The following is a 252370-nucleotide window of genomic DNA, read 5'->3' on the forward strand; positions in this document are numbered from 1 at the left end:
TGTTGGTGGAATTGTGAATACATGCCAGTCTGGAGAGCAATTTGGAACTATCCTCAAAAAGTTATCAAACTGTGCATACCCTTTGACCCAGCAGTGTTACTCCTGGGCTTATATCCCAAAGAAATCTTAAAGAAGGGAAAAGGACCTGTATGTGCAAGAATGTTTGTGGCAGCTCTCTTTGTAGTGGCCAGAAACTGGAAACTACATGGATGCCCATCAATTGGCAAATGGCTGAATAAATTGTGGTATATGAATATTATGGAATAATATTGTTCTGTAAGAAATTACTAACAGGATGATTTCAGAAAGGCCTGGAGAGACTTACATGAACGTTGAGTGAAATGAGTAGGACCAGAAAATCGTTGGATACTTCAACAACAATACTATATGAAGATCAATTCTGATGGATGTGGCCAAATCAGTTCCAATAGAGCAGTAATGAACTGAACCAGCTACACCCAGCAAAAGAACTTTGGGAGATGACTATGCACCACTATATAAAATTCCCAATCCCTCTATTTTTGTCCCTGCATTTTGGATTTCCTTCACAGGCTAATTGTACTCTATTTCAAAGTCTGATTCTTTTTGGACAGCAAAACAACTGTTTGGACATGTATACATATATTGTATTTAATTTATACTTTAACATATTGAGCATGTATTGGTCAACCTGTCATCTGGGGTGGGGGGGAAGGAGGGGAATAATTAGAACAAAAGGTTTGGCAATTGTCAGTGTTGTAAAATTACCCATGCATATATCTGGTAAATAAAAACTATTAAAAAATAAAATTAAATTAAAAAAAAGAAAAATATGGTTGATTAAGCCAGCCATTTAGGGGGAAATACATGTATTTATTTATATATGTGTGAATATATATGTATATATGTCTATGTATATACATATAAAAGAAAAATATGTGTTTTTTTATGGACTTCCTTTTTTTTTTTTTTTTTTTTAAAGATTTCATGGTATTCAAAAATCCTTCCCCCTCCCCTCAACATGTCCATTATCCAGTTTCTTTTTTTGTCTTTTGTCTAACCTTACTCTCCCTTAATCTCTGTATTTTTGGAATCCCATTTTCCAGAGTCCAATCTTATCTAATGCAACTAAAATCACAAGGGTATATAAAACAAATACTGTCATCTTAAATATCCTATATTATTAGCCATTTACTACTTCATAAATGGTCAAAGGATATGAGCCAATAATTTTAAGAAAAATCCAAACTAACAGAAATCATATGAAAAAATGCTTTAAATCACTAATAATTAGAAAAGTGCAAATTAAAACAACTCTGCAGTTTTACTTCACACCCATCAGATTGACAAAACTGACAAAAAAACAAAAGGAAAATGACAAATGCTAGAACTGCTAAGGAAAAGAGATTCATTAATGCACAGTTGGTGAAACAAGAGTTATCTTTGGTTCAGTTATCTTTGAAAACAGTTTGAAGTTATGCCGCCAAAACTATTAAACTGTATGTGCCCACTGAAATTGAGTTCATTATTAAATATTAATATTAAATATTAAATAACATTATTAGGTCTACATCTCCAAAGAGACCAAAGAAAGAGAAAAAGGATCAATATTTATAGCAACTCTTTTTGTGGTGGCAAAGAACTGGAAACTAAGAATGCCCATCAATTGGGGACTAGCTGAACAAATTACGGTATATGAATGTGATGGAATATTATTATGTTATAGGCAATGATGAAGCGGACAGTTTCAGAGAAATGTGGAAGACTCATATGCACAGATGCAGGGTAAAGTTATCAGAACTAAGAGAAAAAGAGAGAGCTAAGATGTTATTATATAACATCAATATTATTATTATATCAATGAACAGTTTTAAAAGACTTGCAATGATCAACAATGGTTTTAAAGAATCAAAAATGAAAAATGCTACCAACTTTATGACAGAGCAGTTATAGACTAATATGTAGAATGAGACATAATCTTGGACATGGCCAATATGAGAATTTGCTTTGATCAACTGTTCTTATTTGTTATAAGGATTTTGTGATTTTTTAAAGGATTTTTGTGATTTTGGGGGAGAAGGTGTGGGAGGGAGAATGGAAATCAGTTAGGGAACAGTTAAACAAATTATGGTAGATGTATAAAGGAAGTTTAAAGAAAGGAGAGGATGCTGATTGATATTGTCAGAGAGAATATCTAGAAGTAACAATGGGAATCTAGGAGTATGCTATAACATATTGCTTTTGGCTCAGTAGGTTGTGAGAAGAATGGTCATTATAATAGAGAATGACAAGGGATGAAATTAATTCAGAAGAAATGAGAGAAGATAGAAGGAATATGAGAGGAAAAAAACCTAGATTTTAAAATGTATTATTTTTGTTCTGAACTTAAACATTAAAACAACAACAACAAAAAAACCCACAGGACTTGCATAACACAGCTGAACACAAAAAGAACATTCTATGATCCTCTAGATAATGCTGCTTGCTTTTGTAAAGGTGAACAATAAATTCTACACAATACTTTCAAGACTGTCCTTTTTTGTGTGTGTGCTTCCTTCTAAATTTCTTTCTATTCTCTTCTGTGCATTAAAAAAATGTTTCAATGGCACACTTTTTTTTTTCTCTCGGCATTACTATTGCTAATTTTCTTCCCCAGCTTCTTTCCCATAACCACGTAACAAGTGAGAGAAAAAAGAAAGAAGGACCTTTGTAACTAATTAGCATGGTTAAATAAAAGAAATTCACATAGTGACCATATCCAAAAATGCATGTCCCTTGGGTTCATCAGCTATGTTAGGAGGTAGATAAGTATCAGAGATCATCTGGAGACATGATAAGACACACCTAGACAAGAAAAAGTCATTAACAGATTATTGTATTCCAGAGAATAATTAGGCAAAAAAGCCAAACATGGGAATAGGAGTTAAAGTGGATACAAATAATATTAGGAGTAGCACAGGAAAAGGTTTCTCTGATTTGGCAGAAGTTGACTAAATCAAAAGGAAAAAATGAGCTAGATGTGAGAATTTGCTAACTCAAAGAAAAGAGAAAAAATAAGCTTGGAGAAATTTGTAAACTAACTCAGCTCCAACTTTCTCTCCCTGGTGGAATACCCTCAATGGATTTGGGAATGAGGGATTGAAGGCAGCAATGGTAATGGTAAAAGGAAGCATGTTCTTGTGAGCATTTCAAGGTGTTCTGGAAACCTCAAGGAGGGAACCCCTGAAACCTTTTAAGAGGGCTCAAGAAGTCAAAACTATTTTCATAAGAATACTAAAATATCTTAATTACTAAAACAGCAAATACTAATAGATAAAATCCACATAAACAAAAGTTCTTAGTCCTTAATAATTTTTGAGAATATAAAGAGGTCCCAAGACCAAAAAGGTTGCAAATAACTACTCAAAAAGAAACCCTTTGGTCTTTCTCTTCCACAGTTCTTATTAATTAACTACTTGAGAGAAAGGGTCAATGATTTAACAAAGTATGGGAAGTGAGTCCAGTAATCAGAGAGAAGAATTAAAATATTTTCCATTGCTAAGGTAGAACATGAATACTTTATTTTTGTTCTATGGCCATCTAATGCTTGACATTTTCAAGCATTACTTATTAGAAACAAAACAACAATAATATAATAATAGCCAGAATTTTAATGGGAAAAAGTTAATAGGCTAATGACATATACTTTATCTTTAAGAAGGCAACAAGTCGTCTACTTCCAAATTCAAGAAGGGAGCAATGAGTTCTTTCAGTTCCCACATTCTTCGGCGCCCAAGAATCCTAGGGAGCATAGTTTCAAAAATAAATGTAGGATCAATAAAAAACACGTAACATGAAAATCCAAAGATGATGAAGACATAAATAAACACAAAAGTCCACAATGTATGTTTCCTGCAAAAAAAGAAAATGTGATTATAAACATGAAAATAATCAGGCAAAGTAACTTCAAAGTATAAACATGATCTAGATATGAAATTAGACCATTTCTGGACCACCCAGGAAGCAGGACTGTTCAACCTGTCATATATAATTTTCTCATTTGATTACTTTCTTATTGCCTAAATAGGTTTCTTGGCATAAATCTTGGATTTATTGAATATTGGACCAAATATTTGGTCATTTCCTTCACAAATTTATTGCACATATTACAAAGGGCAAATGTCAAAAAGAGTGAGTTTTGAGAATTTCTTTTTTTCGAGACATAAAACAGAAAGATACATGTTAGCCACCCTTATCCTGCATAGAATCCATATGAAAAGGAATTCCCCGTGGATAGTATGGTTCTTCAAATGCTCCTACATTCTGTTGACATTGTACTAAAATAAATCCCAGAATGTTGCAAAATTCCCTGAAGAGAATTGTTATCACTCAAAGGGCAGACCAAGTGGATAAAGAATTTCTTTGCCACTATCTCTTTCTCTTTTTTAAAAAAATCAAAGCTGTTTATTTTCAAAACATATGCAATAGATAATTTTCAACATTCATCTTTGCAAAACCTTGTGTTCTAAATGTTTTTTCCCTTCCCCTTCCTCTTCCCCAACTCTCTCTCCTAGAGGCAAGTAATCCAATGTTAAATATGTGCAATTATTCCATACATATTTACACAATTATTATGGTTTGCCAATATCTCAATATGTGATCTTGTCAAACAGAATATACATCTGGGATAAACAATCTAAACGGATGGATTTAGAAGAAAGAAGAGTGGAATACATTCTATTGAAATTTTAACTGACTCCCAAGCTTCCCTTGAAAACAAAAGTCCATTAAAAATTTAACAGTGTTGCTATAGGCAACCAGATATAGAATAGCATTGCCTTTGAAGAACTAAAGGTGAATATTACATAGAGAGAGAGCAATAGCATAACCTATCATGATTGGATGCAGAAGAAACTCCAAAAAAGAACAGTAATAAACATATTAAAGAATTGAAATGGATAACTACATGCACTGGTTATGAGAGATGATTGAAGTGCTCCACTGGCAACTTTGCAATGTTGGGAGAAATTGAGGAACCTTCCTAACACTACCATTCTACCTAACACTCCATTCTTACCCTCCTCCCCAACAAATTTAGGAGGTGAACTAAGATCACTTAAGATTGGCAAATGTGGATGAGTTATGATTGTATCATTGGGAAGGATTACCAAATGTATAGATCATAGATTAAGTATTAAATAAGATATATTCCAAAAAGTAAAATAGGCAACAACTAAAGTTATTTAATCTTTTTTGATGATCAATGCAATGAATTTCATGAATTTAAATCAAATTCCTCAAAGTCAGGAAGGCATGAGTTCAAGTTCCACCTCTAATACATATTGGCTATGTGATTCTAGGCAAAAGTCAAATTTCTCATTGCCACAGGAAAGACTGAATTGCAGGACTGATGCTGATGTACTTCGATAGAAATTGCTCACTGGGAGTTCTCTATACCAATATAATCATATGTCTTAACCATACTATCTTTTGGCAGTTATATTAAATTTTAATGGAAACCAATGAAGGATACCATCAGGTTTTTTTCATTCATTCATTTAATAAAAAAGCCTGAAAAAAATTCAAATTGTAGCTAGGGATTGAAGGTACTCATCCTGAATTGACTTAAAATACTGATTCATTCTCTCATAAATTTTTACTCTGATATATATGCCTTGTGTAAATGATGGAATATACTTGTCATCACTGGTACAATTTTTTCTTTCCAATTTTCCAAAGAATATCAATTCTTTGCAAATATTGAACTGGAACATTTTTGGACAGGCAGATTTTTAATTGAAGCCTTATTTATTATTATTATTTTTTGTATTTTACTTTTTACAATTTTAGCTTTCAAAGCAAATCAAATAAATTTTAACTTAATTCATATTTCAAGACTTAAAATTTACCAATCAAGTACTGTGGTATACACACATGTACATATATATGCATACACATGAAATGGACAAAGGATTGGCCTCCCCTCCCCTCCCCCACAGTCTTAGGGCCTTGGGTTCCCAGGGAGATGTTTGCTCAGCTAGATTAAGGGAAACGCTTTGCCCTACAGAGGTGTTTGCTCAACAATGCTTTGAGGAGTATTTATTCCATAAGGAACAGTTTGATAACCCTGATCTATTCCAAATAATCTATGTCAAACATCTGCCATTGTGTATTCTCCTTACATCCTGTAAACCCCTATTTTTCACCCTGTAAGCGGAAAGTCGAGTCATTGTTTAATGTCAAATGTAACTGCAAGACTGAACCAGAGTGCTTATAAACCTGTCCCTACTTCTGTTCCGGATGGTACTCTAATGAGTCCGTTCTGGTCCAGCTAGTAATAAATGCTTCCTAAATTACCAACACCTTGGCTGTCTTGAATTTTATTTCCTGGGCTATCTCAGACACACACATATATACATATTACATGCATGCATGCAGGTGTGTATCCTATCCATTGCTTTTCATTTCCAAAATATCTCAGCTATTAAACATAATTCAACATAAAGGATATGAGAACCCTGAAACTGAAGGAGGGATCCCCAAACTGAGAGGTAAACCATCCTATGTTCTTCTAATATATTTATAATCTCATTCTTTATGCCTAAATCATGAACCCATTTTGATCTTCTCTTGGTGTACGGTGTTAAGGCCTTGTTTATGCCATACTAATTTCCAGTTTTCTCAGCAGCTTTTGTCAAATAGGGAATTCTTATCCCAAAAGTTGGGGTCTTTGGGTTTGTCAAATACAAGATTGGTATAGTTATTGAGTATTTTGTTATGTGAATCTATTTCTTAGTCAATACCAAATGGTTTTGGTGACCTCTGCTTTATAATATAGTTTTAGATCAGGTACAGCTAGGCCACTTTCATTTGATTTTTTTTTTCATTAGTTCCCTTGAATGTCTTGACCTTTTGTTCTTTCAGATGAATTTTGTTATTTTTTTCTAGGTCATTAAAATAGTTTCTTGGGAGTCTGATTGGTGTAGCACTAAAAAAAATAGATTAGTTTAAGTAGTATTGTCATCTTTATTATATTCACTTGACCTATCCAAGAGCTCTTAATATTTTTCTAATTGTTTAGATCTGACTTCATTTGTGTGCAAAGTGTTTTGTAGTTTTGCTCATATAGTTCCTGACTTTTCTTTGGCAGATAGATTCCCAAATATTTTATACTATGGAATGGAATGGAATTTCTCTTTGTATCTCTTGCTGTTGGATTTTGTTAGTGATGTATACAAATGCTGAGGATTTATGTGGATTTATTTTGTATCCTACAACTTTGTTAAAGTTGTAGATTATTTCTAATAGCTGTTTAGTTGATTCTCTGGGGTTCTCTAAGTATACCATCATATCATCTACAAAGAGTGATAATTTGGTTTCCTCATTACCTACTCTATTCCTTTAATTTCTTTTTCATCTCTTATTGCCAAAGCTAGCATTTCTAATACAATATTGAATAGTAATGGTGATAGTAGACAAACTTATTTCACTCCTGATTTTATTGGGAATGGTTCCAGTTTATCCCTATTACATATGATCCTTACTGATGGTTTTAAATAGATGCTCCTGACTATTTTAAGGAAATGTCCATTTATTCCTATACTCTCTAGTGTTTTTAATAGGAATGGGTGTTGGATTTTATCTAATGCTTTTTCTGCATCTATTGAGATGTGATGGTTTTTGCTAATTTGATGATTGATATAGTCAATTATGTTAATAGTTTTCCTAATATTGAACCAATCTTGTATTCCTAGTATAAATCCTACTTGGTCATGATGTACTATCCTGGGGCTGATTTTTTGTAATCTTTTTGCTAATATTTTATTTAAGATTTTTGCATCAATGCTCATTAGGGAGATTAGTCTATAATTTTCTTTCTCTGTTTTCATTCTACCTTGGTTTAGATATCAGTACCATGTCTGTGTCATAAAATTAATTTGATAGGACTCCTTCAATCCCTATTTTTTCAAATAGTTTATATAGCATTGGAGTTAATTATTCTTTAAATATTTGATAGAATTTGATAGTAAATCCATCTGGTCCTTGGGATTTTTTCTTAGGGAGTTGATTAATAGCTTATTCTATTTCTTTTTCTAACTTATATTTTTGAAGGAGTTCCTCAATTTTACTTAGGTTATCAAATTTATTGGCATAAAGTTGGGCAAAGTAACTCCTAATTATTGCTCTAATTTCCTCTTTATTAGTGTCATTTTTAAGATTAACAATTTGATTTTCCTCTTTCCTTTTTCTAATCAAATTTGCCAGGGGTTTATCTATTTTGTTGGTTTTTTCATAGAATCAACTCTTAGTCATATTTTGTAAAGGGCTAGAACTGAGCAATGCACTTGGATAATGAAGCACGTGAGACTGCCAATTGGACGGTTCCCTATTAACTTGTTTAAGGTTGACCCTCCCCAGCTGTTCTGTGCTGACTTGATTGGTGGGACAAAGAGAGGGAAGTGACTTGTGTGGGAGGAGTAAGAGAAACTTGGGTGGTGGAACTCACGCTCACTTGCACTCGTGACCTGGCGTTGGAGGTGACGGTAAAGATCTAGAATAAAGACATTTAGTGATCCTGACTCCTGCTGATTTCTGGAAAGATAGAGTTCCAGCAATATTTATTAATTCAATAGTTTTTTTTTACTTTCAATTTTATTAATATCTCCTTTTATTTTTATAAGTTCAAGTTTGGTAATTGATTAGGTGTTTTTTGTTTGCTCTTTTTCTAGCTTTTTTAGTTGCAAAGCTAATTCATTGATTTTCTCTTTATTTTATGCAAGTAGGCCTCTAGAGATAAAAAAATTTCCCCTTATTAGTGCTTTGGCTGCATCCTACACATTTTGGTATGTCATCTCTTTATTGTCATTCTCTTGGGTGAATACCATGTTCTTTTTCAACCACAGGATACTTCTTTTTTTTAAATTTTATTCTTATTTTTACATTCCAGGCGGAAGTTTTACAATCACCCTAATTTCACTATGTCCCATTAAATTCAATTTAACAAGTTTTTTTTTTTATTGTCTCTTTTGTGCATGGCATAAGAAAGATTAATACTATCTAGTCTATGCCCTTAAGGAATTTGTATTCTGAATGTGATGCTCACTCACATCAAGACTGTCACTGTGGTTAAGTTCCTGGAGAAAATATTCATCTTATTTGCCATCAATTTATATGAACTACCCTAATAAGATGTGGAAATAGACAAAGCAATGTCCAAGTTTGAACTGCTTTTCTTAATTTTTTTTAAAGTAGGATTTCATCTTTATTCATACTTACAATTTTATAAAGCAGTATGAAATATTTGTCCCTAAATATGGTGTTTGAGAAAAGAGCGGCTTCGTATCTTTCATTTTAATCATTTCAGCCTCTATTTCCTCTTGTCTCAATTGGTATTTCTCCACTTCTCGATTCATCATAATCATATCCTTGTAAAAGTTCTAAAAAGAATAGTAAAGAAACTTGGAAATACTGATTGATATGCGATCTTTCAATCTCTGTTGATTTTGTTATAGAGAGTTATATAAAGCATTTATATTATTATTCTATATTATTATTATTCATTTATATTATTATTATTTATATTTATTTATATTATTATTATTCATTATATTTATTCTTAAGGCAACCAAAAATTGACCCAAAAGTTATATTTCAAAAACCAAAATATTTTATTAAATATTACTGATCATAACAATTGATAGCTCACATTTGTATAGCACTTTAAGAATTACAAAACATTATCCTCTTAATAACCATGTGAAGTAGCTAGAGCAAGTATTATTCCCATTTTACAAGGGAGGAAACTGAGGCTTTATTAATAAAATGGCAGCTCCAGGATGATGCAACTAGCAAGTATCAGAGCTGAACTGGAAGTTTCCTGACTCTCAAGTCTAGTCTTATTGCATCTTTTAAAGTGAATTGGGGGAAGAATAGTGATTGGTAGAAAGAAATGGAGCAAGGTGGGCTAAGGGGAGCATGGAGTTGAGGACAACACAAAGCTTAATTTATGATCTCCTTTCCATTCCACAAAATGGAAAACTCAATAAGATTCAAATTAAATGTTGTGGTGTGCTTTTAAAATTTATAAAATACTTAGCATTCTAGACTGTAAGGGACCTTAGCTATCTTATAGGCCAACTACTTTATTTTACTAATGGGAAAACTAAGGTATAGACAGTGAAGTAAGTTATGCAGCGTAAGGCAGGTAGTAGAGTTTTTTTCAGTTTGAGCTCAAATGCACCCATCCCACAATACTTCCTTTGACAACCTCATAACAAGGAGCACCCTTTCCATTTTAGAGTTGATGAAATTTAGTTTCATGTAGAATTATCCTTAACTTGCCTAAGACTGCAGAGTTACTAAATGGCTGACCTATGGTTCAAACACAAATCCCTTTTTACTCTGGTGCTTTTTCTACAATATGAGGCAAAGTCAGGGTCGTTGTATTTAATAAAAATTTAAATGAACCTCATATAAAGTTCTATTTACTAGACATCTAAGTAGAAAGAAGAAAAGAATTATTCCTGGTTCAATTTTCTGTGAAAGAAAAAAAAGACCCACTCCAAACCAAAAAATAACCACAAAAACAAACATGATTAAAACCATTTTGTCTCCATTGGGGAGAATTAACTTTTGCTGTTTTATTCTGTTTTAATGAATCAGAAAAAGCATGGCTCTGAGGTTTAAGGACTTGGGTTCAAGTATTAACTCTTTCACTTATTATTGGGATGATTATTGGCAACTTTAACTTTCCCTGGCCTCAGTTTCTTTTTTTTTTGTAGAATGAGAGAGTTAGACTAGTCCTTTCTATTTCTATCAATGTTTGTATGTAAAATCTTACCTCTATTCTGACAATTAATTTTTTCTTTAGTTCCTGAGCTTCATTACAAGCATCCACCTAAAAAAATAAATAAACCCAACACATGTGAGTGCACATACATGCACACCCACCCACCTACCCACACACAATTACAATCCTGCATAAGATGAAAGAGTATTATTTTACAGATTGTATAATAATACCTCACTTGTTCTGATCTTACTACTTTGGGCAAGAATATGGCTGAAATGTATTTTTATTAAAAAATAGCAAAATTTCTTTTTTAATAGTTCAAATTAATACTGCAACTACTATTATGTTAAAGAGAAATATTTAAAATACTTTGAAAAACATAATATCTTTCATGGACTTCAGAAGCTCTGTTTATATAATAAGAAAAAATAATTGAAGTGCCAATTAAAACTATATTTCTCTATTCATTAATACTGATCCTCTCTAATAGCCCACAGTAGGTAATACTTAGTTTCATAGTTATTTATGCTCTTGAAAGTGATAAAATAATATATTTTCAAAATTATCTATTATTCAGAAAAATCATCCCCATAATTAGTTTGAACGAATATTCCTATGACTTAACCGAATAGTCTTATATGTGGAAACCTAATTTCCTTTACCTTCCATGATTGTAATAACCATTCCAGTAATACATACAGTCTTTACTGTATCCCATTTGCTTTGCTTGGGGTGGCTTTGTCTTTTGTATGTAATAATAATATAATATATAATATATTGTATGTATATTATATAATAATATAATATAATAAATAATAATGTAAGCCTAGTACTTTTAAGAGCATTGTCAAAGAATTGATTTGAGAAGTCAAATGATATAGAATGTGGAATTCTCATATAAAAACTAGTTGAATGTTTCTCTGTTTTATATATGTGATTGTGAAAAGGGGGTTAGAATTAATGAAAAGACTATTGAAAAATTGGTTTTCTTCTTCCTTTAGTTAATGAAAAATTTGAAATATAAGGGGCAGGTAAAAGAGACAATCAGGTATTAATACCTTAATGAAATGTAGAAAGTTTATATATATATTTTTTACCCTCTTTCAGGAGGTGTGAGGTACTCTGATGAACTTGTTGGAATTAGGACAAGCTAACTAGCCACTGACTGATCAAAATTCAATCACACTTGTTGGTCCTTTAAAAAAAAAAAAATAAAGACACTGGGAGCAACTAGATGGTGCAGTAGATAGAGCACCAACTCTGGAGTAAGGAGGAATCTGAGTTCAAAATCAGGCCTCAAACACAGGGTTAACTGTGTGACCCTGGGCAAATCACCTAATTACGATTGTCTTGCCAAAAAAAAAAAAATGATAAGACACTCTATGGTAGAAGTTTTTAACTTGTTTGTGTGTCATGGAACAGTCTAGTGAAACTTATGGACCCATTCTTTAAATAATATTTTTCAACACATGAAATAAAGTACATAGGATTATAAAATCATCTATATATCAAACTAATGAGTTCATAAGCCTTTTAAGAACCCCTTCTCTAAAAGAATCAGTCATATCAGGACTTCCTTTCTAATGTCTTCTGTGATTCTTTTAGGGGGAAATACTCCCTGGGTTTATAGGGGGAATGTTTCATAGTTACTATTTTTATGATTTAATCTTTTTCTCTCTTTTTTATGACTTCTTTTCAATAAATGCATTTGCTTCGAGTTGTGTTAAATTACTATCAAAGGCAAATGCAGCAGCAGGGTCTTGTGAATTATATCTGTGAATATATAAATCCGCAGAGTTATGGCTTTGCTTGTAGGGGGGAGGACTGCATATAGTTTCTCAATATATAATATGTTTATATTGAGAATTATAAATATAAATACAATAAAACAGGGACTTCAAAATTTCCACTTCCCAGAAGTTTACCTGGGAAGAGCTATAAGACAGATGGGAAGGAGGAAATCGAATCTCAATTCCAAATAAGAGATTCTGATACAATTTCCCTTTCCCTTTGTGCTTCTCTGAAGTACCTGGTCTGAGAAGCAATGAGAAGGCACAGCAGAAGTTCTATCAGTAGAAATTTATTGAGATAGATTCCCTCACTTCAGTCAGAGCAAGTATGACAGGAACATTTCCTGGAAGTGAAGAACACTACAAGTTGAAAAGCATGGCACAGCTAAACAAGAGAGCATGATAGGTTCACAGAGGCACATGTACCCTACTATCCTTACTCAGTGTGCTATGAGTAATTGAGACTATCCTGGGTGCCAGGAAAAAGGGCTGCTTACTAAATTATTATATTGTTATTTCCTGAAACATAGGTTTATGTATTCTTAGGCTTGTAAATACACTTATGCCTTCTTTAAGTTTTCTAAACTTGTGGAGCAGCTAGGTGGCACAATGGATAGAGCACCAGCCCTGAAGTCAGGAGGACCTGAGTTCAAATCTGGTCTCAGACACTTACTAGCTGTGTGACTCTGGGCATGTCATTTAACCCCATTGCCCCAGCAAAAAACAAACTTGAGTATTTAAATTTTATAAACCTGGGTATTTCAAAAGGGAGCTAAAATCTGTATTTTCACTAGTGGAAATGATGATGCTTTCAAATAATCTGGTGGGAACAAGCATGCCTCAGAAGAAGAAACCTCCAAAATATAGCTAAATCCTTCCTACCAGAGAAGGTACTCCAACATGGATTAAATGGGTTGAGAGAATGCTTGACTCATAGCATTTTGGTTCAGAGATCTTCTAAAAGAATCCAAGTTTTCTTTATAGCATTACCATTTTTTATTACCTGAATAAACTTGCTGTTCATTTCTTCTAACTGTCTTTTTATCATCATGATCTTCTCCTATATAAAGAAAGTATGAGGCTGAGTTGTAGAGGTATTTATGAGTTTGCAATAAATCAACTGTAGAAAAAAATAGATCATTCTTAGGAGAAAAGAGATTGTTCTTAAGGTCACTTGACCAGAAAGAATCAGGCTTTATAGTAATTTCTAGTGTTTAGGGCAGATTATTGCTATTAAGTACAATACCCTTACAACTTTGTTTTGTCAATAACCTCTTTCCCCCAAAAGCTCTAAGTGTTGATCCACACCAAATTTTATATCGAATGTATTTCCTTGGTATATATTTTGTGGATACAACATTTCTCCCACTGGAGACAAGAGTTTTTTTTCAAAATTTTTTTATCTTCAATCCTTAGAAGTTACTTAATAAAATGCTTGTTGCTTGAATCATTGAAATGAAGATCAATTTTTCTATAGATCTGTTATATGCATTACCTTGTGCTAGGCTCTACATGGAAAATAGATTCCCTGCCCTTTTATTTCACCAAGTTCATTCTTCTCCAGCACAATTTCTGTGAGGTACAACTCATCATAGGACAGTCTCATGTCATTTGGCTTCCTGATTCACCTACATAGTAAAAATATGTTATCTTTATCTATAAATCTGATTATAATAAGAACAAGTCAGGGTTAGGAGGAAAGGCTCTTCACAAATGCCATTAGTTTTTATTTCAATTTCATTATAGGTGAGTATGCACAGAAGTAGAGGCAGACTTTTTCTAGGCCCAAACAAATGACTTCACAATTATATTTTCATGCTTAATAAATATTAAGCATTCATTTCTCAATGTGATCTTTCTTGCTAATATTTGATTAATAGAGCCCTTTCATTTTATTTTCATCTTATTTCTCTTTTCCTTATTCTGTTCTCATATTGTCTCTGTCATTCCAAACAGTTTGTATCTTGGATTCTTTTAAGGCATAACCTCCTAATTACTAATGTGTTATTAAATATGCATTATTAAATAATAATGCATAAACACTAGTAATTAGGAGGATTATGATATTATGTCAGAAGTAGAACTTGAACTCAAGTCTTCCTAACTTTAAAACAGTCCTACAAACACACACACACACACACACACACACACACACACACACACACATAGACATACTCTATCATTATGGGCAAATTTATACTCTTTTAAAAAAAATTTAGGATTCCAAATTGCTTATGTTTCTCTGAGTCATATAACTATTTACTGTGCTACAAATTAAGACTGATGGGGAATGGCTAAGTATTTTCAGCTTTTTTGTTGTTGCTTTTTTTTTCTCTTTATCATTTTCCCCCTTTTGATCTGATCTTTCTTGTGTAGCATGATAAATGTGGAAATATGTTTAGAAGAACTGCATATATTTAACCTATATTGGATAGGGAAGAGGGTAGAGGGGAGGGAGGGAGAAAAATTTGGAACACAAGGTTTTGCAAGGGTGAATGCTGACAATTATCCTTGCATGCATTTTGAAAAAGCTATTATTTAAAAAAACAAAATAAGAGCAGAATCCAAAAAAAAAAAAAAAAAGACTGATAAAAATTTTAAAGTATTAATCCATTTGAAAATAACAAAATATCACATAACATTCACAATATAAATAATATTTTTATGAAAAGTCACCATATTCTCCAAAAATTTTGTAAGAATAGCATATTTTACATAATTTACATATTTTTGAAAATCTCTTTAATAGAACAGAACTGGATTCTCATATCTTCATTCAATTTGTTGTGATGTTTTAGTTAATGTATATGAAGAAAATCTGATTTTACACAAATATGTAGTTGGAAAAGGGAGAAATATTTTAACAGGCAGATAATATCTTAGTATTATGACCAAAGGAGTTTTGACCACATAGATTTGAAAGGATCTGGGAAGAAGCAGTACTCCAACAAACTAGCTAAAATTATAGATTAAAAATCACTTGTCAGTATAGTTTATTAAGCCTTTCAACAAGAGATGAAATCATGGGTGAAAACTAAAAACTTTTAAAAAAATAATAAAAAATTAAATATAAAATGTTAACATTATGAGACACAACATAGTTTAAAGAATAGGGTGCTGGCAGAGTTTAGAAGGCCTAAATTGAAATACTCCATAAGAAGCTTACTATTTGTCAGTAGACAAACAATTTAACTTGCCCATGGCTATATTTCCTTATTTATAAAATAGGGAGAATGGGTCTTTTCTAAATCAAAATCTGTAGTCTGAATTTATGCATCATGGCATAGAAATAATAATATGATTCAGAATAAAGAGCAAGTTTAAGAGTCATGACTTTGGGGTTCAAACTCTAGAACAACTAGCTTTGTGACCTTCTAGAACAACTAGCTTTGTGACCTTGGACAGATTCATTATCCTTTCTGAGTTTCAGTTTCCTAATTTATAAAATAAGGAAAGTGGAACAAATTGCTATGAATACACTTCCAACTTAATGATTCTATATATGTATGCTTGCCCATATTTCTCCTTTATTAGCCAGCAAATTCCTTGAGTAGTGACTTTGTGCTATTTAATATATACAACTCAAGCCCATTCCTAAGAAAGCCCAGATCTTTTGACTAACTGGTTTGTCTCACACACACACCTTTACAATTTAAAAACATTTTAAATTTTTCTTAATTACAAGCAAAAAAATTTTAAGTTCTTTTTAAAAATTGTGAGTTCCCAAATGTCAGATTAGTTAGAATGATAGAGAAAGATAATGCACAATGTTAGAGGGGATTTGGGAAAACAGGGACATTGATACATTGGTGGAATTGTGAATACATTCCATTTGGGAGAGCAATATGGAACTATGCTCAAAAAGTTATCCAACTGTACATACCCTTTGATCCAGCAGACTTACTACTGGGCTTACATCCCAAAGAGATCTTAAAGAAGGGAAAGGGACCTGTGTGTGCAAGAATGTTTGTTGTAGACCTCTTTGTAGTGGCCAGCAACTGGAAACTGAGTGAATGTCCATCAATTGGAGATTGGCTGAATAAATTGTGGTATATGAATATTATGGATTATTATTGTTCTGTAAGAAATGACCAACAGGATGATTTCAGAAAGGCCTGGAGAGACTTACATGAACTGATGCTGAGTGAAATGAGCAGGACCAGGAGATCATTATATACTTCAACAACAATACTACCTGATGATCAATTCTGATGGACGTGGCCATCTTCAAAAATGAGACGAACCAAATCAGTTTCAAAAGATCAGTAATGCATTGAACCAGTTAACACCCAGCGAAAGAACTCTGGGAGATGACTATGAACCACTACATAGAATTCCCAATCCCTCTATTTTTGTCCACCTGCATTTTTGATTTCCTTCACAGGCTAATTGTACACTACTTCAAAGTCTGATTGTTTTGTACAGCAAAATAACTGTTTGGACATGAATACATATATTGTATTTAATTTATACTTAACATATGTAACATGTGTTGGTCAACCTGCCATCTGGGGGAGGGGGTGGGGGAAAGGAGGGGAAAAATTGGAACAAAAGGCTTGGCAATTGTCAATGCTGTAAAATTACCTATGCATATTTCTTGTAAATAAAAAGCTATATTAAAAAATAAAATAAAATAAAAAATGTGAGTTCCAAATTCTCTTCTGCCCTCCCTCTCCTATCTTAAGAAGGTAAGCAGTGTGATATATAATGATATAGACTATACATGTGAAGTCATACAAAACATTTCCATATTATATATGTCACAAAAGAAAAGTTTCCCTTCTCACCCTCTACTCTTTCACCAAAACAAGCAAACAAACAAACAAAAACAAGAAAAATAAAGAAAATTTTGGATTCAGGCTTCATCAGTTCTCTCTCTGGAAAGGAAAAGCATTTTTCATTATAAATTCTTCAGAATTGGCATAGATTATTATTTTGCTCAGAATAGCTAAGTTATTAATCATCATACAACATCATTATTCTTGTGTACAATATTCTCCTGATTCTGTTCACTTCATTTTGCATCAGTTCATATAAATCATCTCAGGTTTTTCTGAAATCATCCTGCTCATCATTCCTTTTAGCACAATAGTATTTGTGGGAAACTATGCCTCATGTTATTCTGTTTTGTTTTTTTAATTTTTAAAGCTTTTTATTTTCAAAACCTATGCACAGATAATTTTCAAAACATATACATGGATAATTTGACAACATTGACCTTATACAGCCTTGTGTTTCATATTTTCTCCTTTCCCCCATCCCCTCCCCTAGATGGAAGCAAGTCAATATATATTATACATGTTAAAATATATGTTAAATCCAATATGCATAAATATCTGTATACAATTCTCTTGCTGCACAAGAAAAATCAGATCAAAAAAAGAAAGTAAATGAGTAAGAAAACAAAATGCAAGCAAACAAACAAACAAAAAAGAGAATGTTATGTTGTGATCCACATTCAAGTTCCACAGCCTTCTCTCTGGGTGTAAATGGCTTTCTTCATCACAAAATCATTGGAACTGGCATCAATCATCCCATTATTTGAAAGAGTTACATTTATCATTATTGATCCCTATAATATTGATGTTGCTGTGGACAATGACCTCCTGGTTCTACTCATTTCACTTAGCATCAATTCATGTAAATCTCTCCAGATCTCTCTAAAATCGTTCTCTTGATCATTTCTTATAGAACAATAATATTCTATTTCATTTACCATAACTTATTCAACCATTCTCCAACTGATGGGCATCCACTCAGTTTCCAATTTCTTGACACTATGAAAAAGTATGCCCCATGTTTATGGAAGGAAATGTATTGTAGCATGGAAAGAAATGAATTGTAGCTACTGTACTTACTATGCCATTTTAATAAAAATGTCTTTACTTTGAGCTAATTGTATTCTACTGACCATAGTCTAAACTTTAGTAAAGGTAAGGGGTTGCAAGTTACAGTTTTAGGAGTGTGAAACTATAGGAAAATGTGTTTCTTTGGGAAATCCCATTTATAAATTAGTATAAATGAGAGTTGCAGGAAGATAGCCCAGGGAAGCTATTATGCTTCTCTTGACATAACTATAGATTGCATTAGGGTTTCTTTTAGCTACCACATCACATTGCTGATTCATTTTGAGTTTACAATACACTAACATTCCTTGTCAAGTTAGTATATCGTACTTGTGAAGTTTTTTTTTTTTTTAAAGGTAAGTCTCTATATTTACATTTTATTAGATTTATTAGATTCAGTCCAATATTCAATTCTGTCAAGTCTTTTTGGATTCTGAGACATATACAGTGTATAAGCTAATGTTCCAAATTTTGTGCCATATGTGTATTTCATCAGTATTTCAAGTCAATGATAAAAATATTAATAGCCCAGAGTCAGATCCTCAGAGCATTCCACTAGAGATGTGTTAAGTTGACATTTAATTATTTTTTACTTCTCTTGAAATTGATGCATTTAATCAGTTCCAAATTCACATAATCTTATTATCTAATACATATTTTCCATAGAATAGTTGAAATACTCAATATTTGCCAAAATGCTTTGTTAAAATACAGGTGAACTATATCTGTAACATTGTCCTAATCTATTAGCTTAATAATTTGGAAAAAATGAAAAAAGGAGGATTAGTCTGATTGACCTGTTTTTGATGAAACCACAATTTTTAAAAATAACAACTGCTTCCTTTTGTATATGTTTGTAAGTATTCACATAATCTCTTTAGTGATCTGCTCTGAAATTTTCACAGGAATCAACACCAAGGTTCACTGGCCTATATAGTTTGAAAATATTGACTTTTAAAAAAATTTTTTAAAGAAAAGTTGGAACATTTGTCCCTTTTCCAATCTTGTGATGTGTCTCATTTCCTGTGATCTTTAAAATTTTGCTGACAGAGATCAGTTCTTTTTTTTATTGAAACTTTTTATTTTTCAAAACATATGGATATATTTTGAATAATTTTTCAACATTGACCCTTTGCAAAACCTTTTTTTCCAATTCCCCCCCCTTCCTTCCCTCATCTTCTTTCCTAGAAGGCAAGTAATCCAATATAGCACACATATTTTTAAATATCACCAAAGCTGTAGTTTGTTTTGCTTGACTATGTATATTTTCCACAAAAGTTTTGTTTTTCCTTTTTCGCAGAATGGAGAATTGGGTAGGTATGAAAATTGATTTTTATTGACTACAAAAATAAAAATTTAATGATAATGATAAAACTAGTATGTCATCTTCTCTTGGATAAGCAACTTCTTATTAGCCATTTTTATTCTAGTGTTTTTAGTGAATAGATAATTTTGCTTGGCACAATTTCTATACCTTCTTTCACAGTGAGATACAGAGTTTCAAGGGACCTCAGAGATTATAAAGTCCCACTTCCTCATTTTACAATGAAGACACTAAGGCCCCAGGAAGGTTAAGTGATTTCCTCAATATTGGAGGCAGGATTTGAAATCAAGTTCCATTCTGACTCTTTAAAAATAATTTATGTAGTTCTTTAAGGTTTGCAAAGCACTTTATATATGTTATTTGATTTGACTTCTCACAATAATTCTGTGAGGCAGATACTATTATTATCTCATTTTACAGATGAGGAAATTTGAGACTAAATTGATGAAAAGTGACTTGATCCAGTCACATAGCTCCATTGCCAGTATATTTCCTTCTTTGTTCTAAAAGATCAAAGGGAATTTTAGTCATTCCCTTAATATAACTTTAAAAAAATTTCTTTGGTCCTTAACTTTTCTTGCCATGTTAACTAATTCTGAACTTCAACAATCCTGGAAATTTTTTGGTGTTTTATTGATGAATTTTTTTTCTTCTCATTATAGTTGTTAACAGCCACATCCTCCAAATTGCATTTTCTCTTAATCACAAAGAAAACCAATTAAGCAATAACAATGGATATACAGACTATGTAAAAGACAAGTATTCAGCATTCTGTCTTAGTAGTCCTTCATTTCTCCAATATTTTCTCTTCTCCAGAACCTTCAGTAATTTTCCAATTACTTAGAATTCGAATTGTTTTTAATCATCTTTTCATTTATAATATTATAATTATTCCAGAAATAAGAAAAAAATTATGATTACAAAAATACAAAGATATTTCAGTTTCTAAACATCTCTGAATTTCTAATATTTGTTATTTCAGACATGTTATATAACTTCAGACAATATTAGTCTCATTACATTCAGTTGCTATTTTTTTAAGCCATTCCCTAATTGATGGGCACCCATTTTGTTTCCAATTTTTCCCCCAATTTATTGTACTACTGCTGTTTATATTTGTATTTCAATTATCACCCTCTCAACTGCCAGGGGTCCCTTTAATCTGTAAAATTAATCACTCTGAAATTGTGTCCCCTTTTGATTGGGGTCTCATATGAGAAAGAGAGAGCATCCTCCTGGCTGGGCTTTTCTAAGGCAAATCACCTCATTGATCTTTTGGGAATGCAGACCCTTTTCAGGAAATCCAAATTCCAGAAGCCTTTCATTCAATGGAGATCTAGACCTAGGGACTTTGGCTTTTTTTTCAACCTGAAACCTGAACCTCAAGATTACCTATTAAAGGGCAACTTTAAACTCATTTCTTTGCAGAATGTCCAAAGTAGTATGCTTTGCGTCTTTGGCATAGCTGTCAGGACCCTGCCTGCTGTGAAGACATTCTTTTCTCAGTGCCAGCCTCTATTTCCCTAATAGGACTTTGCCACTAGAAGTCAGTCTCCTAGCAGAGCTGACCTCATTCAACGATAAACTTCCATTTTTGCCACTTAAAACTCTTCGGGCTCATGAATTCTTTCACAAAGGACCTGAACCAACCAAAAGGGGATTCCCACAACTCTCTAATTGCTACTAGAATTCCATCACAGCTACATTGAATTCTTTCTTTTAATATATAAACCTTGTCTGACAACAAATAAAATATTCTGTCCTAGCAGTCCTTTTTCCTTCCCCAACTTTTTGCCATAAGGGAGAAAATTCATTTTGTTCTCTCTTCTCTAGAACATTTTGTGGCTTTTCTGTAATTTGGTGTTTTAGCTTCCTTGTGGTAAACTTTTCATTTATAATTGATGCCATCATTGTGCATATTATTCTTCTGGTTCTAATCATTTAACTCAGCAGTAGTTCTTATACACTTTGCCACATTTCTCTGAATTTCTTAATAGTTTCTCACTGTACAATATTTCATTTTATGCCATAGATTTTTTTTAGCTATTTCTTAATCAGTATATCAAACCTACTTTGTTTCCAGTTCTTTACATCCCTATCTTTTGAGCCATCTTAAAGAGTGCAGCTATTAATATTTTGTTATGTATTACATCTTTATTTTTGTCTCTGATTCTGTAGGAATATATGCTCAGTAGACGAATCCTTGATGTTTTTAAAAGAGCATGTCACACTCATTGTGTTATCTGATTGTGCTTCCACTTTCTGTATGTTTCTTTTAAAAATTTAAATTAGTGAGTTCCCCTGTTTATTTACGTCAGACCTCAGACAGCTCTCATTTTTTTCTCTTCCTCATAATTGTTTTCATTGTCTTCAAATTTTATTTTTTGACAGTTTTCTAAATCTTCTTGGATAACTTCCCATCTAGAATTTTAGCCCATGGAATCCTACCTATTATTCCTCTGAAGACTTTGAAATTTGTTTCCCCAAAATCTAGGATATAAGAAGACTATCTCCAACGTTCCCCCTTCTTCCTTTATGAATTCTTGGAAGCAATGATGGACTTATGAATTTATGAACTCTTGAAAGCCTTCTTTTCAAGGATCCCATAGCATTTCCATTTGCATCAAACCATTCTTCCTTCTTATTGTGAGAATTAGATTCAAGATAGAATTTTTCCTTGTTGGTTTTCCCATTTTTGGAAGAATAAAATTATCAATAAGTCAAGAAATTATTAGCTATTCTGTTTCTGGAAGAAAAAGAGTTCATCAGAGATCTGGATAATTAAAATCTCCTATTACTACTATCTCAGCCTGTGGTCTGGTGTGGCAAAGTTAGAGAGAATGGGGAAGATCCTTTCCACAAGGGGTTCTTGCTGTGGATATGTAGACTAGATTCTTTTTCCCCCCGCTTAATAGTATTCTATTTTTCCAAATACATGTAAATAAAGTTTTCAATATTCATTTCTGTAAGATTTGTTTTACAAATTTTTCCCCCTCCCTCTTCTTGCCTTTCCTCAAAACAGCAAGCAATCTGAAATAGGTTAAACATGTATAATCCTTCTAACCATATTTCCATATTTGTCATATTGTTCAAGAAAAATCATACCAAGAGGAAAAAACTATGAGGAAGAAAAAGCAGGCATGCAAGCAAACAAACAAACAAGGCAAATTGTGCTTTGATCTATATTCATTTTAGATCTCTTTCTGTTTGCAGATCATTTTCCATCCTAAGTCTATTGGAATTACCCTAGATCACCACATTGCTGAGAAGAGAAAGACTTAGGTCTTTCATAGCTGATTATCACATAATCTTGTTATTACTATGCATAATGTTCTCCTGTTTCTGCTCACTTTGCTCAGCATCAGTTCATGCATATCTTTCCAGACTTTTCTGAAATCAGCCTGGAGCCCAGATTCATTCTGGGTGTCAGGCTGACTACAAAGAGAGGTCAACTTGTTTCTCAATTTTCTTTAGTTCAGTATGGCCCTACCGAAAATAGAACTCTCTAGAACTGAGAATAAATTAGAATATATCTAAAACAAAAGTTAAATATTCTTCATGTCTAGTGTTTCTCTTAAAGGGGATTAACAGAATTCCTTCTAGAAAAGGATATTGGACATCAATATTCAAAATAGACATTGGTATACAGCTTGTACCTGTGACTTTTCTGATATCAAGAAAACCCAAATGGGGTAACTCCTTCTACTAATACTGTTCAGTACTCTCTGGGTAACTCTTTTAAGAGTGTAAATTGCAGAGAAAGTTAGTCTTAAGGATGAAGAGAGCCAACTACACCCAGAGTGAGGACTGTGGGAACTGAGTGTGTACTACAACATAGCATTTTCACTCTTTCTGTTGTCGTTTGCTTGCATTTCATTTTCTTTCTCAGTTTTTTTTCCCTTCTTGATCAGATTTTTCTTGTGCAGGAAGATAATTGTATAAATATGTATACATATATTGGATTTAACATATATTTTAACATATTTAATATGCATTGGATTGCCTGCCATTTAGGGGAGGAGGTGGGGGAAGGAGGGAAAAATTTGGAACATAAGTTTTATAAGGATCAATGTTGAAAAATTACCCATGCATATGTTTTGTAAATAAAAAGCTGTAATAAAAAAAAAAGTTAAGTCTTAGAAAATTACCTACACATTGAAAGGTTAAAGATTTTCTCAGAGTTACACAATCAAATGAATAAGAGACTGGACTTGGATTCTGGTCTTCCTGATTCCAAGTTCAATTAAATCTACCCACTACATTGGGCTGCCTCTTATCAGGATATTAGACAGCAATTTATTTCATCCATCACAGAAGAAATACATGAAGACTTAAAACTAGACTTATAGTTTTGTATAAGGATAAGGACACCACTAATTATCCCATCTTTGGAATAATTACCTTAGTTAATAAACTTATTTGATTGAATAAATCTGAATAATTGATGAAAGGCTTTGAGGTTTGGTCATGTCTTGAGGAACTTGTATAAAAAGGAGAGGCTATCTCAGAAATAGATGTTTCAGGGACTAGCTGAGAAAAGGAAAGGTCAAGGAATGAGACAAGAAAGCAAGATAAGATTATGACTGTGGCAGATAAGGAAGATATTAAGAAGGGCCATCAGCCCTACAAGGCCTCTTAATGTAGAAGATTCTGGTTGACTCAGCCCCAAGAAAAAGATTTTCTTCCAATTTCCCTTTCAAATTGTTTGTTTACACATAGAAATTTCCTTGCTTCTTAACCAAACATTTCCAGTAACTTGAATTTTGTTTCAACCATAAAGAGAGTGGGAGTTAATACATAGATGTAGATGCATATACACACATATATTTAACAAATAAAGGCAGAAAATAAAATCTCTTTCTCACTGTTAGGAATCTTCCTAATTGAGCACTTGGATTATTTGTTATATGTCTAACTTGCTATTTAAAATAACTTCATAAAATCCCAGAAGGTGGATTCATGTGGACCTTTGAGGATTATTATATTTTCCCCAAGTTTAAAACAAGTCAAATGTTATATATGTATTAATCAAGGATATATCGCATCACTATTATAATCCTCTTCAAAGTTAAAGTAATTTTATGGCAATTCCTGAAGATCTTTCACATTGACTTTCTTGCCTTAAATAATCAATGAGATCTAGGCACTAGCCAGGTATAACTCTATAAACTTTTTCTGGTTCATGCTTTCATTCATTATCTTTTCCTTTAAGAAGTTGCACAATTGCAGGGAGTATTTCCCATTGTGCTACCAGCACTGATCAATAAACCTAAGAATTCCTTTTTAAAAATATTTTTAAAGTTTTTTTTTATTTTCAAAACATATACATAAGCAATTTTTCAACATTGACCCTTATAAAACCTTGTGTTCCAAATTTCCCCCCCCTTAACCTAGATGGCAAGCAATCCAATATATGTTATACATATTAAAATATATGTTAAATATATTATGTGTAAACATATTTATACAATTCTCTTGCTGCACAAGAAAAATCAAATCAAAAAGGAAAGAAAATGAGTAAGAAAACAAAATGCAAGCAAACAACAACAAAAAGAATGAGAATGTTATGTTGTGATCTACATTCAGTTCCCACAGTCCTCTCTCTGGCCGTCTTCATCACAAGATCATTGGAACTAGCATCAATCATCTCATTGTTGGAAAGAGTCACATTCATCAGAATTGATCATCCTATAATATTGTTGTTGCCATGTACAATGGTCTCCTAATTCTGCTCATTTCACTTAGCATCAATTCATGTAAGTCTCTCCAGGCCTTTCTGAAATCATCTTGCTGGTCATTTCATATAGAACAGTAATATTCCATAATATTCATATACCATAACTTATTCAGCCATTCTCCAACTGATTTCCAATTTCTTGCCACTATGAAAAGGGCTGCCACAAACATTTTTGCACATGTACCCCAAGAATTCCTAAACTCATAAGATAGACCAAGACTGGAAATTTATTCAATTGCTATTTAATTGCTAATTGCCTTGCAATTTTTATTCATTAATAGGAAGGAAAGAAAGGAAAGACACTCAAGCAGAATTCACAAGTTAGGAATTGAAGATCTACACTAAGACATAATGCTTCCAAATACTTATAGCCAACTATTATCTCTGAGGTAGAGAGGAAGTCTTATTGTTAGAAGTCAAAGAGAAACATAGAGTCCCAAAATGATGTGCTCAAAGGAGAGTGTTGTGTCTCTAATCTCTTTTATATAACCTTTGGAAAGAGTTCTTTCCCTTTCCAAAAATTCTACCTTAAGAATCCATTCCTAAGTGACATTCTTTGGCCAATCCTCTTTAACATAGTCTTCAGACGTTGAAGAAACCAATTAGTTTAGCAAGGAAAAAAATCTCTATGAGAAGTGCTCCAAACCAACCCTTATAAAACTCTATTGTATCTTTTAATGAGAAGCTTGTGATCTGCTTCCCAAACTCATTTATTTTCTATTTCTACCTCTTTGATTGCTCCATCTATATTTTCTTACCTAGGTCCTTTTTCTTCTATCTTCTAAATACAAGCAATGGTACAGATTAGATCCTGGGTCCAATTCTCTCATGCTCTTTCTCTCTTGGAAATCTAGGGGGCTCTCCTGATTCTATGTAATTTATTGGCAAGTCTTTAATTCCATCCCTAACTTCTGCGCTACTGGAGTTTTAGGTTCACATTTACAACCAATTGCTGCTAAACATCTCCACCTAGAGATCTCGATAATATCTGGAATTCACTTTCCTCCTGACTAGATCATTCTTGATTTTATTGATGATATCATTCTCAGGCACTTATAATCTTGTAATCTTTAATCTCTGAACGTTTCTCCTACAATTTATCAGTTGCCAAGTACTGGCAATCTCTACAGTATCTCTTGAAGCTGACCCCTCTTTTCTATTCTCATTCTTTTCTCTTCAGGATCTCATTATATCTTACTTGGATTGTTGTAATGGTAATTCATTTATGTAGCACTTTAAGGTTGAAAAGCACTTTATAAATATTTATTTCATTCAAATCTCACAACAATTGTAGGAAGTAGTGCTATTTCAATTTAAAAGAGGAAGAAACTTAAGTAGACAAAAGCTAAGTGACTTTCCAGGGCAACATAATTAGTAAGTTTGTGACTTATGATATGAAATCAGGTTTTCCTGATAGCAACTTCAGCATTCTATTTGATGGACCACTTAGCTGTCTTACTATTGGTCAGCAGAGGAATTTTAACTTGCTCTGTTTCTAACTTGTACTGATTGATCCTGTAGAAGATTTCAGTTGGGCATATTACTCCCAAGAGTCATACTGGGATTGTACTTAGTTTGTACATCTGATAAGTCTTTAGCTTACTGCAACTCAGAACTCCTGAGCTGGAGATCCTTTAGCCTAAGTTTCTCTTTGATTAAGGACTACAGGAATTCCCAACCACATCTTATTCTCTGTAATTTTCAATTAGTTCATATGTCTAATCAATGTTACTTGCCTACATAAAATCTTTAAAACAGTTTACCTTCCCCATCATCTACTAGAAAAAAACAAGTGATTTTCTTGAGGGCAAAGTCTGTATCAAGGTTAAACCCTCCCAGTGCTTAAAACAGTATTTTGCTCACAGTTGCCATTTAATGTTTGGTCAATTGAATTATTACAAGGTAGTCATAATTAGTCTCCTTGTTTTCACTCTTTACCCTCTCACCCAACCCATGGTACAACTATGACCAGAACAATTTCCTTAATACCTAGTGTAATGCAGGAGAAACTGAGGCAAGATAGAGATTAGAGAGCATTTAATATTTTACTTGAAAGAGAGAGGATTTAGTGGGACCAAATGGATCCATGTTTAGTCCCAGGGCTGAATGAGACTATTGTCTCCAAGAATCCAGAAAACAATTTGAGTTCTCTATGACATGTATACACATGGCTCAGATACAGGGGATAAAACAAGGCAGGGGTAAAATCAGAGTGCTAAGAGCTGGAATGAGACTCTGACAGGGTGGGGGAAGACACTGGAGATGAGGATGACTATGAGGGAAGGTACTGGAGATGGGAAGAGGCATCTTGATAAGATGGTATCTGATATTCTGATAGATTGGGATGGGAAGAGGCATTCTGATATTCTAAAATATAAGATTCTTTTATCATTATCAAATATTCTGATGATTAAGAGTTAGGGGTGGTTTTGCAAGATTGAGCAGAACAATTGAGGCAGGAAAATTCAGGGAAACTGAGTCAGGATAATTAGGGAAATTGAGTCAGGACAATAAAAAAGAACTGTGGCATAACACTAGCTCTAATTTTAGCACCTTCCTTCTTAAAAACGTGTAATACCCTTTGATCCAGCAGTGCTACTACTGGGCTTATATCCCAAAGAAATACTAAAGAGGGGAAAGGGACCTGTATGTGTCAAAATGTTTGTAGCAGCTCTTTTCATAGTGGCTAGAAACTGGAAGATGAATGGATGTCCATCAATTGGAGAATGGTTGGGTAAATTGTGGTATATGAAGGTTATGGAATATTATTGCTCTGTAAAAAATGACCAGAAGGATGAATTCAGAAAGGCTTGGAGAGACTTGCATGAACTGATGCTGAGTGAAATGAGCAGAACCAGAAGATCACTATACACTTCAACAACAATACTGTATGAAGATGTATTCTGATGTAAGTGGATATCTTCAGCATAAAGAAGATCCAACTCACTTCCAGCTAATCAATGATGGACAGAAACAACTACACCCAGAGAAGGAACACTGGGAAGTGAATGTAAAATATTAGCACTACTGTCTATCTAGCCAGGTTACTTATACCTTCAGAATCCAATACTTAATGTGCAACAAGAAAATTGGATTTACATCTCCAGGATAATACACTATGATCAAGTAGGATTTATTCCAGGAATGCAGGGCTGGTTTAATATTAGGAAAACTATTAATATAATTGACCATATTAATAATCAAATTAATAAGAACCATATGATCATCTCAATAGATGCAGAAAAAGCATTTGACAAAATCCAACATCCATTCCTACTAAAAACTCTTGAGAGTATAGGAATAAATGGACTATTCCTTAGAATAATCAGGAGCATATATTTAAGACCTTCAGTAAGCATAATATGCAATAGAAATAAACTGCAACCTTTCCCAGTAAGATCAGGAGTGAAACAAGGTTGCCCACTATCACCATTACTATTCAATATAGTACTAGAAACGCTAGCCTCGGCAATAAGAGCCGAGAAAGAGATTCAAGGAATTAGAGTAGGAAATGAGGAAATTAAACTATCACTTTTTGCAGATGACATGATGGTATACTTAGAGAACCCCAAAGACTCTGCTAAAAAGCTACTAGAAATAATTCAAAATTTCAGCAAAGTGGCAGGATACAAAATAAATCCACATAAATCCTCGGCATTTTTATATATCACTAACAAAATGCAACAGCAAGAGATACAAAGAGAAATTCCATTCCAAACAAATGTTGAGAGTATAAAGTATTTGGGAATCCATCTACCAAAGAAAAGTCAGGAATTATATGAGAAAAATTACAAAACACTTGCCACAAAAATAAAATCAGATTTAAATAATTGGAAAGACATTCAGTGCTCTTGGATAGGCCGAGCGAATATAATAAAGATGACAATACTCCCCAAACTAATCTATTTATTTAGTGCTATACCAATCAGACTCCCAAGAAACTATTTCAATGACCTAGAAAAAATAACAACAAAATTCATATGGAAGAATAAAAGGTAGAGAATTGCAAGGGAACTAATGAAAAAAAAGTCAGAGGAAGGTGGTCTAAGTGTACCTGATCTAAAGCTATATTATATAGCAGCAGTCACCAAAACCATTTGGTAGTGGCTAAGAAATAGAACGGTAGATCAGTGGAACAGATTAGATACAAAGGACAAAAAAGGGTACATCTATAGCAATCTAATCTTTGACAAACCCAAAGATACCAACATTAGGGATAAAAATTCATTATTTGGAAAAAACTGTTGGGAAAACTGGAAATTAGTATGGCAGAAATTAGATATGGATCCACACTTAACACCATATACCAAGATAAGATCAAAATGGGTCCATGATTTAGGCATAAAGAGGGAGATAATAAATAGATTAGAGGAACAGAGGATAGTGTACCTCTCAGACCTGTGGAGGAGGAAGGAATTTATGACCAGAGGAGAACTAGAGATCATTACTGATCACAAAATAGAAGATTTTGATTACATCAAACTAAAAAGTTTCTGTACAAATAATACTAATGCAAACAAGATTAGAAGGGAAGTAACAAATTGGGAAAATATTTTTAAAAACAAAGGTTCTGACAAAGGTCTCATTTCCAAAATATATAGAGAACTGACCCTAATTTATAAGAAACCGAACCATTCTCCAATTGATAAATGGTCAAAGGATATGAACAGACAATTCTCAGAGGAAGAAATTGAAACTATATCCACTCACATGAAAGAGTGTTCCAAATCACTACTGATCAGAGAAATGCAAATTAAGACCACTCTGAGATACCACTACACACCTGTCAGATTGGCTAAGATGACAGGAACAAATAACGATGAATGTTGGAGGGGCTGTGGGAAAACTGGGACACTGATACATTGCTGGTGGAGTTGCGAAAGAATCCAGCCATTCTGGAGAGCGATCTGGAATTATGCCCAAAAAGTTCTCAAACTGTGCATACCCTTTGACCCAGCAGCGCTACTACTGGGATTATATCCCAAAGAAATACTAAAGAGCGGAAAGAGACATATATGTGCCAGAATGTTTGTGGCAGCTCTTTTTGTTGTGGCTAGAAACTGGAAGATGAATGGATGTCCATCAGTTGGAGAATGGTTGGGTAAATTGTGGTATATGAAGGTTATGGAATATTATTGCTCTGTAAGAAATGACCAGCAGGAGGAATACAGAGAGGCTTGGAGAGACTAACATCAACTGATGCTGAGTGAAATGAGCAGAACCAGAAGATCACTGTACACTTCAACAACAATACTGTATGAGGATGTATTCTGATGGAAGTGGAAGTCTTCAACATAAAGAAAAACCAACTCACTTCCAGTTGATCAATGATGGACAGAGGTAGCTACACCCAGAGAAGAAACACTGGGAAGTGAATGTAAATTGTTAGCACTAATATCTGTGTGCCCAGGTTACATGTACCTTCGGAATCTAAAGTTTATTGTGCAACAAGAAAATGGTATTTACACACATGTATTGTACCTAGACTATATTGTAACACATGTAAAATGTATGGGATTGCCTGTCATCGGGGGGAGGGAATGGAGGGAGGGGGGGATAATTTGGAAAAATGAATACAAGGGATAATATTATAAAAAATATATATATAATAAAAAAATTAAAAAAAAAAAAGAAAATTGGATTTACACACATATATTATATCTAGGGTATACTGTAACACATGTAAATTGCCTGTCATCTAGGGAAGGGAGTAGAGGGAGGGAGGGGAAAATCTGGAAAAATGAATACAAGGGATAATGTTATTTAAAAAATTACTCATGCATATATACTGTCAAAAATGTATAATTATAAAATTAATTTAAAAAAAAGAAAAAGAAAAGAAGGGACAATGACTATAGTATATTAGGATTTAGAGCTGGAAAAAGATTTTTATTTTCCAGAGAAGCTAATTAAGATCTAGAGAAAATAAATGTATTTCTCAAGGTCATATGGTGCTTTACATGTATCCTATGACAATATTAACTAGAAAACAAAAATCATCTGTATTTTAATTATATCATATTTGGAATGAACAAATGAAAATCTCTTATTATGTGCCAGTTCTTTTGTTAAATTTCACATTGTGGTTTAAATTATACTACCCTTCTTCTAAAAATTTTAAAAAACAAACAAACAAAAAAAAAATCAACTTGTAATGGTTTCATTTCCCATCACCATAGAATAGACGTCTAAACTCCTATGATCCTCTGCAGTCAACTTTCCATCTACTTTTCCTGCCTTTTATAACACTGCCTCTTTGCATTTCCACCATTTCCCTCTATCTTTTCCCATACTTTTCCTTTCTAGGATGCTTTGCTAATTCATCTCCATGCTATACCATATTATAGAAATCTCTTCTATGGAAAGAAAAGCTTACTCTGTTCCTGGACCATTTTTCACATTCTAAGCTCTCTGTCACTCCTTAAACTTCTACCTCTGATTAGCTGGTTTTTCCCTAGACACTTCCTTTTAAAGAGAACGCTCAGATCAACCTTGTCTACAATTATGTAAATGAAAACTAGGCTATGGAATCACAAGTGAGGGATGGTCAAGTCAAGGAACAATTAATTATTAAGCACTTTCTCTGTGTTAAATACTAAATAGAAGACAAATTCAAGAAAATAGAATCACATTTTCTGCCTTCAAGGTACTTTTATTCTAATAGGGGAAGATAATCTATAAAAGGGAGCTGAAAAGTGAGGGATGGGTGAAGGTACCCTTTGCAGGGGGCACAGTTGGCAAAGTCTTGTGGAAATGAGTCAGTAGTGCAGTTTGGAAAGGAATGAAGACATGGTTAACTTCTATTTAAAATGGAGTGTCTAGGAAAAACCTGAAAATTGGCAAAGATAAAATAGTAAGAGTCATTATTGATGGAGTGGTGAGAAAAGAGGTGTGAAGTGGTCCAATTTTTCTAAATTCCTATTTGGAATTATTTTTAAAAGCAAGGGGTTGGTGAGAGGGAGATTGTTACACTCGAAGTCAAAAAGACTTGAATTCACCCTATCTCCAGGAGAAAAATATTTTAATCTTTTTCAGCCTGTTTCCTCATCTATAAAAATCTATATCGATACATTTTAGATCTATATCTACAGATTATAGATATAAAATTATTTGCACATAAAATTGTTTGCAAAACATAAAAATTATGTACATGGTACTTAATATGCAAAAAACACACTATTCATATCCTTTGATCCAGCAGTTTCTATTACTGAGCCCCAAAGAAATCAAAGAGAGAAAAGAGGATTAGATGAATATAAAAATATTCATAGTATCTTTTTTTTTTTTGGAGCAGTAAAGAAATAAGTGGTTGCCCATCAATTTGGAAATGCTTGGAAAAAAATTAGGGCATATGGATGTAGAAGATGATTATTATGCAACAAGAAATAACAATATGTTGAATTCAGAGAAATATGGGAAATTTTGTAAGAATTATCTTTATGAAATGAGCAAAGGCAAGAGAACAAAATAGACATTAACTCCAAAGAAGTAAATTAAAAAACTAAAAGGAATTGAACTCTGAACAATAGAAATGTCAATGAAGGTTCTGGAGAAGAGAGAAAATATGTGGCTACTCTCATGGCAGACAGGTTGGGGATGACTGGGACAGATTGTTATTTTTTTTCTTTTCATTATTCTTAAAACTTTTAATTTTCAACACATATGCACAGATGATTTTCAACATTCATCCTTGCAAAACCTTATGTTCTTAATTTTTTCCCTCCCTTCTCTTAGATGGCAAGTAATCCAATATATATTAAACATGTGCAATTCTTCTATATAAATTTCCACAATTATCATGCTGCACAAGAAAAAATCAGATCAAAAAGGAAAAAATGAGAAAGAAAACAAAATGCAAGCAAACAACAAAAAGAGTGAAAATATTATGTTGTGATCCACACTCAGTCCTCATAATCCTTTTTCTAAGTACAGATGCCTCTCTTCATCACAAGACCATTGGAATTGGCTTGAATTATTTCACTGTTGAAAAGAGCCATGTAGGACAAGATTTCCTGTTATCAAATATTATTTATCATTTAATAGAAACTTAAATAAAATTTAATTTTATAAAAAAATACATTTTTATCATGTAATTTTGGTTTTTTTGGTCAAAATAAAGGATTCAGTCTGGAAGTGTGGTAGGAAATTACTTTAATACAAAGACAAAATATGGAGTGCAGTAGATTGGGCTGGCACTAGTAGATTCCTAGTCTAGATTCAGGTTGGTTACTAAAGAGTTGTGTAACCTTGAAAATAAATTAACTTTTCGTAGTCTAGTTTGCTGAGATTGAATTATACATAGTTAAGTACTTCAAAAATATTAGTCTAATTATAAGGAGGCAAAGAAACTTTAGAACTTCTGAATTTTCAAGGTAGACACAGTGCAACAAAAATTTAGAATCAATGAAGAAATTCTTTCTAACTTTCTAAATTCAGAAGCTCTTGTCATAGGATGGAAATAAATATTTCACACACCTAGCAAATGTACCTACTGTATTAATAAGTAAAAACAGGCAAATCAAACCTTTTCCTACCATCAGTGGTTGGGATTAAAAACCCTGAAAATTTCATCTCTGGAGTTTCCAGCTTTGTCAGAATATTGTTTTCAGTTTGTGGGGATATATCCCTTAAGAAAAAAAAAAAGATTTGAGGTTCTTAGAGATAGTGTGTGTAGGATGAATACTATTGGAAGCCTTACCTGTTTGTTTAACTCCTCTTCAGTTTCTAGGTATTGATTTGACTCTAGCTGTTCCATTTGGTTTTCCATTTCAATCACTTCATTTAATAAACTACAAAGAAAAATTGACCAATAGAATGATCCCATTAAAACACAAAGCCTTACTAAAGAAATACATTTAATGTAGCTTTTGTCTAGAAAGATCATTATTTTAGCTACAATTTAAAGAATATTAATATTTTAGTTTTTCAAGGAACTATAGCAACTATGCCAAAGAAACAAGAGTCTTTTTTTTTACATTTATCATTCAAATGTTTTCAGCATCTTAACAAAAAATGGTTGAAATTTCTTGAAGTTTATTATTATATTTAATGGAATGCCACTTACACAAGGATTTTTCTCAAGATTACAAATCCAGCTATTTTGCAAAAAGTCTAAATGACAGAAAAATGATGCTTCTAATTAATATACTGAAATGGACAAAAGACTGGCCCCCTCATCCCTGGGTCAAGGGGCCTCAGGCTTATAGGAAAATGATGCTTAAACTAAAATTTAGGGAAGTGTTATGTTCAGACTGGGCCCCATCCCCCAGTTCATGAGACCCTAGACTTTCCAAGAAGTATGTGTCTAACCAAGTCACAACATTGCAAAACATGCCAACAGGTTCCATTGTGTGCTCACTCTTGTCCAGACACTTCCCCATTGTAAACGAGAAACTGTGTCAGTGATTCCCCAAATTTGTAACCGCAAGGCTGTGTACCTGGATGTGGCAAACGGGCTTAAAAGTGTACTTCATTAAAGGTTTGGGGCTGATCTTTACTAGCCTGTCTAGTGGGGTCAGTTGCTAGCCGGCTAATAAATGATGCTTTAAATTGAATAATCTGGTCAGAGCTGTCTATCTCATGTCAATCCATTTCAATACCTAATTTTAAAGAAGTATTTTTTAATTAAAGCTTTTTATTTTCAAAACATATGCATAGATAATTCTTCAATGTTAACCCTTACAAAACTTTCTGTTCCAATTTCCCTCTCTTTCTCCCACCTCCTCCCCTAGATGACAAATAATCCAATAACTGTTAAATATGATAGAAATATTATAAAGCAACAGTCACCAAAACCATTTGGTATTGGCTAAGAAATAGACTAGTTGATCAGTGGCATAGGTTAGGTTCATAGGGCAAGATAGTGAATAAAAATAGCAATCTAGTGTTTGACAAACCCAAAGATCCCAAATTTGGGGATAAGAATTCATTATTTGACAAAAACTGCTGGGAAAACTGGAAATTAGTATGGCAGAAACTAGGCATTGACCCACATTTAACACCACATACCAAGATAAGATCAAAATGGATCCAAAATTTAGGCATAAAGAACAAAATCATAAATAAATTGTAGGAACATAGGATAGTTTACCTCTCAGACTTGTGTAGAAGGAAGGAATTTGTGACTAAAGGAGAACTAGAGATCATTATTGGTCACAAAATAGAACATTTTGATTACATCAAATTAAAAAGCTTTTGTACAAACAAAACTAATGCAAACAAGATTAGAAGGGAAGTAACAAATTGGGAAAACATTTTTACAGTTAAAGGTTCTGATAAAGGCCTATCTCCAAAATATACAGAGAATTGACTCTAATTTATAAGAAATCAAGCCATTCTCCAATTGATAAGTGGTCAAGGGATATGAACAGACAATTCTCAAATGATGAAATTGAAACTATTTCAATTTTTTATTAGGCTAGCATATTGTGCCAATCAGGCTGGGGAGGCCTTTGGGATTAGAAAAGCTACAGAGACAGAGGATTCTGGCATAAGCTGATTGCTCTACTCTGCTTGCAAAACAGAAGATCAGCAGAGAAATCAAGCCACTTTTAAAAAATATCAGAAACTGCCTATAACAACCCCAAACCAGAAGTGACTCAGCACAGATCACTGCAAGGCTGCAGCCGCCTTCTGCTGTCTGGGGCTTTTCCTTGGGACAGTTAAGAATCTGCAAAGCAGTGGGGCACAGCTCTGGGGCAGCCTCTAATCTCACAGTAGGGGGCTTGGCCTGAGGCAGTGGAACTTCCACAACAGTGAAACTTCCACAGCAGCAACTGTGCTTCCAGGGGCAGAGACACTTCTGGCCTGTGTGCCCAGGCTATTCGCTGGTCAGCTTCTAATATCCACAGCCCCACAGCCAGGGGGATGGGGGGTTTTGGCCTGGGGTTGTGACACTTTCACTGTTCAGCCTCTAGCCTAAGGGCAGTCACTAGGCCACAAAGCAGGGGTTCTTCCCTGGGCACTCCCCAGCCCAGCCATGCTAACCAGCTCTGAATTACTTCCAGTTGGGGGAGGGAACTCTCTCCCAGAGCACCCTTGTAACTTTACAGCCCATTCACAAGACAGCTGCCATCCATACTATTCCTGTTCTGCAGAGGAAGCTGGTAACATCCTTACCCTGAAGGCAGACCCCATAGATTTTTTTAAATGAGTAAAAAAAATGAAGAGAATGATTGACAGCTTCTATACAGAAAATGAGTGGGTTTCCAACCCCAAGGAGACTAACAGCAGACAGTCTCAAGATAATACCCTGAAGGGGAATGTTACCTGGCCCCCATCACATAACTCTCTCCTGGAAGAGACTATTAGACCTGAAAAGAGAGTTAGAAGAGAAATGGGCAAAGGAAAGAAAAGCTATGCTAGAGAGTAACAACGTCCTGAAATTTGAATTGGAAAAGATAAAGAGTTCACAGGAAGTGCAGAGAAACAAAATTTGTGAATTGGAAAAGGTTAAAAAATCACAGGAAAGTAGGATTTGTGAATTGGAAAAGATAAAGAATTCCCAAGAAAGTAGGATTTGTGAATTGGAAAAAGAAAATAACTCACACAAAAAAAAAATAGTGAAATGGAAAAAAATTGCAAAGAGCAAAATAACTCATTTAAAAACTCAATTGGACATATACAAAAAGAAGTTAAAAAAAAAAAGCAAATGTAGAAAATAACTCATTAAAAATCAGGACTGAACAAATAGAAATGAATGATTCATTGAGACACCAAAAATCAGTCAAGCAAAACCAAAAAAAAATGAAAAGCTGGAGAATAATGTCAAATATTTACTGCGAAAATCTCCAGACCTGTAAAATAGATCTAGGAGAGATAATCTGAGGATTATTGGAATTCCCGAAAATTATGATGAAAAAAAAGAGCCTAGATTCTATTTTACAGGAAATCATTAAAGAGAACTACCCAGAGGTAATAGAACCAGAAGGTAAAATAGGCATTGAAAGAATTCATTGAACACCTTCTGAAAAAGACCCTAAAAAAAAATTCCACAAAATATTGCAACCATGCTGCAGAACTATCAGACTAAGGAAAAAATATTGCAAGCAGCCAGAAAAAAACAATTCAAATATCGAGATGCCACAATAAGTGTCACTCAAGATCTGGCTACATCCGCAGTAAAAGATCGAAGGGCCTGGAATCTGATATTCTGAAAGGCAAAAGAACCTGGAATGCAGCCAAGAATAAACTATCCAGCTAAGTTTAGCATTTTCTTCCATGGAAGAAGATGGACATTTAATGAAACAGATGAATTCCATTTCTAAGAAAAAAAAACAGATCTAAACAAAAAATTTGAACTCCAACCACAAGACTCAAGAGAAGCAGAAAAAGGTAAAAGGAATTCTGGAGAACTGTATTTCTGTTGTGGATATACAGAAAGTCCACATGGATAATTTGATTTTACTGATGTAACATAAAAAAAGAGAAGTACAAATGGAAAGGGGATAGTGTCAGAAAATGGGAAAAGGGGAGATAAAAAGAGGGAAACTACATCCCAGGAAGAAGCAAAGAAAATTTATCATATCTGAGGGAATTTAGAGAGGGGGTGGAACATTGTGTGAATCTTATTCTCATCAGAGTTGGCTCAAAGAGTAAATAATTGACATATTTGTTTTTCAGAGAATTCTTTCTCACCTCATTAAAAGGGGGGAGAGGAAAAGGGGAAGAGATTAATAAGGGAAGGATACAAGAAAGGGGAAGGGATTTAAAAGGAGAGGGGAGGGATACTAAAAAGGTAGGGCTGCGTGACACAAGTGGGGCCCATAAGTTTAATACTGGGGAAGGGGTTCGGGGGGGAGACAAGAGGGAAAAAAACATAATCTGGGGATAATATGATGGCAGGAAATACAGAATTAGTAATTTTAACTGTAAATGTGAATGGGATGAACTCTCCCATTAAGTGGAGGCAGATAGCAGACTGGATCAAAAGTCAGAACCCTACAATATGTTGCTTACAAGAAACACATTTAAAGCAGGGAGATACTTACAGAGTAAAGGTAAAAGGCTGGAGCAAAATTTATTATGCTTCAAGTGAAGTAAAAAAAAGCAGGGGTAGCCATCCTTATCTCAGATCAAGCAAAAACAAAAATTGATCTAATTAAAAGAGATAAGAGAGGAAACTATATCTTGCTAAAGGGTAGCACAGACAATGAAGCCATATCAATACTAAATATATATGCACCAAGTAGTATAATATCTAACTCCCTAAAGGAGAAGTTTAAGAGAGTTGCAAGAAGAAATAGACAGCAAAACTATAATAGTGGGAGATCTCAACATTGCACTCTCAGAATTAGATAAATCAAAGCACAAAACATATAAGAAATAATTAAAGAGGTAAATAGATTATTAGAAAAATTAGATATGATAGATCTTTGGAGAAAACTGAATGGTGATAGAAAGGAATATACTTCTCAGCAGTTCATGGAAACTATACAAAAAATGACCATATATTAGGACATAAAGATCTCAAAATTAAATGCAGGAAGGCAGAAATAGTAAATGCTTTCTTCTCAGATCATGATGCAATAAAAACTACATAAACAAAAAGTTAGGGGTAAACAGACCAAAAAGTAATTGGAAACTAAATAATCTCATCTTAAAGAATGATTGGGTGAAATAGCAAATTATAGAAACAATTAATAATTTCACCCAAAATAATGACAAAATTTGTGGGATGCAGCTAAAGCGGTAATAAGGGGAAACTTTTTATCTTTAGAGGCTTACTTGAATAAAATAGAGAAAGAGAAGATCAATGAATTGGGCTTGCAACTTAAAAAGCTAGAAAAAGATCAAATTAAAACCCCCCAACCAAAAACTAAACTTGAAATTCTAAAATTAAAAGGAGAAATTAATAATATTGAAAGTAAAAATAAAACTTTTGAACTAATAAATAAAACTAAGAGTTGGTTTTATGAAAAAAAACCAATAAAATAGATAAACCCTTTGGTAAATCTGATCAGAAAAAGGAAAGAGGAAAATCAAATTGTTAGTCTTAAAAATGAAAAGGGAACTTTCCACCAATGAAGAGGAAATTAGAATAATAATGAGTTACTTTGCCCAATTTTATGCCAATAAATTTGATAACCTAAGTGAAATGGATGACTAGCTCCAAAAATATAGGCTTCCCAAGTTAACAGAGGAGGAAGTAAATTGCTTAAATAGTCCCATTTCAGAAAAAGAAATAGAACAAGCTATGAATCAACCCTCTAAGAAAAAATCCCCAGGACCAGATGGATTTACATGTGAATTTTACCAAACATTTAAAGAACAATTAGCCCCAATGTTATATAAACTATTTTTAAAAATAGGGAATGAAGGAGTCCTACACAAAACTCCTTTTATGACACAGACATGGTACTGATACCTAAACCAGGTAGGGTGAAAACTGAGAAAGAAAACTATAGAACAATCTCCTTAATGAATATTGATGCTAAAATCTTAAATAAGACATTAGCAAAAAGACTACAGAAAATCTCCAGGATAATACACTATGATCAAGTAGTATTTATATCAGGAATGCAGGTCTGGTTTAATATTAGGAAAACTATTACCATATTAATGACCATGTTAATAATCAAATTAACAAAAACCATATGATCATCTCAATAGATGCAGAAAAAGCATTTGATAAAATCCAACATCCATTCCTACTTAAAAACACTTGAGAGTATAGGAATAAATGGACTATTCCTTAAAATAGTCAGGAGCATATATTTAAAACATCATATGTAATGGGGATATATTTAAAGCATCATATGTAATGGGGATAAACTGGAACCTTTCCCAGTAAGATCAGGAGTGAAACAAGGTTGCCCACTATCACCATTACTATTCAATATTGTATTAGAAATGCTAGCTTCGGCAATAAGAGTCAAGAAAGAGATTAAAGGAATTAGAGTACATAAGGAGGAAATGAAACTATCACTCTTTACAGATGATATGATGGTATACTTAGAGAACCCCAGAGATTCTAATAAAAAGTTACTAGAGATAATTCACAACTTTAGCAAAGTTACTGGATACAAAATAAATCCACAAAATCCTCAGCATTTTTATACATCACCAACAAAATGCAACAGCAAGAGATACAAAGAGAAATTCCATTCCAAACAAATGTCGAGAGTATAAAATATTTGGGAATGCATCTACCAAAGAAAAGTCAGGAATTATACAAAACACTTGCCACAAAAAATAAAGTCAGATTTAAATAATTGGAAAGACATTCAGTGCTCTTGGATAGGCTGAGTGAATATAATAAATTTCTCCCTATACTCCCTAAATTAATCTATTTATTTAGTGCTATTCCAATCAGACTCCCAAGAAACTATTTTAATGACCTAGAAAAAATAACAACAAAATTCATATGGAAGAATAAAAGGTCAAGAATTTCAAGGGGATTAATGGAAAAAAAAAATCAAATGAAGGTGGTCTAGCTGTACCTGATCTAAAACTATATTATAAAGCAGCAGTCACCAAAACCATTTGGTATTGGCTAAGAAATAGACTAGTTGATCGATGGAATAGGTTAGGTTCACAGGACAAAATAGTGTACAACTATAGCAATTTAGTGTTTGACAAACCCAAAGATCCCAATTTTGGCGATAAGAATTCGTTATTTGACAAAAATTGTTGGCAAAACTGGAAATTGGTATGGCAGAAATTAGATATGGACCCACACTTAGCACCATATACCAAGATAATATCAAAATGGGTCCATGATTTAGGTATAAAGAATGAGATCAAATGATGAACAGAAATAACTACACCCAGAGAAGGAACACTGGGAAGTGAATGTAAATTGTTAGCACTACTGTCTATCTATCCAGGTTACTTATACCTTTGGAATCCAATACTTAACGTGCAACAAGAAAATGGTATTTACACACATATATTGTATCTAGGTTATATTGTAACACATGTAAAATGTATGGGATTACCTGTCATCGGGGAGAGGGAGCGGAGGGAGGGAGGGGATAATTTGGAAAAATGAATACAAGGGATAATATTATAAAAAAATTAAAATAAAAAAGAATGAGATCATAAATAGATTAGAGGAACATAGGATAGTTTACCTCTCAGACTTGTGGAGGAGGAAGGAATTTCTGACTAAAGGAGAACTAGAGATCATTATTGATCATAAAATAGAAAATTTTTTTATTATATCAAATTAAAAAGCTTTTGTACAAACAAAACTAATACAAACAAGATTAGAAGGGAAGTAACAAATTGGGAAAATATTTTTACAGTTAAAGCTTCTGATAAAGGCCTAATTTCCAAAATATATAGAGAACTGACTCTAATTTATAAGAAATCAAACTATTCTCCAATTGATAAATGGTCAAATGATATGAAAAGACAATTTTCAGATGATGAAATTGAAACTATTTCCACTCATATGAAAGAGTGTTTCAAATCACTATTGATCAGAGAAATGCAAATTAAGACAACTCTGAGATACCACTACACACCTGTCAGATTGGCTAACATGACAGGAAAAAATAATGATGAATGTTGGAGGGGATGTGGGAAACTGGGACACTGATCCATTGTTGGTGGAGTTGTGAAAGAATCCAACCATTCTGGAGAGCAATTTGGAACTATGCCCAAAAAGTTATCAAACTATGCCTACCCTTTGATCCAGCAGTGCTACTACTGGGCTTATATCCCAAAGAAATACTAAAGAAGGGAAAGGGACCTGTATGTGCCAAAATGTTTGTGGCAGCCCTTTTTTTAGTGGCTAGAAACTGGAAAATGAGTGGATGCCCATCAATTGGAGAATTGCTCTGTAAGAAATGACCAGCAGGAGGAATACAGAGAGGCTTGGAGAGACTTACATGAACTGATGCTGAATGAAATGAGCAGAACCAGGAGATCATTATACACTTCAACAACGATACTGTATGAAGATATATTCTGATCTAAGTGGATATCTTCAACATAGAGAAGATCTAATTCAGTTCCAGTTGATCAATGATGGACGGAATCAGCTATATCCAGAGAAGGAACACTGGGAATTGAGTGTAAACTGTTTGCACTATTGTCTTTCTATCCAGGTTACTTTTACCTTCTGAATTCAGTTCTTACTGTGCAACAAGAAATTCGGTTTTACACACATATCTAGGATATACTGTAACACATTTAACATGTACGGGATTTCCTGCCATCTAGGAGAGGGGGTAGAGAGAGGGAGGGGAAAATTCAGAAAAGAAGTGAGTACAAGGGATAATGTTGTAAAAAAAATTACCCATGCATATGTACTGTCAAAAATTATAAGTATAGAATTAATTTTTTAAAATTTGACATTAGCACTTTATAGATCATAGTGTTTCCTGGGAATCAATTATTCTTATTCTTTCTCTGTTAAGAGTATCTCTCAATATCATTCAATTACATATCCTTGCCAAGGATAAAGTCTGTATACTAGTCAAGTCAACAATCCTTTATTAAGAACTCATTATGTGCTAGTAACTATGCTAAGAACTAGGGATACAAAGAAAGATAAAAAATTAGTTCCTGCCCTCAAGTTGTTTACAATTTAATGTGGAAGACAATTTTTTCTTCCTGCCTTGGAAGAGACAGGGAACTTTTGAAAACTGTCTATAACCACTTGAAATTATAATTCTAAATAATTAGCATTGTTTTTTTTTCCCCACACAATGAAAGAGATTATTATAAGACTAAGCTCTATAACTCTGCAAGAATGGTGGAGTGAGGCAAGATAAGCATAAGTTTTAGTTTTGGGATTTTGAAGGAACAAACTGAGGGAAGTATTTTGAAAAGAGACTAATATTTGTTAGTTTTGCTATTTATGTATCTAGAGATTTCTTCTGCTTATTTTTCCACTTAATAAAAGAATCCTGATATGCTGAGTGAGGCTATTCCTTTAAGAGCTTCAAAAAATATTTGAAAAGTTTCATTTCCTCTATTTTCTCCACCACCTCCCCCAATTCTTTCTCTTGTGACTATTACTGGCAAGTACTTTCTATATGATTTTTGTCTATTTCTTTAAGCCATTTCTATTTCTTGATTTGCCTTCATTGGGAAAAAGAAACCCCAACAAAACTTGTGCATCATAAGTACTTTGTGTGATATATGTCAATATAACTCCTTAGTGAAAGGTGTAAGGACAGCTAAATGTCCTTAGTGGATAGAGCATCTGGTTTGGAGTCAAGAAATACAAATTTGACCTCAGACACATACTAGTTATGTGACCCTAAGCAAATCATTTAACCCAAAAATGAAGAAATAGCTATGGCAAATCACTTCAGTATTTTTGCTAAAAAAAAAAAAAAAAAAAAAAAAACCCACAAAGAAACTGAAAAGAACAACTGAACAACTGGGAAGTATAACGGAAAATTATCAGTGACTAGTTGGGAATACAGAGAATTTAAATGGAACAGAGATTCTTGATTAAAAATAGGACTTGGGAGTTGTGAGCTGAAAGTAAGATAATTTTATGGTTTGGGTTTTATTAATATTATAGAAAAAAAATTATGACTGATACATTTTCATCCCAAGGACACTGTAGTTATTGTTGACAACAATTGTTCAACAATGAGATGTTCAACAATTGAGATGACTAATTTGTAGGTGAATCAGGGAAGCTCTAGTTTCCACTTCATAGGAGGTAAAAGTAGGGTCATGAAACAAGAGGAAAGGTTCTGAGTTACCACTGGGAGAAGGAAGGTGTGATCTAAAAAGACTCTCTTCCTAGCTATTTAACCATTAGGACTAGGGAGTCAGCACAAACCTTTAAACTTTTCCAGATAGCAACACCTACTGGTTACAATAAGATCAAAGGAATGAGGCTTTGTGCATACCCTTTGATCCAGCAGTGCTACTACTGGAAATACCAAGGAAATACTAAAAAGGGAAAGGAACCTGTATGTGCCAAAATGTTTGTGGCAGCCCTTTTTGTAGTGGTTAGAAACTGGAAAATGAATGCATGCCCATCAATAGGAGAATGGATGGGTAAATTATGGTATATGAATGTTATGGAATATTATTATTCTGTAAGAAATGACCAGCAGGATGAATACAGAGAGGCTTGGAGAGATTTACATCAACTGATCCTGAGTGAAACGAGCAGAACTAGGAGATCATTATACACTTCAACAATAATACTATATGAGGATGTATTCTGATGGAAGTGGCTATATTCAACATAGAGAAGAGCTAATCCAATTCCAATTGATCAATGATGGACAGAATCAGGCTACACCCAGAGAAGGAACATTGGGAAATGAGTGTAAACTGTTAGCATTTTTTGTTTTTCTCCCCAGCCTTCCGAATCCAATTCTTCCTTTGCAACAACAACAACAACAAAATTTGGTTCTGCACATATATATTGTACCTAGGATATACTATAACATATTTAATATGTATGGGAATGCCTGCCATCTAGGGGAGGGGGTGGAGGGAAGGAGGGGGGAAAATTCGGAACAGAAGGGAGTACAAGAGATAATGTTGTAAAAAAAAAAATTACCTATGCATATGTACTGTCAAAAAAAGTTATAATTATAAAATTAATTTTAAAAAGGATCGAGGCTTTAAAGATGGAAATGACTTCAAAAGCTACCTAAAGAGATTTAATGTTTTTAATATTGAATAATGCTAAATGAGCTTTTGAAACTTTTAAATTAGGACTTTGAAATACTATATTTAAAGCCTTTCACCCTCAACAGACTTGCAAAAACTTCTTTTAATTGACTAGTTTTAGACTAGATGCTTTCATTGACAAGAAATCTTCCCATATATAAGCATTTAGTAGAACACATTTACTTACTTTTTTACTGCTTCTTCTGTTGCATTTATTTTTTGGACAATTATGTCATTTTTTTCAATCCAGTCTTTGTGATCAATTCCAAGTTCTTTAACTTGAAGAAACATCCTTGAATTCCAATAATTTAGCTTGTAGAACATAGTCTCTTCAATCCTACAGGAATATTGCTGTGATCAATATTATGGAATAAAGAGGAAGAATGACTCACATCTAACTTTAACCTTTAACTAATAAATAATTATTGAAATTTCTTTTTTCTTTCTTTTCCTTCTCTGTGATGATAGGTAGAATCTCACTGGCTCCTGCTATCTAAGTGGACCAGATAGACACTTTTGACAAGAAAAGAGGGCTGATTTTTTTTATCTTTATTCTCCCCCCAAATATTTAATCACCATTTCAAAAGTTCAATGAATCAATTTCTATTTTTAAAAATATATTACTTAAATAATTTTTTTGATTTGAATTTTTTAAAATTTGAAAATACCTAGAGATTGTTTCAATGAATGTGCTGTTGGTTGAACTATAAGTTGATATACCTATTCTGGAAAACAATTGAAGCTAATTAGAATAGTTACTAAAAAATCCATATTCTTTGGTCCCCTAGGTGTCCAGAGAAGTATAGAACAGAGGAAAAGATCCCATGTATATAAAAATATTTGTAGCAGTACTATGGTAGCAAAAAATAAAAATGAAAAAATTGGAAACAAAACAATTTCCCATAAATTTGGGAAATGGCTTGAAAAAGTTATAACATTATAATGTAATGAAATACTATTATATCACAAAAAAATTATTACTATGAAGATTTCACAGAAATTTAGAAAAGAAGTATATGTCATCAGAGAGGAGGATAAAAAAAATTACAAAATGAGTATAATAATGCATATGTAAATAAAGGACATATAATAACTAAAATTAACTTCAGAGGATAAGTGGTGAAATATATCTTTTCTGGGCAAAGCGGTAGAATAAACTACACGTTGCTAGATATGACCAATGTATTGATTTGTTTTGCTTAGCATTATTTCCTTGTTATAGTGAAAGGTACTATCAGAGAAGATACATTGGGAGGTGAACAATAAAATTTAAAAAGACATGAACTAAATTTTTTTTAAAAAAAAGATTGTATTAATGATAATTTTGTAGATTCTACAAGAAAATTAATTCTACAAAAAATTTTGCAATTTTTGTTTCTAATCAAAACCTTCAAAAAAGACTCTACCACTTTCCAAATGCTATTTTTTCCTAAGTTTAGATCTAACTTCTAATACAGAATTTTTTCCTAATTATGTTTTCTCTGCCATCAAAATAATTGTCAAATATTCTGTTACATTTGTTAATACTTACTGGTCCTGATTATGAGAGAAAGTGTTCTTTGTCAGGAACAAAGATGATGCAGGCAGTAAAGGATCTGGGTCCTGAGGTCTAGCATTGTTTGATTTTTGCCTTTTTTGTTCATTTGATTGATACCCATCCTTCTCAGTGTTCATCCCCATCATTTCCTGGCATCAATTCAGAAAAGAATTGCACAGAACAGAAGTTAGGCTTATCAAGCTTTCTGAATAGTATTCTTCCTAAAGTTGAACACTATACAAATACAGGTAAACCTGAAATATTTTTTCTTCTTCCCATTATAGAGAAGGAATTACAAAATTTTAGAGTTAAAAAGGAACTAAGAAGTTAACATGTCTAATTATTATTATTATTATGGAAAAAATATACTTTTCTGAATTCATATGGTGAGTGACTATGTTTGACACAACACAGAAATTATGGAGGTAAAAACTTAGTTTTTATTATTATACTGAACATAGGTTCAGACTTCAAAGAAAACTTGAACAACCATGATGATTCTAAAAAGCTTTTTTTATAGGAAAAATTTCATCAGAGTGACAGAAAACTAATTCTTTTACATATTGGAATTTTATTTATTCCTCTTAGATCATATAAAGGTTAAAGACTAGAGAGATCCATAATCTCATACTTCCTTCAATATCATAAAAGTTGAACAAACATAATTAAACAGAAATCATAAACTCATATATCCCTTAAGGAAACAAACTTTGTCAAATAAACTCTATAGCCAAACTAAGTTAAGTTACAGATTAAACTACTTTTAGAGGATTCACAAATAGACTAACTGGGAGGTCCTATGTTACCAAGGAGTCAGGGACAATTGGAAATTCTTCCTCTTGCTTCTTAGCTAAGGAATGTTTTAGGCTCTTAAGTGTTTTTTTTTTCATCCCAAGGGGCAGGTTTTGGTCATGTGTGGTTAAGGTCAACCAAAAGTTGCAGTTAGAATAAAAGGAAATTAAAATTCTCCATAAACAGTACTCAAACAATGACATTACCAACACACCTAATAAGTAGTCATTCACTTTGCATAGGATCAGGGACCTAGAACTGGAAAGGACCTCAGAAATCATCTAATCCAAACCCCTCATTTTACTGAGGAGAAAACTAAATCTTGGAAAACTTCAGGAAAGAATGAAGCTATAGTCTTTATAAGGTACAATTTTAAGGATCTATCCTTCTCTTCTTAAATTTTTTTAGTTAAATGGTGTCAAATTCAAATAGAAACAGGCCACCAAAACAAACAAAAGGAGTCCTGCAACCTACATACTGACTTAAAAAGCCACATTTTTTTTTTTTTTTTTTTTTTTTATTTTATTTTTTTTTTTTCTACAGTAACTTTTTATTTATTAAAGCTTTTTATTTTCTTTTTTTTTTTATTATATATATATTTTATAATATTATCCCTTGTATTCATTTTTCCAAATTGCCCCCCCTCCCTCTATTCCCTCCCCCCGACGACAGGCAATACCATACATTTTACATGTGTTACAATATAGTCTAAGTACAATACATGTGTGTGAATATCATTTTCTTGTTGCACAATAAACATTAGAATCCGAAGGTACATGCAACCTGGGCAGACAGATATTAGTGCTAACAATTTACATTCGCTTCCCAGTGTTCCTTCTCTGGGTATAGTTATTTCTGTCCATCATTGATCAACTGGAAGTGAGTTGGATCTTCTTTATGTTGAAGATTTCCACTTCCATCAGAATACATCCTCATACAGTATTGTTGTTGAAGTATACAGTGATCTTCTGGTTCTGCTCATTTCACTCAGCATCAGTTGACCTAAGTCTCTCCAGGCCTCTCTGTATTCCTCCTGCTGGTCATTTCTTACAGAGCAATAATATTCCATAACCTTCATATACCACAATTTACCCAACCATTCTCCAACTGATGGACATCCATTCATCTTCCAGTTTCTAGCTACAACAAAAAGAGCTGCCACAAACATTTTGGCACATATATGTCTCTTTCCACTCTTTAGTATTTCTTTGGGATATAATCCCAGTAGTAGCGCTGCTGGGTCAAAGGGTATGCACAGTTTGATAACTTTTTGGGCATAATTCCAGATTGCTCTCCAGAATGGCTGGATTCTTTCACAACTCCACCAGCAATGTATCAGTGTCCCAATTTCCCCACATCCCCTCCAACATTTGTCATTATTTGTTCCTGTCATCTTAGCCAATCTGACAGGTGTGTAGTGGTATCTCAGAGTGGTCTTAATTTGCATTTCTCTGATCAGTAGTGATTTGGAACACTCTTTCATGTGAGTGGATATAGTTTCAATTTCTTCCTCTGAGAATTGTCTGTTCATATCCTTTGACCATTTATCAGTTGGAGAATGGTTCGGTTTCTTATAAATTATGGTCAGTTCTCTATATATTTTGGAAATGAGACCTTTGTCAGAACCTTTGTTTTTAAAAATATTTTCCCAATTTGTTACTTCCCTTCTAATCTTGTTTGCATTAGTATTATTTGTACAGAAACTTTTTAGTTTGATGTAATCAAAATCTTCTATTTTGTGATCAATAATGATCTCTAATTCTCCTCTGGTCATAAATTCCTTCCTCCTCCACAAGTCTGAGAGGTAGATTATCCTCTGTTCCTCTAATCTATTTATTATCTCCCTCTTTATGCCTAAATCATGGACCCATTTTGATCTTATACATTTTGTTTTATTATATCTTTCCCAATTACATTTCAATTTGATTCTGCAGTAATATGGTAGGGTATCCTTAAATGTGGCCTGAGCAGGATAGAATATGAGATTATAACCTTCTTTATTTTATATATATACATGTATACATTATCCTCTTAAGTTTGGTATCTTAACTTCTCTTATAATTCTCTTGTTACACATAGAGTTGGCTCACTTTAAATTTGCAGTCCATTAACTTGAGTTGCAGTGATAATTCATTTCTACCTTTTTCAGAAGCTTCCTCATCCTACAGATAAGTTGGATTTTTTGGACCAAAGTATAGAATTTTGTACTTATCCATATTAAGTGTTAAATAGGTATAGGAAAATGTTGCAGCCTGGATGAAGGAGTAATCTTTAAGAACTTGTCAAAAATAAGTGGTTGACAATGGAAATTAATCCAAATTTCTTGATTATCACATTCTATGCTTTGTGATAGGGAATAAAATTCCATTAACTATGAAGTCAACTAAACGCTACCAATCCCCTACCATCTTGAAACTTTAGGGAAGTGATCATCTATTCACAGGTGCAATTGTCCTTTTGTTAAATGAGATAATACATCCCAGAAGTCTTTGGAAATAGATTCTTTGTCTCTCTTCTCAATATGAGTAGGCAGGGATTCTCTGGATTTTTCAGCAGGTTTTAGTACAGAGCATGTATTCACTGAAAGACTTCCATGGGACATAGGTATCTCAAAACCAGAATCTGAAAATATTTTTACTATCATCTTCTTACTTAAGGAATTACAACACAACTTGAATGAAACCTTCAGTGTGTTAGGAGGAAGAACTAAAATCTCAAGGAGAGAAAAGGATGCAAGAGTACTGAAGGATGCTTAAGAACACTAAATACAAGCTGCTTCTCCTACAGAGAAAGAAATAAAAGCTTCCGAGAGTAGAGACAAGTAGCATTTACCAAATTTATCACAGCCTCTTACCTAAGCAGTTTCAACAAGAGAACGAATGAGAAAGACAAGAAAAATAAGGGAGGGTGGGAATAGGAAAGGTTATATTGACAAGAAATCTGGTAAGTAGGAAAGAGATAAAAGTAGATTTCCACTGATCCCCAAGAAATTTCCTTCTCCATTGGCTCTCTAGATAGATTCAATAAAAGAACTGGGATGGAGTGGCACTATTTATAACACTAAAAGTCATTCCTGAAAGGAAGAGCTGGGAAATAGTGGCTCAACCTATTTAAGGATGGGGGATCAATGTGTGCCTAGTTTTTCTCTCCAGCTAAATAAGTCCTATCCCCCACTTCTGTTATAAAGATAATATAATGTTGCTGTTATTATAATCATCTTAAATTCTTGAATATTTGCACTGTGAAATCTTACCTCTATTCTTTGAAGAAGTTTGGTCTTAAATTCTTGAGCTTCAGTAAAAGTATTATTAAACTAAAGAAAAGGGGAAGATATGGTAAATAGTCCTCCATGTTAATATACTCTTTAATGTAAATTAATGTAAATTCAAAATACAGCTAGTTAATAAGTCTCCTGGATTACTTACTTGTTCAATGGGATCAAACTATATTCAATGGGATAAGTAAATGAAATCCAATTTTTAAAAAATAGTATATTCAATGTGTCTCTGAGATAGCATACTGCTGGTTCATGTGAGGAGGAGGACTGGGAAAGGAGGAACTTTTCTAGCTATCCTTATATCCTATAAGTAAAAAAAAAAAAAAAGTTCGGCTACCATTCTATTTTAGGGTTAGCCTGTTGTTCAGCACCTTCCTAAAACTATAGTCCACAAACGTCTAGCAATTTGCTTACCTTACAGTAGATACAATTAGCTTGAAGGAAAGGCATATATGAGATGATATAGTAAGAATATTTTCTCTGACAGTTCCTGAAACTTGTTTTTTGTTGTTGGTTTTTTTGGGGGGGGGGGGTGTCAAAAATGATTAACAAAATAAATAAATATACAATCCAATTTAGATCACTCTCAATGTGTTCTAAGTCAATATGTGGCCAGTAAGGATCTTTTCAAATTGAGTTTGACACCACTGATCTAGGTAGTGATACTTGAACTGCATCTTGAAGGAAACAAGGGATTTCAAGAAAGCAGAGGTGAAGCAGGAGGCTCATTCTAGGTATGGGAAGATGCCAAGCAAAGGATATAATATTGTGTAAAAGAAGTTCATTGTAGTAAAGCAATATCTGTTGAAGTATCTGCCATGGAGGTTAGGCTAGATTTCTCTCTAAAAGGCAATGAAGCCATCTTCTAGACCTAATTGGTCCAATGGATCACGGCTCCCACAATTGACATAGCTTCTGATTGCCTAATTACAAAACCCAAGATATATGGAGTTGGAGCAGGGGAGGAGTTACCAGGCTTTAATATACGCTTCTGACCAGACATGCCACTATAGAACATGTATCCACATTGAATTAGTACTATATCCTTGCTAAATGTCTTTTCCATGTTTTTAAACAAACCTCCTTTTGTTTAATGTTAGATAGTCTTCAAGAGTCTCACTTTGCTCCAGTTCTAAATGTAAACTACCAGATAGATCTGACAGAAAGTTTTATTTGACTATATAGTATGGGAAGGAGAATAAGGCTAAAAAAGTAGCTTGGGTCCAGGTTATAAAAGGCTTTCAGTGGCAAAGTGTGTACTCCCTAGTACAGGCAATAGGGACCCACTGAAATTTACTGAATAGAGAAGTGACATGATTAGATCATTATCAAAATCATTTAGGAGAGCAGAAAAAGGTGGCAAGAGCAAGAAAGAGATAACTGCAAAATCATCCAGTTAAGAATTAATGAAGTTTTTTTTTGTTTTTTGGACAAGGGTGAAGTGATTGGTGCAGGATCAATGTCTGAGGTCAGATTTGAACTCATATTCCCCTGACTTCAGGGCCAGTGCTCTACAGTACCATCTAGTTACCCCAGAAGTAGTGAAAATTTAAACTAAAATGTTATCTATAGAGATAAGAATTGGATGTGAGGGATTTTGAGGATGGGGAAAGGAAAACATTTGGCAACTAAATGATTATGTGAAGAGAGGGAAATCAAGGTTGTTGTACACCTGAAAGACTAGAATGTCTTAACAGAAATAAGCAACTTTAGAAGAGGGATGCATGTAATGTTCTTATTTGGTTTTCTTGAAGTCTTGGGACAGCCTTCTTTTCAGTAATCACCAGGAGAATAGGCAGGTATTAAAGTCCAAATCCTTTATTTTTCTCCTTTGCAATCTAGTTTCCTTGCCTGGGGCCTGGGCTAGCTGTCTTAGTCTTTGCTCTGACTGACCTTGGTCTCAGTGGGGGAAGTGCAGGAGGCCAGGCCAGCCTTGGTGGTGTGAGATGAGTGAATGAATCTGGCTCTTCCTCCCTTCCAAATCTGTGTCTGGTCCTTGTGAGTCTGTGTCTGGCCCTTCTGAGTCTCTCAGCCCTTCTGAGTCTGTCTCTGGCTCTGATAGGCCTTGGTCTCAGTGGAGAAATGAAGGAGGAGAGCCTGCTACCATGGTGGTGTGAGATGGAATGAATGAATCTGGTTCTGAGTCCCAGCTTATATGCTCTCTTATCATAGGTGTGAATGTTGTAGAACTATATTAAGCACTAAGTACATGTACTGAATTAGAGAACTATTAATCACCACTGTCTTTATCAATTCCACTGAGTTAACACCTTGTAAAAATGCCAGTTTCAGAGTTCTGGCCCATAACAGATGCAGGTTGAAAGGAAAAACAATGTGTTTTTATTAGAACATGTTAAATTGACAAGATCTATGGAACATCCAGTTTGAAATTTCCAGTAACTGGTGTTTGACCATAGAAAAAAATCCAAGTTATGTTAATGCCCAAAGACATCCATACCAGTTGGATAGAGCTCATTCTTATTGAGCCTATAGAGCTCAACAATTAGAAGACTTATCTTGCATTTACACTGAAAATGGGCAAAGCTGAGCCAAGAATTAAACAGAAGTAAAAGAACCTGGATTGCCTTTGGAAAATTATGAAGGAATTTTGATGACCTTATTTTTCTCTGGGAAAAAGACCAGTTTTTTACTTTCATATTCTGCCAAAGATATTGTCTGGCTATTAGTCATGGAATAGAATTAAAATTGAGGATCATTTGAAGGGCAATAAAAAGATACATCATGGCCATAAGCAGGCTGCAACACATTATAAATGGAGAATTATGTAAAAGCAAAAAAAAAGATGTCAGCAAAGAAATGTTTTGATCAGGGGGGGGAAATGGATGATGAGGTAGATTAGTCATGAAGATAGAAGAGCAAAGAATAATTGAAGGACAACATATATGTCCCATTGACATCTGTGCAATATGGCATGGTAGAATGAGTTAGAATCAAAGGAGCTAGTTTCCAATTCTCCCTCTGCTTCTTATCTCTGCATGAATCATTTAATCTCTCTGAACCTCAGTTTGTAAAATGAAGGGGTTGGACTAGATAGCTTCTAAGATCCCTCCTAATTCTAAATCTATGATGGTAAAATTCCATGTTGAGTAGGGCCCTATTTCAAAGATATAGGAAGACATGAAAAAGATTCACATAGAATAGAAAAATATAGATGAATTGAGATATCTGTATAGTTATAGAAAGTACCCAAATTGGTGGAATGACAAAACCATACTTATGAGAAGCTTGTACAGTCCTGAATCAGGCAGGTGGCAAATGTTTGTTTTTGTTTGTTTGCTTTTTCCCATTTTATAGATTTGAATTAAAGCATGAGAAACTAAATTAGAGTTCCTCTTGTGTCAGTACTCATAAAAGAATGCTAGGTTCAAATATAAAAGGATCTTTAGAAGTCATCTAATCCAACCTCATATCTCATTCAACATGTTGCCCATACAACATCTCTGACAGGTATCTAATAAGGCTGCCCTTGAATATTTCTAATGAAAGAAAATATTCTGCCTCACAATGCAATTCATTTATAATTGTATGTTTTGAGGTTTTACTGCAATTAAAGATTTAGCTGAATTATCCCTCCTCCCATCCCCCATCAATTAACCAAAGCTTGTTTACCTGGACTAATTCTTTGTCAGTTTTTTGTACCTGTCCTTTAATTCTTATTATCTTCTCCTATTTAAAAGAAAAATATTAAGAGTTTGTACAAGAAAAGGTTTCATATTTCAGGGAAAGAAAAAAGGCTTTTTGTTCCATTAGTAACAAAGTTACATATTTTAATGCAAATACATTTTTCAATTCAATTCAGTTCAATATGCATTTGTTAAGTTCCTTGTAGATGCCAGACATTATTAAGTCTTTAATGACATATAAAGACAAAAATGTAAACATTATATAACATATACTCAGAAAAGTAAATATAAATTATATACAATGTGATTTCTGGGGTGAGGCATAGAAAGTCCTAACAATTAGGGTAATTCTTATAAGGGCATCTACGTGGTGGTGCTGATCTGATCTTGAATTCCAAGAAGCAAAGATGAGACATGGGAACAGTAAGGATAGGGAGAGGAAACTTTTATGCCACTTTTAAGGAACATAAAGTAGGTCATTTTGGTTAAGAATAATACGATCTCAGCCTGGAAAGAGAGCTTGGAGCCAGACTGTGAATGGCTTTAAATGCCAAACAGAGAAATCTGTTAATGTCTGTTGCTAAAACTTCTTGACTCACTGAGTGGTCATGCTTTAGGAATAGGAGCTAAAAAGGTATGTGTAGGATGGCTTGACAAGAGGAGGGAGGCACTAATTAGGAGGATATTTTGGTAGCCCAAGTAAGAAGTGATGAGTGAGGATTAGTTTAATATGGAATTATATCTGGTCTCTTTAGAGTCAATAAATATTTATTAAGCATTTACTATATGCCTAATATGTCAAAAGACAATCCCTCACAATCTAATCAATAAATAAACAAATACTTATAGCTATGTATAAGATAAATAGGAAATCATCAACAGAGGGAAGGCATTAGAACTAAGAGGCACTGGGGAAGCTTTAAAAAAAAAAAAAAAGTTTTTTAATAAGATTTTTAGCTGAAGCAGATGGACCAGAGTGGGGAGAAACCTGTGGTAGGGAGAATAGTCAGCAATTTATTACGATAGTATAAATGTGAGGTGATGAGGGTTTGTATTACAGAGACAGAAGTGTCAGAGGAAAGAAGGGAGTAAATTTGAAAGATAATACAAATTTGAAATCAACAGACCTTGGAAAAGATTGGGACAAGGGAGGGAGTAAAAGATAATAAGGAGTTGAGGATTATATATTGTCAGTCTGAGAGACTGAGAGGGTGGTGGTACTCTTGACAGTAATAGAGAAGTCTGGAAGGGTTAAGGCTTTGGAAAAAAGATAATGAATTCAGTTTTATCTGGATAAGTTAAAGAGGTCTACTGGACCCTCCATTTTGAGATATATGAAAGACAATTGGAGATCAGAAGAAGAGTTAGGGATGAATAGGTAGATCTGAGAATTATCATTGGAGAGATAATAAATCCAAGGGAACTTATGAAAAGTAATATAAAATGAAAAAAAAAAAAAAAAGGGCCCAATACAAACTCTTGTAGTATACACGCAATCAGAGGACCTATATAAAAGGATTCAGCAAAAAAAAAAGACCAAAAAGGCATAGTCGAATAAGGAAGAGGAAAATCAGGAGAAAATAGTGTCCCAGAAATCTAGAGAGAAGGAGGGTGATTGACAATGTCAAAACCTGAAAAGGGGGCCAAGAAGAATGAAGATTGAGAAAAAAACTATGGGATTCAGCTGTTAGGAGATTATCGGTAATTGGAGAAAGCAGTTTCAATTCAATGAAGTTGGGAGCCATATTTTGGGAAATTAAGAAAAGACTAAGAGAGGAAGTGGAGGTTTCTGTTTTAGACAGCCTGCTTAAGTTTAGCTAACCAAGGGCAGAAAAGATACAACATGATAGTAGTTGGAGTTGAAAAGATGAAGAGAGATTTTTATGATGGGGGAGAGAGAGAAGGCATATTTGTAGGTATCAGGGAAGGAGCTGATAGGCAGGAAAAGATTGAAGATAAATGGGAGAAGAGCAGGATAGAAAGGGCAATAGGTTGGAGAAGATGATGATGAAACGGAGTGTAATCTATTGAAGGAGGTGGGATAGAAGAAGATTATTTTTACAGGTAGAGAGGTGTTTGCCTTGGCAAGGAGTAGAGCCACCTCTTTGTATGAGATGGGGGTGAAAAAGGAAATAATAGCAAGAGATTTCAAATATATATGAGGAAAAAGAGAGAAGGAACTCTCAGAAAATGACCTTATTTTTAAAAATAAAATATGAGGTAAAGTTCTCAGTTAAGGAAAAGGGTGTGACAAAATGGAACCAGGGAAGGTTTGATGAGGAATGAAAAAATTTGGAAGAATTACTGTGGAAAATAGGATAAGGCAGATGTAGAAAAATTGCCAAGCAGTCCAATTAAACTTATATTACATATTTGCAGTGGACCCAGTGAGAATAGTTGTGATCTCTACTTTTGTTCAGCAGCATATGTATAGAAGTAAAGGTGGTAAATGAAAGGGGTCATTTGAGGCTGAGGCAAACCTCAACACACACACAACAGAATCAATATTATATTGGATAAGTGGTCCATAGATTAAGGAGAAGAGGATGATAGTTAAATTGGTTCAGCATAGAGTAAAATGGAGAAAGAGAAGAGAGTGATCAGTGCAAAGGAGATAGCCTGAGAAAGAACTGAGGAACTTGGGGATTAAATGTCATGGTACGGATAAATAATAGGATTTGGTAAGGGAATACAGAGTGGAAAATGGAAACCAATGGATTATGTCCAGATAAGAGTATTTCTGAGTTCTTGAACATAAAGGTACATTTATGAGTGAAAGCAGGGTCAGGGGCCAAGATCAATGACCACCTTTTTTTGTGTGTCTGAGGTAGTTCATAGGAAATGTCATGAGTAAAACTACTGGACAGTTAGGGTGTTTGACCTAATATAATCTAGTGTAAATATGTACATTTAAGTCCCCTAATAAGAGGGCAGGAGTTGTAGAAGAGAGAAAGATTGTGATCTAGGTATATAACTCATTGAAGAAGGAAGGGAAATGTATAGAGCAGGATTTTGATTGGGTGAAAGTCGTAGATTAAAGGAACCAAGGTGGAAGTTACTTAGTGGTAGAAGTACTGGCAGATCAAGGAAGGGGCAATGAGGATCATGGAGTATTCCAACTCTCCTGTCTCAACCAGTGAGTTGAGGAAAATGAGTCAAGTAAAGGCAGTAATGGAAAGGATGGGGAAGAACGCTGTGTCATCAAGGCGGAGTTGGATTTCAGTGACCATCAGAAGATGGAAGGAGTGGGAAAGGAAAAGATTTGAGATGAAGGCTAATTTTTTTTCTCCCTTTGGAACAGTCATTTTAGAATGCGCAGTGGAAGGGTGGTTAGTTTTCGGTTGGGACTTTGGCGTGGGAGAATTAAGTGTGATGGGAATAAGGAACTGGGTGTGGGAATGGTGAATGAAGCTGAATGATGATCTAAAGGGATTCAGAATCATTGGTTTATGGAGGATATGATCAGGTGTAAGTTAATCAACTTGAATATATGTGATAATCTCAGAGTTAATTAATTGTTAGTTAATGTGATCTGCCAAGCTCTGAATTCCAAGAAAAATGCCATATTGTTGTTAGCTGAATTGTAACCTGGCTTTCTTGAATTTCAGGGGCAAGCATTCCATGGGATTTACAAAAGAGTTTATGTGCTTTTCTTTCCAAAGGTTATATTTTCATTTTTCTTTCTCTTCTCCCCATAATTTCTCTCATTTCTAGCTTCCTCACTCACTTCATAGCAACTTCTTTTCATCCCATTAAACCCCATCTTATTGTTTTCTCATTTGTTATTTCCCTTTCATTCTACTCCCTTATTCTATCTCATGATTTTCACTTTTCATTCTTTTTCATTTTTTCCTTTTTATTTATTTCTTTATCTCTTATAATACTCACTGCAGATTCTTTGAGGATACTGTCCAGAGCAGGATATTCTTTTGTTTCCATTTCCCTCTGTGGATATTTCAGAATTAGTGATTTCCATATCAAAAATAAATTCAAGAGAGAAACAAATAGGCAAACTCTAGATTTTTTTTCTAATTATGTTGAGCATGATTAAGAATAGAAAAAAATACAATTTTCTCCTTTCCCGTAGAATAGCAAATGATTTGCTCCTCAGTTAAACCTGCTTTTCTTTTTATAGATCTTAGTGGAAGGCTAAGAACGTTCCTGTTCCTCAAAAAAAAAAAAAAAAAAAAAAAAAAGAGTGCACTCACATTCTCTCTCTCCTCCTCTTTCCTCCCTGCCCCTTTCCCCTCTCTCTTTCATTCTCTCTCCCTTTTCTCAGCACAAAATTATAGTGAAGCTTAGAATACTTTTCAGGATAATACTTCTTCCAATGACCAAGAGATATTAATGAAATATTATTAATTGAATAATAAAAAATGAATTTGATAGTATATGAATGAACATGATAAATGAAATATTACATATGTAATATATAATAATATAATAAATTATATAATAAATGAATAATGATCCAGATCAGAAAAATCTCTGGCCTGAAGACACAAAGTCTAACAAAGGTGTTTAAGGTAATTGATGGGCTGTTCAGTTCTTTCCAACTCTTTCTTGGTAGTAAAGATATAACAATGTTCTAAGGATTAATGTTGATGTTGGATTGGTGAACTAAAGAAGGGAGGACAAAAAAAGACACATTATGAAAGAATTAGAGCCACTGTTATGAGATATAGGAAAATTAAAATTCAGGGAGAAGAGCTGACCACAAAATATAACTTAAAACTTAATGCTTATAGGATGATAAGAATAATTGCCTCCATATTATTGTAGGATTTTTGAGGTGCTAAGAGGCTTTTTTAGGTGAAACAGAAAGAAAGCACATGGAAGGGCTAAATGGAATGATGTCCATATGCATCAAGGTATAGATGAATGGTGTAAGAAGTCCTGTGTGCTACTGAGTCAGTTTACTATCAGATAATGCTTCCTATTTTTGTGATTAGCCTATATCCCCAGGACAATTCCAACCTTCCTTTATTAAATAATTCCTTATTAAATAATTCTGAGTTTCACAGAATGAATTGAGATCTGACTATTTCCTTCTAGATAATTCCATCAGAAATCCATAGAAGAAAAAAAAATCAAGAGAAAGGGGACAAATTCAAAGGAATTAGATCATCATAATTTGAGAATTCATATTCATTACTTTTTTTAGTACAAAACAATAAATTTTTATTTGTTCACAATTAGACACAAGCAATTGCCTTGACATTTTTAGAACATTATAATAAGTACAGCAAAACCTTTTGATTCCAATTCTCATTCACTAAGATTGTACCATTTTCCCTTGCAGTTCATATTTATGGCATTTACTGTGGATTGTTTTTGACATGCTTACAAGCATGAAGTAGGGAATGGATTGAACCTTTTTGACAAAAGATGACATTTTAGATTTGAACTAAAAGCAGTTAAAAGAAAAATGTTACCACTTTGCTAAAGGATCTCCTTAAACTGTAAATTCACTGTGTTATTCTGAAATTCCATGGTTGAGGTTTATAAAACTAGATTCATGGTCCATAGAAAAACAGTCTTCTGAAAGTGACTCCCAATTCTTCCAAGTGTAAAATAATTACTCTCTTGAGTATATCCATACTAGAATCAACACTATATAGAAAAAGCCTTCTGAAAGTGATTCCCAATTCTTCCTAGTGTAAAACACCTGACACTTTTGGGTAAACCCATATTGGAGTCAACATCATATGATCCTCCTATAAAGAACACTTCCTCCCTCCTTTCCAAACATGGCACCTGGATTCAGCCTACAGGTTTCAAATTCCCAAAGGTATCCTCTGAAAAGAGCTCAGTAGGTAAGTCAGTCTGTTTTCACAAGGATAAGTTTTGTGACAAAATTACTTATCCATTATCTATTGAGCAATGGGGAAAGAAGGGACAAAAAAAAAGATACTCTACCTTCTTTAAATCATCTCAAAGGTAGGAAAATCATGTTAGGTAAACAGAACTCTTTATTCATAGTGGTGCAAGCTTAGCTTTATGGACAAACCAAAGTTTATAATAATAAATTATATAATAAATGAATAATGATCCAGATCCTCTTGGATTAGCATATACGGATTATGTGTAGCTAGATAATAGATTCTGGAGCCAAATGTTAGATAAGAGCACACAGTAACAACTCAGGAGCCAATTCCCTTATATAAACCCATTCCTTATTCAGATAGACAAAGACCCTATTGATAAAAGCTTAGATAGGTGTAATTAATTTGCAAGGGGGACTACTCTGAAAACTCATTATGAAAAGATCACACACACCATATCAAGGAAGCAGAATCATATGTAACATACTATTTTTAAGTTGAGAAGTCAAATCTGCCTGGTCCAGGACAGAACTCAAGCATCTCCCCCCCATCAGGAAACCCTTTCTGGCATTCCCACCCCCATGTATGAAGTATGAAGCAAGAGGAACTTTTGGCAGTAATAGACCTAATAATTTCAGAACTTTGACTATATTGCTCTGTGGAAATTTTGGACATTCTCATTAACCTCTCATTTAATAGCTGAATTTATCTCCCTAATGGCATTTGTGGAGTGCCCACGACTGTTTTGGCTCTTAATGAACAATTTACAGTTAGAGCTGAATTAGTGAAAATAATAAATCACACGAGGTACTTTCATTATTCAAATTCTCACTAAATATTTCTGTTGGTCTAGAACCAATTACTATATTTTAAATAATTTTAATTTCTAATAGTGTGAATTCCCCTTCATTGGATTCATTATACTATATATGTCATTAAGTATTAGTAATTAAATCAGCATTTAGGACAATATGATTATCTCAACTTACTTTGAATTAGAATCTTGACTTTCTACTAAGTTTATAAAAGATAAATGAGTCTAAGATATGTTGGGAAGAGATACAGAAACTAGATGATAAAGGTACAGCCCAAAGTTGCCCTTTTGCTTAACTCCCAAGAAATTTCTACTTCAAGTATCAAAATGACAATTGCAGAAAAGCTACAGCAGCTTTCTGGTCTAAGAAATGGTAGCAACAGAGAGTTAAAGCTTCTGACTGAGAGATGAGAATTCCTATATTAAGGATTGAGCACATATCCCCTGAATTTAGGAGATGCAATGAATCACAAGTACCATTCAGAAGAGCCAACACCAGAAGTTTGCCCTTAACTACTACCATAAGTTATTAAGGTAATAAAAACTCAATGGCTATGCTTTCTAGAAACCTCAAGTTTATTTCCCCAGAGGATGAGGCTAAATAGGTCTCTAGTTTAGAAAATGAGAATGTGAAAGAGGTTGACTCTCTAAAGGAACCAAAATTCATTTGCCTTTAGAGTACTTTAATTAGGCTTGAGGTCTATATAAATCCCTGAAGTAGAATGTGAGACTCACTGGAGAAGAGAGGAGTTTCTTGACTGATATGTACTCTGTGAGACCTTAAATATTATTCTGCATTATTTGTGGACTTTTCTAAGACTTTTGTGTTTTCTATATTGATTGTGAGGTGAAATAAAGTGTCTCATACCCAACACACTGTTAAATTAAGTGCTTGAATGGAAATGGTGTACTTTTAATAAACATCTGCAGAGATCTAGGGGTTCCCAGAGAAAATTCTGGATGGGAGCAGAATGAAGCAAAGAATTATTATTTTAGAGGGCAGCCCACCAAGATTGATGATAGTCCAAAACCAGAGCTTGTAACTTCTGTATCACTGTTAATTATTTTGGATTTTGTTGTTCTCGTCATTAGAGAAATCCTGTTAGAAGTAGTAGTTAATTTCCCCAATTTTTTTCTCATGTAAATCCATATAAGAAAAGTGAAATTTAATATCCCTTAGCATCCTTGGAATACATTACCCATTTTTTGGCCCCCAGTTTTTGATGTTCATTTCCAGACAGACTTCCATCCTCATTGTCTGATTTTTCTATAAGGTAGTCTATTTTGGTCATTTCTCTTAATAAACTGTAAGACAAACATGCCTTTATTAGTATCCACTACATGCAAAGACACTGTGACTAGGTACTAGGGGAGGTTAAAAAAAAAAAAAAGAAGCCTAATAAATTATAGTCCCTATTTCTGGCTGGACTCTCTGAATTTCTCTTCCCTCATTAGAATGTAATCTCTTTAAGAATAGGTACTGTTTTGTTTTTCTCTATGTGTATCCTCGTGCTAAGCACACTGGAAGCATTTAATTATACCAAAGTTCCCTCCCTATCACCCCTCAAATTTTTCCTCTTTTGGTGAGATGTAGAGGATTAAAAAGGGGAGGAAACATGTTCCACACGCTTCCTCTATCCTGGAAACTTCCCAGTACCTACTGAAGTCCTGGTCTAGTCACATTTATGACCTTCACTCAAGACTCACTTTTACTAGTAATTCCAATAAAATTTGCATTGTATACACAGAATATAATGCCAGTTTCTATCAATAAATATTTATTCAGCAACTACTATAGCCAGATACTATGCTAAGTGCTAGGGATACAAATGAGGTAAAAGATACTCTTGGTCCTCAAATAGCTGAAGTTTGCAGTCAAGTTGAGAATTGTGGTTAACATCCTGAATGGGCAATGGGGACACTGGTCTCTGAATATCTTTGAACTTTTGTCTTTCCTCTTAATCATGAAGTTGCCCCAGGGGTCAAATTTCCAGTTAGCATTCTAAGCCTAGCCCTACTTACCCCTGCATTGTATATTCTGCTGAATAGATTTTTTTGATAAAGTTGTTATTTTTCTCAGTCCATTGTTGGAGTTCATCTCCAACTATTTTCATTTGTAGCATCATCATTTCATTAAGATTCCTCAGCTTGAAAAATAAATCTTCAGTCCTGTAGCAACATTATGTAATATCAGTCTCAAAGGAATAAAGGACCCAGATGTACTTACTTGAGATTTCTTTCACTGGTTTCTCCCATTCAGGGGTTTTTAATTTAAAAGATTAAATTAAAAATTATTTTTAAAAAATATTCCTTTGATGAGAATATTCCCTACTTATTTAGTGCTATACTAATCAAATTTCCAAGAAATTATTTTACTGACCTAGAAAAAAATAACAAAATTCATCTGAAAGAACAAAAGATCAAGAATTTCAAGGGAATTAATGAAAAAAAGAAGCAAATAAAAATGGTCTAGCTGTATCAGATCTAAAACTATATTATAAAGCAGTAGTCATCAAAACCATTTGGTGGGGCAGCTAGGTGGCACAGTGGATAGAGTACCAGCCCTGAATTCAGGAGGACCTGAGCTCAAATCTGGCTTCAAAACACTTAACACTTTCTAGCTGTGTGAGCTTGGGCAAGTCACTTAATCCCAATTGCTTCAGGGGAAAAAAAAATTTGATATTGGCTAAGAAATAAAGCAGTTGATCAATGGAACAGGTTAGGTTCACAGAACAAAATAGTCGATGACTATTAGCAATATAGTGTTTGACAAACCCAAAGACCCCAGCTTTTGGGATAAGAATTCACTATTTGACAAAAACTGCTGGTAAAGTTGGAAACTAGTATGGCAGAAACTAAACATTAACCTACACATTACACCAAAAATCATGATAAAGTCGAAATTTATTGCTGTTAATTATTTTGGATTTTGTTATTCTCGTCATTAGAGAAATCCTGTTAGAAGTAGTAGTTAATTTCCCTGGATCCAACCATTCTGGAGAACGATTTGAAACTATGCTCAAAAAGTTATCAAACTGTGATCCAGTTTTGATCCTTTGATTCAGCAGTGTTTCTACTAGGCTTATATCCCAAAGAGATCTTAAAGAAGGGAAAAGGACCTATATGTGCAAGAATGTTTGTGGCAGCCCTTTTCATAGTGGCCAGAAACTGGAAATTGAATGGATGCCCATCAATTGGAGAATGGTTGAATAAGTTGTGGTACATGAATGTTATGGAATATTACTGTTATGTAAGAAATGACCAGCAGGATGAATACAGAGATACTTGGAGAGACTTACATGAACTGATGCTGAGTGAAATGAGTAAGACCAGGAGATCATTATATACTTCAACAGCAATACTATATGATGATCAATTCTGATGGACGTGGCCCTCTTCAACAAGGAGACAACTGAAGCCAATTCCAATTGTTCAGTTGTAAGGGTCGGAGGAGGAGTCACGTACAGTGCAAACAAGAAGTAAACAAGCATTGTTGCCTGAGACCCCCAGAAGTGGTTTTCTGTGAACTAGGCAAGCACCACTCATGGGCAGGAGTTCTGGTCCCATTGAGATCTGCATCGTTAACAGGAGGTGTCTCCTTGTCTGATTGGATGTGCATGTGACCTTATAGACCCTATTTAAGCTGTGGGGATGAGGAAGCAGGTTATCTTTAAGCAGGAATTCATCAGGAGTTCACTAAGAGTCAGCAGGAGGTCAATTAGGGGCAGGATATGAACACGTGAATAAAAGATCTTGAGCTTGCACATGTGTGTTCTCGAGTGCTCTATCATGCTTTTAAAGCATGGTTATATGAAATGATGGCCAGAGATTTCGGAACACCCAGACAAAGGTAAGCTTGGTAAAACTGGTTTAAGCACTGCAAAAGATAGTGACCAGAGATTTCTCTGAGGGCCTGGGAATTAGGAGAGACTGGCAGTAGTGAATGCTGAGTGAGCATTAACATCCCATTGTGGGCATTCACATTCAGTGATGAAGAGAGCCATCTACACCCAAAGAGAGGACCATGGGAACTGAATGTGGACCACAACATAGCATTCTCACTCTTTCTGTTGTTTGCTTGCATTTTGTTTTCTTCCTCAGTTTTTTTTTCTTTCTTGTGCAGCAAGAAAACTATATACATATATAAACATATATTGGATTTAACATATATTTTAACATGAATAACATATACTGGATTGCTTACCATTTATGGGAGGGGGTGGTAGGAAGAAGGGGATAATTTGAAACAGAAGGCTTTTCAAGAGTCAATGTTAAAAAATTACCCATGCATATTTTTGGTAAATAAAAAGCTTTAATAAAAAAATAAAAGTAATTTTGATTTAATAGAGGAAAAATGTCCCTTTGGACCTATCTGACAATTTGGTGAAACCTAGGGACTCCTCAGAATGATTTTTTAAATGCATAAAAAAAAAATGTATATAGGATTACAAAATAAATTTATACTGAAATACAATTTTATCTAATGTTTTTTTAAAGTTCATGGACATTTGCTTAAATAATTACTACTAACTCAGCTATTATAACACTTTCCCCTTATCTCTTTGGCTTAGGACAGATTTTAAAGGAGTCAAATATTTTGAATGACAGCAAAATATCCTGGATTTTTGATGCTTTTATTGCTTTTATTGATCTACCAAGTCATGAAATGATCATCAGGCTTCAAAGGATGTGTGCAAATTTTGAGACTAGCCAATAAAAGTTGAAGTTGAGGGAGAAAAGTGGAGAAAAGGAAGTCAGTAGACAATGTGGCATTCTTCTACTCTACAGAAGCCAGGAGCAGGAGAAAGAATAACTGAAGCAGCTCATTAGCTCCAACTGGGAGCAATAAGAAGGCCATACAACAGTTCAGGTATGAGGTGATGAGTGCCTGCACCAGAGCAGTGAGAGAGTCATAAAAGACAAAGAGATATATTTGAGAGATGTTGTAAAGGTGAAATTGTTAAAAAAAAAAAAAAAGGTGAAAAGCTTGGATATAGGGTGAAAGAGTGTGAGGAATTCAGGCTGACTCCTGGGTTGGAAGCTTGAAAGACTGAAAGGGTTGTGTTGCCTGATAAAATAGGGAAATTGGGGTGGGAGTTTAGAAGTTAGGATCTGAAGGGAAGATAGTTTAATTTCGGATCTGTTGACTTTAAGCTGTTTTTTGGACATCCACTTTAAGATTTCTGAAAGGCAGTTGAAGATGTGAAACTAGAGTTAAGCAGAAAAGCTTTGGCAAGACAGGTAGATTTGTCAGCATAGAGATGAAAATTAAATCCAAGGGAATTGATGTGATCATCAAGTCAAGTACTATAAAGGGAGAAAAAAAGAGGAATCATGAAAGAACTCTGGTACGCCAAAGGATAGATGGAATGATCTGGATGGGATATAGTAAAGGAGACTGAGCAGTGGCCAGATAGATCAGAGGAGAATCAGGAGAATGGTGTCTGGGACACTTAAAGATAGGAAGAAGAAAAGTGATCAACACTATCAAAGACTACATAGATACTGAGAAGAATTAGAATGGGGAAAAATCCACTGGATTAGGTAGCTAAGAGATCACTGGTTACTTTTTTTGTTTTTTGTTTTGTGTGTTTTGTTTACTTAGGTCTTTCTTTGTATCTTCAATTCTTTTTTTCCTTGATACTTTTTCTCAAAATATACATATTTTGTGTATATATATATATATATATATATATATATATATATGCATATATATATATGTATATATATGTATATGTATATATATATACACAAATATATATATATTCCAACATTCATTTTTGTAAGATTTTATATTCCAAATTTTTTTCCTTCCCTTTCTCACCTCCCCTCTTCCCAAGACAGTATGTGATCTTATAGAGATGAAACATGTTTAAACATATTTCCATATTTGTGATGTTGTGAAAAAAAATCAGCCCTCCCCAAAAAAATATAAGAAAAAGCAAGCAAACAAAAAAAGATTAAAATATTATGCTTCAATCCATATTCAGTTTCCATATTTCTACCTCTAGAAAGATGACATTTTCCTACCCAAGTCTATTGGAATTGTCTTGAATCATTGCATTTCTCTAAAGAGCCAGGTTCATCATATTGATCATCACATAATCTTGCTGTTACTGTGTACAGTGTTCTCCTGATTCTGTTCATTTAATTTAGATCAGTTCATGCAAGTTTTCCAGCCTGCTCATCATTTCTTATGGAACAATATTATTACATTATATTATATACCATAGCTTATTCAGCCATTCCCTAACAATGGGTATCCACAAACATTTTTGTTGGTCTTGATGGGGGTTGAGGTCCCTTTAAGATTTCCTTTTTGATTTCCTAATCCCCATGGCTGACCTTTGATTCACAAATCCTGGTCAAAAAGCACCCTTTTGAATATCCGGGCCCAGCCCCCACCAGATCTGAGCTGGCTTGGGTTTTCCCAGCCCCCACCAGATCTGAGTAAACTGAAAGCCCACCAGGAGCCTGGGACTCCACCCACCTTCAACATCACCAAGAGCCCCCTATTATAAAATACTAGATGCCATGCTTCAAAAGTCTTAAGTATGGCATCCTTATGCCAAGGGTTTCTGCCCACCGGACCTAATCTGATGCTCTTCTATCTCTATCCTCAACTTTACTAACTAAACTTTACTCCAGAATTCCCTACAATAAACCTTTTTATCAGTCTAGGTTTTCGGGCCTGTAAATTCATTTACAGGGGACACTGTAATAGCCTCATGAGACTATCTTACTATCTTTGCACTGACCAATGGGGTTCCCCCTTTCCTATCTCTTATCAGTCTCACTGAAATCTTACTATCTTTGCACCGACCAATGGGGTTCCCCCTTTCCTATCTCTTATCAGTCTCACTGAAATCTTACTATCTTTGCACCGACCAATGGGGTTCCCCCTTTCCTATCTCTTATCAGTCTCACTGATAGCTTTGGAAAGTAATTTTGGTGGAATGACAAAGTTGGAAACTAGATTGTAATGGGATTAAGAAAAAAGAAGAAATAGTGGAAGCACTTATTATAGATGGCTTTTTCAAGGACTTTAGCTACAAAGGGCTGAAGAAATAGATAGAATGATCAAATGAGTGTTTTTTGAGGATTAGGAAGATAGACATTTTTGTAGATGGAAGAGAATAATAAAACAGAAAGAAACTCATTGTCTCAGGGAGTAATTTTATCATACTTCAGTCTTTCTCTGCCAACCCTACCTAGTTACTCAGGTCTTCATCATAAAGGACTAAGTAAAATAGAACTGATTTAGATGAACTCAAAAAAGCAAAGGTAACAATCAAGATCTTAAGATAATGCAATTATAAACATAAACGTGATAAGAAATAAACAAGGAAATTATATTATGATTGAAGACACCATAGATAATGAACCAATATCAATACTTAATGCACCAAATAAATAGCATCTAAATGCATAAAGGAAAGAATAGAATGTATAGAAAGAAAGAATGCATAGGAAGAAAGATAGCAAGAATTTTAGAAAAGTTATGATAGCTTCTAGGGGAGACAACAATAATTTTAAGGTTTCAGTGGGGTTTCAGTGCTAATAATCTGTCAGTGATTCTAAATCTTCTGGCTTTGGAATCTGATCCAGAGGCCCTCTGATCTAAGAATATTATTGTTCTGTCAATGATTGTAAAATTCTCCTGGCCTCAGAATATATTTCTTTCCTTAGACTTTGGGAAAATATATTAGTGATTCTGAGACACTAATGCAGGTTGTGGTTCCTTTAAGAAACTAGTCCTTTCAGATTGATTGATTCCTTTCAGATTCCCAACCCCTCCTAGCTGATGCATTATCAATTCAGGAAACTAGGACCTTTGATTCACAAATCCTGGTCAAAAGCACTCCTTTGAATTCCAATAGGAGATCCAGACTCTCCCAGCCCCCATCATATCTGAGCCAATTTGGGACTCCACCCATGGGCCCCTTTAACTAAATCTCTTATTTAAAAAAGAGCCAAGCTGGAGTCTTCTCTTTGCAGAGATTCCAAACATGCCACCTTACACTGTTTCCAGTGCCCTCTTATCTCTACCTTCACCTTTTACTAACTAGACTTTAACCTTACTTCCAAACCCCAAAATAAACCTCTTTTATCAATCTAGGTTTTGGGGCCTGGAAATTCCTTTATAGGGGACTCTTGCGCCACTACTAGACCTCATTAAACTCCTTTTCCTTGTGCTGAATCCAAAGGGATTGCAGAGGAGCTCTGTTTTATTCCCTGTATCCCAAACCTTCCACTAGACATCAATTAAACCCTAATTTCATTTGGGCACCCCAAATCTATACCTCATCAGAGACTATTACTCTAATAATCTTGTCAGTCAAAATAATCCTACAAACAGACAAAGTCTATTGGTCAATGATAACAATGTTCTTGAGACTACTCCTTGACTACTCCCTAGGCCATAAAATTAGCATATCAATAACATGGAGAACTAAATATGTCTCCTTGCTTTTGTTTCTTTGCCAAATTATCTTGGAATTTAGACTGCTTCAATTGGCATTACAATTACAATAAAATTTTGTCCCAGACTTGGAAATGGGTTTAAGCCTGCAAATTCTTTTGAGATACCTCCTGACACCATTCTGTGATCCCAACCTTTTGGGGTCTCTTCCCAACATTTAATGGCCAGTGCTGTGGAGAGTCTGGCCTCCACTGGCTTAATTCCCTTCTTGTTAAGATAAGCCCCCCCCCTTTTTTTCACTCCCTCAATCCTATAGCTAGAACACTCCAAGCCACTGGGAGAAGGCTTGTCTGGGTCATCGTGACCTTCACAATTAGCAAGTTTTTCTTGATTGGGGACACCCAGACTTGGAAATTCTTATAATTTTCAGCAAAGTTTCTAAGAAACCTTTGGCACCTTTTCACTTCCTCTGGGATGCCAGAGGAGACAAAGTGCTATACTATGGCTTTTGGCAAAATTTTATGGCTTTTGGCAAAGATGAAATAATCTTCTTTCATGTCATTTTTGTCTTTGCTCAGAATTCTTTGCTCAGAATGTTTGTGTCATGTTTGTTCTGTGATCTAGATTTTGTTACCTGGAAAGATTTAAAATGCTACCAGCAAGAAAAAACTTCCATGCTATAGTTAGAATGCTGGGAAGATTTCTTAAAAAGCTTAACTTTTTTTTTTTTTTTCTGTGGACTTCAGCTCTGGCCAAGCTGAGGGCTACACAAAAAAGTTAGCTAATTAAAATTAAAATTTCATCTTAGCAGATTCTCAAAGTTTTGAGAGCAATGATTAACAAGTTTAGCAATTAGTCATTTTAAGATTGCAAGAAAAATTCCTGAAACATTGGGGATAATTCCAGGGATTTATCTGATTCTGAAAGAAAAGAAAAAGAAACAACAAACGAGATAAATAGCAAATTTTTGCTAACCCTTCCTTGACTCTTATCTATCCAGAGTTCCCTTCTACTTTTTTGGAAAAGCACCCCAGAAGGTATTAAGGGACCTTTCTCTCCACTCCATTCCCCAGAGTGGTCCTGAGTATATCTCATTTGTGAGGAATGCTAATAAGATCAATATAGTCCAAGTCCTTCTGTTTGCTAACTTTTCTTATCTCAGAACTGTAGGGAAATTTGAATTCTGCCTTACCTGTATAAATAGGGGAAGCAGAAAAACCATGGGGATCCCACACAATCTTGCTCAAATACCTTCTCAACCCAATTTTGGGGATGGGGTGGAGATAAGGCCCAATGGTCAGCATTCCCTGAGCCCTGGCACCTGAAACTTACCATCAAAGGGAGATCCTGGCACCAGTCACCCCAGCTTTCAGCTGTCCAGGAACTGCCTGAGAAGAATTCAGATACCCCTGGCACCATCCAGTGTGACAATGTGAGGTGAGAAAGCCAGTCAATGTCTGCATTTAATAAGACCACCATTCTCTGTTTCAGTTGTGGATATGTATTATTTATACAAATAATATGGCAAATTATTTTCTCTCTGCCCAGTTTTCTGATTTGTAAAGAGAATTAATAGTTGTTGTTGTGAAGATGGAGCCAGAAAAGACAAGCACACTGGAGGTGGGAGCTCAAGCTCTCGGAGCCAAGGAAAGAGAGATTCATTTCTATCTTCATCAGCTTCATGGTGGCTAGCCTGGCCTCTTCCATTTTCTCCACTGAAACCAAGTTCCCTCTGAAGGCCACAAGAAAGCTAGCTGAGCACCAGGCAAAGGAGACAATAAAGGATTTGGACTTTAACACCTGGATATTCTCATGGTGATTACGCTACTGAAATGAAGGCTGCCCCAAAGACCTCCAGAAAACTAAATGAGAATACTACATTTTGGCACAAGAACATTACACAAAATAGCAATTTAATTTGTCTAGAATATTTAATCAGAATCTAGGGAATCTCGTTAACTAAACTTAAGGCAATTTAAAAATCTGTTTTATTTCAATTTTAAGAATTGTCTTGTTTTCTCCCTGAAACAAAAGGAAAACTTATTTAAAGAAATATAAATTACAGTTAAGACTTTTTGGCTATTACTTAGGAAAATTCTAAAATTGTTAACTAAGTTATTTGGAGTTATTGTCATCATGTTAAACCTAAAAATTGATAATTACTGTGTGTAGAACAAGAAGGATGAGGTGAAAGCCTTATTAGTGAGGTGTGCAACACTTTTTTTTCTCCCTCCACAGAGTGGGAGAAGTATCAAACAACACAGCCCAAGAAAACACTAAGAATATTACATGTGGGCAATAGCAAGGTCAGCCCATTCTCTGCGGTCTCTGTCAACACTCCCTTGAAATTTGCCAGTTTTCTTTAAACCATCAGGGTAAGCAAGCTCATCAGCTCTGAGAAATGAGCCTGTTTAGAATTTATAGTTTACTAAGAATTTATAAGCCTGTATAATGATTGATCCTTTGCACCAGGATAATTTTAAATATATAAAACTTATTTTAAAAAATGTTCAAGTCCTAGTAAACTTAAAATAATATATCTAGTTTTAAGCTGCTATTGGTAGAATTTACTATTAGAGATAAGATCTCTTAGGACTATATTTGATAATCTTCTGAGTTTTGAATTTGCCTGATCAGTAACCTGCCATTCCAGAGAAATACTAAAAGTTATTCAGAGAAATGCCTTCCCAGACATCTTATTTGAGCAAGGGTAGAGAAAACAACCTTGGCCTCTGCTCTTAAGCAGGGATCTTAAGTGGGATCTTTCTGACTCAGTTTCCCAGTTCCATTTTTTTATTTCTGGCTATGAAGTGGAATTATTACTGCATGAGAGGCTGTTAGACAGATTTAAGATTGCTTTATCTTGCTATGTATGTGCTCTCAAGATAAGGTTTGAAGGACCTGTTTTGATGCTATTATAATTATGTTCCAGGCTAATTGTACACTATTTCAAAGTCCAATTTTTTTTGTACAGCAAAATAACTGTTTGGACATGTGTGTGTGTGTGTGTGTGTGTGTGTATATATATATATATATATATATATATATATATATATATATATATATATATATATAAAATTTAATTTATACTTTAACATATGTAACATGTATTAGTCAACCTGCCATCTAGGGGAGGGGGTGGGGGGAAGGAGGGGAAAAATGGGAACAAAAGGCTTGGCAATTATCAATGCTGTAAAATTACCCATGCATATATCTTGTAAATAAAAAGATATAATAAAAAATAAAAATAAAAAAATTAATTATGTTCCTTCTTTATAGCAAATTTATAGCAGAGTGAATGATCAATAGCAGCCATTAGCTCAATACAAGTATCCCAGGGGATACAATGGTTTCTACCTTAGATCTTAAAGATGCTTTCCTTTGCATACCCTTGCAATAAAGATCCATAATTTCTTTTTGCCACTGAAGGGGCAAATCCAGGGAAACACAATCCCCACCAATTAATATGGGCACTCATGTCTATAACATGGAGGTAGCTCAGGTTTCTTTGTCTAAAGGCATTATCTATTGGTTTGATTAATTACTCCCTGAATCATTGTGTACTTTCCTGGGCATGGCTGGATTTTATACCTAATTTTAGTTATGCCAAGGCCCTCTATAATTCTATTTAAGGCTCTATATAATTCCCCTCGAATGGGGGCCCTGATCAGGCCAAGGTTTTTAAGATTCTGAAAGTTAAACTAATCTCTTGCCCTGGCCTTAGCCCTGCCTAAAGCCTTTTACACTACATTAATGGAAAGCGGGACCCAAGTCCTATGGACCTCAACACAACTAGGGTCTCTGGAATCCTTTTCCAGACCCCTTGTTTACTTCTCAAAGAAACTGCATGTCTTTGGGGTGACCCTCCTGCCTTAAGAGTTAGCTGCCACAACCCTTCTAATCGAGGAAGCCTCCAAGCTTACCCTAGGCTAACCACTGGAGGTCCTGACTTTCCATGGGGTTCAGAGCATTTTGGAAGCCAAAGGTTATTGGTGACTTGCTAGTGGGAGGCTTACCAGGTTCTCCTGTTAGATACCCCAATTTGAGTCTCCGGGTGTGCCACACTCTTAACCCTGCCACTCTACTCCCTGACAGCATTCAGTCAGGCAACATTATTCCTAATTGTGAGGAAGCTTTAGATTCTGTCTCCTCCAGTCTACCTGACTTGAGGAACATTCCTCTTGACAACTTAGATGGTAAATGGCTTACAGATGGGTCTAATTTTCTTGAAAATGGGGAAAGGAAGGCAGGTTATTCTATGGTGACTCTCAAAGCCTCCTGGAGGAGGCTAAGCCAGCCTCCACCCCGGACTTCTGCCCAGAAAGTTGAATTCATTGCCTTTACTAGGACTTTAGAACTGGGGAAAGGAATGAGAGTGAACATCTATACAGACTTCAATATGCTTTTCATATTTTGCACACTCATGGGGCTATATGGAAGAAAGAGTACCACTCTTTTCCCTTCTGGATGATTTCAAATACCTTTAAGCCAGCTTCTAATCATAGAAGCTAGTCAATGGAAACTTCTTTTTGGCCTACACCAAGTTATCCACTTGGGAAAAAATGTTTTCTAATCCCTTGTGAAACACTGTTCACAAGCTGAGAGAAACAAAAAGATCTGTCAGGTCTGCCCAGTTTGTGCCCAAGTAAATTCTGAAAGGGTTGTTAAACACCTGCTCTCCTGAAGCCTATCTGGAGAAAGGGTACATATTTGGGGAAGACTGGCTGATAGATTTTACAAATATACCACCTCCCATCCTCTCAGGGGGCTTCAAACTGTTTTTGTTTTTTGTTGTTGACATCTTTACTAATTGCGTAAAATCCTTCCCTTGCAAGACTGAGAAGGTTTAGGAGGTATCAAAGTGTTTGCTAAAAGAAATCATACCTCACTTTGCTCCCCCCCCCCCATAATGGCCCAGTTTTTATTTCTCAAATAACTCAAAAGATTACTTATCCTGCCTGGCGGCTTCAGTCTTCTGGGAAGGTAGAGAATATGAATCACATCCTCAAGTGAGTCCTTACTAAACTATACCTGGAGACTTCAGAGAATTGGCTGAAGAATCTCCCATTACAAAAAATCATATAAGGTCATTCTGACTACGGCACATTCAGTCAAACTCAAAGATTCCCCCCAGATGGACTCATATGTTTCTAGAAGTAAAAGTGGTACTCCTGTTACTACTTCTCCTTCAGACATTCCTGAATATTACATTCCTGATATTCCTGTGAACCCAATAAAAGACCTGAAACTACTTTTCTGCAGGATTCCTGGAAACACTTGAAACATACTGGATAGAGAAGGGTGAAACCTCCTCTCCTTCATTCCAGCTTGCTTTCTTGTTATTTTCTACTTTTTCCTAGTGTACCTTTAATAACACTCTAAGAATGAGAGCTTTGCTCTTAATATTTTAACTTTATCCCCCTGTTTTCTTGCCAAAAAGGATCTCTTACCTACATATCAACATTTCTATCACAGATACATTAACTGTCACTGTGACCCATAATGGCCTTACCTCAGCAACCTGTACTAGCTGTGCAAGTGAATCAAGAGCTCACTGTACCTATGATTGTATGCCATCCCTAGAAATAATTTTAGGATATCCATTCCAAAATTATTCTGGCAAATTCACTCATAATGCTTCCAAACCACATTCCTTGAAGCTTCTTCATAACCTTCTGATTTGTTTCCTCAAGACTCCAAGCTACAAACTTCCAACTATTTATTTACCCTGAATACCATCAGCTAACTGATCCTGACACCCAGCACCCCTTTGAATTCTGCTACCGCCATCTTCAAGTCATATGTTTCTCCTCCTCAGTTCGGACCCACTAGGCAGGGACAGCTCTACACCCTTTATCAGCATGAAACAGCTCCATAAAATGAGATCTTTATCCCTTTGGACCAGATGAATTTTGGAGTTAAACTGCTTGAAAGAGGAAAAATGATAGGATATATCTTCTAGGGGAGACAGCAATGATTTTAAGGTCCCTTGACTTTAGAGGACTTCTGTTCTAACAATCAATCAGTGATTCTAAATCTTCTGGGTTTGAAATCTGATACTGATATCTTCAACAAAAAGAAGATCTAATTCAGTTCCAATTGATCAATGATGGACAGAATCAGCTACACCCAGAGAAGGAACACTGGGAAATGAGTGTAAACTGTTTGCATTTTTGTCTTTCTTCCCAGGTTATTTTTACCTTCTGAATCCAATTCTTCCTGTGCAACAAGAAATTCGGTTCTGCATACATATATTGTATCTAGGATATACTATAACACATTTAACATGTATGGGACTGCCTGCCATCTAGGGGAGGGGGTGGAGGGAAGGACGGGAAAATTTGGAACAGAAGTGAGTACAAGGGACAATGTTGTAAAAAATTACCCATGCATATGTACTGTCAAAAATATATAATTATAAAATTAATTTTAAAAATAAAATTAAAAAAAAAAAAAAAAAAGAAATCTGATCCTGAGGTCCTCTGATCTAAGAATGCTAGTGTTCTGTCAACAATTGTAAAAGTCTTCTGGCCTAAGAAGTAATATTTCTTCCCTTAAACTTTAGAGAGGATATATTAGTGATATTCTGAGACTATTGTTCTAACAATCTGTCTGTCAATGATTTCAAGTCTTCTGGCCTCAGAATAGTCCTACAAACATTACTGTCTGTTGGTCAATGATAACCAAATTCTTGAGACCACTCCGTGGTTCTACCCCTAGACCATAAAATTAGCATATCAATAACATGGAGAACTAGATAAATGTGTCTCCTTGCTTCTGTTTCTTAGCTAAATTCTCTTGGAATTTAGACTGAGTCAATTACAATAAACTTTGCCCTTTGACTTGGAAATGGGTTCAAGTCTGCAAATACTGAAGGGGGAGTGAAACAGTGTTCCCTTTAAAATTATCACTCTGAAACTGTATCTCAGGCTCTCCTGGAAAAGCATATCTCTCCAGATAAGTTAAGTGTCATCATTCAATTAGAAATCTTGGTCAAAAAGCACCCCTTTGATCTTTGGGGGATGCCAGACCCTTTTAAATTCCAATTGGAGATCTGGGCCAGATACTGATAAACATCAAGGCCTGGGGACTTTGGCTTTCTTTTCAACCTGAAATCTGAGCCTTAAGATTCCTTTTTAAAGGGCAGTGTCTGAACTTATTCTTTGCAGAAGGTCCAAAGCAGGACCCTGCCCACTAAGAAGGTATTCTCTTCTCAGTGATGGCCTCCATTTCCCTAACAGGACTTTGCTACTAAAGAAGTCAGTCTCATGAATTACTACATAGAATTCTTAGTCCCTCTAATTTTGTCCAGCTTCATTTTTGACTTCTTTCACAGGCTAATTGTACACTATTTCGAAGACTAATTCTTTTTGTACAGCAAAATAACTGTTTGGACATGTATACATATATTGTATTTAACTTTAACATATTTAACTGTATTGGTCAACCTGCTATCTGGGGGAAGGGGTGGGAGGAAGGAGGGGAAAAGTTGCAACAAAAGGTTATGCAATTGTAAATGCTGAAAAATTACCCATGCATATATCTTGTAAATAAAAAGCTATAATTAAAAAAAAAAAAAAAAAAAAAAAAGAAGTCAGTCTCTTGGCAAAACTGGCTTCCTATACAACAATAAACTTCCATTTTTGCCACCTAAAATTCTTCAGGTTCGTGAATTTTTTCACATTGAACCTCTGTGCTGACCAAAAGGGGATTTTAACAATTCTCTGCACTGCCATTAACCTCATCAATACCTTGTAATACTGGTCTGTGACCCCAATCTTTTGGTATCCCTTCCCAACCTCAAGAGTTAGATAAGCCAGATTTCTGGTGATTACTAAAAGGGAATGGAAAGGAACATACTCACTTTTCTCCTGATTCTGCTATTGATTCTCTGGACTTTTCCACCTCTTTTGGGGCTTCCTTCTCACCCAGGAGATACCTCCACTCCTTCAGCTGGACTCTTTCTCCAATTGCTGAGTTCTGGCTAAAAATCTCCATTTGAGGAAATGCTTAGACTAGCCACAGCTCTAAATTTTGTGCTTGATTCTCCTCACTTTTCCACCTCTTCTGTTTCTTTCTTAATTTGGAGATACTTCTCCACTGTTGGTCCTGTTCCAGTGATGGGCTAATAAATATGTATCAACTGTCTGGGGAAAAAAATGTGCACATGATATAATTTTAAATATCCTCTGTATTATTAACATTTCCCATAATTTTCTTAAGTCTAGGCAAACCAACAAAACAATAAATCAAACCCCTGAGAAGTAATGTTTGCCAATGTCTGAGTTATAAAAAATTATTTCAACTGAAAATTACAAATTGGCTTTCTTGAACCAACACATCCTACCTTTTTTTCCCTCCTCTTTTCAGCTACCTTTAATGTATTGTCTTCTACTTTTTTTCCTATAGCTTTTTATTTACAAGATATATGAATGGGTAATTTTTCAGCATTGACAATTGCAAAACCTTTTGTTCCAACTTTTCACCTCCTCCCCTCCCCCCCATCCCTTCTTCCCCCAGTTGGCAGGTGACCAATACATGTTAAATATGTTTAAGTATAAATTAAACACAATATATGTATACATGTCCAAACAGTTATTTTGCTGTATTGTCTTCTCCCATTTGAATGTTATCTCCTTGAGAATTTTTTGTTTTGCTATTTATATTTGCAAGTGCTTAGCACTTGTTTGAAGTTTGACCCTCCCCAGATATTCTGTGCTGATTTGATTGGAGGAGCAAAGAGAGGGAAGTGACGTGTGTGGGAGGAAGAGGAGGAGGAAGAGGAAATTGAGATGGGAGCTCTCTCTCTCTCTCTGTCTCTCTCATGGTGTTGTAGGGAGGAAGGTGTGTGGAGATTGCTAGATTTAATCCCCTGACCTTGACAGTAAAAGATCAAGAATAAAGACGTTTAGTGATCCTGACTCCGGCTGATTTCTGAGAAGACAGAGTTCCAGCAGCAGATATTAACTTTATCTATCAGTTGCACATAGTACAAAAATTGAGCATGTACTAATTATGAAGTCAGAGTAACAATTCCTAGTTTGAAATAAACATTTGACAAATTCACAATGGCCATTCTCTTTGACAAAAGGTAGATTTAGGGGAATAGATTACAGACAAAATGAAGGGATACAAAAGACACCAGGAATAAAATAAATGAAATAAAAATATGAAATAAAATGGGGAGAACATATGAAAGACAAGTTCCCCAGGAGAACTCAGAATTAACCAGGAGAAAGGAAATACTCCATGAGGTGAGAATAAGCTATTGACTGAAGATCCATAATGGAGTTTATCAGACTAATCAGTATTAAATAGAATAAAGAAAAAGATTCCATTAGAGAGAAGGCATTATGAAATGGGAGGAAGAGAATAACCTTAAAAGAATTTAGCAAAGATCATTTTCATGAGTAGATCTTTTCATAGGGGAAATATAGCCTTGGGGTTTATCAGGGAAGTAAAACTATGAACCCAGAGAGAGGATCAAAGAGCTAGATGGAATGTACCTGGCAGACCAGATACCAGATCTGTTTAAAAATATGCTAATCAATATCTCAAAAGGTTGTTTAAGATGCTCAGAAGTTTTAGGGATAAGCAAAAGAGTACCATCCTCACAATTACTGTATACAAAGGATAGTCTGGGAATTTGATTATATCTGATAATAGCTGGTGGGCTTCTTCTTAACTGGGGAAGAGAGCATAAAAATCTCATAAGAAAATACAGAAGAACAAAAATATCAAATACATCCTTTACCAAGCATAAAGCAATAAAATTCTTATCTAATAAAGAATCATTAAAGAAAGGCTTAAAACTTAAGTGAAGACTAAATAATTTAATCCTAAAGAATAGATAGGTCAAGCAGGATGATTTCAGAAAGGCCTGGAGAGACTTACATGAATTGATGCTGAGTGAAATGAGCAGGGAGATCATTATATACTTCAACAACATTACGATAGGATGATCAATTCTGATGGACGTGGCCTTCTTCAATAATGAGATGAACCAAATCAGCTTCAATAGAGCAGTAATGAATTGAACCAGGTACACCCAGTGAAAGAACTCTGGGAAATGGGTAAGAACCACTATATAGAATTCCCAATCCCTCTATTTTTGTCCCCCTGCATTTTTTATTTCCTTCACAGGTTAATTGTACAAAAGACCTGTGCCAATCAGAAGGGATTCCCAAAACTCTCTGCCCTATGCCGAACCTCATAATTTTTGGCTACCTAACCTGGAATTGAGGGGAGCCAAACCTCATCACTCTAGTCAACAACTTAAACAACTTAGTAAGTTAGTCTTTGTAGGGAGTGGATAGTTTTCTTGATCTTTTAATATTTGCTTAAGCTTTCTCTGGAGAGAGCCAGAAGGAGAGGATTCAATTGAGCTCTCTTCTTTAGATCCTCCCTGGGATGGTATCAAAGAGGGAAGTTCTGGAGCAGAAGCTTTAGGAGTGATGGCTAGCTGGGGGGCATAGGGAAGAGGCAGTGTCAAGAGGAAGTCCCAAGAATAAAATTTCTCTGGCTCTTTTCTTTCCTGCTTCAGAACAGATTGTCCCACAGTCAGCAATCACCAACCTGAATATTGACTCTCCCCGGAATTAATAGGCACCTTTGAATTTACAAACTGATTCAATTTTTGGCCCACCCAAATCTCAAAAGATCCCCTCCTTGGCCAGAAGACATTTCCTCCAAGTGGGGCGTTTGCCCAAATAAAACAACAGTATTCATTTTCTTTTTGTCCTTCCCTGTACATGTTGATATTTTCTCCCAGTTCTTAAGCATATTATCCTTATGGCTATCTTCCAGTATACCATACAGGTTCTTAGAGCTAGCTACTTTAGATTGTTCCTTTTCCATGATTCATAGCATCTTATCTTCTCTAATGGAGGACTCACCTGATCTTACCAAAAGAAAATAGGAAAATCCTTTTGAACTCAACAACCTAGGATTTTCTCCAAAATCAGAGAAAAATGGGAACCTTAACTACCTAAATTCTCCCAATCTCAATCCCAGTCACTCAGATACCTGAATAGTTTTTGGCTCTACCTGGGTTACACGACTGATTTCAAACTTTTCTCAGCTGGTTTATCTCATGGATCAAATTAATCTCTACCTTTGCTAGCCCACTTTAGTTTTTAGTTTCTCTGTGTCTTCTGGGGTTTACAATGATTGGAGCAGGAGTTCCTGAGCTGAGTCCAAGGACCAAGAGAGAATTCTCTGGAAGCTGCCTGCCAGAACAGCTGTTCAAAACACACCCCTCACACACAGGAAATATCCTGCATGGGACAATATCATCCATAAAAATAATCAGAGACTCTCAGAGTAACAAAAATCAAAAAATATTTATTATTATATTGTGAGAAAAGACATCTATTTGATTAAAGTGTTTGTCAGTAAGGAGTGCAAAGAATAAATTGTAAATCACCAAATTAAATAGCCTAAACAAAGAAGCACCTGAAGTCCCCACCTTACCAGGCTGACCTTTATTCCCATTGTTTGGGAGAGTCCAGATTTACATTCTAATACTGGAAATCTAACCCAGAAACAAAAGAATAGAAGTCACTAATAATAAACTCTTAATTTAAATTTTCCTAGAGAACTGATATACTAGCAGATACAGAATTCAAAGCCATCATCTTTAAAAGAATTACTTAAATGCTAATAAAGAAGTGTTGGGAAATAGGAAGGGACAACATCTGCAACTTTTGGTGATAGCCATATTTGTTATTATAAAGTTTCAAGTCACAATTAAAGTATAGTTTAAGGCTGTATTCTCTTGAGAGTGTCTTCAGTCAGTTAATTTCTCACAGATAAAAAATTGACAATAATCACAGGTAGAGAGGAAATAAAATTATTTCTTTTTGTAGATCACACTCTTGTCTCTACATAGTAAATCTTATAGTCAGATTTAAAATTAATTGAAGCTATTAATAACTTCAGCAAAGTAGAAGAGCAAAAAATAAATCCACAAAAAAACAGCCTATTGCAAAAACCGAGTGCCAAGAAGCAAAAAGAGAAATTCCATTCAAATTAATTATAGAATGTATAAATTTAGAGTTCCCCTATTCAGGCCTACACAAAAACTACTACAATTTTGTAGATGAATATAACTATAAAACAATTTATAGAAATAAATAAATGGAGAAACACTGTCAACCCATTCTCAGAAAAAGAAATTGAATAAACCACAAACTTCCTCCAAAAGAAAATAAGTTATGCCAATATATTAAAAATAATACTTTAACCTTATTGTTAAAGTTATTATCTCTAGAAAATTGAATGGGGATTTAGTTTCCAGAGTTATGAAAATTAAATTGAAGGAAGGAAACAAATTAGAAATTTTAAACCTAAGAAATAGGAGCCTGGAACCCACTAGGACATCAAAGAATGCAATGGGGTGGGGGGGAAGGTTTTAGATTTGAATAGGAGCCCTCTGGACTTTGCTTCTTCAGGTTATCTTACCCCATAAGAATGTAAGTTACATTCTGTAAACTTCTGTAACATTCAATTAATGGGAAAATCAGGGGAGAGACTTTTGCTTCAGGATGGAAATAAAATATGACACTTGCAATTTCAAAAAAATGTAGGCACTCATTCATGCAAGAATGTAAAATAAAATCTTTCCTGAATTCATCAGTGAGTCAAAAGTTCTTAGTAAGATTTTGTTTCTTACACTACCTAAATTAATTTATTTAATGCCATACTAATCAACAACAAAAAATACTTCATAGAGCTAGAAAAATAATAACACAATCATTCTGGAGAAATGAAAGATCAAAAATCTTAAGGGAAATAATGAAAATAAGTGAGAAGAAAGCTCTAGTTATCAAAACTATTTGATACTAGCTAAAAAAGATCAATTATTAGAAGAGATTAGTTATACTTCATAGAGAAGCATATAAACAAATTAAGACAAAGTAGGATTAATGTGAAGATTACAATCACTAAAATAAAGGGTCACAATTTGATAAGAATTACTTAAGAAATTGCTAAGCAGCTTGGCAGAAATTAGGGATAAATGAACTTCTAATGGGTACATGGTCTAGACATAAAGAAATTAGAGGTACAAGAAAGAAAATGACTTTTACAATTAGGGTCAGGAAAAAAGTTTAAACAAAGGATAGAAAGGATTGAGAAAATTAAAACTACTCTAGAGTACCACATCTCACTTATCAGGTTGACTAAAATGACAGGAAACAATGATGACTATTGGAGAGATGTGAGAAAACTGGGATCCTAATGCATTGTAGGTGGAGTTGTGAACTGATCTAGCCATTTGGAAGAGCAATTTGAAACTATATCTAAAGAACTATAAAACTTTTGATCCAACAGTTCAGGCTAGCCAGCAGTCTGACAGTCTCAACCAGTGTCCCTGTGAGTCTGACTTTGTCCCTAGTTTAAATACCCTATTACAATTACATCATTACAGTATACTGAGTATGTGTGAACTAGAGAACCATTACATCACCATGCAAAGTATAAAGTATTAAGTACTATGTAAACTAGAGAACTATTATATCATCAATTCCACTGACCTTGTTTCAAGTATACTTCTCCAGAGTTCTGGCTCTCTACATCACCTGCTTTTTTTGTTTGTTTGTTTGTTTTAGAACACAGATGGTCATGCCCTCCCTGACTTCTCAGGGAGGTAAGAACATCAAACCAGATATTGTTAGCATAGCAGGTTTCCTCTGGGCTGGAGGGTCTTATTTGAAACAGGTGTACACAAATCCATCAGCATGGGAGGTATTTCACAAACACATAGTAATATAATACAGACTAATAGTGATGTAACAAACAACATGAATCAACATGAGAAATTATACATTAAGTCCTAGAGATAGTCCAAAACCAATCTATTGTCCATTACTTCATGTGTCAGGGAATCCAATGATTCTTGCAAGTTTGAAATCCTGCAATAGACTCATCTGATTCCTTCTCTATCTGTAGAGATACAAACAAACTCTCCCCCAAGCAGTTAGCATATCTGGTCCCTTCCATTCACCACTTTCTGGATCTCTCCATATTACCTGGTGATTATATAAAGATAATGGAGCTGCTTGCACTGGACACTGTCCTTGCAGCAACTGTAATCCTAACTGTTGTAAGATGTCTCTTCCCCATAGATTGATGGGGATTTTTTCAACTTTAAAAGCTCCTGATTCACCTTCAAATATCCACCTCAAAGGGGTAGCACTAACTCCAGCTGCTATTGATCCTCCTATGCCAGATATATAGGTGTCTGCCTTAATCTTTGGCCAATGACTAGGCCATTTGGCATTTCTAATAAATGATATGCACCTATGTCTACCAATCCTTTCAATGGTATGCCATTTACACAGATAGTGAGCATTGGATGGTCAGCTGTCACAGCTGCAATCCAGAATATTCCTGGATTCTGTTGTTGGGACTTAAAATCTGGGCAAATATCACCAAACTGACTATTAGGAATATGTATCAGTAAACCTGATGCTACTACTTCTCCTGGTTGATAAGTCACACATTAGCAACCTGTATTAGTGACTGGGTTATTAGCTACTGGGACATTAGTTTTGTAAGCACTCTCAGGAGGTGAAATGGTCAAGCCTACTGTGCCTGGAGGCAAAGGATCCATAGGCCAAAAAGGGACAGATTTCACCTCTCCAAGGGACATTTCAGTAGTCCCAGCTGTATACAACTCTATTCTCCCCAATTGTAATCCCTTTCTCTCATCAGACTGCTTCTCAGCTGATTGATCATGTAATCCAGTGGTCCTCAAACTTTTAAAATAGGGGGCCAGTTCACTGTCCCCCAGACTGTTGGAGGGCCGGATTATAGTAAAAACAAAAACTCACACTCTGTCTCCACCCCTCAGCCCATTTGCCATAACTCAGTGGTATCCATAAACGTCCTCAGTGAGCTACATCTGGCCCATGGGCTGTAGTTTGAGAATCCCTGATGAGAAACCCCTTTCTCCCATCAGGTTGCTTATTGGCTGATTGATCATGTCTGAGTATTGAACTTCTAAAGACTCTCTGGGTGTGACATTGACTGCCATCATGCCCTAAGTGTTTTTGCCTGGGACCTGGAGCTGGGCTCCCACTTACCATTTCTCTGAGTCATTCTACATTCTGATGCCCAATGAAAGCTTCTGCTGCATTTTGGACATAAGGTTTTGGATCTTGTTCTCCCACCCTGTCTTCTATGCCAACATTGAGCTTTCAAATGCCCTGCTTTACCACATTAAAAGCATTGATGAGTATCTCTGGAAGTCCCTTGCCAAAAGGGACCCTGTGTTCCCATGTTCAGATCTTGAGAAGTCTGCATCATAGCCTGGGTATAAAAAGTATTTGTGCCCACTGTGGCACAGTGTCTTATCATCTCCTCTGAAAGAGCATCCTTGTGTAGTCCTAATATAATTTTCCTACAAACCTCATTAACATTTTCTCTAGCAAGTTGTCTTATCATAATTTTTCTTGCTATATTTTCACCAGTATCCCATAAAATCAGCAAAGGGTTCATTTGGACCTTGGGCTATTTTCATGAAGGCTTCCCCTCTATGCTGCTATAGGGTAATTAATATGTGCTAAAGTGTCTGCATAAAGAATTGAACCTGTTAGTTGATCAAAGGTGACTGGTATATTAACTCCAGGTTGCCTATTTAATTGAGCTTGTATTCTACAGAGTTCATTATACTCAGAAAGACACAATAAGTTTTGTCCAGGTTCTAAACATGCCTTTGTTATAGATTTCCAATCATTAGAAGTTAAAACTTCAAAAGCCAAATTCTCTAATAATATCTTAATATAAGACGATGTAGACCGATAAAGAGTGCAAGCCTTTTTCAGATCTTTCTATATTAAACAGAGTGTTATTTTCTTTTTTCTTGATCTGAAGAGTCAAACTCTTCAATCACAAAATATGCTTTTATTTTTAAATCAGATACATCTTGTCCTTCATTTTTAGCTTTAATTAATGCCTTTTGTAATTGTGTCATAGGAGGTGAACAAAGCTGCTGTATGAGTGGTGCTGACTGAGAAACACCACATTCCTCAATTTCATCAGCACTGTACTTAACTCCTTTCTTGTCCAATTCTTCATATTTTTAAGCTGTTTTGTCAGTACCATCCCTCTCCTGATCTTTCTCCTTTTTCCTTATTTTAAAACTTGTGGGATTCCTTAAAACCAACTATATTATATTGTACATAAAGAATGTTTTTTCAGGAATTGAATCAGGACCCATAGCTTCATAATGTTCCCTTAGTTGCTCTCCCACTAGTTCTCACATATCTGGCTCTAATTTTTCTTCCTTTGAGATCCAAGAAGATGTGTACTCTAATATATTTATTCAGTTATCTGCTTTCCAAGTTACCATCAAACCTTGGTTTTTTTTATTTGTCCAACTATGCATGCTGCATATTTCCCTTGGGGTGAGGGAGACTCTTTTCATGGTATTTGCCCCATTTCAGCTAAAAAATGAAACCAACTAGTTTAACCCTTATCAAAGTTCCCTATTCATCTATTTTTATACTCACCCTATTTCTGGGTCACAGAAACTTCACTGAATTCAGGATCATATCAGTCGAACTGTTGAATGTAGGTCCTTATGTCCACGTTTGGGCACCAAAATGTAATGCTTGATCTAGTTTTCTGTCATAGTCAGACCCAGTCTCAGTCTGACCCAGTTTCCTCCAGCATTCTAGCAGGCTGACAGTCTCAACCAGTCTCCCTGTGACTCTGACTTTGTCCCCAGTTTAAATACCCTATTACAATTACATCATTACAAAATACTGAGTATGTGTGAACATCACCATGCTAAGTACTAAGTATATGTATACTAGACAACCATTATCTCATTAATTCCATTGAGTTAACATCTTATTTCAAGTATACTTCTCCAGATTCTGGCTCTCTACACAGCAATATCACTACTGGATCTCTATCCCAGAGATATCAGCAAAAAGAATACAGAATTTACATGTGTAAAATTGTTTGTGGCAAGGAATTGCAAAATGAGTGAATGCCCATCAATTGGAGAAGGGCTGGATAGGTTATAAATGTAATGGAACATTATTCTATAGGAAATAATGAACAGGCTAATTTCAAAAAAGCCTAGAAAGACATTAATTGATCCTGAGTGAAATAAGCAGATCCAAGAGAATATTGTACAAAGTAACAGCAAGATTATGTGATGATTAACTATGATAGATTTGGCTCTTCTCAGTAATACATTGATCCAAGACAATTTCAAAAGACTTGTGGTGGAAAATGCTATCAAGAGAAAACTATGGAGATCAAATGCTGATCAAAGCATGCTATTTTCACTTGATTTTTTGTTTACTTTTTCTTTCTTGTGGTTTTTCCCTTTTGTTCTGATTTTTCTTTCACAAAATGACTTTGTATATGTATAACCTATATCAGATTGCTCTCTTGGTGGGAGGGAGTAAGAAGAAGAGGGAAAAAAATTTTGGAACTTGAAATCTTACAAAAATGAATGCTGAAACCTATCTTTACAAATTTTTAAAAGGGTTACAGAAGATAAAATGGGCAATTTTTTATCACATAAAAATGAAAAGGTTTTGCACAAACAAAATCAATGCAATTAAAATAATAAGAAAAAAATTTGACTTATAAAAATCTTTTCTCCCATTCTCTAATATAGGAATGATCAGAAGATGTAAATGATCAAAATATATGAATTATTTCAAAAAAAAAAAAGAAACCTGAGCAATCAACAAAAAAAGTGATCCAAAATTTGAAAAATTAAGATAGAAAGGAAGCAATAAACTGAGAAAACATTTTTACAGTCAAAGGTTCTGATAAAGGTCTCATTTCCAAAATATATAGAGAATTTACTCTAATTTATAAGAAATCAAGCCATTCTCCAACTGATAAATGGTCAAAGGATATAAACAGACAATTTTTGGATGAAGAAATGGAAACTATTTCTAACCATATGAAAAGATGCTGAAAGTCATTATTAATCAGAGAAATGCAAATTAAGATAACTCTGAGATATCACTATATGCCTGTCAGATTGGCTAGAATGACAGGGAAAGATAATGCACAATGTTGGAGGGGATGTGGGAAAACAGGGACACTGATACATGTTTGGTGGAATTGTGAATACATTCTGAGAGCAATTTGGAACTATGCTCAAAAAGTTATCAAACTGTTCATATCCTTTGACCCAGCAGTGTTACTACTGGGCTTATATCCCAAAAAGATCTTAAAGAAGGGAAAGGGACCTATATGTGCAAGAATGTTTGTGGCAGCCCTCTTTGTAGTGTTCAGAAACTGGAAACTTGAGTGGATGTCCATCAATTGGAGAATGGCTGAATAAATTGTGGTATATGAATATTATGGAATATTATTGTTCTGTAAGAAATGACCAACAGGATAATTTCAGAAAGGCCTGGAGAGACTTACATGAACTGATGCTGAATGAAATGAGCAGGACCAAGAGATCATTATATACCTCAACAACAATATTATATGATAATCAATTCTGATAGATGTGGTCCTCTCCAACAATGAGATGAACCAAATAAATTCCAATAGAGCAGTAATGAACAGAACCAGCTACACAGCTATACCCAGAGAAAGAACTCTGGGAGATGACTATGAACCACTACATAAAATTCCCAATCCCTCTATTTTTGTTTGCCTACATTTTTTATTTCCTTCACAGGCTAATTGTACACTATTTCAAAGTCCAATTATTTTTGTACAACAAAATAACTGTTTGGACACGTATATTGTATTTAATTTCTACTTTAACATATGTAACATGTATTTGTCAACCTGCCATCTGGACAAAAGGGTGGGGGGAAGGAAGGGAAAAGTTGGAACAAAAGGTTTTGCAATTGCCAATGCTGAAAAATTACCTATGCATATATCTTGTAAATAAAAAACTATAATAAAAAATAAATTAAATTTAAAAAAAGAGAGAGGGGGGGTGTATTCCTTTCTATCTTTGTTCAGTTTTCTCCAGAGGTCTAACATGTCTTAAGTTTTCTGGGATTCTATTAACCTCCACAGTTTCTGTGCATACTCTTTGACCTAGCAATGTTTTTACTGGGCTTATTTCCCAAAGAGATCTTAAAGGAGGGAAAGGGACCCACAGACATGTGCAAAAATGTTTGTGGCAGCCCTTTTTGTAGTAGCAAGAGACTGGAAACTGAATGGATGCCCATCAATTGGAGAATGGCTGAATAAATTATGGTATATGAATGCTATGGAATATTATTTTGTAAGAAACAACCAGCAGGATGATTTCAGAGAGGCCTGGAGAGACTTACATGAACTGATGCTAAGTGAAATTGTAATTGATAGTATAATTGATGAATGGGGAAGTTTTCAGAGAAACATGTGAAGACCTGATATATAACCTAATGCAGGATAGCGTGAGCAGAACTATAAGAAAAATTTATGTAATGAAACAACATTGAAAAGATAAAAGACTTCAAGAATTCTGATCAATGTAGCAGGCAGCCATTATTCCAGAGGAGTTATTTAAATAGACATTTTCAAACATGGTAAATGCTTGAATGCTGATTGGATCATAGGTTTATCTTCAAATTAAACATTTACATTCACCAAAAGCAGTGGCCCCAAGGTAAGACCTTTGAGGTTCTGCCTCACATCTGTCACATTGGAAAAATTGACCCTCCCCCAAAAGGGGAAATAATAGTGGGAAGGACTTGTGAGGACAAGGATACCAATATACTATTGGCAGAATTTTAAATTAGTTCAATCATTCTGGAAACAATTTGGAACTAAACCAAAATATTACTAACCTCTGTATGCCTTTTTTTGACTTTTGAAATTCCACTACCAGGCTTATATTTTGTCTCCTAATTTTTCACACCTGAAATCAAAGATCTTTTTTTCCAGAGAGGCTTTGAAAGGACCCATGTATACAAATATGTTTATACTAGCAAACTTTATTGAAATTAAGAATAAGAAACAAAATGAGTATTCATCAACTGAAGAATGGATGAACAAATTGCAATGTATGAATATAATGGAATATTATTATGAAAGGAATTGATTTAGAGAAATCTGAGAAGACTTGATTGACCAGATGCAATGACTTGATCACATCAAAAAAAAATAATTTATATAATGGCTGAAAGAATAAAAAAATTTGGTGATGTGCTTTGAGGACCAAAATGATATGGGTGTAGAAGACACCAAGTGATGTTAGGCATCAAAAGCTGGCGTTCAGTCATGAAAAATTCACATTGGCCATTCTCTTTGGCAAAAAAATATAGAGGAATGGGTTACAGACAAAATGAAGGGATATAATAGAAAATAGAATGGATACAATTACCATCAGGAGTGGTAAATATGAAATAATAATTGGGAGAGTATAGAAAAGGGTTTTAAAAATTAATAATTGGAAGAAAATTCCTTAGTGGAACTTGCCATTTGCCAGGAGAAAGGAAATACTCCATAAGGTTAGGGCATACCCTTAGCTGACAGGCTAAATCCTTTTTTTTTTTTTTTTTTAGCTTTTTTATTTACAAGATATATGCATGGGTAATTTTTCACCATTGACCCTTGCAAAACTTTTCCCCTCCTTCTTCCCTCTCCCCCAGATGGCAGGTAGATCAATGCATGTTAAATATGTTAAAGTATATGTTAAATATGTATATATTATATATATCCATACAGCTATTTTGCTGCACAAGAAGAATCAGACTTTGAAACAATGTAAAATTAACCTGAGAAGGAAACAAACAAAACAAGCAAACAAAAACAGAGGGATTGGAAATGCTATGTTGTGGTTCATACTCATTTCCCATAATTCTTTCGCTGGGTGTAGCTGGTTCAGTTCATTATTGAACAAATGGAATTGATTTGGTTCATCTCATTGTTGAAGAGAGGCATGTCCATCAGAATTGATCATCATATAGTATTGTTGTTGAAGTATATGATGATCTCCTGGTCCTACTCATTTCATGCAGCATCAGTTCATGTAAGTCTCTCCACATCTTTCTGAAATCATCCTGTTGATCATTTCTTACAGAACAATAATTCCATAACATTCATATACCACAATTTATTCAGCCATTCTCCAATTGATGGGCAACCACTCAATTTCCAGTTTCTAGCCACTACAAAGAGGACTGCCATAAACATTTTTGCATACGAGTTCCTTTCCCTCTTTTAAGATCTCTTTGGGATATAAGCCCAGTAGTAACACTGCAAAGGGTATGCACAGTTTGATAACTTTTTGAGCATAGTTCCAAATTGCTCTCCAGAATGGCTGGATGTATTCACAATTCCACCAATAATGTATCAATGTCCCTGTTTTCCCACATCCCTTCTAACATTCAGCATTATCTTTTCCTGTCATCCTAGCCAATCTGACAGTGGTATTTTAGAGTTGTCTTAATTTGTATTTCTCTAATAATGACTTGGAGCATCTTTTCATATGGCTAGAAATAGTTTCAATTTCTTCATCTGAAAATTGTCTGTTCATATCCTTTGACCATTTATCAATTGGAGAATGGCTTGATTTCTTATAAATTAGAGTCAATTATATATTTTAGAAATGAGGCCTTTATCAGAACTTTTTACTGTAAAAATGTTTTCCCAGTTTATTGTTTCCCTTCTAATCTTGTCTGCAGTAGTTTTGTTTGTACAAAAGTTTTTCAATTTGATATAATCAAAATTTTCTATGTTGTGATCAATAATAATCTCTAGTTCTTTTTTGGTCACAAATTCCTTCCTCCTCCACAGGTCTGAGAGGTAAACTTTCCTATGTTCTTCTAATTTATTTATAATCTCATTCTTTATGCCTAGATCATGAACCCATTTTGCCCTTATCTTGGTGCATGGTGTTAAGAGTGGGTAAATGCCTAGTTTCTGGCAGGCTAAATCCTAAAAGGAACATAGCACCCCAAAGAGCTAGCTAGCTAAGGAGCCAGAAGTGGGGTCAGGAAGCATAGTAAAGTTAGGAGAGATATCATGTGGTATGGGGGAAGGAAAGGGGACAGACACCACAAGGCAAAATACCTTGGTGGACTGACCCAAAGGGAAGCAGCAGCCATGGAATGGCCCATAATTAGATTTATAGAGAAAATTTAACCTCAGGGACATGACTGGAATTTCTGACAGGAAATGGCAAAGTGAGGCTACATGTGACCCTTACGGAGAGTAAGTCTCAGAGAATTGACATAAATTAGGTTGCAGACTGGATGACCTCCCCAGAAAATGAGACCATTGAATTACATTGATCTCTTACCAGCACCTTCTCCCTGCCTGCCTTAGGGATCAATTTTTAACAAATTCTCTGCTAACCACATCTAATACTGAAGACCTCATCATAACTATAACAGGAAACAATTTTAAAGGACTTCTATTTGATCAATTCAACAACAAATTACAACCCCAGAATAGTGATGTAGCATCCCATCTCTTGATAGAGATCTGGATTGTGGTTGTAGAATAAGACACAACCACTATGTACTTATGTTTTCTTTAATTATGTTACAGGAGAGGACTTTAATTTGCCTTGGTGGAAGTTGTAGGGAGGAGTGGAGTGATAGTAATGCAAAAAAAAAAAAATTTCCAATGAAACATTAAAAAATACAGAGAGAGCAGAAGGAAGTTCTGAAGGAGCTAAAAAGCAGGGAAGATTAGTAGTGGCCATGTTAAGTTTCATAAATACTTAAAACTTAAAGTGTACATAGCAGAGATTTGTGGTTTCATATACAAGTCCTTTTCTGTTCTTTACATATGGAAATATTCATATTTGGTGCTGTTTGTCAAATTCACAATTTAAATAAAATTAAACAAAGCCAATAAATCTGAAAAGCCCAATTCTTTGAAAATTTAATTTCCTTGTGGATATTTTGTTTCATTGTTCCCCTCAGACATCAAAATATTTAAAAATGACAAAATCACATCTGTATAGTGTTTTGGTCAAAAGTAGAATAGTTATACTTACATTTTGGGGGGAATTCACTTTAGTCCAGAACACCTAATAATTCCAGTTTCAAGATTAGCTTGCTGGACAAAATAGGATAGTAACCCCTAAGTGATGAACTAAGGTGATACTCAGGGATTTGTTGTAACCAATCAAGAATCAGAAATAGTTTGTCACAATAGACAGGGCGGGGCAGAGCAGCCAATGTCTTAACCAGCAATACACTATCACATTCTGTGGAGGATCAACACCTTTTATCACAAAGACTTTCCAGAGGATGTGGTAAACATCTGCTTGAAATCTGCTAAATCTCCTGGGAAATTTTTTTGCTGCTAGTTCACATTGTTTCCAACAGCAGAAGGACAAATGGAGCTATTTATTTTTCCCTGAAAATCTGGGAAGGCAAGTATGTGGCTGCTTTGCCACACTTAACATTCTAATTGGAACACTGAGGTCAGTCAACCATCTAATCTTTTCTAATAAGGTTCTGTCAATTCAACAGTCCTTCCCTACAATTTACTTGGTTGGTCCAGCCTTTCCTCTCACCTTTCTGCTTCCTTCATTGTTATCATCCATACCAGGGGACCTTAGTGTAACAACTTTTATCCTATTATGTCTTCCCATAAACTATTTAATCCATCTGTGGATTAAGTCCATCCTGTGGAGCTCTTTCTGTTGTGGGTTTATTTCCCTACACTTTCACATTGTTTTCTTTCATTTGTTTCCTTCAACAGAGCCTGCCCTTTTTCCATTTACTACCTACCAAACTTATAAAGTTATTGTTCTGACTTCGTTATCATATATCTGTGAAACCTGGACAACAAACCAGCTCCATGCCAGGAAATTGAATTGCTTCTATTTTAATTGTATTAGGAAGATTCTGAAGATCATCTGGCAAGACAAGGTACCATACAATAAGGTCCTTTCTCAAACTAAATTGCCAAGCTTTCAAATTCTATTGCAGAGAGAAAGAGAGAAGAGAAGCAGAATTGAAGTAGCTCAAAAAAAAAAAAAAAAAAAGTAAGATACACAAATGTAGAGACATGTCCACTCCAAATGTTCATATGGACTATTTTCCAAGCTTGTCACACTGTATCTTGACAATGATGTCATTTTGGACAGCCACCAACCAACCAGCTTCAACCCTATCAATGGAATCCTTGTCCATGGATTTTTCACTCTCTACTACCCCTTGTTTAATGAGAGAATCAAGTGATTAATCAAGAAATATTTATGAAATACTTGCTATGTGCACTGTTCCAAGTGTTGGGGATTCCAAAAGAGGCAAAAGATAGTCCCTGCCCTCAAGGAGCTTATAATCTAATGAGGGACTCATCATTCAAACAAATATATGTATGTGTATGTATGGGTCTAATATCATATGTGATATAATATATATATACAAAAATATAAAACAATACAAATGTGTAGGACAATGACCACCAGAATCAAAAGTTTGTAGTTTAAATTGGAGATTATAAAAGGTCTTTAATCTTTTTCATGAGAAAGGGCACAGTACTCATTCCTTAGTCAGCAACCAGGGAATGCCATATTGAGGAGCAAAGAATAAAAGATACAAAACCCAATCCCTGCCCCCAATGAGCTGCCATTCTTACATTTTCTTGGGGAAGATAACCTCCACCCTTGATTATTCTTTGATGTCCTTATGGGTTTCTGATTTTCTGATGTTTCATTTCTCCAATTTAATTTTCATAACTCTAGAAACCAAATAAATGCCCATCTATTTTTCACATAAATAATAAATACTATATGTACATATATATGTATACACATGTTGAGGTTCAAAGAGGACCCCAGAAGTCTGGAATCACAAGCCAGGGTTGCAAGGTGTCCTAAAAGAATTTGCAGACTTAAACCCATCTCCAAGTAAAGGAGCAAAGTTTATTGTAATTGTAATGCCAATTGAAATGGGCTAAGTTCCAAAAGGATTTTAAAACCAGTAGAAAGAAGATAAAGTTAGAGAGACCAGAGCTGCATGTTACTTATTTACTAATTTTATGGCTTACAGGTAGCTTTAAGGGATGATCTATTCACTGTTGTCTCAAGAATTTAGTTATTTCACTGTTTCAAAAATTTAGTTATCACTGACTAGCAGATTATCTATCTGACAGCAATATTTGTAGGACTAAGGCCAGAAGACTGTAGAATTGTGGTGGACAGAATCGACTACAAAAACAATCAGAGACTCTCAGAGTAAGAAAAAGTAAAAAGGGGTTTATTACAATCTCATGAGAAAGGGCATCTCCAAGATGACAAGGTGTTTGTCAGTAAAAGGAGTGCCAAGTTAAAACTGCAAAACACAAAATTAAATAGCCTGAATGCAGAAGCCTCCAAAACCCCCACACCTCCAGCCTGGCCTTTTCTCCCGTTGTTTGGGGAGACTCAGGCTTACATTCTAATCACGGAAATCTAACCCAGAAATAGAGAATAAAAAAATAGGTATTTAAATGCTAATTAAAAGATGGTAGAAAATAGGAGGGAATAAACATCTGCAACTTTTTAAGCTATAGCTCTATTATTATGAAGTCTCAAATCACAATTAATGTATAGCTTAAGGTTATATTCCCATGACAGTGTCTTCACGCAGTTAATTACATACAGAATCATTGATAGGCAGATTATCAAACAATAATGATTTGATCTATGTTGTGAGGTTTGTCACCAAATGATGGTAGGCATGAAAAGTTGGGGTTCAGTCATGTGAAAAATTCATAATAGCCCTTCTCTTTTGCAAAAAGTAGATTTATTTAGTGGCATACATTACAGACAAAATGAAGGAATACAATAGACACCAGGAATAGTAAATATGAAATAGAGTAGAAAAGTGTAGCTAGCTGTAAGGAGAAATGGGTTGAGAAACATAGTGGAGTTAGGGGAGATACTGCATGGCATGGGGGGAGGAAGTAAAGAGAAAGACAACATGAGGCAGAGTACCTTGCTGGGCTGGCCCAAGGGAAGGTAGTAACCATGTAGGATGACCTACAAGTAGGTTTTATAGGGAAACCTGGACAAGACTGGAATTTCTATAGAGGGCGAACCTCAGGAGTTTGATTTCTGATTGGACCACCTCCCCCAAAGGTGGGACCATGAAGCTAAACTGATCTCTATCAGAGCTCTCAGGCTGATTGCCTCAGGGATCAATTTTTATCAACTCCTCTGCTAATCAACCACACTTAACATGCTATCACCTACAAGTCATGTCTCTCCTCCTCAGTCTGGATTCCACTAGGCAGGGACAGCTCTATGCCCCTTATCAACTTGAAGCAACTGCAGAAGATGTGACCCTCATTCCTTTGTCCCAAAGGAATTTAGAGTTTAAACTGCTTGAGAGGGGAATGAAGAGGGTACAGCTTCTAAGGGAAATATAGCAGTAATACTAAGGTCCTCTGACCTTAGAGTGTTATTGTTCTAACAGTCTGTCTGTCAATGATTCTAAAGTCTTCTGGCCTTAGGAGAGTCCTACAAACATTGCTGATAATCAGATAGATAATTTGTTGGTCAGTGATAGCCAAGTTCCTAAGAAAATAGTGAATATACTACTCCTCAGTTCTACTTCTGGGCTATAAAATTAGCATATCAATAACATGAAGAACTGGATCTCTGTTTTTTCATATAAATTTGTCTTCTTGCTCCCGGTTCTTTGCTAAATCCTTTTGGAACTTAGCCCATTTCAGTTGATGTTACAATTATAATAAACTTTGCTCCTTGACTTGAAGATGGGATCAAACCTGCAAATTCTTTTGAAATACCTCATGATACCAGTCTGTGACCTCCAATCTTTTGGGGTCTACTTTCTGAACCCAACACATATACACATACATGTATGCACACACACACATGCAAAACAAACTACATACATGATAAATAGGAGACAAGAGAAGGGAAAGCATAGGAATTAAGAAGAGTTGGAAAAGGCTTCCTATAGAAGATGGGATTTATGTTGTGACTTAAAGAAAGTTTGGTCACTAGTTGGAGTGGAGGAAGGAAAGCATTTCAGCCATGAGTAACAGCCAGAGAGAATGCCCAGAATTAGGAGGAGTATCTTGCTCATGGAATTGCCAGGAGACCAGTGTCACTGGATTGAAGAGTATGTCAGACTCTAGTTTTTTGGTTTTTGGCAGGGAGTAAATGTATAAAAAGATTGGAAATGTAAGTGGGGGCTTTGAAAGATTTTGAATGGCAAAAAGATTTTGTATTTGATCCTGAGGCAATGGGTAGTCACTGGAGTTTATTGAGTAGGAGAGTGACATGGTCAGACCTGAGCTTTAGGAAAATCACTTTTGTGACAAAATGGAGGATAATCAAGGCACGAGATGATGAAGGCCTATACTAGAGGGGTGAAAATGTTATAGGTGTGATGTGTACAGATGTTGTCAAGGTAAAATCATCAAACCAAAAGATTGATTTATATAGGGGAGGGCTGAAAGAAAGGATGAGAGATAGTGATGAATCCAGGATGAGAGCCTGGGAAGATAGTGTTGCCTTCTATAGTAATAAAGAAGGTAGGAGAGGGAGGAAAGTTTAGAGGAAAGGATAATGAATTCTGTTCTGGAGACTGGGTTTTGAGATATCTGCTGGACATCCATTTGAAATGTCTGAAAAAGGCAGAGATTGGAGATTGGAGGTGAGTAAAGAGTTTGGAGCAGGATTGGTGAATTTGTGAATCATAGCACAGAGATGGCAGTTAAATCCAAGGAAGCTGAAAGATCACCAAGTGAAATTAGATAAGGTTAGAAGATAAGAAGGCTCAGAATAGAACCCTATAGGAATCTACCATTGAAGGGAATGATCTGAGAAAAGATTCAGCAAAAGAGATAGAAAAGAAGAAGCCACATAGGTAAAATTATCAAGTGTGATCCAGCAGTGTTAAAGTAAGGTTAAGGAAGATGAGGATTGAGAAAAGGACATTGGATTTGGCATCTAAAATTTGGAAAGAGCCTTTTTGGTAGAATGATAGCCAGAAGCCAGATTATAAGAGAATTAAAAAAACAGTGAGAATAGTGAGTGAGGTACTTACTGTAGATTATTTTTTTTGGGATTTTAGCTTCAAAGAGTGAAACAGTAAGTATGAAATGATCAAGTAAGGGTTTTTTCAGGATCTAGGACAGTGAAAAAGGCTGGTATGGTGGAACAGCCAACTTTTGCTCCCATTCATTATTATACCACCATTATTCTATTACATTCAAAACTTTTTCATTTGCTGTAACCAGTAGTTCCAAATATTGATGATATGATGCTGGTTGATGGAGCAGCTATGTTTTCTTGGTGTTAATTGTTAAGACCAAAATCAGCACAAGCAGAAGACAATTCATTCACACTTTATTGCATCTCAGCTTTGGAAGCTACATTGAGTATACAATCAATTACAAACAAAAGATCATGCACCCATAGTCCCTCCATTTTAGTTATTACTTGTAGGCTTTTCAAGTTGAATTTACCATCAATGTAGTATTTGACTTTGTCTTCATGGAAAGCATTTTACAATATGTCTGAAAATATCCTGCTAAAAAGCATGGGAGCAAGCACATAACCTTATTTAGCACCACTAATGACTGGAAAAGCTCAAGAGCATTGTCCATTGCCCAGAATCCAGCAAGTATCCTGACATGAAACTGATTTACTATGCTAAAGAAATTCTCTGGGCTATTAAATTTAGACATAATTTTCCATAAGTCTTGGTCAGAGCTACAAATGTCGCATACAGGCCTCTATTCAGCTCCAGATAATTACTCCTGGAGCTGTCAGTCAGGCAGGAAATACCACAACAACTATTCCTCTGCCCCTTCTGAAGTCACACTGGCTCTCAGGTAGATAGATGATCTTCCTCCAGGTGTTCAATCAGACTATTAAGGAGGAATCTGGCAAGAATCTTGCTTGAGGAGAAATTCACTTACCTTGGCTGCATACTTTCCAGGTATATACATATTGATAATGAGGTTGATACATGACATTGTCAGAGCTAGCTCAGTGTTAGGGAGGCTCACAAACAGTGTGGGAGAGGAGAGACTGACTACCAAATTGAAAATCTATAGAGTTGTACTAACCTCATTGTTATTTACCTATGAAACCTGGACAGTGTTCCAGTGCCATGCCCAGAAACTGAGTCACTTCCATTTGAATTGTCTTAGGAAGATTCTGAAGATCATCTGGTAGGATAAGATACCAGATACTAAGTTCTAGAAAGGAACTAAACTGCCAAGCATTTGAACTTTACTGCAAAGAGCACAACTCCATTGGGCTGGCCACTTTGTTTGAATGCCAAATATATGCTAGTCAAAAAGGCTATTTATTTTATGAAGAACTCATTCAGGGCAAGTGCTCATAAGATGGTCAGAAAACAGGATACAAGGACACTTTCAAGGTTTTTTAAAATAACTTTAGAATTTATTATTGTATGATATGGGGAACACTGGCACGGTATCGTCCAGCATGGTGCGCCCTCATCAGAGAAGATGTTGTGCTCTATAAGCAAAGGAGATTTGAATTCGCTCAAAAGAAATATGAGTTTCTTTTTCTTCTTGTCTAACAAAGTTAGACAAACTACCCCAAATGTTCATAGGGACTATTTATTTCCCACCTGTGGCAGAGCATTATAAGCTTGCGAATGCCCTTGTTAACTCAGCATTCACTACTTTTAGTCTCTCCTAATTCCCAGGCCCTCAGAGAAATCTTCAGTCACTCTCTTTTGCAATGTTTAAAGCAATTTTACCAATCTTACCTCTGTTGGAGGTTTTCAGAGCTCTCTGGCTACCATTTCATGGAATGTGGTTTAAAAGTATGATAGAGCACTCGAGAACAGCCATGTGCAAGCTCAAGATCTTTTATTCCACATGTTCCCATCCTGCCCCTATGACCTCCTACATAGTCTTAATTACTCCTAGCAGAGGTCCGGGTTAAAAAAAAAAAAAAAAAAAAAAAAGTCTACTTCCTCATCCCCACAGCTTAAATAGGATCTATGAGGTCAAACACACAGCCAATCAGAGAAGGAGATGCCTCCTGTTAATGATGCAGATTTCAATTCGACCAGAACTCCCGCCCACGAGGCAGTCCTTGCTGGTTCACAGAAAACCACTTCCAGGGGTCTCAGGCTTCAAAGCCTTTTTATTTCCTGTTGCATTATACGTGACTCCTCCCCTGGCCTTTACAATTCCCTTCTCTTGCAAAACGGGACCGCTCATCACTTTGAGCTAACTTTAGCATTAACAATAGGTAGCTTTACATTACAGAGTGTATATAACAGAAAAAAGGCAAACAAAAGTAAAACAGTAAGAACTAGGCCCAACAGTGGCCACAATCAAGCATGGATAATATGGTGTTCAACCTATTCAATAAAGTCATACATAAGGAGGTAGGATGTCAATGAGATAGGATGCCATAAATTTGTAGTTTCAACTGTATACAGCTTTTGGTAAAGAAAGGCACAGAGGAAGGTGTATAGAAGAAAAGTCATTCCTGTAGCATTGCCTCACTAACTTTGGCAGGTGGATGTGTTAGTTTTTCACCCACTAATTTAGAGGCATTGTCTATATGTGGAAAACAAGGCAAAACCTCTTCCCAGTCTTTATATGAATATATGAATAGTGGGTAGCCATAGGAGAAGTACACAAGCCCATTGTTGAGTTTTATCAGTCTCTAGATATTACACATCACTCAAGACAATCCAATTCAGCTGCTACACTGGTGCAGTGTCTGTTGTCTTTGGTGTCACAGTCAGGAGGGACATGGCTGCCATCAGCATCTGAAGGTCTGCTGACATCTGGTCAATCTTTCTGGGCTGTCGTCTAGTCTTTTCTTGGTTCCCCAAGTCATGAATGTTTCTAGTTGAGATCCACTCCTCTGCTGTTGGGTCTTCATCTGGAATGACAAGAGCATACTCAGACCCCAAACCTTGACCCAATCTGGGCCCTTCCAGATGCCATCTAAGCCCTTCTACATCACTGTGGAGAAAGAGTTTTTGTCCTTGTCAGTCAGTCTGTTAGCCACGCTTTCTGCATGTGCCACAAATGTATTACTGGGGTTAGATCCAAGGAATATGAAAATTGTAAGTAATTATATGTATATATCACCACATCTAAGTGGGCCTGCATGAGTCGGATGGAGGATCTTGTAAAGCCTAATATCCCTTTTTCTTGCTTAGACAAGAGCATCTTGAGAGTATGATTGGCCTGTTCAATAATGGCTTGTCCCATAGGGTTATATAGGATGCCAATGGTATGGGCAATGCCAAATTCAGTGCAGAAGGACCTAAAGGCAAAAGATGTATAAGCTGGTCCATTATCTGTCTTAAGTGCACATGTGTAGAGGGCTGAAACTCTGAATCAGACAAAAGAACACTTAAGGCTACCTATTTGATGTGAGACAATGATTCTATTAGCATATATTGGGGCAATGGCTCTCCTCACCATTGGTGCTTGCTGAATGTTTGGTAGTAAGATAATCGTAGGCAAGGATTGGAGGGCAGAGGGAAAGAAGTGAGAGTTACTTGGTGGCAGGACAAGGAGGAGAGAGGCTGAAGACTCTGGACTCCAGAATCCAGGATACATCTTTGGCAAGCCATGTGGCAGCTTGTTTGCCTCCTTCACTTCTTCCCCTAAAAACCAAGGACTTTGATTTATCCTGACTCTGGCTGACCCTGAGGCCCTCCACCCCCTTCCCTAGATGGCAAGCAGTCTTATACATGTTAATTATGTTATAGTATATCCTAGACGCAATATACGTGTACAGAACCGAACAGTTCTCTTGTTGCACAGGGAAAATTGGATTCAGAAGGTAAAAATAACCTGGGAAGAAAAACAAAAATGCAGTTTACACTCACTTCCTAGTGTTCCTTTTCTGGGTGTGGCTGATTCTGTCCGTCATTGATCAATTGGAACTGAATTAGATCTTCTCTTTGTTGAATTTATCCACTTTCATCAGAATACATCCCCATATAGTATCATGGTTGAAGTTATAATGATCTCCCGGTTCATTTCACTTAGCTTAGTTCATGTAAGTCTCTCCAAGTCTCTCTGTATTCATCCTGCTGGTCATTTCTTACAGAAAAATACTAATTCAATAACATTTATATACCACAATTTACCCAATCATTCTCCAATTGATGGGCATTGATTTATTTTCCAGTTTCTAGCCACCACAAAAAGGGCTGCACAAACATTTTGGCACATACAGGTCCCTTTCCCTTCTTTAGTATCTCTTTGGGATATAAGTAACATTGCTGGATCAAAGCTATGCACAGTTTGATAATTTTGGGGGCATAATTCCAGATTGCTCTCCAGAATGGTTGGATTTGTTCACAACTCCACCAGCAATGCATCAAAAACCCAGTTTTCCCACATCCCCTCCAACATTCATCATTATTTGTTCCTATCATCTTAGCCAATCTGACAGGTGTGTAGTGGTATCTCAGAGTTGTCTTAATTTGTATTTCTCTGATCAATAGTGATTGTAACGTGCTCTCCTGGCAGTTACAATTACTAGTCTGTCCTAGACCCACCAGAGTACCTTTGACCACTGTCCTTTGCAGTGTGAGCTCTACCCGGCTCGCCTCCTCTGAGGCCTTCTAAGGTCTCTGGCCACAATCTCTTGAATCTATAGCTTAATAACCGGTAGCGCACTCAAGAACAACCACGTGTAATCTTAAAAGCCTTTATTATACCTACTCACATAATGCCCTAACTGATGCCCTGACTTGTTGGTTCCCGAGTGAACACCTGGTCAGAAGACCCATGTGTTCACTACCAAAATCCTTACCTCTTTCGGCTACCCATCTTGGCTTGGCCACCCAGGCTAGGAACCAGGGTGAACAGCACGAGGTTAAAGAGGGCGGTTGCTGCCTGCAGTGGGCTTATATAGGGCCTGTGAGGTCACACACACAGCCAATCAGCGAGAGAGTCACCCATTACAAAACTATTTCAATATGGCCAGGATCCCGCCCAAGGGCAGTCCTAATATCCACAGAAATTACTTCTGGGCCTCAATCCCGATGCACTGTGTCCGCCCATTTAAAGGGCCCTTACAAGTGATATGGAACATTTTCATATGAGTGGAAATAGTTTCAATTTCAGCATCTGAAAATTGTCTATTCATAACTTTTGACCATTTATCAAATGGAGAATGGTTTGATTTCTTATAAATTAGAGTCAATTTTCTGTATATTTTGGAAATGAGGCCTTGATCAGAACCTTTAACTGTAAAAATGTTTTCCCAGTTTGTTGTTTCCTTTCTAATTTTGTTTGCCTTAGTTTTGTTTGTACAAAGGCTTTTTAATTGGATGTAATCAAAATTTTCTGTTTTGTGATCAATAATGGTCTCTAGTTCTTCTTTGGTCACAAATTCCTTCCTCTTCCACAAGTCTGAGAGGTAAACTATCTTGTGTTCCTCTAATTTATTTATGATCTTATTCTTTATGCCTAAATCATGGACCCATTTTGATCTTATTTTGGTATATGGTGTTAAGTGTGGGTCCATGCCTAATTTCTGCCATACTAATTTCCAGTTTTCCCAGCAGTTTTTGTCAAATAGTGAATTCTTATCCCAAAAGTTGGGATCTTTGGGTTTGTCAAACACTTGATTGCTATTTTTATTCAGTATCTTGCCCTGTGAACCTAACCTATTCCACTGATCAACTAGTCTATTTCTTAGCCAATACCAAATGATTTTGGTAACTGCTGCTTTATAGATGTAGTTTTATATCAGGTACAGCTAAGCCACCTTCATTTCATTTTTTTTTTTTCATTAATTCCCTTGAAATTATCGACCTTTTGGTTCTGATAAAGGTCTCATTTCCAAAATATATAGAGAATTGATCCTAATTTATAAGAAATCAAACCATTCTCCAATTGATAAATGGTCAAAGGATATGAACAGACAATTTTCAGATGAAGAAATTGAAACTATTTCTAGCCATATGAAAAGATGCTCCAAGTCATTATTAATCAGAGAAATACAAATTAAGACAACTCTAAAATACCACTACATACCTGTCAGATTGGCTAGGATGACAGGAACAAATAATGATGAATGTTGGAGGGGATGTGGGAAAACTGGGACACTAATACATTGTTGGTGGAGTTGTGAAAGAATCCAGCCATTCTGGAGAGCAATTTGGGACTATGCCCAAAAAGTTATCAAACTGTGCATACCCTTTGATCCAGCATTGCTGCTATTGGGCTTATATCCCAAAGAAATACTAAAGAGCGGAAAGGGACCTGTATGTGCCAAAATGTTTGTGGCAGCTCGTTTTGTAGTGGCTAGAAACTGGAAGACGAATGGATGTCCATCAATTGGAGAATGATTGGGTAAATTATGGTATATGAATGTTATGGAATATTATTGCTCTGTAAGAAGTGACCAGCAGGAGGAATACAGAGAGGCTTGGAGAGACTTACATCAACTGATGCTGAGTGAAATAAATAAAACCAGAAGATCACTGTACACTTCAATGTTGTATGAAGATGTATTCTGATGGAAGTGGATATCTTCCACATAAAGAAGATCCAACTCACTTCCAGTTGATCAGTGATGGACAGAAATAACTACACCCAGAGAAGGAACACTGGGAAGTGAATGTAAATTGTTAGCACTACTGTCTATCTACTCAGGTTACTTATATCTTCGGAATCTAATACTTAATGTGCAACAAGAAAATGGTATTTACACACATATATTGTATCTAGGTTATATTGTAACATATGTAAAATGTATGGGATTGCCTGTCATCAAGGGGAGGGAGTAGAGGGAGGGAAGGGATAATTTGGAAAAATGAATACAAGGGATAATATTATTTTTAAAAAAAATTACTCATGTATATATACTGTGAAAAAAATTATAAATAAAAAAAAAGAAATTATCGATCTTTTGTTCTTCCATATGAATTTTGTTGCTATTTTTTTTCTACCTCATTAAAATAATTTCTTGGGAGTCTGATTGGTATGGTTCTAAATAAATAAATTAGTTTAGGGAGTATTGTCATCTTTATTATATTTGTTTGGCCTATCAAGAGCACTTAATAATTTTCCAATTATTTAAATCTGACTTTGTGTTATGTAGTTTTGCTCATATAATTCTTGACTTTCCTTTGGTAGATAGATTCCCAAATATTTTATGCTATTGACAGTTATTTTGAATGGAATTTCTCTTTGTATTTCTTGCTATTGGATTTTGTTGGTGATGTATAAAAATGCTGAGGATTATGTGGATTTATTTTGTATCTTGCAACTTGGCTAAAGTTATGAATTATTTCTAATAGTTTTTTATTAGAATCTCTGGGGTTCTCTAAGTAAACCATCACATCATCTGCAAAGAGTGATAGTTTGGTTTCCTCATTACCTACTCTAATTCCTTTAATCTCTTTTTCGACTCTTATTGCTGAGACTAGCGTTTCCAATACAATATTTAATAATAATTGTGATAGTGGGCTGTTAGGATTACAAGGTAATATACTTTAGACTTCTGAAATTTTACACCTTTAAACAAGTTAGCTCATTGGCTCCTTAAGGAGTTCCCATAAGCCCATGGACGTACTCACAAGCCCAATCTCTGGGAGGATAAAAGGAGCCAAGACCCAGTGGAGAGAGAAGTCTGGAAGAAGTGAGTCTGGAAGAAGTGAGTCTGGATTGGGTCAAGGAGAAGACTTCCCCATGGATTCGCAAGTCCAGCAGATTCACAAGTCTAAAGGAAAAGCCTGTTCATGGACTTCTGGGAGATTCACATCTAGGACTGAATTCTAGGAAACCCACAATCCCACACTCTTGGAGGCAGAGTCTGATTGATTCCCAAGTCTATTTTTGTGCTGGCTAGAGGCTTTGGATTCAGAGACTGAAACTAAGGCTGGCTCCAGAAGCTCCCTGAAGAAACCTGCCTCTCAAGAGAATGATTACAATTTAGGGAGAAACAGAACTTTACAGTGGGCAACCTTGTTTCACTCCTGATCTTAGTGGGAAAAGTTCCAGTTTATCCCCATTACATATGATGCTTACTGATGGTTTTAAATATATGCTCCTGACTATTTTAAGGAAAAGTCCATTTATTTCTATTCTCTCTAGTATTTTTATTAAGAATGGATGTTGGATTTTATCAAATGCTTTTTCTACATCTATTGAGATGATCATATGGTTTGTTTCTTTTTTTTCCAGAGGCTGAGGTTAAGTGACTTGCCCAGGGTCACACAGCTAGGAAGTGTCTGAGACCAGATTTGAACTCAGGTCCTCCTGAATTCAGGGCTGGTGCTCTATCCACTGTGCCACCTAGCTGCCCCCTAATTTGGTTATTGATATAGTCAATTATGCTAATAGTTTTCCTAATATTGAACCAGCCCTGCAATCCTGGTATAAATCCTACTTGGCCATAGTGTATTATCCTGGGGATGATTTTCGGTAATCTTTTTGCTAATAGTTTTTTTTTAAGATTTTAACATGAATATTCATTAGGGAGATTGGTCTATAATTTTCTTTCTCTGTTTTTAATCTACCTGGTTTAGGTATCAGTACCATGTCTGTGTCATTAAAGGAATTTGGTAGGACTCCTTCAATCCCTATTTTTTCAAATAATTTATATAGCATTGCAGTTAATTGTTCTTTAAATGTTTGATAGAATTCACTTGTAAATCCATCTGGTCCTGGGGATTTTTTCTTAGGGAGTTGGTTAATAGCTTGTTCAATTTCTTTTTCTAAAATGGGACTGTTTAGACTATTTACTTCTTCCTGTTAATCTGGGCAAGCTATATTTTTGAATATTCTTCCATTTCATTTATCGAATTTATTGGCATAAAGTTGGGCAAAGTAACTCCTAATTATTGCTTTAATTTCCTCTTCATTAGTGGCGAATTCTCCCTTTTCATTTTTAAGACTAACAATTTGATTTTTTTCTTTCCTTTTTTTAATCAGATTTACTAAGGGTTTGTCTATTTTGTTGGCTTTTTTATAGAACCAACTCTTAGTTTTATTAATTCAATAGTTTTTTTTATTTTCAATTTTATTGATCTCTGCTTTTATTTTTAGAATTTTAAGTTTAGTGTTTGACTGGGGGTTTTTAATTTGTTCTTTTTCTAGCATTTTTAGTTGCAAGCCCAATTCATTAATCTTTTCTTTCTCTATTTTATACAAGTAGGCCTCTAGAGATATGAAATTTCCCCTTATTACCACTTTGGCTGAATCCCACACATTTTGGTATGACGTCTCATTATTCTCATTTTCTTGGGTGAAGTTATGTCTATGATTTGCTGTTTCACCCAATCGTTCTTTAGTATGAGATTATTTAGTTTCCAATTATTTTTTAGTCTATTTCCCCCCAGCTTTTTATTGAATGCAATTTTTATTGCATCGTGGTCTGAAAAGGATGCTTTTACTATTTCTGCCTTATTGCATTTGAGTTTGAGATTTTTATGTCCTAACATATGGTCAATTTTTGTATAGGTTCCATGAACTGCCGAGAAGGTGGTTTACTCCTTTCTGTCTCCATTTAGTTTTCTCCAAAGATCTATCATATCTAATTTTTCTAGTATTCTATTTACCTCTTTGACTTTTCTTATTTATTTTGTGGTTTGATTTATCTAATTATGAGAGTGCAAGGATGAGATCTCCCACTATTACAGTTTTGCTATTTCTTCTTACAGCTCTTAATTTCTTTTATAAATTTAAATGCTACACCACTTGGTGCATATATATTTAATATTGATATTGCTTCATTATCTATGCTACCCGTTAGCAAGATATAGTGCCCTTCCTTATCTTTTAATTAGATCAAATTTTGCTTTTGCTTGATCTGAGAATAAGGATGGCTACCCCTGCTTTTTTTTACTTCACCTGAAGCATATTAGGTTCTGCTCCAACCTTTTACCTTTACTCTGTATCACCCTGCTTTAGGTGTGTTTCCTGCAAACAACATATTGTAAGATTCTGGCTTTTAATCCAGTCTAACTGCTTCCTCTTTATGGGGGAGTTTATTCCATTCACATTTATGGTTAAACTTCTGTATTACTTGCCATCTTGTTAATCCCTGCTTATACTTTTCTCCTTTCCCTCCCCTTTATCCCCCTCCCCAGTATTAAACTTATGAGCACCACTTGCTTCTCACAGCCCTCCCTTTTTAATATCCCTCCCCCTACCTTAGAGTTCCTCCCCCATTCTTATCCCTTTTCCTCACAATTTCTTACTCCTAATAGCTTACTCCTTCCCTTTTCACTTTTCCCCTCCCACTTTTCCATGAGGTGGGAGAAGTTTCACCATAAATCAAATATTTCTAATATTTTTCTTTTTAAGCCAATTCTGATGGCATAACAGTACACACTTATGTTCATCCCCCTTCATTCTCTCAGATGTTTCCTTTGCCTCTTCGTGAAATGTAGCACCCCCACTTTGCCTTTTTCTGAGTACAATTTCCTTTCCCCCTCTAGTTTCTAGAACAATGTATACATGTGTTCTTTATATATTTTTATAGCAGATATATAGTTCCCAAGATTTCTTTTTACCTTTTTAGGTTTCTCTTGAGTTCTCTATTTGTAGATCAAACTTTTTGTTTAGATCCGGTGAAGAGAATTCAAGTCAATTCTCTTCCTCATCTTCACATCCAATTTGCTGCCTAGGGATTCCACATTTATACTTTATTTTCTTTAAAAAGTTTAAATTTTTTTTCCTATCATCAAGCTTTTATTTTTCCTTTCTTTCCTCAATGCAAATACACCACCACAATTCCTTATAAAAATATATAGACAGGGCAGCTACAAGGCACAGTGGACAGAGTATCAGCCCTGGAGTCAAGAGGTCAGAGTTCAAATCTAGCCTCAGATATTTAACAGTTACTGTGTGACTTTGGACAAGTCACTTAATTCCAATTACTGCCTCCACCCTTCAAAAAATAAATTAAAAGTATTCAGGCAAAAGAAACAAATTCTCATCCTGATAGTATCCAAAATATGTCTTCTCTATTTTTAATTTTTTATTATATCTTTTTATTTACAAGATATATGCTTTAATAACTTTACAGCATTGATAATTGCCAAGCCTTTTGTTCCAATTTTTCCCCTCCTTCCCCCCACCTCCTCCTCCAGATGGCAGGTTGACCAATACATGTTACATATTTTAAAGTATAAATTAAATACAATATCTGTATACATGTCCAGTTATTTTGCTGTACAAAAAGAATCAGTCTTTGAAATAGTGTACAATTAGCCTGTGAAGGAAGTAAAAAATAGGGGATTGGAAATTCTATGTAATGGTTCTTAGTCAACTCCCACAGTTCTTTCACTGGGTGCAACTGGTTCAATTCATTATTGCTCTATTGGAACTGATTTGGTTCATCTCATTGTTGAAAATGGCCACATTCATCAGAATTGATCATCATATAGTATTGTTGTTGAAGTATATAATGATCTCCTGGTCCTGCTCATTTCACTCAGCATCAGTTCATTTAAGTCTCTCCAGGCCTTTCTGAAATCATCCTGTTGGTCATTTCTTTATGTCTTCTTCTCAATCTTTACTCCATCATCTCTTTCAGAAGGTGACTAGCAAGCTTCTTCATTAATTAGTGACATTTAAATGAAATAATTTATGTAAAGCATTTAAAAACCCATCATAAGAAAATCAAATATCATTATCAGCAAACATTGCCTCAGGATACATCTCTAAACATTCCCTTTGATAATTATCCCTGGCCTTATGTCAGCAGTTGGTTTTAAGTCTCTGTCTCATTATAGATCTTACAATTTATTATATTTATTCCTCAAACTATCTCCCATTCCAAACACTTGAAACGGTTTATAGATCTGAACTGAAGCTCAGTCTTCAAAGACATAAATGAATGACTAAGTATTAGTTTTGATTTTTCCAACGTTCTTGGGAATTCCACAGTATTCTTTTTTTCATCTTTACTGAGTGTCCAATGTACAGCAGAGAACCCCAGCTCTATATCTATGGCTTACAATCTAAGAGAAAATATATTTATAGATTGTTTTTCTTGGTCATCTGCCATTCAACTGGTAGACTGGATGAGAAAAAGAGGGGGAAAAATACTACAATGAAAACCATTTTATCTATAATCCTCTTTTAAAATAAATTTATACATTAAACACTATAAGGCAACTCAGTGATTCTTGATGGGCCTGAATCATATGCTACCAGACTCTGGACAAATTATATTTCAGTTCATTCCTTTATTGTGTTGCAAAAAATTAATATTTTGATACAGAACTATTTTAACCTAGTATGTTAATGGAGAAAATACAAGGAAGTAAAAGAAATGCTGTGATTGGAAAAGGTGGACAATTTATTTCTATAACAAAACACTGATTTGCTTCAAGTATTTATATTTTATTTTCACAAAAAGGTTTATAAATAATACACTTCTAAGTACAACACAGTAGTGCACATTATCCTATTCAATTGACCAGCATATCTAAAGAGTGTTTTCTTTTACATAACTTCATAGCCTTCAGAAGCAGACCCATATAATATTTTGTCTTCAGTAGGAAAAAACAAAATTTTACTCATAAAAACAAAAGGACAATAATTTCATAAAAATAATCAACTACTGTATCTTTTCTTGAGTTCTTCAAGAGAATTATCCTTCAATCCCGAATTTTCCATGTGACTAAATAACGCACACGTAACTAGGAGGGAAAAAAAAATGTTATTTAAAATTTTCTTTACTTAATCCCTTTTAAAAATTTGATACTTTGGTACATGCTTGATTGGTATCCTTCCAATAATGATTATTAACCTCATCTCATAATGCCCTCTCATTCTGTGCAATTTTCATCTAGGCCTTTCCAGAAATCTCTAACAGGAAATTTTTCTTTGTCTTCTCAGAGCATATATCTAAGATTTTCCTAATCTAAGACTTGTCAAAAGAGGTGACATCTACCTACTTCTGGCAATTCACAATTCACAATGCCAAAAGTTATCAAGTCTTAGATGAGAAATTAAAGATCATAGTAGTAATAGTTGGTTTTTTCCATCATGCCTATTGAAGATAAGAGATGCAGAAAAGAAATATTTGAAAAAACAAGGTAAAAAGTTACTAAGTATAGATTTCCAGACAGTTTAAAATAGAGAAATGTCAGGCTCTTGGCCAATAATGGAATGTATTTTAATGAGAAATGGTAAAATATTATTTCCTTAGAATTGCTGATATAATAAAAAAGGTTTTAAACTGAAAAGGAACAGGAAGAAAACTGCCAGTATATATTTTTCAAGACAGATAAGATGCCAGAAAGCAGTTATAATATAAAAATAGCAGAGAAATTCAAAGAGGGAAAAAAATATGGGAGAAGGCTAGTAGCAGATTCATTGTTTCAAACATCTAAGGCAAATTTGGGTTCCTATTTGCAAGCAAAAACAAAAAAAAAAAAACTGCAAATTATAACTATATGAAATACTGCTATAACTCATGATGAAAAGAAATGTAAATAAAAATTGAGATTCCCAACACACATCCAGAAAACTGAGAAAAAAGAGCTACAGAAAGTCAAACACATTAATATAACTATGGGTGGTGCTATGAATTGGTCCAATGATCCTACAAAATTTAGAGAGTACCAAAAAGCTATTGATTAGTGACTCAAATTTCATTGGAAGCATATATACGTAGGAGATTGATGTTTATGGTAATCATTATCATCCTGCTTAATACCAGGATATTACTTATATTTAATACTAATACTTATTATCAAGGAAATAACCATTGGAAAAGTGGTAAAACAGTACTTATGCCAAAAAATAAAATACATAGGAAAATTAACACCTAGAAGCCTTTGATGAGTTATAATTATCAAGCCTAGAAGATTTAAATCCCTATGTATTATAAAAGAAATTGAGCCACTGTTCATTGGATGCAGTGCATGTAATTTTACCAAGATTTTGCCAAAGTACATTGCTCTCTAATATTATTCTCATAAAAAAGATGGAGGTATGCTAGATGATATTCTGGATAGGTTTGAAGCTGGCTGAATGGCTAGTCAAAAAAATAATCACAAATTATTTCATTTAAACATAGTAGTTGTACCAGAGATTTGTGTTTACTTGGTCTTGCTTTTTTCCCCATCATTTCACAGTAATCTAGATAAGAGTATAGATGGAATGCTTATCAAATTTGTAGATGACACAAAACTTGGGTAGGATCATTAACACAATAGATAAAAGAGAAAAAATCCCAAAGGAATCTGGAATACTGTTCAGTTTTGGTACATTTTAGGAAGGACATTCATAAGAGGAGAATACAAAGAACAGCAACTAGAATGATAGCAAGGTATTTAGTTTGAGGACCAGTTGGAGAAACATGAGATGATTTGTTTAGAAAAGGGAATATTCATTATTCATGAGTGACATGTTATCTTCCAGTATTTGAAAGGTTGTTATATGGAAGAGATATTTTATTTGCTTTGTTGTTTCCTATAGGTCAGAAATAGGACCAGAAATTACAAAGGGGTAACTTAAAACTTTCTGACAAGAAAACCTTCTCCCACCGTTAAAGGTATTTAAAAATAGAATTGGCTGTCTTAAAAGGCAAAGACTGCACGAACATTTGCTGAATATGTTGTACAAAGTATACTTTTACAGGAATAATTTCACATATAGAACCACTGAGGTGCCTTCCAATTCTGAAATTCTTTACCAAATCCTAATTCCTACTTGCCCTTTCCTCATTTAGAACATAGTCCTTTTTTTTTTTTTTTTCAAATACCTTTGGCAATCTTGAATAGATAATTATATTTACTTGGCTAAGCAGCTTTAAATAAAGCAAGAGATTAATTTGTTTGTCAGTACTTGGTCCATAATGAAGACATTACCTGACAAGAACAATAATAGCAATTTAGAAAAAAAAATTTAATGGGCTTTTAGGACTAAATTAATTTTCTGCTTAACTGAAAATAAGGTACAAAATATTTTTTTTGCCTAATTGTTCATTGCTGAAAATATTTTAAAACCATACAAATCTATTTTCTTTTTTAGAGTATAAGGAACAATAGTCTCTCTATGATTATTCAAAATCCTATAGCAGTCAATTATGGTGGAACATGATTTTTCCTGTTCCAGGGATCACTGTGGTAGGCTATCTAAGGAGGAACCTAATGAAGTTAAAGTTTCCATGATTTTTAATATTGAAAATGGGGTCACGAATGACTCCTGCATTTTCAATCCAGACAAAATAGGAAGACCCAGTCTCCAAGGAAAAAATACTTTAGTGTCATCATAAAAATCAATGATCATTCATCATAATGTCAAGTAGATGAAAATGAGGAGACTGAATGCTAGAAGAGACCGTAAAGTTCATTTAATCCAACTGCCTCATTTTAAAGATGAGGACCTTGCCCAAATATTTTTACAAGTATTAAATATAAGGTTTATATTTTAAAAACATAGCAGAAATTTCTAAGAACGGAAAAATTTCCCTCCACATTACTTACCCTTTTTTTCTGATTCAGACATAAACATTACTGCCATATCAAATCTTTTTACTTCAGATAATCTTTGTAAAATTTCAAAGATAAGTGATGGTTTTTCTTTGCTAAAATGATAGATAGGAAAACAAATATAAATAAAAAATAATAATCCTTTCTTTTCATTTCTTTTTTAAAATCTAATTAACCTTAAGAACTAGATTTTTTTCTTTTGGCTCTTCATCTTTCATTTGTTCTATTTTAAAGCAGAATTTTCATAACATTGTTCTAATTTCTCAGAAACTTAGAATTTTTTCCATCTGAAAAAATTAGATCTTTAATTTTTTAGAGGTCTAAGAATTGCAAAGGATCCACCTCTGGATACCTGGAAGTGATAAATTAGCTTACTTAGACTCTATCTTCTCCCTTCTCCTCATCCCTTCCCCAGAGGGAACCAAATGCATTTTCCCCTTCCTTTTTTGCCATTTTGCTTTCTAATTTCAATAATTAATACTTCTTTCAAGTTTTTATAATCATAAAATACACAAATGTAAATGAAAAACATTTCAATTACATTTGCTAAATTAAATAAGTAAAAAGCAATGAATTTCCTATATTACACAGTAAAAGTAAAGCTTGGTAACAAACTAAGATAATTAAGAAACTCAACTTACTCAATGTAAAAATCATGCAGAATTTTCAAAATTTGGTTGAATACATCTGGCTCTAAGGATTTTTGAAACAGCTTAGGATATAGTGAAGGCTCAATTTGCTTGGGGAAAAAAAGAATAATTATAAAAATTACTGAGCTGAATATATAGGTTTATAAAAATCATAATCACAAATCCCCTTTTTCATCAGCCACTTAGGAACACTTTGAGATGAGGAATTACTGCTATATGTACAATTAGTCATGTATTAAAATGGATTTGAAAATCTCCACTGAATTCAAAGATATAGTAGGATATAGAAAGAAAAAAAAAAAAAAAGGAAATTATAGCCTATTGAAAATACAAGGTAATTGGTAATCTTGGTAGCTTATTCAGACCTGGAAAAGCAGAGTCAAAAAAAAAAAAAAAAAAAAAAAAGCATAAGAGATTCACCTTATATACAAACAAGTTCTCATGAAAACAAAAATTATTTTTCTAGTTTTGCCCTTTGATTAAAAATTTAGATTCATTAAATTTGGAAAGGGGAAAATTTAATAAATGGATAATTTTCTTCAACCAAATAAAAGCCTAACAATCAGAAGGCAATTCCTGGAACAAAGATTTTTTCACTATTTTGAAGAAAATTTGAAGAAAATAACTAGAAAAAACAGATTAAAGTTTCTATATATGTAATTTATAATAATATAATTTATATGATAAATTATACAACAGGATACAATGTAAAAGAAAACAAACTTTGTCCACATATTCCAGTTGAATCAGAACATGCCCAAACCAGAACGTTTCTTTCTCTCCAAATTCTTTACTTTTCCAAATTTCCCTATTATTGTGAGGCCCTATGCCAATTCCCCTTTTACTATACTCATTGCTTAGCCATAATAAGTACTTATTAAATGATATGAGTCTGTGTTGAGATCAGGTGATAAAGATTTAACTTTTCTTTTAAATAAGGTTTCTTTCAAATAAAGGTATTTTTTATGGATACCTTTTGTTTTTTATATCACCATTTCTAGATATACAATTGAACTTTTCCCTTATGAAAAAAACAAAGAACAACTAAGCAATACCAATCAATATAGCATCTAAGTGTGACAAAATAAGAAACATTTCTGCATGCAAAGTCTACCATCTCTCCAAGAGAAAGAAAGAAAAATGCATTTTCTCTTCTGTTGTTCAGGGCTCAAGGTTGATTATGACAATTAAAGACAATTAGTTTTGTTTTAAACAGAACTGCTAACACATTGCTTACCTTTAGGTATTGATATAACATATCTGGAGAATTTTTCAGTTTTCTAAAATCAGATTCAAGCTGAAATGAGTTTGCAGGTATTGGTGGAAGAATCGTTGTAATAAATGAAGCGGCTATTTTTTTTACTTCAGTGTAATTTTTCCTGCTGAAAGACTGATGTGCAGTTGATGACTCCACTTTTATATTAGCATGAGGTCTGAAATATATTGAATAACTTATAATAGTGCTATATAATATATGATTTTATTTGACTCAAACAAGCCTTTGAAGGTGGTACTAGAGATATTATTTTTATTTCATATGAACAAACTGAAGCTCAGAAAGGTTAGAGGGCTTTGCCCATGGTCACTTACACTAGGGGTCAAGCAAGAATTGAACCTAAGTTTCCTTCCATTAGACACCAGGTTACCTGAACTAAAGTTCTTGCCTGGGAAAAATATCATAAATAAGAAACTGAATTAGACCACATATTCTCTCTAGAGACCATTTAATTCTATATTGTAATTTTCCCCACACTAGAACTAAAAAAAGATTTGGAGAAAAGAGGACAGATGTAATTGGATACTTTGTACTTATCAAACATTGAAAACAACTTTGGTTCTAGTGTCTTAATAAAAAGCAAAAGCTTTTTAAAACTTGTGTCAGCAAAACTCTGAATAAAATTAAAAATAGAGAAAAAATGTTTCCCTTTAGTAAGTACCTTCTTATTAGGTTAACTTTTTGATGAAGCAATTGCTTTTATTAAAAGTTTATGAAATTTAAGCTGAAATAAAATCTTGCTTAATTTAGCTTATATACTGTGTTAATATTACCATATAATTTTCCACTACCAGGGAAAAACTTGATTATTTTTAAAAAATGTAAAATCAAATATGTGAAACATATAAAAACATTTTCAATGCTATAATTGACGCTATTACCATCTTTTGAATATTTTTAAATTATCAAGTTTCAGCAAGTTTATTATCAAATTTTAAGAGATTAAAAACTTAAATATATATGTATTCTCACAGCAATATCATTAATAATATATAACCAAACTATCATTAACATCAAATTCTCTCTAACATCATTCAGCTGATCAATAAAGAAGCAAACTGGATTGATGATGATGATTTGAAGTAGGGATTGACTCAATGACACTGAATTGTCTGACCATCAATATATTTCAGTCATTATAATATTCATTTTCATGTACATAAAAAATAATCAGTTTGTAAAGACAATAACTAATGCTATATTTGCAAAATGTGTGCCCCCAAAATTATTTTTTTTGTAGTAAAGCAACAATAAAGGTCTTAGTAGCTTTCCTTGTGTTTCCTTAAACAAAATTTCAGATATTATACTTTTTAAAAAATAGGGTGAAAATTTAATTATATGATTCTACTCTTAAGTCAAAACTGTACACATGTTTTTGCTTTTGATAGTAGTAAAGGTCAGAATAATTAAAAGAAGCAAATTTTCCCATGGCAATCATGCCTCCAATAGAATATTAGCAAAAGTACACATCTGTACTTACTGTAGGATTGAAGTGTCTGTGATTTCTTCTATTTTTGATACTTTTGCTTTTGGAATATCACTTGTGGGCAAAAGATCACCTTGGTTTGCATTCTTTTTACTTGTAAAAGTTGAAGCCTTTATAACATTTGTTGTATCAATACAATTGGTCTCTAACATGGAAATGGTATTTGTTGCAGGCAAATCAATATTTTGTACCAAGTCACCGATTTCTTCAATGATGATTGTCTTCAGTGGTTTCTAAATTGGATGGTGAAGTCAGTTCTTTTATATACACACACATAAAAACACATATACATGCATACTAATGGTTTGATATTACCATCAATACCACAAACATTTGGATAAATTCAAGGGACACTATGCTTTTTTGGCCAACTTTATTCATACTTATATTCAAAGCTTGGTGGATCCCTTTAGAACCAGGTTATTTTCAAAACATAAGGACCACTCTGGAATTAATTCCAGTCACCAGTTCACCTAATGCTTTGACTTTCTGAGTTCCAAGTCCAAGGTTCTTTGCCAAACCTGCAGAAGCCCCTCCACCATAATATTACAAAGAACCACAATCTCAACTACTGAAGTCCTCTTCAAAGTTCTATTGTAATAACAGCTTTTCATCTGGCAAGGGTGAAGGGAAGACAAAAAAAACAGGTCTTGGGTTCCATCCCTAAGTCCTCTAGCACTGAACTTCCAGAAGGGTACACATAAATAGTGATCTCCAATGGACCTCATGTCAAGACAGCTTTGGTCAGAAGTAGCTCACATACTGGTATCTCCCCAGCAGTGGTATACTGCTTCTTCCCAGAGCCGGGAACCTAGGGTATAGATAGAGTAGAGGTTGCAGAGAACATGGCCTACCTTAACTATGAAGGTCCCCACTAGGGGCTGACCCTTTCTCAGCCGTTACCTCACAGGATAGGTGAGGACACTAGGTACATAAAAGACTGAGGAATTGGTGGAGAAGATACTTAAGAGTAGTGATGGAGATAAGGGACTGCTCATCCTTTCTGAAGCTCTGGACATATTGTCCTAGCTTCCTTGGGTATGATGGAAGTAGTGCACAGTGTAGTGGCTTCTAAAGGAAGCTCACTATTCAGGAAAGATAAGGAAATTGAAAAAGGGAAGAGAAATATTGGAAGGAGTAAAAAATAGAAACTAGAGGAAATATTGAAGAAACAAATATAAGCAATATAAGGGGAAAGAATAAGAAAGATTTACAGAAAGACAAATAGTTAAAGAATCAGGTACTTGGGAGCAAGGAACGGGAGAAAGGGAGGTGACAATATCATGGGTGGGCTAGAAGAAAAATTAGGAAAAAAAGTGGAAAAATGAGAAGAATCAGGGAAAGAACCAAATGAGGAGACTGAAGGTTAAAATATATGATGTTTAGGAAAACTCCAAGGGTACAGGGCAGAAAGACAATCTGTAAAGAAAACAAGGAGAAAATTACTCCTTTTCCCCTCAGGAATAAATTCAAACAACCTAAAATTGAACACCTGCAGGAACTAGGAACTATAATCTAACACCTCAGCTCCATTTCATATTTCCCTCTATATATTTTATGTTCTAGCTGTGTTCTTTTTAAAATTCTCATCTTAATAAGGCCAGCAGATATAATACTACAATTGCTCAAAGTAGATAGAGCTTTCCATATTTGCTTTTCAAATATTTTTATTAGATTTCTCAAATTTATAAATGCAAAAAAATTTTCAGTATTTATTGAGATACTATTATTAAAGAGAAAAGCAAATTCCTGAAAAAAAAGTTGTACTTACATCTGATCTAAGATGAAATGGTTTATCGATGGATTTTACCAAGTTTTGCCTTTCAGTTGATGTATCAAACACATCAGCCCATAGCCCTTTTAAAATCAGTTCCTTAAAAATGAATGTGAAATGATTATCTGATATTCTCAAGTGAAATATAAAACAAATTCAAAATGTTTATGCTTTAAAACTTTAAAGTTAACAAGAATACATACTTTTTTAATCCTGGAAAGTTCACCTATCGCTTGCTTATTCCCTGGTTCAAGACTTAAAACCACGGTGAAGTCTGAAAAAGGGGGGGGAAAACACAATAGACAAAGTATTTAACGAGTTCAGGAGATTTTATGTTCAGATACTAATTCCATGTCAGATACTAATTCCATGTTTTTCTATCAAGATCACAGTTAAATCTGTTAGAAAACAGAGCAAGTCATTTGGGGGAGAACTGCATTTAGCAGTAAACGAAATGAGGATCATGAGTAGATTCTATTTTTCTGTATTTGCTATATTTTCTTTATTTGAATAGGGTAAATCAGCCTTAGCTTCTTCCCTTGAATACATCAACATTTCAATTTAGATCAATATATATTTATAAAAAGCCTATTAGGTTCAAAGCACTATGCTAGGAACTGGGGATATAAAGATGTTATAAAAGTCCCTTTACATTCTACTGGGGAGATATAATATGTACACAGATAAGTTGAAAAAATTAATTCAGGGAGGGAAAGAACATTAACAAGTTAACTCAAAGCAGGCTCCAAGTTAAAAGGATTTTGGGAAACAAATAAGAGGAAGCTTGTGCAAATGAAGAAAAGACAGATGAAATGCTGAATTCAAGAAACAGCAGTACATCTTGGTTAGAGGTAGAGAGAATGAAGGGAAATCATGAAATAAAGAAAGATAAAGAACACCCCTGAAGCTTTTTAGGAGGCAAATGGCATGGCCAAATTTGTGGAAGACATCTCAGACAAGCGATGACTAGGTTTTATATTCCAAGTCCTTGAATAAGACCTGTCAAATATTTATATTCTATTGGAATAGACTGAGAATCCCAGATCATTTTTACACTATAAGAAATGACTCTTAATTGCTATTATTAAGAGAATGATGACTAAAATCTGTGCTGCTTTAATCAAGTGAAAAAAAACTAATCTAGCCATGCAAAAAAAATCCTACTTTTGAAAGTCAAGTTCCCTATTCTTATTATTCTAAGGGCTAGTTCATAGTTTTGTGCTCCTGGGTTCCTCTTATATAAGGACGTTTTTTGCAAGGCTAGGACTACAATCTATATATTTGTATAGGTAAAGAATCAGAGAAGACCTTTTTTCTACCAATGCTGACAAGTAGTAGAGTTGTCTAGGGCACTGAGAGGTTAAAGTGATTTCTCAATGTCAGATAGTATATGCCAGAGAAAGGACTTAAATTCATGTTTCCCTGACTCTATGGCCAGCTCTCTGCTTTAACAAATTGTAGTGCAAGGGAAGAAAACAAAAAGGAAAATCTTATTTATTTATAAGTTTATTTAAAAAATAGAAAAATAAATTTAAAAATGTAGCAACTAAGCACCTGCTTTTTGCAGGGTTTTGGGAGGGATACAAGTATGAATAAGTCATGATCCAAACCTTCAGAAAACATAAATTTTTAATAGGTTAAGACATGTATACAAATAACCTTAATATAAAGGGAAATGAAGTAAGGACAATTAAAAGTCATCCACAAAGAACTATGAAGGCTGGGAGAGAGGAAATCACTACCGGTTAAAGTGATCAGTGAAGACTTCATTGAAAAGCCCAACTTTCCTTCCTCCCCCATGATCTCTAGAACACCTAGATCAACTAAGTGGGACAGAAAATGGGTGACATCTTTCTAGGAGTCAATTGTGAGGTTTATTTCTAATATGTGTCTAATTGTTATATGGTGCAATTTTCAATAGAAAATTATCTTTAAAAAACAAATCACTTGTTTATCTAATAACATTGATCAACTAAAAACAAGATTCTTCATCTTTCCTCCCCTTCTCCCCCAATCCAGAATTATCCTTAAAAAAAAAAAAAAAAAAAAAAAAAAAAAAAAAAAGCCAACACAAACTTCTTCTGGCTGGTTTTGCAGCCAAAGTTTGTTTTCTTTCAAATCTTTGTTATTAAGGTTGGCTTACTGGGGCGGGTAAGAGATAAGAATGGAAACAAAATTGATATAAAGCAAGAAATATCAATAAAAATAAATAATAAGGAAGCTTATCTATCAAGGAGAAGCAGCTTGGGATCATTAAATGCACCACACAATATTTGAATTGCAATCCAGTCACTTCTTTTCACATATTCAATTCAGGACCCAGCTCATTTGTAATCCAAAGTTTAGTTACTGAAGAAATGCTTCATTTAAAGCTATCTATATAACTACATCAGAATCTAGACGGTTCCTGGCATACAGCAGGTCCTTAATAAACAGTTTACTACTTGTCCCCCAGGACAGTAGACATTCTTCATTCATTTTTTCCCCCTATTATTAAGCTCTGTTCTTTTGAGTGATCATCAATCAAAATAAGAGAGGCCCTGCAGCATTCTGATTTTAATCAGCTCTCTAACATCTTCAAAAGAATATTAAGAAGATCTTACTATCTATATGGAATTACTCTTTCATCTAAATTCAGACAATGTATTCCTCATCTCATATTCGGTCTATTACCAAATGAATGCTAAAGTTTTCTTACCATACTCCTTCCTGCATAATTCAGATTCCACTATACTTTGAAATCATTCAGTATCTCAAATCATTTTTTGCTATAAGTAAGAGTAGTCAAAAATCTTGTTTTCAAATGAGCTGGCCTTAACTGATCAAAAACAAACAAAAGACTTGACACTTGGTGGACCAAGTTTTATAGACAAGCCAAAGCTAGCATATAAAATTACAGTAATAACCAAATAAGTCCAGAAAGCAAGTTTCTTGCTAGTAGATTCCCCACTTTAAAAAAGCATCAAATTCTACTAAACATTTTTTGACTGCTTACTCTGGTCTAAATATAACAAGTCAGCTAATCCACGGAATCACCGAATTTCAAGTTGGGAGGGATTTCAGTCACTCTTAGTTCAATGGAAATCTAAAAAATGAATTATCTCAATTACATCTGGCTTGATGTAACTTGGCTTCAAGGATTTCAGTGAGATTGGAACTCACAATTTCCTCAGGCAACACATTCTGTATTGCTCTCTTTATGCATGTAATGCATATGTGCCATTTAGCAATGGTATAACTATATATGTATGTATATAGTTATATTCTTGACATGTTAGGTTTATATATATGTAAATATATATAGTTATATCATTGCTGTATGACATTAAAAATGTACTTCTCATCTTTCCTTGAAGAGATAAAAAGATTATGGGGGAAAAAAGAATGTTATCTTCACTATCAGAGTAGATTGCTAGATCAACTGAGTTTCTGCTTAACTGTTTTTCTTTCTTATAAGGAAAGAAGGCTCAAAAGGTCAAGAGAAGATAAAGTAGTGAAGAAAATATATTCAGAAACAATTTTAATATTTAAAAGTAACCACTAAATGTTTCTTTCTTTAAAAAACCATCCCAGTTGAGAAATTACTAGCTAAAGCAAGCAACGAGAGCCTTATTTAAACTTAATATAGGGGCAGCTAGGTGGCGCAGTGGATAGAGCACTAGCCCTGAATTCAGGAAGACCCGAGTTCAAATTTGGTCTCAGACACTTAACACTACCTAGCTGTGTGACCCTGGGCAAGTCACTTAACCCCAGCCTCAGGGGGGAAAAAAAAAAAAAAAAAGCTAAACTTAATATTTTAGTCTTTCTGGGATAACATGGGTTATCTCTGCTCTATCAGTGCCTATGAGCAATTTCTAAATTCAGAAAATTCAGCAATCTAACAAGAAAATACTTTAAAAAGCATGCCATGAAGATAATTATTACATTACTATGTGTAAAGCATTGTGCTAAGGATACAAATTCTAATGGGGAAGACAACACATATGGAAGACTTTAGCAGCAAATTAAATGGAAAGGTCCCAGGGTCCTTAGATTACACTAGTAAAGCAAACAGTAATGACGCTTCTTCAATGTCACTTTTACTGATAAAAATCCTATCAATTTATGATGCTAAATCATTTGATGGTGCCAAAGACTTTGGTGACAAGAATTTTCTTTTCTGGGTCTTCAATTGATATGGATGTAGCTCCTGTAGAACTAGGTGCTAGCCTACAACTATACTAATAAGAAATGCTTCCTAGCATGATGACTATGTTGAAAGCATTAAAGCTTCTTAAGGCACTTAGGTTCAGGATACCGGACTATCATCTAGTAGGATCTGAGTAAGGTAAAGATGATAGTGGTGGCCTGATCTATCTAGCACACGGTACCTCCTGTGACTTCTCCAGGGAGTTATGTTGCTTCAGCTAGGCTGCTGGTCTGTGCGGTATATGGCAGCTGGGGTCTAGACAGCCTCAACTGTGTCCTAGAAACTTGTGCACCTTGGAAGTGTACTCTAGCCCTGGACTTGAAACACCTTCTTGAAGTACTTTCTGCCCCTATAGCTTCTCTCTCTCTAATTGGATGGTGCATTTCAGATCCTACATTTAAGGAGAGCACCCATGCCAACTATGCCTCTTTTCTCCCTCTAGGATGGCCTTTATACCCTTGGGATTTTTGCTTTCTTTCCTATTGCTTTTATAGGCTCGATATGCTTTCTGCATATATTTATATTCTTAGCACTTAGCATAGTGCATAGCACATAGTAAATACTTAATAAATACTTGCTGAATTGGGATGGTGATCTTCTCCACCAATACCTCTCCAAATGGTGGCTGATCTGGAAGCTGGGGGAGGGGAAAAGCTGTCACTCCTATGCTTCTCTGTTGGTTGGTGACATAATTAATGGTTACTTGTTGGAGAATTAACAAGGATGAATTACTTTGGGAAGAATTTTTGAACAAGAAATATGCTGAGGAAAATGCAAAACAATTTAACGAAAATTAGGTTTGGACAAAAATCTTATACTATATCATAATAAATTCAAAATGGCTATAAGATCCAAAAAGGAAAGGTCAAACCATTAAAAAATTTAAAAAGAGGAGGAATAAACACCTTGAACATTTATGGTCCTCCTAATACAAAGATCGTAAAAGATAGCCACTCATTATTTTCCAATGAATAAGTGGTCAAAGAATATCAACAAACATTTCTCAAAAGACTTGAAAATCATTAACAACCATAATAAAAACTATTCCAAATCACTAATTATGGGAAAAATGCAAAACCAAACCAAACCCTGGAGCAAACTGGCAAAAGACAGAACATAATCAGTAGTGAAATAGTTTTGAGTCAGTCTAATAATTATGGGAAGATATTTGGAATTGTAAGAAGGTGTAGACTAAAATGTTCATATCAAAAGACCCTGAGACCCTTAGTAGAAACACCTCTGAGACACTCCCCTCCACTCCAGTGCTATGACTCTTAAAGTGACCAAATGCAGAAATAATCCATATCCTATTCATGTAAATATTCAGACACCTTTTGTGGTAGCAAAAAACTGGAAATTAAGTAGATGTTCATCTGGGAAAATACCTAAATAAATCGTAGTGTATTATGTAATATTATTGTATCAAAGTAATATGAAAAATTCAGAGAAGCTTGGAAAGATATGCACTGATAAATAACAAAGTAAGCAAAACAACATACAATGGTACTACAATATGTAGACACTTCAAAAATTAATAATTAATACTGTAAAAGTGTCCCTGGTCTCTCTTGATGTTCTGACTATAGCAGAATTTGGGAATATTCTTAATGTTTAGAGAAGTTAGAATCTCTCAACTAGATCTTCTAAGGGGATATCCAATAGAGTCTGTAGGGCAAATATTACAAAACTGAAATCAAAAATCTTTGACTTTTTCATCACTATAGAATTTCTCCATATTTTGCTTTAAGATTAAACTATAATTTAAATTAATAATTGCTTGAGTCAGCATCTGTTCTCTAACAAAGTCAACTATTGACCACTATCTTTCCTCCAAAGAAACTGTTTATAAAATAATAAAGGCATCAGAGACATTAGCTAAAATCTAGAGTAAAATTGGATTTTCCCACAAAATAAATGCAGAGAACAATAATTTTAAAAACAAATGAAATTGACAGTCTGCCCTGAAGAAAATTTGATAAAAATATACTTTACTCCCTTTGTTGCTAAGGTGGGGGAGGAGTTTGGATGTAAAATAGTACACATACTTTCAGTCACTGACACACTGCTTAGTTTTGCTTACTCACATTTTTCTAAAGTTTAAAAAATCAATATAATTTTAAAATAAATCTATAACCTCATTTATAGATTTAGTAAATAAAATGAAACCATCAGTGCCCTAAAGATTAAATTTTCAGTTTTGATTAGATATCTTAGGCACCTGAAAAAGTGCTATTTGCTTTCTTGCTTTTCTCCTCCCCCAAATGATAAATAAGATTAGTCAAATCTGCCATGGTGCCTAGATGGGGATATACCAATGTTTTCCATTCACTATTCAATAACTTTTAGGACCAAAGTATCCCTTTATACCTTTGATCTTCTATGTGAACAAAGTGCCCCTTTATAGCTTCATTCTCCTATGTGAATTATTTATATAGAATAGCTCCTTGAGAGGAAGTAATAGACTCTTTGTCTTTAATTATTTGTATCCATAGTGCTCTGTACTGTGTTTATCAAATAAGTGTTTAATGAATGTTCTTTATTCATTCATTTGTTCATTCATTCATTTATGTTGGATACAAAGAGAGATCTGAAGGAGATAAGAAGTATGGAATACTAAACATAATGTTTTTTGTTTTGTTTTTGTTTTTGCTGAGGCATTTGGGGTAAGTGACTTGCCGAGAGTCACACAACTAGGAAGTGGTAAGTGTTAAAGGCGACAATTGAACTCAGGGCTGGTGTACAACCTAGCTGCCCCATAATATAAAATATAATGTTAAACTGTTTTAATTAATATAGTAATTTGGCAGAATAGTTCCCTCACCACCACCTTTTTTTCCAGGCTTTATTGTAGAAGAGCACGAGAGATTTGAAAATGGATATTATGTAAAATCAAAACAGCAATCCATTTTTTAAAAATGATCATGATATTCACCAGATAGCTATTTAGAAAATACATAATTCGTAAGAATTTTTCATAACTTTGTTGTCCATTCAAGATTTATATCTCTAAATATAGAGAGATCTATACTTTCCTATCCATTCAGAAAAATCTAGGGTAATTTTTCAGTTTTCGCTGATTAAACTTAGCTAATCATTATTATGTTCCTTCTGTGGCAAGTACTTCTCAATGAACTGACAAATGGGAAACTTTAATTCAAGCTTTATCACCATCAGTTACCAACTTTATAAACCTAAATAAATGTCAACTTATGTACCTCAGTTTCGTCATCAAAGAAGCAAAGAATTTTAGAGTCACAGAAGACCTTAGAGATTAACTAGTATAATGTTTCTTATCTCCATTACCTAAGATCAAAATGTTATTCAAGCACTGTTAGCATAAAGCTATCTGACCTAAGATGGATGCCCATAGACTTCTGGCTCCTCTCACCTAATCCATGTTATCCAGGATTCTATATTTTACACCTAATCAAGGGATCCTATCCATGGCTGGAATTGATCTTTGTGGTCAAATACTGATCGAATGCTATTTCTTTGAATGTAACTTCAGAATTCTATGGTTCACTTCACTGAATTCTTCCTGGTAGTCTTTATTCCAATATTCCAGGCATTTGGAATTTTATTCCTCCCTTTTTCAAAATTCTATTTGTTCTTTAGAGTTCCTTCATGATGTCTTCATTAAAACTCCTAAATGAAATTAATTTCCTTTTTCTTTTTGTTTCTATCACACTGTATACTGCCTTATAGTAACTATCATAGTCTACCACATATTAAGAATTACTGTTCTAATAAGCTTATAAATTTATTCAGAGCAGTGGATGTAACATTTATCATTCACACACAGGATAAAATAAAAACAGTAATAACTCCATCAAAATGCCCATGTTGTGGACAGCTACAAAAACAAAATGGAAGAATAACAGTCAAGATGATGTATAGAGAAAAATATGAATGCTCCTAAATCATTATACTACTAGTAGTAGTGAAGAGCTGGCAGAAACACTGGAATACCAGCTAATTAGGTTCTAATTGGTGATACCGAAAAGTAAGTTAACAGGCAAGCCAGCAAGCAAATCTGTATCTACAACCCAACCACAATTTTGGGAGGATATGTTTACTCAACATCCATGAAATAAATAGATGTACATATGATTACAGGTTGGCTCTACTTAAAAGCATTATGATTAGCTTGACACTGAGAACTGTGAGGTAAGTAGTGCTCCTTGAATGCTTAATCTAAGAAAGCAAGATATTTCAGAAGAAATTTAAAAATGACTGTTCTAAATGCCTTTGTGCACTAATACAAACAAAACACAACTATACATGTAATAAACAAAAGAAATGAACACTTGCATTATATTGTAGTATTAATATAATAAAAACTAAAATTCAAATCTCCTCATCATTCCCTGTCCTTGGCATCCCACCCTCTCTATGGATGAAGAGGGTACACAAAACTTTGACCAGATCTAACCAGTTACAAACAAGGGCTTAATGCTACTCTTTTCAACAACACCAACAGCTTGGGGGCTCAGCCAAGATGGCAGAGAGGACACATGTGTCTTTCTGAACTCTTCTTTACAATCAAACAACTTTTATGAAACTCAACCTTGGAATTAGTGCTTGACTGTCAAAACCCACGAATACTACACATTACCAACAGAAGATAATCTCAAAATTCGCCAGAAAAGATCTGTTTTTGCTTGCACAGGGACAGAACAGGGCTAGGCCAAAGTGGACACAGGCAAATAGGCAGTGAGAGCACAGAAAACAGCTCATTCTTAGCAGACTAGAGGTGGGGGTGGACAGTAGTCTTCACCAGTGGAAAATCTGCCACAGTGTCGGCTAATATGCCCTGGCAACAAGCCAGTAGATCAGCAGAGAAGCTATAAAAAACAAAGGGTAAAACCTATAATCCCAAAATGCTAGAGTCTCTGGGGACCTGGCCCACCCAGCACTGAGAGGGATTCAGTACAATCTCAACAGCTAATCCTAATGCAGCCACTGCTGTCCCACTGCTGCTTTACTGCTACTTCCTATTGTCTGTAAAAGCAGCCTGGAAATACCCAGTTCCCCATAAATAGACTGCAGATTTTCTGTTGTTGTTGTTTGTTTTTTCTTTTCTGTTAAAATGAGTAAAAAAGGCAAAGCAGGCTCTAACTATAGATAGCTTCTATACTGAAAAAGAACAGATTTCAAACCCCGAGGAGACTAAAAAGTTTTACTCTAAATGAAAACTGAAAGGTAGTTGTGATCTGGTCCCCACCACATAAGGCTCTCATACAAGAAATTAAAAAGGCTCTTAAAAGAAAGCTAGAAGAAAAATGGGAAAAGGAAAGGAAAGTTTTTTAAGAGAGCTGGATAAGGCATGTAACTCATTTAAAGATAGAGTGGAAAAAGAAAACAACTCACTGAAAAACAGAATTAGTGAATTGGAAAAACAAAATAACTCCTTAAAAAACAAAACTAGTGAAATGGGGAAAAAATTCCATAGAACAAAACAACTCATTTAAAAACTCAATTGGACAATTACAAAAAATAAAAAAGTAAATGAAGAAAATAATTTATTAAAAATCAGAATTGAATGAGTGGAAATAAATGACTCAAGGAGACACCAAGAATCATCAAGCAAAAACAAACAAACAAACAAACAAAAAAAAAAAGAAAAAAATAGAAAAAATAGAAAAAAATGTTAAATACTTACTTGGCAAAACAACAGACCTGGAAAATAGATCTAGGAGAGATAATCTGAGGATTATTGGACTCCTAATCATGATGAAAAAAGAGCCTAGGCACTATTTTTTCAGGAAATCATAAAAGAGAACTTCCCAGATATTTTAGAAACAGAAGGTAAAATAGACATTGAAAGAATTCATCGATCACCTACTGAAAGAGATCCCAGAATTAAAACTCCAAGAAATATTATGGCTAAATTCCAGAATTATCAGACCAAGGAAAAAATACTATGAGCAACCAGAAAAAAAATAATTCAAATACCGAGGAGCCACAATAAGAATTACCCAGGATCTAATAGCATCCATGTTAAAGGATCGAAGGGCCTGGAATCTGATATTCCGAAAGCCTAAGGAACTGGTATGCAGCCAAGAATAACTTACCAAGACAAACCAAGCATTTTCTTCCAGGGAAGAAGACAGATATTCAATGAAAAAGGTGAATTCCATTTATTTCTGATGAAAAAAAAAAACCAGAGCTAAACAAAAAGTTTAAACTCCAAATATAGAACACGAGAAACATAAAGATGAAAAGAACTCTTGAGAACTGTATTTGTTATGCGTATACATAAAGAGTACACGTATAATTTGGGTTTACTGTTAAAACATAAAAAAAGATCTAGAGGTGGAAAGGAAAATGTACCAGAAAAAGGAGAAACAAAAATCCCACAAAGAGGCAAAGGAAACCTATTATATCTGAGGGAAAGAAAGGAGGGGAATGAACATAGTGTGAATTTTCTCTCATCAGAAATGGCTCAAAGAGAAAATATCAGACATATTAGGTTTATAGAGAAACTTCTCCCACCTCACTGAAAAGTGGGAAGGGAAAAGGAAAAAGGGAAGGAGTAGGCTAAATAGAAGGGAATACAGAAACTGTAAAGGGAAGTTTAAGAAAACTGAAGGTACTCTAAGGGGAGGGAAGGATCCTAAAGAAGGAGGGCTGCGTGGGGCAAGTGATGCTCATAACTTTAATACTGGGGAAGGAGGTAAGGGGGAAAGAAAAGAGAAAAGCATAACCTGAAGTTAACAAAATGGCAGGAAATACAGAATTAGTCATTTTAACCATAAATGTGAATAGGGTAAACTCTCCCATAAAGTGGAGGCAGATAGCAGACTGGATTAAAAGGCAGAATCATACAATATATTACTTACAAGAAACATACTTGAAGCAGGGCGATACATACAGAGTAAAGATAAAAGGCTGGAGCAGAATCTACTATGCTTCAGGTAAAGTCATAAAAGCAGGGGTAGCCATCCTGATCTCAGATCAAGCAAAAGCAAAAATTGATCTAATTAAAAGAGATAAGGAAGGGCACTATATCTTGCTAAAAGGTAACAAAGATAATGAAACAATATCAAAACTAAACATATATGCATCAAGTGATATAGCATCTAAATTCCTAAAGGAGAAGTTAAGAGAGCTGCAAGAAGAAATAGACAGCAAGACTATAATAGTGGAGATCTCAACCTTGGACTCTCAAAACTAGATAAATCAAACCATAAAATAAATAAGAAAGAAGTTAAAGAGGTAAATAGAACACTAGAAAAGTTAAGTATAATAGATCTTTGGAGAAAACTTTGGAGACAGAAGGGAGTACACTTTCTTCTCGGCAGTTCACGGAACCTATACAAAAACTGACCATATATTAGGACATAAAGACCTCAAATTCAAATGCAGAAAGGCAGAAATAGTAAATGCATCCTTTTCATATCACAATGCAATAAAAATTACATTCAATAAAAAGCCAGGGGAAAACATACCAAAAAGTAATTGGAAACTAAATAATGTCATCCTAAAGAATGAATGGGTGAAAGAGCAAATCATAGATACAAATTAATAATTTCACCCAAGAGAATGACAATAATGAGATGTCATATCAAAATGTGTGGGATGTGGCCAAAGTGGTAATAAGGGGAAATATTATATCTCTAGAAGCCTACTTGTATGAAATAAAGAGAAAAAAATCAATGAATAACACTTGCAACTAAAAAAGCTAGAAAAAGAGCAAATTAAAACCCCCCAAACACTACGCTTGAAATTCTAAAAATAAAAGGAGAGATTAATTTTTTAAAAAAACCCACTATTGAATTAACAAATAAAACTAAGAGTTGGTTCTATGAAAACAACAATGAAACAGATAAACCCTTGGTAAATTTGATTAGAAAAAGGAAAGAGAAAAATCAAATTGTTAGTCTTAAAAATGAAAAGGGAAAATTCACAACTAATGAAGAGGAAATTAGAGCAATAATTAGAAATTACTTTGCCCAACTTTATGCCAATAAATTTGATAACTTAAATGAAATTGATGAATACCTTCAAAAATATAGGTTGTCCATATTAACAGAAAATAAGCAAATTGATTAAATAGTCCCTTTTTAGAAAAAGAAATAGAACAAGCTATTAATCAATTCCCTAAAAAAAAATCCCAAGGACCAGATGAATTTACAGGTGAATTCTACCAAACATTTAAAGAACAATTAACTCCAATGCTGTATAAACTATTTGAAAAAATAGGCACTGAAGGAATCCTACCAAATTCCTTTTATGACACAGACATGGTACTGATACCTAAACCAAGTAGGACGAAAACCGAGAAAGAAAATTATAGACCAATCTCCCTAATGAACACTGATACAAAACTCTTAAATAAAATTTTAGCAAAAAGATTACAGAAAATCATCTCCAGGATAACACACCATGACCAAGTAGAATTTATACCAGGAATGCAGGGCTGGTTCAATATTAGGAAAATTATTAGTATAATTGAATATATTAATCACCAAATTAACAAAAACCATATGATCATCTCAATAGATGCAGAAAAAGCATTAGATAAAATCCAACATCCATTCCTACACTAGAGAGTATAGGAATAAATGGACATTTTCTTAAAATAGTCAGTAGCATCTATTTAAAACCATCAGTAAGCATCATATGTAATGGGGATAAACTGGAACCATTCCCAATAAAATCAGGAGTGAAACAAGGTTCCCCATTATCACTATTGCTATTCAAAATTCAGCAATAAGAGATGAAAAAGAAATTAGAGTAAGGAGGAAATCAAATTATCACTCTTTGAAGATAATGTGATGGTTTACTTGGAGAACCCCAGAGATTCTACTAAAAAGCTATTAGAAACAATACTCAACTTTAGCAAAGTTGCAGGATACAAAATAAATCCACATAAATCCTTAGCATTTTTATACATCATTGCACTAATAAAATCCAACAGCAAGAGATACAAAGGGAAATCCATTTAAAATAACTGTCGATAGTATAAAATATTTGATAAAATGTCTGTCAAGAGAAAGTCAGGAACTATATGAGCAAAAACTACAAAACACTTTTCACGCAAATAAAGTCAGATCTAAACAATTAGAAAAATATTAAATGCTCTTAGATAGGTTGAGCGAATATAATAAAGATGACAATACAATTTAAACTAATCTGTTTACTTAACGCTATACCAATCAGATTCCCAAAAAAACTATTTTAATGAGGTAGAAAAAATAACAACAAAATTCATCTGGAAGACTTTCAAGGGAAATAATGGAAAAAAAAAAAATCAAATGAAGGTGGCCTAGCTGTACCTGATCTAAAACTATATTATAAAGCAGCAGTCATCAAAACCATTTGGTATTGGCTAAGAAAGAGACTAGTTGATCACTGGACCAGGTTAGATTCACAGGACAAAATACCAGGTTAGATTCACAGGACAAAATAGTCAATAACTATAGCAATACAGGATTTAACAAACCTAAAGACCCCAACTTTTGGGATAAAAACTCATTATTTGACAAAAACTGCTTGGAAAATTAAAAATTAATATGGCAGAAACTAGGAATTGACCCATACTTAACACTGTAGACCAAAAGAAGACTAAATGGGCTCATGATTTAGGCATAAAGAATGAGATTATAAATAAATTGGAAGAACATAGGATAGTTTACCTCTCAGGCCTGTGGAAGATTTTGTGAACAAAGAAGAACTAGAGATCATCATTGATCACGAAATAGAAAATTTTGATTATATCAAGTTAAAAAGCTTTTGTACAAATAAAACTAATCCAGACAATATTAGATGGGAAGCAATAAACTGGGAAAACATTTTTACAATTAAAAGTTCTGGTAAAGGCCTCATTTCCAAAAGAACTGACTCACATTTATAAGAAGTCAGGCCATTCTTCAATTGATAAATGGTCAAAGGATATGAACAGATAATTTTCAGATGATGAAATTGAAACTATGTCTACTCATATGAAGAGGTATTCTGAATCATTATTGATCAGAGAAATGCAAATTAATTCCAACTCTTGAGACACCACTACACACCTGTCAGATTGGCTAAGATGACAGAAAAAGATAGTGACGAATGTTGGAGGGAATATGGGAAAACTGGGACACTGATGCATTTATTGGCGGAGTTGTGAACGAATCCAACCATTTTGGAGAGCAATTTGGAACAATACTCAAAAAGTTATCAAACTGTGCAGTATTACTACTGGGGGGGAAGGGACCTGTATGTGCCAAAATTTTTGTGGCAGCCTTTTTTGTAGTGGCTAGAAACTGGAAATTGAATGGGTGCCCATCAATTGGAGAAAGGCTGGGTAAATTGTGGTATATGAATGTTATGGAATATTATTGTTCTATAAGAAATGACCAGCAGGATGAATACAGAGAGCCTTGGAGAGACTTACATGAATTGATGCAAAGTGAAATGAGCAGGACCATGAGATCATTCTACATGGCAACAACAATACTATACGATGATCAATTCTGATAGACGTGGCTCTCTTCACCAATGAGAAGATTCAAACCAGTTCCAACTGTTCAGTAATGAAGAGAGCCATCTATACACAGAGACAGGACTATGGGAACTGAATGGGGACCACAACATAGCATTTCCTCTCTCTCTGTTGTTGTTTGCTTACATTTTTGTTTTTCTCCCCAGGTTATTTTTGCCTTCTTTCTAAATCCAATTTTTCTTGGGCAACATGAAATTGTATAAACTGTACAAATATGTACACATATATTTAACATATACTTTAACATATTTAACATGTATGGGACTACCTGCCATCCAGGGGAGGGAGTGGTAGGAACGAGGAGAAAAGTTGGAACAGAAGTTTTTGCAAGGTTCAATGTTGAAAAATTACCTATGTATATGTTTTTCCAATAAAAAGCTATGATAATAAAAAAAAAAAAAAAAAAAAAACTATCAATAGCTCCAAGTAAAACACTAATGTATCAATGTAGGAAAATGTAAAAAAAAAATTTATTCCTAAACTTAAACTAAATGAACTAAGAGATGAAATCAAGAAGGTACTAATATCTGAAAAAGGAAAAATTAAACATCCTAAGCTTCACTATTTTTTATGAACTAGTCAAACCAATAAATCTCCATATCATACAGGTACAGAGCTCAAAACTGGAATTAGATAATAATCACAGAATTAATTATTGTCCACAAATGTCTGAATAAGTGACCCACAAAGACTTAATACTTTTTTTAATAGTTGCAACTATTCCAAATACAAATAGTTTTCAAAGTACAGTGGCCTTGTTATAATCAAAGTCACATATGAATAGGATGAGATGAGTGTCATCTCTATTGTCCTCTCTGCCAACATGAATTATAACAAAAATAATTTGAGTAAGCTTATAAAGGAAGGATTTGTATCCTAATATTTTTATTTAATTATAAAAGCAGTTAACTCTATCTGTACAATACTCTGGAGAATACTGACTATAAAAGAATAACAGGTTAGCAAACTTGTCCCAGGGTTATTCTGAACTGCACTGGGAAAAAAAAATGAGATAGTAGTGATAACAATAATAGGATAGTCACTTGTCCCAGGTCTGTTTCTATCTTAATTTCTTCAATAATTTTAAGAGCAAGATTAATGTTATTGTTGTTATAATTGATATGATACAAACCTCAAGATATTCTTGGCAATATTAACTGGAATAATACAGATAAAATTAAAAAAACATTTTTAATACATCATCATAGTGAATATTCAAAATTTCCAACTACAAAGATCTAGCTAAAGAAATCAAAATCTTGATTTAACAGTAGAAAGCACATAAATCATCCCCATTCTGTCTGCCAGTGGAGTTATTCAAAAAATGCTGTCATTAGTTAAGATAAGGTGATATCCTGAACAGAATTGAAACTATTTCCACTCATATGAAAATGTTCCAAATCACTATTGATTAGAGAAATGAAAATTAAGACAACTCTGAGATACCACTACACACCTGTCAAGATTGGCTAAGATGACAGGAACAAATAATGATGAATGTTGGAGGGGACGTGGGAAACTGGGACACTGATGCATTGTTGGTGGAGCTGTGAAAGAATCCAACCATTCTGGAGAGCAATCTGGAATTATGCCCAAAAAGTTATCAAACTGTGCATAAACTTTGATCCAGCAGTGCTACTACTGGGCTTATATCCCAAGGAAATACTAAAGAAGGGAAAGGGACCTGTATGTGCCAAAATGTTTGTGGCAGCTCTTTTTATAGTGGCTAGAAACTGGAAAATGAATGGATATCCATCAATTGGAGAATGGTTGGGTAAATTATGGTACATGAATGTTATGGATATTATTGTTCTGTAAGAAATGACCAGCAGGATGAATACAGAGAGGCTTGGAGAGACTTACATCAACTGATGCTGAGTGAAATGAGCAGAACTAGGAGATCATTATACACTTCAACAACAATACTATATGAGGATATAGTCTGATGGAAGTGGATATCTTCAACATAGAGAAGATCTAATCCAATTCCAATTGATCAATGATGGACAGAATCAGCTACACCCAGAGAAGGAACACTGGGAAATGAGTGTAAACTGTTTGCACTTCTTTTCTTCCCAGGTAATTTTTACCTTCTGAATCCAATTCTTCCTTTGCAACAACAACAACAAAATTCGGTTTGGCACATATATATTGTATCTAGGATATACTATAACATTTAATATGTATGGGAATGCCTGCAATCTAGGGGAGGGGGTGGAGGGAAGGAGGGGAAAATTTGGAATAGAAGGGAGTACAAGAGATAATGTAAAAAATTACCTATGCATATGTACTGTCAAAAATGTTGTAATTATAAAATTAATAAAAAATATATATTAAAAATAAATAAATAAATTTTCGCTGCCAAAAAAGAAAAAAAAAAAAAAGATAAGGTGACATCCAAAACTCTTACTCCATTCGAAGAGACAGTCCTTTTATCCAGCTGTTGCAACAGTCTATAGAAAAATTTCATCAAATAAGATGAGGAGCTAACAGTTCTAACTTATACTATGTTAACCTTTGCAAAGCACTTCACATACATGCTTAATCCTCATAACTCTTGCAAACTAAGTGCTACATGTATAAGCCCCATTTTAACAGATAAGGAAACTTAAGCCTATAGGTTAGGTGACTTAACACCTCCACTTGACTGCATGTATGTAATCGGCTTCATCCTATTTGGAATTTTCTGCGCATTTCCACTTCAACTTATCGGTATTGAAATAATCTATATTTATCCCCCAGAGGAACTAATCAAACTCCCAGAAATCCCTTTACCTTGAGAGAAAAAATGAACGAAAATCTATTTGCTCCTTTCATCTATCTTCAAAGGAAAGTGTGTAAGCACTTAATATTTATTAGACAGAACTAGAAACTTTTTTTGCTCTTATTTCAAATATTCACCAAGATAGCTCTACTGTCCAAGCAGACTTTCTGACTTGTAAAGGAGACACTTATTGACCTACATAAATGTTTAGCAGTTATATTTCTCACTGTAAATTATTTTTCTAGAATAAAGCAATGCTATGAGTCTGTATGATATGAAGTCTGTTTTCCTAGATGCTGTCTGTCTTCGGATGAGTCAAACATTAAGTTTTCAGATCCTTAGAGCTAATGAAGTTTAAGAACAAAAAGTTAAACAAAACCTTAAGGTTTATTCTATCATCAGCCTTTACCAAACACCTTGTCAATAGCTATTTTCACAGCACAAATAGTTTGCCCTTAGTTATATGGAAAATCTGTTAACTAGAATATTTTATTTGTCAATAAATAACATTCTCAAATAGTTCAATGGCATGGTAGAAAAGGCTGAGCTTTTTCTTTCTTTCTTTTTTATTTTTTGGCCACTAACTAATGACCAAGTACTTCTGGTTCATAACGATTTCTTCCAGTTCTTAAAAATTCCAATTTTGAAAAGAGCACAAAAAAGGATGATGGATTCTTATCTCATCCAGGAATTAGATTCCCAAAGATTCCACCCTTTTCCCAACTACAATACAGATATTTACTTATCTGTATGCCTGGTATTTACCTCAATAAAATTTAAGCTTCTACGGGCAAGACTTGTTTCATTTCTGTGTTTGTATCTCCAAAGTCTAGCATACTGTCTGTTATCTTAGAACGGACTTAACAAGTGAATTAAATTCAATAAAACAAACATTCATCTCCCAAACCATAGGCCTGACTAAAGAATAGCTGTGGCACAATATACAGATGGATGGCTTTAAAGATAAGACTTGGTTTCAAGACCATTTCCTGACACATAACTACAAATAAGGTAAAACCTTTTCCATGCCACCAATAACCTCTTCAGATTGTATTTGTTTTTAATTAAGGCTTTTTATTTATAGAACATATGGTAATTTTTCAACATGGACCCTTGCAAAACCTTCTATTCCATATTTTCCCCTCCTTCCTCCCACTCCCTCCCCTGGATGGCAAATAGTCCAATACATGTTAAATATGTAAAAATATTAAACCCAATATAAGTATACATATTTATAGAGTTATCTACCTGCACAAGAAAAATCGGATCTAGAAAGGAAAAATACCAGACCTGAGAAGAAAAACAAAAATGCAAGCAAACAATATTAGAATGAAAATGCTATATATTGTGGTCCCCACTCAGTTCACATAGTCCTGTCTTTGAGTACAGATGTTTCTATTAGTGAACAAATGGAACTGGTTTGAATCATTTCACTGTTGAAGAGAACCATGTCTATCAGAATTGATCATCATATAGTCTTGTTGTTGCCATGTAGAATGATCTCCTGGTCCTGCTTATTTCACTTTGCATCAATTCATGTAAGTCTCTCCAAGGCTCTCTGTATTCATCCTGCTGGTCATTTCTTATAGAACAATAATATTCCATAACATTCATATACCACAATTTACCCAGCCTTTCTCCAATTGATGGGCACCCATTCAATTTCCAGTTTCTAGCCACTACAAAAAGGGCTGCCACAAAAATGTTGGCACATACAGGTCCTTTCCCCTATAACCTCAGCAGTAACACTGCTGGATCAAAGGGTATGCACAGTTTGAAACTTTTTGAGCATAGTTCCAAACTGCTCTCCAGAATGGAGATGCACCAACAATGCATCACTCTTCCAGTTTCCCCACATCCCCTCCAACATTCGTCACTATCTTTTCCTGTCATCTTAGCCAATCTTGACAGGTGTGTAGTGGTATCTCAGAGTTGTCTTAATTTGCATTTCTCTGATCAATAATGATTTGGAGCACCTTTTCATTTGGGTAGGAATAGTTTCAATTTCATCATCTGATAATTATCTGTTCATATTCTTTGATCATTTATCAATTGGAGAATGGTTTGATTTCTTATAAATGTGAGTCAATTCTCTATATATTTTGGAAATTAAGCCTTTATCAGAACCTTTAACTGTAAAGATGTTTTCCCAGTTTATTGCTTCCCTTCTAATCTTGTCTGCATTAATTTTGTTGTACAAAAGCTTTTTAACTTGATATAATCTAAATTTTTCTATTTTGTGATCAATAATGAGCTCCAGTTCTCCCTCTGGTCACAAATTTCTTCCTCCCCCTCAAGTCTGAGAGGTAAACTATTCTATATTCTTCAAATTATTTATAATATTCTTTATGTCTAGATCATGAACCCATTTTGACCTTATGTTAGTATGCACTGTTAAGTGTGAGGCAATGCTTAGTTTCTGTCATACTAGTTTCCAATTTTCCCAGCAGTTTTTGTCAAATAGTGAATTCTTATCCCCAAAGTTGGGATTTTTGGGTTTCTCAAACGCTAGATTTCTATAGTTATTGACTATATTGTTCTGTAAACGTAACCTATTCCATGGATCAACTAGTCTATTTCTTAGCCAGCACCAAATGGTTTTGATGATCACTGTTTTATAATATAGTTTTAGATCAGGTACAGCTAGGCCACCTTAATTTGCTTTTCTCTTCATTAATTCCCTTGAAATTCTTGACCTTTTGTTCTTCCAGATGAATTTTGTTATTTTTTTCTAGGTCATAAAATAGTTTCTTGGGAGTTTGACTGGTATAGCAATAAATAAATAGATTAGGTAGTACTGTCATCTTTATTCTATTTGCTCAAGCTATCCAAGAGCATCTGAAATTTTTCCAATTGCTTAGATCTGACTTTATTTGCATGGAAAGCATTTTGTAGTTTTGCTCATAAAGTTCCTGATTTTTCCTCAACAGATAAATTCGCAAATATTTTATACTGAATTATTTTAAATGGAATTTCTCTTTGTATCTCTTGCAGTTGGATTTTGTTAGTGATGTATAAAAATGCTAATGATTTATGTGGATTTATTTTGTATCCTTCAACTTTGCTAAAGTTGTGCATTATTTCTAATAATTAGCTTAGGGTTCTAAGTATACCATCATATCATCTGCAAAGAGTGATAATTTGGTTCCCTCATTACCTACTGTAATTCTTTTAATCTTTTTCTTCTCTTATTGCCAAACCTAGCATTTCTAACATAATATTGAATAGTATTAGTGATGGTGGGCAACCTTGTTTCACCCCTGATCTTCCTGGGAATGGTTCCAGTTTATCCCCATTACATATGATGCTTACTGATGGTTTTAAATAGATGCTATTTTAGGAAAAAGTATTTATTCCTATACTCTCTAGTGTTTTTAATAGGAATGAATGTTGGATTTTATCAAATGCTTTTTCTGGGTTTACTGAGATAATCGTATGGTTTTTGTTAATTTAGTTACTGACATCGTCAATTATGCTAATCATTTTCCTAATATTGAACCAGTCCTACATTCCTGGTATAAATACTTGGTCATGTTGTATTATTTAGGGGATGATTTTCTGTAATTGCTTTGCTAATATTTTACTTCAGATTTTTGCATCAATATTCATTAGGGAGATTGGTCTATAAGTTTCTTTCTGGTTTTCTCCCAGGTTTAGGTATTAGTTTAGGTATATGTCTGTGTCATAAAAGGAATTTGGTAGGGTTCATTCCCTATTTTTTTAAATAGTTTATATCATTTTGGAGTTAATTGTTCTTTAAATTTTGGTGGAATTCACATGTAAATCCATCTGGTCCTGGGGATTTTTATTTAGGGAGTAGATTTAATAGCTTGTTCTATTTCTTTTTTTCTAAAATGAGAATACTTAAGTAATTTATTTCCTCCCCTGTTAATCTGGGCAATCTATTTTTGTAGGCATTCCTCCATTTCACTTAAGTTATCAAATTTATTGGCATAAAGTTGGGCAAAGTTAACTCCTAATTATTGCTCTAATTTCCTCTTCATTAGTGAAAAGATCTCCCTTTTCATTTTTAAGACAAACAATTTGGTTTTCCTCTTTCCTTTTTCTAATCAAATTAACTAAAGGTTTATCTATTTTGTTGGTTTTTTCATAGAACCAATTCTTAGTTTTATTTATTAATTCAATAGTTTTTTTTTTTACTTTCCATTTTATTGATCTTTCCTTTTATTTTTAGAATTTCAAGTTTGGTATTGGGGTTTCTTTTATTTACTCTTTTTCTAGCTTTTTTATTTGCAAGCCCAATTTGTGATCTTCTCTTTCTGTATTTTATGCAAGTAAGACTCTAGAGATAAAAATTTCCCCTCATTACCGCTTTGGCTGCATCCCACACATTTTGGTATGTCATTCTCCTGGATCAAATTGTGTCTATGATTTGCTGTTTCATCCATTCATTTTTTAGGATGAGATTATTTAGTTTCCAATTACGTTTTGGTCTACTTTCCCCTGGCTTCTTATTGAATGTAATTTTTATTGCATAGTGATTTGAAAAAAATTCATTTACTATTTCTCCCTTAGTCCATTTGATGTTGAAGTCTTTATGTCCTAATATATGGTCAATTTTTGTACAGGTTTCATGAACTGCTGAGAAGAAAGTGTTCTCCTTTCTATCTCCATTAAGTTTTCTCCGAAGATCTATCATACCTAACTTTTCCTGTATTTCATTTACCTCTTTAACTTCTGTCTCATTTATTTTGTGGTTTGATTTATCTAGTTCTGAGAGAGCAAAGTTGAGATCTACCACTATTATAGTTTTGCTGTCTATTTCTTCTTGTAGCTCTCAACTTCTCCTTTTGGAATTTCCATGCTATACCATTTGGTGCATATATATTTAGTATTTATCTTGCTTCATTATCTATGGTACCCTTTAGCAAGATATAGTTTCCTTCCTTATCTCTTTTAGATCAATTTTCACTTTTGCTTGATCAGGACAGCTACCTCTGGTTTGTTTTTTTTTTACTTCACCTGAAGCATAATAGATTCTGCTCTAGCCTTTTACTTTTACTCTGTATCACTCTGCTTTAAAAGTGTTTCTTGTAAACAACATATTGCAGGATTCTGACTTTTAATCCAGTCTGCTATCTTCTTACACTTTATGGGAAAGTTCACTCCATTCACAGTTACTTAAACTACTAATTCTGTATTGCTTGCCATTTTCTCATCCCCAGATTATACTTTTATTTTTCCTTTTCCCCTTTCCCTCCTCCCCAGTATTTAACTTATGAGTACCACTTGCCTCAAGCAGCATTCCCCCTTTAGAGTAGCTCCCCTTTCTTATAGCCTTCCCCTACTATTTGTTTTTCCTTCTATTTAGCCTATTCTTTCCCTTTTCACCTTTCTCTTACACTTTTCAATAAATAAGAGCAGTTTGTCTATAAACCAAATATGTTCAATATTTTCTCTTTGAGCCAAAACTAATGAGAGTAAGATTCACACAATGTTTATACCCGCTTCCCTTCTTTCCCTCAAATATAATAGGTTTCTTTTGCTTCTTTGTGAGATGTAATTTCCCTCATTTTCCCTCCATTTTTCCTTTTTTTTCTGGTACAATCCCTTTTCCACCCCTAGTTCCCTTTTTATATTATAACAGTAAAATCAAATTATACATGCGCACTCTATGTATATCCATATCAGAAATACAGTTCTCAAGAGTTCTTTTTACCTTTTTATGCTTGAGTCCTAAATTTGGAGGTCAATTTTTTTGCTTAACTCTGGCCTTTCATCAGAAATAAATGAATTTCACCTGTTTCATTGAATATCTATATTCAGTTTAGCAGGGAAGTTTAGTCTTGGCTGCATTCCAAATTCCTTTGCCTTTAAGAATATGACATTTGAGGACCATCGATCCTTTAAGGTAAAAGTTGCTAGATCGTGGGTAATCCTTTTCGTGGCTCCTCGGTATTTGCATTTTTTTGTTCTGGCTGCTTATAACATTTTTCTTTGGTATGATAGTTCTGAAATTTAACCGCAATATTCCTGGGAGTTTTAATTTGAGGGTCTCTTTCAGGAGGTGTTGCGTGAATTCTTTCAATGACGATTCTATGACATCAGGGCAGTTCTCTTGGATAATTTCTTGAAAATATAGTGTCTAGGCTATTTTTTTCATTATGGTTTTCAGAGTCCAATAATCCTTAAATTGTCTCTCCCAGATCTATTTTCTAGGTTAGTTGTTTTCCCAAGTAGGCTATCTTACATTTTTTTCTATTTTTCTTTTTGGTTTTACTTGATTGATTCTTGATGTCTCACTGAGTCATTCACTTCCATTTGTTTGGTTCTGATTTTTAATCAATTATTTTCTTCTTTTACTTATTACTTTATATATGTGTGTGTGTGTGTGTGTGTGTGTGTGTGTGTGTGTGTGTGTGTGTGTATACTTCATTTTGTTTTTGACCAATTTGAATTTTTTATTGAGTTGTTTTGTTCTATGGTATTTTTTCCCATTTCACAAATTCTGTTTTTTAAGGAGTTAGTTTCTTTTTCCATTTTACAAATTCTGTTTTCCTTTATCTTTTCTATTTCACAAATACTGTTTTTCAGGGAGTTGTTTTCTTTTCCCATTATATCAAATCTATCTTTTAATGTGTTAAATGCCTTTTTCCAAACCCTCTTGCAAAGTTTTCCTTTCCTTTCCCAAGTTTTCTTTTAGCTCTCTTTTAAAATCCTTTTTAATTTCTTCTAGGAGAGCCTTGTGTGATGGGGACTAGGTTATACCACCTTTTGGGGCTTTATCTGGGGACAATCTGCTTTTAGTCTCTTCAGGGTTTGAAATCTGTTCTTCTCTTTCACCATATAAACTATCTATGGTCAGAGTTCTCTTTGCCTTTTTACTCATTTTTTTTAAAAAAGGTGGCATCTGCTTTTAGGGCAAAGGAGGTTTTCCAAGGTTCCCCTGCAAGCAGCTGCAGCTGCACTGAGTCCGTGCTGATTCATTCCCGATGCTAGGTGTGCATGGCCAAGTTCTGTGAGACTTGGCGCTTTGGTGTTCACTCCTTACCTTTTGTGTTTGTGTTAAATATTTTATAACTTCTCTGCTGATCTAAGTAGGCTTAGAGTCAGGGCAAGGTAGCCAACACTACTGTAGAACCTATATTCTCCACTGGAGGAGTCCACAACACCCTGAGTATGCACAGCCTGTGCTGGCATCCTGTTTTTCTGTGTGCCTGACCAAAACAGAGCTTTTCTGGCAATCTTTGAAATTATCTTCTGCTGGTAATTTGTTGCACTCTCAATATTCATGGATTCTGCAGTCCAGAACTAATTCAGAGGCTAGATTTAGTAATTAGCTAAGGGTCATGGGAGAAGATAAGAAATAAGTGTGTGTCCTTTCTGTCATTTTGGTTCCACCTCCCTCCCTTCCCCCCCAGCTTCTAATTTACAAAGAGATACCAATCTGTATCCATAAAGGGAATATTCATATCAGAAGTTCACAATACCAATGAAATACTAGTCTGGGAGGGGAAAAAAAGATGATTTTTCAATCATACGTTCATTTTCTTCTCCTAGCTCTAAATATATCAAACAGCAAAAAGTTATTATGGGAAAAGTACTATCACAAATGCTATAATCTAAAACCAGAATCTTTACAAAGCAACAACTATAGCTCATATTTCTAATGTTCTCAAAAAGTACTTTCTTCACAATTCTAACAAAAAAGTTACATCATATTTGTCTCCTTTCTGAATATACTTGTTTGCATTTTTCTTGTTATAGCTACAATTTTTATATATTTTATATTATATTTTATTTATTTTTATATATTAATATCAGGGGCAAAATTACTATCATGAATACAATGATGATACATATACTTTTCAATCAGAAAACAGCAAATCAACAGATTAGTACTAAGAACCCTAACCTGACATCATAATAAAATCAAGGTGCTTTACAAATTCAAAGTTCAATAGAACTGATTTATTCAAACCCAAATTGGTTACTGATGGTAATTAAAATAAAGGAAAGACTAAAGTACTTACATACTAACTGAAGATTAATACTGATACAAGACAGCAGAGAAGATAAGAACTTTAAATAACATTTTATATAATTGATATATAATATCATATGAATTATATATTTGTATTGTCACTATAGCAATTTCACTGAAGATCTTTAATCAATGAGATTTATTAAGTGCCTATTATATGCTACACACTGGAGATACAAGAATAAAAATGAAAGAATGAGGACTTTCTTTAAGGAATACTTTGTTGATCCCAGTTGAACTATTCTATGTCCCAAAAACCCTTTCTTCCTGTTATTCACATGGAGTATTTCATCTCCTATCTCTAGGCCTTTGCACTAAATCATTTAATATGCCTGAATATGCACTCTCCTGCTCTCCATCTACTCCCTGGAGTCTCAAGAGAGACCCAAAGGATCTCTTCTTGGAAGATGCACAATACAGCCTTACAGATCTCCTAAATGCTAATGTCTTCTTTCTCAAGCTATATTTCATTTGATTACTATTATATATTAGAATTTATTAACTTCACATTTATGCTGTACATATTTTTACATGTACTTTTTCTAAGCTCTTTTTGTCAAAAGGAATTTTATACTTGTACCCATAGCATAGTACCTGCCACATGGTAGATGCTTAATACTTGTTAAGATTTAAGTGTTATTCAGACATTTCACTAATTCAATCTAGTCTTCACCACAACTGTTACAAATCAATGAGGTTTTATTACATGCTATTAAAACGAATGAAATTGATAGGGAAGTTTTGTCTCTCAACTTTAGGACCAGTGATAACTTCATTATGATTAAAAATAGAAATTTATTATGGCATTAAAGTATCCAGGAAAGAACACTGGACTTTAACACTAAGAAGATCTAGGTCAAACCCTTATCTGTTATTTCACTGATAACTTTGCAAGTCAACTAATATTTAGTGATTTCTTCATTTGCAAAATAAGATTTGTAGACTAGTCAATTTTTAATGTTCCTGAACTTTAAATCCTGAAGGACCCTTTAGTGCAAGGGCATTAATCTGGTCTTTCTTGAATGCTCCACAGTACCTTATACATAGTAGCCACTCAATCATCAATATTTACTGAATAAATAAAGATAAGGATGACAGGGTTTTACACCCCTGATCTGTGGAGAAGGCTACATAAATTCTTGCTTCTACAATCTTAGTCTCATCAGAAAGTAAATTCTAGCAAATACTATAAAAATCTTACCTTCTTTGGCTTCATTTAATTTTCCCAGAGCTGTTCTTGCAGTACCTCTTCTGGCAAAAGCTTTCAAATATGAACCATCTAAGAGTATAGCTTGTGTACAGTCCTTTTCGGCCTCTTCATATCTAATAAACATAGTTTTATAATTTCCAAATTCAGCTTTAAAATCTTTAAAAGATCATATGAATAATCCATTTAAAATGAAACACCAATCAAGAGAATTCATACTTGTTGAGAAGAGGAGCTACTTTCATGTCTCTGAAACCTTAAGGTCAGTTGGAGATATTAAAAGTGAAGTTAGAAGACATAAGTAAAATCTCAAATGAAAATGAAGATTAAATATGTTTTCAGCCATATTACCCTTTCAGGACTGGAAAAGACCTTAAAAGATCATATAATACAATACAATCCCTTTTTTCTAGAAATTCAAGACATAAAGAGGCCAAGTGTCTTGTGCCTCTGTCTCTTAACTCCTTTTCTTTACCTAATCTCTTTTTAAATATGACAAATCTTTCCACTGCATTAATGAAAGTAAGATCTTTAGAGAAGGGACTGTTTTCATTTTCATAACCACAACACCTAATATAGAATTAGCTCATGAAGATTGCTTTAAAAAAAAATGCTTGATGAATGAAAACATAATATTCTAAAAAAGAGCCTTTTTCAGATTACCACCATTCTCTTTCATTGCCATTTTTCACTCCACGATTTCTTTTCTCCTGATCACAATCTATTTCTCACAAATAGGTACAAATTCAGTTAACATATATAGTTCTTGCACCCAGACTCTTCTTATAAGGTCCTGTAGCTTCTTTTTTTTCCCTTTTGTAAAATTTCCTACATAAAACGCATTTTCTTTCTGCTTTGTATTCTAGCAATACAATGGAACCCAGTTTGCACAGGTAAATTTTGCTTGTAACTTAAATTTGGTGAGAGGAAGGATTTTAAATGTCATAGAAACAAAGGAATAGTCTATACTTTCACCTTAGAGCTCCTCTAAGTCTCTGAGGTGATTAGCATTATTCTGTTTTTCAGTCAATCGGTCAATTAATGCTAAAAGAGCTCACGATATTTACACTCCAAACTTGAGAGTAGAAATTTCTTGAACCTTGCTAAGTGTTCTTTTGAGTTTAAATAATTATTATGAGAACTTTCTTCTTTATAAAATAACTTATTCAAATCAAGTTCTAATATTATAAATTTGGATATTCCTTTCAACAAAGCAGATCAGGCTCCATTTACAACAGCTCATCCCATCCAACTTTTGTCCAGTTCTTCTCAAAAACTGCAGTGAGTCCACTAAACATGATGAGCAACTTTCTCCAGATGTTGAAAGGATACTAACACTTAAACTCTCTATCATCAGCTGGTTATATTTTGCTCTTTACCACATGAACAGCTCAGTTTTTTTTTTAGATCATATCTTTCTCTAATGACACACTTTACTTTTTTGGTAGTTCCTTATTTCCTATAGTTGCGAATGTTGCAAACCTCTATTTACCTCCACTTTGCCTTTTGAGGGCAATTATCAACATCTAAAATATTATGTAACTCATAGCTATTCAATACTAGACAAATATTATTAGAAAGATGTGGGGGCAGCTAGGTGGTGCAGTGGATAGAGCACCAGCCTTGAATTCAGGAGTACCAGAGTTCAAATCTGGTCTCAGACACTTAACACTTCCTAGCTGTGTGACTCTGGGCAAGTCACTTAACCCCAGCCTCAAAAAAAAAAAAAAAAAAAAAAAAAAAAAAAAGATGGGCCACTGTTTTCAGGGAAAAGTCTGGCACGATTAAAGGAGGGCTGCAATTTCCTGATGAAGTCAATATGGTTCATTCTCTTCTGGTTTAGTTCTAGACGCAAATGTTTATTATCCATTCACACTGCCTGTTTGTCATAATTTTAAGCAACAAATCATTTTCATCTATTTGGTTTTTCCAAAGTGTATTAATAAAACAAAACTCTTCTTGAGGAGTTAAGAACTTTTCCAGAAGGCTCTATAATGTCCTAGAGCTTGATTTCCTCCACAAAGAGGACCATCTGGAAGACCACAACATCCTTAGGTTTTATTCTTTATCTTGAAATTGATGTGTATATAGTTTCTGAAAATTTTTGAAAAGTTTTAAGTATAGATAGGAGAGGAGTAATTAGGTGGCACAGTGAATAGAGCACCAGCCCTGAAGTCAAGTTCAAACTTGGTGTCAGATACTTAGCACTTCTTTAGCTGTATGACCCTGGGCAACTCGCTTAACCCCAATTGGGAGGGAGGGAGGGAGGGAGGGAGGGAGGGAGGGAGGGAGGGAAGGGAGGGAGGGAGGGAGGGAGGGAGGGAGGGAGGGAGGGAGGGAGGGAGGGAGGGAGGGAGGGAGGGAGGGAGGGAGGGAGGGAGGGAGGGAGGGAGGGAGGGAGGGAGGGAGGGAGGGAGGGAGGGAGGGAGGGAGGGAGGAAGGAAGGAAGGAAGGAAGGAAGGAAGGAAGGAAGGAAGGAAGGAAGGAAGGAAGGAAGGAAGGAAGGAAGGAAGGAAGGAAGGAAGGAAGGAAGGAAGGAAGGAAGGAAGGAAGGAAGGAAGGAAGGAAGGAAGGAAGGAAGGAAGGAAGGAAGGAAGGAAGGAAGGAAGGAAGGAAGGAAGGAAGGAAGGAAGGAAGGAAGGAAGGAAGGAAGGAAGGAAGGAAGGAAGGAAGGAAGGAAGGAAGGAAGGAAGGAAGGAAGGAAGGAAGGAAGGAAGGAAGGAAGGAAGGAAGGAAGGAAGGAAGGAAGGATAGATGGGAGATACTGGTCTTTTTTTTCATCAAATCAAATATTTTTTGAAAATTTAATCAACAAACAAGAACGGGGGATTTAAAAATTCTCTACATCTTTTAATCAATTGTTTGATGGTAAAGATATGATCTTTTAAGAACTATCAATCATTAAGCATTTATTAAGTACCAGCTTTATGTCAAACACTAGATTAGGTATTGAGAATACAAAAGCAAAAAGGAAATAATTCTTGTGTTCAAGAAGCTTACATTCTACCACTAGCCAAAGCTTACCTATTCCTCATTAATACTCTCATCATGGACGCTTGCAATGTATGTATAGCTTATTCTCATAAAAAATTAACATATGTGTGTATATATATATATAACATATGTGTGTATATATAACATATATATATATAAAAGCAAACTATATATACAGATCACCAGTTGATGTTTCTGTCACTTTTTTCCAGTGCTAATTAATAAAGTTTTAAGATATTTTCTATGATTTCGAATTTCTTGAGAATCAATCTCTTGATGTCTTAATAATCATGAAACACCTTATACTGATCTTGCTCTATAGGCCCTAGGTCGTTAGTACAGTTATTTTTCCTATCTTTGTTCTCTTTAACACATCGGAGGTTATGGAATTAAAATCCTTGGCTTCATTGTACAAAAACAACCCCTTCTCCAAATTTTGCAGATCTTTTCCATTTTTTGTGGCTATCCTACCATTTTCAATCTTAAAAGGCCTTGAACAACTATGTTTACTTGCTTTCTAAAATTGATTATATCCTTTATTACTTGTCCCTGCTCATAATCTTGAATTATCCATCTCCATAAAATTTTTTAAATGACTTCATATTATAAATTGGTATTACATAGAATTTTCCTGTCTTTCTAATTTTTACAACATGTTGATGCTTAAGCTGCAATTATTTTCATGATGGCTCTTTTACAATTACTCACATGGATAGTTCCACATGGAATGTTCCACAAAACAATGCTTCCTTGTTTTCCGAGTATACAATAAAATAAATTAAGTCTTTATTTGCCTTTTCAAGGAGAATCACATATTCATTTCCTTTCTCTCTTCAAACACAGATAAAGCAATAACACAAAAGTACTTTCTGAGATTTTAAAATCACTACTCAATCCTTGAAAAGTAAGGCAAAAGTTTGATCAACAATTTCAGATAGATAGAGGCAACTAAATGGTGCTGTGTCTAGAGAATTAGGCCTACAATCAGGAAGACCTTAAAATCTCTGGCCTGAGATGCTTACTAACTTCGAGACTTTTCATTAATCTGCATTAATTTTTTCATTATAATCTCAGTTTCTTCAACTATAAAATGAGCTGAAAAAGGAAATACAAAACATTCTAGTATCTTTGCCAAGAAAAGGAGACACAACAAAAACAACTATTCATCAATAACATATAACAATGTTAACATACATATTCTACCTAGTCAAAATTTAGTGTATTATTTTTAGTTTTACACACAAACACACATACACAGTTATTATTAGTTTAAATAAAAGATTCAATATAATCACGATAGTATACTATTAGTCTTAATATTTTCTATATAAAGCACACAAATATTCTGTACTAAGACAGTTCAATATAGGTAATAAGGGTTGGTCTTCAAGAATCAAAGACCTAAGTTCAAGTTTCACATCTGATATATATCTATGTGACCATGTATAAGTCACTTAACCTCTCAGGGGTGCTAGCCACTCTACAAATTACTGGAAAATTGCCAATCTGTATTAGAAGTTTCCATACTGAAGTTTCCCACAATGATGAAACGATGAGTGGGGACTCCTCCTTCTGTCAATTCCAAAAATACTGTGCTAGTTCTAGCTATCAAATACTTTATGTTAAAACCTGCAAGACTTAAGTTAAAGGAAGGTTTTGTAAAAGAGAACTAGATTTAGAATAAGGAAGAGGAAAAGACACCATGACTATTTTTCCCTTTCCCAACCACTGCTGTTCCTACTGGTTTTTGAGCTTTTCTATTATTAGCACAAAGACTAGAGCAGATAGAATATTTAATGTTTTTTAAACTGCATGTAAATATAGTAGCACACATTAATAGCTCTGAATAATGATCTTTCTATACAATATTTCATCTGAATTTCACAATAAAGCTATTTACAAACTACTGAATATAAATAGTACAAAGTAATAAACTGAACTTTAGTCAATCATTTTGATAGGTTGCCAAAAGAAAAAAGTCAATTTTCATTTTTCAACATAGAAGAAATTGCAGAAAACTTACTTTTGAATCTTTAGATATGCCATAGCCCTGTTGGCTGGAAGAAGAGCATTGGTGCCATCTGCTGCTATACCTCTAGTATAACATTCAATTGCTAGTTCATACTTCCCCTCTTTGAAAAATCCATTTCCCTAAACATAGGAAAGAAAACAGTAAGAGTTGATGTATAGAAGTGTGTATTTGTGTGTGCATGCATAAAGAAATTTATTAAAATTCATGTCATCAACAAAAAGAAATTAAATGACATTAAGGTACCTTTTACTGTTAGGAAACATAAAAATTTGTTTTTATAAAATGCTACTTTAATAGAAGAGGCCTGAAACATATTGACCTCAGTTTACTATATTAAATGATGGTATTTTCTTGTATCAAGTTTTTTTTCCCCTATTAATCATCATCTTTAGAACTAATTTTCCTTAAATGCTTAACTTAAATCTGAACTCAGTTTCAGCCTTGTGGAAATTCACCTTTGTAGTGTCTTGTTTGCCAATTTCTGTTTCATTTTTTGAAAGGCATTTTTTTTTAATCTTTTTCCTTACTTAAGGAAACTATATTAACAATTTCAAATGAAATAATATTGCATATTAATGTCATAGAATTAAAAGGATGATTCTCTAATAAGTGTTCTGCACACACACGCACACACACACACACACCCCCACCCACCATAGCAATTTCAAAATTAATTTCAACTTCTTTCTGTAATTTAGCCATAATACCCTGCTTTATACACATGATATGAAATTGCTGAAAAAAAGCATTCATAGATATAAGTGGAGTAGCCTGTGAATATGTTTGGGAACTTTTGAATCACCATTTTCATTTATCCAACCCAGAGATCAAAGACCATCCTCACCTCCTTGCATGCTTCACAAGAGTATACATATATTAATAAAAATAATCCATATATATGAAAGTAAAAAATACACACATTAGGAACAGATTTTCCATTAAAACTGTATTTAAATTGACAATAAGCAATTCCACTAGAGATACACTTTGGTAGTCATTTGTTTTTATGATATGTAAACTACAGATTGCAATTTCTTACATTTTCTTCCTTGACTTTATAAATTTGTTTTTCCATGAGCTTTTCTCTATGCTTTTTCTCTATGCTTTTCTACTACCAAAAAGGAATTCCTTCTATATAACAAGTCTAATGTATTCATGTCCAAATTTTTGCTGTTTTCTAGAAAATGTACAAGATAGCAACACATATTCACTAAAAATCAAATATGTGATACCTAACAATGTTAATTTCAGCCAAAATTACATTAACATTTTAAAATAATCAAATTTTTAAAATAAATACTCATATTTTCATGCATATATTCTCAAAGGTGGTAACATTTTCAGTTGTATTCCATAAAAGAAATATTTCAGTGTTTTATTATGCTATAAAGGTGACCCTAGGTTCTCAAAGACTATCAAAGCAAAACAAAATATTTAGCAGAGGCTACCATGATGACAAGGCTTTAAATATCATTCTAGCCAGGGACTGTCTCTTTTCCAAACTAAGAAAGGAAACTCAACATCCATAACCAAGTTATTAAGTGATGAATTCTTTGGCTATATGAACCTATGAAATAAGAAATGATACATTGTCCTCTGCGTTCCATGTTACTAAAGTAACATGTTTACTAAAGTACTTTAGTTTAGAATCAAATATTTTTTAGAGCATTATAGCCATAAAATAGAGTATTGCAAATATAGATATTAGTCACTATAATCAAGATTATCCAGTACAGAATGTCCAAATGGAAGAATGATTCTATATAGGTGGTGAAATTGCATAATACATTAAGCCCCACAACTTTTCCAAGCTTCCTATATATGGTTTATAATCATCAAAGTAGTTTATCCTAGCTATCCATAAAGAATGAAGAATGCCTATTGTCCAGATTATTTTATGCAGTTAGATAAACAAATCAGAGTTAGATACATCATTACCTTAGACAACAAAAGGAAATCACAATTTAATCAATGTCAGCTTTCTCCTTGGGGGAAAAAAAAAATCCATCTTTTCAACACTAATATTCTTCTAGTAATATAGCTATATTGCTAAGAATCAGAATACTATATAGATTAAAAATTGAAGGTAACCCAAAGAGCAGCAAAGACATTGTTGGTAGGTATAAACAAGCTATATAAAGCAATGCACTACCAAAATGCATGCACAAAGTGATATATAAGAGAAGAGATTTGTAATAAGAAAATGAAAGCAAGAGGCAACAGAGGAGCAATTTATATGCTGTATTTTTATTTATATAATGTTGAGAAACTTAGAGGAAGGTCCTCATACTGTTGAGTGGATCCACTATGCAAGACTTATTATTATTAACTCAACTAATAACCATTTACTAAGTAATCTTCAATGTCTAGGCCCTGAGCTAGATACCTCAACACAAAAATTCAACAAAATCATGTTTCCCAAAAAAACACATCAAAAACGTATTATTAATAAAAGCTGAGGGGAAAAAAACAAAAATTCAAGCATTAGTTTTATTTTCCTGTTCTAATATTATAGAGGCATTTGATGGCAGAATAAAAAATTCACTGAATTATATCAAGGCCAGTTTAATTTATTAGAACATGAATTCAGCATTGTTTTAAATTACAGTATATAGAACAGCTAATAGTGAATAAGAGCACCAGCCCTGAAGTCAGGAGGACCTGACTTCAAATCTGGTTTCCGACAACTTAACAATTCATAGCTATGTGATACTGGAAAGTCACTTAATCTCAAATGCTTCAGCAAAAAAAAATAAAATAAATAAAAAATAAAAAAAGATAAGATACAGTATATACATCACCATGAACTAGTGAACTAGTCTCAGCAAAATATTGTCAGAATATACCAATTAAGTAGAAAACTAATTTCAATTGCATAATTAAGAATCATCTTATTTTCCTAAAACTGCCTTACAACTTTATACTAATTACATTATTTAATTACTGTTTCAATTAACAAAAATCCTGAATTAATCAGGTTTTAATATATCTTATTTCAAACAATACTTTCGGTGTCAATTTTGCTATCGGAGAGGTTAGTTTTCACATGAACATTAAGATGTATTTTTGTAAAATATTTTTAATCATAAATAGATATGTGGTTAAAAAATTGAGGTATAAAAAATTAAATTGGCATAAATGATGGCATAAATCCTACTTGCTGGGACTGGGATATCACTCCCAAATACATAAAATGCTTTTAGTCCATCTACTTTAATATCAGTCACCATATTAGGATGACTTGATTACATGCAAAAATCTACTATCCTAGTGATTTCCAAAATAAAGTTCCAGAGTAATTTAATTGAAAGTCAATAAGGTATGTAATATTTTGGATTGAGAAAGACCAATTCAATTCAATTCAAATTTCATTTCAGACACTAGTTCAAGTACCTATTTCAGATTGGTTTGAGTATCAAACTAAATAATACCAAGTACTTTGTAACTTTTGAAGTTTGATAAAAATATTAACTGTAATGATAATTAAGGCAAAATATAGATTACGAACAAGGAAAGATGACATTACAATGTTCTCAGAATACTGTTCAAACTAAGCAACTTTCATTAAGTAAGGGCAATTTTGTGAAATTCATTTTTTGGGTAATATATATATATATATATATATATATATATATATATATATATATATATATATATATATATATATATATATATATGTATATAAAAAATTTTTACCAAATCTTTCTCTTGGATGGCTTGCTGCCTACATTGCTGTTCTTTAAGTTGCTTATTTTCTTCTTCTACTTCAATTACTGCATCATCTCCTTTTAGGTGAGAATCTTCTTTGTACATCAAAGCCTAGGAAATATAAATTTTTAAAATTAGAAAAACATTAAATAGAAACAAACATTTGATGCACATTTTGTGTGAAATACCCATGAAGAATTTGTGAACTATTTCAAAACAAATACTAAAATACCAAATTTTCAAGTTTAATTCAAAGCCTACACTCCAACCAAGTAAAAAAACAAAAGAGGAAATATCTGATATTGTATTCAAAACAACATTTAAACCAGAAACTTCTACCAGAAGTAGATCTCTGTCTTGGAATGTTATGTACATGCAATGTTATATTTCTGAAATCTCACAAACTTACTGAGATGAAAAATAAAGCAAATTCTCAATTCTATAATACAGGGATATTGTTTTAATAGTTAACCCTATTTCATAAAACAGATATATTTTCCTATGTTCTCAAAAATAGAACAAATAGAAAAGCAGGGAAAATCCTGACTAACTTTAAAACACTATATAACCATGATTTATTATTAATAAAAATAGTAACATATGATAAAATTGTTAACCAGATCAAAAATCAAATTGAAAAAGTTTTGAACTGATTCCAGTATTACTTGCTAATTTAAATAGTACTATTTAAGTCTTCAATATTAAAATGTTATTTTGCACTTTATCTAAAATATATATATATATATATATATATATATACACACACACATATATACATATTAAGAAAATTCCATTACTATATAAAATTCAAAAATTCGCTTTTCATAAAACTAGGCAGAAAGGATTGACCCTCTTTTTTTTTGAATAATTTTGAATAAGTAATCTTTAATATGAGCAACTTAATTTTTTTTACCTGATTGATTTTCTTGAGTTCATTTTTTGCTTCAAAATTATTTGGTTCCAGTTCTAATGCTTTTTCATAATCTGAAGGAGACATAGGAACACAAAACTTAAAGAAAAATATATTAAAAAAAGGTTTCACTGCAAGTCGTTTTTCATGAACGCAAACTGACATGACAATGTCAGTTCTAATTCTAAATACACACTTGAAAGAAAATCCTAACACAAATCATAATCCTTCACTAGACCCAAGACCAAAACTTATGTATCATGCACCATAAATCGGTAAGTTATTAAATCCTATTATATAGCTCTACTTCAGGCAAACACTTTGTGATATAAACTGTCTATTCTGCCAAGTCAACATAAGTTAGAAATTTAAATAAAAACTATAATCCTTTTACCAGACATTAAGAATCTTTAATACCTTATGTAGCTGGCTCATTTTTATCAATACTACTGAACAGCTTTTGTAATGAGAATGAAATTAAATACACAAAAATTATTTTAGAACAACTCATTAAAGGACACAATCATTCTTTGTATGACAATATGAAAAATCAATACAATCTGATAATGTCTTAAGATTTCATTACCTTCTTTGGCATCTTCTAATTTTTGGAGTGCAAAACGAGCAGCACCTCTTCTAACATAAGCCTTTGTATAATTCCTATTCAATGCAATTGCCAAATTACAATCAGACTCGGCAACAGCAAATCTGAAATACATGAAATTGTCTTTATAAAGATGAAATATGGTAGTCCTCTTTTGATGCCTTATTGCAGCAAGAAGGCAACCATAAACTATTGAAGGTTCTAGCATCACATGGAAAGAGGTCTGAAAGGTTTTTACATGTTTACGAAGGTTATAAGGTCCTGTCCATGAATGAATAAGTGAATTAAAGTGCTTAGCACTACACTAAGACCTAGGTATACAAATAAGAAAGCAAAAGCAATTCTTGCCCTCAAAGCAGCAAGACTACACTGTTCATAAGACCATAGTTTGAATCCCACATCACTTACCATATTTATTTGACCCTAGCAAGTCACTTTGCCTGTTTCCTCATACATAAAATGAGAATAATAACAAAATATCTCAATCTCACAGAGTGGTTGTGAGCACCAGATGGGATAATATATGTCAAGTCTATCTATTGCCTATTGTTACTTATTATTATGATTACTATTCTAAGAGAGAAACAATACACAGAGGCAAGGGTTGACTAGAAAGGGACATTCTGGTCAATCAAGTTAAAAAGGAATAAGTGAAATCATTATAGTGACACTCAATCCAAAAATAATGAACCTCCATTTAAGGAGGGTGCCTAGGCCAGTCAGTAACATCTATCTTATTAGTCTCCAAGCTACATTTCTAGACTTCCCTGACCATATTCCCTATTTTCATTGCTCTCCCTTCCTCCCACTTTTTCAACTTTATTTTATATTCTGTCTTTCTCCAATAAAATGTAAGTTCTTTAAGGAAAGGATTTTTTTTTTCACTTACATCTATTCCCAGCACTGAGCACACTGCCTGGCACACAATAAACACATAATAAATGCTTGTTGATTGATAATGACAAAATCAATCTAAACATACTTGTTCATGACTGCAGAACTAGAAGTATGCGGTAGGGGATGGAAACGATAAATGTCAAATGGGAAGAAAGTTTTGGAGACTGGAAAGGAAGAAATCCAAGTATGGCAAAGACTTTCCTGAATATGGAATAGAAGAGGCAGCAAATAGGACAGTTAGTTCTTCGGCATGCAGTTGGTGAGGAAGTTGTGAAAGAGAGTGGCAGAGTATGACAAATTTTTTGGTCATGGCAACTCATATAACATAAAGTAAAAACTGATTTTTCCCCCCCTTTTTGCTGAGAAAATTGGGGTTAAGTGACTTGCCCAAGATCACACAGCTAGGAAATATTAAGTATCTGACTCAGGTCCTCCTGACTTCAAGGCTCATGTTCTATCCACTGTACCATCTAGCTGCCTCGTTAAAGTAAAACATGGCCCATAGTCTTGTGTGGTTGCAGAAGGATGAAAGAAAACTACTCAAAAAGTGGCATCCTTGTCCAATGACTGAAGGGAAATGTTGCTGGAGAACTTGAATCATCTTAGCTATCTTGTTACAGAAATAAAACCAGAAGATGGGAGCTGCAGCTAAATAGAAGAATGGCTTCCAGTATTCCTTAGAGAAATTTAAAAAAAAGGAAATTAAGCAGTAGTTTTTATTGTATGTCTAGATATCACATCATGGAATATTTGGTGATCATGTGTTATGATATATGAAAAGTATTTGCAAAAAGACTATTATGAAAATAATTGCAGATATACCAAATAACTATTAAAAAAATAAAAAAGAACCAAATTATACTTTTTCAGAAAAAGACAGATGATGTAGGTGGTACCCCTAAGTAATTGTCAGGCACAAAGGATTGACTTCTGGAAAGACAGGCAAAATACATTTAAATGAAAGACACAGAATAATAAACTCATTATGTTTAATGTTTCTTGATTATGAAAAAGTATTTAATTCAGTAAGGTCATCTTATACCTCATTTACAGTATGATGTCTTTCATCCATACATCAAAATCATTTAAAATTCCTTGAAAGATAAAAAAGAAATGACACTATTCAATGACCCTATGATGATAAACATAAGGTGAGGCATAAAAAAGGGAATAAGATGCCCACTGTAAGTATTCACTACCATGATAGAGAAGGTGAGATCCTACAAATGTTCTTGTCTGCAGATGACATTATAATGATTGCATAAAGCCTAAGAATACTGTAGACTTCTAAGAGATCTATAATCATGCAAGTAATTTTGAAGAATGTCTACTGTCCACATTTTAACAGGTATTTGGATAGACACTCTATAGAGTTTGTCCTCACAGCATGTGAGATAAGACAATACAATTGGACTACAAGTCCAGAGTTAAACAAGAGAACAGGCTGGGATTGCATTTGAGAAATTGCAATGCTCCTTTACCAAACTCAAACTTCCCAAGAAAGCAAGACTCCTCTTTTTAATATTATAGCATTCTATTAGTATATGGCAGAGAGACAAAGAAGTTATACAAAATAGTTATAACCCCTTCTGAAAAACTAAAAATTGGTATCACGAAGGGAATGGAAAAATGCATAGTGAGGACTGATAAAACATACATGGACACCATCCATCCACCCACACCCACACATCCCGCAATGACTGACTCAGAAGAACAACAGTAAAAGAAGTCATCAAACAATTATACAGGCTGGTTATGTAGCAAGAAAAGAATACTAATACTCTCACAACACCAGAAGAAAGTGAAAAAAGCCTTTAGCCAAAGTAAGTGGACTATCTATAGGAAGAAGAGAATGGGACATACCACAATGATGAACTTAAGAGAGAACATGAACAAGAATCATATGGAATGGTTAGTCATGGATAGACTTGCTTGCATTGTTTAAGAGAATTACTGACAAGTATTTGAGTATTCAAACCCATGAATTCCTTGAAATCCCACTATTGTGGTGTCAAAAAAAGTTTTTTTCTTCCTTTGTTCATTTCGTGGAATCCCAAGAATTAAATCTCTCAACTGCTTTTTCTTGAGCTAACAGAGATAATCTAAAATAAGATCGCTAACAGATAATCTAAAAGAAGACTGGAACACAAGATGCTATTTGATAAGATAGCATTTTTATATAACCAAAAAGTATCATCTCTTTTTTCTCCTTAAAAATTATCTCTTTAAACTTTTAGCAAGTTCTACAAGTTCCAAAAAAACCTCCTATAGAATATGTACGTCAAAATCCAAGCATGGATAACCAATGACTAAGATTCACTCCTACTGCCAAAAAGTAATTATCCCTAATAATAATGCCATTTATACTGTTTGTTTTTCCATTATAACTAGTAAATAATGGACCACATTGAGCATATTGTTATTATAGATACGAGGTTTATATGTTTAGAATCACAGACTTAGAGCTGGAAGGTACCTTGAAGCTTACTTAGTTCAACTCTTCTCATTTTAAAAATGAGTAAAGTGAGACCAGACCCAAAGAGATTAAATGGTTACATAATATACACACAAAACAGTGGCAGAGCTGGGAGCTGAATCCAGGCCCTGAATGCAAATCCAACACTCCAAACTGACTCCTATTTTGCTTCAACATTAAATTAACCGTTAAAAATATTTGCGTGAATTTTGTTTTTAAAAGAACCTACAGGAAGTATAATTTTCAATTTAAACTAAGTAAGAGAAAATCATTCCTTTCTTATGTAGCCAATTACAAATATACAAAATGTTTTAAATGATGAAAGTGTGTCAACTTGAAGCTGTTATGAGTAAAATTCAATACATTCAAAAATCTTTCAGAAACTTACCCAATAAATGGTAAAATAGGCTCTTATGTATTCAATTATTAAATAACTACTGCTAAACACAGGGAGAGATAATAAATAGTTCCTGCATAAATATGCAATATTGCAAAATATAGTATAAGATAAAATAATGTATGTGTGAGCAAACAAATCTATCTTACTTTTTCATTCTAAAAAATGCTGATGCTCTATTTGTTGGTAAAACTGGATTATATGGATCTGCAGCCATGCCTTTTGTGTAACAGTCAATTGCTTCATCATATTTTCCTTGTTGGAAGTATTTATTTCCCTGAAAAAGCATAATACTGATCAGTTTTCATGACAAGGGAACACAATTTCACAGCAATTTTTTTTGTCAGTATATCTACAAACATCTTCCTTGCATTAATTTCATCATCGAGCTTAGGGAAAAAAGAAACAAAAAATAGCTATTCTGCAAGCTCAAGTCTTACTACAACTCTTTTCCTGTCATAAACAAAACTGTTCACAGAGAGGGACCTGTTGGAAAAAAGATTTACTCTCCTTCTGACAACAGGAACCTGAGAGACATGAAGGATGATAACTAGACAAGGAAAAGAAAGGTATCAAAATAAAACTTTAAACTGGACAAAGTAAGTTTCCCTTTGTTTCATCCAAGATTTTCTTTGATTCCCCACAGGCTACTAGTGGATCTGCCAGATTCACTTATATGCCTCCTACCTAGAATCACAATCATGAGGATATTTGGCCCTTCATCCTGGCTTAAACCTTTTTTGTGTCACTGATTCCCTAACAGCCATCTGGTAAAACCAATAGATTTCTGAGAATATTTGTCAATGTACAAAACACAGAGGATCATAAAGTAAACCCATTTTATTAAAATATAGATATCAAAATATTTTTTAAAAATTTTACAGGCTCCAGGTTCAGAAACTTTGTGCTGCCAGGTGCACCAATGCATAAGTTCCTGGTAGCAGAAAGGACGGACAAAATAATGCCATATTGCAGTGATTCCTAAAGGATACAATATTACATCTCCATGGAGGGGCAAAGGGGTTGAGGGGGAGATATTCAAAGTGAGTATACACTGAAGTAGAAAGTGAAAGTAAACTAAAAAGAATACTGGATTGAGACCAAAACTAGTAGATTCACACTCCAGCTCTATCACTTACTACCTATGTAATTCCTTATCTGGAAAATGAGGGAGTAGGATGGCATCTAAGATCTTTTCCAGATCTAAACCTTTGTTCTTATTGATGCAGTTAAGTGAATTCTTAATTCTACTTTGTGGTACCTTTTCTTTCTCAGCAAGAGCCTTTTGTGAATCTATGTGAATCCCTTCTTCTTCTGAATCTGATTCTGCAGATACTGAATCATGGGTATTGTCTTCTTTATCAAGCTCTTCAAGTATTGTATCCTGAAATCACAAAGGACAATAATTTTCACAATGTAAGTATTACTTAAATGAAAAAAATTACATTATTACTTATTACATCAGAATGATGAAACATGGCATAGTAGGCTATATTAGCAAAATTCACTGGGATCATTATTGAATAGCAGCTTTATATCAATAACTATGCTCTCAGAAGACTCATGCAAATGACATGTCATAAATTAGGGATACTAAAAAATGCTATCTTAAAATGTACAACAGCATCAATAAAAGGCTAAAATCATTGAGGAGGAAGAATATGGGAGATGGACAGAAGAGAAATGGGTCAAATCCTGCTTCCAACATTTACTAGTTGGTCACTATTATGACTAAAATGAAACTAATCTAAAATTATACTAGTCAAGGTAGGTATATGCTATATACTATACAGTATACTATACAGTATACTCTACAGTAGAAAAAGGAAGGGGAATATTCAAGAATGAAAAACTGTTTACTAAAGTTAAAATTAAAACTGTATAGCTGGGAAACTTAAAAGATAGTGTGCTGTATCTTGTTCTGTAAGTACTGAGAAATCTTAAGACAACATTTTGCATTCTGTTCTATAATATCAAAGCAATACCCTGGAGATACTCTGATTTTTATATTATTTGATTTTGTCTATCTTACAGAGTTCTAGATACCAAGACTGAACACTGCCCTGCAAACTGCCCTGTAAACAAATATAATTCTGAAAAAAATCTATATTCATATGAGCCATGAATTGTAAAGAAATGCAAGACTTCAAACTGTCAACATGGGAATAATAATAGTCCTTGTCTATGAGGGTTGTTTTAAAAACCAAACATATAGTCCTTTAAAAACTTTAAAACTTTAAATAAATATCAACTACTATAATTATTACCAACTTTTAACTAAAAGCCTTTTACACAGCAAAAAAAGAAACATAATCATAATTATGAATACATTCTATACAATATGCCACCAGATAAAAATCAGAAAAAATATGAAAGTCTTTGAGAGACTAGCTCACAGTGTCAAATAAATGCATGAAATCACAGCAAACCACAGATCTAGCTAGACAAAAGACAGTAATGTTCAAACAACGAAATGAATGCTGGTCTTAGATTTCCTAAACATAAAAGAATCTGATTTGTTTAAAAATAATACTTACTACTTACTATTACATGGCATGTCTATTAGAGGAAAAATCAGAATTGCAAAATTAGCAGCAACATGATTCATCGAAAGCCAGTATTGTTGCCATAAAGAGAAGAAAGTACTTTTAGTAGCCATTTGCCTCATTCATAAATTTTTCTCAACCCATTTTTTTTAAACCACATTTTGCTCTTCTACTCTAACTAGGATTATTTTTTTTATTATTCATTGAATGAAGTTTTAACTTTTTAATTTGTCCTTAAGATTTTCCCATAGAATAATTTGGAACTATGCCTAAAGGGCAAATTGTGCATACCCTTTAATCAAGCAATACCACTAAAAGGTCTGGATCCTAAAGGGAAAAAGACTTAAATGGAAAAAAAAAAAAAATTTACAGCAACTTCTCTTGTTGTGGCTTAGAGTTGGGAACTGAAGGAATGACCATTAATTGGGAAATAGGAAAAATAACTAATATTGATTGAATACAGGCAGATAGAAGCATGTTATTTTTTTAAACTTTGTCTTTCATTTTTTTCCCTTTATATTTGATTCTTCTTGTATAAAATGACTAATATGAAAATGTTTTATATAATTGCACATGTATAACCACTATCTAATTGCTTACCATCTCAGGAAGGGGGAAAGAGAGTGAAGAAAGAATTTATAACTCAAAATAAAAAATATTAAAGAAAATTAAAAAAAAAAAAATGATGAGCAGGCAGATTTCAGAAAAACCTGTAAAGACATGAACTGATAGTGAGTAAAGACAGTAGAACTAAGAGAACATAGTACACAGTAAAAGCAGGACTATGCATGTTCAATTGTAAATGACGTCATTCTTCTCAGCAATATGATGCAAGACAATTCCAGAGGAAAAACTAGTCTGAATGCATACTATTCTCACTTTTTTTTTCTTGGGGGGGGGGTGTTGTTTCTTTTGGGGGTTTTCCCCTTTTTTTCTGTTTCTTCTTTCATAAAATGACTTACATGGAAATAGTTTTAACATGATTGTATATGTATAATCTATGTCAGATTGCTTGCCAAATTGCCAAGAGAAAGAGATAAAAATTTAGAACTCAAAATCTTATAAAAAGTGAATGTTGAAAACTATATTTATATGTAATTAGAAAAAAATTAAATACTATTTATAATTTTTAAAAAAGACTTCAGTCAAAAGGTATCCCATCATTCTGTAATTTCCAGATTTGTTACAAATATATATTCCTTCATTTTCACTTTCAACTTTTAGCTTTCTACACTGAATAGTTCAAGTAGTTTTCTAATATGCCCCTGAAGAGTCAACCTGCTAAGATTTACCTTATGATTTATAGAATCTTAGAACCTGAGAGTTGAAAATGGCTTAAAGACTCACTGGTCCAATTTATTTCATTTACAAATGAGCAAACAGGTCCTAGGAAATTAAGTTAACATTTCAACTTTGCAGAGCTGGGACTAGAATGAAGAGTTCCTGATTCTTTTCTACCTCTCAAAATCACTACTTTCACTGACATCTCAATTTTGGCACATCCTAATCCCTTTATGATCTTTCCAGATGTCATTATATCGATATTTCCTAAGAGGCAATAATAAAGCTGTACTGTATCCTGGGTGTGGACATCTATATCTTAATAGGTATGTCTATTTTTTTTGGAGAAAGGAAATATATTTTCTAGTTTATCTTAGAATGCATCAAAACTAAAGTAAACATTACTACATTTCTGTTTTTCCTGATTCACTTACAGGCCTTAATGATATAGCAAAAAACAAAGCAACTGCTAGATTTGAAATTCAAGTCATAAATGCCTGCTTTCTGGTTGTTATTGGGTTAAAAGCTGTGCATAAAAAATATTTTTCCCTTTGGATCAAATAGGTGCAAAGATGCAAATGTAACTTTCTAGAAATGAAACTCTTTTTAACCAATGCAGATCGCTAACTGCTCTGCACATTATAGCCTAAGAATTGCCTCACTTATTAAGAAGTTAAGTGACTTATTCAAAGAAACACATCCAGCATGTCAGAGGTGGGGCTTGAATCTGACTCTGACGCTAGTTCTTTAATTGCCTTTTTATACTGCCCTTCACAAGTATGAATAAAGAGTTTAAAATCTCAAATTGAAAAAGGCTAAAATAACTTCTCCAAAAAATAGGCTAAAATAATATCTTATAGTTAAGTAATACAACACATATAGGAATGGGAGTCAGAAGATCTAAGTTCTAGTTTTGCTTCTAAATGGTTTGTGTGACTGAACAGGTTACTTTACTTAACTTCAAATGGCCTCAGTTTCCTTACATGATTTTTCCCTCTGACATTTACTCAGCAACTTCTTTTCCTTTGAAAATTAGACTACCTCTACACTAGTCTGGATAGATGCATATTGCTTTCATGAATCATCTCCATCCTTTTCATGGCAACTTCAATAAGAAATCCAATCTCCCACTGCTCTACTAGTTCATCAACCTCTTCAAATCTCATGTACTTTACTTTCACTCTAACAGCTCTTGGTTTGGGTCTAAGTTCACACCTTAGAATTCAGCATCATCTGAAACAGTTTCATTTCCAAAATCCTGAACCAAAAATTTCCCCCACTTTGAAAAAGAAAAGAAAAGAAAAGAAAAAAAGATAACATATCATTAAACAAACCAGAAAGCTTCTTTCCAAACTTCAATGCTGAGCACAAGTATTAGACAGGAAAAAGGGCCCATGGCAACACAACATTCCCAGCATCTGGTTCTGTGGAATGCTATAGATCCCATTATTCAGTGATGTTCCCCTAAGCCTCTGCTTGAGGCGTAAATTCTAGTCATGTCTTTTGACAGGTGATAAAAGAATCCTCTTTTCAATTTTCCCTTCTGGCCTAGTCTTTTCCTAAACCTGGGAGCAACTCTGCTGTTTCCAATATGTAAAAATCCATGATCTTTCTGAATTCCTAGCAGCTAGCCTACCCCAGGAGTACCAACAGCATCTCTGCTTGCACAAGAAAGAGTCTTGGGAGTTTCTTTCTTGTTATTAGCAAAAAGTAGACATTTTAAGCCTTAAAATCTCTTCTACTGCAATCCTCCAAAACCTATTATCTATCCTTACTATGACCTGGAGTTCTTTATTATAATTTCCCTGATTCTAGACTCTCTTCCTCCTTCACATTATTGACCCTAAAATTTAGCTGACTCAATAATACAATATTCCATTTTAAAATTCTTTATCCCCAGCAGTGGTCATAAAAGCCATTTGGTACTGGCTAAGAAACAGAGTAGCTGATCAGTAGAGTAAGTTAGGTTCACAGGACAAAATAGCTAATGACTATAGTAATCTGGTGTTTGACAAACCCAAAGACCCCAGTTTTGGGGATAAGAATTCACTATTTGACAAAAACTGCTGGAAAAATTAGAAACTAGTATAGCACAAACTAGGCATTGACCCACAACTAACACCATACACCAAGACAAGGTCGAAATGGGTTCACGATCTAGACATAAAGAATGCTATTATAAACAAATTAGAAGAACACAGGATAGTTTACCTCTCAGATCTGTGGAGGAGGAAGGAATTTGTGATCAAAGAAGATCTAAAGATCATTACTGATCACAAAATAGATAATTTTGATTAAGTTAAAAAGTTTTTGTACAAACAAAACTAATGCAGACAAGATTAGAAGGGAAACAAAACAAACAAAACTAATGCAGACAAGATTAGAAGGGAAACAAAAAACTGGGAAAACATTTTTACATTCAAAAAGGCCTCATTTCTAAAATATATAATTAACTCAAATTTATAAGAATTCAAGCCATTCTCCAATTGGTCAAAAGATATGAACAGACAATTTTTGGATGATGAAACTGAAACTATTTCTAGTCATATGAAAAGGTGCTTCAAATCACTATTGATCAGAGAAATGCAAATTAAGACGACTCTGAGATACTTCTACACACCTCTCAGATTGGCTAAGATGACAGAAAAAAATAAGGAATGTTGGAGGTGATTTGGGAAAACTGGGACAGATACATTGTTGGTGGAACTATGAATGGATGCAACCACTGTGGAGAATAATTTGGAACTATGCTCAAAAAGTTTTCAAACTGTATATACCCTTTGACCCAGCAGCGCTACTACTGGGCTTATATCCCAAAGAAATACTAAAGAGTGGAAAGGGACCTGTATGTGCCAAAATGTTTGTGGCAGCTCTTTTTGTTGTAGCTAGAAACTGGAAGATGAATGGATGTTCATCAGTTGGAGAATGGTTGGGTAAATTATGGTATATGAAGGTTATGGAATATTATTCCTCTGTAAGAAATGACCAGCAGGAGGAATACAGAGAGGCCTGGAGAGACTTAAATCAACTGATGCTGAGTGAAATGAGCAGAACCAGAAGATCACTGTACACTTCAACAACAATACTGTATGAGGATGTATTCTGATGGAAGTGGAAATCTTCAACATAAAGAAAAGCCAACTCACTTCCAGTTGATCAATGATGGACAGAGGTAGCTACACCCAGAGAAGAAACACTGGGAAGTGAATGTAAATTGTTAGCACTAATATCGTCTGCCCAGGTTGCATGTACCTTCGGAATCTAATGTTTATTGTGCAACAAGAAAATGATATTCACACACATGTATTGTATCTAGACTATATTGTAACACATGTAAAATGTATGGGATTGCCTGTCATCGGGGGGAGGGAATAGAGGGAGGGGGGGATAATTTGGAAAAATGAATACAAGGGATAATATTATAAAAAAAAAAAAAAAAAAAGAAAAAAAAATGTTATAATTATAAAATTAAGAAAAAAAGAAGAAAAAAGAAAAGAAAACATTCTACATTTCTCTACAACATGGACAGCAGTAACCTCTTTTCATAGACTATGTCTTAAAAATAACCAGAATGAGAGTCTTCCTCTTTTTCCTGCAATACCCAGAAAAGAAGGTTCTTTAGATCCATAGCATAAATACATGTATTGAACTTGTGATGGGGGAAGGGCTACTTTCCCTCTCTCCTCCCTTTCATCCTGTGACCCTGAGAAAAGTATGTGGGGATTTTGTTTTAGTTATTTTGTCTGTCTTTTTTTCAATAATAAACTAAAGGAACTGAACAAAAAAAAAGAAAAAAGAAAAAAAAAAAAAAAAAAAGAAAGAAAAAGAAAAATTACCCATGCATATGTTTTGTAAATAAAAAGCTTTAATAAAAAAAAGAACCCCCCCTAAAAAAAGCAGCAGCAGCAAAGATATAATCAAAAACAAACAAAAAAAAAATTCTTTATCCCTTTTTTATGATCCAGTTTCAATTTCTATTAATTCTCCATCCTGAGTTACCGATATTGGACGTTTGGCTCTACTATTAAATTGTCAAATGTTTCACAGGGATAATTTCAAAATAGTACAGAATTAATCCACTTCAAATTAATGAGTCCCCACTAATGGGCACCTTGTTGCTACATACAAACAACACACAATACACACTATGCCAATTGTTGGATGTATTAATACAAACTTCAGAATTGTCCCTGCTCTCAAGGAGTTTGCATTCTATTTGGGAAGCACAACATGTTATAAATATAGGACATATAAAACACATACATATAAAACAGTAGTGACGGGGGACAGGACAGAAGATAGGACTAACAATTAGGGAAGACAGGCAAAACTCCTTTAAGGTGGTAGCATTTGAGCTTAGCCATGAAGGGACCTAGGGATTCCAAGCAATGAAACTAGAGAAGGCATCTTAAAGTTGGCTAGCAGGTGGAAAAGCAGAGATGGGAGACAGAACACGACATATGGAGAACATATTGAATGAACTGACAGCATGGGAGATTCTGGCACAGGACCACCTTGCATGGTGCCCCCTCATCAAAGAAGGTACTGTATGAGCAAAACAAAATTGAATTAACCCAAAAGAAATATGTGCAAAGTTAGAGAAGCTGTCCCAAATGTTGATGGGGTCTCTTTGTATTCAACCTGTGGCACAGCATTCCGAGCTCATTTTGGTCTGATCAACTACAGTTGGACACACCATAACTTGACTCTTACAAAGGGATGTCATTTGGTCCTTTTTGAGTACAAAGAAAAACAACCAACCAAGATGGAGAACAGCAAGGAGGCCAGTTTGACTGTAGTATATAATATAAAAGGAGTAATGAGTAACTAGTCAGTAAAGATAAACTTAATCAGGAAAACTCACCTTTCTCAGTTTAAATCTGGTCTGACACTTATTAGCTGTGTGATCTCACTTAACCCTGTTAATCTCAGATTTCTCATCTGAAAATTAGCTAGAGAAGAAAAGGGCAAAACATACCAATATCTTTACCAAGAAAATCTTAAATGGGATCATGAAAGTCTGATAGAACTGAAGACGGCTGAACTTGGAAGAATGTCAGTGTCCTCAATAGAAATAGAAGAATTAGGAAGAGGGATAACTTTAGGGAGAAAAATGATTTTGCCTTAACTAACCAGTTTTTAAGGCTAAGATATTAAAAATGTAGACAAAGCAGTATATTTTTGATATTGCATCCATCAGTGTTGCTTAAAGAATTTGTTATTGTTTTAAAATAAATCTGTCATAAGATATTAAAAAAGATAATATGAAGTTACTTTATATATATTTTTTGGGTCATTTGAACAATTCTATAAAAACTGAATAAATAAAAATCTTAGGGAAAAAATCCTAACAAAAATTATATACTAATCTTAGAAATGTGTTATCACAGCCTGGCAATTAATTTATAAAAAGAAAAATATAGTATTATGTAATAATAGAACGTCAAATAGTACACTTTGGAAACTGATTTATAAATAATTTTTAATTAAAGAACTAGAACATCTTTTTATTTCAATATAGTTGAAATCTCTCTAAAGTGAGAGCCTCAGTTTATCAAGCCTCCTTGTATATTCCTCTATAGGTAAAACGCATAAGAAATTAGGGAAAATGGATACTGACACCATAATACATGCTGATTTCACTTTTTTTAAAATTAAAGCTTTTTATTTACAAAACATCCATGGGTAATTTTTCCAACATTGACCCTTGCAAAACCTTTTGTTCCAAATTTTCCGCTCCTCCTCCCCACCCTCTTCTTTAGCTGGCCGGTAGTTCAATACATGTTAAATATGTTAAAATACATGTTAAATCCAACATATATATATGTATGTGTGTATTGTATGTATGTATCTTGCTGCACAAGAAATTATTTGACTTTTAAATAGATCCCTAATATTGGCTTGATTTACTCTAATTTGCCTTTTTCTTAGAAGTGAATCATAAGAGGAAAAAAAAGATCTCATTAACCACAGCAAGTTGAGGTTTTATTTTACCATGAAATAATCTAAAATAAAGATTATATAGAAACTCTTAAAGCTCTTCTACCTGATCAAAGATTGTTGATAGTCAGCAGCAAAATAGTATTTGTATATCAAGGAGCATTTGACTAAAGTAACTTACCACATCAAGTTTTCCCCATGCTTCATAGTCATAAGATTTTATCCTAGTTTTTTTGTTTTCTTCTGTGGTTTTTTTAGAAGGCATTTTCGTTTTACTTTTCTTCTTTTTCTTAAAATTTTTATTTCGAACAGGAAATAAGTTCTAGGTAGAAAAATATTTTTTTAAAATTACTGTATTATTTTACTTTTAACTATCTGAAAGATGATCATTGACACTATGGCATTTTCAAGAAAAAAATACGTATTAATCATCAACTGAATGTACCTATTATTTGTAATGATTATCTATGCCCAAGTTAACTTGTTTAAATACTTCAAATATTCATGATTTCATCAGTGCACACACCTCACCTCAATATCTGAATTGCTTTGACAGAGAAATTAATCACACTGTGGTCAAATCTGTTGATAAACCTCTTCAAATTTAACTAGGTTGGTCCTCAGGCAGCCCATGTTGTGTTACTACCTGAAGCCTTTCCAGTATGGTAAGAAATGCCAGAGAGAGATTGTATTTTCTCTGTGTACTCCTCTAGAATTAAGAGTCATGGAGGAGTTATTTATAAATAACTAAAACAAATTTGGTTTTGACTAAGCAGTTATCCTCAGCAAGTGTCAACCTCAGAAGAACCATTTTTAATCACAAAAATGTATTACCCGAGAGTGGTAATTATAAATCAATTTGAAATCATAGATTAAAATATCAAACACTGCACTATTATTATGTGGGTTCAGCAGGAATACAAAGGCCTCCAAACAATAGTGCAATCTGTCTTTAAGTTTTATTTTTCCCTCATATGAAAATTCTTTTTTCAAACATAAAAATATTTAAATTTATTCCCTTAATCAAGGTAGATAAATGTTATTTTAAAAGACTTAAAATTCTGATCATTTCAATGACTTACACCAAGATTCCATAAGATCAATAAGGAAGCATGCTATCTCCTGTCAGAGAAGTGATGGACTCAAAATGCAAAATATTTTTGGATACAGGAAGTGTGGGAATTTGTTTTGCTTTAATTATGCATCCCTACTTTTCAGGATTTTGTTTTTCTTTTCAATTGGTCAGAAGGAGGTAGGAGGGAAAAAAGGGACTATATATAAGAAAGCCTTCAAAAAAGGAAGAAAAAAGAGAGCTATTGAAGCATTTTTAAAAATGCAATGAAAAGAATGAAAGCCAGAAAGAATGATAGGCAAGTGGGACAGGTCTGAGAGTTCCATGTTGAATTGCTTATATTTTTACAGAGGAAAGCAAGCTGCACATGAGATGGGGTGTATAGGGAAATGCCCATTTAATTTGATATTTAAGTTCAGAAAAAGTAATTAAAAAAAAATAAACATATAATAAAATGCCATGATATATTAAGTATTTTCCTATGAAAATTTCTACATTATAGACTTAAATTGTTTAATGACTAATTTATCTTTTGATTATAACACATACTAATTATAGTAATTTTAATTATTCACTAAACATACTGCCAGAAATGGATTTTAAAAGAATTTCTAAGAAAGGCAAAAATTTAATAGAAAGCAATTCACTTCAATTTTGCAGCTCTAAAAATACATTTTGACAGATTGTTTGGGTTTCGCTGGATATTAAATTAAAAACTCTCAATTTACCTCTCCTGAAACACCATTTTGATTTCTCAGTTCCAAATCCATTTGTTTAATTTCTTTTTCCCAGCTTTCTAAATCCCTCACGAAGTCTTGTAGTTCCTCAGCATTATGCTTCATCTGTAATTGTAACTCAACTGCTTTGCTTGCTGAAGTCATAATGGTCTGCAAAATTTTAGAAACATTCAATCTCTAAAAAGAATTTTTTAAAAATGTATTGTTTATTTTCCTGAAATTAGAAGTATTCTTATGGGAACAGAAAATTAAGGATTCTTTCAACCACTTTGGACATGGTCAAGGTATAAAGATAGGAGAAAGAATAAAAGAAAACTCATTAAACAGCATATATTCAAAGGGTTTCACAAATCAGAGTACCAAATAAAATATTTTAATAGGGAAAGTCAGGTTGTGTAATCCAGTTCATCTCTGAGTAAAAAAAGAATGCATAAGAAAATTTACTTACTTACATAAGAAAATGTAAAATCCTTACATATACAAGAAGCACCATGTCTCTATTTCATATCATTTCCTTAGTTGCCTGATATTCCTAGCTCCTACCAATTCATTTAAAATACTTGCTAGAAAGATTTATATTGATTTTTTTTTTAAACATTTTAAAATTTATGGACAGACTTTTGTATAGAGTGGGGTTTTTATTACTTTCCAAAAATGTCTAGCATGTTTAGAAACACTTAAAGAGAAATGATTTCTTCAATAGATATTTCCTGTATTCAGATCATAACTCCTTTTTACCTTAAAAGGCACTCTTCATTAACTGAGTGGCCAAGAAACTTCATCACCTGGGTGGTTAACCTTCTAGAGGCCAGATTAGTGCTAGTGTAGCAGATAATGTTCTATTTATGTTTCTATTTAAAGCCTTTCCAACTAGACAGGACCTGTCAGAGCTTACTTTCAGGGAGAATATTAATTTGAAAACTCAGTGTCACTTCCATGCCAGACTGAGGGCTCAAAGGAGGATTTTAGGACTCCAAAAAGCAAAGATGAATTCCAAAAAAAATTCAAACCATCTGCTTAGCAAATGCCACAAAGGAAAAGCAAAGATGAAAGGTGGAAAAATAACTTAAAAATATAGTGGAAAGAGAGCTGGCTTTAGAGTAGAAGAACCTGAATTCAAATAGACTTAATGACCTAGGACAAGTCATTTTTTCTCCCTTAGCTTCAGTTTTTTCATCTGTAAAATAAGGGAACTGACTTCTAAGGCTCTTTCCAATTATAGATCTAAGCTACTATGACCCTGAATAAAGAGAAGCGTAATTTTTCTGCTTTCTAGTATTATTCATCTTATCAAAAGTCATAAAATTAAAGACAATGAAAACATGATGGAAAACTATGAAATGGGACATCAACAGAAGGTGAAAAATATTTCCAAAAATATTTTTTCCACTAGAGTACATGCTTTATTAAAATCTAATTAAGTTTAGCTGTGAAACTAAACTCACAAAACAGATAAATTGGGGCCCTCATTAAAAAATTTTTTCACTATTACAAAACTTCTATTGATAAGGAAGCTTCTTTGTATGACTGCATCTTTTTACAGATAACTACCTATCTGACTCAGAAGAAAGAAAATTAAAACTAAGGTGTTAGAACAGCTAGGAACACAAAGTAAAAAAAATAAAGAGAAATCATCTCTTAAATTAATTCCATTTCCAGGCAACTTTTCAGGAACAGATATTGGATAAGACAAAATCCAAGTGTCCTTAATAAATCCATTCATTAACTATACATTTTTGGATAGCTTTAAATCTTCTCTTAGGACAACATTGTCTATAGTACCATAATTCATATTAAAATAACATATACCCAACAAACTCTTGATTGTTCAGAGTAATGGAGAAATTTTTAAATTACTCTTAACTCCAAAAATAAAAACCTCCAAAGTATGCAACGAACTAATTTACTGCATATATTTAAACAATTTGTGCAGGAGGAAGGAAAGGAAAAATCTATACAGAAAAATATGATCCAGCTTTAATATAAATCAGGAAGTCTGAATTTCATGCCTATTTTTAAAAATAAACCACTTAATATAATTTTTAAAAATTCACTAGCTACATTCTAGGATCAAACAATACTACACAGGTAAAGAACTTGGTACAGTAAATACTAGTTTGGTGATCTTGCTTCATAACTTATTTATCTTTTTTCCTCAATAAATACAAGAAAATAGATAAAATATTGCTCTGGCTTTAAGCCATCTTTAGTAAAACTTAGTTACAGTCCCTGCCTAAAGGAAGACATAGTCTTAACTTAACAATTTGTAAGAGATGCTCACAATGCTACAAGTCATTATTAAGAATCTACTATGTTCCAAGCACTGTTAAAAGATGGAGTTGTCAGTAAATTAAAAATGTACAAGAAGTTTGGGGATTTTAGAGATCTAATCCAATCTCATCTAAGAGATAGAAAAATGACTATTCAGTGAGGTTCTAAGTTGTTCAATAGTTAGCATTAATATATGGCTTTAATGATTGTAATGAACTTTGCATATCATTTCATTTAACCTCCATAATCCTAAGAAAGAGGAGCTATCAAGTAAAATAAGGCTGTTTAGTAATTTGCTCACAGAGCTAAGAAGTCACTCACCATTTATTAAGTGCCCATGTGCCAGGCTTGGTGATAAGGGCTCGGGATAAAAAGAAAGGAAAAACAGTCCCTGCTCTTAAGGAGCTCACAATTTAAAGGGGACACATGTCAATAACCATAGACAACCAAAATATTGATAAGGTAAACTGGAAATAATCAACAGAGGGAATGCAAAAAGCATTAAGGGAAATTAGGAAAGGGGTGGGGGAGAAAAGGACGGTAGGCTAAGATGAGAAGGAAGCCAGGAGGTGCAGATGAGGAGGAAGAACATTCCAAGGACTGGGGACAGCCGGTGAAAACCCGGAGATTCTTGATTAGGAAGCGTCTGGGGCAGCATACGAACCCAGGTCTTCGGATCTCTAGGTCCAGCGTTAGCCACTATGGTCTCCTAGCTGCTTAATAAGCAGGGATTCCTAAGCACTAGGGTTCTCTGATTCAGACTCTATGGGTACCCCACAACGTGGAGGGTTATTCTAAGAAACATGGGGATGGGAGAAGGAAAGTGACAGTTCTAGAAAATTCTGGTGCTCTTCTGCACCCCCCTCCCCCCAATTCGTCCGCTTGCGCGGTGATTTCACGGCTGGGACAAGGTTCGGAGACGCCCCGCCCCCGGCGAAAGACTCCGCTACCCAGGAGACCCCATGGTGACCGCCGCCACCCCACCACCGTAAAACAAACGCGCTCTTCCCCTCTTTCCCTTTCGATTGCCCTCACCCGGGGCTGCCGCCGCCGCTCCTTGTTTCCGTGCCAACGTGCCCCGCGTCGTCGCCAGCCTTCAGCTACCCGCGGTACAGAAGATGCAGGTCCACACCACAATAACCGCTCAAGCTTCCCATCCCACAATTCCTGGCGCTCCCCACTTCCTCTCGCGCCCGGGGTACTATGGGAGAGAAGCTTCAGGCCCCGCCCTCCCGGTTCCTCCGGCCCCCTCTTGCTCTGGCGCTTGGGCTTTGGAGTCTGGAGCCAGTGTGAGTATCTCAGAAGGGAGACCTCTAGTGGTCCGAAAACTGCTCTCCTTTCACACCGTATTTAACCTATTATATGTAGGGCTTCAAGTTGTGACGCAGTGGATAGAGCTGGATTGGCAATGAGGAAGACCTTGTTGGAATCCTACTCAAATACTTAACTGGCTGTGGGACCTAAGTCATTTACTGGATGTGTGACCTATGCAAGTAATTTTCTTCCTCAAGTCAGCAGCAGCAATGTAAAAATGTAAACACCCCCTCCTCCCCAGGTGTTAGTAGATAGAATGCATTAAACCAGCCATCCCCAGGAGGAAACCTTCAAGATCGCTTTTTCCCATGGAAAGTCATTTAACTTTCAATACCCCTGCAGCTTTTGAAGAGAATAGCAGTGTATCTGCGTTGCATTGGTAGAAGGAACTTTCCTGGAAGTTTTCTAGACCATTTTATAAAAATCCTGAATAAAAGAGTACTTAGGTTATATTCTGCTTTGATCAGATCATGCGTGGAGCGCTATGTTTTAGGAACCACTTTTAAGAAAACATAAGGTTGACATGGAGTGATTCCAGAAAAGAACCAGATTGGCTAGATTCCTGGAGTCCACTGAGACTTGAAGCAAGCAAGCATCCTCTGAAAAGTCAGAGGATCTGGGTTGGCATCTCAGCTATGCTTCTTGCAACCTGGGGCTCTGAGCGTGTCCCTTAGTTTATCAGGGACCAATGTTGAAAAAGAGCCTGTTAAATGAACTAGAGAAATTTTAGACTAGAGAAACTAAGACATAGAGGAAGCTTAGAATATAAAAAGTACAGCAGTTTTGTTGCTAAGAAAAACTAGGGCAAAGGTGCACCTCCTGCTTCACCAGCTCCACTGTTCATTTATCTCTCCAGGTAACTTACATGGACTGCAGCCAGCAGGTAGGAAGGAGCATGGGGCTGAGAATGGGGAGGGCAGGGAGAAGAGGGAAAGGAGAAACCTCCTTACCAGAAATCTCTTTGTTGTCTAGATGAAAAGTAGGTACATAGGCTAGTCTAAAGGAGTGTAAGATAAATGACCATAATTCAGAGAATCATTTCAGTCAGAAGGGTTCTGTTTATAGAGACTTAAATGCCTATGGATTTCCCCAGCCAGTAACTAGTTGGAATCTTCCTGTGCAGTGCAGAGGTCTGGAATCACAAGTTGAAATAGCCCTGGAACTCTAAAGTAAAAAAAGCTAAAATCTCAGCTGATATAAATGCTATTCTGAAGAATCACCAGCAGATGGAAGAAGAGATCAGCTCTACAGGAAAAGTAGAGCAATGGTTCTCAAACTTTTGTTCTGAGTATTCCTTTATAGTATTAAAAATTACTGAGGATCTGTCCAAAGAGGCTTTGTTTATGTGAGTTATATTTATAGATATTTACCATACTAGGATAAAAATATTAGAAATAAAAACTAATTTTGAATTAGTAGACTCTCAGGATTCTCTGGACCATACTTTGAGAACCATTAGTAGAGCAGCAGAAGACACTTCCTCCACCCACTAACTCAAGTAAAACTCTTGCATCCCAAAGATAGGACCAAAGGATTCCAGCTGCTCTGCGGGAAAGAAAATAGCAATATCTTTTGAATCACTCCTTGCTAATGTTTCTTGGGTGTTTTCAATAACTGTCTCATGTCCAGAATGCTCACTCTGTTTATTATATCATATTCCATATATAGCTTTGTATGTAATTGTATGTTATTTCTCTTATTAGATTGTATGCAGTTTGTATGTAGTAATTTGCATGTTGTTTCTCTTAATAGATTGTGAGTTCCTCAAAGGGAAAGATTTTTTTTGTCTTTTTTTGGGGGGAGGGGGGAGGTATTCCTAGCACTTAGCATAGTGCCTGGCACATAGTAGGTACTTAATAAATGCTAATTAACTGTTAGGCCATGCCTTTTAATTAGGTATCCCCTAAGGGTCTTTCCTGGATAAAAATGATATAATCAACAGGGTGATGCCCTATAATGAAGAAAAAGTGTTAGAAAAAAGGTTCTTACAGAAAGTATATTTTAACTGGGAGTTGAAGGAGTCAGACATGAAAAGTATTAGCACTTAAGCACATAAGTGCTGATAAAATGGCTAAAACAGCATGGTTTACTAAAATAGCATCTTTAAAAGCAATCATGTTTTTCCTACTACAAGTGGGGGGAGAGGTATTAAGAGCTGAACTCCTGTCTATTTAATTCTCCATTAGGGAAAAACTAAAGCAAGGGTGACACTAAGGAAACAAGGAATTAATCAAAGCCCTGTTTCTGAATCTTTGATGGTTTCTGACCAGTTTGAGGTTTTTGTCCTTGGCCCTCACTTATCACAAGTGAGTCTCTAAAAATATTGAGTTCAACCTATATTCATTGATCAGTCCATCAATAAACAATTTTATTAAGAGCCTACCTTGTAGTAGGGATTGTGCTAAACATTTCAGTTATAAAAAGAAGCAAAATGAAATTTCTGTCTTCAAGGAGGTTACAATCTTTTTTTTTTTTTAATATATTTTTTTTATTCATTTTTCCAAATTATCCCCTCTCTCCCTCCATTCCCTCCCCCCAATGGCAGGTAATCCCATACATTTTACATGTGTTACAATATAACCTAGATACAATATATGTGTGTAAATACCATTTTCTTGTTGCACATTAAGTATTAGCTTCCGAAGGTATAAGTAACCTGGGTAGATAGACAGTAGTGCTAACAATTTACATTCGCTTCCCAGTGTTCCTTCTCTGGGTATAGTTATTTCTGTCCATCATTGATCAACTGGAAGTGAGTTGGATCTTCTTTATGTTGAAGATTTCCACTTCCATCAGAATACATCCTCATACAGTATTGTTGTTGAAGTGTACAGTGATCTTCTGGTTCTGCTCGTTTCACTCAGCATCAGTTGATTTAAGTCTCTCCAAGCCTCTCTGTATTCCTCCTGCTGGTCATTTCTTACAGAGCAATAATATTCCATAACCTTCATATACCACAATTTACCCAACCATTCTCCAATTGATGGACATCCATTCACTTTCCAGTTTCTAGCTACAACAAAAAGAGCTGCCACAAACATTTTGGCACATACAGGTCCCTTTCCACTCTTTAGTATTTCTTTGGGATATAATCCAATAACAGCAATGCTGGGTCAAAGGGTATGCACAGTTTGATAACTTTTTGGGCATAGTTCCAAATTGCTCAAGGAGGTTACAACCTAATGATAAGATAATTCAATATAGAGTTTCATTATGGGGGAAAGGGATTCTGGGAAAATGGTAGAGTAGGTCAGAAAATTCCAAGCTCTCCAGATTTCCTCCACAAGCAAGACAGAACATCACTTCAGGGTAAACATAGAGCAGCAAAAATAAACAAGAGTTGGGGTGGAGTTGAGTGTTCTTTTCTTCGGTTTTCTTGGGGGTCTCTGGGGCAGTCTTCGTTCAGTTCAGAGATCACCAGGAGTACAGCCAGGGGTTAAAGTCCAAATCCTTTATTATCTCTTTGCCTGATGCTGGGCAGCTTTCTGAAGAACCTTTCAGTCTGGCCTTGGTCTTAGTGGGGAAGTGCAGGAGGCCAGGCCAGCTACCAGGAAGATGGAAAATAGAATTTAATTTCTCCCCTTGGTTCTGAGAGCATAAGCTCGGGCCTCCACTTCTTTATCTTTGCCTCTGCCTCTAGCTCTGATTCTACCTAGCTGAGGCTCCTAGCTTATACGCCCTACACTAAGTATAAACCAAACATTATATCATTAGGAAACCATTATTTGTTTGTAGGATTAAATCAATCATACTGAACCATGCTAAACTAGATAACCATTGTCTCTTCAATTCCACTTGGTACCTTGTAAGCATCCTTGTTTCAAGTTCAGAGTTCTGGCCCATAACAGTGGAGCAGTGGTCTTTCTAGGGTAACTGAAGATCTCAGGAAAGACATCAGAAATGGACATTTGGCCCAAGTGAAGTACAAACATCTCTAGACCATCTCAACTTAGGAGGCACCTTCAGCCTTGGTCATAGGAACTTTTATTACACAGACAGCATTGGAATTAAATATCTGAGTATGGGAGGATCCAACGACCCTCTGCTGTCCAGGGATATCAGGCCCAGATGTGCTGACCAGACACATCCTGGGCTGCCACTGATGGTGGAATGCAGTGGCAGTGGAGCAGGAATATTGCTGTCTATAGGTACTTACAGGAAAGTTGAGGCACTGGTTTCCATTCCAGGCCAGAGAGAGAAACTGAAAATTGCAGCTACTGGGGAGGGAGGGGATCCCTAGGAAGTGTTTGCTGCATAGTATAATTGGGAGCCCTGGCAGTAGCTTAGGAATGAATAGAAATCCTGAAGTTCTCTTCCCCCAATCCCCCCCCAAGTTTGTTTTTCCCCCAGGCTTTGACTTTTTTTAATTAATTTTTTTCTGGTTATACATGTATATTAACTTTTTAAATACACATTTCTGTATGAATCATGTTGGAAGAGAAAAATCAGAGCAAAAGGGAAAAAAAAATACAGAAGAGAAAAAAACAGAAAAAAGAAGTGAACATAGCATGTGTTGATTGGCATTCAGTCTCCATAGTTCTTTTTCTGGATGCAAATGGTGTTTTCTATCCAATGTTTATTGGGATTGCTTTGGATCACTGAACCATTGAGAAGAATCAAGTTTTTCATAATTGATCATTGCACAATTTTGCTATTATTGTATACAATGTATTCCTGGTTATACCTCTTTTACTGAGCATCAGTTCATGTAAATCTTTCTAGGCTTTTCTAAAATCAGCTTGTTCATCATTTTTATAGAACAATAACATTCCATTACCTTCATATACCACAGCTTATTTAGCCATAGCCCAACTGATAAGCATCTAACCATTTTCCAAATTTTTGCTACCACAAAAAATGGTTACAAACATTTTTGCACATGTGTATCCTTTTCCCACCTTTATGATTTCCTTGGGATACAGACTTGGTAGTGGCACTGCTGTGTTAAAGGGTATGTACAGTTTTATGGCCCTTTGTTCAGTTCCAGAGTTCAGAAAATAATAGTAAGAACCTGAGGACTGGACTACCATTCCCCACACACCAGGTCTAGAGCTAATTATAATAAACTGCTAAAGATAAAATAAAATAAAACAAAATTAAGATTAAATTAGGCAAAGGACAAAGAACCCAACTATGGACCACTAAAGAAGGCCTGGGCTCATATTCAAAAAAAGATACTGAAGTTAAAAAAAGCTACATTTATCCCAAAGAGCAAAGTCAAATGGCCATATGCCTAAAAAGAGTTCTTGGAAGAACTTAAAAAGGGCTTTAAAAAAAGAGGAGAACCTGAGGAAAAATTAGGGGGGAAAATAAGAACAATTCAAGAAAACCAAAATAATTATGAAAGAAAGTCAACTAACTGGAAAAAAATTCAGAATCTTAAGGGAAAAAATAATTCCTTAAAAACTAGAACTGGGTAAGGGGAAACCAGTGAAGTTATGACACAAAGAAATAATAAAACAAAATCAAAAGAATAAAAATAGAAAAAAATATACCATTACTCATTAAAAAACAAATAATCTGGAGAACAGACAATAAGAATCATTGGAATACTTGAAAGTCATACTAAAAGAAAAAAAAGAATCAATGCAATATTTGAAGAAATAATTAAAATTAATTTGCCTTGAAGTTCTAGAACAACAGGTAAAGTAGAAATAGAAAAAAATACACCAATCACCACCTGAGATTCCAGAATGAAAATCTACAGGATTATGATATCCAAGTTTCAAATCTCCCAGATTAAGAAGAAAATATTATGAGTAACAAGGAAAAAAAAATTCAAATACCAAGACAGCATATACATATAAAAGAACATAAATGTCTTCTAAATTTACAAAGAAATAACAGGGCAAGGGAACAGGATAAGTGGATGTTTTTAGAAGAGTATATACATTAAGATTTAAAAGGATGAGAGAAGAGGAAAAGGGGATGGAGGAAAGGAGGGGAAAAGTTGGAAAAGAAGTTTTTGCAAGAGTTAATGTTGAAAAATTACCCATGCATATGTTTTGTCAATAAAAAGCTACAACTAAAAAAAAAAAAAAAAAAAAGAAAAGAAAAGAAAAAAGAATCATGTCCAGAAGCATTGCTTCTGGGTTTGTATCCCAAAGAGATCTTAAAGGGAAAGGGACCTATATGTGCAAGAATGTTTGTGGCATCTCTCTTTGTGATGGCCAGAGACTGGAACCTACGTGGATGCCCATCAATTGGAGATTGGCTGAATAAATTGTGGTATATGAATATTATGGAATATTATTGTTCTGTAAGAAATGACCAACAGGATGATTTCACAAAGGCCTCGAGAGACTTACATGAACTGATGCTGAGTGAAATGAGCAGGACCAGGAGATCATTATGTACTTCAACAACAATACTGTATGATGATCAATTCTGATGGACATGGCCCTCTCCAACAATGAGATGAACCAAACCAGTTCCAATAGAGCAGTAATGAACTGAACCAGCTACACTCAGCAAAAGAACTCTGGGAGATGACTATGAACCACTACATAGAATTTCCAATCCCTTTAATTTTGTACACCTGCATTTTGGATTTCCTTCACAGGTTAAACGTACATTATGTCAAAGTCTGATTCTTTTTGTTCAGCAAAACAACTGTTTGGTCATGTACACATATATTGTATTTAATTTATACTCTAACATATTTAACATGTATTGGTCGACCTGCCATGGGGTGGGGGGGAGGGGGGAGGGAGGGGAAGGAGGGGAAAAATTGGAACAAATAGTTTGGCAATTGTCAATGTCGTAAAGTTACCCATGCAAATATCTGGTAAATAAAAACAATTAAAAAAAGAAAAAGAAAAAAAGCATCATGACTAGATGGATTTATAAGAGTAATTATCAAAATTATATGGTAATGGCTAAGAAATAGAAATGTAGATCAGTGGAACAGAGTAGTCATATAATTTAGAGCAGTTAATGTATATAGTAACAGTATTTAACAAGTGTAAAGACTTTATTATTTGACAAAAATTGTTGAGAAAGCATCAGAAACTGGACATTGACCAAGATCTTACACTATTTACCAAGATAAGGTCAAAATGAATATATAATCTATGTATAAAGGGAGGTAGTATAAGAAAATTTGAAAAAGATGGAACCTATTACCTATCAGATTTATGGAGAGATAAACAATTTATGAAAAAACAAGAGATAGAGGGTATTGTAAGATAAAAAATGGATAGTTTTATTATATTAAATCAAAAAGGTTGTGTACAAATAAAATCAATATCGCCAAGATCAGAAGAAAAACAGAACACAGGAGGAAAATTTTTGTAGACAGTTCCTCAACTCAAGATCTGATATCTCAAATATATAAAGAAGTTTGTTAAATCTAAAAGAATAAGAGCCATTCTCCAATTAATAAATGTTCAGTTTTCTGATAAATAAATCAAAACAATTTATAGTCATAAAAGAGCTCTAAATCATTGATTTAGAGAAATGCAACTTAAAAGAGCCTTGAGATATCATTTTTACACCTATCAAATTGGCTAAAATTTTAGAAGAAGAATAACAAATGTGGAGGAGATGTGGAAAAATTGAGATCTTAATTCAAGGTTGGTGAATTTGTGAGTTGATTCATAACATTTTGCAGGGCAATCTGAAATTATGCCTAAAGAGTTATTAAACTAGATTCAATCCAGCAAAAGCACTATTAAGTCTGTTTCTTAAGATGATTAGGGAAAAAGGAAAATAACCTATATATTGTAAAAAATAGTTATAGCAGCTCTCTTTGTAGTGGCAAAGAACTGGAAATTACAAGGATGCCCATCATTTGGGGAATGACTGAACAAGTTGTGGTATATGTTTATGATGGAATACTACTTCTCTTATAAGAAATGATGAGCTTGATGATTTTAGAAAAACATGAAGTAACAAAGAGTGGGAAAAAAAACATAACCAAGAGAACATTATATATAGAAATAAGTTTGAGTGACCAAGTCATTTTGACTATTATAAATATCTGAATTAACTACAAAAGTCCTATGGAGGAAGATGCTATTTGCATCCAAAGAACAAATACACACATGCACATACATACATATCTCTTTGTGTATGTCTGTGTACATATACATACATATTTGTGTCTAAGGATAGCTATCTCTAGCTATAAAGTGAGGGAGGGAATACTTGTATATTTAAAAGGAATAGCAAGTTATATACAATAGATCTGCAGTTTCAGCTTCAATCTTTTTTTTTTTTCCTATTTCAATGTGTAATGAAAATGCTTGTTTTATTTCTGAAGTGTAGAATGAGAGAGATAGACAGACACACAGAGAGACAAAGATACAAAGATTCAATATGGAATGCTGCTCTGGTTCCAACTTCTACTATTCTTCGTCTGACTTACTGGTCATTGACTTTTTCCTTTCTCTTTGCTTCTTCATCCATCACCTACTTAGTTTTGGTTTTAATATTCTACCCCTTTCAAAATTAGAACTAAACAACAAGCACTGGATTGTCTGGTAAACTTCCTGAAGCACAAAGAAAAATGGACTGGTCCTCTTGCATTTTTGAGTAATTCCTAAAATGTCTGTTACATCTGTAATTGCCCTCTTTAACAGAAGAGGAAAGTTGACAATATAAGGCAATAGGAATGCTAGTTTGGAAACAGGAAAGTTGATAATATTAAGCTGTTATAATTAATTTTAGGTCTCTAGTACCAAGCAAATCAATTTGCCCTCCTGTATACAAAAAGAACTTCCAGAGATGAATGTAGAATCACAGCCTGATGCAGAATAAGGAATTTAGAATGAAAGAAATGTCGAGTTGTAGATGAGGAAATTATTTCATTTTCCAAAGGGAATTAGGGAGTGCCTTTTAAGAAGCTAATCACTAATTGTAAAGGGCCTGAACTTTGGAGAAGTGTACTTGAAACAAGGATACTTACAACAAGGTATTAACTCAGTTGGAATTGAGGGGATGATGTTTCTTTAGTACACATATATATTTAGTACTTAATATGGTGATGTAATGGTTCTCTAGTTCACACATAATCAGTATGATGTAATGATATGATTATAAAAGGGTTATTTAAGGGCTGAAAAAGACTGGAAATGAGACATTCCATTTTTGACCATCCTTCTGATGGCTCTCCTGCCTTCTGCATTCCTCCACTAATTTCAAGACTGGACCAGAATAAAGACTCTAGCCTCTATTCCTGACCCTTCTCATGGTGTCTACCCTGCTAAGACCAAGGCCTGTCCAAAGGAACTCCAGAAAGCTAGCCTAAACATTACAAGTAATGACTTTATAACCCCCAGCATGCAAACTAGCTGCTACCCCATACTAAGGGATGAGAAAGGAACTTGGCATAATCTTGGCTTAAATGATCAATAATATGGAACATTCTCCTTACTGGTGGAATGAATAACATATTTGCATAAGGGACAGGGCATAGTTTCTGGGAACAGGAGACAGGAGACATTTTTCAGTCCCAATGGGTTTTTCAATCTCTCTAGCTCCTCTGGCTTCCAGAGTCATGAAAAAGAAGATGTATGAGATTCTAATGTCTCTTCAGTGCCATGGAAAAAAAAAAAAAAAAAAAAAAAAAAAGAACTTTGAGAAGTCAACAAGTGATCACATCCTTATTTTCAGTTTACTACAGTTATTCATTTATCTTTCTAGATTCTCTAGAAAGAGTATATTATGGATTCTAGATAAACCAAAGAGATGCATTATTGTGTTTTGCATAATGGAGGGCAAAAGACAGGGCTATCTGAGCACCATTTAGTTACAATATAAATAATGGAGATTGTGCTCTAGGAATTTTGGGGTAAACATGTAGCTCATTACTGAAGAAATGTGATGCTTTTATATGATATAGCAAACTTTTAATAACCCATGGTCTGCTCCCACCCCAAAGTCCATATTTGCAGGAAGGTAGTTTGTTGTATTGCTTAAAAAAGAAAGTCACTTCCATAGTTACAAGAAAGCTAATGCAATGAAAATACTCATTGGATCAAACAAGAAATCTGTTCATTGCCAGCATAATGAATGATAGAAGAATTACATCAAAAGAAGAGACACAAACTAGCTTTTCTTCAAATCTAGAAAGCAATAGGGGCAGATACACTGCATTATCAATCACTGGCTCAAACACTTCACAGTGGTACATGGATTAGGAGCAAAACACTTTCTCAGCTTCTTCTCAGGGATAAACCTGATCTCATCTTTCTTAATAGAGGGCATGACATTTCTACTAGCAAAAGATGAGAACAACATGCAAAATACAGGTCATGTCCTTTAAACAAAGCATTCACAGCTTGTGTAACAAGAAAAATAATCCATAAACATCTATAAAGGAGGAAATAATATATTATCTGAGAACCAAAAAGGATATGCTAAGAGATCCCAAGAATATAAAGAGTAACCTCTTATTCATTTGGTAATTATTGAACATGTCACAAAAAATACTGATACTATTTTTATTGATGATAACAAGTCCTTTGATTTAATTGTACATATGTAGCTTGTTCATGTGTTGTGTATTTATAAAAACAAGACTCAAATATCGTATGAATGATATAAAGTATTTGATGTTTACATGGAAAACTGGTACTCCATTCCAGTGATATAATACTAAGACTAGATTAATCTGCATGATGATAATTTTTAGGAAGATTGTTTATAGACCTGTCCAGTCTTGAATCTACTGGGATCTCTTCTACATACCTATTATTCACTTGATGTCAGTGAGTGACATCAAGCTATATGACTCCACCAAAAGAACATGTTAAACAGGTTTTTCAGTATATGTAGTCCTTCTCCAATGACACATCCACATGACAGTTGGATGGCCTCAAAAAATTTAAAATTATTTTTATTTTTGTCATCTCATTTTCATCTTTTTAATGAAGATCAGATAGAAAGTTCTGAGACAAACTGATATCTTGCGATTTTTTTTTTTATTTACTGCTCTACAGATTATTTCAAGATGCACAAAAAACTGCAGTTGAATAAAAATATTAGGAGGTAGGATTGTCCTTTGTAAGGAAGGTCTCTGAAACTACCCTTGGTACAGCTCTTATAGTAGACAGGATAACAAAGATCATATTCATCATATTCTGTTCCTGAATAATTTTAATTTCTTCTGCTAGGTTTTCCTATTGTGAAAACTTTTTGTTCCATGGAGAGTATAAAAATTGGGTACAGCTAAAGCTATATTCTTCATGTGTTTTTCAAATGAATGTTATGCTTAGACAATTGGGGGGGTTGTTTTGTCTGTGATAATTATCTAGTTCTAATATGGTTTATTAGTTGAGTTCAATGGTATATTTGAGATCTCTATTGGTGGAATGGTTTAGTATATAGGCATATATATTTTTAACTATCATTATTACTGTTCTGTAACACATCAGTGTAAAACAAAAAACCAGTTATCTTGATATTCCACTCATGGATTTTATCACTAGTCTGCACTGCAGAAATACTAGAGGACACATTAGTCTGAATATTCCTCTGTTGCTGTGGTAGCTTTTCGGCCCCTAAATTCAATTTTTCCTCTTTTTTTTTTTTTTTTCTTTTTGGGCTTTTCCAGGTTTGAGAATTTTTGCTCACATCATCATTTTTACTGATGAATATTTCCATTTAAATGGCTCAGATCTCCCAACTCCAGCCCAGGTCAGACAGCACACTGTTCAGGAGAGCCTCCAGTTTCCTTCATATTTTTTCTTGTTCAGAACTCTAATGTACAGAAGATACCACATAAGCTGTAGCAATGTATTTCTTGCCATTTCCATAGGTAGTCTTGTCCCAGGTATAGGTCTGGATGGCCAGGGAATACCCACCCAGACTCAAATGGCACCTATAAAAGAAAAACACACAATCACAGATGCCTTCCATTCTCTCAATTTCTCTGACTCTAGGCTACAATGTAGCAAACCCAGTAGAAGTAGGAATATTTGTCTGTTTTTAAATAAGAAGACAAAGTAATACTTTTCTTTAGTTATAGTTTCTGGGGCCTTAAATCTCAATGGCTAGGAAAACATTCTGTATACCTTAAAACACTAGAGATATCAATTACTATTATTATCTACTTTCATTCTCTTCCACAGTTTCAACTCATGAACCCTCTGTCTCTAGGGGAGGAAGTGATTAGAGACAGAGAATTGTAAAATTTTAGAGCTGAAGGTCTGAAAATTAAATAATTTGCCCAGGATCACATAGTTTCTTAGAGTCATAAAATTTTAAAGCCAGGATTTATTTTAAAGGCCATCTAAACCAATTTCCTCCTTATATAGAAAAGGAAAGTGAAACCCTGAGAAATAAAATCTTGGTGAAATATACTCAAGATATTGGGCACTTAGGTAGTGAGCATCAGGTCTTATGTGAGGAAGATGAGTTAAAATCTGAAGTCAGATACTTATTAGCTGTGTGACCTTGGGCAAGTCACAATTTGTCTCAGTTTCCTCTATAAAATAAGCAGGAAAAGGAAATGGGAAACAACTGTAGTGTCTTTGCCAAGAAAACTCCACATGAGGTCACAGAGAGTCAGACATAAGTGAAACAACTAAACAATAACAGTATTCAAGTATTCAATATGCCTCCTTGTGTTAATACTTCTAGTTCATCTCCCTATAGTTCACATAATATACATATCATATAGGTGTTTTACAGCTTCTTTGGAAGAGATTAAAAAAGCTTTTCTTAAATGAAGTGTTTTTGAACTTTTGAGGGGATTAACTTAATGAATTCTAGAAGTTGGGACCATTTGGGTCTTTCAATTGGAGCTGTCAGAAGGAATTTCTATTGGGCTAAAACCCTAAGACTTAGGATAGGCTATGATAGTAAATATTTACCAATCAGTTCTGTGTGTGTGTGGGGGGGGGGGATTGTAGGTTTTATTTGAATTATTAATATTTACATTACTTTCTTAAATCTAGGTAAAGAGCAAAACAATAAATCTAGCTCTGATTTTAAGAGTCTGATGATTTCTGAGGTATCAATACTCACACTAAAAATTTAACAATTGGCTGTTTTGAGGTGACTCCAATATACTACTGCTACACAGGGAAAGTGATAAATGATTTTAAGTATGTGAAAGATTATCATTTGGAAGGGAGACTGCTGTGTTAAGACCACTTCTTAGATACATAGTAAAGGGGTTTCTTGTTCAGGTAGAGGTTAGACCAGATGGCATTGAAGGTTCCTCTCACCTCTAAACTTCATTGATCCTGTGAAGTAATTCAAGGCAACACAGGTCTGAGCTAGCAGAAGTAGAATTTAATAGCAGGTACTCTGAGATTCAAAGAAAGTCATGTATACAACTAGTCCTAGAGTCAGTTTGTGAAGTAAAACCCTGGTCTCCTATCTCCTGTTCTGGTGGTTGTGAAGACTGCTCTAATATTCCTAGTTAACCTTCACTTACATTCTGCCAGGCCTGCTGATGAAGCACAAGGAATAGAGAGCAAACTCGAACTCAGGACTACTGCCAATGAAAGCTGATCCCACTTCTTTGTAGTAGCCATCCCAGTTGAATTGCATTCCTAAGACATCAGGATAGGAATCCCACTACAGAAAGAAGAAGAAGAAGAAGGGGATGAGCCTTGGGGAAAGGAAGAGTTAGCCAATCTGAACTTTATGAAGTAAGGGAAGGGGATGACAAGGATGTAACTTTTGAAGGAAATACCTCAAGTCAAGTCAGTTGAGATTTAATGAGCACTTATGATAAGGTCCATTGATACTATCTATGGTTCATAAGGAAACATTAGTATTCCTGAAATGTGTTTATTGCCCTGTAAGGTCAGTTCCCATTCTTTTAAATAATCTTGTTAAGTAAGAGCCAAAATAAAGTTATTACAGCCTGGTCTCATGTGAAGTAATTCCAATATAAAAGGAGAACAGGCATCTGGCATCTCACTTTCAAGCTCACACTTGGAAAATGAAGACAATTTACTGGCACAGTTTCCAAAAATATTCTGGCACAAATTTTTTAAATTGTCCTTTGACAAGGCATGAAAATATCAGTCAATCTGATCAGGTTGAAGCTTCTATTATCTTTTTAGCTGATGGGGAAAGTCAGTGACAGCAGAGTGAACAAAGTAGGTTAACTATGATCCATTTGTTTTCCTGTCTGAACTAGAAAATGTTTCTCTAAATGGCTGAAAAAAATATATGAATACAATGAAATATTATTGTGCTGATAAATATGATGGATTCAGAGAAACTTTAGAAGATTTATATAAACTGATATAGAATTAAAAGAACAGAACCAGAGAAACAATTTGCATAGTAAAAACAATTATATAAAAGAGAACAACACTGAAAGATTTTAGAGCCCTGATGTAATCTCCAAGAATGACTTCAGAAGACTGATGATAAAGCATGGTTCCCACAGGGAAGATGTAGAATGAAAATTGTGTTTTCATACACAGTAGCTATGACCCATACTTCTTTTTTTTTCTTTTTTAAAAATTAATTTTATAATTATAACTTTTTTTTTGACAGTACATATGCATAGGTAATTTTTTTTTTACAACATTATCCCTTGTACTCCCTTCTATTCCGAATTTTTCCCCTCCTTCCCTCCATCCCCTCCCCTAGATGGCAGGCACTCCCTTACATATTAAATATCTTATAAATATCTTATATAATATATATCCTGGGTACAATATATATGTGCAGAACCGAATTTTGTTGTTTTTGTTGTTGCAAAGGAAGAATTGTATTCAGAAAGTAAAAATAATCTAGGAAGAAAAACAAAAAAAAAAATGCTCACAGTTTACACTCACTTCCCAGTTGTTCCTTTTCTGGGTGTAGCTGACCCATACTTCTTATAAGAGAAAGCTTTTTTTTTTTTTTTTTTAGGGGTAATGGGTGATTTAGATAGTGATAGAGATTTTTAAAAAGGGAAAGAAAAAAGCACCAATATTAAGAAAACAGAAGACAAAAAATTCAGAAAGGGACACAAGCAAATAAGACATTTAAAATACTATTTTATTAAATTTAACATAGATTGTTTTAAAAACCCAACTATATGAACTAGAAATTCATAATTTCACATACAGTTTTCTTTGTATATTGAAATGTTTGCATTCATAATAAAAATAACTTTTTTAAAAAATATTTCCCTTAAGCAGACTTATCTTATGGTATTTTCTTCTCTTAGATTTAATTTTGGTTAAACTGGTCTCTTTTATGTCCCAGAACATTCCCTAATTTCCCTCTTTGTACCTTTGCTTGTACTGTTTCCTATGTCTGGAATGTTCTTCCTCTTAATTTCACTTGCTGAATTCCTGTCTAGCCTTTAAAACTCAACTCAGAAACTACCTTCTCTTAGCATTGTACCTATGGTAGGTACTAAATAAATGTTAATGGATTGATCATTATCAGTGTACTACTCTATAAGTTCAGGAATAGTTTCATTTAACTAACGGAGCAGCCTGTAGTTCCTACATAGGATTCAGCAAATATTAGGTGCTTTAATAACTCTAACCATTTGTTAAATAAAAAATTTCCAGTTATTTTGAAGTGAAAGAAAGAGAGCAATGGCAAACCAAGCAAGCCTACTTTCTGGTAGATGAGATTGTGAAGGCATCCAGGCTTACCATCCCCAATATTGAATTTCTGATAGAAAAGCAATGACAGCTTTGTCATCTATAGATTGAGAAGGTTAAAAAGAGAGAATGGGGACAGTGAAAAAGATTTTTTTCTAGATAAAAGAACAATCTTCAAGACTTACTGGCCCATTGTAGTTATGGCTATAATAGTCAACCAAACCCTCCTTTTCCTGCAGGTAGAAGCGGATCCAATTATGAAATCCTGTCACTTTTCCCTTTTTCACTTCACCTAAAACAACAACAAATTTCAAGGTTGATCATTCACCCTCTGAGACTCCTCTGAGATTCCAAGAAGTTTTACTTCATGGAGATCATAATGCCTAGATTCCTGCACCTAAGGTAAATTTTCTATAATTCTAGATAGAAAGGAATTTCTTCATAGTTTTGCTGAACTTTCTTTCCCAGAATTTTCTATTCTTCACACTCAGGAAAATTCCTCCTTACTAGCTTCAAGTTTTTCTGATTAGACCATCTGGAATAGGTGTCCTGCAGTTCTCCAAAGACAAGGAGCTCTGGTTGTGTCATAAAGGCTAAGACTATGGAAATCAGGCGGTCTATAGATGATCTGGAGGAAATAAGGGGAGGAGATAATCATAGGCCTTTGTTCCACCTTTAAAAACTGGAAAGCAAAGATACAAAAATGACTATAATGCTTCCTAGAAACAAATCTTCTCTATGGAGTGTCCCATTTGAAATACTGTTTGGAAATCCCATTGTTCAAAGTTCTCACCAACTTGAATTCTTCCAGGGGAGAGACTGCCTCCAAAAGCACTCTAGCATGGACTGGTAGATTGGTTGGGGAAGGAAACAAAAAGGAGAAAGAAAAAACTCCTTCCTGCCTATTGGCATGATGTCTAGTACTCTAGTCTGAGTTGGGTCTCCCAGATCCTTGACCTAGAAAAATAAGTAGTTTCCCACTCATCTTCCTCTCAACCATCAAACAGAAAGGCCTTACCTGAGAAAACATGTTCAAAACCACTGGAATCACCCTCATCATTGCCACGGGAATACAACCCAAACCACATGTTCTTTAGTTCACTGACAAATTCTTGTTCTGAGCTGTATCTGTCTGGAAAAATGTATATAGACAATTCAGAATCTAACAACTGATATCTTAGTTATCAGAGGAGAGGATATTAATGAGATTCAATCAAGCAACAAAAATTAATTGAGGCTATATTATATAACCAATGCAGTTTTAGGTATATAGAAAATGGGAAAGACATATCAAAAAAGATTCCTTAACTCAAGGAATTTATAATCTAATGGCAGAGTTAGGAAACAATATATTATTTTAAACAATTATATTTTTGTAGGAGATGTGGAAAAATAGGCACACTAATGCACTATTGGTGGAATTATGAACTAATCCAATCATTCTGGAAAACAATTTGGTATTATACCCCAAAGGCTATAAAATTGTACATTCCTTTTGATCTAGGTCTATATCCCAAAGAAATTAAAAAATAAAAGGAAAGAAAAAGGAAAGGAGCTGTATGTACAAAAATATTTATAGCAGCTATTTTTTTGTGGTGGCAAAGAATTAGAAATTGAAGGGATGCCTATAATTGGAGAATAGCTGGACAAGTTGTGGTATATGATTGTGATAAAATACTATTGTGTTATAAAAAATGATGAGCATGATAATTTCAGAAAAACCTGGAAAACATTGTACACAGTTATAGTAATATTGTAAGATGATCAACTATAAATGATTTATCAATTCTCAATAGTACAATGATCTAAGTCAATTTCAAAGTACTTAGGGAAAAAATTGGCTATCCACCTCCAGAGAAAGAACTGACTGAATATGGATTCAGATTAAAGCACAGGTTTTTTTTGTACTTTCCTTCTTTTTGTGGGGCAGGGGATTATCTGTTTTCTTTCACAACATGACTAATAGAGAAATATGTTTTGCATGACTACACATGTATAACCTATATAGAATTACTTGCCTTTTCAAAGTAGGGGGAGAGGAGGAAGGAAGGGAGAGAATTTGGAACTCAAAAGTTAAAAATATATAAATTTTTTTAAAAGTTAAAGTTTAAAATAAATAAAAAATAAATATCTGGGCTAGAGTAGTAGGAAAGTTTCAGAAAGGAGGTGAGACTTTGGGATAGGCTTTGAAGAATATAGTAGAATCTTGCCTGGGGCAGAGTGAAAGACTTAGGAAATATTCCAAGCAAGGAAAAAACCCAAACAATGTCAGGAAAGAGCATATTAGAGAGTTATATACAGAACTATCCCTTTCCCTTAATGGAAATCTGGTTTCACTGTGTTCGAAAATATCCCAATTCAAAAGTCAAGAGGCCCACAGAAAACATTCCACCAGAGTAGAGACCCCAATATATTACCAGAAAAGTTTCTCCCACAGGAAGTGATTGGATTTCTTAACCTCGGAGTGATTGCCCTGGATGCAATTCAAGCCAAATTGAGAATCCCAGGCTATGCTTGGGCAGAAATTTGCTAGAATAAGCACGATTAAGGGAAGTACAGGATTCTAGAGTAGCAAAGAAATTCAATATTCAGCAAAAATGTGGAATAATAAGCATAGGATCATAGATTTAGAGCTGGAAGGGAACCTTAGAGGATAATGAATCTAATATCCTCATTTTACAGATGAAGAAACTGAGGCACAAAGAATAGAAGTAATTCAATTAAAATTTTATAACTAATAAATACCTGAGGTGAAATTTGTTTTCTTTCTTTCTTTTCTTTTCTTTTCTTTTTTTTTTTTTTTTTTTGGGGGGGGGGCTAGGCTGTCTAGCACCTGAGGTGAAGTTTTAAGATCCTTTAAGGTCTGACACTATCTTCAAATCCATACTGCCTCATCATACTGATTATAACAGCAGTATCCTATTGTGGATAGAAAAAGGACCAAAAAAATCTAAGTTCAAGAATTGCCTTGGATATAGTACCAATGTGATACTGGGCACAGCTTTAAGACTGTATAGACAAATTGCCAATATGGATCAGTAAAAAGAGAGTTGCTCTTTCCCTACACAGATGAAATCACAAGTCTGGATACAAAAGTAATAACAATAATTCACATTTAAACAGTATTTAAAGATTTATAAAGTGTATTCTTTATAACAATCCCATAAGATAAGTAGCACAGCAATTGTTATTTTCAATTTTACAGAAGAGCAAACAGATTCAGAAAAATAAAATAAGTGTCCTATAAATAGTATATATAAATAAATAGTATATATATATATATATATATGTATATATATATATATATATATATATATATATATATATATATATATATATATATATATATATACATATATATATATATACTGTTTTAAGGATTTGCTATACTCCTGGTATTGTTCTAGGTCCTGGGAATACATATACAAGAACACACAAAAAAGGCAATCTCTACCCTCAAGTAGCTTACATTCTAATAGACATAGAATATATTGATCATTGAAGGTTTTGAAAAACAGATATCTCAACTCTATAGGGGTTAGTCATCTTTCCATTCCCCATGTTCTGTTTTGCCCTCTCCTCTAGATCTTGGCTAGAATCCACATGCTCTGAAGATCCCTTTGATAAACACTTTCATAAACCTTCTCCATTGCCTTTCCATTGCTTCTTCATTGCCACTCTCTCTTCATCCAAAGAGCTGGAGCTCACTTACTTTTTTGATGGAGGAAGCCATAGAGTTCCTTCATGACTGCTGTCTTCATTATCTCTTGAAGGAAAATGTCTTGTTCCCTAAGCTGCTGAGAAGTGAAATGTTCCCCTTGACCTGTCACCCGCTGGTAGTTATTGAGTAGGTTGATGAATGCAGCATAGGTTGGTTTGGAGAAGAGTTCTTCATTTACATAGCTGTAGAGCCTGAGTGACATCAAGAGAAATTGGGATTGGGTCTCATAGCAGAACAAAAATTATGATCCCATAACAGAGCAGGACAAGGTTTGATGTTATGAACTATCTCTTACAAACATGCAATGCAATTCCCATGCCTTAGGTCACACTTTGTCTCCTGCCCTCCACTCTCCTTACTCAGACTGACTTCCTTAAATAACCTAAAAAGAACCTAGAAAATGCTGAATTCAGAATGATGGCATGAGGTTAAATCTGATTTACTGATTTTCTATGCATATGTACCTAGGCTTAGAATATGTATATATTCTTTGCAAAGTAGTTTATACACACACACATACATACATATATATATATATATATATATATATATATATGTCTAAATATACCACATTACATATACATATATATATATTATTTACACACACACACATATTTATATTCACAAATACCATAACCCCATATATATGAGGAGAATATTACAGTCTTAAATCAGAGTCCTACAACTGTGACTCCCCCTCAGTTCAGTGACTCAATAGCCAGGGCACACCAGCTCTGAATTTCTTCTAGCTTTTATCATCATCATCATCATTCCCTCTTTCTCCCATGCCACTCACTCTCATGTAAGAGTTAATTCATCTCATTGTTTTCTTTCTCCCTGAACCAGCTAAAAAACTTGCAAGCACTTAACACCAACACTAGGCTTTGGTCCTTGTTCCTTCCCTCATCACATCTAGGCTAGTTTCCACTTACTTAGAAACCAACACTATCCTTGAGGCAACTTCCTGAAACTTTTAAATAGGCCTGGGAAGAACCCTATGAAATCACTGAACACTCTCACAGATCTAACATATAGAAGTTCTGCCTTTATCATTCTGCCCATGGTTTCTTTAATTTCTGACAAGTGTAAGACTACCACAACTCCCACTATAATATGTTACATACCTGAATATAATATACAGTATTCTGAGCTAAAAAGGAATTGGTATAAACTGTTATTCACTGGAAGCCTACTGCACACTAGTGTGGTATGTCTGCCTAAGAAACTCTGCTGACTACCAGATTTCACTACTATGAACTTAATTCCTCCTTCCACCTTGTTTTTTGGATGCAGTAGTATGATGAATTAGAGCTTGACCTGACATAGTCAAAGTTTACAATTTTTTCTCACCCACATCCTTGCTTTCATTGATTCAAAAATAGGGACTAACACGCCAGAACTTCATGGACAGCTAGGACTGAGCAAGTGCAATTACTCTGTCTAGAGCCCCTGCTTTGGTGCTTCAATCCATGAAGGGAGAAGGGAAGCTGCCAAGAAGGTCAAGGACTGGTTCAGAAGTTACTTGGAAGGGGAGAGGACATTCCAAGTGTACTAATTCTTACATGCTTTTTGTCACTAGATTCCTTGGCTAGCTCTTGCCTGAAGTGTTTTTCACTTTACCTATAGGAAGATTCTACAGTCATTCCACACAATCCTAAGTCTCTTTAGTGATCTTTTATTATGCTTCATTACCTAAGTCAATAAGAAGAACTCTCTAATTACAATTTAATTACACTCTAATTTCAATCTTTCTTTCCTAAATCTTCTCTCCATATTCCATACAATCTCCCTTAGGTCGTAGTTTTGTACATTAAATGCCTTTCCTTTCTAATTCACTGTTACTCTTCTGTTTCTCAGGTAAAAGACTTAGAAATTCTAGAAATGAATTAGGCTCAAAAGAAATAGGAATGGGAAATATACAGGAAAGAAAAGTCTGGAAAAAGAGGAAGACTCACGGCTCTGGGCATCGATCCACTTTGTCATTTGTCTCAGAGGGGAAGATAAGATTCTGACTGTTGAGAATGATATCTTCCTTCTGAGCTTTGTTGTTGTCCACCTTGTAGATTTTCTCTGAGATAGTCAGGAGTTCTTCATTGGTGATGCCATCATTGCTTTGAGAGAAACCATCTAAGAGGAATGACCATTTGAAGAATGAGGAATGAGGAATGAGGAAAGCATCTAGAGTGGAATGTGGAAGAGCTGAAGAGAGGGACCTCTCTGCTCACTTTCTCTGGGTACCAAAAAGAGCAAAAGAAGCAGGCAGGAAAGTCATCTTCATATGGGATGATTCCACCATAAGTTTCCCTGAAGGAGGGGATGTATGCAAGAAATTGTGTGGGATCAATAGCACTTTCCTCCTCTGGCATTCCTCTTTTTTTTTGCATAGAGTATGATTAGAAGTCATTACAGAAGAGCTCACCATGGGCACACAAATTCTCATAATCTTCACAGCAGTTCCCAAACTCCTGGCATTTTGAGTTGCAGTGGCATGGATGGTGTTTGTCAAAGGTTTCACCACAACGGCTTTGGCAAGAATTAGGTGCCAGGTACAGATCTAAAATGATGAGGTGCCAAGGGTTAATTGCATATAGGTCTTCCCAACAAAAACAAGCTGATCTATGATGTCAACTCTCTCATGAACCCGGATAAATGTCATTTTTTTGTTTCCTTACAACTTCAGAAAGACAGAAAGAAGGTAAGGGGAACTGTTTCTTTTTAAAGATCTCCAAGAAAAACATCAGTCTAATTTTGCTCATACCCCTCAGTCAGGAAGTCAATGTCTAATGTTACTTTTTCTGATGCTCTTTTCCTTTGTTCCTACCCTTTTAATGCATCATTGACTCTACATGAAGCTTCCTGGAATCTGAACTTAGAATTTTTTTTTTCCTGAGGCAATTGGGGTTAAGTGACTTGCACAGTTGGAAATGTTAAGTGTCTGAGACCAAATTTGAACTCAGGTGCTCCTGACTTCAGGGATGGTGCTCTATCTACTGTATCATCTAGCTGTCCCAGAACCTAAAATCTTTATGCTAGATCTGTCCCAGTTGAGTAAGGCTTGTTCTTTTTCAAATTTCTGGAGTCAGTACTTAATACTCTGGTCAGTAGCATATCTTTGGAGATCCAAACTAGTATATATTCTGGCTTCATCCAAATTTGATATTGCTATTGCTAATAATGCAACTTCCCTCCTTACTTCCCTCATCATTTTCTCTCTTGCCCTTTGTCTTCTCCCCCTTCTTTTCTGTAAGTGTCAATATTTTTAGGACCAAGGTTCAGAGATTTAGGATTTCTAAGCTTTCAGGAAAGTAAAGAAACCTACTACTGGCTGGTGCTGCTTCTTCCAAATCTGTTTCCTTTTCTTGAAGCTCTTCTTTATCTAAAGGACATAAAAAGAAAATGACAAACCATTCCCTTGAGTGTTGGCCTCCCCAGCTTCACCAAGAATGTACAGAAAATAAAAAGGTAGAAGAATGACAAAGAGGCCTGAATGGGAAACATGTGAGAATAAACTATTGAAAAAAGCCAGAAAGTATCATACCCAACAAAGAAAACAAAATATCTCACTTTATATAAAACTTGAAATATAATTTCTATTTTTAAATTATATATAAATATTTATATATTTACATTATATATAAATATTTATATATTTTTAAATTATATATAAATATTTATATATTTACATTATATATAAATATTTATATATTTTTAATATTATATATAAATATTTATATATTTACATTATATATTTTTTTATATTTAAAACTTGAGATAAAATATTGAACACATCTTACAGAATGGTTATTCCTTTTACAAATGGATTATTTTAATTACAAAAGGAATCACACCATAAAAGACCTTTATAAAAGGTTTCAAATTACAAAAATTCATTTTACATGCAGCAATGATTCAAGGGAAAGGTGGTTTTTTGCTTTCAAATTTTATCCCAGAGGAATGAGGATTTTTTAAAATGTCTTGAGCAAGAAGGATTCTGATTCTCAGAAATCAATTTGATTTATACATAAAAAAGACAAACTGGCAGAAATATTTATTTGTGAATCTGAGGAGAATCAAATACAATTACCTTCACGTGAAATGCTTTTCAACAAAAAATAACCAAAATAAATTAAAAACCAAACAATACCTAATAATCTAATTATCAAATTACATACATCTGACTTTCATATGTCTTATATATTGCAAAGGAAGAGATATGCTAATAAACATTTAACAGCTAGATTTCCAGAGAAAAATGTATGCATGGCATACTTTTAAATTTAATCTGCATTATATTTTTTAAATTACTTTCCTAAGTAAAAACAAAAATCAAACCAATAAATCAAGTCCTGATTTGTAGTATTTGTGAATTTCTAAGTTGTAAATGCTCATATTGAAAATTTAACTATTAGCCCTCACCAACCAATTAGAGCTGACAAATTTAGCACATCAATAACAAATTTATCAGGAGAACCATTGCTCAATTCAAACCCTAATCAACTTGTTGGCAAGTTAAGACCTGAATTTTTGTCAGAATAGAGGCCCTCCCAGGAAACTAGACATGATCTAGGGCCTTGAGGGGAAGGCACAGGGAATTGCTGATTAGCTACATTTTCTGACTTAGTGCCCCTCCACCCAGAAGACTGTGCTGAGCCACTAGCAGCCTAAGTCAATATGAATTTTAGTCAGGGAGAGGATATGCGACTCCATTGACCTGCTGTTCCTGGGTTCTGCAGAGTGACTCACTTGTACACAGCTTCTCATAGTCTTCGCAGCAGTCTTTGTGTTGGTTACACTGATGGTTACACTGGCAATCAGTTGCCTTGTTAAATCTCTCTCCACAGCGGTGTGCACATGACTCCATTATGCCTATTGGCAATAAGAGATGCAAAGTCAGGCTTGTGGTGTTGCCATTCTCACTGCACCAGGACTCCACTACAGCTGGAAGTTCAGAGACAACAAGGAGAGTGGCCCCAAGAGAAAGGAAAGTTCAGCTATTCCTGCTCAGAGGACACTTTATTTTCTTCTTTACAATATGATCCTCTTATATCATTCCCACCTTAACCACTTCTTCTCTTCTATCCCTTTTGTCCTTTTGTTATTCCATCCCATAATATTCCCCTTTTTGATCTTGTTCCTTTCTCTTTTGCCCCTTCTATTACTTTCATAATCTTCATCCCATCTCTTTTGGATAGGAAATATAAATCCCATTTCATTTATAACCTTCTATATTGCTCTGTTTTAGGATCTATATGAGAGAGGGTTAAATGCTAAAAATGAATTAGTTCAAAAGTAGAATTTGGATTATGTTTAGGGTTAGAGTGTGGGATGTTTTATGAGTTAAGAGTTAGGGTTAAGGTTAAAGTTCAAGTCTTAGACAAGATTTAATGTGGTTAGGATTGCAACTAAGCATGCTGGATTTGGAATTGGAGGCATGAGTTTAACTCTTATTTTTCTGACTTTCTCTGAGATTTGTTTTCCTCATTTAAAATGAGGATAATAATTTTTATACTACCTATTTCACAAAGATGATGTGAATGTAGGAGGATCATATCTTTGGAAGCTACATTTCCCTCACGCCTATGCAGAGCATAGCAAGCAGTAATGGTTGCATTCAATTACAGTTGGCACTAAGGTAGTATTATCATTGCTATTGATCTTCATTAGACTTTGTGGGATAGTCACCAAAGAGAACATGTCTCTCCTAGTTAAGAATTTTAAAGCAATATAAATATATATACAATATAATTTGTTTTAGTAATAGGGTTGGTATAATTCTAATTGGTGTTATTATTCAGTTAATCTTATGTGACTCTTCATGACTCCATTTGAGCTATTCTTGGAGAAAATATTAGAATGGCTTGCCATTTCCTTCTTCAGTTCATTTTACAGATGAGGAAGCTGAGGCAAATAAGGTTAAGCGATTTGCCCAGTGTCACAAAGCTAGTGTCTGAGGTTGAAATTGAACTCAGGTCCTCTTCACTATATAATCAGCACTCTATTCACTGTGTTATCTAGCTGTCCCTATAATACTAATTAATCTAGAATTAAAGTTTTAAATTCCACATTCATTTTAAGGTCTGGATCTACAGACCACATCCCTAAATCTAAGCAGCTATTGTGCAGATGTATGTGTGATCCCTCCTTCCCTCTCTCCCTTGTTCCTCCTGCCTTCCTCTACTTCCTTCCCTCCTCTTTCTGCTTCTGTCTCTGTCTCTCTCTCAAACACACACACACACACACACACACACACACACACACACACACACACACACATGAGATGTTCTACAAGAAGTAAGGTATGCCTTCACAAGGCCACACCTAGAAAAGTAACTCATCACAATCCATTTATGGATCACCATTGTCATCTTCAAATAAAAGAGCAAGCCCTTAGCAAAGAGTCAGGGCTATAGTTAAGCTTGTGGTTCAATTTTGACTCACTCTATGCTTAGAGAAAATGTAATTTCAGAGTGAAGTTCACATTATCAGTACAGTTAGGATTAAGATTTAGACTCTTGGCTTCTTGTTATTGTTAGAGTTAGGACTACAGATTAAAGTTGATATCAGAATTACTGTTGGTATATGTTAGTGGCCAGAACTCTGTACTTGAAACAAAGATTCATACAAGGTGCTAAGTGGAATTGATAAAGACAATGGTTATCTATTTTAGCATGGTGATTAATAGTTCTCTAATTCAGTATGATTGATTTAATCTTACAACAAAGAATGGTTCCCTAGTGATATAATGATTGGCTTATACTCAGTATGATGAATGGATTTAACTGTAATAGAGCACATAAACTGAGAAAGTTTAGGATCAAATATAAAATCAGTGCTAAGAATTTGGAATTATGCCCCAAAAGTTATCAAACTGTGCATACCCTTTGATCCAGCAGTGCTACTACTACGCTTATATCCCAAAGAGATACTAAAAAAGGGAAAGAGACCTATATGTGCCAAAATGTTTGTGGCAGCCCTTTTTGCAGTGGCTAGAAACTGGAAAATGAATGGATGCCCATCAATTGGAGAATGGTTGGGCAAATTATGGTATATGAAGGCTATGGAATATTATTGCTCTGTAAGAAATGACCAGCAGGATGAGTACAGAGAGGCTTGGAGAGACTTACATCAACTGATGCTGAGTGAAATGAGCAGAACTAGGAGATCACTATACACTTCAACAATGATACTGTATGAGGATGTATTTTGATTGAAGTGGATATCTTCAACATAAAAAAGATCTAATTCATTTCCAGCTGATCAATGATGGACAGAAACAGCTACACCCAGAGAAGGAACACTGGGAATTGAATGTAAACTGTTTGCTACCCAGATTACTTATACATTCGGAATCCAATTCTTACCGTGCAACAAGAAAATTGGATTTACACACATATATTGTATCTAGGTTATACTGTAACACATTTAATATGTATGGGATTGCCTGTCATCTGGGGAGGGAGTAGAGGGAGGGAGGGAGGGAGGGGAAAATTTGGAAATACAAGGGATAATGTTGTAAAAAAAAAAAAAATTACTCATGCATATGTACTGTCAAAAAATTATAATTATAAAATTAATAAACAATAATTAGTGCTGAGAAAAGAACAGAATATATTATAACAGGATTAGATCAATACTTCACAATTAGGGAATACAGTGTTAAAATGAGTTTTGGATTACGTTTAGGATGAATCAGATAATTCACTGGGCCACTTCCCAGGGGAGCTTCAGGATTATTGCAGGGGGCCCATGAATGTGTTCTTAGTCTCTATTTAGCTTCAACAAAACATGCAGCATTAATCCAACTACTGTTGGGTTTGTGAAACTGTTTAATATCAATGCTTAAAAAGATTGAGAGCCACTAGCCTTAGATTAGGTGCAGGGTTGGAAATTACTGATATAGCTTATAAATTGAAAAAAAAAATCTGTTTTGTGTTTGGATTAAAAGTTATTTAATATTAAGTTTTAATGGCAATTTTTGCCTTAGGAGTCAGATCTCATTTCTAGTTTAAATCTGGTTTGGGTTAGGGATTACAATTAAAATGCAAGCTAAGTTAAAACATGTCTAATATTTTAGCAGCACCCAAGCAGCACCAAGCCTAAGGTATAAAACAACCAAATTGGCTGGAGGATGTGAATTCATTAATTGGGAACCTCATTTAATATCCTAAATCTGGTGGCCTCTCTCTGTATTCTATAGTCCCATCTCTTGAACATGCTTTACCTACCTGAAAGTAAAAACAAGAAAAAGAAAATAGTTTTATATCCAATGGTATCCTGGAGCCGCCTTATCCTGTTCATCAGCTCTGAACTGGTTAAATTTTCAGTATAAGCATTTACAGCTTAGACATCAGCAACCACTACAAAATCAGAATTACTTATTATTTTGCTAATTGTTTATACTTTAAAAGGGAATGAAGGAAATGTTATCCATTCAGAGTAAACTTAAGAGTCATGAGTACATTTCTCCCTCCTCCCCAAAGAATTGGTTCTCAAACATTTACCAATACAGTACCATTGTTGGGTATATAGAATTGTTGGGCCCAGAATCCTGAGAATCTCTTTTACATTTTATAAAGAAATGTCAGGATATCAGCGAAGACAGAATTGATGAAAGATTTGTAAGAGCAGCCCTTTGTGACTCAAGTGACTTTTTCAGAGGATGACTTGGATCCAATATTCAAAGATCTTTAAAACTGGGAATTCTCAGGGGCAGCTAGGTGGCGCAGTGGATAGAGCACCAGCCTTGAATTCAGGAGGACCAGAGTTCAAATCTGGTCTCTGACACTTAATACTTCCTAGCTGTGTGACCCTGGGCAAGTCACTTAACCCCAGCCTCAGGGGGAAAAAAAAACCCAAAAAAAAAACCCAAAAACAAAAACAAAAAAAAGCCTGGGAATTCTCTGTGGCCCAAATCCAGAAATATAGAGGGGAAAATGTCTAAGAATTGGTAGTAACTATGAAGGAGGAGAGCCAGAACCCAGTGAAAAGAGAAAGAGGAAAAATTAGGAATCCAGGATAAACCAATTTAGTGGAGAAATTGAACCATTCAATTCCAGTTATTAGAGCCTATTTGAGAAAAATGTAAAATTGAAGTTAGGTGGCTCAGGGAATAGAGAAAGTCACAAGGAGTCAGGAAGAGCTGAGTTTGTAATCCTGCCTCCAGACACTTGTTGTATGAGTCTGGACAAATCACTTAATCTGTATCTTTCTCAGTTTTCTCATCTTAAAGTGGTTACCTCACAAGATTGATGAGAAAATTAGATTATGCAAGTAAAACATTTTGTAAACATTCAAGTACAACATAAATTCTAGCTATACTATTGGTATGTTTTAAGGGAACCTAAATGTTTCTTCAGAGAGAAGAAGTAGAAATATACTTGTGTTTGGTGCCCAGGAGGATCCTCTGTGGTAACTGGTTCTTCACATTTTTATTAGTTACCTTGGTTTCTAAAATCAGCCAAGGCTTTGGCTTTGGGAGGAAAGAGTGGAATTAAAGGATACTCCTCCTGCCATTCTGGGACATGCAAAGATATTACTGGATTACAAACACTAGTCACTCTGACTAATTCACTCTAATTCTTCTACTCAGCATCCACCTCATTCTGTTTCTGTTTATGTCAGACTTACATGAACCACATGAATCATGGCCCCACCTTCCTCTTTCCTTTTTCTATCTTCTTCTTTCTTGTGTGTACATAAATGCCTGCCTTTCTGTCTTTCTCTTAGTCTCAATTCTTCTTCCTCCACTCTCTGATGAAACATTTAATCTCCCTATTTAACTCTGTTATCTTCCTGATTTCCTTAGGCTAGCCCTACAAAAAGATCATCTTCTTCCAAACCTCCTTCCAAAAGTACTATCAACAATACCCACCAAAGGGAATTTAGCTCTAAAGACCTAAGCCTGAATGAGTAGTAATGGTAATCTTTATATCTCTAGCCTTCAGCTCCTGGATCAGAATACAGATGTTATATGTTTGTGTTCCACTGGAAGTCCTAGTTAACTATTTTCAGGGGGACAACCTCTTTTAGGATTAATTTCCAAGATCTCAGCTTTCCATCCAAATTCCCTCAAAAATGGTTCCTCAAAACCATTGTACAAATGAAATCCACAGTGTAGACATTCCTGGGATAATACACTTTCCTTCCATTGTTTTGACATTTTGGTCTAGCAAACAATATACACAAAAATGGAGTCTCTTTTTTTCACTGACAGATGGGAAATACTTGAGGCATACATGTAAATCTCACAACAGGAGCACATAAATTCACTCAACTGCACAGAAACATCTCAGGTTTTACCTCTAGAGCCCTAGTTTTTTTCCTTCTACGGGTAGCTGAACAAGATCCAGTAGCTGAATGAAGGGAGGAAAACTTGCTTTCCTCTTCCTATGTAGGAAAGTCCAAATCATCTTTCAACCTCCTTTCCTTATACTTCATAGTATAAGGAAAATCCTCTTAGCCAAGGATTCTCAACATACTTCCCATTATTCTGCGCCTAACAGAACATGGAGGCAGGGGCTAGGGATGAAAATTTCTGTATCTTAGAGCTTTGTTCAAGATGGATAACTGTTTGGTTCCCAATAGCAGTAGAGGGAAGGAAAACCAAGAATTCCATCCTGTGTTAGGATGATCAGGGTCTTGTCTTGCCCTTTTCTAAATCCTCCTCATCCACATCCTGGTTGGACATAGCCTTCCTTCTTAAAGAGAAAATTGTTCCCCTCCATATAAATTGGGGAAGAATTGAAAGAGGTGGGTAATAGTTGTTTTGTCTATAGGAGAGAAGAGTACCTCAAGTTTGGAAGAGGGAGATTCTCCTTAGGATCAAGCCTGTGATCCCTTTATTTACATATATTGCTATCCACCAAGACTCGTGTAGTCTGGAAATTTCAGAAAGTGAGTTATTAAAATTCTTTCTTAGGTACCCACTCCCCTTGAGACAGACTCCTCTGGCATTTGCAGATTCATTTGTGCAGTCCCAGTCACAGATAGAATTTTCCCCGCCCTTTATTAGAAAGATACTCCTTAAGTTACCTCAGAGATTGCCTGTCTTCTTGAGACTAATCTGGAGAGGATTTTCAGGCTCCCTCTTCCATCATCCACATAAGTCAATGGGATGTAATTATCAAGACTCTTCTAGGATAATATTGTAGACACCGAAACTCAGGTTCACTTAACAAACACCTCAAAAATGATCAAGCACCTCAAATTTAAGGAGTCTACAATGGCAGTATCACACTGCCCATCAGCTCATAATAACACAATACATGCCATTCTGGATCATTTATAATCCAGTGGGACGAAAGGATTTTTTTTTTTTTTTATAGATAATTCTCCTTTATGATAATCCCATCCACATAAATGCCCAAGTATCTTTAGACCAACTAAGACAATCAGAGGGAGAATCCTGGCTTTAGGGAAGAACTATCTCCTCCTCTGCCTTCATTATTTTCTCAAGCTCTCTAGTGCTTTTCTACATCCATTATATTTCTTTTCCCAAGTACTCACCAGCCCAGGCTAGCTTGTAGATCAGGGCTAAGAACAGGAGGTCCCTGGTTCCCATGATGAAAAGGCAGAAGAAGTTGATTGCTAGTCTTCCATGTGTTCCCGGAGGGATCGAACAAATTCTAAATGAGCCTATCTCCTGGACTGAGCCTTTTAAAGACCCAAGGCTTGTGGAGCTGGTGCTTCCAGATTTTTTCAGGAAGAAAAAAAATGGGGGGGAGGGAAATTCTAGTGGGCAGGAGGCAGAAATGAAGGTGGGGCCCTGCAGCTGTTTGAAGCCAGAAAGAAGGAGCCTTAACAGGCAGGTAATTCCAGCTGTTTGTGACGTGCCTCTGGTTAGAAAATAGGTCATCCACAAACAGGACTGGGGTTTGCTCCCAGAAAAGAGAGGTAACTGAACTCAAGGCTAGGGAAGGGAATATAGATCCATGACTAATTAGGGCATGAGAGAAATGGACAACCTGAGTTTCTACTTAATATCATCAAATATTCTTTGCTTTGTGCTTTGATTTCAGATTGAAGTGAGAATTTAACCACTATTTTCTAGGTTTGGCCAGACTAAGCTGGAGTTAGGGCTGTGGTGAGGAAAAGAGAGCATCTAGTATCAAGTCAACTAGTCAACAGGCATTTATTTATCACCTACTATATGTCAGACATTGTGCTAAATACTAAGGATATAAAGTAAAGCAAAAATAGGAGAAAGGGATAAGGACTATAGTGGTTAGCATTAAGTTAGGGATATATAAATTACATGAGACATTAGAAATACATCTGTGCTTTGAGTCAACAGCTCAGGTATTTCCCATTCCCAGCCAGGAATTCTAATAATCATATTCTTGGCTAAGTCATTGTGTATGTGACTGTCCACTCATTTGAACTTTTCATAAATTGCTTTATGATCTTTCTAATGTTATCATATTGTTATTTATCTTCTTGTATTTAACTTCTCTTTCCAGTTGATTGTCATTTTTATTGTTTGCTTTACAGTACTTGGCATAGAGCAGTATATAAGGTGTCTGAATTCATAGATGCATTGTGTTCAGCTAAATGTGTTTATATGCAATTATGTGAGCATGGGAAAAAGGGGAGTTGCCAGCTTGTAAGCATAAAATATTGTCGTTTTGGACTTATCTTTTTTTTTTTTTTTTTTTTTTTTTTTAATAAACCAAATCTTTTTTCACTTAATGTCTAGGATTTCTTTCTTTATAACATCCCCTTGACTTTATCTAGAATGACCTTCTTTGACTTTAGACCCACTGATTGAAAACATATTTATATGTCTAGCTTTCTGAATCTCTTAGTGTGTAGATTTCTGAATGGATATTTGTAATGTTTTATTCATGATTCTGCTGATCCCTGGAATCCATTAACTCACCCCTATTTCCAGTTTGTTGACTTTATGGTTTGTTAACCATTCAATAATATGGGTCCCCTTTCATGGCTCTTTGACTCCCAGTTTTCTGAACCTGGGAACAAAACACATAGTGCATATGTATGTGTACATTTATATAAAACATAATATAAAATATTTATTTAATACATTTATATAACATATATATGAATCAATCTTCCAGTCTAATCTGCTCCAAATAATTCCTAGGATCACAGATTTAGATCTAGAAGAGAATTTATTTAAGCTGGAATTTAACCCTAAGGCCTTAATTGCAAATCTTTTCACTTTATCACCCCATCTGTGAAGAAAAGGGAAGGAGTGAATATGATCAATGGTAGTTGAGTTTCTTTCCCAATAGAGAGCCCCTCCCTATTCCTAGCATCATCATCACCCCTCCTCCTCGAGAGTCCTGGGGTTCCATGAGTTTCAGTGTCTATAATATTATCCTAGAGGAGTACTTGAAGCTAAATTCTCCTTTTCCCATCCTCTGTTCTCATAAAACAGGTTAGGTAGTCATGCTATATTGTATATCCTGATACTTGTCTCACTGTTCCCACACAATAATACTTAAAGCAAAGCCATCATTTAGTGTCTAGTGTCTAGTGTCCTCAGCGAGAGATAAAGAAACAGCAGATAGGTAGACAAACCACAAAAATAGAGACAAGTTGATGAGAGGTAGACAGATAAAGACAGAAAATATAGAAACAGATCATTATAAGAACCACTCACTTGCATGCAGGTGGCATCTTGGCAGCTTCAGTATTGTCCTGTCTACATAAAGGTTATTGCAATGACAAATATAGTTACTGGCCCACAGTCAGAAGAATGTACTCCCTGAGTTGTTTGTCCAATAGTGAGTATGAGTTTGCAGTGAGCCATTCACACTTTGGCCTACCTTCAAGACCAAGAGCACACATTTTTATGATAGCTAGTCAAAGATAGGGTTTCCATAGTCTATAGCATTGCTTTCCTTTGTGGGAAGACGACGTTCCAGATAGAAACAAAACGAACCTCCTAGGGCATGCTGCTTTAACTGGAAAAATTATCTCTAGATGAAAATCTGGGCTGTGAATGCAATAATTGACAACTAGACCATCCTTCACTCTTCTCCACCTGTTACTGGTTTATTGTTTTATTAACTTTTGTGCCAGGTTCTAAAGCAAAGGATATATTTTGATATTTTATCATAAATTACTAGGAAAGAATAGTGTCTCATTAATCAATTGGCTCTGAAGTTCTCAACCTTGTGCATAAATAAACTAGAAAAATCTCTTTTCTCATAAATTTATCTCTCAGTATCAAATTCCTATCTCAGGGGGTTAGCTAAAATTGAAATTATTAACTAAATGACTCAATGAAAACCAGAATCACCATAGCTTCTGTATCCTCAGCAATTCTTGAAATCTCCACTATTGTTTCTCTCAGGATGGCAATCAAAGTCTCTGGAGAATTCTTCTCTGATTTTCTCCTCAGAACACCTTCTCCACAGGATAAGTACTGAACTATCTTCTCTCAAAATGTTTCTTTAGTCTTTTGGGAAAATAAACTTCTTTTTTTTTTTCCCCAGGAAAGAATTCTCTTAGTCCTTTTTTTCTGTGCCTCACTTTCTAGCTCTCTCTAGATGACAATAAAATTTTAAGCTTTTATTCCTTCCAAAGATCCAAAAACAACATCCATTATCTCTATGGAAGGGTACTTTAGAGCTAAGGGTTATAATAACAATAATAATTAGAAGATGATACTAATAACAACTAATGGCTCAAATATATTTAGAGTTTTAAGGTTTACAAAGTGTTTTCCTTCTAAAAACATTGTAAATCAGGTTGTACAAGTATTATGACCTCCATTTTACAGATGAGCAATTAAGTTACTTGTTGAGGATCACAAAGCTAATAAAAAATGATAGTTGGAATTTGAAGTTAGACCTTCTGAGTCAAGCCCAGTACTCTTCCTAATATACAAATATTACCTCTTAGTATGACCTCCTCTGTCACCAGAGATTCCTGTCTAGGGATCCTGGAGGCCTCAAGCTGTCAGAATAGAATAAATTGGCTCTCTTCCATCGAAGGGCCTTTCATTAAGTACATAATCTAGTCTTTATCTCTCAAGGTAGTACTCCATGTATTGAATTTTTCCTTGACTCATTAAAACTTATCTTTCCTATATAAATATAAAATATTTCCTATATAAATGATATTATATAAAACATGATAGAAAATATTTATTTAATATGTTTATATAACATATATGATATGAATCAATCTTCCAGTCTAATCTGCTCCAAATAATTCCTAGGATCACAGATTTAGAAATGGAAGGGAATTTATTATCTCTTGAGACCGATTTCCAAGTTTTTAAAGTATTGGCTAATTAATTTAATAAATTAATTTGTGCCAAGGGGTTAATGTAGTTTAATCTAGATAAGTAACTAGCTTCTTTGCATTTTAATATGGTTCATTTATTATTTAATTAGGCCTATGCCTAATCGCAAAGGACTAAGAATGGGAATTTCAGATGTCGGTTGGAGTCTTAAAAGGAATATACTGTATGGGACTTCTTATGCCTCAGATGTAGTCATGTAGACAGCTCTATTCTACTTACAATTAAGACTGATCTTGAGCTTACTTTAAGCATTTTCATGTAAGTGGACAGAACATTGACCTGGGAATCAAGAAACAATTTCCAGGGCTGACTCTGGTCCTAAGTTTCTCAATAATATTGAGCTAATATCCCTGGACCTCAAGTTCCATAAATATAAAATGTGATTGGATTGAATGATTTCTTTCTTTTTGAGGGGGAGAACTTAATGATTTCTAAAACCTCTCAGCTGTGATATTCTATTTTTCTGTCACATGCTTCTATTCAAAGAGATGTTCAAAAGCAAGTAAAGTATGCTTCCTCACTTTGTCGTCTTTTCTACTGCTCCAGAGCATTGAGAAAAATTTTGGAACAATCTGACAAACAGAAGAGCTGAGGATACAGACTATTTGATTAAATGGCAAAGAGGCTAGAATTTATAAAATAGATGTTTGTGTAGGTTCAGTAAGTTCAGTAAGCACATAAGTGACACACAATCACTCTTGCTACATGAACTCTGAGTGCAAGATCATTGGAATCCCCAATGTAGCCATATAATCCAGAATGCTATTTGGGCTAATATTCTCCCAAACTCATTCACAAGATATGCAACTTAGCAAGGTAATACTAAGATAAGAAACCAGGATTCCTATCTCCCATATTGCAGAACTGTTCAGATATTTATATTGGAGACAAAATACTAACTATATAATTTCTTGCTAGCCCTCATCTCTTCAAAAAACTACAGAATATTCTTAGTCCTTACTTCTTCTAAGAATTGTGATTATGCCTTTCTGACACCTGTATTTCTCTCTAACCATTATGTCTACCTCAACAGCTCTCCTTGTCTCTTTTCTATAAAGATACCTTCTCTAAGAAGCCTCTTAAGGTTGAGAGAGAAGATATTCTTAGAACTGGGCTGAGTCAATCCTGGGCTCCCAGGGCCATTTTGCTTTATGCTAGTAATAGTTGTCCTGTCTCCTGTGTCTACTGGGTATCTTGGATATCTCACTCAGGTCAGGTCAGTCCAGGACAAAGTTTCCCTAAGTTGAGAGTCTTGGTTCTCCAATGAGGAAACTCCAGGTTGTCTCACATCTCATACCACAGATAACCAGAAAAGCCAGGTTTGGGTATTTAAAGCCTAAGGCTCTGGCAAAACAACAGGGGAGCAACTAAAGGAGTTTCAGGGAGACTAGAACTTTTCTGAAATTATATAGAAAGATTAACCCAGGGGCAGCTAGGTGGCACAGTGGATAAAGCACCAGCCTTGAATTCAGGAGGACCCATGTTCAAGGTCTCAGACACTTAACACTACCTAGCTGTGTGATCCCGGGCAAGTCACTTAACCCCAGCCTCAGAAAAAAAAAAAAAGAGGAAAGATTAACCCATTGCTAGATGATAGTGAAATCAGAACGACGATGTGTAAAGAGATCTATGGAGAACAAAAGAAGAACCAAGCTTGGTTGAGGCATGGTTGTAACAGGTGAGTTGCCATTTATTTCATCCATATAACCAACTACTAACTGTCTTTGTGTCCTTGGGCAAGTGTGTGTCACTAAACCTCAGTTTCCTCAACTGGAAAATGGAGATAACAACACCCTCCCTCCTTAACTTGTAAAGACAAAATGAGGTAATGGATTTGAAAGTACTTTGAAAAGTAAAATGTACTATGTAAATATAAATTTATTACTTTATAAAGATTTATACATGTATTATAAAAATAAAATCTCCCTCAGAAAGAACCTAGAATTGATCAAAAATTAAAGAAGTATGAACAGAAGTATTATTCTCTTTCTTCCTCACTCCCATGCCTTTCATTATAAAGACCCAGAAAAAATATGGAAACAGAGCTCCATGGTATGTTGAGGAGATGGTATAAGAAGGATCAAGCTGAAGAGAAGTATACTGCTATTACCTCAGAAGTTCTAACTCCCCCACCTTATTAGCCTTTTTCTACCAGATCCTGTTCAGCCTGCTGGGGACACCATGACTCCTCCTTATAACACTCCACAATTAATTTAGACTGCCTCATACCTAACAGGCCATTCATAAGGGTTTCAAGGCTGAGAAACAGAAGTATATTATCATAGACTTATAGGTGGAAGGTATCTTAGAAGTCATCTGGTCAAACTTCTTACTGTATAGATGAGGAAACTGAGACCTAGGGAGGTTGTGACTAGCCCAGGTCCATGCAAGGAGTAAGTGGCAAAAATGAGAATAGAACTGAGGTCGTTTGACTCCAAATCTGCATACTTTCTACTAGACTATTTTGAGGAGTGGAGGGCAAGGGAAAGGGCTGCAGATTGGCAATTCTTTAACTTTCCTCAAGACACATGTGGTCCATGTTACATACTCCTCATTCCCTTTTCAACACACACATACACATGCACACACAGATACAGCCAGACTATGCATCAACTTCTTTCCACACATGGGCCCATTTTTACTGTATATACTGTTGGGAAAAGTCAAGCATTTAAAGAATGTGTCCAGAGGGAGTAGGGATAAAGAGTCAAAGATTTCTGCAAGCACTTACTGTATAAGAATAGTATACAGAATAAGAACAGCAAAGCTGTCTCTTTCAAGTACTGATGTTCCTTATTAATCAGTTCTAATCTTCAGGGGTCTTATCTTCAGCCCTTGTATTGCTGCCCCCTACTTAGTGTTGGAAAATGCCCTTTAGCCCAGTGCCCAAGCACTCTCTAGCATCCCATCCTGTGTTATGACCTTCTCCAATACTGCAAAATTCAGCAACAAAGGGCATGATCCTACCCAAACACAATGGCTTTCTGGAAAGCAAACGGTTCCTTGGATGGCAAATAGTTATAGGGGAAGACAAAGAAGATGCAGAAATCTCTTCAGTGCCAGCTCGGCATTGATAATTGGGGCTTATTGGTGGGAAAACTGATCACTAATGATGAATTTTGGTTTAGTATTTCTAGCTCCTCTTTTAGGCCTTTAAAACCCTGTTTCAGAATTCACAAACATTTTTCCTCCTTTTTTGCCTCAGCTGCTCTAGCCCAATGTCATTGAAGAAATATATGAGAGTCACTTCCTAATGTTTCTGCTTACCTTAGATCAAATCACTAGAAGCTGCTGAGTAGCACCTCACCTAGCTCCTAGGCATTGGACACTTTGAGAAAGGGTAAATCTACAGCTGATGAACTATGTCAGGCACACCTATTAACCAAAACAGTGGAAGAATAGATATTTTTGGAAGAGCAGAAAAAGTTGGCACTGAATTTTGTGTACTGAGGTATTCACTGTCCTAACAATCCTATGCAATAGTTGACAAAGCCAAGGGAGTTGTTCTTAAAAAATAGAGCAAAGGCCAAAAGCACTCTGGAAATCCACAACTAATCCATCTCTTCTGACTCAGCCTCAAGGATACCAAGGCTGTGGGGCTCATTCAACCAAGCATTACTCATCTATAATAAACACAGAATTATACTCATGCTGTGAGTTGTACATATCCTACATCACACACCCCTGTCCTTTCCCTATTTGGATAGCAAGACTCCTCAGAAACAGGTATCCTATACATGAAGACTAACCTGACATCTTGTCTCTTCATTGGTACCATAAGCTTTTTGAAGTCAGAAATTGTTCGACTTCTGAGCAGTACTTGCAGCTCACAGGGACAGTGACTTAAACATGACAGATATACAACTGTTTGCTGATTCACTGGGCATCACCTGGAGTCCCAGGGATGCCCTCTGTACAGCAATTGTATGAAAAGTAGTGGATATAGGAAACAGAACCTCTGTTCCTCCAAGAAAATTTCCCAGTTTCAGCAGTCCCCTCTATCATTCTTTTCTTTTTTTCCTTCTCTTCCTCTTCTCTTTGCCCCTATTGGAACAAATTACAGGAAAACTTTCTTGTGTCAAGCTTCCCAATTCTGGTCTGTTAGTCAGTTGATAAGATCAACAGCCAAGAACTTAGAAAAACCTGATGTATAGAGCTTTCCCTTGAACATAGGTTTGCTGCCCTTCCCACTACTATTCCAGGCCTTTCCACAGAGCTTTAAGTGTTAAGTCAGTTCTCTCCTTGGTTGCCAGTCATCACTGGATGGTTCACTGGATCCATGCCATCTCTTCCTCAAATGCTATTACTCCTCAAATTCATACTCTCAGTGAAGAATCCATCCAGCTCTTGGATCTATTGGTCCAAGGATCCTTCCAACTTTTGTCAGCTATGTCTCTCTGGATTTATGGAAGCCATATTGGCTCCATCAAGGCTCTAGGTCTTTGGAAAGCCGAGAAAGTTCTTGCTGGTTGTCAATAACCTTCAGCTGCTGGATATATGCCCGGGCGCTGGCCAGATTTCGGGCACTCAAGGATTGTTCTGAACCTGTTGGAAAAATTCAGATCAAGAGGCCAATGGGATTAAATCATATTTTTCAGTCTTTTTAGATTACCCCACTACCTTTGAAACTCAGATTTTCCTTATAGCTTCTCTCAGTCTCATCCAAATTCCTCCCCAAAGCCAACACCCCAGAAATTAGATTTCTTTTTTCTTCTCCCTCAAGTCTCTGGAATCCTATCTACCCTCATATTTCCAAGCCATCTCCCTGCTCTTCAAATGGATTCATCCCTCACATTCCCACAATCATCTTACAAGTATAAATCTTCACAGCCTGGCTATCCTCATGTATGTGGGAGACTCGGCTTCTGAGGGGTGACAGAGGCACTGGATAAAGATAAAAACAAGGAGTCAAGGAGATTATGTCAATGATTGAATCCCTGATAAGAATGGATTGGCAGACAAAGGAAAATGCTGGAATAAGGGACAGAAAACCTAACCACCAAGATAGGATGAGGACTGAAAAGGATTGGACAATACTAGTTAGAGAATCAGAAGATCTCTGACACTTACTACTTATTGACCTTGGACCTCAGTTTCCCCACATGTAAAATAAGAGGTTTGGAGTAGAGCAGGGGTTCTTAACCTTTTTCATGTCTTGGATCCCTGATAGTCTAGTGAAGCCTATAGAGTCCTTCTCAAAATGATGTTTTTAAACACATATAATGAAATACATAGCATTACGAAGGAAACTAATTATATTGAAATATAGCTATAAGATATTAAAAAAAATTAAATTCAAAGATCATGGAAAAACAGTTGGATATGAAAATTTTAATTGGTTTTTTGAGGTTTTTAGGCTGAAAGTAAAGATCCCTGGTGGTAAGCTGGTGGTAACTATACATATATATTAAGGGTTCCCTTACTTTTGCATGATCTCACCATATAGATACTTAAGTTGAGTCAAAGTAAGAGTCCTCTGTGACACTTAACATTGGGAGAAAGGGAAAAAAAGATGAAACTGTCCTAGTTTTTCTTACCAGAGCTATGGCTTCGACAGTGATGCAATATTCGTACAGTTCTGGCCATCATACGCTGAGAGCAATAAAAACAGGAGTAAGGAAGGGACTCTTAAACAACTCAACTACCTAACCCCATCCCTAGATGGGAAACTGGAATATTTAAATTGCTGTCAGATTTTTTGGGTGTCCTGGAAAGAAGATCTCCTATATTAGGTTACTTATGATAAGAAAGACAGAAGAAACTGGAGCACATTCTCTTAGGGAAATAGGGAAGGTGAGAAAAGAGATAGCACTGAGGGAGGTATATAAAAATTAATACACACATACTTTTTAATCAGTGATTTCACTGATGTACATAATTTATTTTACCAAATGCAGATGGGCATTTGCTCCAGAAAATTATCCTCTGAAAGAGTTGCATGGGGCATGAACTGATAAGTGATAGGGCATGGAGCCATTATGTGTCTGACATAGGACTTGAACTCAGATCTTTATTAACTTCAAGTATTTATATAATTAAAAGTAAGTTTTGGAAAGAATTGGAAATTAGGAAATGGCCAAAAGAATAATGGTATGTAAATACACAATTATATATTATTGTGATTATTGCCCTAGAAATGACAAGTATGAAGAATTCAGAGAAACTTGGGAAGATTTGTTATGAAATGATTCAAAATAAAATCAGCACAATCAGAATACTATGCACAATATTTACAATAATAAAGAAAATAATATTTAATGATTTCAGAACTCTAATCAGTATACTAATCAATCAAGATTTCAGAGAGAAGGTAGTAAAATGTATCTCTTACCTTCTTGGAAGAGGGTTGGTAGATTAGTGGCATAGAATGAATCATATATTTTAGGATATGGCCAGTGTGTTGATTTTTTTTGTTGTTGTTTGACTATACTTTTATAAAAGAAGAGTCTGTTTATAGAAGGGAGAGTCTTTGGCAACTGGGTTCTCTCCTAAACCTCTAGTGTCCACTTTTATTCTAATGTATCTCAGTGTTACTCCTTCAATGTCATATTCCATGTCTGCCTGCCCCTCATTCTGTATTTGGATTACCATCCAAGTAATTCTTGGAATTACTACTCCAAAATTAATAACTCCTTCCCTTTCATTTTATTCCTCTTCCTCTCATGCTTTTTCTATCTTCTAGCATTCAGAAAAACCTGGCTGTTTCTCTACCCCCAATCCTCATGACATTGCAACTTTGTAAGTGCTAATTATACTTTTGTTTATACTACAGAATTACTAATTCCAGAGGAAAGGTCAAAATATTCCCTTTGCTAATTTCAGATTCTTTTATCTCAAATACTCTGTCATCTCTCTTTCCAAATATCTACCCAAATTCATTACCCAATTCATATTCTAGTGGTTTCTAATAGCTCCTAGGACATTCACTCTCTTGTCTCAATGCACTTGGTACCTGAATCATTGTCTCCTTCTTTATTCCAATTCTTGCCTTCATAGAAAATATAATACAAGACATTACAAAAATATACCTAGCCAGTAATTCCTATTGAATTTTTGTCTTACTTTTTAACTTCACCTAAACTACACACATTGTAGCTGCGTGTATGCCATCATTCACAGATATTCTACTTCCATAATCAAAAAATCCAAAATTTCTTTATCCATTCATAATCTACTATAATTAAAAATCTTCTAATAGCTTACTCTCTTTTTTCTTTTTTGCTGAGGCAATTGGGGTTAAGTGACTTGCCCAGGGTCACACAGCTAGGAAGTGTTAAGTATTTGAAGTCAAATTTGAACTCAGGTCCTCCTGACTTCAGGGCAGGTGCTCTACCCACTGTACCACCTAGCTGCCCCAATCTTACTCTTATACCTATTCTTCTTCTGCACCATCACCTCCAATTCCTCTTCCAATCTATCCACAATGTAACCTCCAATGAGCTCATTAACTGTGGACATACTTTTGAAATTCTCTTTAGGTCATCACTTCTACTCTGGTTTCCTTCTTGTACTTTCCCATGGGCTCTTAATAAGGCTATCTTTTACTTCTCCAAACTTTCTCTTCTCAAAATTAATAAGTACTCTCTCCTCTCAGAATCTCAACTAGGAATGCTCCAAATATTAGGCTGAGAAAATCATGACCATTAGCCCTGAGTTCCCTCTTTTCTCTTTTTTTCAATCTCATATCCCTTGACCACCACCCTCCCTCCATCCCTACAATTTCTTTTATTACACTAAATTTCCTATAGACAGGTAATCTTTCTACTCACCAAAGCTAACATCCAACAATCTTTGATCTCATCTGCTTCTACATTCTCCAGCAGATTGCTATCATCCACTATTATCTTTCCCTCTCCCCTACTTAACACTTCCTATTCAGGAAAGACATCTTGATGTAGTGAATAAAGTGTTGGACCTAGAATCAAAAAGGCTTGGGTTCAAAACTGACAGTTAGTAGCTTTCTAACTTTGGACAAGTAATTTTCCCTTTAGCGTCTTGGTTTCGTCATCTGTAAAATGATGGGACAGACAAGACGATTATTAAGGTGATTCTAAATCTATAATACTATCTATTGGATCCTTCCCATCCACCTAAAATCACGTCCAAATTCCCCCATCCTTAAACAATTCTTAATTGATCTTACTATTCCCATCAGCTATAACTCTTCTTTCTGTCCTCAAGAAACTCAAACTTCAAGAAAGAACAACACAAATAACTGAACATATAAAATAGAGTTTAAATGGAAGGTATAGATCTAGTACTGCATCATTAATTATATAATGTGCATTTTGTTTTGTTTTGTTTTGTTTTTTCCCTGAGGCTGGGGTTAAGTGACTTGCCCAGGGTCACACAGCTAGGGAGTGTTAAGTGTCTGAGGTCACATTTGAACTCAGTTCCTCCTGAATAAAAGGCTGGTGCTCTATTTCCTGCACCACCTAGCTGCCCCTATAATGTGCATTTTGAATGGGATGTCTTGTAGTCATCCCAAACTCAACATAATAAAAAAAGAATTCTCTATCTTTTCCCTCCAAACTCACCCCTCTTCCAAACTTCCTTATTAATGATTAATATAATCATCCTTTATATTCTGATGGTAGTGGAAATCTTCAACATAAAGAAGAGCCAACTCACTTCCAGTTGATCAATGATGGACAGAAATAACTATACCTACCCAGAGAAGGAACACTGGGAAGTGAATGTAAATTGTTAGCACTAATGTCTGTCTGCCCAGGTTACATGTACCTTCGGAATCTAATGCTTATTAGTGCAACAAGAAAATGGTATTTACACACATGTATTGTATCTAGGTTATATTGTAACACATGTAAAATGTATGGGATTGCCTGTCTTCGGGGGGAGGGAATAGAGGAAGGGGGGGATAATTTGGAAAAATGAATACAAGGGATAATATTATAAAAAAATATAATAAAATATATATATAATCATCCTTCCAATCACCCAGATTTACAGCCCTGGAATCAATCTCTTTCTCATCATTTTCACTCACCCCACACATCCAAATCAGTCACCAAATCTTGTCATTTCTACCTTCACAAGATTTCTCATAAGTGATATTCTATCTCTTTTCTCTTTACTTTTATAAAGGTGGTCCCTCAAGCTTTTAATACTCTCCTTCCTCACATCTACTATTTCTGGTTTCCTTTTGACTCAATTCAGGTGTCTTCTTTATAAGATCTTTTCCTCTTTTCCCCAATTGCTAGCACCTTTCCCTCCACGATTATCTTGTGACAACATACATATTTGCATTTGTCTCACCACTAAAATATAAGTTTTCTAAAGGCAGGGATGGTTCACTTTTGTCTGTGTATCTTCATATACTTGTTGATTGCTTGACAGTAACGGAAAAAAGAGAAACGCATAAAGAAAATATTTTAAAGGAACAGTAGTAGTGCAGTGAGAAATTATATGAGGAATTCAGAGAATTCAAAACATGTTTTAACATCTTCACTGAATTAGACCTGAATTTTGCTTAAATGTTTTTATCGTGAAGTTAGGTTCAATTGAACCAGGGCTGGGTTTGGGGGAAATAGCTAATAGGTTAAGACAAAAATTAATTAATTAAAATGTATCTTAATGACAAAAAAAAAAAAAAAAACAAAATTGGTTCATGCCTTTTCTCATTTTTAATGTCTGGTTTCTGAGTTTCTTTTCTATCTCAACCCAAACTCCAAAACCATTTCCCACACTCACCATCTTCTCAAAATTGATGAGACTGTCTACCAGAGTATGGTTTCCCTCATGGATGAAGGTCATGTCTGCAGGGAGCTATAAATCAGTACTCAAAAGTTCCACACATTTTGTTCTCCTATGTTTATCTCAGGAAAGATTAAAAAGAAAAAAACAAGAAATTCCCCAAACCTACCTCCCACTTCCATTTCCCACCATCTTCTTTACCCTCTCCCTTCCCACTGAAGGAAAGTTAGATCCCAATGCTATTTACCTTTGAGGAGGAGGGGCATAAAGGGGATGATGGGTGGTGACAGCTTGGTAAGTGCCAATCGATACACACGATGATTCCAAGATGGGTCCTGATAGGGAGGTTCACAAAAAGCATAACTCCATATATCATCACATTTAGATTTTTACCACCATTTTATGTGGTATACCACCACATGATATAACATTGTATAACTAACTTTGTTGGAAGATATTGAAAACCAGCAGATACCTTCACCCAAATTATAGAATCAGATAGCCTTTTTAGAGATAAAAGTTATTGCTCAGGGAAAAGAGGGATAGAGGAAAAAATCTGAGAGTTTACAAATTCCTGAGGATGGTTTCTTCTTGACAGTTCCAAGGATTGGAGTAGTTATAGTTCCTCTGCATGGAACCACTGCTAAACAATATCAACCAACTTCAAATTTCTGATTCTATTTCTGTAACTTGCTCTTGCTCTCTACATGGTTTTAATTTTTTAAACTGTTAGTTGATGAGCTCCCTGTGCTTCCCCATCAAACTCTTATCTATAAGTTTTCAGAATTTTATTTTTGAGAGCTTCCTATTTCTTTAGGCTTGACTTTCTCTCTAGAACTTTAATCTACTGGATCTGGCTTATACTTTTCTTGAACCCTTTGATACTGCTCTACTTTTCCTTTTCCTCTCTTTCACAAAATCCAAAATGGAGTAATCATTTTCCTTTCAGATTTCCTTAATTTTCTCCTTTACTAATCAATTCTGGAATTGGAATTACTTTATCATTATTTTATGTTTATTAACATTTCCCCTCACATATTACCATTGAGTAAAAATTCCTACAGAGACTCTTGTTTTTAGTTTAGTACCTTCAGTACTAAATAAATAGTTGATGAATTGCTTTGAATTCCCTAACTCTCAGGAATCTCTAGGAAAATGGTTGTGGTTTCAAAACCCCCTTTTTTCTTGGATCTCATCTGACCCACAGGTTCCCCATGCTCACTGTCTGACTTTGCTGTTGATGAGCCTTGTATTTTGTGTCCAGACATCTGCCAGAATTTTTAGTCAATAATCTAAGATAATTTTTTGCTTAAGCCCTCTCTTTGCTCCCTCAGACCACAGGGATGTTTACCTCAAGACATTCTCATATATATCTCATTGATATATCTCAAAATATATCACATATCACAAAATTACAAGGTATACCATATCATAAGATAAAATGACACAACACTGCACAATGCATATCATAAAACCAACATATTCTGTTGCCATCCCAAAACTTATGACTGTATGTATCTAGTGCCTCTAACCCTGCCTGAATGTACATAATGATGCTGAAAGTAGAAACATTTCTTCCACAATTCATAAAAAAAGCAGGGAGTTGGCCAGCAGAGGCAACAAACTCACCAGGAGCTGTTCAAGTGCAGAATATAGTTTCCGAACTTTGTGGGGCAGCCGCTAAGAGAGTTGGAGACAAAAAGACAGAACTGAGGATTGTCTGATGAGTCTTCTTAACATAGAAACTGTGCCCTTCCCAGGAAATAGGATTTGGCCTATTTTTAAGACAAGGTCCTGGGCTTTTTATCTTCTACCTTGACCCAAAGGAGGGACCTACCTCCCAGGTAAGAGCAAGACGGCTGATGGCAGAATTGCTGAGACCAAACATGATGGCAAAGAAAGAGTTGAGGTTCTTCTGTTCTTTGAGACTAAGAAAAAGCAACCAGAGTCACAGTCACAGATTAGCTAGCATAATACATGGAACAAGGAAAGAAACTAAACTAGATTAGACTGGTAGAGAGGTGTATCTTTCCACTTGGGGTTAAGAACAACAGGAAGATGATGGTGAAAGAAACAGGCATTAGATACAGGAATGAGATCAAGGAAGATGGAGATTGGAAATAACTATCCCAGATCTCTAGTCCCAGTCCAAAAATTGGCATCCATGATCCACAATCTTCCAACTCACTGAGAAGCCAGCTTGATGAACTTTCGGAGCAACTGAGTCCGAAGACCAGGTACAGGACATAAGCACAGCTCTGTGGCCACCCAGTACTGTAGTTCATTGAAACGCCGCATGAAGCGCTCCAGGTTGGCAGTGGTGGCATTTCGGAGTTGCTGTGGTCCCAGCACATAGTGGATCAACTCCACCTCAGGGGTTGGGGGAAGGGAGAGTTAAGGTGTGCCAAACTGGACTCCAGTCCTTGTCCATTCTATCAGCTTCACCAAGTTCCCCATCCTATCCCCAGGTGTTCTCCTCTCCCACATCCATACCACCTAGCTAAAGTCTCCCTCATACCTGGTGGATGCTCTTAAAGAGGTTCCAGTCATGTTCAGTCAGCTGGTTGGCCAGGTCCTTGGCACTCACTAAGTCTAACATCTCAGCTGAACCTACATTGGGCCCAAGCTGATCTGGGTGTGGAGTCTGCAGGTAGGAAAAAAATAATGGAGGTGACAGCAAAATTCAGAAAGAGAGCGAGCAAAGGGGAACTGTAAATTGTGTGTGTTGGGAGGGGAGAATGGGACAAAAATGGGGTTGCTAGGGGTTGAGACAAGAGCATTATTGGGAGTAGTAAGGGTTGTCTTGATATGTTGGAAATAACTGAAAAGATAAAAAGGAAGAGCTGAGATATTTCCCAGGAAGGTTTATATGTGGCTCTCTTTTTCCCTCAGGTATTTAATTCACAGTTCCTCATTACAGAACCCTATTTAAAATTAAGTCTCCAGTCCCTAACCTGGCTTTCTGCCAAGATCCTTACCAGCTTGTGCATTTCCTGTGGGTTAACAATGAAGAGCCGTTCGTTGAGTTTCAGAGATGTTGCCACACCACGGGCATCTGGTTGTAGACTAATGGTGTCTGTGGGAGAAGCTATGGCTAAGATGTTGGGAAATAACAAGGAGATGAAGGGTTCAGGAAAATTGAGATACATAGCTCAATTTACTTAAGTGGCCAGGAAGGAATAATGCTTCTCCATGAAAAGTGAGGGTATCTTTGCTCCCAAATAAAGGGAGAAGGGAACATTGACTATTGCTCTAAGTGGGGACTATTATTCTAACTCTGCCTCGTTCCCCACAATCCTTACCTCCATCCTAAATGGCTAAGAGAGGTAAAATGAAGCAAAAGGGAACAATTTTTTAGACTGCAGACATCACTGCAATCTTTAAGAAGCCACCCAAGAGCTTTCAGCTTAAAATCTGAAGGGGAAACACTGGGATTTCCAATCCTGAATCCTTTCATTCTGTCTCGCCTCCTGTTTACCCAAGAATACCTGTGAGAAGGCCCTGCTACCCTGGTCATGCTGAAGCTTTAACAATTACATCCAAGCTTGTTGATTGACTCACTAATGAGCAGTTTCCTATGGTGTCAAGGACTCTTGGTACACTTAGCAACCCTCACTTTATTCCTGATTTCAGAGAGTCTGGGAGTAGATCAATCTGGAAAATTCTTGCTTAGGGAGGATGTCCAATTTACCGCCTGAAGAGGTGACCTTCACCAGCACCTGGCCTTGTGTCCAACCATCCTCCTGTGCCAGTGTGTTCATCACTTCTCTCACAGAAGCTGTTACTGGTAGATGCAGTGTAAGGACTGAGTGGTCTGGTCGGCAGATGTCATAGGGGACTAGAGGAAAAGAGGAAGCATAAATCAGTAGGTTAATACCCCTTTTTCTTAAATGAGAAACAGTAAGAAAAAGCTACCTACTACTCTGTCTGATAACTATAGCTAAGAGAAAAAGTGTATTACTTCTCTAAAGGGAGAATGAAGAGTGCTTTTAGATGTAAATCCTCTCCTACCTAGCAGTTAGCTGCAATGTAATTAGGGCTATATAGATTATATCCTACTCCCTCAAAAAAAAAAAAAAAAAAAAAGGAAAAATAATAGAAATAAGCTCCTCCATGACATCAGAATTTCAGACAAAAAGACAGTGGGCACTAAGGAAGAATTTATATTAGAGAATCCAGTGAATCCATAGAAAATATACCTGAAATCTATGAGCACAGAAAAACCCGAGAAAAAAACCCCAAAACAATAGAAAATGCTTAACATACTGAAAAAGTACCGTGTACAAAGGAAAAAACCCAAGAGATAATCTATAATGGATTATATATAACTCTTCAACAATAATAATAAACAGAGCCACAGAAATTTTTTTAAAAGGAGGTTTGGCTTCAAGAACTATAGGAATGGTTAGCAGAAATAAAGGAAAAGATTAAAAATAAGATTAAAATTGAAATAAAGGTTATGAAAGAAAAAAATTATAAGAAGAAATAACTTAAAATATGATGCAGAAAACCTTAGTCAAGTATAGGATTCACTGAAAAAGAGAATTATATAATCACATTTCAATGACTCCACGAGACAATGAGAAATATCAGAGTAAAGTCAAATATTTTTCACAGCCAAGGAAAGGAGATGTATTCTTTTTTCTTAATTTTCCTTAGTTACATGTAGAAACAACATTTTAAGGAGATATATACTTAACAAACAAAAGACAGAAATAATTGCAGAAGATAAAAGAGATAGGTTTGAATATATGAAAAAGAAAAGTTTCTGTGCAAAGTTAATATGACTAGAATAAGAAGAAAAGGGAGTGAATTGGGGAAAATTTCCCTGAGAAGAATTTGGTATCCAATATGCAATACATACACATATATACACACACATGTACATAATATGTGTTTGTATACACACATTATAGATGTATATAACTAAAAGCCTTTCCTCAGTAGATAAGAGTTCAAAGGATATGAATCCTTCATAAGAATGGAAAACTATGAATAATCATAGGCAAGAATGAATCAAATCAAAGATGACTGTGTAGAATGCACACAAAAAAGTGATTAAAAGTGACTCAAAGATTCCATGATTTAAGATTAGACAACCCAGGAAGCCACTGATGGGCAGAATACTCTCATATACACCAAAATATTTACTGCAGCACTTTTGGTAAAAGCAAAATGATTGGAAACAAAATAGAGGCCTATTGATTTGGGGAATACCTAAACAAATTGTGGTTCATGTATCTAATAGTGCTGTAAAAAATCATAAATGAGAAGCTTGTAAAGATCTAAATGAATTGTGTGAAGCCAAACTAAGAAGATAATATATCCAATAACTACAACAGGGTAATTGGAGAAAAAAAGTAAAAGTAAATGTTGTAAAATATTAAGTAGAGTTTGAAAGAAAAGATATGAGAAAACACTTTCACAGTGCCCCCACTACCTCCACTTTGCAGAGGTAGAAGATCTACAAGGGTCATATGTTGCACATTTTCAGACTTATGGATATATTGATCAGTTATGATAATTTTTCACCTTTTTCTCTTTTTTCTTAAAAATGTTATTTTCATATGGGTTGGCTCTCTGGGAAAGGAAAAAAAGTGGGAGATTATAGTGATGTAAAAAGACATCAACAAACACTTGTTTAAACATAATACAATGGTATAGCATATAAGTATATAAGGGAAAGTTCACTGAAGTACAAGTAGAAACTGACAGCAAAACTATAATAGTTAGGGTACCCAATGTGCCTTTTTCAGAACAAGATAAATATTTGAAAATTAAAAACATAGTTAAGGACTTAACAAAATTTTAGAAAAGATATGACAGATTGCTAGTGATTACAGAATGGAAATAGAATAGAATGTACAGATTTCTCAGCTACACTTATCACCTTTACAAAAATTGGGAATATGCTAAGCAAGGGCAGTAAACTATGGCCTTTGTTATCTATAAACTAAGAATAGTTTTTATATTTTAAAATACAAACTTTTCTTAAAATGTAAAAACCATTCCAAGCTCATAAATCATACAAAAGCTAGTGGCCAGATTTGGTCCAAGTGATTGTTAACTTCTTTATGAGGGGATTAAAAACTTTAAAAAAATTTAGTAAATATGTAATTTATTGGCTATAATGCAATAAAAATTAAGATCAATAAAGGATATTTTTAAAAAAGAATTCAGATGTAAGTAAAGGCTAAATAATTTAATCCTCCATAATTTGTGAGTCAAATAACAAATTATAGAAAACAACAAGTAATTTTAGCAAAGCCAAAGAATTTGAAAAGACAAATCTCAAAAGAAGAAAGGCAAGCTTATCATCAGCCATATAAAATACTATATAATAGAGAGTAAATGTAATATAATAAAAACACAAATATAAAATAAATAAAAAATAAAACAACTCTTGAGGTTCCATCTTAGACTCACTTAGATTGGCACGGACAACAAAATGGAAGTGATAATTGTTGGAGAAGATATAAAAGAGCAGACACACTAATCAACTATTGATGGAGGTGGAATGTGAACCAACTATTTTAGAAAATCAGTTGGGACTATAAAGTCACTAAAATGTTCAGTCTTTTTATTTTGTAACAGCATTTTTCATTGTAGTGAAGAACTGGAAAAAAATAAGCAAATTGTGATATATAAATCTAATGCATGTTACTGAGCTATCAAAAATGAGGAAAGAGATAGATTCAGGGAACTAATGGAAAATCAGGAAAATGATTGACAACAATAACTAAAATGTAAAGGAAAACAACTTTGAAAGACTTAAGAATAATGATCAATGTAATCACCAATCACATGTCCCACCTTATAAGGAGAGGCTATGTTAGAAAGCTGATAGACTAGAAATACAGAATGAGACCTCTATTTTCTCACAAGGTCAGTATGTGAAATTTCTGTTCATTGACTATGCTTAATTGTCAGGAGAAAAGGAATTTATTTTTTAATTTGATTAGGAATAAAGGAAAGGAAAAATATTAATGAAATACTTATAAAGCATACAGAAGATAGTAGAAATAATGTCAGAAAGAGATATTATGCAGATCATCAGGATAGTATTGGAATTATTGTGTTAGATTTATTATAATTTTTTAAAAACTTCAAAAGTACATATAATTGAGACTCATGGTTTTATACATAATTCCCCTTTTCTATTTATTATATATAATAAGGATTATCAAATTCTTAATAAAAATTATTTAAATTAAAAAAGAAGAATTGCAAGCTCTATAGGAAAAAGACTTCAATTTGGAAGACAGAATTGTTTTTCTGATCTTACTAATATTTCCAAGTAAGTTTAAGTATTTTAATTATCTGTATACTTTGAAATCTCACTAGTGAGTCCCAAAGGCTTTTATACAAAGATTTATTTTTTGGAGATAAATAAATAAATGAAATGTCCCCCCCCCAAAAAAAAAATTTTTTTTGGAAGACAGAGGGAGAAATAAAGAGGTGCCCAGAGAATAGCATAAGACTAGTTATAGAAACTGAGAGTAAAAGAGAGATCAGAAATTCAGGTAACACCACCAACCTTTGTCCAGAGCTTGGATAGCATATCTGTTGCTGAGGAAGTGATCATCATAGCTTGGGAACCAGATGGGAATTGTTCGATCCTAAATGAAAGATAAACAGCCTGGTTGAAGATAAGACTAAAAAATCCTTGGAGGAGGAACATAAATATTAAAATAGCTTAAAGGAGCGCTGATAGGAGATCCCACTTTCTGGGCATGTCAGAGAATAGAGTATGATGTTCGCCCAGCTCAAAAAATAGCTCCTGCCCATATCTCCATCACCTTTGCCCCATTCCACACACATCCTCAGGAAGCAATGGTCCCAGTGAGAAAAGGGGGCCTGAACAGCAAAGTAAACAAGGAAGGAGATTTGTATGCCAGTGAATTTACATGATTCTTCCCCATTTTGTCCTCAAACGAACATATTTCTTCCATATATTAAAATCATATTTGCTTGAGCTCTCATCTTTCTTTCATTAGCAGTAGAACTATCTCTTAGCCCACACCTCCTTAACTCATGCAATTTACCTTGTTTCTACCAGTCTATGAAGTATTCTTTCAGAGATCATCAATGACTCAAGATAATAAGTATCAATGCCTTTTCTCAATCCTTAATCTTATTAACCTTGTAGCATTTGACATAATTGACCACCTCCTCCTCAATGCTTTTTCCTCTCTTCAACAACGCATTGATCTGGGGTTTTTTTTTTTTTTTTTTTTTTTTTTTGTCGATTCTTTTCTTTCTGCTCCCTAAAGGTAAGCATTCTTCAAACATCAATTATCTGTTCTTTTCTTTCAGAGGTCTCATATGTTTGAATGGCTCCAAATATCATCTCTATGCTCCTAAATACTTAAAGAAGCACCTTCCTCTTTTGACCATCATAACCAGCCACCAGGTCCTGCTGACTCTTTATTCAAAATATCTCTTATATTTGTCTCTTCTATCCCAGTTTCCAATCTTCTCCTGACTGGTCTCTTTAAATTTATAATCTCTTCCTACACATCAGTGCCAAAAGAATCTTCCCAAAACACAATTTTCATATGTCACATTTATGTGTGAGAGAGAGACAGAGAAAAAGAGAAGGAGAGAAAGAGAGAGGGAGAGAGAGAGAGGGAGAGGGAGAGAAAGGGAGGGAAGGAGGGAAGGGGAGAGAAAGAGGGAGAGAGAGAGAGAGAGAGACAGGGGGGGAGGAGTAAGAGGGAAGGAAAAAGTTAAGGGAGAGGCAGAGAATGCAAGTGAGCAATGCCATGGGAAAATGCTGCCTCTAGGAGAGCACCCCAAACTCTTTTATAATTAGGCCTCCAAATCACTTTTTCCAGGTTAATTTCCTCTGCTTTCTCTTCTTCTATATGAACCGTGGGCTCCAGTCAGTCTGGAATACTTTTCCAACTTCTAAAACATTTCTTACTCATCACCACAGTCATATTCAAGGCCCAGTTCAACTCTCACCTTCTCCATTAAATCAGAAATGGTTTCTCCCTTCTGTGAACCTGCATAACACCTACTATTTGCACCACTGATTTGATAGGACTGGTATAAATCAACCAATATATCAATAAACATCTACTAGAGGCTAGGCATTTTATTAATTTCTGGGGATACAAAAGTAAAGAACTAAACAATCCTTGTATTCATTATTAATTTTTCACTATATATATCTTGTCTTAGGATTATAAACTCTTGAGAATAGTAATAGCTTATTCTTTTTCATATCTCCTATAATGCCTAGCTCCTTACAGCAGGCACTTAGTAAATGTTTACTGTTTGACTAACAAGTCTATATCTATAAGAATCTTTGATATGTATATAAGACTATGAGGGTCTTAATGTCTGAAGTTTGTGAGCTAATAAGTGATAAGAGGGAAATATCAAGACTTCTATGTGCAGAACCTAAGCTATCAGAGCCTTTTATGGGAAGGGATAAGAAAGAGTAGCACAACCCTATAAATCAGGAAGAACTCTATGGAGCCAGGGAGAAAATACAGAGAGTATTCAGTACCTTTAATTGTGGTGACATATTTCCACCGCCATTTTCTAACCTGTAGAGCAAATGAGAAGAATGTAAAATTGAGGGATTAGGAAGGGGATGAACAGGAAGCACCTGCCAGAGAGAGTCACCTTCCAAGGTATTACTTAACTGCCTTGACATCATCACAAAAAGACTAGGGACAGAGGCCAGAGGATCTAGTCCTGATTTCTTAAATTCCATTTCCAACAAGCACCCAGTTAGCCTGCCTGCTTATTGGCCTGGATTTTTCAAATTTAGAATGGAAATAATGGTATTACAGGCAATAAATCCTTAGAGCGATTAGGGCAGGAAAGCAAAAAATCTAGACAGAGAGCTCCCATTCAAGTTTAGAGATGACTGTAAGTCCTTTTCCCTCCCCAAACTTCAGCTTCTCCTCCTAGAGAGTTAATGAGTAAACTAGCAAGCAAACTAGTCAGTTCCTGAAAATATTACTCACCCATAGTGCCGCCTCCTCTCTGGTCCCTGCTCCCTTAGCAGGCTGATGAGCTGAGTATCCCTGTTCACCAGTTCTGAGAGTTTCTAGAAGAACAACAAGATAACTGAATATGGAGTCCCTGTTCATGATTCTATCCAACCTGAGGTTATTGCAGATGATTTTCCTTGTTACCTGCAGGAAGCTTGGGGCTACCGGGTCTATGTGGAGCAGGGGGCCATACAGGGTCACCCATTGGCTGACCAGCCTTAGGATCTTCTGCCGCTTGTTACAGATATAAATGCCATGTTCTTGCTCAGTGCCACCAGCTGGCTCCGCATGGAAGGTGGTAACTGGTCAAAGAAAGTCATGGTACAAAGTGGATACTGTCCAGCAGGTTTGAGGCATACCTCCAGGAAAAAACAAATCTGTGCTTGGGCCCTTGATTCATCCTACAGAAAGTGCTTACCATGTACTCACTGAATGATAAATATTTTCTCTGCTCCCTCACACCATATCCCAACCTCTACTACCTTACTAGCATAAATGTTATCTATAAGTAATCATTAATAAATCTAGATAGCCACTGCTAGAAAGCACCTTAGAGTTCATTTAGTTCATAAATCTCACTTTTCTCACCTAGGTAGCTTACTTAACTCTTTCTATTATACTATGTTTCCCATCAAGCTTGAAGGATATTGATGCAGGAGAGCAGCACAGAGATGGGCACTAGGCATGAAGACACTGTGGGTCAAGAGAAAGTCACCCAGGAAAGTCTCTGCAAGGTTTGTAAAGAGAAGGAGGAAAAAAAGCACCAGGTTACAGAAGCAGCAGTATCATAGTCCCAGAGGAATAGCCCTTAACTTTTGCTGTATAATGGACCCCTTTGGCAGTCTAGCAAAGTCTATGCACCTCTTCTCAGAATAATGTTTTTAAATGAACAAAACTCATAGGATTACAAAGTAACAATTTTTTTTTTCACAGACCCCAAGTTAAGAACCTCTGCCCTAGGGTCTCCTCTTACTTTAAATTATTCATAAATACCCAGGGCATCTACAATACTTGTCCCAACCAAGGGAATATGGGATTAAAAAGTTCTGGCCGTAATGCCTAAAGGGAGCAGTGTTCACTACGGTACTCAGGTGCAGTGGGGAAAGGTAGCCTTGCCTTGCCAGGCTCCCCAACCTCAGTTCTGTACCTGTGGGATCATGGGCACTTGAGTCTGGCCGCACAGCCTCCAGCAGCAGTTCCAAGATTTTTTCTGGAGTGCCCGACATCACTGTGTACCTAAGAGAACCAGCTCAATATACATTCCTATGTCCACAATGCCTCCAAATATACTTGATACCCCTTGTCAGGCACCCTTTTCCAGGGCAAAGAGCTCAAGAGTAAGTTAAGATGACATAAATAGGCAGCTCTAGCCTGATGTGACCAAAATCTTGCCAACATTTACTCCTACAATTCTGTTACATAGAGCAGTTTTCAGAAGTAAAAACCAACACTTAGGAGTACTACTATAATAAATAGTATATATATGACTATATACACATAGAGGTTCTCTGAAGAGCTCTATTTTCTCTTCTGTATTGCCACAGGTAGGAAGAGGCTCAACAAGGAAGGGGAAATCACTGAGAAATTGAAAATAGGGATGGGGAAGTGGGGGCGGTATGGGTATAGTGAAATGAGTAGAGAGGAATTTGGGGAATAGAATTAAGAGTGGACATGTTACCGGTTCCTGCCTGGATTCAGGGAACAGTCAGGGCCATTGCTCTGAGAAGTCCTCTCCAGCACCAGGACTACTTTTCCATGTTCTTCCAAACGCATTGTATTTGCCTCCACATCCTGGGTGCCAAGTCAATCAGATGACTATTTAGCAGTGACCTTGACCTCTCCTGAACCACTCCTGGACTTCTTACCCACTACTTCTAAACTTAGTCTATCTTCAGCTCTTCTCTCCCTTTTGCTCAATATCCCAGGCTCACCCAGAATCACTAGGTTCTTTCAGCTCCCTTACTCCCATCTAGATATAGTTTTTCTTTTCCTATCATCTTTTCTGCCCCACTTCCATTTCAATCCTTTCCTTCCAATTCTTATATTTATCCCATATATAAAGCTAAAATTTACCTTATTCATAATCCCCTATTCCTCTTTTCCTTTCACCCTAGTCTCCTTCAAATTTCCCATCTCTACTCTGAAATTTCAAGTCTCTGACCTTTAGTTTCCCAACCCTAGTTTGCCTTCAATTTTCCTATCTCATCTTGATACCAATCTCAGCCCAGCTCTGATCCTCCTATTTCCTTCTACCCTCCCTGTGCATCCAGGTTTTCCCAAGCTTGACTAACCTTGATGATACGGTTGAAATCTTGTTTATCCACCCGCAAAAACTGACAGTTATCTTCACGAAGAATGATGGTGGCTGCTCGGGGCGAGTCATTCACCAAAGCTAGCTGTCCAAAGTCATCTCCTTCATGCAGGGTTGTCACCAGGCCCTAGCAATCAGTTCCATCAGATAATAATTTTTCTCTTCTCATTTATACCCAGTCCCTATCTACACATATCAGAAAATGAACTAAAAGCCTTGGGGCCTAACCCAAGCATTGCCCACAGAGAAAAGGGGTACCAAAAAGACAATAGAGTCCTCACAGGTAGAAAGGAGAATGCAAGAGTTATATAGGAAGGACAAAAGAAAAACACACCTTGCCATGGGTCACCACATTAACAGATCCCTTCCAGATAATGTACCAAGAGGTCCCCTTATCTCCTTGGCTGAACACTGAGAAAAGGAAAGATTAGATAGAGCCCAGCCCCAACTCCATCACCACTGACCAGATGCTTTGTTATCTCTGGATCAAAAGTCCCATGCTCTGAAGCTCAGTTCCACAGGTTCCCACTTTGTTACGTCTCCTTCCCTGCCCCCCACAAATATTAGCCCCAACTCACACACAGTGCCTGCTTTGCTGCTTGGCTCAAACAACAACACAGCAGCCAACTCCTTCTTTACCTGTAAGAAATAAGATAAGGGGGTAGTCAGCAAGAAGCCAAGAATTGGGAGGCTAATTTATGGTTCAGGGACTAGATTAGTCAAAAGCAATTCACATATCTTGTGACAAGAAGCAGGCAAGTCTGGGGAGAAAGGGACAACAGAGGGATGAAGGACCTAGCATAGTAGATATAGATCTGAAGGGTTCTCTCTGAAAAAAAAATTTACTAGAATTACTTCAAAAGATACTTTAAATACCTTTTAACACAATGGTGCCATTGCTAAGCTTATAGCCCCCAAAGATCAAACAAAATGGAAAAGATCCTATAAGTTTAAAATATTTATAGCAGCTACAGTGTGGAAACTAAGGGGATGCATGACAATTAGGGAATGGCTGAATGAATGCACATCATGGAATATTATTCTGTTGTAAGAAATGATGAAAGGGACAGTTTCAGAAAAGCTTAGCAAGATTTTTATGAGCAGATGCAGAGTGAAGTGAGCAAAACCAAGAGAATAATTTATACTAAAATAATAACATCATAAAAGCAACATTAAAAGACTTAAGAACTCTGATCAATAAATGATCAACCATTATTCCAAAGGGCCCATGATGACAGAGAGATTATTCCACCTTCTGACAGAAAACTTATAGATTAAATATGAAGAATAAGAAGCACACTTTGGATATGGCCATTTTGGGAATGGGTTTTTCCTGACTATGAATATTTGTTATAAAAATTTTATTTTTCTTCTTAATTTTCTGAAGGGAGAGAATGAAGTAGGAGAAAAGGAAATATATGACAATTTTTTAAAAAGAGTCAACAACAACAAAGAAGATCAATGATAAAAGTTATATCCTAGAAAAGAGTGGGGCCAGAATGATGTTTTGGAGAATAACTGACCGAGTTGGACAGATGAGCCACGGCCTTGATATGGAGCAGCTCCTCAAAGATTAGGTCTAGCTCTTCCTCTGTGCGCTGCCCGGGGCTATAGGCAGAAAGAAGTAACATGAGAGAGAGTTTTACTTCTAATGTTAGACCTAGACAGGACCCTTGGGACCCTAATTTTACATATCAGGAAACTAAGACCCAGAAAGAAGTATCCAACTGTTAAGTGTTACAATTTGTACTAGACTCCAGGTCTCTTGCCTTCTGGCTTGGTTCTTTTTATCCACTATACCTTCCTTCCATAGGAAGAAGGGAAGAATCCTACTATAGGGGGGAACATGAAGTATGGGTATTAGTATGTATCAGAGCTTCAGGGGATCTTGGTTTTACTTCTGAATAAATGGCTTGTGACTCACGGCTTACGCAGCGCCACAGTGAGCAGAGCATCAGGTCCTCGCTGAGAGAGCAGTGTCATAGCCTCAGCCAGCTCCTCCATTTCTTGAATGTTATCTGGGTCTATCTCTGGTCCAGAGAATCGATAGAAATGAGTATCTCGGTCATGGAAGGCCCACTCATGTTTCACTGTGGGGCAAAGACCAAACATAGAAGAAAGGAGCAAAGAAAGTGAGGATTTAATGAGAGTTTGGGAAATGAATGTGCCAACCTCCAATTCTATACCACTGGCCAAAAACCATAGCTCCCTGCTCCAAATATCTATTTGTATAAGCCTGATGCTCATCTAATATTCCTAATACCTTTTGGAAAAACCCAACATACCTAATTAATGCCTATGCTTACCATGGCAAAGGGCTCCCTCATTCAGGAGAACTTGACAGATGCCCAAAGCCTGATTTCGGGACTGAACTCCAAGCCCTAAGGCCAAGACTCCATCAACCAGCTCTTTCCCAGAGCAGCATTGCCTGGGAAACAGAAGCACAACTGTTTAGTGGCCTGGGGGCACTGAGCAGAATTTGGGAACAATAGATTTGTTTTTATAAGACAGACCATACTTCTCCCACTCCTTATCCAATTCTACGACGGGAAGCAAGACTAGGTCTCAGATTTTGCCTTTCCTATTCCCCAAAGAGCAAAGAAGAGGAGAGACAAGGAGAGAGGGAAGGTATCCACCCACCGATACAATCTGAGGTGATATTTCCGATCCCGTATGAGGGTAGGAAAGGTAGCCAGAAGATGCCTATGCAGCAGCTTCCCAGCCCTAAGCACGTGCTCTGAAGTAGCCTGGATTGTGATTGGAAAGAGAAGAAACTCACAATTAAAGAACACTTTAATTCCCTCCTTCCTCACCATGAGTCCTTGCCTTGGCTTTATACCTAAGCCCAGTAAATACCTGTTCCAGGCTCACATGAAAGTCCAGGGTCTCGTTACTATTAGTAAGTGGTGTCTGTACAGAAGGAATAAGGAGATCAGGCTGTCAATGCAGGGGCTCCCAAAACAAACCCCTTAGACCCAAATCTTTCCCATCACTCCTACCCCCAATCTCCCAGACCCAAATTTAATGCAGTTCAATCAGACAAGCATGTACTAAATACCTATTATGTTCAAGTTACTGTGCTAGACACCAGGGAGTTAAACTGAAAAAGTTCTTACTCTCAAGGAATTTATATTTTATTAAGAGGCTACAATTACTTTATTTATATACTCAATCATTCCCTCTATCACCCCAGTTTTTTTTTTCCCTTCTAGAGCTTCAGAACTTGGTAAAGTCATAATTTCTATCTAAAGTTTTCCAACCTGTTGTTTCTATCTTCACAAAATTTCTTACGCCACATAACCCTAACCTTCTCTCCTCTGTTACTGCCATCATGAAGATATAAAGCCTCATTACTTATTGCAATAGCTTTTCAGTTAGCCTTTCTGACTCATTTCTGTCCCCACATCTTCCACTCAGGTTTTTTAAAATGTAGGTTTGACCTTACCTGCCCTATTCAATAAACTCAAGTGACTCCCTCTTACCTCTAGGATCATATATAAAATCCTGTTTTCCTTTTAAAATCCTTCATCATCTATCTGGTCTTTCTGATCTTTTCCATCTTCTTAGAGTTTATTCTTTTCTACATACTCTTTGATCTATTAACACTGGCCCATTTTCTGTTGACACTACAAGTATTATTTACAAATGATTCTCTATCTCTTGACTGAGCATTTTTCTCTGTTCTGAATTAGGGAAATTTCTCCCTTCACATCCTTGACTCCTGACTTCTGAGTCTCAGCTAAATTGCAGTTTCTATAAGAAGTATTTTCCAGAACTCATCAATCTCAGATCCTTTCTTTATAACTTATCTTGTCTATATCTCATTTGTATATAGTTTGCTTGTCATTGAGAGCAGGGACTATTTTTGGCTTTTTGTAGCACTTTTCTTAGCACAGTGCATTGTTCAATCACTTCAGTTAGGTTTGACTATTTTATTTAGGACTTTCTTGCCAACAATATTGGAGTGGTTTGTCATTTCCTTCTCTAGTTCATATTTTATGGATAAGGAAACTGAGGGAAATGTATTTAAGTGATCTGCCCAGAATGACACAGCTAATAAGTATCTGAGGTCAGATTTTGAATTAAGGAAGAGGAGTCTTCATGACTCCAGACAAAGTATCTGGAAGTGACTTAAAGGTCATTGAATCAAAAATCTCTCATTTTATGGATGAGAAAACTAAGCCCAAGGGAAGTTAAATGATTGGACAACAAATGGCAGAATCAGGAATGGAACTCAGGCTCTCAGAGGCCACATCTTTCCACAATCTTTCTGTTGAACCATGTGGTCTTCCCAGTATATTAAAAGAAGAAAAAAAAGCTGGATTTGTAGTCAGAGACCTGAATTTAACTCTTGGATCTGGTACTTACTTTACCTTTTCTGACTTTGAACAAACCATTTAAATACGCTGGGGCTCAATTGCTTAGTCTTTAAAATAAGGAAGTTGAAAGCTCCTATCCAGTTCTAAATCTGTGGAATCCTAAAGTCATGTGATAGACCTTTGTCTTCTTAGAGGGATCCCTGTTAGCCAGGAATTGGCCAAAGTTGAATTAAAAATGAGAAGTGCTAATAGGTATGTACTTCATTTCAAAGCACTCTGATAGGCTTCCCTAGCTCTCTCCCTTGCCCCTTATTTCTTCTCTCCTCACTCATTATTATTCTATTTTGGGGGGAAACCTGGAACATTCATTACAAGTTAAAAACAGCATTTGAAGGGAGGTAGAAGTGACATAGAAAAGATTGAGGAAAGATGGGGAAATGGGAAAAACAGATGAGCAAGAACAGCAAAGACCCTAGGGAACTAGGAGGGTAAATATGGTGTGAAAAATATGGGAGCTGGTGAGACAGGATATCTGGATTCTAGTTCTAGTGGTGTATTCTTGGGAGCCACTTCACTCTCTGAACCTCAGTTCCCTCATCTGTCAAATGAAGAGGTTGTATTAGAGGACTTCTTAGATTTCTCGACTCAAATGTTCTATAGCCTTGGCTAGAGAATGGGATCTTTGTATTAAACTGGGAAATAATAGGAGTGGTGAGAATTGGCATTTAGCTATAGGACATGAAGATCATAGTGGTGTTCTTAGCTCCTAGAGTCACAAAGGTAAGAGAGAGTACAAGACAGGGCCTATGAATAGCATCCTATAATGCAGCAATGGGTCCCTTCAAAACCTTCATTTGCTTCAAATGCTGTGCTAGATTTCATCCTGAGGACTTAATTACAGGAAATGAAGAGGAGGGGCCCAAAAAAGGGAGGAAGAAGAGGAACCCTCCTCCTCTTCCATCCCTTGGGACAAACAGTGCCTGAGCTGATGACTCAAAGCTCCTAAGGAGTATGTTTTCACTTCAAAATGCCCAGAAGGCCTGAAGAACTACAATCTCAGGCCCAATATGAACTCTTATTCCTTTCTCTTTTCTCCCATCCATGTATTTTTTTTTCTCCAGTGTTGTCTTGACCCAGTAACATATGTCACAGGCCACAGGATCAGTTCATAAAACCTGTCTAATCACAATGTCCCAGTGCTAGAGGGTTTTGTTCAAACTTTTATTATCTCAGATTGGAATAAATTAGGCCATCCTACTATAATGTGAGCCTTAAATCACCAGAGGACTGTTTTATACTGGGGCTTTTTCTAGTATTAAAAACACATTTTAACTTCTCAGAATTTTGCAGATCCTCATGTGATAGAAATTCTTCTAGTAGTTTAGGTTAATCGAGACGATACATACCTGGCTATAGCAGCACTACAAAACACTTCCCAATCCACCCCACTATCTCAGCTACCCTCCAAGTGTCTCAAATCACATAGTTCAGAAACCACTGTACTATTCTTTTAGTCTTGCCCTTAGGCATGATCCTTAGGCATGAGTTAATGAGTGTCAGACTCAAGTATTAGAAGTTCTCATGGAAGAAATCAGTTTCCAGTTCCAGGGACAAAGATGACAGACAGTTGTCGCCTCAGTGACAATTGTTTATTAAAATGCTGGTAATTCTGAGTTAGTAATGGGAAAGAATTGACATTTGTTGGCATCTGAGCTATTGCCAATTCCCCATTCGAAGCTGTCAGAACCCAGGATATAGGGATAAGCACTGAGCCAGGTAGTCTTGTGCCAACCTGTCATACCTGTTCCCTTTAGCTCCCAGGAAGGGTTCTCTGCCAGGACTGCTCACACTAATGGGGGTAGGGAAGCCATGTGTGCAAAGGAATTGATGTCTTCTGACCAAAGGGGAGGTGATTTTGTGGGTAGGTCTATTCTGGAGTTTGATAGGGAAGCCAACCTTCCAAGGACTTTGGTAGTGAAAAGGTCAGTGTATTAGACTTGAATTAGGAGAAAGACCAGAATCCTGCCTTTAATATTTATTTTCTGCACTGTCTATATTAGGCAAGTCACTCACACCCTCATAATCTCAGTTTCTACATCTGGACAATGGGGATAATAAATGCTATGCTTATCTCACAGGGTTGATGTGAGGGTCAAATGAGATAATTTCAGCAGAGCATTTTTGCTAACCTTAAAGCCCTAGATAAATGCCAGATATCATTGGACAGTTGCTACATTGACTTTGGCAGTCCAAACTCCCTAGGGTTTAGTAGGGCCTAGCAGGTGTCTCCATATAGTCTTTCAGCCAAAAACATTTCCAGAAATACCCTTTAATTCCCTTTCTAGGGTGGTCAGAATGTTCCTTCTTGTATCTTACCTCCAATTACTTCTACTGTGATCTAATTCTATACTGCTCTAGAAAGAAGTAGAAACAGTTTTGCTTCTTTGGCTTCTAAAAGAAACATTTCATTTTATTAAATGAAATAATAAAGACATTTTAATTCTCAATACTCACTTTCTAAGGTCTCTAGATCCCCATATTCCTTGGCCCCTCCTGGCTAATCTCTTCCTAAATCATATGGATCTTTCATCCACTAAACACTACAGAGAGAAGCAAAAAGAGAAACTACATATATACAGAATGAATATCTCTTAAGACCAAACTCCCAGGAGATAGCATAGAGGAGGGGGTGTAGCCATTTGTCCCTCCTCCACTCAGCCTTAGGATGATAAAACTTCTGGAGGCTAAAACCTCGGGCTATCACTTTTATGGAACCTTAGTTCCAGGTTTTTAACCCTATTTAGATTCAATGCACATACCCACAAATACAGCTTTTCAACTGAGAACTCTATCTAAAGTGGAAAAGCCCTGTTGCCTCCCAACAGGTCTGGGGTCCCAAGAGAAATACCTTGTGACCTCATTGTCCTAGCTCAGGGCCCACACCCACCTTCCCTCCCAGAGTTGGGGAGGGGACAGGAAGCACACAAGTAATTATAGCCCTGGGAGGGCCAGAGGGAAGGAGGGAGGGTTCCAACCCACTGGCTCTAGGCAGCAGCTACAGGGACTGAACTGGGAAATGGGGGTGGGGAGAAGTGCCATTAGAAACCTAGAAGAAATGAGGCTTCTTAACCTCCTCCAGTGTCCCATATTGGACCAAAAAATCCCTCAAAAACCAGGGGTCACAATATTAGAAGTAGTAGAGAAGAGGGGGAAGCTAGGTGGAGCACTGGACCCAGAATAGAGAAAGACATCTTTGAGAGGTCAAATCTGTCCTCAGACACTCTAGCTACGTGACCCTGAACAAGTCACTTAACTCTGTTTCAGTTCTTCCTCTGTAAAATGAATTGGAGAGGAAATGGCAAGCCACTCAAGTATCTTTGCCAAGAAAATCCCAAAATAAAATAACAGAGTGGGATATAACTAACCATAAAAGATATCAAGAGAACTAACTACTAGCTGGGTCAAAGGGTGGGTTACAGAAGCTAAATTCTTCCGGATGATGATTTCTAGATCCTTGAGAGGCAAGTGAACAGTGGAAAAAGGAATAGATCTAGTATCAGAAGATCTGAGTTCAAATGTTACCTCTGGTGACCCAGGTACCCTATCTCTGGGTTTCATCTGTCAAATAAGGGTATTAGCCTTGAAAATGTCTAAATCCATGATCCTGTGATTCCTTCTTCACCTAGATGTTTTCCTAGCTCAGTCTCATTTTTTAATAAGAGATGTAGATGAACTTTATTCTCAGAGGAAAATGAAGATAGTTGAGAAGTAAAACCTTTTGTGCTGCTCAGGGCTTATCAAATTAACACAACACTAGGAAATTTTCTATTTTTCTAAGAAACAAGGAGAGGGATACACTGGCATTCTCTATCTTTCTCTGAATTGTGTAACCCTCTTCTCAGCATCTTGCTCTACCACTCTACTTTCCTTCCACTTGTTTTCTTCTGTGTAGCTCCCCTAATTCAATATCCCTTCTCACTGTCTGGCTCCTTAAGGCTCTGTTTCTTTATTTCTGGCCATAAGGAAACAATTCAGTAGACTGAGATCATTGGCGGTTGACAGGCTGTAAGGGAAGGGGGTTCCATCTACCCTTACTAAGGTTCCTTTTTCCTCTCCCAACACTAGTCCCAAACATCAACATGGGCTTATTCAGTTTAGCTCCTCTGCCTGGGCAACAACATACAGTCAATGCAGGATGAACCAAGTCATATCTTTAATGAGAATTGCCTAGGGATAGTCAAAAGGCTTATTCAACCCAGTGACCTGGTCCTCATATTTCACCTTTACCTTTCTATTGGAGTCACAAAATAATGCTGTCCTCCATACCCAGGTACTCTAGCTTGCTAGGAAATTCACCCCCTCTTTCTCATCTTTTATCCATCTACATCCCCCTTCAGGTTCCACCCCTGTCAGTACTCACCCAGCTCAAACCCTGAATCCGGCTGGGGGGTGTCCTGTGCTCTAGCTGCAGCTGGTAAGAACAACTCCGGGGCCGATGAATCTTTCTCAACACCATATTGAACACTGTCCCTTCCGGCACAACATCTAGGAGCCCTTCTGTGGTGGATCCTGCCAAAGCTGGACACTCCTCACCTGCTTGCCCCACCTGCCATTGGCCTTCACCTGGCCAACCCACCTGTGACCCAGGGAGCAAGGAGAACAGGAATAGGGAGGGATGGTGTGGGAAACTGGGCAAACGGGTCAGACTCGGGTGATTGGGCTTAAAGGCAGAATCCCCTTCTTTGGAGACCTCTTATATCTCATTCTGTAAGAAGGTAGGAGAGACAAAAAGACCTCCTGTAGAACCTGCTAGCCTGAGGCATCTTAGCTATCTTCCACTTAGGGCTCACTCAGAAAGTGCTTCTTTTCCCTTTAATCCTCTCTATACTCCCAACGGGGAAATATTCCCAGGCTAGTCTAAAGACACTCTTCTGATAAGCCCTCTCAAGAGCTTGGAATTTCCTTATCATATTCATACTCCGTCCCTCCAGATGCCCCAGAAAAAAGCTTCAGTTTGTTCCTATGCTAGTCTTTTTCCTCCGGTTTCAGAGCAGAACACCTTTGGCCCAATCCCCTCGCCTCTCACTCACCTTCATATCTCTACGTGGAAACAACCCTTTGTGGCCACCACTTCCCTGCAGAAGGTTGGGGTGCCCTTCACCCCCTTACAAGTACGAATAAGAGTCATCCCAAATAGGAAGGGGGCAGGTGGGCAGAGCTCAGGTCCGGGGGACCAGTTGAAACAGTTCCCGAGGTGAAGGCTGGATTGCAAGAGAGTCCCAGAGAAGGAGAGTCGAATGGAGGAGGGTTCAGGGGCGTCGGAGGGGCCCTTCAGTGACACGCAGCCCTAACACCTAGCGCCTCTACCTCTGCACGAAACCAAGTGCCAGCTGGCACAGGGCGATGAAGCGCGTCCGCAGTTGGCAAACTGCGCTGATGAGGCCTGGCTGCCTGAACCCATCCCCCCACGCCCATTGGCCAGCCGGATTGGATGGAAGTGGGGCGGGGGAAGGAGGCGTCAGTTTAGTCTCTAAAACCTAGACTTTGTTGGAGGAGGAGGGTAAGGAAAAGGTGGAGCTCCAGGACAAACGGGGAGGCCCGGAGAGAACTGAGAGGTAGTACTATGTAGTTGATAGGGGGTCATAATCTCTTAAGGAGGAGGGGCAGGAGCCAGTGAGAGCAGATACCAGCAGCCACGTGTTCAAGAGGAGAAGTGCAAACAAGGAAAGTGGAAAACTGGAGCGGGAGGTGGGAGGCGAGAGGGGGTTTGCAAATGAGTCACTGCGGTCCCACCCGGGAGGGAAATCCGGACTGGGGCCGCTTCCCGGCTATTGAGGGGGGAGGGAGGTTGGGGGCACGTCCTGTCTCTAATCTCAGTTCTTCATCTTTGATGGATGTCTGCGTAGGACTTAGCCCAGTGGCTCTCACTCCAGATATCAGCACTCTTCTCTTCAAGGGATGCAGCTGAGGAAACTGAGGCACCAGGCCTTGACTCCTGGAACGTTGGGTGGATAGAACATATCTACGCTCTTTAAACTAGATTTTACTTCTGGCTAGTGTAGATCTGAAGTTTAGCTCTGAAAGGAAGGCACTAAAAACCCTGACTCTTTTTTCCTAATGGTTCAGCTGAAGGCATGGACTAGACACCTTGGTCTTCCAAATAAAAACTTTCCCAACCAGCCAACCAGTCTTCATCCTCTCCTCCCCTTTAATTAAATTCAACAAACATTTCTTAAGTACCTCTTAGACAAAAGCGACTGCTTTTTCTTTAAAATTAAATATATATATATTTTTGGTAGAATTAGTTTCTCCCTTTGGAAGGATGACTGGGATAACTCCCACTCTTCCTCAGATGTCCCAGTGTGAATTCTACTCTAGGTGAAATGGGGTATTGAGCAAAGGATGAGAATGGATAGAAAATTCCTTAATCACCTTCACCTTAAGAGTGCTTTTCAGGGACACTAGTAGGAAGTTAAGTAGGATTATTTCTGGAGTCTCTAGCAGTGGTGCTCAAACTTTTTAAATATGGGGCCAGTTCCCTCAGACTGTTGGAGCTCACACTCTGTCTCCACCCCTCAGCCCATTTGCCATAACCTGGCATAAACGTCCTCAGCAGGCCGCATCTGGCCCACTGGCCATAGTTTGAGAACTCCTGCAGATCTAGTCATTTACTTACTTAAGAAGAATTACTTCTGTAGTCTCTAGTTATACTATGAATCCTCAGTCAACAAAAGCTACTTAGAGACTGCCATCCTTATCCATCCCCACCTTTATACTCTTATCCTTAATGATGGCAAGGAGAACTTAGAAAGAGGGAACAAGCTATTTCTTCAGCTCTCTGAGACTAGTCCTCTTTAGTGTTCTCTACATAAGGTTGAGAGGAGACATTCCACCGTTTGCAGCCTTGTAAGAAGGCCTACTTAGATACTCCACCGGTATCCTGCTTTTAGAATGATGCAGGCAAAGTTGGGTGAGAAAAGGAAGAGCCACTGAGTTCTGGAAATATGGAGAAAGAAAAATAACCAAGGGTATCAAAAGAAAGGCTAACTATGTGACTGAAAACTTGGAAGAGGGGAAAGGGGATAGTTGAGGAATGAGGTTTGGTTTGAGCTGAAGGAATTGAGAAGTCAGGTGATGATTAGCTTAATTTTAATAATGGTGTAAGGGTTCTAGAAAAAAATGTTATGTAGTGGGAAAAATATTTTTCATCTATGTACAGAAAACAATTATAGTTTGAAAGATTGGAAATGAAGCTGAAAGAAGGCTAACCACATTCTGTTAGAAATAAGAGATTCAGTAAATTGTTAGCACTACTGTCTATCTACCCAGGTTACTTATACCTTCGGAATCTAATACTTAATGTGCAATAAGAAAATGGTATTTACACACATATATTGTATCTAGGTTATATTGTAACACATGTAAAATGTATGGGATTGCCTGTCATCAAGGGGAGGGAGTAGAGGGAGGGAGGGGATAATTTGGAAAAATGAATACAAGGGATAATGTTATTAAAAAAAATTACTCATGCATATATACTGTCAAAAAATTATAAATAAAATTAAAAAAAAAAAGAAATAAGAGATTCAAACAGGACACATTAGTATAGATAGGAATGACACTTTAAAAGAAAAGAAAGGATTATAGCTTTGGAGATAGATGGAATTCCTATGGCACCCTACTAATCCTGCAAATCAGAGAACTAGGTTATTCTGTGTTAATTTGGGGAAAGTAACACTGAGCAGTGAAAGTAACAGACTTTCTAACCCACTTTCCACCCTGCCCCACTTTGCCTGGGACACACCCCGAATTTGATTTGGGGAGTGCTGATATTAAGCTTGATAGTCTCCAAGGAGTCAAGTAATAGAGAAGGTTTTTTTTTCCCCCCAGATGTTTTAGTACTTTTTTTCTTGCTATATCTTATCAGCAAATACCCTCTTTGTTAAAGCCAGTTGCTGTCAACTGGTTAAATTAATATTGAAGAGCAACCAGTACTGGTTAAAATTTTGTTGGAGCTTAAATCACTGATAATGAAGGGAACATAGAATGGAGGCTTGAATAAGTATTATTAGAATAAGTATTAAGAATAGTATTAGAGACTTAACATGCAACAAGAAAATTGGATTTACACACATATATTATATCTAGGTTATACTGTAACACATGTAAAATGTATGAGATTGCCTGTCATCTAGGGGAGGGAGTAGAGGGAGGGAGGGGAAAATCTGGAAAAATGAATACAAGGGATAATGTTATAAAAAAATTACTCATGCATATATACTGTCAAAAAAATTTATAATTATAAAATTAAAAAAAAAAAAAAAGAATAGTATTAGAGAGATACCCTTAACTCCTCAAAGTTATCCTTAAAAGCCTGAGGGGAGATATAGTCAGTCACAGCACACTCTAGAGATCTTTTAGAGCTGGGAGAATGAGCCTAGGATATGTGCCATGTAAACATTAATAAACATAAAGTAAACATAAACATTGGGTATTAAAAGTGATACAATGGATAGAATGCCAGGCCTGGAGTCGGGAAGACTTACCTTCTTTTGTTCAAATTGGCTTTCAGACATTTATTAACTATGTGATCCTGGGCAAATCATGTAACCATGTTTGTTTCAGTTTCCTCATCTATAAAATGAGCCAAAAAAGGAAATGGAAAACTGCTCCAATATCTTTGCCAAGGAAATACTAAATGGGGTCACAAAGAGTTGGGCACTTTTGAAAAACAACTGAATAACAACAACAACAAAAATCAATAAACACAAATACTTCAATATATAAAGAACAGAAAATGTATGTGTATGTATGTATGTGAAACTGCATGTCTGTTACATAATTTGTTTTTAAGTGATTAACTTAACACAATAGTCCTGAGCTGCTCTGATTGTCTGTATCCATTTTTGAATATTCTCATGCTCTCTACTGAGTGTTTTAAAAGATGTTTTTATGAATGTTCCATTTTTCTTTTTTTCTTTTTGTTTTGTACCACCTCTATGTAACTATTTCAACATAAATTAGTCTTTCCTTGTAACAAATAAACATAGTCAAGAAAAACAAATTAAAATCTGAAAATGTATTTTTCATTCTGCGTCTTTAGTCATACCTTCTCTGCTGATGTGGGAACCATGCTCTGTCCCTTTAAAAGAATTCTTATGGTACAATAATATCTATAATAATGTCTATAAGTTTTTATATTGTATGAATAGCATCCAAATTGTGTGAAAGAGATAAGCATATGAATAACTCTGATTTTCTTTTAATTGATGCTTCTCAGGTCTAACCTATGTTTTTTTGTGTGTTGAGAGGTGGAGAGGAGTGGGATAGAGGCAGATATATATATACAAGCATTATCAATACCAATAACGAAGGAGAGGGAAATACAGATAGTCCCATTTTTGGTGGACTTAATTGGGGTCTCAGGCAACATCCTCACCAGTTCCATTCCAGTGTTGGTCACTATTCCTCAGGCTAGTGAATATTGGCTTTTCAATTTTTCTGCACTTTTTGTTGTTATTCTGCACTTACCAGACTAAGTCAAATCCCTCCAACTCTTTCTCTTTTTCCCTCAATCCCTAAACTTCAGGATTTATTGTTAGGATGTCTAACCTGATTCATGTTTTCATCCCTAGGTTTTTAAATCTTCTTAGCTCAGAAAACCTCTTTGGAATTAGATCCTGACTGGCTTCTTCCCACAGAAGACAGGTATATGGAAATTCACAGTTATGCCTTTCATGTGAAAGATGACATATAGTCAGTGAAGTGATTCAATCTGCCCCTGGGGACCTGGACAGTCAGACTGGCACCAGAGCTCAGATGGAGGACACAAGAATAAGTTCATTTCAAATATGGACATAGCATTTCCCTGTATTCAGCTTAAGAAGACAACCTTTCTAAAAGAATGTGGTAGACCTAGGTTACTTTTACCTTCTGAATCCAATTCTTACCATGCAACAAGAAATTCGGTTTTACACACATATATTGTATCTAGGATATACTGTAACACATTTAACATGTATGGGATTGCCTGTCATCTAGAGGAGGGGAAAATTCAGAAAAGAATCGAGTACAAGGGATAATGTTGTAAAAAAAAAAATTGCCCATGCATATATACAGTCAAAAAAATTATAATTATAAAATTAATTTTAAAAATAATAATAATGTGGTAGACCATATTGACCCTACCAAAAAAAAAAGTTTTAGCTTGATCTATGGGTATGATAATTGGAAAAGTCTGTCACCTACAGGTGAAACTCAGAAATGACAAACAGAACTGGAAACATGGAAGAATTTGAAATTAATTTCCCCTCATTTTTTTACTGAGTACAAAGATGACGGACATCTGATAATCTACCATCACCACTTCTAGGATAACACAGACTGAAACTCATCTACACCCTTTCTCTATGTCCTCACATAACTAATTTTCCCATACTGGTAACCTATCTCTTCCTCTTATAACATCTCTTTGGTATCATCACTTGGGCTGTCTATCCATTAGCCTTCATTTTTGTTAGATGAACAACTTACCTCTTTTTTCAGATCATATATTTTCAACTCGATGTATTTTATAATCACTTCTTAAAGAAAATCATCATTGAAGATTAAATATTTCCTATTGATGACAGGTTTTGAACCAATCTCATTTATATTAGTTTCTATTTTTAATTTCTATAATAAAATAGCTCTGTATTCCAAAGATAATTTTTTTTAAAAAAGAGAAAAGGACTTGTTTGTACAAAAGCATTTATAACAGCTCTTTTTGTAATGGCTAAGAACTGGAAACCATAGGAATGCCCATCAACTGGAGAATGACTAAATAAGCTGTAGTATATAATTGTAATAAAATGTTACTGTGCTATAAAAAATGACAAGCAGGATGACTTCAGAAAACCCTGAAAAAACTTACATGAACTGAATTGAAATGAAATGAACAGAATCAGGAGAATGCTATATATAACAATATTGTTTAATGAAGGATTTAACTATTCTCAGCATTACAATGATCCAAGACAATCCTAAAGAAATAATAATGAAGCATATTATTTGCTGTAATATTCTCTTGTAATCTTGTAATCGTTCTCTGGGAGCAGGTTTCTTGGGGAGCTTTTGGAGGCAGGCTTCCTTTCAGTTCAGTTTAATAATCACTTCAAATGCAGCCAGGAATTAAAGACCAAATCCTATATTTTCTCCTTCAAAGTCTTATCTCCTTCACTTGGGGCTTGGCTAGTTTTCTAGAGGCCTTCCGGATCTTGGTTTCAGTGTTCTCCACTGGACAGCCTGCCATCACTTTTCTGTCTTCCTTCATTCTGACCGACTTGTGAATTCTGGCTCTGAATCTACCAAAATCAATCCTAGTTGAGGCTCCTAGTTTATATATGCTCTCTAAAGGTGTGAATCTAATGTGTGAACTAATATATGAACTCTCTTAAAGTTGTGAACTAAGTACTTAAGCATTGTCTTTATCAATTCCAGTGACTTAGCACCTTGTTTCAAGTTCTGGCCCATAACAGATATTGTTTGGATGCTAAAGCATGCTATTTTTCATTTTTTTTAAATTCTTCTAAGTTTTCTTGTACATAATAACTAATATGGCAATGTTTTACATGACTGTATAAGTATAACCTTTATATGATTGCTTATCATCTCAGGGAAGGCTGTGAAGAGGGAGACAAGGATACAATTTGGAACTCAAACCTTTAAAAATATTAAAAATTGTTTTAATACATAATTAGGGGAAAACAAAAAGAATTTTAAATTTCAGTTCTGAACTCTCTCCCTTTATCCCTTCTTATTATTCTTATTGAGAATAATAATAATATTATTATTATTATTATTCTTATTGAGAAGGTAAGCAATTTGATATAGGATATACATACACAGTATAGTCACTGTCTCCTGATTCTACTCATTTTGCATCAGTTCATATAAATTTAGTTTTTTTTTTGAAAGCATCATGCTCATCATTTCTTATAGCACAATTGTATTCCATCCCAATAATATACCACAACTTGTTTAATCATTCCCCAATTGATGATATGACACCACAAAAAAGTTTCTGTAAATATTCTGGTAAATATTGATCCTTTCTCTTTTACTTTGATCTCTTTGGGATACAGACCTTGTAGTGTTATTGCTGAGTCAAAGGTTTTATAAAAAAGTTTTATACTTTCCATATTGCTCTCCAAAATGGATAGATCAGTTCACAACTCTACCAACAGTGCCTTAGTGTTCCACTTTTCCCATATCTCCTCCAACACTTGTCAGTTTCCTTTTCTGTCATATTAGCAAATCTGATAAGGGGTACCTGAAAGTTGTTTCAATTTGTATTTCTCTAATCAATAGTTATTTAGAGTGTTCTTTTTTATATGACTACAGATATCTTTGATTTCTTTGTCTGAAAATTGTCAATTCATATCCTTTATTGTTGTTCATCCTTTGTCTTCAAAGAGGAACAGTGGCATTACTTGGATTATAACTGAGGCAGAGTTGTCCAATTATCAGTCTGTTGCAAAGTCATCAAAGTCCAGTGACCAGACAAAAATCAGGATGACTAGAAGTGGCCTCAGGATGTAATTGATAACCTTGGCACCTTTAATCTGACTAGTCTCTAAGCCCTCATAGAACTCTCTTCAGCTGCCTTTTGGAACAAATTATTCTCATCTACCCATTCTGCCAGGGGAAGTCTTTACATGCTTGAGGTAGACATTCCTCTCACTCACCAATAAATTTGAGGCCTGTCAATTGTCCTCAACCTGGTTTAGTTTATCTGCCAAGACAGTTTTACTTGAGTGTGACTACTGTGCATGGGACAGCTTCTTGGAGTCATAGGGAACCTTTGACCATTTATTAATTGGGGAATGGCTTATTATTAATTTTTTTATAAATTTTATTCAATTATTTATATATTTGAGAAATTAAGCCTTTATCAGAAAAAATTGCTGTAAAATATTTTCATAGTTATAACAAATTGTGTGTTTTCCTTCATCCTATTTCCTGACTGTTTATTCTATTCTCTCTCTTCTTTCATCCTTTCCATCCTCAAAAGTGTTTTGTGTCTGACTACCAACTCCCTTAATTTATTCTGCCTTCTATCAGCCCTGTACCCTTTTCTATGCTTTTCCCTCCTACTTTCCTGTAGGTTAAGACAGATTTCTATGCCAACTAAATGTATGTTATTCCCTCTTTGAGTTAATTCAGATAAGAGTGAAGTTCTTCCCACCTCTGGCATCTTCTCCTCTACAATAAAAACTCTTTCATATCTTTTATGTGAAATAATTTACTTCATTTTAGTTTTACTTTTCCCTCTCAGTGTATTCCTCTTCTTCACCCCTTAATTTTATTTTTTCTTTTTTTGGATATCAGCTGATCCCATCTTCTCATATTCAATTCACACCCATACCTTCTATCTACGTATACTCCTTTTAACTGCCCTAAAATTCATAAAGTTCTTAGGAATTACAAGTATCACCTTTCCATGTTAGACTGTAAGCAGTTGAATTTTGTTGAATCCCTTATGATTTCTCTTTTCTCTTTACCTTTTTATGCTTCTCTTGAGTCATGTACTTAAAGTCAATTTTTCTATCTAGCTCCTGTCAGGAAAACTTGCAAAAACTTTATTTTTATTAACTAAACATTTTTTCTCTTGAAGGATCATACTTAGTTTGGATGAGTAAGTGATTCTTAGTTGTAATTTTAGCTCCTTTTCTCTCCAGAGCATCATATTCCGAGCTCTTCAATCTTTTTATGTAGAAGCTGCTAAATCTTATGCTATCCTGACTTTGTCTCCAAGATATTTGAATTTTTCATTTCTGGATGCTTGAAATATTTTCTCCTTAACTTGAGAGCTCTGGAATTTGGTTATAATATTTCTGAGAGTCTTCATTTTGGATCTCTTCCAGGAGGTAGATTCTGCAGTTTATATTTTATCTTCTAAATCATTTATGATTTCTTGAAATATAATTTTGAAAAACTAGGCCTTTTTTTAAAAAAAAATCTCCTCTCCCCCCAAAAAATAAGAAATTGCAAAGGTCAAGGTCACCCACTGCTTCCTGGGCCATCACTAATTATCTTGACTTTTGTCTTGCTACTGGAAGGCTCTGGATAAAAGAGTTAGGCTGAATAATTTGTGCAACTCTGCTTCACTTAAATCCAATTCATGGGGGCAGCTAGGTGGCACAGTGGATAGAGCACCAGCCTTGAATTCAGGAGGACCCAAATTCAAATCTGGTCTCAGACACTTAACACTTCCTAACTGTGTGACCCTTGGCAAGTCACTTAACCCCAGCCTCAGGGAAAAAAAAAAAATCCAATTCATGAACACATTAATACATCACCTTCATGATGTCATTGGTCCTCTTCAAGAATAATGGAATACAGAACCACCAACAATATTCTCCATTTCTAAGATATCAGGGCAATATTCCTTGATAATTTCTTGAAAGATTATGTCTAGGCTCTTTTAATTTTTTTTCAATTATGGCTTTCAGGAAATCCAATAATTTATAAAGTATCTCCTTGATCTATTTTCCAAGTCAGTTGTTTTGTTCAATGATATATTTTACATTTTCTTCTATTTTTTTCATTCTTTTGATTTTGTTTTATTGTTTCTTGTTGTCTCATTAATTTGCACTTGTCTAATTCTAATTTTTAAGGAGTTATTTTCTTCAGTAATTTTTTTTGAGTACATCTTTTTTTTTTTCATTTGACCAATAGTTCTTTTCAATGAATTTTTGTGCCTCTTTTATCATTGGCCTATTTTATTTTTTGCTGAGGCAATTGTGTGTTATTCCCTCTTTGAGTTAATTCAGATAAAAGTGAGGTCCAAATGGTTCTTCCCACCTCTGGTATCTTCCCCTCCACCATAAAATCTCTTTCATACTATGGTCACACAGTTAGAGGACATGTTAAACGTCTGAGGCCAGATCTGAACCCAGGACCTCCTGACTTCAGGGCTGGTGCTCTATCCACTTTGCCACCAAGTTACCCTGGCCAATTTTGTTTTTTAAGGTTTTATTTTCATCAGTATTTTTTGTGTCTCCTTAACAAACTATTAACATTTTTTTCATGACTTTCTTATATCATTTTCATTTCTTTCTCCATTTTTCCTCTACCGCTTTTATTTGATTTTTAAAATCCTTTTTGAACTTTTCCAGGAATTATTTTTGGATCTGAGCAAGACCAATTCACATTTTTCTTTGAGGCATTGGATATAGCATTTTTGTTGTCTTTTTCTAAATTTGTGTCTTGATCTTCTCTGTCACCATAGTAACTTTCCATGATCAGATTCTTTTTTGTTGTTGTTTGCTCATTTTCTAGCTTATTTCTTTCTTTTTCATTCAATTTTGGAATCTACTCCTAGGGAGGAGAGAATGCCACTTGAGTTTCAGGGTTATTGTGCAGCCATTTCAGAGCTGGTTTTCAATTCTTACAAGATGGTATAATTTAAGGAGAATTGTGCTTTACTACTCTCCTAGTCTGTGCAATAGTCTATGAGTGACCATAAGCTTTCCATGTTGCAACTATGACCAGTACTTCCCTGTAGTCTCACACTCCTGTGATTTTCCCCAATCTGGAACTAGGATTGTGTATTATCAATGCAACAATCCTGTACCCACTGTCAGCAAAGTGACCCCTATAATCTCATAATCAGTCGTCAATTGATCCCCTTACTGTCTGTTGGGCTAAGAGCTCCAAAAGCTAAAACTACTGGAAATAATTCAGTCACCTCAAAGCCTACTGGTTTGCTGGTTTACTGTTTGCCTCTGCTGAAATATGCTCCACTCTATGCAATACAGTAGACCTTTCCTACTGATCTTTTAAGTTGTCTTGGACTAGAAAATTGTTTTATCCCATTCTTTTGTGGGCATTCATTTCAAGACATTATTTTAAGTTGTTTAAAGGGGAATTCAAGTAGCCCCTGCTTTTTTTCTTCTATCCTAACTCCACCCCATCCATTTATATTCTTAAAAAACCACTTAAACACCTAAGGCATTGGGGCTATTGTCCTTGAATCAGAATCAAAGGTGGTTGTGGCACTATATCTGGTGTGCACTGTCTTTGTTGGAGGGGAATGGGATATGGGGAGGTGGGGATTTAGAGTGTCTGGTCTGTTCCTGAGAAAGGGAAGTAGCATAGTAAATAGAGAAATTGGTAGATGTTTTATTAATATGATAGATACTTAATGGTAAAGCCATTTCCACTGTTTTGTACCTTGATTAAAGTTCATCCTCTTGACTTTCATATCCAGTCATCTTTAATATAATCCTATAGTCATGAGGGCTATTCATGAGTTCTTGTGATAGTTCAGCAAGGTGAATATATCTTAGCATAGACTCAGAGCTCATATCCTGCTTCAGGAATGATCTCTTGTTAATTTGTCATTTATTGTTTTGTATTTTGTTAGATCCAGTTCAGTGTCTATGACCATTTCTGTCTAAGTTCTCTGTACTGATGGACTAGTTCTGTGGGCTCTGAATCCAGCTACATTTCACAGACTAATCAAGACAATAGGCATTTTTTATATATTTGAATTTCCCCCCATCATTTTAAATAAATTATATCTTAATCAAGTAAAAACACTTCTCAATCAATCCAATTATAGGCTTTAAACTAAGTAAGGAAAAGTGAAAATACACAAAAATTGTGTTCAGGTTAGCTGAAGAAACTCTGGGGATCCAACTCATTAGTGAGAGAGGTAGTTGGGATACTTGACTGTGCTTCAGGGTGGACAATACTTCATTGCTACTCATGTAGTATCAACAATTCTAGAGGAAGGCAAAGAATAAACTTATTTAATTCAATGGGTTGAGGTTTTTTTGGTTTGTTTGCTTTTGATTTTGTTAATCTCTATTTTCTGGTTTTCTATTTTGGATTAAATTGAAGTTTAAAATTTTTTTAGTTTTCTGATGATTTAAAAAAATTCTCCTAGCTTTTCCACAAATAAGAAAGTCTACCTCTTGACTCTGGCTAAGCACTCTTTCTGGCTGTCCCCCATATCTGGAGTGCCTTGTCTTCTCTATTCCAATTACTGGCCTCTTTTACTTCCTCTATATCAAACTAAAATACCACCTACTATACAGGAAGTCTTTCCCATCTCCTCTTAATTCCAGTGCCTTCCCTCTATCGATTATTTCTTTATATATCTATTTGTTTGCATCTTGTTTCCCTCATTATATAATAAGCTTCTTAAAGACAAAGGATTCTCTTTTGCCTCTTTTTGTGTCCCTAGAACTTAGCACAGTGTCTTAGCACATAGTACATACAACTACATAGTAGTTGCTTAGTAAATGTTTATTGAATGAGAATGGCTCTTATTCTTATAAATTTGAATTATTTCATCATATACCTCTATTTTTAAAACAAGTACTAAATCATTTTGCTAGCTTTTACTGTAGAATAATTTTGAGATATAAAACTGCTATACCCACTTCCTTCATACTTTTTAAAAATATTTCCCTAAATTTCCCTTGACTTTTTGTCTTTCCAGTTGTATTTTTTTCCTGGTTCTATGAACTAAAATCTTTTGGTAGTTGATTGGTATGATGTCAAATTAGCAAATATATTTAAGTTGTATTATCATTTTTATTATATTATCTTGTCCTACTCATGAGCAATTAATGTATTTCTACTGATCTGATCTGATTTTACTTCTGTTTTTTTTTTTTGGGGGGGGGGGGTTTCTGAAGCTGGGGTTAAGTGACTTGCCCAGGGTCACACAGCTAGGAGGTATTAAGTGTCTGAGACCACATTTGAACTCAGGTCCTCCTGAATTCA

The 252370-nt window shown here is 35.1% G+C and overlaps 4 protein-coding genes across 19 annotated transcripts; all 4 read right to left on the reverse strand.

Annotated features, from left to right (window-relative positions):
- Positions 1-3609: 3609 nt before the first annotated feature.
- SMCO2 (single-pass membrane protein with coiled-coil domains 2) lies at positions 3610-92690 on the reverse strand. Of its 3 annotated transcripts, XM_074267637.1 has the most exons (14): positions 92297-92690; positions 77222-77504; positions 62958-63104; positions 62135-62240; positions 58185-58241; positions 54283-54339; positions 50629-50688; positions 46578-46732; positions 45234-45383; positions 34146-34236; positions 13544-13600; positions 10799-10855; positions 9235-9395; positions 3610-3870 (listed from the first exon to the last, which is right to left on the reverse strand). In XM_074267637.1, the coding sequence occupies exons 2-14, from the start codon at positions 77353-77355 to the stop codon at positions 3672-3674; spliced, it is 1431 nt and encodes a 476-aa protein (XP_074123738.1). In that variant the 5' UTR covers positions 77356-77504; positions 92297-92690; the 3' UTR covers positions 3610-3671. The 3 variants fall into 3 exon arrangements, with proteins under 3 accessions (XP_074123738.1, XP_074123740.1, XP_074123739.1); XM_074267639.1 differs by lacking the exon at positions 77222-77504; XM_074267638.1 differs by lacking the exons at positions 50629-50688; positions 54283-54339.
- Positions 92691-109578: 16888 nt separating this feature from the next.
- On the reverse strand, positions 109579-173599 carry RPAP3 (RNA polymerase II associated protein 3). 3 transcript variants are annotated; one of them, XM_074270679.1, is made up of 17 exons: positions 173447-173594; positions 170132-170290; positions 168513-168653; positions 159826-159948; positions 158714-158841; positions 154777-154898; positions 154194-154264; positions 153269-153391; positions 149564-149691; positions 144541-144662; positions 118090-118160; positions 117884-117985; positions 116107-116345; positions 114588-114783; positions 113342-113439; positions 112695-112795; positions 109579-109898 (listed from the first exon to the last, which is right to left on the reverse strand). In XM_074270679.1, the coding sequence occupies exons 2-17, from the start codon at positions 170282-170284 to the stop codon at positions 109813-109815; spliced, it is 2004 nt and encodes a 667-aa protein (XP_074126780.1). In that variant the 5' UTR covers positions 170285-170290; positions 173447-173594; the 3' UTR covers positions 109579-109812. The 3 variants fall into 3 exon arrangements, with proteins under 3 accessions (XP_074126780.1, XP_074126781.1, XP_074126782.1); XM_074270680.1 differs by lacking the exon at positions 170132-170290 and having other exon boundaries at positions 173447-173577; XM_074270681.1 differs by lacking the exons at positions 168513-168653; positions 170132-170290 and having other exon boundaries at positions 173447-173599.
- Positions 173600-184633: 11034 nt separating this feature from the next.
- On the reverse strand, positions 184634-212651 carry ENDOU (endonuclease, poly(U) specific). 5 transcript variants are annotated; one of them, XM_074270694.1, is made up of 11 exons: positions 211988-212651; positions 205839-205929; positions 197705-197827; positions 196281-196337; positions 195381-195515; positions 194917-195088; positions 192953-193152; positions 190259-190372; positions 189426-189532; positions 187113-187255; positions 184634-185549 (listed from the first exon to the last, which is right to left on the reverse strand). In XM_074270694.1, exons 3-11 carry the CDS (start codon positions 197820-197822, stop codon positions 185429-185431), a joined length of 1167 nt encoding a protein of 388 aa, XP_074126795.1. In that variant the 5' UTR covers positions 197823-197827; positions 205839-205929; positions 211988-212651; the 3' UTR covers positions 184634-185428. The 5 variants fall into 5 exon arrangements, with proteins under 5 accessions (XP_074126795.1, XP_074126794.1, XP_074126791.1 ...); XM_074270693.1 differs by lacking the exon at positions 205839-205929; XM_074270690.1 differs by lacking the exons at positions 205839-205929; positions 211988-212651 and adding an exon at positions 204467-205005 and having other exon boundaries at positions 197705-197899.
- On the reverse strand, positions 209908-240369 carry RAPGEF3 (Rap guanine nucleotide exchange factor 3). 8 transcript variants are annotated; one of them, XM_074270684.1, is made up of 28 exons: positions 239683-240366; positions 239013-239228; positions 233130-233183; positions 232914-233020; positions 232580-232701; positions 232198-232363; positions 231797-231881; positions 230852-230912; positions 230608-230684; positions 230254-230400; positions 229641-229753; positions 229110-229198; positions 228611-228689; positions 228107-228257; positions 227936-228018; positions 227470-227509; positions 225490-225571; positions 221644-221790; positions 220931-221046; positions 220471-220596; positions 220141-220289; positions 219790-219880; positions 219582-219632; positions 218200-218287; positions 217950-218014; positions 213776-213830; positions 213051-213122; positions 209908-212783 (listed from the first exon to the last, which is right to left on the reverse strand). In XM_074270684.1, the coding sequence occupies exons 1-28, from the start codon at positions 239686-239688 to the stop codon at positions 212665-212667; spliced, it is 2757 nt and encodes a 918-aa protein (XP_074126785.1). In that variant the 5' UTR covers positions 239689-240366; the 3' UTR covers positions 209908-212664. The 8 variants fall into 8 exon arrangements, 7 of the variants coding, with proteins under 7 accessions (XP_074126785.1, XP_074126787.1, XP_074126783.1 ...); XM_074270686.1 differs by having other exon boundaries at positions 220141-220322; positions 239013-239357; positions 239683-240363; XM_074270682.1 differs by having other exon boundaries at positions 220141-220322; positions 239683-240362.
- Positions 240370-252370: the final 12001 nt, after the last annotated feature.

This window comes from Sminthopsis crassicaudata, chromosome 5 (assembly GCF_048593235.1).
Source record: "Sminthopsis crassicaudata isolate SCR6 chromosome 5, ASM4859323v1, whole genome shotgun sequence".
Lineage (NCBI taxonomy): Eukaryota > Metazoa > Chordata > Mammalia > Dasyuromorphia > Dasyuridae > Sminthopsis > Sminthopsis crassicaudata.

Bases quoted from the DNA above. Each gene is read 5' to 3' on its own strand.
- SMCO2 (XM_074267637.1), bottom strand. From the start codon at position 77,355: ATGGAGATTTTTAGCCAGAACTCAGCAATTGGAGAAAGAGTCCAGCTG. The intron at 62,241-62,957 runs GTAAGTAGGGCT...TTTGTCTTACAG, and splicing joins GCAGAATATACAATGCAGGG to TTTATTAAGAGAAATGACCA. The intron at 9,396-10,798 runs GTAAGATTTTAC...TATTCTTTTTAG, and splicing joins AATTAATTGTCAGAATAGAG to AACTTTTACAAGGATATGAT.
- RPAP3 (XM_074270679.1), bottom strand. From the start codon at position 170,284: ATGACTTCAGCAAGCAAAGCAGTTGAGTTACAATTACAGATGAAGCAT. The intron at 116,346-117,883 runs GTAAGTACAACT...CATCCAATTTAG, and splicing joins CATTTCATCTTAGATCAGAT to AAACCACTGAAGACAATCAT. The intron at 112,796-113,341 runs GTAAGTTGAGTT...CTATCATTTTAG, and splicing joins CTGCATGATTTTTACATTGA to CAAAGAAAAACCATCACTTA.
- ENDOU (XM_074270690.1), bottom strand. From the start codon at position 204,815: ATGACCTATTTTCTAACCAGAGGCACGTCACAAACAGCTGGAATTACC. The intron at 190,373-192,952 runs GTAAGTGAGCTC...ACATTTTTCCAG, and splicing joins TGGCTTCCTCCATCAAAAAA to ACAGATACAGCTCAGAACAA. The intron at 187,256-189,425 runs GTAAGTCTTGAA...TTCTTTCTGTAG, and splicing joins GCCATAACTACAATGGGCCA to TGGGATTCCTATCCTGATGT.
- RAPGEF3 (XM_074270682.1), bottom strand. The intron at 225,572-227,469 runs GTACTGAATACT...TCTTTCATTTAG, and splicing joins ATATGTCACCACAATTAAAG to GATCGAACAATTCCCATCTG. The intron at 221,791-225,489 runs GTTGGTGGTGTT...CTTTTCCTCTAG, and splicing joins TATCCAAGCTCTGGACAAAG to TCCCCTATGACATCTGCCGA.